Genomic DNA, 243,329 nt, shown 5'->3' with positions numbered 1-243,329 from the left:
CGATTAGAGGGACGTAGACAAGATGCCACTTCTACTCCTGGTCCTTAAGCAGGGTGCTGTTCACCCTCGCACCGATTACCCCATTTAGTCCTCTCAACAGCCCTAGGGGGCAGATCCGTTGACTCCACATTGCAAATGTTTGCTCTAAATCCCAGACTTTGGAGTCAGAGAGACTTGGGTTTGCACTCAGCCTCTGCCAGTTCCTCGCTGTGTGACCTTGGACAAGTCACTGCCCCTCTCTGAGCCTCAACATCCACATTTATGCAGTGGGAAGGATAATACCTGCCTCTCAGGATGTCATGAAGAACTAATGGGTTGATGCTTCCAACACATCATAGGTGCTTAAACAGCGTCTGTGTCCTTCCTTCCCTCTCCGGGTCTCAGTTCCTCACCTGCACAGTGGGGATTAACTCTGTCCCCCTTATAAATGGGACAGCAGGTGAGTGGATTCACCAGGGAGGTGAGTGGATTCACCAGGGAGAAGATGCGTGTGGAAGCTCTTTGCAAAGGGTACAGAACATCTATGGTGTGCCAGGTGCTCAGGGGCAGAGGAGCTGACAGCAAGCGACAGGGAGCTAAGGGACAGGGAAAAGGAAAAGGACTACTTGTATCTGGGCAGATGAAGAAGCAAACAAAGGGCTGAGCATCTGCTAAGTATCGGGTGCTCCCTGAATGGAACCCTCCCACCAGCCCTGAGAGATGGGCATCCCAGGGCCCGGGCTGGGATTCCAGCATGGGCCCTGGAGCCTGTGCTCTTCCTCCAATGCCACCTGGTCCACACATGTAGCAAGACCCATAATCACCTACTATGCTGTGCTCACCTGCACATTTCTCATTTCACCCTCAAAATCTGCAAGGTTGGCATGCGTCCTCACGTTACAGGTGAGTAAATGGAGGCTCTCAGAGGCTGAATAATTTGCCCATCCTCCCAGGGAAGGGCTAAATGGGGGAGAAGAGATGAAGCCATAGGGCCTTCCACTTCCGGCAGGATTCGTCCAATAGTCCCAGGTGATTTCGACCCTAGTGAGGACAGGAGAAAGACACACTTCAATAATTCAGGCAGCAAGGTTGCACTGAGCATCTACCTGTGTCTTTCCCTTTGCTGGTGCTCAGGGCAGACACACGCCTGCTCCCACACCTTCCATGACTCTCTATTTCCCACAGGATAAGCCCAGACTCCTCAGCCTGGAGTTTGCAGCTCTTTTCAGCCAATTTGTCCACCACTTCCTCCGGTGCCATAGCCCCTGGAAACTTGACCCGTGACCCCATCTTCTTAATGCCCTTCCTCCACTTCTCTATCATCCCTCAAGGCTCAAATTCCACCTGTTCCCTGGAGCCTGAACTGGCCTTGCTCCCCCCACTGGGGCAGAACCCATCCGCATCCCACCCTCTCCTCTGTGTCCTTCCCAAAGGGTGTGCACTGCTCTGGTCCCAGCGCTGCTCACGTGACTGTGTGTGTGCTGGTCTCCTCACCTGGACTGGGATGTCCTTCAAGGACAGGGGCCTCTGCCTACCCATTTTTCTATCCCCAGGACTTAGCAAAAGCAAGTGGCAATAGTGCTGGTGGAAGAGGATGGAACTGACCCAAACTGAACTGAACCACATGGCCACCCTGAAGGCTCGTGGCCCCGTTGCAGAGTCCACATAGCACAGGGCTGAGGAGCTCAGGCTTTGGCATAACCAGTCCTGAGTCTGGGACTGGGCTTCCCCTGGCAAACTGTGTGACTTTGGCCAAGAGACTTACCCTCTCTGGTCCTCAATTTCTTTATCAATAAAGTGAGATTAATAATATCTACCTAATCGCATATGAAGATTAGATGAGATCACGCGTATCAAGTGCTCAGAGCGTGCCTGGTGAGCCCTCAGTAAATGGTAGTTATTATCATTACCATTTGCAGGGAGGAAGGGAATGTGCACAACGTGTAGACATCAGGAGCCAGTGTGGACTTGAGGTTGGCATCCAAGCACTGTATTATTAGCACTTCCCAAACGCAGGTCAATGGACCCAGCTGGGCTGGTGGCGTCAGGCTCTCCTGGGAAGTTTTAAAAGTGCAGTGTCCTAAAGTACCCACAAAGAGGTCTGGGATGGTCTGAAGTGTGAATAAGCCAAGCCACGTAATTCTAAAGTGCAGAAGGGCTTACTCTTTTGTTTTTAAACAAGTTACAAGGACTGGAAGGGTTGGAAGATGGCCCAGAGAAGGTGGGGTGGCAAGCCAGGAATTAGATGGGTAAGACGAAAGGGCAAGGGTATCTCAGGCAGAAGGCATGGTGCAGGCAAAGTTCCATAGGAAAGAAGGAGGAAGATGCGATCCCAAGAACCTGGAGGAGGCTAGTCTGGCTGGAGTGATGGTGGACGGAGTCAGAGAATGAGGCTGGAGCTTGGTCACAGGACTTCTTGAATTCCTACTGCAGAGCTCACATTCTATCTGATGGGCAAGTGGGATCCACTGATGGTTCTTGAGCAGAGGCGTGACATGAAGAAAGGAAAGGTGAGGACATATTCTGGTTAATATGTGCAAAAGAGAATGGAAGGGCACATGTTGGTGGCAAGAAAGCTAGCTCGCAGCCTGTGGCAGGGTACCAGTTCCCAACCTGACATGGGGAAGGTTTTTTCCACTGTGGAGGGGAAGCTGGGTGGGTGCTAGGTCAGGACTGAAGCTTGGTGGAGCCAGTGTCCCAGATTCCTCATTGCTGACCACAAGACCAGCCCAGCAGAGCAGGGGGCTGTGTGGCAGAGGCTGGATCTTCTATCCAAGTCACCAGAGCCCTGATCAATGCAGTGTTCAGTTCAGAGAGAGCCCAGGGGAAGGGCAGGTGAGGATCCAAGGGACCCAGTAAGTGCCCAGGTCAGATAACCGGCCCCATAGGTGATTCTGCAGATGGTGAAAGCTCCCAAGCCACCTGCATATCCTCACGTTAACCCTGATGACAGCAGAGCTGGGGTGGAGGGTAGGTGGGCAGCAGCAGGCTTTGGATGCCTGATCTACCAGCCTGGAGACAGGGAGGGGTCGATTTCATTCATTCATCCATTCATTTATTCATTCATTCATTTATTCTGGCCACAAGCACTCTCTAATCACCTGCTTGGCGCCACCCCCTGTGCCAGGCACTGGGGGCAGAGAGATGCGTCTGACCCATGCCTATCTAGCTGGAGGCCCCCTCCCCTGGGGTAGCTGCAGAATGAACAGTGACAGGTCAGAGTGGTCAGTGCTGGGCAGAGGGAGGCACAGTAGGGGTCTGACCCCACCTGAAGAGTCAGCAAGAACTTCTCAGACTTGCACCGAGCTACGTCCTGAGGATTCACTGGGGGAGAAAGGGAGAGGAGAGCAGCCTAGACAAAGGCAGGGAGTCCAGAGTCACCCCCCCATGTTTGAGGAGTGATCCAGGGGTAGGTGTGAGCAGAGCTTAGGATAGATGGGGAGGACGGCTAGAGAGGACATGGGTGGGTAGGTGGGGACTTGACCAGGAAGGGCTGTGGATGCCACCCTGGAGAGAGCCCCAGTGGGCTGGATGACAAGTACACAGCTACAGTCTCCCAAGGAGGAGGACCTTGGAACACACAGAGCCGCCCGAAGAGTGGCGGCAACATCTGACAGACGGAGGTCACAGTCCTTCACATAGAGTGCTAAGAATCAGACAGGAAAAGAAAAGGAGTTCACTCACAGGAAAGATCTGTGACCCCATAAAAGAAACAAACGAAAATATGGTCAATCAAAGGAATGGAAATTAAAACAGCAAGAAACCATGTTTCAACCCGTAACACTGGCAACGCGTTACAAAGATGATGATAACAGACGCTGGGCAGAATGTGGAGGAACAGGGTGATTTCTTACATTGCTGGTGGGGGTAGAAATGATGCAGGCTTCTGGGGGGAGGAGTATGGCAACGTAGGCTAAGTGCCTCAGCACGTGGGCTGCCCCAAGATTCTGCTCTTCTACACGTAGGAACCTATCCCAAGGAAATAATCAGACAGGTGCACCAAGATGGACTTTGGGAAGGGTGTTTACTGTGGCAGTATTTATGACAGCTCAAGTGTGGAAAGAATCTAAACATCCAGCAATAGGAGATTTGTTGAAATAACGATGCAACAGCTCTGCGAGGGAATGGTGTACGGCTGTTAAAATGGGGACCCTCCTGATTGAATCACACCCCCTTCCCCGACCTCTCCTTGGTAGCATATGGGATCACTGCCGTTTCACATTTACTTGTGAATTTCTTGGATGACTTTCTGCATTCCCCATCCGATGTTAAGCCCCGTGAAGGCCAGGACTCTGTTTATTATGTTCAATATTATGTCCTCGGTGCTGACTTCATTTCCTGTGGGCCCTCAGCAGATATTAAACGAATAACTGAGTCTGTACTTCTTTAGTGTGGTAAAATACACAAATCATAAAACTTACCATCTTAACCATTTTCAAGTGTACAGTTCAGTTCTGTTTAGTACATTCATGTTACTGTGCAACCATCCCTACCACCCATCTCCAGGTTTACCTTCCCAAACTGAAACTCTGTACCCATTAAACAGTAACCCCCATTCTCCCCTCCCTGCTCCCCAGCAACCACCATTCTACTTTCTTTCTTTTAATATCCCCCTTTTCCCTGTGCCCCTGTATTTTTTGATGTGGAAAGATGTTCATGATATATAATTGATAAAAAGACACATTATAAAGCAGAATGCAGCAAACACTGTTGTTTTTTTTGTTTGTTTGTTTGTTTTTTTGGCGGTACACGGGCCTCTCACTGCCGTGGCCTCTCCGGTTGTGGAGCACAGGCTCCTGACGCGCAGGCTCAGCGGCCATGGCTCACGGGCCCAGCCGCTCTGCGGCATGTGGGATCCTCCCGGACTGGAGCACGAACCCGTGTCCCCCGCATTGGCAGGCGGACCCTCAACCACTGCGCCACCAGGGAAGCCCAGCAAACACTGTTAATTCCCTCCTTCCTTGATTTTGTTTGGAGGGATCACATGTCTACACCCAAGTGATCAATTACGATTGACCCAAAGCCAGTTATGACAATCCTATTCTCTACTGACAGTTCTGGCCAATGAGACCTGAAAAGAAATTTGTTGGAGTCACTTCTGGAAAAGCTTTTACTTTCTTGATTAGAAAGGCAGACGTGATTAGCTTTGCTGGCCTTGAATACAGATGCAGTGGTTGGAGCTGCAGTTGCTGTCTTGCAACCACGAGAGAAATGCTAAAAGAATCATAGGGATTTTGGACCTGTAAACTGGTGAACCAAAGCCAGCAACCACTGGTCTTCTAGCTATGTAAGAACGTTTAACTCCTATTTATTTAAGTTATTGTGCTCGCAGCTGAACTCACTCCCAATGGATACAGAATATGATCCTTTATCTATGTGCACGTATGAATAGAAAGAAATTGAAGTGATTATCTCTGGGTGATGAGATTCTTCCTTTTATATATATAATGTATATAATGAACGTGTATATAATGAACGTGTAAATAATGATCAGAAAATAACAATTTTACGTTTAGGAAAATGTAACAATGATGTTAGTTCTATTTTTAAAAATAAATAAAATATTGGGCCTCCAGGAAGTAATTCACTCCTATCTGACCACTGAATTCAAGGGAGGCTCAATGGCCACCTGTGGAACAGATTCAAGCCCCCAGGGGGAGGCTCGACTTCACCTACACAGGTCCCATCCAAAACAGTGTATGATTCTAACCTCATGGTGGGGGGGGGGCAGGACCGATGCCATGGTGCCAGGGAAACATGAAAACCTGAGGCTCTGTGAGGAGAGGTGAACCTCAAAATGTCCCCAGTGTGGCTGTGAGGGGCTGGACCACACCCTCTCTGGCTCTCCTGTCCTCCTCTTGCTGCAGCCTTGAAGGCCCCACCTCTCCCTCTGGGCTTTGAGGCCAGACCCCGTGTTCCTGGCAGAGGCATGTCCCTCAGCTCCCCAAGGACAGTCCACCCTCACCCTCAGATTAGGGCCCAGACCTTCTCCGGCTGGTAAGCCTGCCAAGCAGGTTCTCAGCCAGCTCCAGGCTGATGACTGGATGACCAGGAGGAAGAGCCGCGCTGGGACCTGGGCATGAGGCCCCAGGAGGACGGAGCAGCCGTTTGTGTCTGCAGGTGGGGCTGACGGTCGGGCAGCACCTGTATTGGCTATAAACAGCTTTACCCCAAGCGGCCTTGCCATCTCTTCCCACAACAAACCTGGGATTATCTTTGTGAAAGTGACCCTGGGGGAAAGCAGAAGAAAGAAGGAAAAAATGCCAGCAGAGAATGAAAGGGAAACTGCACTAAGGGAGCACTGTTTATCCTCTTCTTGGCAAACGTGCCCAGGGTCGCAGCTGTGCCGCCTGCGGACACGGCAGTCGGGACCACAGCCAGCATTGCTCTGTGCGCTCGGCAGTGCCCTCCTCGGTCACGCACATGTGCTGGCTCATTTGATCTTCACCCAGGAGGTAGTGCCTCAGAGGGAACTGCCCTGGAGAAGCGGGGGCAGAGATAGCACCAGGGACACTTAAGGGCAGCAGGGTTTTCTCCTGGGATGGGAGGAGACTGGACCATGAGGATGGTTTACACCAGCGCTCCCTTGGGGGAGGCATCTGGGTACTAGCTCTCCAACTTCTCTTTAGAATGGGATAGACCAGCCTGGAGCAGCTCGACATCCCGGTGACTCCAGTCTTCTTCCCTCTCTTCCTTTCCTGCCTCCTCTTTCCTTCTGCCTCCTTCACCCTCTGAGTTAGGAAGCTCAAGCCGCCTACCTGAGCCTCGGTTTTCCCCAGTGAAATAACGGGGTGCCAGTCAATGCTGCCCGACCTCTTCCCAGTGAGCACTTTTTTTTTTTGGCTGCGCTGTGCAGCTTGCGGGATCTCAGTTCCCCATCCAGGGATTGAATCTGGCCCACAGCAGCGAGAGCACAGAAACCTAACCATGAGACCACCAGGGGACTCCTCCCAGGGAACACTTTGATCTTCCCTGTCTAGGGAAGGGGAGCCAGACTCCACCTCTTTTCCCCCGTAGGATCTTCCCTGGCCTCAGTTTCCTCACCCCATAAGGGGCTAGCAGCCCTGCCTGCGTGCCTCACGTGGCTGCTGCGAGGCCTGGGAGGGGACGGAGGTGGCTATTGCCGCGCTGGGTTGCAGGGCTTCTGGGCTCCTCCCCCCAGGCTCAGATGGCTGCCTTCCCTGCACCACTAACACCCTGACCAGCAGGTGATGGAGATATTTTGGCCTGGGGGTGAGGGCTAGTGACTGGGAACCTGCCAATGGCACATTCTTCCTGGTCCCTGCTCCCACCTGCCCTGGGGTCCTGGGGCTGCTGCGGATTCTTTCCTTTCATCCCAGACCTCAGGGCACTTGATGCCAATTGGGTGCATGTCCTTGGGGTCTTCTGGATCCAAATTGCCAGTCCATGATACAGCTGGGTGTTTGTGTGGAGGGGGCGCTGCCATCCGACCATTTACAGCCCCCGTCTGCCCTCTCCTTCCACGCGTGTCTAATGTGATGAAGCGCTCTCCTCTGTGCTATAAAGCATTTTCAGATGTGTCACCTCATTTGGCCTCTGATGAATCAACTGGGGCTTGGAGAGGAGCAGTGACTCACCCAGGGTCACACCATGGGTTTAGTGGTGGAACTGGGATTAGAACGGTGCCTTGGATCCCAGCCCTGGGCCCTGCCCATCTGCTACCCAGGCCTGCCTGTTCTGGGAGTACTGCCTGGAGGAGGTGACTCTGAGCGGGTCTTGAAGGATGTGTATGAGTTATTAGGTGAAGAACGTTGGGAAGGGCATTCCAGAAGGGAACAGTGTGAACAGAGGCATGGATCTGCCTGGCGGCTGCAGAGTGGAACTGGGCAATCTGGACCACTCTAAGCAGTGCTACATCTTCAGGGAGTAAATCTGTGGCTCCCATGCTTTGGGCTACCTCACACTCTCCTGGGGAGCTCATGAAATGCAGATTCCTGGGCATGTTCCTAGAGATGCTGGGTCAGTCCGAGGAATCGGCCCTTCTCACAGACTTGTTCCCTGCCCCCACCCCACAGCCCCGATGCCAGTGGTCCTCGGGTTAGTGGAGAAGCCCAGCAGGGCTGAGGAGACTGAGGCAGAGCCGTGGGCAGGGCGTAGGGGAGGCGGTAGGTGTGCAGTAAGCCATAGGAATAGCGTAGGGGCTGACCCTCTTGGACCTCCCTGTTAAAAAGTGCAGCTCTCCCCGCAGCCTTTCCCTTTTCACTTTTCTCCAGGCCTCTTGTCACCACCTCACATACTGCACACTTGACTTAGTGGTTTCTTATGTTTTACTCTCCAAGAGTGAGGGCGACATGAGGGCAGGAGTTTTGTCTACCTTGTTCAGTGATGTAACCCAGCTTCTAAAACAGTAGCTGGCACATGTAAAGTGATAGAGGGGCCTTTGTTCTGTTTATTCATTCATTCATCTTCAGGGTGGAAGAGCTCTGAGCATCTCAGAGGCTGGCAAGCCTTGGTGTGGACAAGATGGAGACAATGTCAGAGCACAGTTTCTGGAGGAGGCCAGGGGAAAGGATGGGTCCCTCAAGGGAGAGACCTGCTGGACATCTTCTCCCTTTAAACCTGCAGGGACAGAGCTGGTGCATGGTGGGGAGGTAGTGCAGGAGGTGGGTGCCACTGGCCTTCATTTCCTCCATGAAGTGCAGGCAGGAAGAGGGGGAGGGGGCAGTGGAGGCTCATGGATGACGAGAGCCTGGGGTAGTTCCTGAGGGGGGCCTTTTGGAGCAAGTGAAAGCATAACTGAGGCTGGCACTCTAGTCACCACTCTCTTTTGTTCAGAACCTCCCAGGACCCCTCAATCCACCAGAAGGGGCCGTACCTTTCCCTGGCCTCAAGGGAAACATCATTAAAAACTAGCCTCCTGTCCCAACGTCCCCAGCTAAGCCATGCACTGCTTGCTAGACATGTCCCCATTACAACTGGACCACAGACCCAGAGTTGTCTCCTCCAGGAAGCCTGCCTGGATCCAGTGTCCATCGACTGGGTCCCACAGAGCCCAGCCTCTCTCTTCCTTGTGTGACTTGTCTCCTCCTGCCTCTCGTCAGAGGCCTGAGCTCTTACCTACCTTGCTGTGGGCTCGCCGAGGGCAGGGCAGGGTCTGCTTCATCGCAGGGGCTGGAGCAGGCCGCCAGCCAAGTCTGGGCTCTGCCTGGCCTGGGTGGTTAGGCCATGGGCTCTCTCGCTGGGCGCTGGGCGCCCTCTGCTGGCCCAGCTGGACACAGCCACTGCTCGCAAGGGATTGGAAACTTCTGGGAGACACATCTCTTTCCCTGGGCCCAGCCCCTCCCTAGTTCCTTCCTTCCTCCTTTCCTGAAACCCTTCACTGTGCTCTTGAAATCCTGGTCCATCACTACCGCCTTGTCCTCAAACGCCTCTCAAACATTCCTTCCTCTTCTTGCTTTGCCGAAAATCCCCGTCCCCCAAGACAATGCTTCCTCGGTTTCCTCTCCTTTACCTGGAGCCTGAGGTGGGGTGAGGCCCTCCTTGCTCCTCGGCGCCTCTTCCAGATCGCTGTCCTTCTGTCTTGCATACATACACACCATCAAAGTGTTACTGACCAGGGTTCTTGGCCTCCTTAATCTATAGAAATTGATCAGAGGCCAGACAAGAAATTCAGGCCAGGTTTATTGGGGCCCCTGCTACAGCAGAGGGGAGTCAGGACAAGTAACAGGTTCCCTTGCTCGCTCGCTCACTGTGGGGGGCGGCAAGCTGGTTCCTTCTATGGGGGGAGGGTAGGGGTGTGTTCAGGGGTCTGGCCGGAGGGGTGGCTTAGGTGGTTTGCCGACCCCCTTGGTGATGTTGTGTGCAGGGGGCATGCGCAGTGCCCTGCTTTTGCTCCCCCCGACCCCCTGCTTTTCTCCCGGCTCTTCAGAAGCGGCAGTTGGGCTTTTTGGTCTTTTTGTATCTTGCTGCCCATAATTTGCCCCAGCTGCACATGCATGCAGTTATTTTTAGTGCCTTATAGTGTCTTTGTATTTTGCTGTTTGAGGAGATGTTTGTCTATGTGCAAGCACTGCAGCAAAGGGTCCCAGGTCCCAGCCTGTCTCGGAAGCTCCTGTCATCAGATTACATGCTTTACGTACTGGAGACTGAGCATACGGTCCCGTTGTCCTGTGGGGCTGATTCCAACATGCACTGGGCTCTCACTTCCTCTACCTCCAAAGACCTCACCTCCACTTCCTCTCAGCCACTCACTCCCACCGCTATGCTCCTGACCCTGTCGCTACCTGTAGTTCTATCTCCTCTAGAATCTCAATTCCAAACACCCTACCTTCTGATCACCACATTCCCTTTTCCCAGCTCACCCCCAACTCCCGCATCCTTCACGGACACCTGCTGTTGACGGCCCCCTTCTCACCTCTGGCTGTCACTCACCTCCTCCTGTGTCTCAGCTCTGCACACCTGAGGCTTCCGGGTCCAGCCTTCCATCTGCTCGCACCCGTGACTCCCTTGCCCCACTCTTTATTGTAATCACAGGCCAAAACCCAATCCTGCTTAGACCCTGCTGTCCACCAACTCCGCTCCCGCACCCAGGTGGCTGAGCACACAGCAAGAGGAAAGCAATCAACATACATGCTTTCTGGTTTCATCTCATTATCAACCACAAACCTCCAGTGGGCCCATAAGACTGTCCTACAAACCCACATGTTTTCTGAGCCATCACTCTTCCCAACTCATTTACTTTAGTTTTTGTTTTAATTAAACATATAACACCTCTACTTTGCAGGTAATATTCTAAGCATGTTATGAATACCAATTCATTTAATTTTCAAAAAATTCTGTGAGGGGGCTTCCCTGGTGGTGCAGTGGTTGAGAGTCCGCCTGCCGATGCAGGGGACGCGGGTTCGTGCCCCAGTCAAGGAGGATCCCACATACCGCGGAGCAGCTGGGCCCGTGAGCCATGGCTGCTGAGCCTGCGCGTCCGGAGCCTGTGCTCCGCAATGGGAGATGCCACAACAGTGAGAGGTCCGCGTAGCGAGAAAAAAAAAAAAAAAAATTCTGTGAGGCAGGTTCTATAGTCACTTGGATTTTACATGAGGAAATGGAAGTGTGGTGGGGGTCCGTGGATTGAGGGACCTACACTGGGAGCCTCCGCCCTCAAGCCCCCAGAGACACTGCCTCGATTACATCCCCCCTTCCCCTTTCTCCTCATACTTCCAAACCTTCTCCCATCCTTCCTTCCAGCTGATGCCGTGCCTCCTATTTCCATGAGAAAACACATACAGTAAAGAGAGGCCCCCAGCAGCTCCCATTCCACAGCAACCTGGCTGTACCTCTGCCCCCTTCTCCACCTCCACCCCCTGCCCCCCCACTTATTAGGATACAGTGTTTGTGCCCTGTCTCCACTGCACCAGAAAACATCCCTTCTCACTCACCTAAGGAATTCCCACCCCTCACCTTCTGGTTGCCAGCTTCCCTTCTCTGCCCATTGGCCTGCTCTCACGGTTCCCATCTAGGGGAGAAAAGCTTTCTTGGCCTCCTACTCTCTCTGTCCACAGCACACTTTCCTGCTCCCTTTATAAGAAAGTTCCTTAAAGGGCTGTCCGTACTCTCTGGCTATCTCAGTTCCTCTTCCTGCATTCTCCCTAGAACCCTCTTCATTCAGACAATTCTGGTGCCAAACCTGATGCGATCTTCGGATCCCATCACCTGATCTGTTAAATCAATTTTCCGGCCTCACCTTACTTGACCTGTGGACTGCATTTGACCCGCTTGGTCACTTCCTCTTCTTGGACACACTCCCTTAGTGATCTCTGCGAGTCGGTGGCTTTGAATATTATCGATATGCTGACAACTTCCAGCCGAGCGTCTCCCTGAGCTCAGGTCACATGTCACACTGCTGATGTAGTGTCTTGGTTGTCTGGTGAATGGTCCAGACAGGGGCAACCAGAACCCCGCAGCTGCCCTGCTAAGCCTCTCCCCCTGGACTTCCCAGCTGCCTAATGACAGCCCTGTCCTTCCAGCAGCCTTGGCCAAAACTGGGAACCTTCACTCTTCTTTTTCTCAGACTCACATCTAAATGGTCGGCAAATGCAACAGGCTTTATTTTCAAAATACACCCAGAATCCAACCACTCTCACTGCCCCACTGATGCCCCTGGTCCAAGCCACTAGCAGCGGCTCACAGTCCCCTGGCTGCTTTCTCTGCTTCTGGCCTCGCCCCCTGCCATCTTTTTTCTAACCAGCCGTCAGAGCAATCCTTTAAACCATCAGGGCATTTCACTCTTCTGATCAAAGCCTGCTTTAGCTTCCCACCTTACAAGACAAAAGCTAGAGTCCCCAGAATGGGCTACACTCTCCTACTGCATCTGTACCCCAGCCCAGCGGTTACTGCGCTGCCTCCTGGTCCCTCCTGGCTTGTCCCTTCCGTGGCTGGGCTTGTGCACCCGCTGTTCCCTCTGCCTGGGGTGCTCTTCCCCCACCTCGTGTCCATATGGCGCATTCCCTCAGCTCCTTTCTCCCAGTGTCCCCTTCTCACTGAGGTCTTCTCTGACCACTCTATCATCTATCTATCTATCACAATTCCGAACATGGAACACAGACATTGAGAGTCCCCTTGAATTCAGTTCGGGGTCTATAACCTCGATTTTGTTTTGTCTATGCAGAGGCAAACATTATATATACATACGTAACCATTTTATGGAAATGAGATCATAACCTACTTTTTAAAAGGGATTGATTTCGGACATCTTTCCATATCAATATATAAACATCTATGTCATTGTTTTTCACAGCTGCAAAATATTCCACTGTGTGAATAGTCTAAAATTGGTCCCTCCATATTGATGGAGATTTGGGTTGCTGAACCAATAGAAGAATTCAGTGACAGCGAATGAAAGTATGACACCGTGGCAGATCAAAGTGACAGTTTTATTCCAGAAGACAGTAATGCTGGAAGGACAGAGCTAAGTGAATCGACCTGTGGCCGTGGGAGCTCCCATGGGACCAGATGAGAATGTCCCACCCTGCCACACGATGTCTGGGCTTTTATATCCTAGAGACTCCTTAGTGAGTCAGGGGCTGCTTTAAGAACCAAATGCAACCATCAAACAGCAGAAGTTCTTATTAATGAATATGCTCCCGTCCTTGACCCCTCGTCCAACCCGAGCCATGGCCCACTCAAGTCTTGTCCTTTGATGGTGGGTGAACATACTGGGGGCCTTGCTGGTTTATGTTAGGGCCTCCGTACACTTCAATTGCTCTCAATTTTTCACAGTAACAACTGTTGTACCAATAGTACCTCTTCGTTCACTTGTCTATTTCCTCGGGATGACTTCCTAGAAATAACTTTGCTAGGTCCAAATGCATGCATGTTTTGACATTTCGGTATCCGCTAGAGTTATTAAAGGAGCAAAACGGAGAGCCCGAAATAGCTGCCGAGTCATAAGGGAATTTAGTTGCTGCTCAGGTGTCATTTCTACCATTGCAGAAGAGGTGGGTTATTGAATAAATGGCATTGGAGCAATGGGCTAGCCACTTGCCACAAAATAACCTCACTCATTATGCAAAAATAAATTCCAGCTGAAGCCAAGATTTAAATGTTTTAAAAAAGGAGAACTTTTATATGATCTTGATAAGGGGGAGGCCTTTCTAAGCACAGCATAAAAGTTAGAAATCATTCAGTAGAAGACTGATAAATTTGACTCCAGAGAAAATAAAATTTCCTATGGAGTAAAATGTCATAAAGTCAAATGTCAATCAACAAATGTGGGTGGAAGGGGTGTGGGTCACCTCTGGGCGGAAGCTGTATGTGATTCACCACTTCCGCTTCCCTCCTGCTTTGGTGGATTCAGCAAAGTTCTAGATGAAGGTGGCTTCTTCAGTCTGAAGCAGGGATCGAGAGCAAAGCCTGCGGTGGACATGCAGTGTGAGAGAGAAACAAGCCTTTGTCATTTGAAGCACTGAGATTTGGGGGTTGTGCGTAACTGAAGCAGAACCTAGCCTATGCTGATGGATTCCCCAAGCGATGCTGGTGGGACTATATCAGCATCAAACATTCACGTGCCTTTTACGTAGAAATTCCACTTCTGGAAATTTATGAAACAGAGAGGCTCAGGCATGTGCAAAGAGGCATGGATGAGGCGAGGCACTGCTGCTTTGTTTGTAACAGCAAAAGGCAGAAAACAATCGGCACACCCATCAGTCAGAGATTGGAACATACATGGAATGGAATCGTCTGCCACCAGAGAAATGACCAAGCAGGTGTAGATGCACCGACATAGTCGTAACCCGCAGATTAGGGCTGGAGTAAGACGATAGAGACCCCAGGATCTAAAAAGACTAAGAGGCCCCTCTCCACCTTGCCCATGTAAACAAAAAGTTAAAAATGAGTCATAAATATTAAAATGTTAAATGTTTAAAAGTATTTTTATAAAAACATATCTGAAAAGTTACACAATAAATGGATATACTAACTAGTTCCCAAGGGCTACTGTAACAAATTACAAGGAAAAACCTTTGGTGTTTTGAAACAACAGAAATGTATTCTCTCACAGTTCTGGAGGCCAGAAATCTGAAATCAAGACCATGCTCCCTCTGCAGCCTCTCGAGAAGAATCCCTTCCTGCCCCTCGCAGCTTCTGGTGGGTCCTGGCTTTCCTTGGTTTATGCATCATTCCCATCTGTACCTACATCTTCACATGGTCCTCTTCCCTGCGTCCCTCTGTGTCTTAAATCTCCCTCCCTTTTCTCTTCTAACACCAGTCATTGGATTTAGCGCCCATCCTAAACCCAGGTGATCTCATCAGGAGATCCTTAGCTTAATCACATCTGCAGAGACCTTCTTTCCAAATAAGGTCACAGTCACAAGTACCAGGGGTTAGGAGTGGACAGATCTTTTTTTTGGGGGGGACACTGTTCGACCCACTACAATGGGTAACAGGGGTTGCCCCTGGGAAGGTGGAGGGGGACAGTTAGGAATGGGAGGGAGATAAACTTTTCACTGTATATACTTTTGAACCACTCATATTAAAAAAACCCATTTTCCTGTAAAAGTCTTTTTAAACGAACATACACACAAAAAGGATGGGTCCCTCCCAAAAAAGAGTGTGCCCGTTCGAAATGTTGACACTGCTAAATTTGCCTAATGTACACTCATGGCAATAGTGGCTGCAGACCCCAAGTTTTCTGAGGTTGGAGAAGTACAGGGCGTAAACAGCGGGTTCTGTCTATCGTTCAGACTGTGAGTGGGAGTCAAGGGGAGAGGGCCATTCTGAGGGAAGGGGTTTGGGGGGTGGAGAAGCCTTGAGAAATCTGATGTGGTGAAGAGGAAGAATAACAGGAGATGAGGGATTTGGCAGTAAGAGGGGGAGACGAGATGGTGGATGCAGGAGATCCCTGAGGAAACCTGACTGGGGCAGGGGAGGGTCCTCTGTGGACAGGAAGATGGTCCCTTCTGCCCTAAAAGAGAAAGGAAGGAAGGAGAAGGGAAGGGTGGGTGTTGGCCCAGGAAGAACTCGGAGGGAAAGACCTGGAAGAGGCTCTGTCTTACCCTGACCCCTGCATCTTTGCATCTCTGGTGGTGGTGGTGATGGTGGGTAGGCTGGTTGTCAGCTGGTCAGAGCAAGGAGGGGTGCATCTGAGAAGAGGGAGGAGCTGACACCGCTGCTTTGGGCAACTCTTGGGGGGGTAATTAACAAGGGACAAAAGCCCTGCCAAGTGGCAGGAAGCCAGGGTGGGGCTGCCGCCTCAAAGAGTGCAGTGGAGGATGCGGGATGAGAAGGGGCTGCCCTCGGGGTCCATCTGTTGCAAAGTCCAAGGTGCCTGCGGGGCTTCCTTGGTCCCCCACCTCCATCCAAACACACCCACTGTACACTGGACAGTGCCCCCACCCCCCTTCCTCAGCCTGTTGACATCGTGTCCCTCTGTGCAAGTGCTTGATCATCTGCTGATAGGTGAGACCCCAGGGTCCCCAAGGGGAGCGTCAGGGAAACCTTGCTCCCACCTCCCGGAAGAGGAGGCCTTTGATGAGGAAGCCGCCAAAAGCAGGTTTCAAATACAATTCTCTTTACAGGCGACAGGAAAGGGAGCATCCGCTGCCTGCTGAGAGCCTCGAGCTACCTCTCTCAGCAAAAAATTAATGAGCTCCTACTCCGCGCCAGGGATGGTGGGATATTCCAGGGGAGAACAAAGTGGAGGAGACCCTGACCTTGCGGAGGTTGCTGTCAGCCCACTGGCTGCACAGTCTTTGTTCAATTGGCCCTGGCCTCCGGTGTGAGGTGTCTGCAAACAAGGTGGAAAGGGCATTGACTTTGGAGTCCAGTGACCCAGGCTCAGAGCAAGTCATTTTCACTGCAAAGTGGGAGCAGGAAGCCTCCAGTTTCTACACTGTGTGGCCCTTCTGGGAGGATGCCTGGCTTTGTGTGACACATCAACCCCGAGGCCTGGGGCTGCTGGCCTCCACATCCTCCCGCAGGCAACAGCTGCCCACCAGACCCTCGTCCAGTCATGTTCTTGGCCATGGTGTGTAAATAGAATCTGCAAACCGAATCGTTTGGAACACTGAGCTTGTGCTACAATGGAATTCTTTTTTTTTTTTTTTCTAGATTTTTTTTTTTGATGTGGACCATTTTTAAAGTCTTTATTGAATTTGTTACAATATTGCTCCTGTTTTATGTTTTGGTTTTTTGGCCGCAGGGCATGTGGGATCTTAGCTCCCCGAACAGGGATCGAACCCACACCCCCTGCACTGGAAGGCGAAGTCTTAACCACTGGGCCGCCAGGGAGGTCCCTACAATGGAATTCTTGAATGTACACGTATGATATCTCTGCAGATTAAAACCAGAAATATTTGTAGAATAAATCCCTTGAAATGTTTGATTAGTGCTGGCTGGAAGTCAAAAGCAACAGGACTTCAAGGAGTGGCTAGTTGGTGAGGTTGGGTGTGCCGGGTGCATACGGGGCAGAGGCCCGAGAGGGGTCGGGGCTGAGTTTAGAAGGATGGCACGCTCAGACCTGCGGAAAGACTTGGGGGCTGGGGGCAGCGAGGTGTCCGCTGTCACTGGCGGCGGCGGCGAGGCGAAGGACCCGATGGAGTGGTTCAGACACCTCACACCATCGTTCGGGGGGGGCGGGTAGGCGAGGGGGCTGGCTGGCCAGTGCCAAGGCAGAGCCCAGAAACGCTTGACGAGGTGGGCTCAGCCGAACTTGGTGCCTGGCACAGCTCGCAGGGCTCGGGGTGAGGGGCGGGGAGAAGGCGTCTCGGGAGCGCGGGAACAGCTTTCCAGCCCAATTAAGATTTGGGATTTTGTCCTCTCTCTGAGCATAATCTGACGCCGTTTGGGGGTGGGGGTGGGGGTGGGGGTGGGGGTGGGGGTGGGGAGGGGGAGGGGGAGCGAGGCCGAAACCCGATCCTTCAGTCCGGGGGCTCCGTTAATATTTAATCAGGTAGGATCATCCGATAGGGCTCAGGTGGCGTGATCTCCCGGACCCTGGGCGTCGCGCACCCACACCCCGGAAGGTTTCCGCCGCGGCGTCGAGGCGCGCGCGGCTGCAGGCGGGCTCAGGCTCAGGTCGGGTTCGAGCCAGGAGGGACGAGCCAGGCAGTGAGACGGCCCGAGGCCGGCAAGCGTCTCCTCGGCGCAGCCCCGAACCGGGAGGCCTGGAGCCCGGCCCAGCGCGCGTCCCCGCCGGGGCCCGAGTCCCGCGCTCGCATCGGGTTCCCCGCCGCGAGGCACAGGCGCTGCGGACCTGGCCCGCGCGCCGCCCCCGGGTCTCCCCGCCCGACGCAAACCTCTCCTCTCCCCGCGATGGTTACGGGCAGCTCCCGGCGGCCGTGGTGGCCGCCGCTGCTGCTGCTCCTGCTGCTGCTCCTGGGACCCGCGGGCGCCCGCGCGCAGGAGGACGAAGACGGCGACTACGAGGAGCTGGTGCTCGCCTTCCGGTCGGAAGAGGACAGCTCGGCTGACACGGCCCAGAACGTGGCCACCGCCACCTTCCACCGCTGCGCAAAGGTGCGGACGCCGGGGTGGGAGGCGGGGGCGAACCCGCGCGGGGACCCGGGCGGTGGGCATATCCTCTCTGACCTCAGTGCCCCCCCACACTCCGGAAGGGAGGGGCTGGAGTGAAAGTCACTGGGGCGGGGGGGTGGTTTGCTCACCCGAGGACGGGCTTGGCGCGGATCTTGGGGACTGCGGGCGCGGGGAGAGAACCGGCACGGCGGCTCTTTGGGGTGCACTCTACGGGGGAAAGATGCACGGGGCTCGGAGACTGGTAGGCGCCAGGTAGGACGAGCAGAGCACCTCCAGGATCGCCTGCTCAGATCCTGGACGTGCCTCACCACTGAGGCTCGGGTGGGTCAAGGCGCTAATGCCCGAAACGTGCTTAGAACGGCCCCGGGCAGAGAGGAGATATTATTATACGTCCTGACGCGGATCGGGAAATCTGGGTAGTGCAGAGTGTGTGTGGGGAGTGTGGGAGGGGGGGTGCTTGGGGGTCTTGGGACGAGACGGCGCTACTGTGACAGGGGTGGAGCGGGAGAGAAGGCGAATGAATGATAGTGGCGGGAGGCAATTTCTTCATGCCACAAAACTCACATTCTAGGATTGCATCTTCTTCAGCTGAAGAAAAGAACAAAACTGAAGGGGAGGGGACGGAGTTATTCTCCAGGCCTGTTGGGGTCCTTGGGCTCATCTGGGAAGGGCTTGTTTGGTGCTCTCGGGAAAGAAGGAGCCTGGTAGCCGCAGCCCATTCAAACGCCGCCCAGAGTGGGTGGGGCGAGTTTCCTGAAGATCAAGGCCAGCGCCTGGCCGCTGGGCTATGGGAGCTCCTGCCCAGGGTTGGGACTGCTGGTTCCCTCCAATTATAACCTTCCCAGGGCTCAACTGAGGTCCTGCTACCGGGCTTGGAGTCAGCTCTGGGGTTGAATCCTGGCTCCATCACTCACTAGCTGAGTGGTGCTTGGCAAGTCACTTAACCTCCGAGCCTCCATTTTCCTTATCTTTAAAGGGGAGGTGACAGTCCTTCCCTAGGGTTTGTTGTGAAGAGTCAGTGCTGGGCAGATGGAGGAATGAAGGGAAAGGGGCTCTGTTGCCCACATGAATGACCTCCCCACCATGTGAGCCAATGAAGAGAGCACTGTAGGAGGTAGCTATTTACCTTGCTGCAGTGCGACCTCCCAGTCATGCCCTTTTTGCTCCAGACTGCAGCTCCCGGGGCAGAGGGGAAGTTCTAGGCTAATGGACATCTGGCCTGCACTTCTGCCCCAGCTCCTCTGCCTGAGTGTGCTGGGTGCAGAGGGGTGTCAGGCCCTCAGTGTTGCCTGTGTCCTGTGTTAGTGGCAGGAGGGGAGGGACCTCTCTTCTTCAGTCTGGCTCTCACAGAAGAGTGAAGTTTACTCAGCTCATAGCACCTTCTTCCTTGTTCCCTGAGCCTTTCACCATCTAGAAGGATGTTGATGGGTTGTGACAAGGTTGAGAAAGGGCGTTTCAAGTCACTGCCCCCAAATAACTATTCTAGAAGTAGTAAATACCCCATCCTGAGAGGTGAGTAAGCAGAGGCCGGACAACCAATTAAAACAGGTTCTTGAGGGTACTTCTTCCCCAGCGGAAGTTTGGAGCAAGAACCTCCAGAAGTTCATTTATTCATTCCTTCAATGGATATTTTGTAGAGATTGAATTTGTAATGAAAATATTTTTGGCAGGCAGAGAAAGATTTTAGACCAATCCTTTTATTTTATTCATGAGAAACTGAGACCCAGAGAGAGGGGTTTCACCCCCCTGATGCATTAGAACTAGGCTTCTAGGGCAAGTCTCCTTCCAGTGCACAAAGTGTCCTCCCAATTCATTAGGTTTTCATTTCGCTGAGGGCATTTTAGATGGGCCTTTGAAGCATAAATAGGAGTTTAAATAAAAGTGGCAGGGGAATTTTATTCTAGGTGAAGGGGATAGCATGAACAAAAGCTCAGACCTGGGAAAGCTAGAGGTGGAGAATAGGGAGCACATGTCCACAGTTCCTTACCTCCCTTCTGAAATGTAAAATGTTCTGAAACCCAAAAGGTTTCTTGTAATTTATTTTGTGGTAACCTGACCTGAACTGACATGAGGTTATTTATAAGTTATCCCACTGATGTAAATATTTATATTCCTATATTTTGCTGCATAGATTACAATATGCTGCTCCAGACGCCTCTGAGCATCCTGATTGCCTATTACTACCTTTCTAAAGTTCAAATAAGTTCTGAATCTTGAAACCCATTTGACCCTAAGACTTTGGATAAAGGGTTGTAGACTGTATTCTACTCTGGTGCACGTACAGAGATGTGGGAGATTAGGCTACAGAGGTAGGTTGCAGCGGGGACCAAGGGGCAGCATGGAGTTTGGACTTTGTCAGGCTATGGGGAGCCACTGAAGATCCTTGAGCACAGTTGTGTCTGTTTGAGAGCAGTGGGAGCAGATAAGAGCTAAGAGCAAACAGATCTGCTCCTGTAGACCATGGCCTTGAGTCTTTTATCCCATGTGAGAAGTGTTGCCTTTGCTCACTCTATCATCCCTTCTGTTTCCTAGATGCTTTACACAGCTATGTCTCTTAGCCTTCCCAGCAGGCCTGTGTCATAGGTATTATGTTCCCCACACCACAGAGGAGATATCTGAGGTTCAGAGAGGTTGAGTGACTTGCCCATGGCCACATAGCCAGTAAATATTGAGGTTGGGATTCAGGCCATGGTTTTGGACTGCCTCCGGAGGGGGTCAGGGAGGAACTAGAACCGGGAGGAATTGATTATTTCAAATTGAGACACGGGGAAGGGAGGTGTAATGAAGAAGGTCTTCGGGAGGAGGTGGCCTTCAGGCAGGACCTCCAAGGGTGGCCAGGCCTTGGTCGGCCCCACAGAGAGCTAGGTGCAGGTGCAGACGAGAACCTGGTGTTGACTGTGGCCCATGGTTCCCGTTTTTGCCCGACTGTCAAGTATGAAAGTGTGGTATATGTTACGTTACTGCTAAGAGTTGGCTTCTATGTGGTTTGGGGGTCCTAATTTGGTGACTTCTCTTTATACTTCCTATACTCTATGGAGTTTCTTTTGCTGTAATTCTAACTTGTAAACAGAGGTGGATGAAGCACCCACAGCACCCTTCTTCTTTTTTTAATGTCATCATGTCACTCCTCCTCACTGGGGGCCAGGACGCCTGGAGGCTGCCAGGCACCTACATGGTGGTGCTGAAGGAAGAGACCCACCGCTCGCAGACGGAGCGCACCGCCCGCCGCCTGCAGGCCCAGGCCGCCCACCGCGGCTACCTCACCAAGATCCTGCACGTCTTCCATGACCTTGTCCCCGGCTTCCTGGTGAAGATGAGCGGTGACCTGCTGGAGCTGGTGAGCTCCGTCTCTGGGCGGGCCACTTCCCGAAAGGGCTGGGCTGTCTCATGCATACAGAGCACTGTCCTGGGTGTGCCCATGGCTGACCATCGGGAGGCAGCAAGTGTTCACAGAGCGCTTACTAAGTACCAAGCGCAGTGGCTCCTGGCCTTCGGTACAGGACGCCCTTCAAGCCTGGCCATACCTCAATGGTACTTCATCTTCATCTGAGAGATGAGGAGACCAAGGTTCAGAAGGGACCACACAGACAACCAGAGGCAGAGCTGGGATCAGACCCAGTGGTCTGTCTTCCAGCTGTCTTTGTGTTGGTGAACTTGCTGCCTATGAGAACCCTACAGGAACAAGGCCCTATGACATTAGTGGAGCCAGAGTCATTTTATTAAAACATGACTCAAGGATCCAAAATTCCTTTGAAACTGATGCTATTCAGAAGGTTCCTCCTGTAGGACAGGGAGGCTGTTCCCCCTCCAGCCTGACCCTGATGCCACATCTTTGGTGCAGGGGCAGAACAGACATGGGTAGTTGAGGACTTCTGGCCTCCCTTCTCCTCATCCTGGCCCTAGTGCTTTAAATGCATATCTTAAAAACCTTTCTTGGTGAGGTTCCCTGCGAAAGGGGGCTCCGCTTGAAGCGAGTTGATGGATGTAAGATTTGTAGCTTTAATAAAAAGGCAGAAGAGAATTTGGCAAATGCACCTCGAAAAACAAAACAAAACAAAAAACAACCCTTTCCTTGTTTTAGTCTCTGCTCCCTTCCTCCCAACCCTCCCCCCCTCCCCTGTCCTCCTAACTTGATGAGGACACATGGTTCCCACTTTCATACTGATTCTCCACGTGGCTGGGGTGCTTCATAGCCTCCTGCAGACACTGAGGCCCAGAACGGGACAGGGTCTTGCCCGAGGTCACACAACACATAACCGGCAGAACGAGCGCCTAGGCCCAGGCCTCCTCACTCCACTGTAGTGCTTCTGCATGGTCTCATTCCGTTCAGCGGAGAGCGGCTGAGCCACTACAGTGTGTTAAGTCCTGTGGGGACAATGACGTGGGTTAGACAGGGCCCAATCCCTTAGTCTAATAGCGGACACATCAAGTTAATGCCTTCGATCAGTCTGCTCATCACGTATTTAATGAGCACCTACTACGTGCTACAGACATGAAGATGGACCACCAGCACTTTCCCTTGAGCTCACAGTTCAGAAAGAGAGACTGAGAAGTGATGGCCAGTCAGTTAACTGGGGGATGATATGCCCAGCACAGTGCGGGGGAAGGAATCAGATGCCCACAGAGCCAGATGGCACGCATGAGCCCCGAAGGCCAGGCAGCTTCTCAGAGGGGAGACACTGCCAAGCTTCAGGCCACGGACATGTGCCCTCAGGAGCTGGGCTTTGGCATTGCGCCAGCCTGGGTTCACGTACCCTTACTAGTTTGTCTAACCTTGGGCAATTTTCTTTACCCCCTGAGTCTCAGTCCCCAACCTGTAAGCTGTCATGAAAATAGGAACGGTTCTTTAAGGACTAAATGAGATCGTCAAGTATATAAGCAGATGCTAAGCACAGAAACTCACAGAGGTGTGGACAGGTTAAGGAAGCCCACAGGGACACTGAGGCACCCAGGGGTGAGTTTTCCTGACAAGTTGATGGGCGAGGAGAGGGAATAGTGTCTTCTCTGCCAGGTGGGAGCTGGAGCTGTGGAGCAGGGGCTGCCCCGGGGGAGCTGTGGTCACCAAAGGATGCAGCCACCGTGGGAACCTTGCACCAAAACAAAGAGGGAGGGAAGACACCCTCTCATCCCCCCAAACTCCTTCTGGGCCTCCCTCTGGCTGATCCCAACCAGAAGTCACTGCAAGGAGGCCTGGGTGCTGCCATCTGCAGGGTCAGCCTCCCCACGCCTTGCACGGTGGAGAAGGGCGGGAACGGATCTGGGGGAAACAGAATGGCCAGTGAGGGCATCATGATCTGGGCATGGAGTCCAGGTCCAGCCTTCCCCGGGGCCTGGGCACTGCCTGGCTCCCCAGATGGCATGTCAAATTCAGAACCTGAGCAAGGAAACCCCACACCAGGAGGGGACAGGTATGGGACTGGCGTGTGACCCGGGACAGGCTTGATCAGGTAGGTTAAGGGCTGTGGCTACGGCTGCTGTCAGCCAAATGGCTTTTGAAGCCGAGCCCCACCTCTCTGCCTTCTGCAGGCCCTGACGTTGCCCCACGTCCAGTACATCGAGGAGGACTCCTTCGTCTTTGCCCAGAGTATCCCGTGGAACTTAGAGCGGATTCTCCCTGCGCGGCGCCAGGCGGATGAACACCACGCTCCTAGTAAGGGCCCCAAGCTCCCTGCGCCGCTTCATCCCAGCGGAGGCCATGTGCCGCTCTCTCCTCCCTGTCTATGGTCCTCACCTCCCAGGGGCGTTAGAGCTCAGTACACTCTACTGACCCCTTTTCTGTCCCATTCCACCCAATCCAGCCCCCATGCCCTGCCTTCCTTCTGCCCCAGGTACGATGCAGAAGTCTGTTTCTTTAAATGAGCCCCTCTCCCACCTTCTAAAAGTTCACGTTTGCCTCTTCTTGCCATTTGGCCCATCAGGCTGCACTCAGGTGGGGAGAGGGTAAACCTGACCTTGACACCCGCTAAGGTCCACAGGTCTGGGTGATCCCAGTGCCTTGAGGACAGGATTGGACCCCATAACAGGACAGATAAGCCCTGTTTGCCATGCCCCCAGCTGGTCTCTGGTCTCCTGCCTTGCCCTGCACCTCCCTTCAGCGTCGCTAGGCTTCCTGGGGTTCCCTGCGTGGGCTACCCTGTGTGTCCCCTCCAGGCCTCTCCCCCGACTCTTCCCTCTGCCTGGGGTGGCCTGGCCAGGAGGAGGAGAGGCCAAGGAAAGTGGCCTGGGTTTGGGCAGGGCCTTGTAGGGGGGTGGAGGTGCCATTTATTGAGCTGGGGAAGAAGGGAAGGACACCTGGTTTGGGGAGATCAGGGGTTTTGGCTGGCCCGTGTTCAGCCTGAGAAGCCTGCAGCATGAGGTCTGGAGATCAGCAGAAAGACGATGCAGGGATGCTCCAGGACTCAGCCAGACCTGGGGGCGCGTCCAGCCTCCGCCCTTTACTGGCTCACGTGGGGTCTCGGGAAGCCAATTCCCTCCCGGATCCTCCCCTTCCTCGGCTGTAAAATGGGCACAGTAACCCCATCCTGTCCTCACAGGGTGTTGTGAGGCTGTTGGTGTGCAAATGCTCTGGGAACTGAAAGGCTAGGCAGGATCTGAGTTGCTGTCATCTGACAGACGGTAGACCTGGGGCCTCCCAGGGCTCGTGGCCAGGATGGGAGATGAGTAGGAAGTGTGGAGCGTCAACCCCAGGGTTGATAGCGGCAGAGGTGCGGGGCCTGGTCAGGCAGGGTGTGCTGACTGGTCTGGGCAGCCTGTGGCCAGGGAGGGGGTGCCCTTTGCAGGAAGAGCCTGCCTCTCCACACCCCAGGCTGCTCCTCTCTAGGCAGAGACTCAGGGACCTCCCGGAGCCGGCTAGTACGGGGAGTGGGGAGGGGATGCTGTGCAGGGGGTTCCAGGGGACACCAAGCCAAGCAGGAGAGAGAGAAGGCCACAGCCCCTAAATTAGTTTCCTAGGGCTGCCCTAACAAAGTACCACAAACCCGGCGGCTTAAAACAATAGAAATGTACTCTCCAGTCGGAAGTAAAAGTGTCAGTGGGCCAAGCTCCTCCCAAAGGCTCTAGGGGAGCATCCTCCCTCGCCCCTTCCAGCTTCTGGTGACTGCAGCGTTCCTCGGCTATGGCTGCATCACTCCTGTCCATGCCTCCTTCATAGGATCTTCTCTGTGTATCTCTCCTCTTCTGTTTTTTTATGAGGACACATCAGTGGATTTAAGGCCCATTGGGATAATCCAAGATGATTTCATTTGGAGGTCATTAACAATCACATCTGCAAAGACCCTTTTGCCAAATAAGGTCATGATCATAGGTCCTAGGGGTCAGAATGTGGACATACGTTTTCTGGGGTGACCGTTGGACCCACAGCCCTCCCCCAGGCCAGAAGCAGACGTACGATCCTTTCCTTCCCCACTGGGATGCCCATGGATTGCCTTACCCTCCTCCTGCGCCCAGTGGCTGTGAGAGGTGGCGGGGATGGAAGGCAGGAACGTGGAGTCCATCAGGAGTCACGGAAGGGCTTGGCTGGATGAGGCCCCCCGGGGGCTGTTGGGTCGGAGTGGGGCGGAGTGGGCACCATGCACATGAGTGGAGAGTGGCGCACCCGGCCAGGAGCAGACCCTTCCTTCACAGAGAGGCCACCTGGCAAAGGGCTGACGAGCACAGGCTCTGGAGCCAACTGCCATGCGCAAACCCAGACTTTAGCATTTTCAAGCTGTGTGAGCTTGAATGAGCCTCAGGTTCCTCTGCAAAAACGGGAGGTGATGACAGTATGTGGGGGGCTGTGTTGGGGTTAATGCTCTTTATGCTGTAGCAAGCCTCCATCCCTGTCTGGTATAGAGCGAGAGTGCTGTCATTTCAGCCCTCCCCCTCCTCTCCTTCCATGCCACAGTGAGTTCTCGAGTAGCCACTCTGCTCCAGACACTGTGCTAGGTGCTGGGGACACAAAGACCAACAAGATGGACTTGGTCTCTGCCCGCGCCCACCCCAGCCCCCCACTCCGCCCAGAGCTTCTAGTGCATGAGGGCTAATCCATTGCTTACACAGATAGCTACATGACACCAGGTAGTCTGGATGGGGTAGGAGCTACCAAGGAGTCTGGACAGCTGTGAGTATGGAGTCAGGAAAGGTTTCCTGGAGGAAGTGACACTCAGCCAAGCCCTGCAGTGGGTATCATTAGCCCCACCAAGGGGAGCATGTCCAAGCAGAAAAACAAACAAGGACAGAGGCCCTGAGGCAGGAAGGGGTGTGGCCTGCGGGGAAGAGGCAAGAGGGTCAGGGTCAGGGGCCTCCTGGGCAGAGATGAGAAGGAGAACTTGGCTGCCTTCCGAGCTTCTCAGGCGTGGCAGGGGCTGTCCTGTGGGAGAGAGAAAGCTCCCTGCTCTGGAGGGATGCAGGCAGGACTGGGCGCCCACCTGCCAGAGGCCGCAGAGCTCCCTGCACTGATTCAGAGGCTGTAAGAGGCCACTCGCAGGTCCCTTTGCCCTTAGTGGTAACTCCTTTTGAGGCCGCTTTTCCCCTCTGGAGAATCTGAACTGACCCAACTAGAAATGATGAAGTGTGTAGGTGGTAGGCTTTTGGTGAATTTCCAATACTGCTGTTTCCTCTGAGGCTGTAACTTGTGTCAGTTGGAACCAGCCACCGTTGAGCCATCCTGGCACCTGGTGGAGTGGAGAAAGCATGGGCTTGGAGCCAGGAGGCCCAGATCCACGCATCCTCCTTGAGCCTCGGTTTCCTCTCTGTGAAATGAGCTGACCTGCTCAGATGGCCATACAGGCCTGTTATTCTCCTTTTACTTGCCAAATCCTGTTCTGTCTTTAAGTTCTGTGGCCTCAGGTTTGGGGAGCTGTGAAAAATTTTAAGTAGGGGCTTGGCATAGTTTTTTCCATTGTATTTATTAGTTTCGAGTGTTCATATTGTTATTTCATATTAATATTAATATTATGGAGCCAGACTACTTGGTTCTCTTGCTGGTTCCACCATCACCAGCTATGTGACCTTGGACAGTTACTTACCCTCTCTGTGCCTCACATTCCTTGTTTGTGATATAAAGATATAAAAGTATGTACCTGGAGAGGATTTTCTGAGTTGACGTATGTAAGGTGCTTAAAGCAGTGCCTGAGACATGGTAAACAATTTATATGTGTTAACTATTACATTAACCTCATGGTTATTCTTTCCTTTCGAACAAACCTCACCTTGGAAAGCTGGAGGTGGCCTGGTGGAGGTATATCTCTTAGACACCAGTATCCAAAGTGGCCACCGGGAAATTGAGGGCAGGGTGGTAGTCACTGACTTCGAGAACGTGCCCGAAGAGGATGGGACACGCTTCCACAGACAGGTGAGCATGTCCCTCAGGCGGGGGGGGGGCTGCCCCCGTCCCTCATCCCCGACCTGGAGTTGATGCCACCCCCGGAGTGCCACAGCCGCACCCCTGCTGGCCTCCGCAGCTGTCACTGCCCCTGCCCTGCCATCAGTTGTGGGTGGGGACGTCTGTCCGGTCACTCACTGATATTATTACAGGGTGGATGAGCTTTCTCACTCGGGTCTTGTATTGGTCGAGCAGGCAAACAAGTGTGACAGCCATGGCACCCACTTGGCAGGGGTGGTCAGTGGCCGGGATGCTGGCGTGGCCAAGGGCGCCAGCCTGCGCAGCCTGCGTGTGCTCAACTGCCAAGGGAAGGGCACGGTGAGCAGCACACTCACAGGTGAGTGATGGCTCCGGACGTACTGGTTTCTGCATCCAGACCTGGCATGGGACGGGGCTTCAGCCCAGAGAGAACTGACTCCTGACCGAGGAGACCAAGGCAGCCTCTGCCCCAGAGGCAGAGTCCCAGAGTGTCAGAGTGGGCAGGGCCCCCAGGGGGCATGAGTGCCGATGGAGAAACTGAGGCCCAGAGAGGGGCAGGGCTCAGCCCAGGCAGGTCCTGCAGCTTTGACCCCTAGTCAGTGGTCTTTCTACAGTTTCACACTGCTCCCCTTTCCAGATCTTTTAAAATAGTTGCGTCTTTTGCCATGTTACTTTAGATTTGGATGTACCCTCGAGGTGATCTAAGCAAACTTTCCCCATCTTCTGCTTAACACCGGGGGACTCACTCCTCGTGAATGATTGGAGCCCTGGTTGGGTAGACCTGGTAGAGGAACTGGCAGAAGACTTTTTCCAGACTCTTGCAGGTTTTTCCATCCAGTCACCTCTGGCAAGGTCCAGCTTAGAGCTAGGACCCTGGGAGGCCTGTGGACAGAGAAGAGGGTGGGAATTCTCACTTACTGAGTTCCTCCTGTGGCCAGACCTTGAGCAAAGGACTTTGTACTCCATACCCTGAGGGTGGTATTGTAAGCCTGTTAAACAGTTGAGAAAATCATCCCAGAGAGGGAAAGTGACTTGCCCAGGGTCACACAGCCAGAGCCAGTGGCCTCGCTGGGGAAGGTGCTGGCTCTGAGTTTGACCTCCACTGCAAGCGCCCAGACCCCTGTGTCAGACGCTGGCCTCTGAGCTGGCAGAGGTAGCCATAGGCCTTTTTGGAGGGCTGGGAAGGGCTGGTGGTGCCTGCCTTGTGCTTGGTGAGTGAGCTCTGCCCTAATCCTTTGCAGTTTAGTGCACAGGTTTTTGTTTGTTTGTTTAATTAATTAATTTTTGGCTGCATTGTGTCTTCATCGCTGCGCACGGCCTTTCTCTAGTTGCGGCGAGCGGGGACTACTCTTCGTTGCGGTGCGCGGGCTTCTCATTGCGGTGGCTTCTCTTGTTGTGGAGCATGGGCTCTAGGCACGCGGGCTTCAGTAGTTGTGGTACTCTGGCTCAGTAGTTGTGGCTCGCAGGCTCAGTAGTTGTGGCTCGCAGGCTCTAGAGCACAGGCTCAGTAGGTGTGGCATGTGGGCTTAGTTACTCCGTGGCATATGGGATCTTCCCGGACCAGGGCTTGAACCTGTGTTCCCTGCATTGGCAGGAGGATTCTTAACCACTGTGCCACCACGGAAGCCCTAGAGCACAAGTTTTGATGTTTGGTTTTAAAGGCAAGAATCAATAATCCCCTGCCCTATCAGGTGACCCTTCCTTCCTGTCCCACCCCTTTATCCACTGACCTCAGCTCAGCAGGCCAACTCCCAAAGGTCAGTGTGCAGAGGAGGGGAGGCCCGCTTGTGCCCTGAAAGGCCTTCCACGGGCCTGGCGCCCTGGGCTTGGAGGGTTTTCCGGGGAAGAAGAAGTCCCCGCTTTGGGAAAGGCCCCTAGCACATTACCTGGAGCAGAGCAGGGGCTCCATGAACAGTAGCTTTTACTTTTGTGGTCACCACCGGTCTCCTCTGTAAGCAGATTGTTGAGGTAAAGTGTGTCAAGTCCGAGCACAGAAACATACATACAGTTAATGAATGGCAGCTGTAAGCGTGCTTATTCCTCGCCTCCACTCCTACTTCCGCTCTGCCCCTCCTGGTGTGAGGGGCAGCTGTCTTCTCCTAAGAGGAGCCTGGCTATGGGACCCCAACTCCCACCTCTGCTGCAGCCCTGGGGACCTCCCAGAGGTCCAGATCCAGAAGGTTCTGAGAGGTCAGCTGGCCACACCCCCATCTGACGGGGCAGGAGCCGGAGCCTGAGAGGAGAAGCTGTCAGCTCCGGGTCCCCTGGCACGTGAGGGCCAGAGCTGGTGTTAGAACCCAGGTCTCCACTGGGCCTGGGCTCCAGGCTGCACACTCGGCCCTGGGGCGGGGGAGTGCAGCCGGGGTCAAGGCATGACACCCCCCCCCCCCGAGGGGGCAGGGTTATCAAGTCCCCCCCCACCCCCCTCTAGCTCCAGGGCGAGGAGCCTTTTGATCCTTGACACAGTCCGAGCAGCAGTGCACCCTTTCACACATGGGAGGGCAGGGTCCCACAGCTGCGAGTGGGCAGTGTGGACTCACTGGAGTGTGTGTGTGTGTGTGTGTGTGTGTGTGTGGTGGGGGAGGATTGCTGTACACCAGCCCTCAAAGGATGGCGACGAGGCGAAGGTCAGAGGCAGGGCAAAGGGGGCCCTTCCTGTTCCTCTGAGAATCTTACTTATCCTCTTGGTGCCTCAGTTTCCCGGAAAGGGAAAATAATGGTAAGGTTACTGGGAGGATTGTGTAAATTCCCATAGTCAGGCACTTAGAAGGAGCCTGGTGCGTATAAGTGTTTGGGAGTTGGCTGGTTTTATAAGTGCTGCTGTTGTTAACATGCTTCCCACGTGTATTAGTCAGGGTTGTCCAGAGACACAGAACCAACAGGATGTGTGTGTATATTTATCTTTATAAATGCATACGTATACACATATGGGCGGCTTAGCTTAAGGAGCTGGCTCATGTATTGTGGGGATGGGATCTGCAGGGCAGGCTGGCAGGCTGGCAGGAGTTGATGCCGCAGTCTTGAGTCTGAAGGCAGTGCACACACAGGTTTCCTTCCTCCTTGGGGGACCTCCGTCTTTTCTCTCAAGGCCTTCAACTGATTGGACGAGGCCCACCCCCATTATGGAGGGTAATCTGCTTTACTCAAAGTACTGATGTAAACATTAATCACATCCACAAAGTACTTTCACAGCAACACTTAGACCTATGTCTGAGCAAACACCCGTAGCCTCGCCAAGTCGACGTGTAAAATTAACCCTCACGGGGGCCTTGGGGGCGGGGGTGGGGAGGGGGAGCGTGCCTCCTCATGGGTGACCTTGGCTTTGTCCTCTCAGGCCTGGAGTTTATTCGGAAGAGCCAGCTGGCCCAGCCGGCGGGCCGGTTGGTAGTGCTGCTGCCCCTGGCGGGTGGGTACAGCCCGGCCCTCAACGCTGCCTGCCAGCACCTGGCTGGGACGGGGGCAGTGCTGGTGGCCGCTGCCGGCAACTTCAGGGATGACGCCTGTCTCTATTCCCCGGCCTCAGCTCCCGAGGTGGGTGCTCCCCAAGGGAGGGGAAGGTGGCAGGTGGGCCCCTGGGGGCTTCATGGGGGTTGCTCCTGAACTGGCCTGGCTTTGGAAGGATGTATCAGAGACTGCCAGGGCCGACCTGGGCAGAGGAGGGGCTTGAACCTCCACCATCCCAGTCTGTGAACAGCACCAGCCTCAACTCTCCCCTCCCCCAGTGCAGCTCCAACCCCACGCCCTGGCCCCTCTCCCTCCGAATGTCTTGTGACTCCCCCGGCCCCTTCTCCCCAATCCCATCACCTCCGTCCATCTGCTGTCCCCTGGATTGACACCATAGCTCCCTCTGCTTTCTCCTGGCCTCCCTCTCCCAGTCCACTCGGTAAGGGCCCCCCCCGCCGCCGCAAGGCCCCCTGAGGCCCTGCATTGGTGTGTCCCAGGGGAGCTACATGAGCACAGAGATGACGCTTCTAGCTTGAGAGGTTGACCCAGTGGGTCCAACGCCCGTCCATTCCTCTGACTAACATGCGAGGGCACCTAATGGCGGTGTGGGCACTGGGGGGACTAAGGGGAAGGAATCTCGTCCCACTTCAAAGATATCATAGTCTGGGGGGTGGGTGTTGGGGGGCACACGTGTGAGCCTGACAGTGATGGATAACCTTCCCTGGCTGCCGAATTTAAAATCGCATAAAGCGGACAAAACCCAGCAGGTCTTTTGCACCTTGCCGGCTCTGCTTTCCTCCTTAGCACTTATAACCACCTAATGTGTTGCATTGTTTACTGTTTGTTTACTGTCTGGGTCCCTCCCTAGAATGGAAGCACCTCGGGGACTTCGGGAATGGTGCCTGGCATATGGTAGGGAGAGAGGGCAGCGCCAGGGCCGGGTGGGGCAGAGAGTGCCAGAGCTCTGCCTGCAGAGTCAGATTTCCCTCAGGAGGGGATATTTGAATGGGCCAAACAGGTATACAGGAGTTGGCCAGCCCAGTTGGCAAGGTCTCAGTCTCCCTACATCCTCTCCTTGACTCCCCTCTCTGCCATCCACTCCCTCACCTCTCCAGGTCATTACTGTTGGGGCCACCAATGCCCAGGACCAGCCGATGACCCTGGGGGTCCTGGGGACCAACTTTGGCCGCTGCGTGGACCTCTTTGCCCCAGGGGACGACATCATTGGTGCCTCCAGTGACTGCAGCACCTGCTTCACATCACAGAGTGGGACGTCACAGGCTGCCGCCCATGTGGCTGGTGAGTAGCTGCCCCACCGCCTCAGCCATCATGATTCTGACAGCCCCTTTGGCAGGCAGGGTCTGCACCAGGACCACGTGTGCCAGGCTCTGTGTTGGGTGTGGGGGAGTAAAGATGAGTCAGACTGATGGTGCCCTCAAGGACGCTCAGTCTGATGGGGGAGGCAGGTGCACAAACGGTGTAGCCAGGGCTGTGTGGAAGAGAGAGGCGCCTGACCAGGCTAAAGGTCAGGGAAAACTTCCTGAAGGAGGGCCGTTTCATCTGGGGTTTGGTGGATGAATAAGAGTTTACCTGGCAAACAAAACAGCAATTGCCAAGGCTCGGAGGTGCGAGAGCAGGATGTAAGTCTTACTCTGGCCATCTTTTAGCATGGGATTGCAGGTGGTTTAACTTCTAAAGAACAGCTTGGTGTGTCTGTGTGTGTGCGCACGCTCACGTGTGCACCAGGAGAGGAGTCCCAGGTCGGGAAGGAGGGCCAGGCCACCACCATCTCTCACCGCCTGCTCCACGGCCAGGCATTGTGGCTAGGATGCTGACCGCTGGGCCGGAGCTCCCCCTGGCCGAGCTGAGGCAGAGGCTGATCCGTTTCTCTGCCAAAGACGTCATCAATGAGGCCTCGTTCCCCGAGGACCAGCGGGTGCTGACCCCCAACCTGGTGGCTACACTACCCCCCAGCACCTATGGAGCAGGTCAGCAGGATGGCAGGGTGGGCAGAATCCAGACTGGGGCTTGGGAGGTCTCAGGGCATCTGTGTGGCCTGGGCAACCTTGTCCCTCCCTCATCTGTGGAGGGAGGATTTGGCCACCGGCTCCTAGACACTGGGGGAGATTGAGTAGGACGGGCTCCGAAAGGGCTTTGCAAGGGCTTTCGTGACCTGTTTTAATGGGAAAATGGATCACATTCCTTAAGGCCCCTCTCCCCCACCAGGAGCCAAAGATCTGGAGCCCTCTGTGAGCAGAGCCCTGACAGAGGCTCCCTCCCCAGCCACCCCTCCTCACCCCAGGGCCTCGTTGCAGGTGGGCAGCTGTTCTGCAGGACCGTGTGGTCGGCGCACTCGGGGCCCACGCGGATGGCCACGGCCGAGGCCCGCTGTGCTGTCCCTGAGGAGCTGCTGGGCTGCTCTAGCTTCTCCAGGAGCGGGAAGCGGCGGGGCGAGCGCATTGAGGTGACCTATACCCTTCCGTCGGAGCGTGAAGTGGGGTTCTCGCTTCCAGGCCTAGATCTGCCTGAGCCCCATCCTCCTCTGAACTCCAGCACCCGTCTGCAAGTTAAAGCCGAACAGGGCATATCTCAGTCACGCGGTTTGGGTGCTGCAGGAGGGAGGCACACGGAGGGTTCCCGGGAGACTCTGCAGGATGAGACTGGATGGATTCCCGTGCCTGCCTCGTGGGAGGGGAGGGCCGAGTGTGTGCCAGGGATTCACTGCCTCGGGAGAGGGGAGGGCCAGACGTATGCCAGGGATTCGCTGCCTTTGGACGCAGTGGTCTCCAGGGCCCTTTTCACTCAGATGTTCCACGGTTCTGGCAGTTGAGAAATCTCAAAGCAGCAGAAGAGGGGACTTGATGGGAAGGCTGCAGAGCCTGGCAGAGATGCCATCTGGCTGCAGTGTTTTGGTGGAAGGGCAGTGCCTAGGCCGGGAGGAAAGGGGCGGGCAGGCATTTCTGTCTGGGAGCCGGTGTCTGGGAGTGTGCTTGACTGTGCACCCTCCTGCACGTGAGTGCACGTGGGAGAGGCTGAGAGTGGGTCAGGGCTGAGCAGGCCAGGTCCATGCTCTGGAGTCTTAGGTTTCACTGTATCTGCATTTTTTTTTTTTTTTTTTTTTTTTTTTTTGCGGTACGTGGGCCTCTCACTGCTGTGGCCTCTCCCATTGCGGAGCACAGGCTCCGGACGCGCAGGCTCAGCGGCCATGGCTTACGGGCCCAGCCGCTCCGCGGCATGTGGGATCCTCCCGGACCGGGGCACGAACCCGTGTCCCCTGTATCAGCAGGCGGACTCTCAACCACTGCGCCACCAGGGAAGCCCCCTGTGTCTGCATTTTGAAGTCACTCTCAGTGTCCAGAAGAACTTTATAACACCCAGAACTGCCCATCTGCGGAACCGTCCGCCTTGGGTGGAAGCGAGCTCCTTGTCCTCAGGGGCCGGCTGGCCCCTCGCGAGGCCACCGGAGAGATTTCAAGGGGCTGAGACCAGGTGCCCGGGTCGGCTCCCTCCAGCCCCACCTCATCCTGTGTTTCGAAGCCTTTTCTAAAGCAGGTTCCTGTTTCTGTCTTTGGCTCTCAGGCCCGAGGGGGCAGGCGCGTCTGCCTGGCCCACAACGCGTTTGGGGGTGAGGGTGTCTACGCCATTGCCAGGTGCTGCCTGCTGCCCCGGGCCAACTGCCGTGTCCACACGGCTCCGCCAGCTGGGGCCGGAGTGCAGACCCAGGCCCGCTGCCCCCAGCCGGGCCAAGTCCTCACAGGTAGGCGGCTGGGCCCACCCCGGGGTAAGGAGGCGTCTCTGGCTCCTGGTGCACCTGCCCCCACCCGGCTGGCCCCATGGGGGAGCCCGACGGCCTGGTGTGAAGGCCAGTGCTACCCTTCCCATCCCTGTGACCCTGGGCAAGCACCTCATCTGTCTCCGTCTCAGCCTCCTCCTCCCTAAGAGGGGCGGCGGCAGTTCCTGCTTCAATGGGCTGCTATGAAATGAGTAACACCTAGAGCACCAGGCCTGGGGCATCGTAGGCATTTCCCCACAGGCAGTGCATTGCATAAGGGGCAGTTTAGGGAGTGGATCCGAAAGTGGAGCTGACCTTGGTTTAATCCTGGCTCTGCCAGTCGTCTGCTGTGTGACCTATACAAGTTACTTAACTTCTCTGTGCCTCAGCAATAGAATGAGGATGATGGGTGCTAAGCATTTAGCTTGGTGCTAGGACAACATAAGTGCTAGCTATCCTGGTTATCATCCATTGCTTTAGAATCCATCCTCTGATATAGGTAACTGTGGATGGGCCACCTTGTGTCAAAAACATGCCCTGGGTAGGTAGCAGGAAGTCGCAGGTAGGGACCTTGTGGGAAATCCAGGGATGGTGCCCCTCAAATCGGGAGGGGGGCTGAGCTGTCCTGCTTGGAGGGTGCATGGGATGTCCTGGGGAGCGTTTGGGGAGAGGGCAGGTAGTGGGCCTGGAATAACTGGCTCAGGAGTTGATTCTTCATCGAGTATGTACTGGGGAGCCACTGAAGTTTGAGGAGGGTGACAAGGGCGAGTGACGAGTTAGGAGCTGGCTCTAGGAGGAGCAGCTGGTGATGGCTTTGCAGGGGAAAGATGAGCCCAGTCAGGTGGAGAGGCTGGGACAAGTCCAGCAGGCCACCGGCTATCTTATTGGGGTCCTGGCTTGGTGGGAAGTCCACCGTGTTCTGATGGCTCTCCCCTTTGGCAACGCCCAGCAGATGAACTCCAGGGCACGTGCCAGTTCAAAGACATCGGAGTCATAGAACCCACTACCTATGAAGCACGTCCAAAAGAGTCCCACTTTACAGCGAAGGGAACTGCACCCTGACATGCTGAGTGACTTCTCCAAGGCCGTGCAGCTAACACACAGGCATTCCAGTGACCATGACCCTAACAAGTGCAGAGCCGTTGCCCGGTGCCAGACGCTGTGCTGGGCTCCGCGTGCATGTCCTCACTTCACCCTTGCAGCCTCCCTTTTCCTTTTACAGAGGGAAACTGAGGCTTGCTATAGCCTAGGAACACTCTCTGAGGTCTTGTAGCCAGGGGGTGTGCCTGACTCCCAAGCTCTGGAGGGAGGCCCATGTCTCCCAGAGAGACATCAAGCTCACCCCTGAACTTCTGCCTGGGTGGCTGGGTTATGGGGAGGAATACCATTTCCTGGTCTAGCATCTCAGGCCTTGGGGCCCCCTCCCCATGTCGGGGTGGAGAGGAGATGATGTTTTCCCTGAGACACTGAGGCCCAGAGAGAGGTTGTATGGCTTTCCTAAGGTCACACAGCAGGCCAGCAGCAAGGTTGAGCTGAGAACCCAAGAGTCCTGTCGCTCAGGCTAGTAGTGCCTTTTTCCTACCGAGACTTGTTTCTGCGTTTCCCAGCTCCAGACTCAGACCCTAAAAAGATGGAGACTGAATGGGGTGGGGAGGAGAGACAGAGAGTCCCTTAGCATCCAGGTGTTTGAGCCGGCCCTCCTCTTCCCCAGGCTGCAGCTCCCACTGGGAGGTGGAGGACCTTGGCACCCCCAGCCGGCCTGTGCTGAGGCCACGGGGTCAGCCCGACCAGTGTGTCGGCCACAAGGAGGCCAGCATCCACGCTTCCTGCTGTCATGCGCCGGGTCTGGAGTGCAAAGTCAGGGAGCACGGGATCCCGGGCCCTGCAGAGAAGGTGAAGGGGCTCGGGGGGTCGGGATGGGAGCCAGATGCCACGTGGGGTGGCACGTGTCCATCCTGTGCAGCTTTTCTGGGTCAGTGTTTGTGTCACCACCATACCCTCACATATCTGGGGAGTAGCTTGTGGGGTGGGTGCTGTCAGCAGCTTTTGCAGCTGTGTGGACATCACGTGTGTGTGTGTGCGCGTGTGTGTGTCGCTGGGCCAGTTTTTGCTTTTGTCCGGCTTAGTGAGATCTGCTGTTGGGGCATGCCTCCCTCGCTTCGGAAGAATGTGTGTAAATGTGGCATAAGAAAAGCAGTCCACACACATTCACTGATTAACCCATGTAACACATCTGCTGGGAGGATGACTCAGCCATGACCCGGAGGACGGGACACCTGAGCTGAGCGCTGCAGGTGGAGGAGAGGCTAGAGGGGCCAGCGAGGTGAGGAAGGGCTTGCAGAGAGGGGAGGCACGCTGGGGGACTGGGGCGTGAGAGGCCCTCCGAAGCTGCCCGTGCAGACCCGCAACCTCCCTATGGCTTCTCTCTAAGTCTCCTTTTAAAAGCCACAGGGAGCTTCTTAAAAGGAAGCCCTGGGGAGTCCACTCTCCTGCCTCAGAGAGGTTTTTAAGAGCAAGTCTGTAGTGATTGTGGTCTGGATGCTGCATTGCTCGAGGGCAAGGGCTGTCTTGGGTCCACTTGCTCAGCATGTATTGAGGCCTCTGGCATTCCAGGCACCATTCGAGGGGGTGGAGATACAAACCTGACAAGTTCTCCTGGGGCATCTTTTCTAGTGGGATGACAGTAAACGAATGAGTAGTATTACAGAGTACTTAGAAGATGCTGTGGAGAAAAGTAAGGCAGGGAAGAGAATGGGGAGGGGAAGTTCAGGAGAGGCCTCACTAAGAAGGTGGCAGACAGGACAGGGAACAGTGTTCCAGGCAGAGGGAACAGCCGCGGCAAAGGAGCACCAGGAACAGCCAGAGGGCCAGTGAAGTGGGCACTGAGTGAGGGGGGGAACCAGAGACAGGATTCAGGTGGGGCCTGAGGGCCACAGTAGGGACTTTGGTTTTTGCTCCAGTGAGCTGGGAGCCACTCAGCGTTCTGAGCCTGGGGTGGGGGCAGGGGAACGGGTATCTGACCTGGGTGTGAGCAGGTTCGTTCTGGCCGCTGTGCCATGAAGACTGCAGGGAAGGGGGCAGAAGCAGGGAGGCCTGCTGTAGGCAGGTGGACAGCTACGGTGACTGTCCAGGCCCGGGGGGCGGGGGCTCGGCCAGGGCAGGAGCACGGAGGATGCTAGGGCCTAAAGGAGGAGCCCACAGACCTGAGGGACTGGACGTGGTGGGAGCAGCGGAGGGGGCAGTCCAGGCTTTGCTTTGCCGCTGGCCGGGATGGGGAGGGCTGTGGGAAGCATGGTGTCGGGGGAAGATGAGTCTGTGTTGGCACGGCAGACACCAGCCTGTGCCCTCCTGGCCTGGCTCACAGTGTGCCGAGCCATACGTGCGCTTTCTTTCGTCCCCTGGCCCTGGCAGGTCACCGTGGCCTGCGAGGGAGGCTGGACGCTGACCAGCTGCGGGACCCTCCCCGGGGCCTGCCCCGCCCTGGGGGCCTACGCGGTGGACAACACGTGCGTGGTGAGGGGCCGGGACATCGGAGCAGGAGGCAGGACGGGCGAGGAGGCCACCGTAGCCATCGCCATCTGCTGCCGGAGCCGGCCCTCAGGGGAGCAGGCCTCCCAGGAGGCCCAGTGACCGCCCTGCCCGGGATGCATGCATGGGGAAGGGGCCAGGGCCTGGGGGCCGTGGTCCCAGGCCTCGGCTGGGCTTTGAAGTGGTTCCTCCTTACCCCTTCCTCAGCCTGGACCCCAGGGAAGAGGATACCTCTTGCTTCTGGAGCTCTCGCGCTGGCACTCGGGGTGCGCCGGCTCCCCACCTGGGAGAACCCCAGCTCTCGGCCTGGATCACCCCTTCCCAGGCCTGAGCTGCATGGGAGGCTGAGTGAGTAGGGCTGCAGGTGCCGGGCAGTCCCTCCCTCGCTGTGGGGCTGGGTCCACATGCCACCGTTAACGCTGGTCAGGCTGTGCCCAGCTTCCTGCCAGCCGCTCCCAAGATGCCAACACTGTGGGTAGAATTACTTTTATTGAGCAGTCAGTCTTCAGGCCTCCGTGCAGGAGGTGGTCATTCTCCTGTGGGTAGGCAGGGAGGCGCTTGAGGGCTGGAAGGGGCCAAATATTGGTCAGGGGAAGTGAAAGGTGGAGATGGCCGGCCCCTCATCTCCTGCCCACTTTAGGGACGCCCTGTTGGGCTCCCGAATTAGTGGAGGATCAGTTTTCCATGCCTCTGGGGGTGCAGGGTGGCACTGACAAGGGGTGACGCTTTCCCACATGTGGCCAACGTTTCAAAGTGTCCAAAGGGCTTCTCCACCCACCTTCTCACAAGAGTTTCAGAGTAGCCCTGGGGCAAAGGCAGGGCCTATATTCATACCCATTGAATAGATGAGGATGTTGCGGCCCGAAGCAGGAGCCCAGGGTCAGCTGCCAAGATGCCTTGGTTCAAGTCCTTGCTCTTTAGAGAGATCTCCATCAGTTCGGTGATCTCCACGGGCCCTCCCAGTCCTGTTGTTAAGACTCACCTCCCGAAGACAGCTTGTTGACAAAATTCCTAGCTCTTGTACCCACCAGCGGCATGACGGATGCAGCCAGATGTGTCCCAGGTGATCACGAGGCCGTGCCTTTGTTTCTCCCAGCTGCCCTCACCTGGCCTGGTCCCGGCTTTGCAGTCCACCTGGCATCAGCCTGCAGGGGGACATCACCCCAGGGATGACTTTTCAGTTCCCAGTGGAGGGCCACGTGCTCCATGCACTCTCTCACCCAGTCCTCGCACCTACCCTGCACAGTACACACTGTCATCCCCACTTCAGAAGGAAACGGAACCAGGGGTGGGGGTTGGGTGCCCGCCATTCACACAGCCAAGAAGTGAGGTGGTACCAGGGTATAAACCCAGATATGTCCCTAAAGCCAAGGCTCTTTTTGCTGCACCAGGTTGGGCCCCCCCATCTTTATAATAACAGAGGCTCATTAGGGAACACAGACCTGGGGTAGCCCTGTGAGCAAGGACAGAAAACTGGGCAAAAGGCACTGGCCGATTCACGGGGACCTGAGTGGAGAGGGCTTTGGAGGGATGCAGGGACGGAGGGGGAAGGGGAGAAGGGGGAGGTGCAACTCTCCCTCCTTGAGCTCCCCTACCCCCAGCCCCACCCAAGCAAACAGGCACGCATTTATCTTTTTGGTCTGTTTGTCAACGACTCTCTGTTGCCTTTTTACAGCAAGCAGCTTTTCTAGATCTCTGTTCTGCTTTTGTAACTTGAAGATATTTATTCTGGGTTTTGTAGCATTTTTATTATACAGTGACTTTTTAAAATAAAAACAACTTGTCATGACTCTTGCCTGAATTTGACCGTCTAGGATGATGCCTTGCTTATACCAGATGCCTGATAACGGTCTGTGGGGTGGTTGAGTAAATCAAGCCTTTGAGGAGTGTCTGTCTTTTGAGTACAAGTACTTGAGTACTTGTGCCCGTCCTGGGATAAAATCAGCGTCTTCCTCTCGCTTCCGAGTCCCCCCAGCAACCAGGGCTCCCCCTCCTTGGCAACTTCTGCCCCACAATGTTCTAGACGCGTGGGGCGCCCGTGTCCTTTCCATTCTCCTCTCCCAGCACCTGGCACAGAGCCTGGTGCAGAGTCAATGTTTATGGTATACGTTAATTATACGAGTGGCTGAGGCTTCTATAGTGAGTATTATGTCCATGGTCATTTTTCATGATTTGAAATTAAGAACAGCCTCAGGACTTTGCACCTGGCCAAGTATAACCATCCCATGCAATGCGGCCCCCCCGGCCCCCAGCCCCACTCTGAGGCTGGCAAGCGTAGCTGTCTTAAGCAAGGCCTAGCTCTCAACAGCCCATGTTATAAGTCATCAGGGAATCGGCCTGCAAAAGCAAAAATCCTCTCAAACTCTATTTGCTGACAATTTAGTGTCATGGAACGCGTTCAAGAGCGGCCAGCTGCTAAGGGCCTGACTGCCAGCAGGCATTTGTGTAAGTGGGCCCGCTGGCACCCCTCGCCCATCACCCAAGAGTCGGGGGTCAGTTCCCTAGCTGTCCATGCCCGGATGGCTCCAAGATCTGAGAAAAGGGAATGACTGTTCTTGCAGAGGTTGGCAGCTGGTCACCGGGAGTTGGGGAGGAATGGGTGTGGACCGCAGGAGGAAGGTCTGGAGCAGCAAACACCCCAGGAGAGGGGAACCATGTGGGCAAACGCAGGACATTAGGGGTGAGGCTGAGACCTGCGGGATCCAGCAAGAAATCCAGCTTGACCAGGGACGTGATTTATGCTGGGGACCACTGGGAGACCTGAAAGCTATGGGGGAGATGTCTACAGGCCACTGGTCTGAGTTTAGCACATCCTTATCCAGCTTTGCAAACGAATCCTGAAATGGTCAGGGTATCGAGAGGAGGAAACAGTGAAAGGCTTAGAAAAAGAGCCACCGCCCCTCATTATTAAAGAGTGGACCTTATCCACACCGTCAGTGCAAAGTACAAAAAGGAGGGCTTCCCTGGTGGCGCAGTGGTTGAGAGTCCGCCTGCCGATGCAGGGGACGTGGGTTCGTGCCCCGGTCCGGGAAGATCCCACATGCTGCGGAGCGGCTGGGCCCATGAGCCATGGCCGCTGAGCCTGTGCGAGGCCCGCATACCGCAAAAAAAAAAAAAGAATCAGCACCATTTCCCACCAGGTCACTGGCCCCTGGCACCCCTTCCCCCGACCATAGCCATTTTCTGATATACACAGAAAAATGTCAGTGAACCCCCAACTCTGTTTTTGAAAAATTTATTTTATACCCTCAGAAGCTAAGAACTGCCACTCAGTGAACCAAATTTAGAATTAAGTTTCTTCCCTAGTTTATCTACTTCCTTTTGAAATTTTATAAACAAGATTTTGTACACAAGAGGTAGCAGAGGAAAATTCCAGTCTGCTCGTTCCAAGCTCAAAAGGTAACGGCACACGCCTCGATGTTAGCAGGGAGGGTGGAGCAAGACAGGGTGAGTCTGGTGACACGTGCTCTAGGCCCGCGTTTGTTCTGTCAGGGCCGTGTGTGGGCTCCAGGGGAAGTCACGGGCCAGGTGCCCTTCGGAAGGCTCATTTGCGTTCTCTCCCAGGACGCCTCTAACGGGCTGATTCGGCCATCCTAAGAAGGGCCTCATGAAGGGAGCTTCTTGAGAAAACACAGCATTGAGTTTAGTTGTGCAATTCCTACTCGATTTGCAGACCATTTTGAAAGATTTATAAAAACATCTTCGTCCAAAAAAATTGGCAGTAAAAATGACCCTTCTTCCAAAGTAAGCCTGTCGTAATTGTCACTTTGTTGTATGACATTAAAAAAAAGTCATCAGCAGGTTCGTAGACTGCAGCCATCGGAAATCAAGGTTACTGGCAACGTGAAAGTGATGTTCCTCGCAGCAACAACGTGAGCAAATCAACCAGGGCACCTAACGTCAGCGGCAGGTGATGCTGGTCCTGAAGAACATGACCGTGAGGGAGCAGGTGCTGGGGGCTGTGGAAGGCATTGTTTCCATAGGAAGGAGGGGACAGAAGTGGCAATTTCACTCCTGAATCTGGGCTCCTGAGAGTGCAGCTGCCAGGGTGATATCATCACGCTTTACCACGGCTGGCATTTCAGCGTCACGCCCTGTGGGGTCGCTTTGTGAGGATGGGGATGGAGGGGACGGCTGGGGAGATAGTAGGACATGGGTTATTCATGTGCTCAAAATCCATTTTGAAACATCACACTTGAATTTGCAAGAACAGCAGAACCACATAAAATCTGCCGGCTGCCTCTGACCCTTCCTCTGGGGCGCAGCTCTGCTCTTAGGTGTCGGCCCTCCACCTCCTCAGTGTCTTTTGACAGAAGCCACCACCAGCCTGTCACACAATCACAATCCAGCCTGGCTGCACCGTAACTTCAACCTTCGACCGTGAGATGACAGGGTCTGCAGTGCGCAGTGGGAGCAGCTGTCTGTCCTGTCACAGGTCCACTGAGCCTCTCTGACTCTGCAGGTCTATGACTGGGGCCACTCGGCTCTTCCTGAGGCTCCCCTAGTCCTGTGCGTGCTGAGCACAGGACCAGGCAGGGCACACAACCAAAGGCAAACAGGGTTGAAAATGTGTGTAGTGACTCAAAACCCAAAACATACAAAATATATGAAATATGTTGGCATCCCCCCTCCCCTCCAGAAAAAGGGGGAGCTGGCATCTAACCTGAAATGAGTGCATGGTACAAGACTTGGGAAACACAACTAAATGGATGGTTGCTCAGTTGCTTACTAGTTATTTCTTGTCCCCATCTTTTTAGTGTCAATTAGTTATGCTGAGGAGAAACTAAGTCTCAATTTCCTTCTCTGCATTAAAATGTCTAGAAACTCACAAAGCAGTGTCTTTCAACTCAAATATTTAAACTTCATATACAACCAGTACCAAGGGTTTCAGTAATTATTTTTCAGCAAAAGCAAATGATTGCAGGTCACATGACTTAAGACTACAGTTTATTCAATATGTCTCCAAGCATTAAAAAGATGATTTTATGAAGTCAAACTCAATAAAATTATATCTTAAAGTGCTTTTTATTTTGCTCTTTTTAAAATTTGTTTTGGGAACAACTCGCAAATTCTTCAGTAACTGATGTCAAAGAACGCACCCTGCACTTCTGGAGAACACAGCATTTTTTTTTTTTTTTATTGCTCTTTCAATCTCAGTTATATCAGAAAAATACCTTAAAGAGCTTAATTTCCCAATTTTTGATCCTGATAACATTTCATCAAGATCCAAGTTTATGCGCAGAGCTCTCATCCAGACCAGCCTGAAATTCTATACAAATAGGGAGACATATTAAATACAAAGGTCTGTGTAAACTGAATTCTTTAACTACTAATTTACAGTGAAAAGGAACTTTTATCACATATCTTTACATCATTTTAAATTGGATACGCCTATTCAATGTTACTGCAAGATTAAAAATTTGCCCGCACTCATCTAAAGGCAGCTTGCTTTTTTTTTTTTTTTTTTTAAATATAAAAACCAAAGGAATTTCTTTTGTAGCATCATAGAGAAAGCAACAGCTTTATCCTCACTCACTCTTGTTATGTTCATGTAACAAAACAGTCTACCACCGGCTTTATTTCCCAAAACCTCCACAAAAGTGTCAATCCACATACGGACTGTGCCCCCAGGGGTCAGCGGATCCACAGGCTGGGGTTCTTCCGCTGCCAAACAGCTCCCAGGCCTTCCCCGGGGGCTGAAGAGTGCTTTCCTTAAAACACGTGCTCCTCCCTTCACGGCAGGCTCTCCCGGTCCAGCCTCCAGGCTTTTCCAAAGGGTTCAAGGATGAGATTCTGATTTCAAAAAGGTCCTGAGCATCTAGTAACCGTGACGTGACTTCTCATCATGTGCTGGGCACGTCCTCTATGGATCGACATCGTCCAGGTCACTTCTTAACTCGCTGATCATCATGGGCGATTCAGAGCCCTTTGGGAAAGGAAAAGAAGTTAAATACATAGAGTTAAGTTAGAGAAAAAAGTTTTTCTATGCCAACGGACTTGTGTTCTGCAGTTTAAACATGTCCTCATTTAACTACTTAATGTTTATCAAAGGGCAACAAAACATAACAAGTGTAACACCTTATAATTCCTGATTATGCAACACTTTCATTTCTGTGTTCTCATTTAGTCACAGAAACAATCTAGTGACTTGCCTGCAGTCACAATGTGGCCTTGGGTTAAATCAAATCACCATGCTGAGTCTCAGCTTCCTGCTGTGAAATCAGGGTAACAGCGACCTCACAAGGTTGTTACGAGGATCCGAAAGATTTAGAAACAAACAAAACAGCACACAGAACATCAGCAAGATTCATTTAATGAGGCCTCTGTGCCATGCACTGTGATGGAGCTACAGAGATAGCTTTACAGAAGGTTACAGACCAGAGGGAGGACACGATACATGTCATTACATTTAAACCTGCCGCATTATTTTGCACATAGTAGGTGTTCAATAAATATTGCATTCCTTTTTCTACTATAGCAATTAGTATTAAAAATACTTAAAAAATAAGCTTAAAATTACGATTTGACTCCCCTAACAGATTTCAATGGCATGAGGCCCTTCTTTTCAAGGGTCTGTGTTTCCAGGAAGCCTGGTGAGAGCAGGAGGAGGAAGGGGTGATTCTTCATAACCCAGCAGAACAAGGTACCATCTGGAAGGACCACATCTGCAGCCTGGCTTTATCAGGACGCTCTCCAAGCTCAGCAGAACAGCCAGCAGAGACTGAGGCCAAAGCCTGGCTTAATTTCACGATGCAGCACTGTTCTGCTTTCTAAGCACACAGTGCCTGAGTCCTGAGCAGAGATCACTAGAGGGTGGAGCTGGTGTCTCCTTTCTCTCTTGATTATGGAGACTCTCTTTGGAGAACCTCAGAGCAGGCGCTGCCCTTTCACACAGGACATGCCCTACTGTACCTGCTGTAAGTGCCTCTCTCCGTTCTCATTCGCAGGACTGCTCTCTGACCCGTTACTGCTTCCCGACTGCTCCTTCTCATTCAGGAGAGCTGTGGCATATGCTAATGTGTCCTGCCGGAGATTGAAACACAAGAAAAAGTTAGGGGGTGTGCAGTGGCAGCAGCATCACTGAGGAAGACTACCCTTCACTTGACCTTTGGAGGTGGTGCCTTCACATCAACCTCTGTGGCAGTGGGGGCCAGACTGACCGACCCTCATTGCTTTTCTTCCAGGCAAATAACTCTCAAACTGTACACCAACTTGCTGTCTTTTCATAGAAAATCAATTGTTTCTTCCAGCCGTACTCATTTTTAACCTACGCCTCTTTTCTGAGGCTGCAGTTTCTGAGAAACATACTAAAAATCCTACCTAAGGGATTTCAAGCCACACAAAACCAAAAGACAACTCTCACCTGAGCTGAAATTGTTCGCTGAAAAGTTTTTCCAGTTGATGTTTCATTAGAGACATTACTCTGCGGTGTCCAGTAATGTTCTGACATCTGAGACAGAAAGTCAAAAATGCCATCAGAGGACTTACTGGGTGGTCCACTGGTTAAGAATCCGCCTTCCACTGCAGGGGACGCAGGTCTGATCCCTGGTTGGGGAACTAAGATTCCACATGCCGCAGGGTAACTAACCTGTGTGCCGCAACTAGAGAGGCTGCGTGCTGCAAACTACAAAGCCCACGCGCCACAACTAGAGAGAAGCCTGCATGCCGCAACCAAGACCCCACGTGCCGCAACTAAGACCCGACACAGCCAAAAACATAAATAAAATAAATATTAAAAAAAAAAGTCATCAGAGATGACAAATAAGCCCACGTGAGCCCACGATTTCTACCATTAGATATTACAGTACAAAAAGCATCTAGGGACTTCCGCGGTGGTCCAGCAGTTAAGACTTCATGCTCCCAATGCAGGGGGCCGAAGTTTGATCCCTGGTCAGGGAACTAGATCCCGCATGCCGCATCTAAGAGCCCACATGCCGCAACTAAAGATCCGGCATGCGGCAACGAAGATCCCACGTGCTGCATCTAAGACCTGGTGCAGCCGAATAATAAAATAAAAATTAAAAGCATCTAAAATAGCATATAAATTGACCCAGACTTTCTGTCACATCAGGAGATTCTTTCTTAGAAGATTCCACTTCCATTCTCAAGAGCTCACTAAAATATCAATATTATTATCTCTTATATAATCATCCTTACCTTTTTACCCATAAAATTAAAACACATGTATTAAGATACAAATCAAATGCATAAAGATAGGTATCAACTGTACTAAAAAAAGTCTGAACTCTGAAAATATTTTGAGGACAGTCTCCAAATTAGAGATTTTTCCTGATAAGATATGCTGCTATTGATTCCTATGTTATAGCCAGAGAAGTTAAAAACTCAGTCACCTTCTTCTGCAGCCACTGCACAGCCCAACTCCAGTGATGGGAGTTCTCCTTGAAATATTCTTTAGCAGCAGGACACCTGGTGATTGGAGGAAATTTTTATTAGCCAAATGCTTTCTCTGCAAATACACTTCTTTAACATATAGTACTTTAAAATTTGGAAACACAAGTGCTACTTTCATTAAAGTTCAGTTGTCTTTACATTAAATGTGTACGTTTTTTTGGTTTGGATACATTCACATGTTTAAACTTCAAAAGGCAGTAAAAGATAAATATGTGGTGAAAAGTTTCTTATCTACCTCTAACTCACCCACCTCATTCTATTAAAATTCCAAGTTGGAAAATGAAAAATAAAATACCCACAACAAATTGTACACTTAATAAATAACCTATTTATTTAAATTAAAGCACAGTTGATTTACAACGTTGTATTAGTTTCCGGTGTACAGCAAAGTGATTTAGTTATAAATATACCTTTTCAGATTCTTTTCCATTGTAGGTTATTACAAGATGTTGTATATAGTTCCCTGTGCTATACAGTAGGACCTTGTTGTTTACCTGTTTTGTATATAGTAGTGTGTATCTGCTAATCCCAAACTCCTAATTTATCCCTCCCCCACCTCCTTTCTCCTTTGGTAACCATAAGTTTGTTTTCTATGTCTGAGTCTGTTTTTTCTGAAAATAAATTCATTTGTATCATATTTTAGATTCCATATATAAGTGATATGATATTTGTCTGTCTCTGTCTGACTTATTTACTTAGTATGATAATCTCTAAGTCCATCCATGTTGCTGCAAATGGCATTATTTCAATCTTTTTTATGGTTGAGTAGTATTCCATGGTATATACATACACCACATCTTTATCCATTCCTCTGTCGATGGACATTTAGGCTGCTTCTATGTCTTGGCTATTGCAAACAGTGTTGCAATGAACATTGGGGTGCATGTATCTTTTCAAATTAGAGAGAGGTTTTCTCCAGATGTATGCCCAGGAGTGAGGTTGCTGGATCATATGGTAACTCTGTTTTTAGTTGTTTTTTTTTTTTCTCTGCGGTACGCGGGCCTCTCACTGCTGTGGCCTCTCCCGTTGCAGAGCACAGGCTCCGGATGCGCAGGCTCAGTGGCCATGGCCCAGGGGCCCAGCCGCTCCGCGGCATGTGGGATCCTCCCGGACCAGGGCACGAACCCGCGTCCCCTGCTTCGGCAGGCAGACTCTCAACCACTGTGCCACCAGGGAAGCCCTGTTTTTAGTTTTGTGAGGAACCTCCACACTGTTTTCCATAGTGGCTGTACCAATTTACATTCCCACCAACAGTGCAGGAGGGTTCCCTTTTCTCCACACCCTCTCCAGAATTTATTATTTGTAGACTTTTTAATGATGGCCATTCTGACCAGTGTGAGGTGATTACCTCATTGTAGTTTTGATTTGCATTTCTCTGATAATTAGTGATGTTGAGCATCTTTTCATATGCCTATTGGTCATTTGTATGTCTTCTTTGGAGAAATGCTTATTTAGATCTTCTGCCCAGTTTTTGATTGGGTTGTTTGTTTTTTTTGTTATTGAGTTGTATGAGTTGTTTGTATATTTTGGAAACTTAGCTACTGTCCGTTGCATCATTTGCAAGTATTTTTTCCCAGTCCATAGGTTGTCTTTTCGTTTTGTTTATGGTTTCTTTTGCTGTGCAAAAGCTTAGAAATTTTATTAGGTCCCATTTGTTTATTTTTACTTTTATTCCTATTGCCTTGGGAGACTGACCTAAGAAAACACTGCTACAATTTATGTCAGAGAATGTTTTGCCTATGTTCTCTTCTAGTAGTTTTAAGGTGTCCAATAAATGACCTCGTGATAAAATCAAACTAGTCTTTAACTTTTGTGATTTAAATAAGAATGATATTATGGGAAAAACTATTTTAAAATGTGATTTTGGAGACCCCTGCTTTCCATTTTTATTTGCTCATCTAGAAAGCTGTCCTTATTTGAAGACACTACCGATGGGGATATTGCCACTAATGTATATAAAATGTGATATGTGCAGGGTATGGAAGCACATATAAAGACACTACTGATGTCTGGACTGTGTGTCTGCTGGCATCAGACATGCTATGTGGCCCCAACACTACTTGGAAATGCCACTTTTGGGCAAGGGCTCATGATGACATGTTGCCAATATGAAGCCTAATTAATGAACGCACAATTGTGGCAGAATGATTTCCATCTGTGTCTACAATGTTATGTCATCTGGAAAACACGTGTTCATGCATTATTTCAATGGGGCTCCCAATTTAAATCTGTTGAGGATGCTCAAATGCAGCAGATTAATCCCAACAGATTTCTCATTCTCATTCTGGTACAAGTCCAAGGATGGCAATACCCATGCCTAAGAGTCAGCGAAAATCTGGAGCAAAATAAATGAAACTATAAAAAGAGCTCGGGGCAAGACTGATGGCAGTGCAGTCTGCTCAATAACCTTGGGTTACACTCCTGTACATAAATCCTGAAAAGACAAAATCTCTAATTTGAAAAGATACATGAACCCCAATGTTCACTGCAGCACTGTTTACAACAGCCAAGACATGGAAACAACCCAAGTGCCCATCAACTGACGACTGGTTTAAGAAGATGTGATGTGTATATATATACACACACACACACAATGGAATATTACTCAGCCATAAAAAGAATGAAATATTGCCATTTGCAGCAACATACATGGACCTAGAGAATATTATACTTCGTGAAGTTAGACAAAGACAAATATTATATGATATCATTTATATGTGGAATCTAAAAAATAATACAAATGAATCTATATATAAAACAGAAACAGACTCACAGACATAGAAAACAAACGTATGGTTACCAGGGGAAAGGCATGGGTGGGGAGGATAAATTAGGAGTATGGGATTAACATACAAACTACTATACATACAACAGACGATAAGCAACAAGGATTAACTGTACAGCACAGGGAACTACAGTCAATATCTTATAATAACCTATAATGGAAAATAATCTGAAACAAAATATATAATTGAATCACTTTGTTGTACACCTGAAACTAACCCAATATTATAAATCAACTATACTTCAATTAAAAAAAAAATAACCTTGGGTTAGCATGCAGTCAGTCACTCTGATCTTTTGTTGGCCAACGTACTAAATCGGGGAGCTGAAGTTGCAAACCACTCAGGTTCCTTCTAACATTGAGAACCTTTGCTTTCCAAGGCTCAACTGACAGATGAATAGATAAGCAAAATATAGTATACATATATCTATACAATGGAGTATTATACAGCCTTAAAAAGAAACAGAATTCTGAAACATGCTACGATGTGGATACACCTTGAAGACATCATGATAAGTGAAATAAGCCAGTCATAAAAGGACAAATACTCTATGATTCCATTTATGTGAGGTACCTACGATAGTCAAATTCATGAAGATAAAAAGTAGAACGACGGTTGCCAGGGGCTGGAGGGAGGAGGAATGGAGAGTTATTGTTTACTGGGTACAGAGTTTCAGTTCTGGAAGATGAAAGAAGTTCTGGAGACTGATGGTGGTGATGGCTGCACTAACAATGTGAGTGTACTTAATGCCACTGAATTGTACACCTAAAAATGGCTAAAATGGTGAATTTTATGTTATGTATATTTTAGCACAATTAAATAAAAAGAAAAAAGAACCTCTGCCTTGAAGTCAGTCAGCCTGTGATCAAGTCCTAGCTCTGACGGCAGGCACGTCACCTAAACCACCTATGACATGGGACTAATACCAGTACTTAACTTCATAAAGTTGTTGAAAAGGTTAAGTAAGAATACAGGCGAAGTATTTCGCATAGTGCCTGGGTTCATAAGTTTAATTAGCTGTTATATGACTTTGTCTCTTGAGAGACAATTTTGAAAGTGGGGACCTAGAAGCCGACACAGTTGGTAGTTAACTAAAGGTCTCCTGAGTGAAGGTTCTTCAACTTTTTGTTGTCGAGGCCCCTAAATCTGCCTTGGACTCCTGCCCTTCCTGCATTAAAGCCTGATGGTTTAGCATTTTTTTTCCCCTTGGATTACATAAGATCTGTTACCTTTAACACTCTCCCTCCACATCTCTTGGAGATCATTTGAATAGTTGTCTGTGCCATCCAAGCAAGCATGCCCTGACTGGGTCAGATTTTCTAGGTACTAAAACAAGGCAGATTTTTTTCCTCTGGTCATATTTGACTTGTAACTAAAACACCGTTTCCTCATTGCATTTTGAGTCAATACTTACTTCTGAGCAAGAGTTACAAGAAACTTGACACACTGGTAGCAGCGACTGCTGTCCACGTGGTTACTGTGGTGCATCAGAGCTGAAGGAACAGAAGAGGAAATTGTAACAATAAAGCACTAAACTGAAAGTGGGTTCAAGTGATGACAGCTCTCTTGTTCTGAAAATTTACAACCAGCTATTTTGATAAGCAGATAAGAAACCTAACAAAAACATGGTGGTGCTGACTCAACAGGATTCCCTAAATTCTAATGGGCAGAAACACTAAGTAGTATTCAAGAAACACACAGGGTGGTGAAAGTTTGACTTTTACAAGAACTGAAAGGAACTAAAATTTATAATGGCTGATAATTCACCTAGAGACCTTCAAAGTTCTCCATCCACCACACTCCTGACACAGAATGGTTAAAATACTTTTACTGTGATAAATGGAAATGTATGGTAATTGTTCAGTTCAACAAATATTTTCTGCTCTTTGCTTTTAGCATTTAAAGATAAATAACAGCTGATCCTTAAACAACATGGGTTTGAACTGTGCAGGTCCACTTATATACGATTTTTTCCAAGAAATACACATAGTACTACACAATTGATGGTTGGTTGAATACTCAGATGCAGAACTGTGGATACGAAGGGTGGACTCTGGAACTTGAGCGTCTGTGGGGTCTGGTATCCAAGGTGGGTCCTGGAACCAATGCCCTGTGGGTACCCAGGGATGACTGTAATGCCTGGTCCCTGCTCTTGAGCAGTGTATCCTCTGTAAGTTCCAGAGAGCCCGGGGACTGCCCTGAGCAGAGTGCACCGTTCCAAAGGGGGTGGGCTAGGATGCTGTAGCTACAGAACCTTTTTAGCATAAATTTCCTTTCTGCAATAAAAAGAGATCCTAAAACTTCTCTTAATACATAGCAAAATCTAAAATGACTCAAGTTAACTGGAAACACAGGTGGATGGTGGGAGTTGGATAAGACTATTTTTAACTAAACTTTTCCTAAGAAATAGCTCATTAAAGCCACTTTAGCCTTCTGGAAAAGAAAACTCTGTCAAAAAACTTTTATGAATAGACAATAGAAATTTGGGTGCATTCATACCACAGGTAAAAAAAAAAAAAAAAAATTACATTTCATGAGCTTGACAATATCCTGCGTCTAAGGTTTTAGTCTTTCCTCCTCAATGGCTACGGAGTGGGGTGAATGATTTCTTGCTTAAGTGGACAAACTTTAGCTTGTTGAAGAAAGTCACAGCACCCCCAAATCTTACCTGACCCAGTAAAAGGACCTCAAACTGTGTCTTACTAAAAGTAGGAGAGTGTCCAGGGCGATAAGATCCTCTGGCTCTAATTCTCCTGACTAGAATGAGGGAGCCTAACAGCCCTGACCAGACTTCTTGTGGCTTCCTCACTGATCCACGCCAGGCAGAGCGTGGGGGGCAGACCCCAGGGAGGAGAGACTGGCTGGAACGATGAGCTCTCTGCACATTTACTGCAGACACTTCTTCATAAGGCAGCCATACTTGCCTAGTAATCCATTTTCTGTCTCAAACACAAATTTGACTCGCTCCACTTGTATGGGATCCTCAATGACCTGGGAGAAGCAGGAAACAAAGGCTGGTAAATGAAGGAAGGAACTTGTGTTACAGCCACTGGTGCCTTTAAAACAAAATAATTCAAGAGATTATATAGTTTCTAACATAACAAAACCAAATACAAACAAATATCAAGTCATTGCCATATTTCTCAACAATATATTAAATTTTAAACTAAACATGAAAAACTATTACGTAAGTAATATTTGAAGATACACTTATTTTCTAATACGTGTTCTTACCAATAACATCTAGAGTTCTCTGTGGGTTATATGGACGCATATTTCATGATCCCAAGGATAAGAGGTTTATGGTCTACAAAACATGTGTCAAAGTTTTGATATAACACATGCTCTACAAGTTGATGTGGCGGTTTACGCCACGCCAAACAGGGCTGGATCTACATCTTACTCTCGCTGTACTTCTAATGCCCGGGCACTGAACCGTGCGTGGTGCCGTAAACTAAATGGGCTGCTGTTGAGCAGATGAGCAATACGCAGTCCCACCCCAAGGAGCAACGATCCTCCAAAAGCACTAGGACCAGAAGGCGGTAAAGACCAGAAAGACAGACTGCTGAGAAACGGCACCCATGAGGTACTGCCATATTCAAAAGTGTTTATTAAATGCCTACCCTGTGCCAAGGCCTAAGGGACCTAAAGGGAACCCAGGTCCCCCCCCTCCCGCCCCTCTTTAAAAAGCCCCTGGGCTAGTCTCTCACTGGCTCACAGTCAGTCACCAAATTCTACTGATTCTCTTTCTAAACACCTACTGTTCTGGCCTTTGCTCCCTCTACTCCTGTCTCTCCTTAGTATAAGCCTTGTTATTTCACATTCAGATTACTGCCACAGACTCCTATGTGGTCTTCCAATTCCAACCTTGCTTCCTTCTTTAGTTCATCCTTCAAGACAACTGCCGGAGGAATCTTTCTAAGAAATAAATCAGGTCACATTGCTTTCCTGCTTCAAACCCTTCCATGGTGCCCATCACCGACGGCAGAAGTTGCTAACTTAAATGTCTACAGAGCCCAAGATGATAAGACGTGAGCCACGCGGCAGACAAGAGGAGTCGTGAGGACACTGGGGAACGGGAGACCACAAGCCTCACCGAGGGGGTGTGCCGCTGCTGTTCTAGGTGATGGGGCGTGGAGGAAACGGAGCCAGTGTGGCCAGATTACCTGATTCCTCAAGACAGGCTGGGGTCCACAAAGTAAAAAACAAGACAATTTGCGCCAACTTAAATAGACATGTAGGTGGAACTTGGCCACCAGAGTGCCACCACTGACCTACAGGGAAAAGTCTACACGCACTGGTACCTGAAGCCTTTCCTGGTCTGGTTTGGGCTTCTTCCCCAAGCCCTACGAGTTCCCACTCCTTCTAGCTCTACCTGTACAATTCACTGAGCAAACCAGGGGTTTGGTGGAGAGAATGGGATCCAGGGCCAGTCGCTTGGCTCAGATCCTGGCTCTGTCACTTACTGAACAATGGCCTTGGGCAGCTCACTCCACCTCTCTAAGTTCAGCTTCTAATAAGACTATATTTCACTGATTACAACTGAATTTTAGCCCCTGATTTTCATATTTCTGAAATTGGGATGTACCCTATGGTGGATTACGTTTCAGTTTTTTGGCTCATGAAGATATTTTCAGTAGTACACAGACAGTCAGTGGTGTCTCAGATTCGAGTGAACTGTAGAGCCAGCCGTTCACCTCTGCCGGTCACAGGGTCACACAAGATCACATATGAGCTGATCACAGTTTCCTGTCCATGGTGAGGCCTTTGCTCTCTGTACTGTGATCGCCTGTGTACTTGTCTGGCTCCCTCACCAAACTGCAAGTGCCTATGAGGCAGTTTATTATCGCTCACTTCTAAATCAGTAATGCATGAAAAATGGCTGATATGAAGAGGACTCAGTGAGTACAGACCAAAGGAAAGCAAAGGCAACACAAGGACACACAGTTTTTATTCATGAACACATGCTGACTAGTAAATACCTAAATGCAAGTGAATTAGAACATTTATGACTTACCAACATCTCATGAAGTAGTTGGAACGTATTCTTTAACTCATGGGGTGGAGCTGTTTCTAGTTGGTTCTGAAATATTTTTTAAAAGCATAAAGATTCCAGTAAGTCTTCAGTGGAAAGCACACTGGAGTGGCAACCAACAGTGCTGGATTCCAGCCCTAGTTCTACCACCTCCTGGCTGATATTGGGCAAGTCGTTCCCTTCTCTGCATCTCAGTTCCCCAAATGCTAAATCTGGGGACTGAAACAAACCACCTCTATGGTCCTCCCACCTGTAACCCTCCTTGATCTTTTACTATGAAATTAGGAAGGAGACAGGAAAAAAAGCAGAAAGGAAGGGAGATAATTTTCAGTCACTAAACAAGCCTAAGTTTATAATTATATTTCATTTATACATATCCTATTTTGTTGAACATGCTGGAGTAGCTATGAGAATGCAAATGAGAGCGTTCTAAGATCAGCATGCTATGAGTGAAATATATAACGAAATTCAGCTTAGGAAGTGGAAAAATCTACCAAGATACACTAAGTGAAGAAAGCAAGGTTCAGAAAACTCACAGTCCTGTGCATTTTAGTAACCTTATACATATGAGTAGTAGGAAAGGATACTGCATTACAGCGCCACACTTGCAAGGTGCCAGGTACGGTACTAAGTAAGTGAATGAGGCCTGGAAAGACACACATAATGTGACAATACTGATCCGTGGGGTAGGGTGGAGAGGGGATGAGCCTGGCTGGTGGTGGTCAAGGTGGACTTTGGCCTTGTTTGCACGTTTTAGTTTTTCACCAAGAGAATGCACTTATGTATTATCCATGTAATTAAAGATTAAAAACAAATAAAAATGCTAGGTGTAGGCTTAAAGGTTTTTCTCATAATCCCCAGCAAGGTAGTAAACAATATGGTTAAGAGCACAGCCCTGGAACCACCCTGCTGATGTTCAAACTCCCACTCCGCTACTTACTGGTTGTGTGACCCTGTGCCTCAGTTTCTTCAACTGCAGAATGCTGATAAAAACATATCTACCTCAAAGGACTTATGTGTTTGAGAATTAAGTGAGTTAAACAGGTAATATTCTTGGAACAGTGCTTGGCATCCAATAAGTGCAACATAAATAATTACTACACACTGATCAGAGCTTCATAAATGAACTGCATACATTACTATTTCAGAAGGTGACAAAAATCAATCTACTTTTGATATTTTAGATACTGCCTGGGGAAATAATCTAAAACTGTAAAACCATTTTACACAATAATGGTCACCACAACATTATCATTAACTATAAAATATTATTCTTAATAGTTAAGAATTGAACCCAATGCAAATGTGCATCACTAGGAAGGGAATGGCTAAGTAAATTATGGTACATGAGAGAATGAAATATACTCAGATAACTTTTAATGATATGGAAAATACTTATAAATGTCAAGTGAAAAAAAGGACACAAAATCATAAAGACAATAAAATCCCAATTATGTTAAAATACATGCATAGAAAATAAAAGGGAAATGTATGAGAATATTATAAATGGCCAGATTTTGAGTTCTTTTTTATTCTTCATTTAAAAAAAAACCAATAAGTATATACTATTTTTATGATTAGGAAAAACAATTAAGATTATTAAAAGAAACATAGTGCCTGGGAGCCAGAGGAATGCTTTCCTAGTGTCTCACCCACAGGCTCTCAGGCTATCACTGGGTCCTGAGGTCCTACCTTAATGAAATGCAGCATGGTGAAGGAGAAATGCTCGTTACAGAAACAGCAGTACACCACCATCTCAATGAGCGCCAGCAGTGAGCCTGTCAGCTCTCGCAGAGCAAACATTACCTAGCGAGAGGGCAGAAGAGGAGTAAGCCTTTCTTCTGTCACAGGTTACTATTGATATGCTGTTTCTGGCTTTCACTGAAATTTGCTCAGGTTTATGATCATCAACATTTTGCCTCAAAACAGTCTGAGTCTGTCTGAGAGTTAACACAATTTGTGCAAATGTGCACCTTTCTCTCGGGAGTCACCTTCATCAGATTTTTAAAGGTAAATCTCCTCCTCCCCCATTAAAATAACCACCGATAGATCCAAAAAATACACAATATTAAGCTTAAAAAAAAAAAAAGAGATATATAGCACAGCACTGTTGATGTAACTAAAAACCAGTATGATTATGTTCACAGCCATATATATGTAAATCAAGTAATGGAAGAAGGATTGGAAGATTACGTTCTCAAGAGGGGGTAGTTCTGGGTGGAAGGGAAAGGGACTCATTGTGGATGGGCCACAATGGGGGGTTGTGAGCAGCCCACTTACATACTCCTGAGGTTGAAAAACCCATGTGCTTCAGAGCTGTAGTGTTCCAGGACCAGGGACACATACAAGAGACTGGGAATAAACTCTCTGATAATAAACTGAATGGCTGTGACTGGGGAGGTGCCATGTACCTAGCTGCTGGGACCTGGAGGGGTAATTAGCTGGGCTGGATCTTGAGGCCCAATTCTTAGTTGCAGACAGGACTAAGAATATTTAGTCCTTATTTCTTCCTGACACACATACAGGAAATAAAATTATTTGAAATAATCACTTCTCTTAACAATACTCCCCTTCATCAGAGCAGCATACAAAATACAACTTATAACAAAAGGCATTTTTCCTCAAAAAGAAGAAAACAGCTAAAACAAAAAGAAAGTGGCTTTAGCAGAATAAGTACATACCTCTAACAGGTAAGGTTTCCCTTCGGACAAGAACAACAGGGCTTCGACTTCCTCGTGGAGGGGCAGCAGGGGACTCGAGGGGGCAATGCTAATAGGCGGCCGTTGTTTAAATACACCCGGAGCTTTAGGGGACCAAAGAAAAACCCACTTTACTGGATATTATCACATGAAATCGACTCTACAAGGCAAAGCGATCCCCTCAAGATTCATACATGCAACCACTGAGCACCTACAACTGTTCCCTCACAGACATGAGATGGGAGAAAACACTTACCCCTCTCTTTCAATGTATGCCCAGGATGTAGGTGTAAGACCTCTAGACTCCTGGTGATTCCACCAAAGACAATCTTCCAAAGAAGTTAAAATATACAAAGTGCATGAAAAAAAAAAATGCCCAAAGTGCCTCTGAAGAGACCCTGGACAAGGCACTTCTGTTGCTCAATGGCCAACACCACCTATGCTGTGCAGAACCAACCACGTGGAAGGGGTTACCCCACATGCTAGAAAAGCAAGGACTCTCACTCTCATTTTCTTTTGCAAACCTTTCTAACTCACGAATGCAGTGGCTTTGCCTCTGTAGACGGGCGAGTCAGAGCTTAGGAAGCATACTCTAGCTCACGACCGTCTGAATGCTCTCCCACGTCCCTTCAGACAGCCAACGGCATTCCCAGATCAGAGGGATGCCCTGTGCTTTTTATCTAGTTTCCTGGTCAGATGACATGAAAACCCTACCACAGGCTCGGGGGTCAGAGGCTTGCATTCCACACTGGCTGCCACGCCCCTGACTAGCGGTGAGACTTTCAGGGGCTACTAGACCTCTCCCTATCTCAGCTTCTGCACACACAGGAGGGGAACCGCCCTCACAGGTTTGCTGAGGGGATTCAACACAACAAACTGCGAGCCCCACGGAAAGGTACAGCACACAGGAAACACTGACTACTTCTCAGCTGCTTTCCTGTATTATCACTGTTACCGTTGCTGTCATGACAAGGCCTAGAAGCAGTGCAGAAATGTACCTTTAACCCTAGTGTGTCCTTAAATACTTCTATATCCCACCCCAAAGAAATGACTGGCTTGCTCTTGTGACAAACTAGTAAAATAAGGTGAAGTTTAACGTGGACTGAAACAAAAAACTTTAAGCGTTCCTCAAATAGCCAAATGAGAAACAAGTAACACCCATTTAACTGCCAACGTTGTTACTCTCCACATGTTACACGTGTTACTGACAAACTCACCATGTCTCTGTTTTCCTGATGTATTAAAGACAGGTTAAAGCTTACCAACGTTCCTTTGGGAAGAGACATCTGAGTGCAAGATAAGCAATGCCACCGTATTGTGAAGGTTCCCAAATTCTCGTGCTTGTGCCGAACTCCATCGACGTATCTGTTGTCAGAGAAAATAAAGTGGATGTTAGTGCTCTGGTTAGAAGGGTGTGTGCGGGTTCCTGATACTTTGAGCCACATTCTTTCTCAATGTGTGACAGTAGGACAGGTCAAAGTCCAAAAAAGTCATGGGTTTTAAGCCAGCTTAAGAGTGGCTTAACGTAGATGTATATTAACTCGTATTCTAAAACAAATCCATTTAGGTATTCAATTCAGGTACTGAGCGCTCACCCTGTGCCAGGTAATTTTCCTACACCCAGTATAGTGGGGAAAGCCTGTGAGGCTGGAGGTCTGCAGGCCTGGCTCTCCTCTGCCACTCGCTGCACCACACAGATGTGGGCGAGCTCTCTACCTGACTTCTTTGTGTAAAGACAGAGATAACCTACCTGTTCCGCCCACTTCGTGGTTGTGAGGACCAAACGAAACATGAAAGGTAGAATGTTTTCAAACTCGTGTGCTCCATAAATGCAAAACAATATTAATCATACAACATAACACCATTAATTAAATCTTATTTAAATTACAATGAATTTAAATCAATCGCCAGTGTCAGTGGATTCCCTGATAAGGAAAAGCTCGAAGTGAAAAACATATACTGTAAATCTCAACATAACATCAACACACAGAGCACGTCAGTATTTGTTTCTTTAACACTAAAGAGTCACAGCGGCAAGGTGGTATGAGAGGAAGCTGAGAGGAGGCCTAAGTAGCAAGTCTGTCTCCCTTAATAAAGAAAGGAAAGCTTCCCTAGGCAATGCATCACATACAGGGGAAACCAGAGCTTTAGCCCTGTGACCTTGTCAAGGTTGTCACAAGTCACAACTCTTCTGAGCTGTAATTCTTGCCTGAGAATGGCGAGGAAACTGCCTGTTTTACTGAATTGTGAATTTCAGAGGTACAGCACGAAAAGTAACCAGTTCCATAAACAGTATTTACCATTACAGCATGTTCACATTTTGTGTATTTTAAATCTATCAAACAGAAGAAATACAATGATTGGAGAAACACACCAATATAGGAACTCCAAACAGGAGACTCATTTTTTGATATATCTGACCCTATTATCACAAAACCACTTCCCTTTCATTTTCTGAATATGAGTATTACATCTGCAGCAACATCGTTCAGCGTGTAATGGTTCAACTTCACATCTGAATCCTGGCCTGTGACCAGCATCCCGTGTAAGCACGTCCGCCAACACAGCCTGCTCACAGCCCCAGAGAGCAAGTGGAGGACCCAATGCCACTATTTCTTGAATGCTTCCGAATCCCCCAGGCAGAACCCATCTTTCCTCCTAGGTCATTCAGCACTTTGCATTTTGAGTGATATCCTAGTTAGTCATTCCCATTGGTTACAGCATTTAGAATAAATTCTATGAGGAGGCTGTAAAAATAACTGAACTCCAAAGAATTTTAAAGGCTATGTAGTACTTATACCTGGACTCTGATGAAATTAATATTTATTCCCTACAAAGAGAAACACTGTGGCTTCCAAAACTGTGGCCACTTCGCTGGGACATATAAAAGTAGGCATTACCTGACTGTTCTGCCGGTTGGCCCCCAGGAGAAAGCTGATCATGTGTCGCAGAGCTGAATGCTTCAGAAGAAGATCTCCGGCCCTAATTCCTTGCTGTCACGAGATATTGAGAATGACAAATTATATTCCTATCCAGACAGAGATCTATTCCAAAAATACAGTTAAATGAGAAGTCTTCAGTGGTCAGTTAAGTTTTTAAATGGTATAATTTACATGTACTTGTTAAAAATCTAACAGCCCTGCAGTGCTGCACAATGGCCCCTAGTTTCAATGCAGACTTCTACTCCAACAGTAAGTAACGATCCCTACGTACACTGGAATTCTTGCAAGTAATATAACTGCACGAATTAAGATTTTTAAGAAGAAACACTCATAAAACCATATCATATAGATCCTATATTGACCAGTCTGAATTTTTTGCACATATAAAATTCCTTTAGACTATCAATCTGCTATATTAGGAAAAAAATCATTTACCTTTTGTACAAAAGTGTTGAACAGGAAAAAGTACTGAGCACAGTTTTTACAATTTTCAGGAACATCTTTATCCAACAGAGCAAGTAGTACCTCCAGTAACTGATGAAGGCTCTTTAACTGATTAGAGGAAAGATGAAATTACATAAAGAAAAAGAGTATAAGACAGACATTTGTAACAGGATTAATCTGAAGTAAATCACCATAAGAACAAAAGGAAAGTCTGATTGATACAATCCAGTCTCAGATTCAGATGGATTTATGCTTTGGAGAGCAAAAACAGAATTATCAATTTGATCTTCCAGGGAAGACTGGTGGAACCGTAGAAATAATTAAAAGAAAAGCCTAGTTTTGTTTCCTAGCTTTCAAACTCAAGGGCACGGTTCTACTGCCTAATCGTCACATTTTCTGCAGAGCCCATTTCTTTCGGTCTCTTAAAAGGCTGGGGGTTTAGAGGTAACATATTTCTGAATCCCTCCCTCCACTATGCTACTTCTTCACATAATCACAGATGCAAAGAATAAAAAACACAGACACAGGCATAGGGGCTAGAAATCAAGCCAATGGAGCAAATGGAGAGCAACAGCCTGACAGAATGACAACGGTAATATCGACTCAACTGTGAACTTACTTGAAAGCCCGCTGACGCCTCATGGAAAGCTTTGAAAAACATTTTATTTGTTTAGAAACCATTTTGGTCATCACATTGCTTCTTCTTTCCCTCCCACCCCAACTGTTTTTGGACAAGTCCCTAGAAATTCATGTGTGATCTGAGAATTAAGACCAGCCTTACTACTCTTTATCAGTTAATTTCCTCTGGAGATGGTTCTCACAGACTTTCGAAATATTCCCATCCATCCTGTCACACTCGTTATATACAGTAAAATCTACCATTTATGTAGCACTTCATTTCAAAGTACTTTACAATATAAAGTGGGTAGCAAGAGGTACCATTTCCATTATGGGGTAAAAATAGACATAAAATACATCAGCTGGATATCAAGTAGAATTTACTGAGGCAAATGGTTTATGTCCTCCACCACTCCCTTCCCTTTCTCCCCACTGCAGCCCTGCCTTTAGAGGTTGGTGGGATGATGCTCTATGGCCTGACCCCATCTGTAGGGAGACTACACTAATTCTGCCTTTATCCTTTGTCCGGGTTTGTACATGGGAGGAAGGAGGAGAGTAAGAAGGTCCTTATGCTAAGTATCTGAGAAAACTTCCACAGGGGTACTTCAGAGCAACGGTATCCTAACTGTCCTAAGGCTGCTCCCAATGACCTATTTGTAAATATTCTGCAACCAGGTAAGGTTTTGCCAAAAATGGTTCTGCTGTTTAAGCTGATCGAAAGCCAATGCCTTAGAGTAAACCTCCACTTCCTTAGGATCCCTGGAACTGAGAGAGACAGTCTTCCTCTAGGTCCTCCCTGAAGAGTATATTTGACCTCCTTCTCCATCCTGGATTGAGCGGAGCTCCTGAGCATGTCTGGTCTAACGGTGCACCCCGGCTCAGGACTGCTGAAGGAACTAAGTGCCTGGGTGCCAGGCACTGGGTGTGGATCAAGGGCCTCTTTAAAGGATTGAACAGTAAAGCCAACATCTGAATCTGAAGCAGCAATTCCTAGAATTTGCCTTCAGTTCATTGAGACCCTGCCTCCAGCCAATTTATAAGGAGTTTATAAGGAGCCAATTCGTTCTCAAAACAACATTTTTCAAAGTTTTCCATGTAGTGTCAGCTGTTTGAAACAGCAAACTTGGGAAGTAACTGCTGTATTTGCTAGGACTTCATAACAGACTGTATAATCAGACTCATGTCATTTATGTCCCTAAGACTTAAAATTTGGGGGGACTGAGGATGATAATAAATACCATGGTTTGTTTTAGCACGTGTGGCATTGTGAACCAGAAGAAAATATGTTACAGAAAACATGGTTAAGAAGAAGAAGAAATTCAGAGGAACAGGAACAAGGATTAGGGAATAACGGAGATCAAAGAAGGAACTATTGTGGCCAATGCCCCACATTGGACGGCACTATTTGGTCTGGCTGCCAAATGAAGGTTCGGATCATGAAAATAACTTAGGAGGGAAGAGACAAAGCCAGGGGTGGCTCAAAATGACTGTCGGTCTAGACTAGAGACTCTAGACTCAGGTTGGTCTTAATGCAGAGAGATCGAACACAAACTCTCAAGAAAAGACTCTGAGAAGGAAGTGCTCTAGACAGAAAATCCTGACACAGACCAAAGCAGATCTGAATTCCTAGCCTACCCTGACATCTGGGATCTGAGGAGAGGAGGACAGAATGCCTTCCAGCCTGGCATTTATCAGGAAGTCAGTGCACAGAACGTGTATTTTATGTGGATAATTACCAGACTCTAATCCTAGGCTTTCTTTCTTATTATATGCACTTTAAAACATTTGGTAAAAACAGAATGTGTAAATAACATTTAGAAAACAAGACTGACCTTATCCTGATAAAGCAAGGCACTGTCTAGGGTTTTCTCCAGGATGGTGGCCACAGCGACACGTACTTCTCTCACATTGCACTCCAACAAGAAAATCCTAACATAGAGAGAAACGTGGTGTGAAAAAGCAAGATAGATTTCTATAACCCAACCTTCCCAACATGGTCCCACCTACTGTCCAAGAAAAAAAATACTCCAAGATGTCAGTTCAAGTCTCCTGAGAGCATCAGCACACACAGGCCCTTGTGAGGGAGGAAGGAGGAGAAAAAGGAAAACAAGACCCTTGAACACAGAAAGTGGATTTTTTCCTGTTTCTTCTTCCTCTAAGATGAGTATCTGTATAAATGTAAATTCAGACTTCAAGAGCTATACAAGCAAAGAACCTAAAATTTTATAAGTTCTGTTCACTCAGGAGTAGTTCTCCCTGGCACCCCTTCAATGTCTCAGAATAAGACATAAGTTCAAAGTTCTGAGTCGACACAGCACCTCCCAATCCCCCTGTGCACCTGGTGTTTCCATCCTTTCACTTTCCTCTCCTCTTCCCTCCCAACGTTTACTTATTTCTCAGTCCTCTCAGAAGCATGTGAGGCTGAAAAGGTCCTGCTTCCTTCCTTTCTTCTTCTTCTATGATGATGGTGATGATGACGATGACAGCAGTTTTAAGGTTTATCAGCCACGTCCATCATATTTGGCACACCCAGTGTTACACTGGGATATTACACTGCCCGCTGCAAAGGCACGACCCAATCCAATCCTCCACACCACCAGGGCGGTAGAGGCAGCAGCCTCAGATGTGGCGGAGGGCACGGTCAGGCAGAAACATCTGCTCCCTGGTGCCGGGCAGTGGTGGTAACTACCTGAGAGCAACTAGGTAACTGCATGCTTCCCCACAGTCAGCTTTTCTTTCTCTGTTTCACACATGCACCCTGACATGACAACCCATATTATAATCAGCACAGTGAAAACTTACCTATCGTTTCTAATATCTCTTAACAGAAAAGTCTCATTGTTCCATGAGCAAGATTTAATATAACAGAATTTTGATGACCCAAGGCAAAGCTGTCCTGAGGCATTCTTTCAGGTCACAGCAGTGAAAGCTGCTCTGGTCCCTGTCTGAGGGCAGCATTTGCTGACAGCCCTGCCCTCCTTCTCCCCACAGGAAGATGACGGTGGAGCTTTCTGAAGCCACTTCACTTCTGCTCATTGCACGTAACTGTCAATGCTCAGCATTAGCTACCTCATGTGAACCTGACACAAGGCTCTGTTCAACATCCACTAAGATTCTAAGTGGCAACTCCAGGCAAGTTTAAAAGATAACAAGTACTCTTGCAATATTTAGCTCTAGATGTCTGATCAGATTTAGGTACAATTCTTCTGGAAAGAATATCTACAGGGGGTGCTCCACATTTCCTATTACAGACATTAGGAAGCATCGTGAGAATGCAAACCCAGAATATGGGCACTTCTACAGGACTAATGACCTGTCTCACGCCAGTTAAATGGCATGACAGAAAAGGTGGTGGGGAAACGGAACAATTACAGATTAAAAGAACCTTAAGAAACATACAAACCAAATGGAGACCAAATGGAGCTCATTTGGTGCCTGATTTGTACAAATTCAATGGTAAAGTGACACTTTTGAGACATCTGGGGAAACCTGAACATGGACTGGGTACAGGATGATAGGAAGGAATTACTATCATTTTTGTTTAGAGTGATGATGGTGAAGCACTTTTTTTTTTTTTTTAAACTTAATCTGTTAGAGATACATGCTGAAAAATTTATAGTGAAATTATATGATGTCTGAAATTTACTTTAAAATATTTCAGAGGATAAAAGAAAAGTATGCATGTGAGCGTGTGTGGGAATTGGGATAAGCAAACAAGACTGGCCAAATGCTGACAACTCAAGCTGGGGATGGGTACAGGAGAGGGTTCGTTATTCTGTCGACTTTAGAGTATGTTTAAAAATTTCCACAATATAAAAAAAATTTTAAAGATGTAAAGTGCCCTTCATGTTAGTAGTTTTAATTGCTTTAGATCAATTTGCAAGCATTATTTGCTACTAATTTAATTTTTTACACTTATAATTACATTTAAAAATTGTCCCGCGAAAGGACTACAGAGGGGCTAATCTGAGAGACAACAGCCTCTTTACATGCACAGTTACTGAGGTATTACTACAGTGTATGTTTATTTTTTAGTTGTACCAATGACAACTTAAGCTATCTTAAAAGTTCTAAAGAAATAAGTAATTAGAGAAAGGAGAATATTAATTCGATAATGATGAGTAATTGGGCTTTATAAAGAAAGAGACAAAATATAATAAACTTTGCCAGGAACATTTAGATTAGGTAATTCACTAGATTCTTTACCATTAGGAATTCAAAGAAACCAAATCATACTACCAAAGGAAGTTACTGTAAATAGAGCTGCAATGAACATTCTGGTACATGACTCTTTTTGAATTATGGTTTTCTCAGGGTATATGCCCAGTAGTGGGATTGCTGGGTCACATGGTAGTTCTATATGTAGTTTTTTAAGGAACCTCCATACTGTTCTCCATAGTGGCTGTATCAATTTACATTCCCACCAGCAGTGCAAGAGGGTTCCCTTTTCTCCACACCTGCTCCAGCATTTATTGTTTCTAGAATTTTTGATGATGGCCATTCTGACTGCTGTGAGATGATATCTCATTGTAGTTTTGATTTGCATTTCTCTAATGATTAATGATGTTGAGCATTCTTTCATGTGTTTGTTGGCAATCTGTATATCTTCTTTGGAGAAATGTCTATTTAGGTCTTCTGCCCATTTTTGGATTGGGTTGTTTGTTTTTTTGTTATTGAGCTGCATGAGCTGCTTGTAAATTTTGGAGATTAATCCTTTGTCAGTTGCTTTATTTGCAAATATTTTCATTGAAGCTCTATGTACAATAGCCAGGACATGGAAGCAACCTAAGTCTCCATCAATAGATGAATGGATAAAGAAGATTTGGCACATATGTACAATGGAATATTACTCAGCCACAAAAAGAAACGAAATTGAGTTATCTGTAGTGAGGTGGATGGACCTAGAGTCTGTCATGCAGAGTGAAGTAAGTCAGAAAGAGAAAAACAAATACTGTATGCTAACACATATATATGGAATCTAAGAAAAAAAAAAAAGGTCATGAAGAACCTAGGGGTAAGACAGGAATAAAGACACAGACCTACTAGAGCATGGACTTGAGGATATGGGGAGGGGGAAGGGTAAGCTGTGACAAAGTGAGAGAGTGGCATGGACATATATACCCTACCAAACGTAAAATAGGTAGCTAGTGGGAAGTAGCCGCATAGCACAGGGAGATCAGCTAGGTGGTTTGTGACCACCTAGAGGGTTGGGATAGGGAAGGTGGGAAGGAGGGAGATGCAAGAGGGAAGAGATATGGGAACATATGAATATGTATAGCTGATTCACTTTGTTGTAGAGCAGAAACTAACATGCCATTGTAAAGCAATTATACTCTAATAAAGATGTTAAAAAAAAACAAAAACAAAGGAAGTTACTGAGTTTCTCTGGAGATATTTAAGAGCGAGCCTGCTTGATGGTAAACTAAATATTTTGCCATGTTCCTTTCAAATGGATGATGATTCTATGACGTTCTACTGCTTAACACAATACTCAGGAGTCCTAATGGGAAGATATTTTGGAATTAAGCTGGAAAAATGGGTGAAAGGTTATTTTTAATGCAAACTCTAAAGGGACAGGCAAAAACACTTCAAAGAAATGTTTATCTGTTCTCTCTTTATGAACTGTATGCATGTATTCATGCACAAATACGTGAGCACTTAATGCAGGGAACCAAACGGAGTAGCTTCTGCCCGTCAGGAAGCTGAAGTTTAGCGGAGGAGACAGAGCAAACAATAGGGCAGATCTACTTTAAATTGGGTGGCCCTTGCCATCTGATGGACGAGAAGGTGCTTTCTATGCAAAGAGTAGAGGGGAGACTTTCAAATGGAGGGAATAACTGGCAAAAAGGTCTTTAGGCAGGACAAAAAGCTTCGTGTGTTCAAGGAATCAACAATCAGGTGAATGATAAGCCAGGTGGAAAGTGAAACACACAGGCAAAGCCCATACTCAAGTGAGGCCTTTTGTATTACATTATGGCAAAGATTTTGGATTTTATTATAAGTGCAGTGAGAATCCACTGAAGAATTTTTAAGCAGAGAAGTAACATAATCTAATTTGTTTCAAAAGAACCCTTTTGTTGCTGTATGAGGTACACTGGAGGAGGCAGAGGTGGAGATACCAAGCAGGCCGGTGAATGAATGTCTGAAGCTCAGACCTCAAGATGAAGGGGATACGGGACCAGGAGTTTCAATTAGATCTTAACTTGCCGCCGCACGACGATCTCCCTTTGGGAAGGGACTTGCATTTCTGAATTCCTTGTTGTCTGTTTTAAGTTGAGAGATCCAGAGCATATTTGCATGCTGACAGAAGTGACCCAATAGAAAACTCTGGAAGGTAAAGACGCCAACTTCCTTGAGAAGCTTTGCTCATGTAGAGAGATTCACTTTGAGAGGAGAGAGGATGCTTCCTCCACTATATCAGGAGGAAAGGAGAAGATGGGAACAGACTGGTTGGTGTGCAACTTGGGGCGGGGCGGGGGGGCTTCACCTGTGCTGGGGTGAAGGCTGAGGCAAGGCCACTGGCTAGCAGTGGGTGAGCCCGCTCGGCACGCCCGAGAGGCATGGGGCAAGCTGCGGCAGAGGGAGGGGAGCGGCCACTGGGGATAAAGCAGCCTGGCCACTGACAGATCAAGGTGCTCGCTGAGTCCCCCACATCGATGCTGAACTCTCCGAGGATAAGAGAATAAGGAGCAAGGTGTAAACATTCACAGTGATTGGACCTTCTTGAAAAATCCAATTACTTTTGTATTATAGATATGTAGGTAAATATACGATCATGGTATATTTGCCACACTATCATGCTATCAAAAACTTTTTGAAAAATAATATCTTAGCCAGAATCCAAACATATTAGCAATACTGTGGTCTTACTGTATAACCCAGGATGGCTGATCTTTACTTGCCACCAGACTGTGAGTCCGAGGGAAGAGATTTGTATTTTGGAATCCCCTGAGCAACAGCAGTTGCCTGTGAGTGCCTGGTTACCTGCTTAGAATTGATTCCAACCAGAAAAAGAATTTCAAGTTGAAATAAAAAGAGTTATGAGAAGCTTCAGCTCTAAATCACTGGAAGAGACACACATTTCTTTTAACTGAAAGATACTGACACTTACTTTATCAATTCTCGTCCTTCAGAACTAATAAAATATTCAACCAGCCACTGACAAGCATCAAAACTTTTTGAAAGTAATGCTTCAATAGTGGCAATCCATTCTTCAGTGTCAACCCTTTAAAAAAGCAAAGACAGCGATGTTAGACAGCCCAGCAAATAACTCCATGGAATGTCGCTCATTTTTTTTTATTTAAAAAAATTTTTTTTGGGGGGGGTGGGGTGGAGGATAAGTTATGCACTCAATGACTGCTGGACTAACATGGATAGTCAGTTCAACCCCCATATCTGGATATGACTTTTCCCAATTTCTAAAGACATATAGCATTTACACCACAGTTCTTTTTCTGTTTTGTCCATCTTTCCTACTGAATTAGAAATACCTTAAAAATAGGAACCCATATTTTAATCATCTGGGTGTATTAGGTAGTTGCCTTAACTACCTAAAACAATGTTTTGAATTTTTAAGTGTTTGAATTCATAAATTCAACTTTAATTTAATTAATGTCTTTTGTCACAACAGACTATCAAAATGTGTCACCTCTTACCTGAGTTTTTTCTTTGTCCGTAGATAAGTTTGAAAAAGGAACTGAATGGCAAGCTGTAAGCTCACCTTTGCCATGCAAGGATAGTACGGATGCTTTAATTTAGTCTACAAGAGAGGGAGAAAAAAGACAGGCTATTCTTCACTGAAGTTTTATAGATTATTATGCATTGTTACGGACTGAATAATGAGATATATATAAAATAAAGTTAAATACTAGTAAGAAAACTCCAGCCAGTTCATAATAGAAAATGTTGCAGTTAAATTTTAAAAAGATTAAGAAAAGGTATCTCCTTCATTTCTTTTATGAAGCCTTCTCAAAATAGAGCCTTCAGACCACAGCATGTTAATTAAGCTACCAACAGACTAAGAAAGTCTTCCCCTTACTGGCAAACTGTGATCATGGTGCTCAAGAAAAAGAAGCACTTAGAAGCTGATTTTGAGTCTGGTAACATCTGATTACGAATTGGGAATAATTAATCTCCTCATAGCCCAATATCCGTTTACATCACCTATGGCTACTCTTAAATTTTTTATAAAATATAACAAGAGCACTTAAAAAAGCCAGTAAGTAGAAACCCACACTCATTCACAATCTGCATTATACATTCTGAATACTGCCTGTATTTTAGTATCACCCATTAAGTGACCCATTTGTGGGAATTTTTTTTGGCATTTAATCTAAATGCTAACAAGTGAGAGTGAGGGTGAGTCACTGAATGCTTTAGTGGAAAGATATTTAACTATGATCCTTTCTAATTTGTTTAGTAACAATCCAACTAGTACTTACAGCATTCAGTGATGCTAAAGACAAAACAAAACTGAAATAATCACTACTGTACACATCTCTATTCTTCATAAACTTGAGGTTTTCATCTCTCACCATCTATAAAAGAAAATTGGTAATTATTTTTAAGAAACAGGGTAAATTATTCAGTGTGGAGAAGACATTTTTACTGATATGTTAGGTAAAATGGGTTCATAAAAACACTTCTCTCAAGCCTTCAAATTTTTAAAAAGGAGAGAGGAAATACTTCCTTTCAAAGATAAGAAGTTGTAAAAAGGTGAATTATGATTCATTAAACCAAATTCTTCTGGGAAATTCAGGAAGACCACCATGTGAAGGACAACTGAATTCTAACCTGTTAATCTGAGTGGAAAGGGACAATGAGAGCTTTCCCAAGTACAACCAACCCCATGCTCTCTGTGTATCGGATGCTCAATTCTCTCTCTCTCACTCAATCAAAGACTCCATATTTTTCTTAAATCTTTTGATTCTGGCTACTTAGCTTTTGATTACTTAGTGTATAAAGTCTGGACTGGGCAGTTGGACAGTCTGAATTTAAATCCTGGCTCTGTGACATTGGCAGATCATTTCTCTTTCCTAAGCCTTTTCTCCTTTTCATCTGAAAAATGAGAATAAAACCTGGTACTCCACAAGAGTGTTTTAAGAATTAGGGATTTGTTTAAGCATGTAGCACAGAGTAGGTATTCAATAACTAACGGTCTTCACTGTTATATTGGTTTTACCCAAAGCTTATGAACCTTATTTTTCTCTCCAGATTCAATAAATTTCAGCAATGTGTTTCTGCACTGCCCACTCCCTCCCTGTTTTTTTTTTTTTTTTTAAGATGTTGGGGGTAGGAGTTTATTAATTAATTAATTTATTTTTGCTGTGTTGGGTCTTCATTTCTGTGTGAGGGCTTTCTCTAGTTGTGGCAAGCGGGGGCCACTCTTCATCACGGTGCGCGGGCCTCTCACTATCGCAGCCTCTCTTGTTGCAGAGCGCAGGCTCCAGACGCGCAGGCTCAGTAGTTGTGGCTCACGGGCCTAGTTGCTCCGCGGCATGTGGGATCCTCCCAGACCAGGGCTCGAACCCGTGTCCCCTGCATTAGCAGGCAGATTCTCAACCACTGCGCCACCAGGGAAGCCCCCCTCCCCCTTGTTTATGTGGGGCATCACACAGCAGGTCAGTGACAGCCCTGGCCAATCTTGAGTCTGTTGCCACCTCTGTGACAAGGTGGGTCAGAAGACGTGGCGCTAGAGGTACAACTACGTCCACAAGAAGGCTGGCAGGAGTAGTTCTGGACCCATGAGATAGATTTTGACATTTATCTGGATTTTATCCCTTAGAACTTTTCTTTTTGTTTTTTTGTTTTTTTGCGGTACGTTGGCCTCTCACTGTTGTGGCCTCTCCCGTTGCGGAGCACAGGCTCCGGACGCACAGGCTCAGCGGCCATGGCTCACAGGCCCAGCCGCTCCACGGCATGTGGGATCTTCCCGGACTGGGGGACGAACCCGTGTCCCCTGCATTGGCAGGCGGACTTTCAACCACTGCATCACCAGGGAAGCCCCCTTAGAACTTTTTATACAGTTCTTACCTGGTATATGCGAACAGGCATCTTCTCCACAAATAGTCCTTTCTTCTCACCCTTTTTAACCAGCTTGGTTAGAATAGAGAGCCGGTCATTGTTAGGCCTATGGGGCCGAGGAGATGACTGAGGTGAAATTTCTGGTGAAGATGGTGCTGACCTAAGAGATGGAATCAGAAAAGTGTTTGTCTAGAATAAAATAGCTATTGTTTTAGTAGTTTGCTAAAACCGGATAAACTTAACATAAACAGGGTATTAGACTTAAACTGTATACTTTCCTGATCTAATGTATTAAAATGCAAATTCACAGAAAACAGGACCTTTAAAAAAACTTTTCAGACAGTGCTGGTATAGTATTTACTGGGTTGGCCAAAAGGTTGGTTCGTTTTTTTTCCGTAAGATGGCTCTAGTAGCACTTGGTTGTCTTTAACTTCATTCAGAAAAATTTTATTAGACTGTATGTGACAGCTGTCAGATCAGAGTGCACTAAAAAAAAGACTTATCAAAATTGGTGAAAATTTTTGTGTAGCCATTTTAATATTTAAGATGGAAGAAAAAAAGCAACATTTTTGGCAAATTATGCTTTATTATTTCAAGAAAGGTAAAAAAAAGCAACTGAAATGCAAAAAAAAGATGTGTGCAGTGTATGGAGAAGGTGCTGTGACTGATCGAACATGTCAAAAGTGGTTTGCAAAGTTTCATGCTGGAAATTTCTCGCCGGACGATGCTCCATGGTTGGGGAGACCAGCTGAAGTTGACAGCAATCCAATCGAGACATTAATTGAGAACAATCAACATTCTACCATGCAGGAGATAGCCAACATGCTCAAAATATCCAAATCAAGCGTTGAAAATCATTTGCACCAGCTGGGTTATGTGAATTGCTTTGATGTTTGGGTTCCACGTAAGTTAAGCGAAAAAAAACCTTCTTGACCATATTTCCACATGCGATTCTCTACTTAAATGTAATGAAAACATTACGTTTTTAAAACAAATTGTGACGGGTGATGCAAAGTGGATACTGTACAATAACGTGGAACGGAAGAGATCCCGGGGCAAGCGAAACAAACCACCACCAACCACACCAAAGGATGGTCTTCATCCAAAGAAGGTGATGTTGTGTATATGGTGGGATTGGAAGGGAGTCCTCTATTATGAGCTCCTTCAGGAAAACCAAACGATTAATTCCAACAAATACTGCTCCCAATTAGACCAACTAAAAGCAGCACTCGACAAAAAGCATCCAGAATTAGCCAACATAAAACGCATAATCTTCCATCAGGATAACACAAGACTGCATGTTTCTTTGATGACCAGGCAAAAACTGTTACAGCTTGGCTGGGAAGTTTTGATTCATCCGCCGTATTCACCAGACTTTGCACCTTTGGATTTCCATTTATTTCGGTCTTTACAAAATTCTCTTAATGGAAAAAATGTCAATTCCCTGGAAGACTGTAAAAGGCACCTGGAACAGTTCTTTTCTCAAAAAGATAAAAAGTTTTGGGAAGATGGAATTATGAATTTGCCTGAAAAATGGCGGAAGATAGTGGAACAAAAGGGTGAATACATTATTCAATAAAGTTCTTGGTGAAAATAAAAAATGTGTCTTTTATTTTTACTTAAAAACTGAAGGCACTTTTTGGCCAACCCCAAACTATGCACTGGACATAAAGTGTACTCAATAAATGAGATTTTTTAAAAAATCTCTATTCTAGGATAAAATAATTTCTATGCATGTTTCTGAAAACAAAATAACTTCTTGCCAAGGAAATAATGACCAGGTAGCAGCAAGAAGAAAGAAAAGGGGTAGTGGGATTTACTTATTTTCTTTTTAGAATTTCTCTCTAGCTTAGCTAATTACCCTTAAATCCCAAACAGCATACTCTGAAGATCATGGTATCACCTACTGCAATCACACAGCAAATTACACAGAGGAGAAACTCACAGAGAGAGGTCCTCAGCTTCCTGCCGCACAACGCTGACTCGACTTTTCTTTGGTAACACAGGGGAGTTCTGATCAGACACTCTTTGGTAGAAGAGCATATAGGCGTTCCAGTATCTTCGGCGTACATCAGTATATGGGTTCGCTTCATAACGAGACAATAAGAAAAATCTCTTTGTAAATAAAAAAGGGTTTGTTTTTTTTTTTTGTCTTGACAATCTATATAACAAAGGACCCACAAATCCAGCAAGTAATTACTTACTAAATGGAAAGCGTAAGTGAAGTGTGTGTCTTTTTAGAGCACTGCTTAAAATCACTCCGAAGGTGATGCAGAGGGGCAGAGAGTAAGGAGTTGTATGGTAGCAGAGTAGGGGAAAGAAGATAAACATTCCGAGGCATGTGGAAATTTAATCAAAAGGCAAGTAACATTTAAAAATAAATTCTGTGGCATAGGATGGGATTATAATTGGCCTCACTTAACCATTTCTGCATAGAAGAGCCAAATTCAGGTAAATTTTGGCAATGACACTATGTTCAGCTAATAAAGGTTACTACCATTAGATGCATGACTACCATGGTCTGGTGTCAAAATCTAACATTGTGGATCTCATACAGGTGGAAAAATTTAAATGCCCCTAGAGTATTTCAAAATCAGGTTTCAAAAATGTCAAGGTCTCTGAAAAATATTTCTTCTTCAAATAGCAAATTCTGATGGGATTCTGTGATGTACTTTTCCTTATATTTTTTCTCCTGGGGGTAGAGTTGTGGAAAGATTCCTTTACCACACTGCATAACAAATAAGGTTTTAAAAACACAGGTGCTAGAAATGTCTTCTCCATTAATCACACCTCTACATAAGTGAAAAGGAAATTTGAAAATTTTAGTGGACGGCTACTTCTGAAACTATTTTTAAGGTTGAAATTCTTTCAAGTTGTTCTTTAATATTCATTTCTTCCATTTAACTCACCCCCCCATCCCAGGGCTGTTGTAAGGAATTATTTAAAAAGAATTCTGTAAGCAGCTTGAACCTTTTCACCCTGGCTATCAAGGAGTTCGTGGATCTACATGGCGAGAGCAGTAGTATGTAAAAAAAGTAAAATCTTTTCTAGTTTTATATAAAAAATACTGCTTCCAATTTGATAGAAAACTATAAATTAAGAAAATAAAACTAATGGAAAATATACATTTGCAAATACTTACTTTGATCATAAACTTTTGGTCTATATTCCCCTCCAAAGCATTCGTACTCTAGAGTCTCATCATTTAGGTCAAATTCTTCTATAACTGTGTCATTAAATTTATACCACTTTCCTTTTCCACATCCCCTAGAGCACAGATTTGATAAAATAAATATTATGAAGTTACAAATCAAACATCCCCATCCCCAGCATTTATCTCTATGTATTGTCTACAAATACAGCAGGTAATTACCATTTGAAAACACCTAAGAAAAATATAGCAACAGTTACTTCAATTTCTTAAACAACTTTTCAAATTGAAGGGATAAAACAATTGCAACAAGTTTTAAAAATCCAATATGAAATAAGATCAAAGAACAATGTGAAAGCTTCTTTGCACCGTAATGATAAGTGTGGATGACAAAGTAGGGCAGAGAGAGCAGAGGGGAGATACAGGCGGGGCAGGGGGAGCGGAGGAGGGATATAGGAGGGCAGGGGGAGTGGAGGAGGGATACAGGAGGGCAGAGAATGCATACAAAAGACATAGGAGGATAGGGGTAGCAGAGGAGAGGTACGGCAGGGCAGGGAATGGAGGAGAGACTACTGGAAGGGTGGAGTGAGGGAGCGGTACGAGAACCCCTTACCGCCTGTCCTTGATGAAGGAATAGTAGTGGCCTGCATGTGCCTGCCCACTATGTACAATGACGCCGACAAGTTCGTAGTTTTCTGTGAGGGCAACTTTTTTTCGTGGAGATCCTCCACCTCCCTGATCCATATTTCGCCCGTTTTCACCAACTTCCGAAGATGAATCTTGGCGAGCCATTCCTGAAACTGTGTAAGGCTCCATGTTTAGCATCCAGGGAAACTATTTAAAAAGCAAAAAGAGCACATTAATGTTGGTTAGTAACATATAGGGTCACAGCCAGTTAAGTCTGTACAAAGAAGAGGGATGTGTTTTTCTAATTTAAGCTGGGACTGCCCTCCAATTCAAGTACACAACTTCAGAATGGCTGAAAAGTCTAGGAAGGTTTAAGCAGTCTCCTGCTTGAGCAGTAAGGAAAGGATTTCACTTCATAGCTGTCACAGGATGCCTTCTAGAAATGAGGGTTACTGTCTAGAGACCTGCCGGCACCACTAGCAGCCACTGCTTAAGACGAGGGGCTGTGCACCTCTCAGAATGCCGAGGCCACAGCCTTTCACACTGCAGATGAAAATATAAAAAGGAGACAATAAAGGGAGTACAGTAATAATGGTGATTAAAAAACCAAGGAAAAAAAATAAGTTACCCGTATCTGTTCATCATATTTAATGGAGCGTCCACTCTCCCAGTCAAATCCAAATCTCATCAGGTGGATGACCAAGACACTAGGTAACGACTTAATACAGGTCCTTTTCACTGTTGTTCTCTAAAGAGAGGCAAAACCCAATTATCTCCATTGAGACAATAAAATAACAAAGTAATTAATATGAAGGTCACAGATTTCTACAGGGCTTTCCCATCTCTGTGAACACAAGTCATGACACAATTTAATGGCAGTAACAACAGGAGCTTAATATTGATCTTACATAAAACATAAAGACGAAGTCCATGAATAACAAATTAATCTTGTGTTTTGAAAAGGGCAAATGTAATACCTTTTCTTTACACTTTTCACAGTAATATGCATTACTTCCCTCTAGAACTTCTCCTCTAACAAACTGGTCCAAAGAAATTTCCAAACTCTGACAGGAAGTAACTCCTAGGTTGAGAGCCATGAAAGCTTCCTCACGCTCATATCTGCTTAGGAAATAATAGAAACACCATATCAGCAATGGAATTTAAAAATCTTGAAATTACCACAATACTTGAGATTGAACACAGAACTATTGATACATTCCTAATCACTATAATTAACACACACCTTCTTCTCATCCTTCTAAAAGTATACTAAATAAAAATGCCAATTTTTGACCACTTAGAATTGCTTAAAATTATGAATTTCAACAAAGAAATTGTAGAAATAGAAATTAATTCCCTGGAAATTTCCCCAAAGAAATTTAATTCAATAAACATTTATAGATCCATTAGGAGATATATCTGCAAACCTCTCAATGAATAAAAAATTTACAACATTCTAGAAGAATCATTTAAAAATGATGGTGATTATTTTCTGATGTCAGTGTTATCTTCACTAACCTGTGAGGACAGTCTTTACAGATCTTCTGATCAGAATAGATGCCCTGAAAAGTATTCTTAAAAATTTGGTCTCTCCCCATTTTCTGTTGAAATAAAAAGTTAAAATTTTAGTTGATGCCTCTAGAACTTTTAGGTTGTTTATACAGAATTTTACTTAGACCTGAGGTAAAGCATAGATTTTAATTTAACCAACAAAATAAAACAAGTCAGCTTGGTAGTTTAAGCTGGGAACTAATGAAAGAATTATAACCCATGAGACCCGCTGCCAGAGTAATGCAAATGATCAGAAAAGGAAGAGGAGTGCCGTCAGCCACACTGATGACAGGATTCAGAAGGATTCAGATGATCCATGATGATCCCGAATCCTTCTCCCCTTGCCACAATTACCAAGCTAGGAGTAACTCTCCATGATCTTTTCTTTTTTCTTGTGGATAGAATGCTACAAATTTACAAGTTATTTTTATTTATTTTTTTGGCTGCGCTGTGCAGGTTTCGAGATCTTAGTTCCCCAACCAGGGATCGAACCCGTGCCCCCTGCAGTGGAAGTATGGAAGTCCTAACCACTGGACTGCCAGGGAAGTCCCTATAGGTTATTATTATTATTTTTTCCCAGTTGTGCCGGGTCTTAGTTGCGGCAGGTGGGCTCCTTAGCTGTGGCTCACTGGCTCCTTAGTTGTGGATCGCCAGCTCCTTAGTTGTGGCATGCTAACTCTTAGTTGCAGCATGCATGTGGGATCTAGTTCCCCGACCAGGGATTGAACCCGTGCCCCCTGCAGCAGAAGTGTGGAGTCCTAACCACTGGACCGTGAGGGAAGTCCCTATGAGTTATTTTTTTAAAAAGAAATGGATAACTTGTGCCTACTGAGAGGAGAGGCAAATGCTGGCAGTGATGGGAGGCTGTCTGTATCTTAGAAGGCAATACCACTTAGGAAGTTTGTGACACATTTTCCTGGGTAGAGGTAGAAAGCTTTGGGTCGCACAACCACAAACAACTTTTGAACCTGGTCCTTTTGTACCCTTTGACAAAGCAAAACAGCTCTGCACGGGGCCTTCAGTTCACCGGTGACAGCAGCACTCCTCTGAGGCCAGGTTACTTCAATGCAGACACAGAGCGTGTAGCTACAAATGGTTATCATTATGGGGTACAGGTTAAGAGTTACATACTTTATCAAGTGTCAGATGAATTAAGAAGAAAATGAATCTATAATCTATAGTGTTCTGTATATGTTTTGATATTCAAACCCAGAAGAAATGAATTACTGTTGTGGTATTAAAGATGATCACTTTCTGATTTGTCAGTTTCATAGTAATCCCAAATCCTAAACCACTGCTCTCATGTTACAGAGTTTGAGGGAGTTAGAGGGAGTTAGAGGGAAAATGAAACTTTTTCTACCTTGAGATATTCATCCATCTGATCGATGAGACTGGTGAAGAATTCATATGCATCCTGTTGTTCTCTCACATAAAGTTCTTTGTTCCACATCTTGAAAATCTATGTAACAAGAATTAAATATGTTGTTACAGGAAAAGTAGCAATTTCTGAATATGGTAGAAAAGGAAAATGAAAGAGTCCTTAAATGCTTCTAAAAACCAAGTTTACTATTAGGGTATAAAAGTTTTTACTGACGTGAGATTAGCTTGCATTCAGCCATCTATGTTTTTCCTCGGTCCCTTTATACTAAGTCTATGAAATCATAGAGGGTGAGATCTAAGGCCAGGGAACAGAGTTGCTCTCTTAGAAACTAACCAACCTATAGGGGAAAATATAAGGTAAAACATAGTAAAGCAATGTTTTGGAAGAATGGTCTTTATTTAGAGGTATTAGTGAAATTGGCATAAATTCAGAGCAATAATTTGAACAAATATTTCAAACAGCTAAATAAGAATGCGAAATAGTCAAAACATTTAAGATTAGCAAAACCCTAGAAATGATAAGTGACTATTCTCAACATTCTAATCACTTGACTCAAGCTTCAATGCCAATAAGAATGGTATAGACATTTCTTTTATAGGTTCTTGGCAATGGGGTTAGTCTAGAGTCAATAAACAAGACACTAGAGAAAGAATGCAGCCACACTCCAAATACCTAACACCCTTCAATCTAAAGAGTTACTGGGTAAAATACCTTCCAGAAGTTCTCAGGTACATAGTACTGCAGCTTGCTTTCCATCAAATGCCCAAAGAGAGACTGCACTTGGTAGAATACACTATCGTCTGGATTGTCCGTGTCATCATCCACTGAAAGTAATGACTAAAAAGAAATGAACTGTATTAAATTAGAAATATTCAACTGCTTTCAGAAAATCTTTGACTTCTGTATGTGTGAGTACCCATGCTCCTTCAGAATGGTATGTATGTTTGTATATGGCTATAACTCTGCATATGTTTAGCTTCAACGCTTCCTAGCTGGTGTAATCATGAATAAATCATCTCTTTGAGCTTCTGTCCGATTATGAAAAACTGGAACTAGTAATGCCAGGATCTCTATAAGAAATAAGTGTGACATGATGACACACAGAATATTCTCAAAACTATTTCATAGCTTTGCTATATCACAAGCTACTAATAGATTATTACAGAATGCTAACGATAGAGTCTAAATATTTCTAAAATACCAAAAGTGTTAGTAGCTTTATGGAATACAATTTGAGAATAATTGAGGAGTTCAAAAATCACATTAAGTCAAATCCATCTGTCAAACAGGCAGCATATTACCTCAGCAGATATACAAAAGTATGTGACTATGAACAATGTCATCTATACAGATTTCAGAAGCTACTAGAGAATCTCTAATTATGTCCAGTTTAGTAAACCCCAAAATGCAATATATGAATATGGAACAGTTCTCAGGCAATGTACACATACATCATTTATGATACTAAACAGGAAAGAGGAAGAAAATCACCTCCGGGAGGCCAGGTTGCATATACAGCTGTTGGAAGACTGCATTCATGTAACATGTAGCGCCACCATTCCTCAGTCCCACAAACCCTGAGCTGGACCTGCTATCCACTGGGGGAAGGTACTAGGAAAGAGAGGAGCAGAAATAGAGAGAGAGAATTAGTATCTCTGCCACCAGCACATTTCCTTACAGCTTTATGGGATGTCTGAGAGGAAAAGAGAGATACAGATTTATCCATTCAGTGTGTTACGAGTTATGTAGCAAACCTATGTTCATGAAGTACCTCTGCAGATGCAATACAAATCTAAAACTACTATCTCAATGTTTCCTTTTAGTTCCTAAAGTACCTCACATATATACGAAGCATGTACCTATACATCCACTATGTAGTCTTGCATTTAGTCACTTGATTATCATTCGACAAACATTTCTTAAGAGCACAATGTGCCAGGCATTGTGCCAGAGACATGAGAGCAGAAATGTATTTAGTGCTTGATCTCAAGGAGCTTACATTATAGTAGGGTATATATTAATTAAGTAGAAGTACTGATATATATTTACAAACTGAGGTAGTAATCTGAAAAGTAGGAAGGGTTCTATGAAGTGTTTACTATAAGAATTCTAATCTGTCTGGATAGTCAAGGAAGGCTCATATTCCTTCCCTTCGTTTTTTTTTTTTTTTTGCAGTACGTGGGCCTCTCACTGTTGCGGCCTCTCCCGTTGTGGAGCACAGGCTCCGGACGCACAGGCTCAGCGGCCATGGTTCACGGGCCCAGCCGCTCCGCGGCATGTGGGATCTTCCTGGACCGGGGCATGAACCCGCGTCCCCTGCATCGGCAGGCAGACTCTCAACCACTGTGCCACCAGGGAAGCCCCTTCCCTTCCTTTTTTGAGAAGGTAATATTCTTCTATTGAACTTCCTCTAATAAGCATGCCATTAAGTATGTATGTAAACACCCTAGCATTTCACTTAAGGATGATCTGTAACAATGTAGGTTCCAGGACAGTATTTTTCTAGGTAGAAATCATCTAGAAAAGGCATCTTGGTTACAAGTTCAACATGGCACTTCAATGGATATTGTAATGACACACTCTGAAATGCTATTAGAGCAGAATCTTGGTTCTAATCCTATGACCAGAATCATGTTACCTGCATATATCAAGTACGTGTAACCATGTAATAACTAACCAATTGACAAAACCCTGGAGGTCTTCTGGACTGAAAGGAATTGCTAAATATCACATAGTTTTCATTAACATTCAACATGCACTTAGAGCAGCGTGATTTCTAAGATCTAATTAACAGTGTAATTTATTTGTAGTCCAAAGCACAGACTAAAAAAAAAAGTATAAAATAAGAAAAACTGGTTCATAACAGTGCTAAAAATGTAAGTATTTATATGACAAATATTTTCACTATGCTGATATAATCCCTGACTTATTAAAATAAGATTGTCATTTTAATCTGATTATTAAATAAATGCATGTAAAACTTAAAGCATAGCATAAAGTAAGCATTATAAACTAAACAGTTCATACCAAAATAGTTCCCAATTTATGCATTCACATTCCACTTTGCAAGTGCTCTTTCCTCTACTTAGAACACCTGTTCTCACTTCTTTTCCTGCCTAACTTGTATGTTCCATAGTACTCAGCTCAGGCATCCAAAGGGATGAGACTGCCTCTTTATGACGTTAGTGGAGAATGCTTTAAAAGTGTCCTCCCACTCCTGGTCTGGTATTCCAGGGCACCTGCAGCTCGCTTCCCTCTTGCAGATCCCGACATACACAAAGCTGTCCATGGCTTCTCATGTATGGAATGACCTTCCCACCTTGCTTCAATTGGCTCATCACTCTTAAGGGCTCTATTTTAAATTCCATCATTTCTAAGAAGCTTTCTAAAACACCACCATCTGGTGTTGAAGTGCCTCTCTGTTAGTAGAGCATTCAGGACATACCTCAATCTTAGTGCTGGGTTCTATCTTCATTTCTGAGCTCCAAAAGCCAACAACACCTTAGCGCATAGTAAACTCAATAAATCTTAGTTGAATTTAAGTGAACATAGACTATACTGTGACAGAACCAATGTTTTCTGGAATTTGTAGCTCTAGTGCCTGGCACTGTGCCATGCATAGTTCCTCAAAAAATAGATTCAAATGCTACTTTTTACTGAGAGTAATTATCAACTGACTTGAAAATCTCTCCTCTTCTTTAATCAAAAGGGTACCATTTAGTAATATATTACAGTGTATTAGTGTAATACACTATAGATTATAGTTGATTTGAGTACGTGAATTTGATAAGCAAAAGAATAACACTGACTTTCTTTGTGACTAGGATAATGCAAACATAGTTTTAAAATACTATGTTTAAGAGAGCATTCTAAAAAAAATTAAGTGCATTGAGGTCTAGAAAACTTACATCAAACTCCTTGGTAAGAGCAGGATCAGGTTGATGATGCATAGAAAGTAGTTCTTTTGTAATAATCTGAAGATTTGAAGGTGAGCTATCAGCCAGCATTACAAGGACTTCGTAGGCTGCCAATCGGCTATTCACTGTACTACATCTAAAAACAAACGACACGAGTCAATTTCAACAGTGAATACTTTACTTACGTCGCTCATTAAACTAAATCAACATTTGAAATGAAAATACAAGAGCTGCAATTCCTAAAACAGGGTTAAGTCAGGTCTGATGGCACAACCTAGTAATCTAGTGGGAGGTGCTTACTTAACAAAGGAAGAGACCATGAATACAGGCGGGATGATTATGGTTTAGAGCTAAGTATCTTCTTGGCCTGATGATAAAGTAGCAAATCTTTCAATTATGACTCCAGATTATTATCTAAGGGATGGATCAGCAAGAATAGAGAACAGAGAGTCTGAAAACTTTACCAAAAACACAACATGGAAATAACTATCTTTCAATTAAAGTAGGTAGAAAGAAAGGTTTTTGTAGATACTGCCCTAAAATTCAAATATCTACATGGCAGAAAGCTATACAAATCAGAACAGATGCCCATAAACATTTGCTGTGCACCTGCAGATAAAAAAATTCTTCAAGGACACTAATCAACTTTCTATCTATGAAAACGTGGAGACAGAAATAGTTTGCCAAGTCAATTTGTTTAAAGTGACAATGAGAGATAACTAGCAAGCATTCTGCAGGACACCGAAGGCTTCTTTGCTGCTCACCTTTAGCAGAAATCATTTAGGGGATGGACAGTAATTTCTCACAGTCACCTAAGCCAACCTTGCATTTGTTAGGAGATCACAGGTTAGGAAGGATACACAGAAAAGAGGACATCCAACCTTTGAGAGAAACACTTATGGAGTGGAGTGTGGGAGATGTGTTTAAGAGGGGGTTGAAGGGCATGGAGATCAGAACTGCATCAGGCACTGAGGACAAGAGCCATGGAGCTGGCACTGTCCTTTGCTTCTTACCTGCATTGCTGGGTTGCAAGGGACAGGTAAAGAATGAATAGAAGGTACCATATATACAGGTTAAACATTAAGAAGTTCTTTTGTTGGTGTGATATAAGAATAGCATTACTTGTGAAAAGACTTTCTGTGTATTTTAAATCTCTTTCTGGCTTTCGTGTTTAGGTGGGAAAAGGCTGGGAGTCACTGTGATAAATGAACACCATTCAGTACACTGGATGAAACAAAATGTTTCCTTTTCTATTCAAGGCACTGTATATGAGTAAAAAAAAACACAACTCCTCGTTGACGGATGTATTACTTTTAATAATTACAAATGGAAGAATTCATGAAAAAAATTTCAGTAAAACTGCTGAAAATTTATTTTCTCTGTTCACTGAAAACTGAAATACTCATGTGTTTCTACTGCTTTAATAAAAGACTCCCGCAGAGCTAGCACCAAATCTTCCAGAACAAGACTGGGGCAGAGGTAAGGATGGGAGTGACAGTGTGAGGGACACCCCAAGAGTTTTAATGAAGGTTTACTACCTAAAACAGGTTTTGCTAATAAGGAATCTCTAGATAGAGAAATATTCACACATGGTAAGATACCTCTTAAGATTCCATAAAATACTGCTTATTATGCCTTGCCCATTTCAATAACCACTGAAATTGTATGGGAATTTTTTTCACTGGTTAAATACCAAATCCTCAGTTTCTTCAGGATTACTCAATTAACTCTGGTTTTCGTGAGAAAAGAATGAGGTTAAGTTAGATTCAGAGTAAATAAGATGGCAGCTTGTAGCTGCCTCTTCCTATTTCTAAGAGTACAAACATCACCCACGATGGGTCAACATTACAAAAGATCTTTTATCTTTCTACCCATAAAAACTAATATAAAATTTGACTCTAAAATTACCACTAATTACCACTAATTATCACCACTAGTGATTTACCGCTAATAAGTCACTAGCAGTTTTAATTATAAGGACACAGTCAGTGCTCAGCAAATCACAAGGTTCATGCACTAAAGCACCTATGCTTTTCTCCTAGCAGAAAGAAACCCTCAAGACTCAGAGCCTGTTTATCTTTACTTCGGAAGCAATTCTTACAACCTCCGTTTCTCCTGGAATTTGTTACTGACCAAGTTAACCACATTATTACTTATTCTTCCATCTTGATGATAATAATAGTACCAGCTCAGCAATCACTATGTGCCAGGCAGGCTTTATCCTAAGCCCCCTTACATGCATTTCTTTATACAGTGGATAATGTCTTACAAGCTACACACACTCACACGACGGAAGACAAACTCCAAGTTAAGAAAATCTTTTTTGGACTAAAGTTTCGAATTAGAATTTTTACCAAAACTGAACACAACGTGCATTTTCCATACTTTGGATGAAAGTCCTGTTGACTGATGGCGGCACTGCCAGCTGGAGAATGACTATTTAAAATAATTCTAGAAGCTCGGAAAAGGAAGTCATCTAATAATGGTTTAATGAGTGATGAACCTGGAATAGAGCATAATATTCATGTTGAGGATGAACACATATTTTAATTCAAAGATCTTGTCTTGCACTTTCATATCAGAGCAGCAAAGGCACCTGAGGCCACCCAAAGGCAAGGCATTCAATTTAACTTGACGCTCATTTTTTGAGCTCTTATAATACATGGCAAAGATCTGTGGGGCAGAGGAGTGGGGATGGGTGGGAGAGTCGGGACAGGATGCAAAGATAGACAAGCGAAGGAACCTTCCTTTATGAGCTTAAAATAGAGTGAAAGGAGTTAAATTTCACTTTAGAAACACAAATGCCAAGAACATCACAAGGCAGACGGTTTGAGTGAATAATTAACTTTTACTTTGGGCATAGGGGAATCCAAATAAAAGTTTTTAAAACTTTAAAAATCTTTAGGTAAAAATGATGTGCCCGGGCTTCCCAGTTGGTACAGTGGTTGAGAGTCCGCCTGCCGATGCAGGCGACGCGGGTTCGTGCCCCGGTCCAGGAAGATCCCACATGCCGCGGAGCGGCTGGGCCCGTGAGCCATGGCCGCTGGGCCTGTGCGTCTGGAGCCTGTGCTCCGCAACAGGAGAGGCCACAACAGTGAGAGGCCCACGTACCACACACACAAAAAAATGATGTACCCATCTCACCCTGGTTTAGAATCACTCTTTTCTATGTATCCCCAATAGCCAAGATTTTTATAGAACTCAGTTTGTGTGATAAAAGTGATAATTAACGTTTTGATTTGTCTTCTGAATATAATTTATAATACCAAATATGGTTTTACAATACCAAATATGGTTTTACAAATTATATGTGTATCCCACCATCCAGGGGTGGTGGTTGGGGGCTGCCTCTCCAGACAAGAATTATCCTTAAAAGAGTTAAGACATACAACGGACTGTATTTTATGAAGTATGTAACAGTAAAAAGACAAAAACCTACTTTGATTTATAATTTTTATTTGTTGCTAAGTTATGTGAGCCAACTATTTTGAACGCTATAAAATTCTCTATATGGTTTAATGACACAGATAAAATACACCTTAAATTTGTTAGCCACTAAAATTCCAGACAATACCCTACTGTCTGAGGGTCAATTTTCTATGGAACATTTAGCACCTATCTTATTTTCCCAATTTCACAAAACACTATGGCAAGAAGTGAGAAATGAGGTTCTCTATCACATGATAAGATGAAGTAATGATTACCAAGCATTTCCTTTTCTGCCCCACAGAGTGACAGAAGGGTCTTGATGAGCCGTAAGTGTCCTGCCAATAAGATGTTGTCCGCTTCACTGGTCTGACATTCAGCTGTGCGATTAGGTTCAAAGTTATCCAGCCAAGTAATCTCATCTTCGAGCATGGTAGCTGGGCTGATTCTTAACTGCTCCATTTCTGAAGCTAAGATGGAAAAACAAAACAGAACGACCTCTCATCCTGAAGAAAGAAGGATTTCCTTTCATGGAGTCAAAATCCTGAATTAAAGTAAGCAGAGACAAGTCTCAATCTTCTACTTCACAGATTAAAAAAAACTGTCATTAATGAACAGCAGCTGCCCACAGGACTATGAAGGCTCACACACGTCCGTTCCTTCCCTCCCTCCCTCCCTCCGTCACAAATCACACGGTACTGAGTGCCTCCTCTGTGCAGGTCACGGTGCTGACGCTGGGGGTACAAGATGAAAGGGACACTCCTTGTTCCGAAGAAGCTCCTGTTGGGTGGTGTTAGCAGATGTCCCAGGGAAGAAACCCTTCTAGAGAAGGAAGGGGTCGAGGGGTGAGAGGAGAGCCATCACTCCCACCGTGTTACCTATGCCAAGGGCTAGGGGGGAGCCCTGTGAGGGAGAGAGGGGTCCGCAGCGCAGCAGCAGAATCCATGTTTCCGGATGATGGGCCAACCTCCAGAGAACCACTCTTTTGTATTATGTATTCCACTTTCCCCTCCAAACAAGGATTGAAAACAAGATTCCATGTTGGAAGCGGGGATTAGGGAGGAGAGCAGGAGTAATCATGCTCTCTTCCCACCACACTGCAGGCACAGGCAGGCAAGGCCCCACAGAGTGAGGTGGAAAGGGATACTTCAGGCGACACTGTGCATCCTCGTTTCCTCATTTATGAAATGGAGCTAACACCTACGCTGCAGGGTGCTGTGTATACAGTGTCTAGTATAGGCAATGGCATACAGAAAATGCTCCAAAAATGGCAAATATCGCTTGTTTCAAGACATATTCCCTCCCTGCCCTCAACATCCCATTAAGGGATCTTGGATCCCTTACTTATGGCTCCATGGCACAGCAAAGGCCTACACTAATAACTTGTTCATGCATTCTGAGGATGTATGTGTCTCATACAACTCATGAGTCCAGTTCTCAAGCAGCAAAGCAGAATACCCTCTCGAAGTCCAAGCCAGAGAACAAACCTTCGCTGGCTGCTGCCTAACTTAACACTGAAAGCCTAATTGAAAAATGCAGTACTAGGCTAGGCTGTTAGATGGACATGTAGTCCATCCACTTCTCTAGATAGTACAGGTCTTATCCCTGAATCAAGACACATAGACTATATCATCTCAGGCTCCAACAAAACCAATTTCACTGCCCTGCTCAGAGCACCACGTCCTCAGCTTTTGAGAGACACTTATGAAACCCAGGAAGGCATCTGCCTTAGAGATGCTGGTGAGGCTTCTTGTCACTGTCTTTATGTGTCCATTACATGAAGGCCTTTGCGTGAAGTTTCTTTTAGGTTTGAGTGCTGGGGAAAAGATCTGTTTCTTTTGAGAAGCCATTCTGTTTCTTCCTCTAGGGTACTGAGAACAAACAAACAAATGAGGTTTCCTTTTTACCTTGGTCCTCCTCAAAACCTCATTCTGACTGTGTGGGGCTTTTCAGCCTGCACATACACAAGGTATTTTTTTTTTTTTTACCTCCTGGTCTTGACATTCTTTTCCAATTAACATTTTTGTTGATCCCGACTTTCATTTTATTTATTTCCTATAGGCAGAAGCAAATCTTTCCTATAAACTTTGTGTAAAGAACAAGGAATAAACTAACGAACTCTTGACTGGAACAACTGAAATTTGCATAGAGGACTCCAACAAACCTTTGCATTATATAAGAGTAAGTACAGATGATTAAAATCTAAACACTCTAACAAAAGAGTTTGTAACAATGATATTGCAAACACCTAACACTAAACAATTACCTGACTTCTATCACTCACTTCTATTACTATCAACATATCTCAGCAGATTCCCTCTTTCCTTCAAACCTTCAAAACTGTCAGAATTGACTAAAACGGAAAGGCTCTTCTTAATAGTTCTGTATCAGTGTAATTAAAATATGAGCCTTTGACAATTTTTAAAATCAACAAATCTTCTAACACATTAATGGTTGGGTATATAATAGCAGAAGAGATAACTGGTACATGGGTTTACATGCTATTTCCAAGAAAATAAAATTCAACTTCAAACAATAATTTTAATGTTATTTATATCTGAGATACATTAAGTCAGATTTAGAAATGTCTGTCTTTCTTTTCTAGTCCTTCCCAACCCCTCCCCCAACGTAAATCAAAGTTAGACATCTACTTACTTGTCAGATCATCTAATAATTGGCACCTCAGATCAAAATACTCCATGCACTGGGATAACAGTCTAAAAAACAGATTTCAGTTATTAAAAAAAGGCTGATTTGAGAATAAAAAAATATTTTCCTTGTAAGAATAAGTTCATAAAACAACTGAATAAGAGAATTTTCCTAAGCATAAAATAACTACATCAATTCAACTTCAGTATTTTAGCAAGACACACACTAGTGATTTTACTTATACAGATATAGTGTAGGAATAATAGTGTAAAGAGAGAAAACTTACTAAATCTATCACATTATGTAATGATGTACACACTGACTGCATACATAATGCATTGATTAATTTGTTCAAATATCAACTGATACACACTAAGCACCTACTATATGCTTGGAACTGTTTTAGGGGAACAGTGAACAAAGGAGACAGACAACAGATGAAAAATACATACATATGTCAATTGGTGATAAGTGCTAAGAAGCAAAATAAAGTGGATAAAATAAGAAAAAGGTAAATTCTTTTATCTAGGATGATCAATGAAGCTTTTTCTGCAATTACAGAAGTGAAGAGCACAGGTTTTAAAGTCAGGCGGACCTTACTTTTAATCCTGGCTCCACTACTTACAGCTGGGTGTCCAGGGACAATTTATTTCAGTTGTCTCAGTTTTCTGATTTCTAAAATGCTTACTAGAGCATTAGAAATAAATGTGCACACATATACACAAACATAAAGGGCTCAAGAATGCACTAATGATGGGACTACATAATGAACCAAGAACTACGATTATTAAAAAAGTGGGGATAATAAAACTGCCAAACTCATTTGGTCATTGTGAGGATTAAATGATAAATGTATGCAAAGAATTTAGCATACTGTGTGGCACATAATCAGCCCGTGATAACTGCAATTATCATCACTACTATTATTATGGGAAAATATGTACCAAACTTGGAAATTAAAAAGTTGTGAAATGCAATTTTCAAATTATAAAAACACATAATTAAAAGACCCAATATTGTGTAAAATTAAATGCTTTACATTCAAGAGCTTCTCTGAGAGTGTATGTTAAAAAATTCATTTAATGCTTTCTGTTTCTTTCCCAAAGTTTAGAGGAACTTAATAACAAATCAAACTGTTAATGGTTAGTTATGTTAAATAATCTGACTCTTACAACAAGTAGAAGCACAACAGTTTACTACTTAAAAAATGGCTTACACATTTAAACTAAAGAATCACTGATCTAACTAGTTAATAAAAGGATTATCTGATTTTAGGAAACTTTAGCTAGGAAAAATTGGAATACTAAAGTAAAAAATGTACAAGGGCAAAAAAAGAAGTTTCTATAACTTTTAATCCACATGCCTTTATCAGGGAAAAAAATCATTCCCTGAAATTCTGGCTTTACATCACTAAAGACTTACTTTTCATGACCAGAAATACACAGCTAATGTCTATCTAATTTAGGTTAAATCTTAATGGTCAACTGCAAGTTTGTACAGCTAATGTCTATCTAATTTAGGTTAAATCTTAATGGTCAACTGCAGGTTTGCAAGTTTTAGTTAAACTAATTGTAAGTTTTAGTTAAATTTTTAAGTTTTATAAATCACTCACAATGATCTCATCTCAGAAACAAGAATCTTAACTTCTTTGTTATTTATGAATTTATAACATTAAAATAGGCTAGATGCTTCAAAATAATATTTAAGTTGAGACTTAGACATGTGGGCCAGGAACCTCCATATATGAGAGTGTGTGAGAAGATAATCAAGGTTGAAACAAACATTTAATCCTGAAATGAAGACTTGCAAACTGATAATATAACTCACTTCAAAAAAATTCTGAAGATTATATAACTTACAATTATAAAATATAGGTATTTAAAAAAAAGTCAGGGACAGATTGGAGGAGAAATCACAAGGAAAATTAGAAAAGATCTTGTGACAGATAAAAATGAAAACACAACATACCAAAAGTTATGGGATGTAGCTTTTGAAAACAGTGCTACTAGGGAAGTTTATTCCTGTATGTGCTTACATTAAAAAGGAAGAATGATCTCAAATCAACCACCTAATTTTACACCTTAAGGAACTAGGAAAAGAAGAACAAATCAAATCTAAAGCTAGTAGAAGGAAGAAAATATTAAGAATTAGAGTGAAGATAAATAGAGAATAGGAAAACGATACACAAAATCTACAAAAGCAAAAGCTGGTTCTTCAAAAAGATTAACAAAATGACTCAAAAAAAGAGAGAAGACTCAAATTAATAAAATCAGAAATGAGTGAGGACACTACTACCAATTTATAAGATAGTATATGAGCAAGTGTACACCAAACAAATTGGATATCCCAGACGAAATGGACAAATTCCTAGAAACATAACACTTTGGAAGATTAAATCAGGAAGAAATAGTGATTGCTTGCTATCACTAGCAAGAAGATTGAATCAATCAAAAACCTCCCAACAAAGAAAAGCCCTGGACCAGATGGCTTCACTGGTGAGTATTACCCAACAGTTAAAGAAGAATCAATACCAACCCTTCTCAAACTCTTTCCAAAAAACTGAAGAGGAGGGTACACTTCCAGCAATCCTAACTCAACAGTACATTTAAAGGATTTAACACCATGAACAAGTGAGACTGATACCCGGAATGCAAGGATGATTCAAAATACGAAAATCAATCAATGAATATACTACATTAACAGAATGAAGGAGAAAAACCCATGATCACCTCAACTGACATAGGTAAAAAAAATTGACAAAATTTAATGCCCTTTCATGATAAAACACTAAACAAACCAGGAGAGTAAGAAAACTACCTCAATCCAATAAAGGCCATATATGAAAGCCCCACAGATACTATCATGCTCAATGGTGAAAGACTGGAAGCTTTCCCCCACAATCAGGAACAAGGATGCCTACTTTCACTACTTCTATTTAACATAGTATTAAAAGTTCTAAGCAGAGCAATTAGGCAAGAATAAGAAATAAAAGACATCTAAATTGGAAAGACAGAAATAAAATGATCTGTTTGCAGATGACATGATTTTATATATGGAAAACCCTAAAGAGTTCACAAAAAAAACTGTTACAATAAACGAATTCAGCAAAGTTACAAAGATAAAAAATCTGTACATAAAAATCAGTTTCATTTCTATATACTAACAATGAACAAAGAATATGAAAAAAGAAAGACAACAATTCCACTTATAATAGCAACAAAAAGAATAAAATACTTAGGAATCAACTAAACCAAGGGAGCAAAAGACTTGTACAGTGAAAACTACAAACAATGCTGAAAGAAATGAAAGAAGACTTAAATAAATCTAAAGATATCTTATGCTTGTGGATCAGAAGACTAAATCTTGTTAAGATGCCAATATCCAAAATGATCTACAGATTCAATGCAATCTCCATTAAAATATCAATGATGTCTTTCACAGAAACAGAAAAACCCATCCTGAAATTCATATGGAATCTCAAGGGGACCCCCAAAGAGCCAAAACAATTCTGAGAGAGAAGAACAAAATTGGAGGACTCACGCTTCCTGACCTCAAGCTTACTACAATGCTACAGCAATCAAAACAGGGAGGTACTGGCATAAAGCCAGACATATAGATCAAGGAATAGGAATAACGAGCTCAGAAATAAACATGTATGCATGCATCTATGTATGTGTGTAAATATATAATATATATATATATATTTTTTTTTCAAATGATTTTCAACAGAAATGTCAAAACCATTCAGTGGGGAGAGGACAGTCTTCAAAAAAATGGTGCTGAGATAACTGTATATTCACATGGAAAAGAATAAAGTTGGACCCTTACTTCACATCATACACAAAACAACTCAAAGTGGACCAAAAACCTAAATCTCACAGCTAAACCAATAAAACCCTGAAAAAAACCAGGGGAGAAACTTCCTGACATTGGATCTGTCAGTGATTTCTTGGATATGACACCAAAAGCCCAGGCAACAACATAAAACAGAGAAACTGGACTTCATTAAAATTAAATACTTTTTGCACATCACAGGACACTATCAAGGGAGTGAAAGAAATCCCACAGAATGGGAGAAAATGTTTGCAAATCATGTATATGATAAGGGATTAATATCCAAAATATATAAAGAACAACAAAAAACAGACAACCTAACTTAAAAATGAGGAAATGGGGGACTTCCCTGGTGGTCCAGTGGTAAAGAATCCGTCTTCCAATGCAGGGGATGTGGGTTTGATCCCTGGTCAGGGAACTAAGATCCCACATGCCACAGGGCAACTAAGCCCACGTGCCATGAACTACAGAGCCCACGCGCTCTGGAGCCTGCGGGCCACAACTAGAAAGAGAAAACCCGCATGCCACAACTAGAGAGAAGCCTGTGCACCACAACGAAAGATCCCGCATGCTGCAACTAAGACCCAATGCAGCCAAAAAATAAATAAAATAAAAATAAATTTAAAAAAAAATGAGGAAAAGACTTGAATAGACATTTCTCCAAAGAAGATATACAAATGGCCAAATAAGCACAATGAGATACTCAAAGTCACTAATCATTAGGGAAATGCAAATCAAAACCCTGAGATGCACATCACACCCATCAGGATAGTTAGTAACAAAAGCAAACAGAAAACAAGTGTTGGCAAGGATGTGGAGAATATGGAACCCTTACACATTGCTGGTGGGAATGTAAAATGGTACAGCCACTGTGGAAACAGTATGGTGGTTCCTCAGAAAAATCAAGCATACAATTGCCATATGACCCAGCATTTCTACTTCTGGGCATATACCCCAAAAAACTGAAAGCAGGACTCAAATTGATATTTGTATACTCATGTTCATAGTGGCATTATTCATACTAGCTAAAAGGTGGAAACCAAATGTCCATCTATGGGTGAATGGATAAACAAAGCATGATATATACATACATTCAGTCTAAATAGAAATGAAACCCTGACCCATGCTGTAACATGGATGAACCCTGAAAATATTATGCTACGTGAAATAAGCTAGACACAAAGGACAAATATTGTATGATTCCACTTTTACGAGGTACCTAGAATAGTCAAATTCATAGAGACAAAGTAGAACGGTGGTTGCCAGTGCCTTGAGGGAGGAGAGAAATGAATGGGGAGTTACTGTTTAATGGGAACAGAGTTTCAGTTTGGGATGACAAAAAAGTTCTGGAAATGGACAGTGGTGGTGATTGCACAATAATGTATATGTACTTAATGTCACTAAGTTATACCCCCAAAATGGTTAAAACGCTAAATTTTATGTTATGCACATTTTGCCGCAGTAAAAAAAAAAAATCTAGCAAATCTGAAAAAAAAAAATCATCTCCATGATTGTCTTTGAACTATCTCTCTTCATTTCCTTTGTCCATTTTTCTATTGGTCTTTTGTGGTTTATAACAGCTCTTCACATATATTAGCAAAATTGGCCTTCTATCTGTCATATACGTTATAAATCTATTTAGTCCGTTTAACTGACTTTTGACTCTACGGCATTTTTTTCCACATAGAAAATTTTAATTTTTATGGAGTCAACTTTATCAGTCTTTTATCTAATGACTTCTTACTGGGTACATAGTTTCAGTTTAGGATGCTAAAAAAGTTTTGGAGATGGATGATGGAGACGGTTGCACAAAACTGTAAATACACTTAATGCCACTGAGCTGTACACTTAAAAATGGTAAAAATGTTAAACATTCCGTTACGTATATGTTACCACACTAAAAAAAAAAAAAAAAAAAAAAAAGCCCAAGTTTGGATGCTTATATGTTAGGGGTTTAGAGTAGTCCTAACGTTTCTTCCCTCTAAGGGCTCTAATTTGTAAAGCATATACATATTGATTTCACAAGTCTCTGTGGCACCTTCTAAGCCCCAGAGCAAGGGCTCGCTGAATTAGAGAAACTGGCTTAAACTTGAGGTCAGTGTGGGATCTCTGATCTCCCAGCCTGGGCCTACACTGGGGCACCCCTACATGCAGGCTTGCCTAAGGAGACAAGATGGGACAGGCAGAATGGATTTACTCAAGTCATTCTCTGAGCCTGGACCTCAAGCCTTCTTCCATGCCCAGGCATGTATAAAATCAAGAAAGCAAGCCAGAAGGATACCCTAGTACCTCTAGACATGGAGTTATGAAGCAGGCTGAGCTAAGAAAGTGAGGTACAAGTGGACATGGGCAGTGCGACCTTTACACAGTGATCTGGCTTGAATCATGCAGCTTCTCAACCACCAGGTGAGTCCTCTTTCTCTCTGGGGTAGGGGGACCAAGAGGAGTGGAGGTGGGAGTTGGGGTGCTTGAGAGGAAGAAAGCCTGGTAATGTTTCTTCTAACTCTTCTGTCCTGAATGGGGAGAAAACCTGAAATGCCCTCTTTCAGGGTACAAATGTTGGAAGAGGAAAGGAGAAAGTCCTTCATCTCAATCATGCACTGTGGACTCTGGGGGAGCAGTACACAAATCATTATTCTCTTTCTGTATGACGTGAACTTTTTCATCTTTACGTACCTCTGATTGACTCCTCGCATAATACTAGTTGGGGACCAGAGAGGCAGCTGAGCAGTGAGAATCACACCTAGGAGAAACTGATTTGGCTTTTGCACATCTGGATGGGCCGAAGTATCTGTCTGACTAAGAGTATACAGTTGATCACAGGCAACACGGCGAATCTGAAATTACATTTTTAGTGGCAAAGGAAGTACATCAACCAACACTTACAGACTGCTTAAAAAATTATTTTCTTCCAAAGTCCACCTGTGAAGGATGCTGTAAGGGTTTGAGTATTTCAATCTTTAATGGTAAAGTTTACATTGAATAAACTAGGGCTAATTTAAAACAAGTGTAGTCTGGGAACTAATTTCCCAAATTATTCTAGTACTGTACTCTCATCAATAGGTTTATAATTTAATGTAAATGAAAATAAGGAAAACACTCTTCTGCAAGTGCCTCAAAGTTAACTTTCAAGGTCATATACAAAAATGAGGATTATAAAATCTAATGAAAGTTCATGGCTTGAGGTTGGGTCTTTCTTGATTTTGACCAACTTGTTAATGCTTAATGCTAGCTGCCTTGGCCAGCTATGGATACTGAACACTGGCTGTAAGATTTTTTTTATAAACAAACACAAGTTAATCATAGCACTAGTCTCTTGACTTTCAGTGAAATATGGAACAGAAAGGAGGGCAACAGTACAATGGTCACTTTGCTTTCAGAGGGCTCTGCGGCCTCTTTGTCTGATTCCCCGAGAGGACTAAACACCATCCCTTCTATACTCCCCACCATGTCACAGGTATCCAGAGAGCCCACGCAGAATAGGACCAAAGGGGCTTTTTATAAAGTAAAAAATCCTTACCTCAGCACTTGGTGATCCAAGTAGAATATCAATGATAAAATCAGCAACACAGGGCAAGTTATAGAAAGATGCTAATAATAAGAATAAAGATAATGGGAGCAGGGGAGGAAAATAAGTTAGGAAATGCATTTTCAAAATTTCAAAAATTTTGAATAATTTCTTAAGCTTAACTATCTTAGAAATCATCTCTTCTTCCACATAGAATCAAATTCAGTGCCTCCACAGCTGCACCCACGTCTCTGAGTCTATCCCACGAGACCCCAAGGTGCTCAAAAGCAGGACTGTGTCTTGGTCATCTTCACACCCGGACATTTTTCATGATGCTGTGTGCACACCAGTTACAGAATAAATGTCTTGCCTTGATAAAACTGTCAATACTTGTGAACTATAAAATGTACCCCACAATAAACTTACAAATGATAAAAAAGCTTGAAGTTATAATTTTTTCATCTTGATTTGAAAATATCTCTATAATTAAACAATTGCAGGAAAATCGAACTAAAAGTATGGTATACGCTCAAAAGCATTTCATAATGAATTACTTTCATATATAAGCCTTTAAAAGCATTTCTGCTCAAAGTAAATCATTTCTGATATTACTGAACTGTCCCATAAACATCTAACTTTTTCTATATGTTTATCTTGACATCTTATATGATGAGTTTGGATGTTATACTAAATACATAATGATCACCAATTCTATGAACAGGCAGTCTGAATCAGTAGGAATAGTGAAGAATAGGGCTCTGATGTGTTGGTATAATTTTTTAAAGTGGAGCTGTTAAGACCTCATCCCTGAATAAGTATTTATTGAGGGCCTACTACACATCACACAGTGTTTGGGTGCTAAGGATTCAGTAGGGAACAAAATGAACAGAAGTCTCTGTTCTTAACGGAGCTTACCATCTAGTTGGGGAGGGGATAATGACAATAAACACAGTAAGCAGAGAAATTCTATTGTATGCTATAAAGTGACAAGAGATATAGAAAAATAATAAAGAGTTTAGGTGATGGTGGGTGAGAGAAGGGTTGCGATTTCTTTAAAAAAGGCAGAGGAAGAACATACCAGGAATTAGGAGGAGGCAGTGCAAGGGTCCCAAGGCAGGAATGTGCCTGAGTGTCAGGGAACAGCCAGGAAGCCAGGGTGGCTGAAGCACGGTGCGTGAGGGGAGAGCGGGAGAAGGTGAAGGCACACAGGTGTCACGGGGGTGGATGGTGTCAGGCCTTAGGAAAGACCTGGCTTTCACTCAGTGTGAACCGAGAGGCCACTGCAAGGTTTTAAACAGAGGAGTGATACAATCTGACTTACAGTTTAGAAGGTCCATTCTGGTTACTGTGTGGAGAATAAACTGCAAGGGTAGAAGCAGGGAGATTAGTCAGGGCACTACTGCTATAATCCAAGTAAGAGATGATGACAGGTCAGAGGGTGCTAACAGTGAAGGTGGTCTAAGGGGTGGAATCTAGATAGAATTTGAAGAAGGATGTGCTGACAGATTAGAAGGGTGTGAAAAAAAGGAATCAAGGATGTCTCCAAGAATAAAACTGCTATCAATTCAGATGGGAAATCTCTTGGGCGTTATGGGCCAGACCAGTAGTTCAGTTCTGGACATGTTAAGTTTGGGAAGTCTATCTGATATCTAAGTGGAGAAGTCAGGGGAGCGGTCCAGGCCGTAGAGTCAAATTTAAGTGTTATCAGCACACAGAGGGAATTTAAGGCTGTGAATGTGGATGTGATTATGTGGCGAGAATGAGTGCAGACAGAGATGAGGGACTGAGCCCTGAGGTGTCTAATGTTAAAAGTATGATTAGCAACAGCCCTAGTTTGCCAAAACCAACAATAAAGACAAAAGGGCAAATCTTAAGTTTCATGATTTTTGATACTGGAGTCATCACCAGTTTAGGAATTGATATATAATTCTACTTCTATAGTTTATGACATGCAACTTTGGGTTGTTTTAATTCCTCCACTAGATGGTAAGCTCCCGGAGAGCAGACATACTGCCCTGTAACATCTACTGTGGAACCCTGTATATAGAAGGTGCTCAATAAATACTTGTTCAGAATTTAAGTACTCTAGCACTATTCTTACCTATTCCACATGCCAACTTTCCCCTTTGCCATTTGTATTAACATGACCTTATCTATGAAGGGATAGAAATAATTCCTAACAGAAACCTGGCCTTTTACTAAAAGAGTAAGCCTCCTGCATACCCAGTTGTTGGCTCCGAAGCTGCAAGCACGTAACAAGAAGAGACAAAGCCTCTCCAGCAATCAGTGAGTCTTTGGTGGACACGGACTGTTGTCGCACACAGATGCCTGCGTGCAGGGCTACCGGGTCCCCTTCACTTCCAGAGCTGCAATTGCTTCCTGGAAACAGGCAAGCAGAAGGTTACTGTGGATCCCACAGGACCCCTGAGATTATAATATCCTTTAATGAGTCCCATAATCCTCAAGTGAAAGTAAAGAGTTCAAGAAGACACTTTAGGCTAAGAAACAAGAGAGACTTAGTCACTTGATTTGAACCTCATTGCTTTGTACTTAAAACACATTTGGAACCATTAAAAAATATGTTTATGGGCTTCCCTGGTGGCGCAGTGGTTGAGAGTCCGCCTGCTGATGCAGGGGACATGGGTTCGTGCCCCGGTCCGGGAAGATCCCACATGCCGCGGAGCAGCTGGGCCTGTGAGCCATGGCCGCTGAGCCTGCGCATCCAGAGCCTGTGCTCCGCAACAGGAGAGGCCACAACAGTGAGAGGCCCACGTACCAGAAAAAAAAAAAAAAAAAAAAAAAATGTTTATGAGGCAAAACTAGTTTCAGGTGACAGAAGTAAGAACATTGCAATTTTGGAGGCATGTGGGAGTCCTGGGATATTAGAAATGTTCCTTATCTTGATTTAGATGGGTTACATATATGTAAAAACCCTAAAAATCCTACATATTTGGCATTTCTGCCCTTTACTGTGTGTATGTCATACAGTTTATATATCCACACACATAGATTGAGCAGGGAAACCAAATGAAGCTGAGAAATAAAGCTATTTATAAAGGCCTAACAGAAAATAACAGGCCAAACCAAGAAAATGATTTTTCCAGGTAAAAATTCTAGATGAATTTTTATTACAGCCACAATTATTGGCCTCACTACACTTTTACACTCAGCAAGCTAAAACTCTGCTTGGTTTCTCTATATTCTGTATTTATAACTTTTTTTTTTCTCTTAGTATGACATACATAAATGAAGTATGCATATGCATACATGCACATTTGAATGTGCACAAATCTAGAGTGTTTAGCTTGATGTTCAGAAACATTTAGTTTTACCTTACGCTCAAAAACAAGAGAAGGGCTTCCCTGGTGGCGCAGTGGTTGGGAGTCCGCCTGCCGATGCAGGGGACACAGGTTCGTGCCCCGGTCCAGGGGGATCCCACGTGCCGCAGAGCGGCTGGGCCCATGAGCCGTGGCCGCTGGGCCTGCGCATCTGGAGCCTGTGCTCCGCGGCGGGAGAGGCCACAGCAGTGAGAGGCCTGCGTGCCGCAAAAAAAAAAAAACAAACAAGAGAAAACGCTTTCTCCTTTCTGTGACTCTGAGCAACCTATACAAAGATGATTCTTACAGCTACTTCCTGCCCAATATTCTAATTACTTTATCCTTTTTAATCAGTACCTGAACTGCTGAGCCTGTTTCGAATTCCAGCAGGAAACAGAGAATTACTTTCTTTAATTGGTTGGCTACTCCCAACGAGGTCAAGCCGTCCTGCAGCTGCAGCCCATGACAATCTCATGAAACAAGCCACAGTAGACGTGAAATCACTGACTTCCATTGTCTAAGGAAGTAAAGAGTGTTGTGAGAAAAGGTAGTACTTGAACACATCCCGCTGACTTCAATAACCTCCTCCCGTCTCAGTTTTGAGACTCGTTTCCTTCTAAGATTATCCACAAGATAGTCTTTTCCATGCTTCCATACTGTTCAAAGACTTTCACTACCCCTCTGCTACTTGTAATACAGAGACTCTACTCTCCATGTTCTGGCTTCAAATTACCCATCACCAATTTTGTTTTCATAGTTTCCCCTCTTCCACATTCTGCGTTTTGGCCTATGTGAACCACTGTGTGACCACCCACACAGGCTCTGGCCTTCTCTCTAACTGCTCACGCCCTCCCTTTTGCTTGAACAACTATCCCCTCTCCAAGCTAATCTCTGTATATCGAATCCCTACTATTCTTGAAGGCCTAGCTCAAATGCCACCTCCCACATAAAATCATCCGTGATAGCCACACATGAAGATAATTTATTCCACCTCCTCTCATGGCCTGTAGAATGCTTTGCCTTTGTAGTTCTCTTATAACATCTGATATCTTCTACCTGAATTACAGTTATTTCTGCACTAGTGATCTCTTTCTTACTCACCATAAGCTTCTTGAAGGCAATATTCATGTCAGTAATTTTTATATCTGCATACCACCACCGGTGCCTTCTAAATAGGAGGTACTTAATATTTCTTGAATACACAAATCACTTACTTGTATTGCAACTCGAGCAGCAGGGATGATTTCCTCAACCCTAATGGAAGACCTGTCAGACACTGACAGCTGTCGGTAGGATGACTTTTCTGGGGTACCACATAAGGACATCTGCCTGCTTGTCTGCCGGCTGACATTTCGGAACGGGCGAGAAGTAAGTGCTTCTATGCCGTCTTTGGTGAGGTCTTCCTCTAATAATGTCGGCAATGTTTGTCCCACAAGTAAAAATCTTAAAAGGAAACAAAAAGCTAGGCTTAGTCAAGGTCATTTCATACTATTTTAAAGGATGGGATTTGGAAGAAAAAGTCAAGAATTGCCTTCTGAGACTAACACAACATATTTACACACCTTGCAAGTTGTAGGCAGATGGAATAAACTCCCTGCCTTGTTTCATAGTCTACTTCTGATGGGATGGAATCCCTCTGCATGACGTTTACAACCAAACTTCAAAGAAAAGAAAAAAAAAAAGGCAGATATTAAAGACTTCTATTTCTTTTATAGGAAATCTTCTGTAAGTAATGTGATTGTTTATAAACGTTATCAGTTACTTAAAATTTCTACAAGATCTTCACCTATAAATGGATCATACATATTCCTATTACAATTATTTCCTATAGTACATATAAACCTCCTCGTCCATTTAGAATTAGACTCCTTCCTTAGCCAAAAAGACAACCAACACAGAGTGTCTGGGTGGTTCTCCTTCTCACTAACTGGTTTCGAGTGCACCGATCAACTGCTATCTTGGTACTAGTAGAACTGTCAATTCAAAAACATGTCCAGAATTGGTGTATTCCACAAAGCTTGTTTTTCATATCCACTACCACCTATATTGCTGCAAAAGCTTCCCAACTGTTCTTCCTGATTCTACTCTTGATGTTTCACCACCAAAATCTATTCTCAAAAGATCAACCAGAGTGATCCTTTAAAAATGGGGGTCACCATGGAACTGCTCTGCACAAAATCCTCCCATGGCTTCCTATTTCCTTCATAGTAGCTTGTAAGATCCTGCATAACCGGACCTCTGGTATCTCTGTGACGTCATGCTTCCTACCCTGCCCCCTCACTTGGCCCCAACCACACTAGACCCCTGTCGGCCTCGCAGGCACCAGGTTCGCCCACACAGGGGCTCGCACTGGATGCTCCTTCGGATAGCTTTCCCCCGTATCTCCAGATCTTGCTCCCTCCCGTCCTTCAGATCTTTGTAAAATGTCACCCCATCAGTGAAGCTTTCCCGGATCACCCCACTGGATATGAAACCCTCTCCATCCACTCTTCCTTGTCTTATTTTTCTCTACAGCTCTTATCACCACCTGACATACACTTTTACTTCTTCGTTTATTGTCTGTCTTCTGCTCCAGACTGTCAGCTTCATGAGGACGTGGATTTTTGTTTCATCTACTCACTGCTCTGTTCCCAGTGCTTAGAACAATGCAGGCACGTACGTTAACTGACATTCAAAAATAAGCCAGAAGTAAAATGCCTTAATTAGCACAGCTCTGTAACTGCCTGAGTGATCTGAAATGAGTTTTAACCTTCTAGTTCCACTTCTCTGTTTCCCACCCCCTTTATCTCCTCAAGGTCTCACCCAACTTCTCTTCCCCTGAAGGCCTCCAGACAGGAATTCCTTCAATTACCCTCTGTTCAAACGTCAAGTGGGTCTTCACTCCTTCCTCCCCCAGGGGAAATGGCATGCCTACTTCTTTCTGGAGCAAATCTCCTTCCAACTGCAGTGGAACTTAGCCCCATCGGTTGATCATCCCCCTTTCTTTTATCTTTATTCTTTTCTTTTTCATCGGCCCCTTTTAGTCAGCCTACAATGAGAGTCAAGTCTTCTACAAATTAAAATCAAAACAGAAGAGCAAACTTTTCCCTCAGTTATTCTACCCTTCAAACTCCTGTCACCTCCGTTTTCTCACTCAACATAAAGCAGAGATTTCTACTTACTGATTCTGCTTCCCATCCTTACACTTGCCACGCAACACTTGGCCAGCTGCTTATGCCCTGAGGCTTTACTTACACACTGATGTCTCCCTGAACCTCTAGTGCCATTCTCCACTTCTCTCGAGAGCATCAAGTCCAAACCATCCTCTTCACATGACTCACAGGGACCTCGTGTGCAATCAGATTCTTGACTTTCTCACTTTCCTCCATCTGGTTCCATATTTATTTCCCATATGGGTTAAAGATTCACCATTCACTCACTCTTCCAAGCTAGAAATCACAGGCCATGTTATAAATGTTCCTACCCTATATCTAGTCATAAAGACTTGCCTATTTCACCTTATATGTCCTTCTACCACACTGTCCCATATTTAGAAACGGTCACCTCTCCTCTGGAACAGTCATAGTTCTATAGTTCTCCCTGCCTGCAGCCTCTCCCTCCCACTTCTATCCATCTTCTCCACTGTAGCCAGAGTAACTGTTCTAGGTAACTCCTGGGTTAGAAACCTCCTGTTTTTCCATGGTCTTCAAGATAAAGCTGAAATTCCTCAATGTGACCCCTCTTTACATATTTCTCTCCTTTATCCTTTGCTCTAGCCTCACTAGGCAACTGTACTTCCCAAGACAGTCCATGATGCTTTCACTCATCCCCACCCCACCTCTGGCTTAGAGTGCCCTTTTCCCCTTATTTACCTAGGGAATGGCGACTCATCGCTCAATTCCTAGCTCAAATGTCACTTTCTGGGAAGTATTTCCTACTCTTATGATCCTAAGCAAATCTAACCATTTAACCACTGCTTTCTTCCCCACCCCACAAAGCACTTTTTATAAGCCTCTGTTTTGATACTTATAATAACTGTTTGTTATTCTTTATTAAACCATGAGGCTCTCAAGGGCAGGGATAATATCTTTGCATCCCCATCACTAATGCCTTGCACAACATAGATTACCGACAATCAGATTCACCTTATCTCAAACTGATGTGGGAATGAACAGAAACAGTAAGCCTTCTCTCCTCTACTCGAGAATTTCCCTCACTACCAGAGAGGAAAGAGACATGCTTCTGTCAGTTTTCCAAATAATCAAAAGTCATAAAATGAGTTAAAATATTCCAAAGACTAAAACAACACTCCTTATTTTAACTGTCATAATGCCTTGTAAGGATAAGCAAGGCTTGGCAGGAGAAATTAACTAAAATAACTAGATTCATTTTCTGCAATCCATATAACATACTATCGAAACTCTAACCTCAAACCTCCTGCTTTGAGGAAGTTCTCACAAAAGGATTTTGCACAGTTTCTTGCCATGTCATCATCAGCTGTTGGCATGAGTTTGGAGCTTAGAACCTTGGAAAAAGATAAGCACAATTAATCACCCCAACACTTCCAGGTGAAATTACTCCTTTATACTAAGTAAAACAATCAGACAATTTGAGTCAGAATCTCTTTAAATGCTACTGTTCTTTTTACCCCCAGTAGTGTAAGGAGGCTGATGTTTCACAAATAAAATAATCACATTTTCCAAGTTCTATTTACTTAGCATGAAAAATCTTTCTGTTTTTAAGAGAGCTGGTGTATTCTTCTTTTTATGAAACCAGCAAATGTGAAGGTCTCAGGCTCCCAGACTTAGATAAGAGCAGGTAACATTATGTGTTACGCTGATGTGTTCTAGAAAAAGTATATAAACTAAAGTCTTACAAAACAGCCCATTTATTATAAATGCTGGATGAGTTGCCAGATAATGATTCTAACTCCTATTTACTGAGCACCTATCTACAAAGTACTAGGCATAAGGTGAGGTACTTAACATGCATTCTCTCTTAATCTCACTACGCACAGCACAGGTATTTTACACTACAGGTAAAGACTGAGACCTGAGAGGTTAAGTGACCTCCCACCCGAGGTCACATGGTTAGAATTCAAGTCCAGATGTGCCTCACTCTAATATCCATGCCCCTTTTAATGACACTGCAATACCCACCTAAAGGAAAGCTCAACTAAATATTCTGGTATAGTAGAGAATTATTTCACATAACTAATCATACTGTGGTATGAGACGACGAATCCGGCTCACATTCTAGTTTTACCACCGACTAGCTGAAAGATCTCAGATATGTAATTTTCCTTTTTTGCCTCAGGTTTCTCATACGGTAAATGAGGACAATAATTACCTTTACCAGAGGATTGTTTGTAAGTAAGATAACACAAGCTTAAGGTGCTTTAGTACAAGCACTGGCACAAAACAATTGCCCAGTAAACAACTGCTTATTTAGTAATGATTTAAAAAAAAAATTTAAAGCTCATTGCTGCAGTTTCCCCAAGGTTTTAATCTAGATGTAATTCAAGATCCTTTCCTATTCAAAAAAATCTGCTTCTATGAACCTATTAGTTTTACGAGCTTAGATTTTTAATGTGGTACTTTTGTTTGAAGATGCTTTCTTCCTAAGCTGCCCTTTGGGAAACAGGCTCACCAGCCTCAGATCACAAGCATCACACAAGGAGAATGGGAACCCTCTGCTATCCTAACCCCTCCTGAATGTCAACAGCCACATGCACACACTCCCCATGTTTAATGGACAATTTAGTGAAGATGGAAGGTTTCTCCAAAGGAATGGGTATTTGGAATATCCACTTTGAATTTTCCTAGTGGGCAAACATAAGTTAAAGATCGAAATGCAAGGACATTAACCTTGCAGGTAATTGTAAAAATAAGTGCTCTGGGAGTGTTAGGTTTTCTACATTTTTTATGTCAAGCAAAAGAAAACCTATCAGAGGAATTTCCAGTTAATCAGAAGTCCTAAAATTATACCGGAGATAATTTATATAACCCTTTGGCTCTAAGATAATGCAATCTAGGTAGCCAATGACAAGCTAGACCCACTGTTGGGTCATTCTGTTTCTCTGGGTGCTCTCAAATGTGGGTGTTAAAATTTATACCTTAACTTTCTGAGACAATCATTCAAAAGCAAATGACAAATCTGGCAGTAATTGTAAGATGTCAATTTCATAAGCTTGAGTTAGCCAAAAATATCTAGGTAATTTTCTGTTTTAGAATATTGTATGTATTTTTAAACGTCTGCAAGAAATAAGGACATATTTTATTTTTAAAATATTTGCTAGATATTTTCTCCTTTTGAACCCAACAGATGTTTTCACAAGAATGATTCTTTTAAGGCAAATATGAAATGTTAACACAGCTCCACCATATAAATAAGTGAAACATAAAAATGAGTGAATGTAATTTTATACTCCAAATTAGACTGTCAGATGAAATAAAACTTGGAAAAAATGCCCAAGCAGGTACCTTCCTACCAATTATGACCTATGTTGTGATTCAAAACCTACTGAAGATAAATGGTAATTTGATGATTAAGGTTGCTTAGGCACTGATCTGGGTTCCTTAATAAATAACTGACTGGATAGAACATATTAGGGCAAAGCAAAATCATTCAGGGCTCTATTTTCTCCAGAGCTTAAGTGGCCTGAGGGTCTAGCCCCTCACCCTCCAAGAGTGGGCCACTCTCCACACTGCTTTGTTACTGCTTTCGTTTCATGACTCAGCCTATCCAGCCTCCCCTATGTCTTACTAAGATCTTGGAGCAATTATCTTGTCCTTTCAACTCTGACCCTTTAAATACCACAATGACTTGTAGACAGTAAACAGTTAGTAAATGTTTACTGAACTACATCTACTAGTTTAAAGCTACTACTGGGAAGAAGGGTAATAAAAATATTCTTTTGTTCAAATTCTTTCAATTCTTCTTTTTAACCTTGGAATAATAATGTTAATGTGACTCCCGACAAACTCCTTATAAAGCATCATTAAGGGCCACAAATTCCAAGAGCTTTTTTAAAACGTCAGCATGCATGAGGATTAGGAACTGATGTTACACAGGCTTTTGCAAAACTTCCAGAGGAAGATGATGACACATTTAATACATAGCGCTTCCTAATTATTTATTTACATGCTATTTTGCAAGTATAACAGTGCACACAGGTATAAACTGAAAAAGAAAACTGAGCATTTTCAAAGTCCAGAGCAACAAAATACTTCAATTTATATTCTATTTTTTACTTTTTAAAACTTAATTTTTTTTTAACAAACCATTCAATAATAATAGAAACCTATTTACTTATTTCTGATATCTGAAAGCATGAACCTTTAGGCCAAAATGAATCTGTTAAAATGAAATAAAAAGAAATGAGGTTTCTTACTTCTAAGTTGTAGAGCACTCTGAAGGTGGACATTCCTGGAGCGAAAGATCGAAACAGACTTTCTAAAATTGAACTGGCGCTTGGCTGATGCTGCTGCTTGGAAGAGAGGGATGGAGATTTTGAAGACTGAGCACTTGTTTCAGACAGCAATGTTTTCTAAGTTTAATAGAAAGAAAAAAGGAATATACAGCTCAAAAGCACAAATTAAAGAGAAGCAGATATCACTACACACTCTAATGTTTTTTCCGACTTTAATATAATCAAATCAATGAAATTTTCTAAAAATTAACCTCAAAGCCACATCACTCTAATTATTAACAAAGCACTGAACTCCATCACACAGACAGTAAATGCTCAACAGCATTCCAATCCTACAGGAATGCTTCTGGGATTGTATTCTAAGCAACACTAGTGGGGTCATCCTAATTTGTTCCCATGTTTTTAAAATTTGTACCAGTAGGAGACTTCGCTGGTGGTCCAGTGGTTAAGGCTCTGTGCTCCCAATGCAGGGGGCACGGGTTTGATCCCTGGCTGGGGAACTAAGATCCCACATACCGCAACTAAGCTTGCGTACCGCAACTACTGAGCCCATGCGCTCTAGAGCCCTCGTGCTGCAACTAGGAAAGCCCACGTGCTGCAGTGAAGAGCCCTCGCAGCCAAAATAAAATAAATTAATTAATTAAAATAAATAAATAAAATTTGTACCACCAAACATTGATAATTAAATTATAAGATTGCAGTGTAGTAGTTTTGATAATTTTTTTAGTTAGTATGAGTAATATAGTTTTTAATTACATTAGTTCTCTTCTTCCTCAAATTAATACATAAGGTACATGTGACACGATTATGAGCTCATCTAAACTACAATCACTGAAATAACTTAGTTCTAACAGCTTTGATCTAAATGAATTTATTCTGAGAACACAAACAATATTATAGATAAAACACAATTTCATTATATATATATACACAACTCTTGAGGAACAAGATTCTAAACATTAAACGAAAGGAACTTTAAATATCAACTGTGAAAATATTAAATGATAACCCATTTATGCAAGCAACTCAAACATACGCAACAACCACATTCAGAGAGGCATCATAACAGAAGAAAAATATCTCAACTCAATCAGAACTAGAGTCTGGCCCTAGCCAAAACCGTTCACCACTCTGCACTTGGGTTTCCTAATACAAAACATGAAGGAGGTGGAAGCAGATGATACTAAAGGCTCTTCCAGTTCTAAAATCTGATATCATTATTTACAGCAAAGGTATTTTTCTAAAGAAAAAAAAGAACTGTTATGGGAAAGATGATATCGTATGACCTTAATGTGATGTCATGCTGCATTTTCACTGAATCATGATATAAAATTTCCATGCCTGTTAAATAACTATCCAAGATACTCATACCTTTCTTCCTAAAGAATCAAGTTGATCAAGGGCTTCCTGAATGGCTGGATCAGTGGGTATCAAGAGCAGAAGCTTTCGTACTCGTAGAGTTATCCTGAAATTTTTCAAATATTAATTATTTTCACACAAACCACAGTTTTAATAACAAAGTCACTTAGTATGGGATGTGAAGTAATATACATTTCAAGTGAACATTTACTGGGTTCCCTAACTTTAACACCTTTCTCTCTTTCAAGCTTTGTAAACATTTCTATTTACCTTGGCTCCTCCAGATTGGCCAGCTGGTAAAGCATGTCAAATACATTGCACACAAGTGCCATCACCACACCAGGGAGGGATTTCTCCTGAGGGAGGAAGCAAAACATAAATGCAAATTTACAAAACAATTTCCTCCTTTTCTAATCAAAGGTACAAACAATAAAATTCCTAGTTCTTAAAGACTGGCCTGCAAAACTTGAGGGAAGCATGGTGCTTATCTGCCTCAAACAACAATGCACGGGAACACAGAGTGACGGACCACTCCCTCTCCTAGCGTGCTCATCACCTGGGCTCTCTTCTCCTACCACCTGCTGGCAAAGGGGCTAAGGCACCAAAAAGCAGGCAGTGGCAGAGAGGCAAAAGGAAGGGCAGATGTGATGAACAGAACGGAGGGTGGGCACCGTTGGAAGCTGATCATAGCTTGGCAGGAGCAAACAAGGCAGAGTGATTTAAAAGCAAATTAATTCAGAACTCTAATGGAAAACTGATGAATTCATAAAAGTGCTAACAAAAGATCAAGATGAAAAAAAGATTAATTACACGGGACTGAGTGAACTGATGAGGATGATTATAATTTTTGTGACTTTCTGTTTGAATAATAATAATAAAAAATCCCACATGGACTCAGAGGCAAAAAATATACAAAGCAATTTTCACTGCAAGGTAAAGGAGCCCTTACAGTGGAGGATTACTGGGCTGAATGTCAATATTATGACATAGTAAGAGTGTGTTTCGTGTTTGGTAATTGCAATCATTGTTGCGGTCATCCATTTACAATGCTTGGTGTCAGTTTATTTATCTCTTGTGAAAATAAAATACAGTGTGTGTGTGTGTGTGTGTGAGTTGTGGAAAAAACAAAAAACAGGAGTCAACCGTATTAAAAAAAAAAACACGGCTTCCCTGGTGGCGCAGTGGTTGAGAGTCCGCCTGCCGATGTAGGGGACATGGGTTCGTGCCCCGGTCCGGGAAGATCCCACATGCTGCGGAGCGGCTGGGCCTGTGAGCCACGGCCGCTGGGACTGCGTGTCCGGAGCCTGTGCTCCGCAACGGGAGAGGCCACAACAGTGAGAGGCCCGCGTAACGCAAAAACAAACAAACAAACAAAAAAACCCACAAATTCAAAGTGATATAATCAAACACACACACTCACACAACCACATAGATATATATGTAATTTAAGTTGAGAAAAAGAAGTTGGCCTCTTTTTTTTAAAGGTGAAAAAAATGGATACAACTGTATAGAAGAGATTCAGATGTGATTAAAATACTATCTTCTGGTATAAGAAATAAAAAAGCTGGATATCACTATAGAATATATTTGGGAAGGTTTTTAATAAATTCAGGATAAATATGAGATAGTTTAAAAATGTTAAACTCAAAGATGCTATGTACGTCATTTCTGTTGCTGATAAACTGTCATAATACTGCTCTGAGTATGATTTCGTTCTTAAATTCTCACTACATATAAGTATAGTTACTTTTTAAGAAACGGCACAATACTAACATTAACCCTGCAGGATTCTGTGGTATCTATAAGCAAGGCTATGCTCTCTAAGTTAAAGAGACAGCCATGCAAAGATCTTACATTTGTAATTAAATGAAAGGACTATACATAATACTATGAAAAAAATCCCTCTCTGTCATTTAAATACCTTTATTTCACACGAGGGCTGGTATCATCTTACTTTTCTAGACTATAAAAGCATAAAGAACTGAATGGTCTTGTTAGTTTTGTACCCCTGGTGCCGAGCTCACTTCCTGGCAGAGAGAAGGTACAAAAAACCCTGATTCATAAAATCATTCAACAAATACTGATTACCTATTATGTTCTAGGCACTGTTTTAGGTGCTGGAAATACAGCAGTGAGCAAAACACACAAAGGTCTGCTCTCAAGGAGCTTAAATTTCACTGGTTGGGGGGAGAGGCAAAAATAAAGTAGGGAAGGGAAATGAGATGTGCAGGAGTATCAATAGGTGGCAAGTTTAGACAGGACTGCCAAAGAAGGCTCACCAAGAAGGCAACATTTGAGTGAAGGCTGAAGGAAGTGAGAAAGAACCACATGGGTATCAGGAAAGAACATTACAAGCACAGAGAAGAGCAAGTGCACAGGGCCCACTTTGTTTGAGGACCAACATGGAGGCCAGTGCAGCTGGAGGGGTGAGAGTGAGGGTGGGTCATGGGGGAACATCTCAGTGGGGGGGATAGACCAAGTAGGCCCTGAAGGTCCCAGTAAAGGCTCTGGCTCTTACTCTGAGTGAGATGGGAGCCGCTGGAGAGTCTGAGCTGAGGAGTGGCATATAATCTGACTCTGTTTAAAAGAGATCATGGGCTGTTGGGTGCTACACAGAGAAGAGACTGAACTGGTATAGGGACAGAAGCCCTGAGACCAGTGAGAGAACTACTGAAACCCTCCAGCTGAGCGAGGATGGCTGCTTAGATTGGTGTGGAAGCTGTGGAGGCAGAGAAAAGGAGCTAGATTCTAGATGAATTTTAAAGGTAGAGTCAAGGATTTGCTGACGGAGAGGGCTATGCTTTGAGAGAAAGTAGGGACCCAAGGATTTTGGCATGAGCCACTAGAAGAATGAAATAGGCATTATCTGAAATATGGCAAGACTGGGATGAAGAGGTTTGGGTTAGGGGTGAGGTGGTGGGAAAGGGGATATCAGGAGCTCAGTTTTGGATGTTAGGACTGGGATGTCTATCACACATTTAAAAGGAGATGCTGATTAACCAGCTGGTTCCATGTACCTAGACTTCAAGCTGAAGATAAGAATTGGGGTGTTACCAATATACATACAATATATAACGCTTTGAAACTGGATGAGATTCCTAAGGGAATGAGCGTAGACAGGGGAAAGGTCAAAGGACTGAGCCAGGGGACTTCTTTGTACACAGATCGGGAAGATGAAAAGGAGGCAGCAGAGGAGACCAAAGAGGGAGAACCAGAGAGGGAGGGCGGAGCCAGGGGGGTTCTGAAAGCCAAGGGGAAAAAGTATTTCAAGGGGAAGTGATCACATGGATCAACTGCTGAAATGTCAAGAAGATGAGGATTGAGAGGTGGACATGACAGATTACCTTGCAGAGTTTATTTTCGAGAGGGGTCAAGAGAGCATGGTAAAGAGAGCTCAGACAACCCTTTCAAGGAGCTTCGCTGATTTGCGAAGGAGAGAACGGGGACAGGAATTGAAGCTGAAATTGGGGTGAAAAAAGGTTTTTTAAAAGGATGGTGGAAATAGCACAGCACGTTTGAATGTTAATAGGAATGACCCAGGAGAGGAAACTCAATGAATCAATGAAGAGAGATATGTGAGAGGAGCAGCAAGCAGTGGCCAGGCAGAATCACTCAGACTCAGAAGAGTCTGTGGTTCAGAAGACTGACAAATTGTGCATCTTCCTCTCCCAATTGAATCCCAGCATTTCTCAGTGATACAGTTCTGAAGGGGCAGGACTTGTCTGAGAGAAAAGGACAAAATCATGCAAATCTATATAGGCCGAAGGCAAAACTTAATGATGTTACGTTCTTGTTCTGAACTTGAATATTATCGCTCAATACCTGCTCCATGGCATATGATGAACTAAACACCCCACTGCTGCTGCTGCTGGAGCTGGTTGAGGAATCTGCAGAGCTCCCAGATGGGGTCCCACTGCCAGAAGTCTTTACTGTGAGGATTTGCTCATCAGAAAAGCCCAGCTGGTGGAGGAGCTTTTGATCTTTATTCACTGTCAGCTGTAAAAAGTGGTTTCTTAATTACTGAGAAGGAAAGGAGAGGAAAATACTGGTATCAGACTAAAGTGCCACAAAATGTTTATTTACACCTACCAGACTATCATTTGTAAATATCTGTATACTATCCACTGGAGAACACAACTGCTTGGCTATCTTCCACCGGACACTCCCTATGGTTTCATTACTGTGAGCCTGTAAAATGAAATGAAACACTGTTCTGAGTAATTCACTTATTCATCAATTTAAACAACTATTAGCGAGCATCTGTCATGTACCGGGCACTGTTCCAGAACCTGGGAACACAGCAGAGAACCCAAAGACAAGAATCCTGCCCTTGTGCGGCTTCCCTCCTGCAGTACTTAAATATTCTATTCCATACTCCATTCCCCAGCATGCATGGAATGAAATCTCAAGTCCTTCTTCCACTGGAGTGTCTTCTACTCTTCCCCTTCTCACTGTGCTCTAGTCACACCAGCCACTTTCCTTGCCACTGAATAAATCAAACGAACTCCCACCTCAGGACCTTTGTACCTGCTGCTCCCTTTGTGTGGAATGCTCTTCCCCAGAAATGGCTAACTGTTGCTTCATTCAAGTCTCTGTTCAAATGTGATCACCTCAGAGACCTTCCCTAACCATTCTTATCTAAAATATGTCATGTATACCCATCTTATCCTGCTGTCTTCTTTTGTAACCTTTATAACACTCGTTATCACCTGATATTATGTATTTACTTATGAGTCTGCTTATACCCTATCAGCTTCCTTTCATTTCAGGTCTTTATTCTAAATTTGCTTTCCAAACAGCTTTTAGAATAGTCATTCATGCAGCTAAATCAACAACAGTGTTCAATCACAATCAACAGTGTTCTTAAAAAATAACATGACAATATGGAAAATGGCTTCAGAGCTTAATATAAACCTACCTCTACAGTGAAGGTATCTTTGGTAGACTCATAAGTAACATTAAGAGTTAAAAGATGTCCATGGAATGAGGCACCATGAGGTAGAATAGTTCGGGGAACAGAGTAAAAATCCTTGAAAAAGATATAGCAAGTCAAAAGATACAGCAAGTGAGATGCACAGCACCACTGTTAAATGTCACAAAAATACTCTAACACATTGAGACTAATTATAGGATGATAAAGTTGCTTTACAAAGAAGAGAGGCTTACCTCTATAGTGATCACATAGCGTTCTGCCAGAAGCAGCAATCTCTCAATTATTACAAGTTTAGTGGATCTATGAATTAAAAAAAAAGTTTTTGAAAATACTTGAAATGAACTGCTGACTTGAGCTCAATTTCAGTCTATTTCACCAAAACCACAATCACAATTAGCCCTCTCTGGTCAAAGACTGAAATCTGCAAAGACTAAACTTCCTTTTCACTCAAGCCGGAGGTGGTTCAAGCAGGTCACAGCTGTTGCACACAGATGGAATTTGGGGCAGAAGCCTGCCCCTCCCCATGTTTCCTTTCCTGTTCTTTTCTTTCTTCGTTTTCTTTTTTTAAACAGTTGTCCCATAAACAGAGGACCTGGGTCTCCTCTGGGTCTGCAGGCTTATTTGTCTACCAATCCACCAAGAATGAACGATCAGTGAGTTTGAATCTCATAACCTTACAACTAAGATATGCCACATAATTCTGTAAACACAGAATCTAAGTTCTGAACTGCCTAAAATTTAGAAGACAAATGCAAACCATTAAGTATGCCACAAATGAGAGCTGCTGTTTGTTTTACTTAGCCTAAGAATGAGGCAGAAGAAAAGGAAGAAAAAAATTGTTCATCTGGTTTAAGTGACTAGTCTGTATAGTTAAAACATACAATGTAAGAATTTGTTATCCCAAGGGTTTTCAAAGTACTTAAGAAATCAACACACATCGAGAGACATAACAATCTCTGGAACAGAAAACACACAGCAAGGAACTGTGGCACTCTCACAGACTCTGGAAGTGAGACCTGAGATCTCTTTTGGTTAGACTTAAGCAATCTTATCATTTGACATAACAGGACTCCAACATTCAGCAGCTTGCACAGTCACATCTCCACACTTTATTGAACACTACATGTGTTAACACTAACAAATGAAAATCCAAGTGCCCTTAATTTAAATATTTACTATTCCAGAGAGTCTAAGTATTTTGTACAGGTGTATTTCTCAATTTGGAAAGTTTTCAGATTTTCTAACAGTAAGTATGCTGATTAGCAGTACTGGAAATTTGACTTTTTTTTTTAAAAAAGAGTTGGTTAAATGCATTTAACAGAGTTCTAAATTCTTTCAGTCTATGGGTAGAAACCAGAACTTGATATTCAGATGGAACCTCTTTAGGAAATATTTAAGTGCTTAACAAGTGAATTGTTAAGTGAACTGTTTTATTTTGCCTCAATGATGAATTAAATCACAGATAGCATTGCAAACACTGTACAAATGAGAGAATAACTCCTCCTCCCATAAATGGAACAATTATGGTCATTGAAAAGTTCTTTTAAGACTAGTGAATGAGATAAACTACATGTACTGGTTCAAAGGCAACTCTGAAATTACATATTCTTAGTAACTCTGTTTAGGGTTTATAATGAGAATATTTAAAAACTATCATGTGGTTTTGTCCTGTAACAGTCAAATATGAAATGATTCAGAATACAAAGCAGTTAGAAAAGACAAACAAAAAGCATGCTTATTTAAAGAAGCAGCGGTTTGGAAATCCCAATCCAATAGTTTATAAGTGCATTTCTAGTCTGGTTTGTCAGACAAATGAATCGTTAAGGACCTAGGTCATAGATATAGACTACATTTTACAAACATGTAATTAGGAATTCTTAATGAAAGTCTATTTGAGATACACTTCCAAGAATGTGGGAATGCAAAAGTCATGTTAATGTTCTTATCATGAGTTGAATCTATAATCACTTTCTGTCATTTTAAAAAGAGGTCCAAGAGGGCTGAGTTCTATTGGCTTCTTTCATATTAATAATGTATCACTACATGGTACTCAGCTCATTTTAAAAAAGAAGATAAAGAAGAATGTGAGCAAGGATATTGCCTTGACTCCTCTTCTAAAGGACGGCTTTAAAAAGAAAGGAATATCCCCAACTGTGAATAAAGAGAAATAAATACATACATACATGAACACATAAAGCGATTCCAGGAGTTGAAAAAGACTTTATGAGCACCAATCACTAGAGGGCAGCAGAGTGAGGCATAGAGAGGGAGCCCTTCTCTGATCACCTGCCAAGGTTTCTTAAGCATCACTGACTGGGGAATGCTTACCAGTAATGAAAGGCACATAAAACCCCACAAAAGTATTTTAGTTACTTCAATCTAATGTTTCTAAATACTCATCTATTCTCCTTACTATATCAAAGACCTATAACACTGAACTCAGATTTCACTGACAACATCTGAAAATACTCAACACAGCAATGTGATTAAGAGATGTCAGTTCAAAGTTTTAACACAAATATTTGGGGCTAAAGTTCTTATTAAAAATTATTTTGAAAAATGATTTTAAGTAAAACATTTTAACTATGATTATATCACAATGTACAATATTAGTCAATCATCATATTCCACTTCATCTTGCTTATGCTATTGGTGCCCTGGATTTGACTATTCAATGAGAAAAGTTATAAGAGGGCTAAGTAAATATTTCAAACTTGAAAAAAATTACTCTTCATACAATGAATATATCTTGATTCCATCATAAAGAGTAGGCTACTCGTGTTACACACAGTAAAAGTAAAATGAATCAAATAAAATACGTGATGGGGAATATATAATTTCCCAGGATATGACTGTTTGAAAAAGATATGAAATAAAATGAGGAAATGAACAATTAACTGAGATATCTCCAAAGGAAAGAAAAGATTCCAATTATTTTTTTTTAAGTTGATCTACATTTAGGGGTTGCATATTCGCTGTAACTCCTGCAATCACTTACCTGTATGGAGACTGAACTGACGTGGCTACGGTTGGCATGGCAGTTGCTGTAAGCATCTTTGTTGCTCTGGTCACAGCGTGTGTCAGAGTGGGGCCACCAAGCGCTGAACTGGCTGCCTACGAAATAGAAAATCATCTCTCTATATCAGGGTTTCTCAACCTCAGCTCTACTGACATTTTGGGCTGGAAACTTTTTTTGTTGTGGAAGACTGTCGGGGACATTGTAGGATGCTCAGTGGCATCCCTGACTTCTATTCACCACTCACCTACCACTAGGTGCCAGTAGGACCCCTCTAGTTGTGACAACCAAACCGGTCTTCAGACATTGCGAAATGTCCCCTGGGAGGTAAAATAACCTCCAATTGAGAACTACCATTCTACATGTGTTAATACTTACATGGCACCTCATTTAGGGATACCTGAATACTTTAAATGTTTTTATGATGGCGTATTTGGATGGAAGTCACAACTTAGGAACTCCTTCCTGTACAGATTCATCACCAGCACATATTCATCATCAGAAAGTTTAACTTATTGAGATAGTATTATACTGCAGGCTTCTAGTGGACAAAGACACCCAACACTACCCACTACTGAGTGTGCTGCTATGGCCTTTAATAGCATTTATGATATAAACAAAGTGACACATGGGGAAGGATGGGAAAAGAAGCAAGTGCTTGTATAACATTTCTGGACAGAAAAAGGAGAAAAAGAATCTATCAGAAATGTGGAAAGTACAGTAGACCTATTTTCTGAAGACAGTTTCTATACCCCCAAAAGGGGGTGGGGGTGGGGTGGGTGGGTGGAGCAGGGAAAAGGGATGGGGAGGGAGAAGGAAGGATTTCCTGTAAAATACACTTCTACATTGTGGGCATTAGGGCAAATGCCTGTTCCCTATGTCCACAATACGGTATTGCTAGCAAATTCTTCCAGTAGGGTCCAGCTACAAATATCAACATTATACACGATCTCAAAACACAACATTATAAAAGGAAAAAAAAACCCAAAGCATTTATTTCAAAAACAGGTTAAATAAAATTTGCTACTCACTTCTAATCTTGTGTAGCAATCAGCAATGAATTTCTTATGTAATGATACAGAGTCCTAAAAGTAAGAGGTATATGGAAATTAAAGTTAGCCTAGCATTTAGTTGTAATCATTATTAAGGATAAAATGTCAAAATAAAGAAGCCCGACTTTCAGGCATGCCAACTTAGCAATTAAAAATATATTACTTTCTGCTTTTTTGTGTACCTTCTTTCCTTAAATACCCACCTTCTTTAACCGAGGATTTAGATTAATGTAACTGTAGTTTATGATTAACTGAATAGCTTCATTAGCAATTTCTTCATCAGGTGATTCCATGGCTATTTTCCAAATGAAATCCATTCCTATCAATTCCAGCTTTTCTACATACTGTTCAAAAGAAAGAAAAGTATACAGCACACCAAGGTCACAAAATTACAGTTCTTTTCTGCTACACTGTAACTCCACACCTCTTCAAGTTCAAAATGAATTAAGGCTGCAAAAACCAAGCTACATATGAGAACATCATTATACTGATATGGAACTTTAAAACAAGAAACGACCAACAACAGAAACACTGGACAACTTCCATGGAACTAAGACAGATATGGAGATTTTTCTCCAGACATTCCTAAACCTAAGCTAGAACTCTACACAGATGGGCTACTAAAGCAGAAACAGAACAGGAATAATATGGTATGGGCACCCTCTTCACGAGCTTTTCTTCAAAGGAAAGAGAGTCAGGTTAGAGGTAGTTACTAATCCTTGGGGCTCAATCTGGTCTTCTCAAAGCTCAGTTAGAAATGGCAGGATCCAGGCCTTATAAGATCTTGTTAAAATTCTTACCACCTAGGAAGTCAGGTCATGAATGAAACAGACTTGGAAAAAGAGTTATTTTTTTGCCTTTCTTTTTCAAGGTGCTCACGTAAATATAAACATAAGCTGTATACATTCTACAGGTCCTCATTTTCCTGCTTCCTTGTCTGTTAAAACTTTCCCCCTAGGGCTTCCCTGGGGGCACAGTGGTTGAGCGTCCGCCTGCCGATGCAGGGGACATGGGTTTGTGCCCCGGTCCGGGAAGATCCCACATGTTGCGGAGAGGCTGGGCCCGTGAGCCATGGCCGCTGAGCCTGCGCGTCCAGAGCCTGTGCTCCGCAACGGGAGAGGCCACAACAGTGAGAGGCCCGCGTACCGAAAATATATATATGTATATTTCCCCCCAAATCCTTGCCCCTGCGATCCCAGAATTGAAGATTTTGGTACTTTTTCAGGTACATGTGAATTGCTAGATCTGAGAGGTTGGAAGCTTGGCTGGAACTATCCCTACTCCACGTTCACCCAGCCACAGGAGGCCGCTGGCTGCCCCAGATCAGCAAGAAGCAAAGAGGGGTCTGAGAAGTCACCTGTTCGAGAAACGCAGCCTCCTCACACTCTAAGAGAAGCGCCCTCGTCCATGCAGAAGCCCGCAGTCAACGAGGCGCCCATTCTTTTTAAAAAAACCTCATGTTTTCTCTCAATTATAACACATGTGTTTTGCTGAATGTCAAGTTTTACTAGATTTTCCAAATTTTCTACATTTGAAAACAATGTTACTTACCAACTGAGCTCCTTGTCTTTTCAATCGATGATCACAGAGATTCACATTTTCAAAAAAAGTCTTAAATAAGTTAAAACCTGAAATTATAGAATGTCAGATAAATTCATGCACTCTAGGTACCACAGATAATCAATGAAAAGACAAAGTATATCAAGAGCTAAAACTATAAAACTCTTAGGACAAAACATAGGCACAAATCTCCAAGACCTTGAATTAGGCAATAGTCTCTTAGATATGGTATCAAAAGCACAAGCAACAACAATGACAAAAAAATAAATAAACTTCAGGAAAACTGAAAGCTTTTGTGCTTTTAAGGACTACCAAGAAAGTGAAAAGCCAACCCACAGGACAAAATACTTGTAAATCACATATCTGATAAGGAGTGAATATGCAGAATATATAAACAACATTTACAACTCAAAAATAAAAGGGCAAATAACCCAATTTAAAAATGAGAAAAAGATTTTTATAGACATTTCTCCAAAGATGATATATAAATGACCAATAAGCCCATGAATGGATGCTCATCATCCTTAGTCATCAGGGAAATGTAAATCAAGCCACGAGATACCATGTCACAACCACTAGAATGGCTAAAATAAAAAAGACAGTTTATAATTATTAGAGAAGATGTGAAGAAATCAGACCCTCATATACTGCTGGTGTGATTATAAAATGCTGCAGCCACTTTGCAAAACAGATTGGCAGTTCCTCAAATATTAATGATATGATACAGCAATTTCACTCCTAGGAATATAAAAACTTGTACATGAATGTTTACAGCAGCATTATTGGTAATAACCAAAACTGGTGAGAACCCAAATGACCATCAACTGATGAATGGATAAACAAAATGTGTTATGGCCATACAATGAAATATTACTCAGCCATAAAATGGAAAGAAGTTCTGGTATGTGTTAAAACCTGGGTGAACCCTGAAAACATTATGTCTCAGCGTGATAAAAGAAGCCAAATATTCATACAAAAGGTGACATATTATATGGTTCCATTTATATAAAACGTCCAGATTAGAATAATCTATAAGGACAGAAAGTAGATGAGAGGTCGGGGAAAGGGGAGAATGGATAGTGACTGTTACATGGTTTCTTTCTGGGGTGATGAAAATATCCTGAGATTAAAAACGGTGAAGGTTGAACAGCTTTTGTGAATATACGAAAAGCACTTATTGCACACCTTAAAAAAGTAAATTTTATAGCATGTAAAATACATATCAATAAAAAAAACTCAATTAAAAGAAACAACTGAAAAGAGGATTTCTATACTTTGACAAATCTTCACCTTAAATGAATCCTTTTTGTACTAAGTAATTTCATGAAAAGACAGCTTGACAATTAGCCTATATAATTTAAAAATACCATTCATGTAAAAAGAAATTTATCTGTGTATATAAACATATGTATATATAGATGTGTCTTTATGTGCATAAGGCAAAGTCCAGAAGGATATCCCAAAATGGTTAGCTGCTTCTGAGAGTGGGCTGAGAAGAAAAGTATAAAATTCTTACTTTAAAGAACTGAAAAAATGATTTTACGTTTTTCTTCCCTACCATTCATGGTGATTTCATACGACTCCAATTTAAGAATTTTCTCCTTGAAGAGCTGCTGCTGAACATCACTCTCAAGATCATGCTGCCCTTTTGTAAACCATTCAAAACACATCTGCGGATCAAGACAAATATCACTCTGTAACTAAAATCCATTTCAGGCAAATACATATTCCAAACTGGGAAAGCAAAGATAAATTATTTTTAATTCTTTAGAAATTTATATTGCCTTAATACCACTCAAAACTGAAATGGTTCTAACTCTGGAACTAAATAAAGCAGTTAATTACAGCCATCTTTCCTCTAGATAATGAAAATATATATTCATGCTTTTCACTGAATTGTTACACTTTGGTTTTACCACCAACATTTATTAATAAGCCTTACTATGTGCCAGGGACTGTGCTAGGCACTGTCACATACTTAGTCCTTTCAATAATCTTATGATGTAGTTAACACTATTCTACAAAATGAGATGAGGAAACAGCCATTCACTGTTAGAAAACATCAAAGCAGTGTGGTGCTCCTGGTTTAATCCATTTTCAGCTGTGTAACTGTAGTTCCAAAGATCTGTCTAGGTATCAGTTCCTTCTTTAGCGTTTCCGGGATACAACATCATTATAGGAACTCGAAGTTTTCTGCTGGTTAATTTAAAATTAGTTTCATGGGAGGGAAAAAAATACTAAAAGACACACCAAGAATTCTTTTGCTGTACTCACTTGGCTGAATTTGGTTTTATCCAGAATGGTATCAGACTTACCAAAGATCTCACACACTTGTCTATATCACAGATATATATTATATAAAATATCTTTTCAACACTTATAGTTCCTAGCTTATTAGTATAAATGTATGCTTAGTAAATTGAAAAGTGTTTAGAATTGAAGATGTGAGACACACACAAAAATGTGAGATACACACAAAAAAGTGAAATACTATTAAGTCCCACTGCTGTCTTACTCCATCCACAATATCTTCTTACCTCTCTATCTAATTCACAAACATCCTGGCCAGTCACAAGACACTCCCAGATTTCCTTGGCACGATTCCAACCCAGATACAGAGTAGCTTCTTGCAAGAAAAATGCCAGAAATTTTAGATGGGCCTCTAAATACTGGAAAAAGAAATAATGCTAATTAGTTAACTCCAGGCATTCATATGTAAAAGAAAAACTTAAAAAAACAAAAAAAATTTGAAATTAAAAAAATAGTTTTACCTAATGCTTTTTCATATAACTTAGGGTAAAGTAAATGTGAGAAATCTGTTTACAAGTTGACAATACAATGTAGCAGAAACTACTTGAAGTCTAACACAAACTCAGTTGACTTTAGATGCCAAAAAAATACAATTTCGGCAATCTCAGAGTAAAACATCACAACACAACTGGTGAGTTAAGGTATTTTTCTATCTTTAAAAAAACAGTATTACTAACCACTAGATTTGAAAAACAAAAGCCATTAGCCACAGAACTGACAATTATTATTTCTGATCAAAGACAAAGAAAAGATGTTTATTTTTATTACCATATCATATGCCGTTATCTTGGGTGATTTACTGAAAGATTTACCCACAAATATCAATTTTCTGAACTTTTATTTTGAGGTGATTATAGTCAAGATACAAAAATGTTCCATTATGACAAAGACACCTCATACTACCTATTTAGAGTTACTCCCAATAAATATGATTTTTATAGTTCAAGTGCAAAAAGGCCAAATGAATGCTGTAAATCATGAAACAAAAGCACAATGCCAGATACCTCCCGATAAGTGTATCGGCCATCCACTAGTGTTGAACCAGTTAAGCCTCCAGGTCCAGCCACGGCTGCTGCAAGCCGATGACAAGCTATCAAACTTCCTGTTACCAATTTTACTATTTCAAAATTTTTCTTCAAGTCTTGAATAATGCTCTTGGCGAAAACAACAAAAAGAAAAATGGTATGAGAATGCGCAGTTATTTTGTCAGTTTAATACAAGCTTCTATTTTAGCACGTAGTTGAGGAATAGCAAACACAGAGTTTTTCACTCATATTTCCTACATAAAAGTAAATAAAATCAATCTGGTATGTACATTTACTAGGGAATTACTATAGAATTAATAAACTTCCCTGGTAAATTTCTGCTTGTAAAAGGGATTCTTTAAAAAAAAAAAAGTCTTTCAAAAGAACTATTTCACTTCTTGCATACTTTTCCAGATCTTTCTTCCCAAGTCTGTTACACTAAAAAAACACAAACAAACAAACAAACAAAAAACCCCAAGTCTATTACACTGAGGAAGCTCTAGCTCCTTAAGCAAACTCATGTTTTCACAATATAAAATAAGTCTTTGAATCTTTTCAAACAAATTTCTAAAATACCATTAACTTTTAAACATTGGCTTACTTTGTAAATTAAGGAAATAAAAAATAAATGAGTTAGGGATATAACAAAAGAAAAGTTCCATAGAAATGAAAGCAGAATGATGTCTAAATTCAAGATTATTAAGTAATATAAATGAATTACATTAATAACCATAAAACTGTAATACAGTCACTACAAAACTCAGCAATCTTTTGATGTTTGTTATTATAAAAGCTTATGCAAGTAATTGTATAATAACCAAATATAACTATACTCTTACCTTGTCTTGCTTTTGATAGGTTTGTTTTATGAATGAGCGGGTGATTTCATGTAGCTGACGCAAAGCTGGTACTACCCATACAAACTGGGGATTATTAAGTTGAGATGACTAGAGTTAAAAAGAAGTTACATTAGTTAAATTTAGAAATAAAGAGCAGATTAAATTTATTAGCTACAAAAAATTTCCAAGTCAATTAGGTTTTATTGTTACACATTCTATTATTTTTCTCTTCACATCGCTCATTTATAGTTTATCTCCATGCACTCATAATTCAGTCTTCAACTTCTTATTCTGCATGCAATCCTAAAGCCAAGAACTGCAAACAGGAGTGGATGTGAAGTGATAGTAAATGTATAGGGGTACATCAGCAAAAAACAGACGACAAGGAATTAGCAACTTCAGAGGATAGATTAAGTAGCACAGGCTGCTAGGATATGTTGACGTAATAAAATAAATTGATGGCAAAAGCTTAACTTGGATAATACTGAACTGGCTGATAAGTAAAATGGTATAAAAATATGGTTGTCTACAATTACATGATTAAGATACCAATGATATGATCAAGATACTAATAGTGGTCTAAATATTAAAGAAAATATCCACGGTCTGCTTGTATTTCCTAGTTAAAACAATTTTATGAGAGAATTCTACTTTTATTAATTATTACAGCCACTTATACTTTATATTTTTCAAAACACTTTTCAAATATGTTATTTCTGAAACTGGTACATGACAATCCAGATCTTCAAGTACATATCTGAAAAGTCTGATATTCATGCGATACTCTTTAAAAAGAGAATTGCTTTTGAATAAATAGCATCTTTCAAACTATGTGATTTCATTATAAAGGTTGTAGGAATGTCAGATTAAACACTATTGATCAATTGAAAAGTAACTCTCTAAAAAACTGAGTAACAGTTTTAAGTCCTTAGCTTTTACTTTAAAAACTGTATTATTTTTTTAAAGCCTTGCTTCTTTAAGTCTTTCTGTAAGATGAAGATGCCTATGGGGCAGAAAACTACTTTTGATGTCATTTGCAGAAAAATATCGTACTACTAAATACGTAAATGTGAGACAGCTACTGCCTAAATAATACTGGCTTTCCTAGAGATTAGCCAATCAGCAAATACCGTATTTCCTGGATTCTAAGATATAGGTTTTATAAATTTTAACATTTCTGAAATGGACACTTCTTACAATTGTATCAAAGAAACTTACCAGCCACTAGGCATAGGAGTAAGTTTAGATATACCTGTCCTTATGTGAGTATGTGCAAACTTAGCTGTTTTCAAAAGGTATCTGTTCATTTACCCATCATTTCTGCTGTTACCTGGCATAGTTTAGCACCAAACAAGGATGGCTTTTTAACTTAAATGTAGATCACTGATTTGTTTCTTGAATGCTATCAAAAAGATTACACTATGATATAGCACTGACTAGCCTGTCGTGTCCATCAATTCAATTAAAAGCAAAGAATAACTGCCAGTGGTCTCGGACTTAAGTGTTCTTCAGAGCCAGGAGAATTCGGTGTGACAGACTCATACCCTGTGAAGGGCTGTATCACTTGGCATTAAACGTCTCTCTGTCCAAAGCTGCACCTTGATTCAAGAGAAACTGTTTAACTTGTAGTATATACAACTTAATGAAAGAAAAAAGCAGCTTGAGTTTTTACAAAAAAAGGACACAAAACTCCATATTCTTCAACGTGCCTCAAAATTCTACAATCTTAAAGATTTCAAAGAAGTCCAAAGCACTACACTAGATAAAGAAAAGCAGTGTGCCACAGTGAGGCTGTACATACTGGATTAAACCTGTGATGCATGTTGCAATCACTGGCATCTTAGAATCAGAGAAATAAGGTATGTATTAAAGGCCAACTACTTGCAAGACTAGCTAGAATATTTCTGCTAGGATATGAAAGTTGCAAAATGACAGAGATTAAAATTCTAAGGCTTAAGTCCGAACTCATACCTTCCAAAAGGATTACAAACATTAGGATATAAATATAAACCCTTTAGTAAATAATCAGGTATATTAAAAAGTATCATTATGACCAATTAAGTCAATTACGGTTAGATTATTTTTTTAACATTGAAAATTACCCTTTAGAATCTAAAAAGTATTCCTGATATAGCCTTTCTACAGTTTAGCAAACAAGACAGATGTTATTTATTCCATCATATCTATAACATTATGTTGCTATGTTATAAGAAAAATTTAAATTACTCTTCTCCATTTATAAAAGGGGCAGAAGACTATGGTGAACAATTAAAACAAACATATCTGATAATGTCTGATAATGAAGCTGAGGTTTCATAAGTAGGAGTTAATGGTATATCCAAATTAGACTCCTAATGTTAGATGAAGCCGTAGAGGTCAACTAGTTCAGCCTGCAAACCTGTGCCTAAACTTTCCTTATTCATTTTTGTTACAAAACTTGTCTTCTAGTGTTTCCAGTGATGAGGAACTCAGGAGGCAGTGCATTCTGTGTCAGACTGTTTTCATAGGAAGTTCATTGCCCTATCATATTGCAACATGCCTTCCCATAACTTCTTAGGAGACATAAAAAGTTAAGTTGAATCAAACTTCTATAACAATCCTCTAAGTAGCTGAAAAAGCTTTCCTATTCTTTCTTGAGTTCTCTCTTCTCAAAGCTGAATATCCCAGTTCTTCATCTGCCTTGTTTTACCAGACCTAGCCATTTACCTAGAACCAAGTTCAAATCTTTACATGGGTGGACATTTAAAAAGTATTTCCTCCTGTGCTAAGCACATCACTGTGAGGCTGTACTGAGGGCATCTTGCTGGTTTTACTTTCAGTTGTATGTTTGGGCAAGTGGAGGCCCCTCAGGTATGGGTAAGTAACGATTTTAGTGTCCTCACAGAGGAAGGGGAAGAGGTAAGAGAAAGGGAGCCAACATTTATTGAAAGGCTGCTGGGCACTGTGCTAGGAGGCCTTCATATAATGACTTAAGGAATACACAAACACCACTAATTGAGTAAAAATGACTTTTTTTGGTTTAGTAATATTTTGTTTGGATGAGTACATTTAAACTTTTTAATCGAAGTAAAAAATAAGTGCAATAAGAGGGAAAGGGTTGGGGGCAGACAGTGGAAGGTATAAAGGAAGCAAAGGAAAGAGGACCAAGGAAGCCAAGGGTATCCTGGCAGAATCTACAGAAATAAAGTTGAGAAATAAAGGTCAGAATTTCTGAACACAATAATGGAACTTGGGAATTTTAAGAGTGTCAAAAGCAGAGGGAAAGGGAATCAGTTGGAGGAGTAGAGGTAGCTGGGGGGTGGGAGGGGAGTAAGAGGTGGGTGATCTTGTCTTACCCTTTGCTTAGTTTCTGTGTAGCCTGGCAGGGAGACATAATTCCCAGTCAGCCCACCTTGCTGCCTGGCAGGAAAGGGCATAGCATAGAAAAACACCTTTAGTGGCAGTATATAACTCAACCCCCTGCCTGGAGTCATATCGGGGGCTTTGATCTTCCCACTGCCCCCCTTCAGCCATGTGTACTTTAAGAGAGTGTCTGCAAAAGCACTCAGTCAACTGAAAAGTGCTATGTAAATGCAAGTTATTATTATTTGAAATGAAAGAATGGTACGTCAGAATTTCTTTACTGGGAGCAGTGGGATACAAAAAAGGAAGAATATTCCTTTCAAGACTCACAAAATGACTCCAAAATTCTCCCTGTTACTTTTTGAGTTTTGTTATCAAACAATAGACATGAATGAAGCGACTGCAAAGAGAAGCAATAAAGATGCAGCGATGCTACTGGCTACAAGGGCTAAAGTACTGCTTAGTTGTAACAAGGAAGGAACAGGGATCAGGAAGGATTTTTCTGGTTTCAAAAGCCATTTCCCTGGAGGGAGGAAAAAGTCCCTTCAGCTTTGACCTTCATACCTATAAAGAAATGTATCTGTTACTGTGAAGAAAAGACCATTTTCTATAGATACCCTTTCCCTCTTACTATTACTATTGAAAGATTTAAACTTCTTAAATAACTCTGGATGAGTTTCAATCATAAAGACAGAGGGTGCTAAACTATCTGAATCACTGAGCTGAGAAAATTCAAATTGTATCTGAGTAGAAAGAGAGCAATGTTGTTGAATTAAAGGAACAATTAATCATAACCTGAGCATTACCAGCTCCAGTTTGTGAACGATTTTAATGTAGAAAATTCACTTGATCAAATTTCAATGTCAGAAATATAACAAAGTTCTTAAATGTCCCCAACTAAACTTTATGGCCAAGCATAATTTAAGAGAATAAAAGCCTACTGAGTCACCAAGGCCGCTTAGCAAGAGCTGAGTCTCTGAATTTACTAATGTAAATTAGCAGTATTCAAGATCCTTTAAAGAAATACTTACTAGGAAAGCCAAGAAATATGTTTTACCAATGAAATTCCTAAGCCATTAGCTATTTACTAAAACCTTTTCTTATGATAACAGTGAAATGAAACCCCTCTCGCTGCTAGGCTTTGTTTCATCTGGGCAACCTGAGGGCCTGTGTGGGAGGAGGACATGCTCTGATCAGGGCTGCTGCAACCACGGAAGCAGGCTCCAGTGAGCAGCTACTGACTGCAGCAACAGGAGAGCTACAATCATCACTACACATGCTGCTACCCACCCTTTCGAAGGACAGCCCTTAAGTCCACAGTCACCTGGAGGCCAAAGCCCTGGAGCGTAGGACTTCACGGCACTCATCACTACCCAGTTCTACCTTCTAAAATCGAGCCCTAGCAGCAGGCACTCACTCAATAACCGTTTGCGTAAGGAATTACTTTAGGAACACATCTGAACCAAGCACCTAGAAAACGACTACGTGCCAGCAACGAATGAACTTCTTTCTTCCCTTCTTTCTCTCTTCTTACTCTATGAATGTTCCTCCATTTCTCTCTTATGGGAGAAAAATGGACACGATATTTATTTAGAATCCATTGTGCTTATTAAAGATGTGCATACTTTGGATTTAATTTTAAGAAAGAAAAACTAAGTTGAAGGTCTTACAATCTTATGAGAATAATATAGTAAAACTACTCTTTGAATGTGACCCTGGATTTATTTTCCCCTTTGACAGTCAATAACCCCCAAGCTTTAAATAATAAGCACAGGTCATAAGCAAATATTTAAACAGCAGTGTGTATCTGAATATTATTTGAAGAAACACTAAAACATACTTTTATCTTAAAATTATAATTCAATTTATTAAAAGGAATTATTAAATTAGTATACCTTTTAGTTGGTTCCATCTGCAAATTCTTACCTTGAATCCATCCTTCTTGTTTTTTTCCAAACCTGACCATTCTCCAGGCTGAAAATTAATTTTAAGAAATATAAGTGACTTGGTAAAAGCAGTACCTATAATTTCCCAATTTTGGACTCTAAGGTATGAGCTTCCAGGTAGGACATTTAGTTTAATTTACATAATAGGGGAGGAAAATTATTTGGCTCTAATTACTCAGACAATACTGTTGCTCTGACAACAAAACTAGACCAAAGATAAAACCAACCCTTTTAATATCTTCTATGCACTTAATGATGTAGCTCCTCTTGATTGCTTCTTTCACTGCATACGCATCACTTAGGATTGTCAGGTGCTCCTCCAAAGCTTGCTGAATAAGGCTACTGGGCAACGTTGGGAGATGAGCCAGTTCCCAGAGTACATCTAACACCTACAATAAACCACATGTGATGAGCCAGCCCATACGCAAGTAAAGCTGCTTTAAGTACTTGTAGCTAGAAAAAGTCATTTGATTCTCCTGCCTTTCCAGAAGTGGTCTCAAAGCGAGCTTCACGGCCTATTCGTCCAATCAGGCTCAATAGCTTCTGTCTTACTCTATCGGTCTCGGTCTCCCAGCTCTGTAGAATGAAAAAGAAAAGACACAGGAACTGCTTCCCATTCCCATTTGATCACCCTGGCAAAACGTGCAAAAACTTTAAACTTGAGCTAAAAAAGTTTAATAAAGTAAGAAGAGTACGGTTAAACACTGCTAATTTAGAGGGAGGAGACTTCAAAATAAGATTGTTTTAGAAATATTTAAAAGTAAGCATGCTTGAACACATACCTTCTGAATGAGAACAAACAAATGATTAAGCTGATCCGAATTAAATTTGACAGCTGCTGCAGCAATAATAGTATGGATATTCTCGATCACAGTAGATGATTGTCCTGACTAGAAAAGAAGACATTGGGAATAAAGTTAAGTCTTGGAGACTGGAAAAACCCAAGTCTTTCCCTGTTGATTTATAGAAGCAAAAGCAAAACAGTAACAAAGATAAATTGATTCTAATCTAACAGCATACATACACTTGCATGATAAAATTGGTAAGACTACAAGAAGCAACCATTATTAATGGTTATCTGTTGGCCTTGTTTAAATTCCTAGAAGCATTAAATCTCTAAAAAGACAATGTAAAAAAAGGTGAGAATCAAGTTCTCAATCTGACATATTCATTTCAAGAGGAGAACAAAATATTTTCAACTGGCTTAAAAACAATTTAAACTAATTACAAGAAAAACATACTCACTTTTCACATTTTATAAATGATCTTGAGGGTCTCAGTTGAGAGTATTATGTGTCTCATTTTTAAATCTGCTTATAGATACTTTGTGACTTCAATTATTATTTATTTATCCATGGGCAGTAAGTCTCTGCTTTAGAGAGTCACCACCCTTCGCCCTTACTGAAAAAAAATGTCAGAAAAAGGCAAAAACAATTCTGATCAACTTACCTGTATCTTCCAAATTTTAGTGAGCTCATCTAAAGACAATTTACTGCCCAAGAGTTCAATAATTCCCTTTATACGATCACAGTATTGTGCTTGGTCTATGTTGCCTAAGAGAAGAAACACCAGAGAGGCAGACAGATACAGTGAACACTAACCTTCTAAATATGATTCTATTTATTCAAAGCAATATTAACTTGCTATAAGACTATTTAAAGGCTAATATAGTCAAAGCAACAATTTCATATGTTTTTTATACAGAAATATATTATTTATGTGTTAGGTAACCTTTTTTAAGCAACTTACCTTCCAATGCAATTGACAGAACTGAGTTCTCAACTAGCCAGTCTAACAGTCTGTCTGTATCTATAGCATTCTTCACAGATTTGGATAAAGTGCTATCTTCTATTAGTTTGGTTACCTAAAAAGACAGGATTATTGTGATTGAATCTAATGCAAATATTCATAATCAAAATCTTCATATATATTTTGTGCCTTTTATAGTGTTACAATGTGGTCTAATGATTAGCCAAAATGCATCAAAGGCCAGTTACTAGAAGTTAATAGACCACTTATTTGTGATGTCTCTTTAAAAAGAACACAGAGCTCACACTTCCTGGGCCACTGCTGATTGGCTCAGGGATGCACATCTGACCCAAACTTCAATCAGAGCACTCCTCCAAATTCTATACTTGGGACCAGAGAGAAAGTATCACTCCTTCCCGAGTCACAAGAGCTATCCATGGCCATGTCTACTGTATGAAAGATGCCACTCTGTAGGTGGAAAGAGAACAAGGCCATCATGCTCATAAAAGCAGAGATAAGACCTGGATAGAGTCCTGGCAGTGATTCAGTCTCAGATTCTAGTTGATCCTGTTGCCCACATGTGTCCCTGCCCTTACACGGTTTGGCTAGTCAATCTCTCATTCATGTGAGACAGCCCAGCATTCTTCCATTAAATTCCTCTTTTAGTCTAAGATAATTCAAGATGAGTTTATTTCACTTGCAGCCAAGAATCCTAATTAACACAAAACTGAAGGAAAATAACTGGAATTATGACTGAGCTGTATTGGCTCCACCGGAAACTCACCAAAACCAACTATGCTCATGTAAAGTTTAGGAAGCTGCAGAAAATTACTTCCATCATTTTGCTTAAACAAAACAAAATTTTGCCTCAACCCCAGTTAGAAGATTTGATTTAAGTAAACACATATCTGAAATATAGTAAAAGGGATTATACCCTTAGGGTAAAAAGTAAATCTCAAACTGTATATTCCAAGGAATTATGTTCTAGCAAATTTCACTAGAACACTAAATAGTTCACAGAACGAATTTGGAATGTAATACGTATAAAAATATTGCTTTATTAACAATTATAAACATGTATACAATTTTATATATAATCACTGTTATCTCTTTTTGTAGGATTACAAGAAATTATTATTCTTTATTTCCCAACATTTTTATATTAATAACCACAAAGTTCTGGAAGAACTTAAAGTGTCTGTCCTTTAAGTCTTCCAGAAACGGACGCAAAACTTACTTCTTTGAGGGAATTCATTTTAGCGCTAAAATGAGGTGATTTCAGCATGCGCAGTAGGATGTCTAGTCGAAGGTCGTCCACAACGGTCACCAGATCCGGTTGGAAGCGCATGCAAAGTAACTTAATGGCAGACAAGAGCTCCGGGATGCTAACCAATCTCTTTTATTTAAAAACAAAATACACACAAACGTACAGATACATAAACAGAAAAAACAAAAAGGAACCATGAAAACATTCGATGCCAATTCTTACACACACACAGGAATACGGGACATTTTCAATAACCATGGTCTAATGGTATATGATATTCCACATGGTCAATAAACTTCATTTTACTTCTAACCAAAAGTTAGCACATGTGTGAGCAAAGAAAAGGAAAGTGTTCTGTGAGAAATTCAAGGTAGACAAAATAAATCACGTTAAATTTAAATGCTAAAATTGCTTTAAACACCTTTGGATAGCTTTAAATACTGAATTATTTTAAAGCTTCTTCAATGCTATACCAATTATACTACTATCAAAATCAACATGTTAGTAAAATTCTTAATGGTATCACTTGCCGACAGCCCTACATTCATTCTATTGACTGAGGTAACACCAACCACTTGGTATTTCAGACAAAACATTTTTTGGTTAGGAGATGTAAAATTAATTTGATGTGAGTTGTATGTGACCAGAATCCAAACAGAAATGGTGTGTGAACCTTGCCCTAAGCCCTGGCTCTGCTTCCATGGACCAATAGGCATCGGGGCTACTTGACTGGAGAGAACATTACCTTATCTTTAAGGTCCTTTTCTTCCACGCTCCGCACGTCCTGGATTGTAGTAAGGATGACTGGGTCCAGCATGGGCTGCAAGAAAACAGTACTAAAGTTAATAAGGACCCCTGAATCTGTCCCCAAACTAGAGAGGAGACACTTTTTTATTCACATTTCATAAAGGAGAGGGTGCTATGCAAAGATCAGAATTCTAGTATTAGAGCAGCCACTAACTAGGTAATACCATCCCAAGTAAACCCTTAACTGATTCTGTGCCTCAGCTTCTTTACTATCATATGGGTGCAATCCCTCTTTACTATCTTATAAAAGGTCCTTTGAAGAGCAACCAAAGACAACCAACGACACACCAACTTAAAACATTAAGCATGAGTATGTATTATTTTTGTAATAAAGTATTTTGCATTTGATTTAAAAAACGAATATAAGCACAGACCATGAAAAATACACTGTTTTATTATGCATTTATTTTGCTAACTGATATAAATGAGGCCTATAGACAAGACTCATACAATACACTGCTCCACAATGGTAGCATAACCAGGTAACTAACTCTAAATAGTATGCGAGAAGTAGCAAACTATTAGCTAGATCTAAATGATCACTTCCATTTAAGTAAAATAATTTTTAAAACTTATCTGGTGACAAGAGAAGGCAGACAATATTTGGCTGTCAAAGCAAGAAGACATTAGCAATGAATTAAAATGGCATCAGGCAACTGATTATCCTAGTAGAATTTCTTTATTTACACTCATGCCAACTGTATAGTGAGAACTGAGAGCTGTCAGGGTAAGAGGCAAGTCACACGGCTCTTCTCAGCATGTGCCAGCCCTACTTAATTCTCACGGCAACTCTGTGAGACAGGCATGGTTATTATCACTATTTTACAGATAAAGAAGCCAAGTCATAGGAGTTACTTCAGTCTTCCAAAGTCACAGAAGGAGCAAGTGGTAGAGACAATTGTTAATTTACATAAATATGGTATGAATTTATTGCTGAATGAACTTAAGGTTAGATGGTTTGATATAATTAAAATAAAGATAAAGTTAAATAAGCTTTGGTTGGAAATTCATATACTTTTTACTCTTTTTAAAGTACACTGTGCTTGGACTTCCCTGGTGGCACAGTGGTTAAGAATTTGCCTGCCAATGCAGGGGACACAGGTTCAAGCCCTGGTCCAGAAAGATGCCACACGCCGCGGAGCAACTAAGCCCGTGTGCCACAACTACTGAGCCTGCGCTCTAGAGCCCGCACGCCATGACTACCAAGCCCATGCACCACAACTACTGAAGCCCGTGCGCCTAGAGCCTGTGCTCTGTAAAAAGAGAAGCTACCGCAATGAGGAGCCCACGCACCACAACAAAGAGTAGCCCCCACTCGCAGCAACCAGAGAAAGCCCGCGTGCAGCAACAAAGACCCAACATAGCCAAAAAAAGTACACTGTGTTTACATATAAAACCTGGAATTTCTAAAGAACTTAGTTATTAATTAGCAGTTGGAATATTTACACTGAAGCTCTTTCCACGGAGCAATGCATGGGTTTAAAAGCATGCATTTAAAAATTCAACCCTGGCTCTGATTATTAAAAAGCCAATTATTAAATTATTAAGTCAAATCATTTTGTCTCTTTGTCTTCGTGTTTCAGCTACAAAAAGAATGATTGTATTCATATGCTTAATAAGTGAGAGAACACTAGATGTCTCTAAAGACCTTAGTATCCAGAATGAAGAAATACATAAGTAGCCATCCTGTTTCATTTAAAAAAACTCTAAAGAAGGCACTTAAAACTTAGAAATAGCAGGAATTTCCAGAACCTACTAAAAAAATCCTATATCCCTTGTTAAAATGGCCCTAAGTAAATTAGATATTAGAAAGAAGGAACAAGCACATACTATTTGCTTCCAAAGGAGACTAAGCTTTCAAAACCATTTACGGTGATTTAAAAAAATCTCTGTGAAAGTTTTAAGTTTCACAGACTTATTTCTATAAAGAAAATAATAAATGGAGGTATTTCAACATGACATTTTATTCAGTAAAACTTGTTAACTGAAATGGAAAGGAATAAGAAAATGTAATAAGCCCTAAGCATTAGGAAGCTGAACATTCCACAGCCTTGACTATCCTGTGGCCTGCTGACGTACAATCTGCAGAGGCAAGAAATCAGACAAGATGTGCTGTTAAACTGTTACTCAGTGAGTGACTTGGCTAGCAGGCGAGCCCAGCACCACTCAACACTGTTGAACACATAATGGCACTGAACCCTTAAATAATCCTGTAAATGGGGTAGGGATATATGCCACCTATTTTATAGTGAAGGAAGCAAAGAAAAATATATGCTATAATATGTAATTATATTTGATAAAATGATAAATTAAAAAGGTAAATAACCTTAAATGTTAGGTTTCCTATACCTTAAATTAGTAATCACTTTTATTTATCTTCTGATATTTTCACTATAAAGATAGCTAATCTGAAAAAAAAAAGTTACTCTAAATTAGGCACAATTCTGAACAACCTGATAAAAAGATAATTTTACTGTTTGTATCTCTTAGATCACCTCTGAAGTAAGTGTAAAATGGCCTATCTTACCTGTACCACTGAGGAGTTGAGGTACTCTGCACACACCCCTAAGGGCTGCACCAGTGCTGATACTGCCTGAAAAAAGACAGTGAAGGTGAGAAATAAATGTGAGCGAGTTTCTTCCTTTTAACATTAAACAAATCCCTTTTAATATGTCAGAGAACATTTTATACTCTTGAATAGAAGAACTGATATAAAGATGTCGATTTATTTAAATTACTGTAGAAATGTGATTTAAATCATAATATGCCAATAAAACTTCTTTCAAGGCTTGGATGAGACGATTCTAACGTTCACATTGCAGAATAACAAAAATTTGGATTTGAACAAGGAGAGAACAGTTGGGGAAGGAGTGAAATGTGCCTTTAACAAAAAAATACTTAAGACTTCCATGAAGAAAATTATAAAACTTTACAAAAATACATAAATAGTCCAAATAAATGAGATACCATGTTCTTGAATGGAAAAGACCAGTACTGTAAAAATGAACAAACTGAACACACCTACAAACTGAACACAATTCCACATACGGTCTTGGTGGAACTTTCTAGAGCAGGAGAACCTGACATGCTGCCTATATTCAGAAGAGTAAAAATATGAGAATGATCAATAAAATTTGAGAAAAGAAAGACGCTGAGCAAAACTGGCACTACCAATAATGAAAACATTGGAGAAATAGTATAAAAATGGCAGAGTGACCGAACGAATGAATGACAGGAACAGAAGTCCAAGAACAATTCATGTATACACGGGACTCTGACATTTGATAAAGCCAACAAATCAAAGTAGTGAAGAAAAAAATGGAATATTTTTTAAAGGATCTTAACAACAATTAGTTACCCATTTGGAAGAAAATAAAATTGGATTTCTATCTTACACCATATATAAATACATTCTAAACGAATTCAAGAACTAAGTAAAAAATGAAATTGTAGAAGTATAAAATTAAATGAGTATTTTTATGACCTTGAGATGGGGAAGGAAACACTCCCCAAGCAAATCAGAAAAATTTTAAGCCATTAAGGAAAAAATTGACTGTATAAAGTTTTGAAGCCTCTGTATGGCAAAAAGACACCATCAACAGAAACGAAAAGAGAAGGAAAAGGCTGGGAAAGAAATTTACAAATACACAAAATAGACATGACATTGATATACTTAATATAAAAAGAAAAAAATAAATAAGACAAGCAACCCCAAAGACCTATGTAAATAGATCAAATTTACAGAAGAAATGCCAATAGCCAATAGTCATATAACAAAATGCTCAAATTCACAGGAAATCAGAGTATTGCAAATTAGATAATAAAATACCATTTTTTTGGTCCATCATATTGGAAAATTAAAGACTGACAATATTCAGCACTAATGACAGTACTAGGAAATGACTTTATGGGAGTATACACTGGTCACCACTTTTTGAAAGGAGATTTAGCACTATCAATTGTAATTTTAAAATGTATATAATCTTTGAAATCCCATTTTCTAGGAATCTATCCTTCAGATATGGCAGCAAATGTACACAAGGACAAATTTACATGGAACACTCTCTGTAATAGCAAAAACTTAGAAATAATCCAATGCTCATTAATAAATGACTGCATCACGGTACAACAGTTGCAGGAACACACTGGAGCCATCAAAAACACTGATAGCACTAACCTGGAAAGATGTCCATGATATAATGTTATATGAAAGTATGCTACTAGGTATAGTTTGATTACAATTTGGTCTCAAAGAGAAAGAGAGAACATGCAGATATATTTTATATAAACTTAGGAAAAAGCCAGAAAGGCTATGCATTATATGGGTAACCATGACCTAGGAGGTAGATGTATGTGTTGGGGTGGGGTGGAGGACAGGAAACCTTCACTTCTTACTTTGTACAGGTATTTTAAACTGACAGATTGTGAATGATTTTTTTTCCCCAGTATTTTTCAAATCCAAAAATATGTAACTATAAATGTAAAATGATGACATTCACTTGTACTCAGTCTTATAACACAGCCTAAATTTATTCTGGGACATAGTCACCTTCTTAACTGGTCAGAAATCAGACATTTATTGTGATTTTTTAAAAAAATTACTGACTTATTTTTGGCTGCCTTGGGTCTTTGTTGCTGCATGCGGGCTTTCTCTAGCTGTTGCGAGCGGGGCTACTCTTCGTTGCGGCATGTGGGCTTCTCATTGCAGTGGCTTCTCTTGTTGCAGAGCACAGGCTCTAGGTGCACGGGTTTCAGTAGTTGTGGCTCGCGGGCTCAGTAGTTGTGGTGCACGGGCTTAGTTGCTCTGCGGCATGTGGGATCTTCCTAGACCAGGGTTCGAACCCGTGTCCCCTGAATTGGCAGGTGGATTCTTAACCACTGCGCCACCAGGGAAGCCCTTACTGTGAAATTTTAATTGTACCTGTTTGCAAAATTAGAGCCTCAATCTTTGCAATCTCCTTCTCCTATGCCTGAATTTCTATCATCTTCTCAATACAACCTAAACAATCTAATTTTACATCAACTGCAACAAACAACACATTGTCTGAAAAATGGTCTGACCTAAGGGAAAAATCTTGGAGGTATCTTTAGCTTCAAGACATTTGATAATAATGAGGGCAAGCCCAGATTCCTATGCATCCATCCTTGGCCAATTTTCATCCAAGGAGGGGAGAAACTTTGGGCTTCTCTGTTTGTTTGTTTAAATAAATTAACTCTGCAGGAAATCAGTGAGTGTTTTATTTAAACTTTTTAAAAAATGAAGTTCATTTCTAATACTGCTCAATGACCTATATAGCCAGTTCTTGAGAAACAAGCAAGCTGGATAAAACCCTGTATCTGAACAGGTTTTGTTTTGTCTTGCTTTTTTAAGTCACTAACTATTATCTTCCAGGTCAAGAGTCGTCTCTAACATACCTGATCCATTTAATGGGGATCAAAATGACAGCCTAACAACCTAGTTAACAGTCAGGGAGGGAAAAGAGGCCTATGATCAGTGTCAGTAGAAGTATTTATGAGCTGGCAGACATCTGATCTTTAAGGATAAACACTGGGTAGCAAGAAATAGTCTATTACCAACCACAGCACCAGTCTCTCTCATTGACCATTGTTACTGCTCTCATGCAAAGATGGACCAAGGGAGTTAGGTGATTGGTCACGGTCCACAGAAATAACTGCTATTGTAAGCACAATTTATACCACTTAGGTATATTATTTTACCACATCATTTTCTGCTCTGATCAATTTACAGTAGCTAGCACAGTGTCTTCTACATGGCAAGTACATAAGTAGTTTATAACTGAATGATGAATTAACTAGAGAACAGAATAAAGTGCTCTCGGTTACAAACAGGTCAGCAGTCTGTGAAAAATTAAAGATTAAGTTATTCCCCTTATCACAAGGTTAAATTTGAGAAAATGAAGTTGACATGAAAAGATAATGGTATTGCACCTGAGGGATGATTCTAAGCTCCTGTTATAGCCCTTGTTATCTATGAATCTCTGTAACACCAAAGAGCTGACTAAACAATCTTGAAATAAATTATTTTATTTGTTTCTGGTACTATGAAATAACTTCTGACTTATCTGAGGCATAAAATTGTTATGTACACATATACTTGCCACATATAGCAACTGTCCCTAAATAGCAAGATAATTTCATGTAACCACCACAAGTTAGTAGTTGAGAAAAATATCACAAAGAGAAATTAGTGTGGTGAAAAAAAAAAACCAAACACCATACACTGAAATTTGCTTATTTTGATTAACAGTAAACATTTCTCTGGTTATCAGAAACATGGAAGCTGCTCCTGTAAAGATTAACTTAAACATTTAATTTAATTTGTCTAGACCATGTCCCTTGGGTTACACAGCAACCCAGATAAAGTGAACTTCCACACTGTACATATAGTGGTTTAACTTACCCCAAGTTCTATATCTTCTGAATGGAGCTTGGCCTGGATTGCTGCAAATCCACCTAATTCTCCAAACTGAGAAGAAAAAAGATATACATTAATTTTAAAATGCTATACCTTAATAGTTTAAGCAAGCAACTAAGGCTCACATTCTGCTTTATCAGTGTGCTCTATAATCCTGGTCTTAAGGGTCATCACAAAAATAATTCCAATGCTCCTGTGATATGCTAGAGGAGATGTGCTACGCCCTAAAGCTGAGGTTTATCTGTATAAACAGCACATATAAAAAAGAGGAAGAAACTGTAAAACCTATCGATTATTTTCTGTAGCTGTCATCTACCTAAAACACCAAACTCTAGGAAATCTCATTAGAAAATGGAAAACATGATCATATTAATAAAAGCTTTATACCTTATTTACCAAATCCACAACCCATCCATGAGGCTCCTATGAGAAAAGAAAATAGAAATTGAGATGCCAATACAAAAACTTCCCTACTAACCCTCATATTTCTTTTATCCTAAATCAAATGTTGGAAAAAAATTAAAATTTAAAAAATATTTCGAAGTTTTCTCACATGTTTCTTAACGTGTTTCTTTGACGTTACTCTAAACAGTTGCAGGAGTACGTCTGTATTTTGATGGAATTGCTACAATACGAAGCATTTACGTGTTCTGGGTAGCTGAGATCAGTTTAAGCTCTCTGAGGTACAAGATAACTTGAGTTAAATTTTCTAAGAGAGTTATATTCTAGGAACTAAATTAACTTAAAGAGTAGCAAATCAGGAATCAAGAAATTAAAAGTTTTAGTCCCAGCTGTACCATTAATTACTGTCCTAGAGTAAGCTCTTCTTTTCTCCTCCTTTTCTTCCCTCCTTTCCTTTTGTAAGCATTCACTGTTCTAGGGGCTGAATAATGTTCTAGTGGCTGGATACAGAACAGTGACTAAGAAGAGATGTGGTACCTGCTTCCACAGAGCTCATATTCTAGCAGGATCAATAAAGACAAGTAAACCAACACATAATTCAGATTGTGCTAAATTCCACAAAAGGAAAAACAAAAGGTCTTCAAATGAAAAAGGAGCCTACTCTGTTCAGAGTGGCGGTCACAGAAAACCTCTCTGAAGAGGTGGTCTTTAATCTGGAACTTAAAGGATGAGACAGATTTAGCCATTCAAAGAATAGTCCAGGCAGAAAGGCTGAAATGGAAAAGGTCCTGTTTGGGGAAGGCAAAAAAGCCTACCTTGTTTGAAAAACTGAGAGGCAACTCTCCCAGCTGGGAGCCGGGGTGCAGGAGAGAAGGTACAGATGAAGCTGTAGAGACAGGAAAAGCCAGATGATGCAGAAATCTGTAGATTGTGATTAGAAGGAAAGCAACAGAGGTGTTTAAAGCAAGAAAATGATGCCTTTTATGTTTTATGGGGATGTTTTGCAGTTATGTGGAGAATGGAATGGAATGGATCAATGAGAGAGTGAAAAGTAGAGATACCAGGGAGAAGACTAGTGCAGTAACTAGGTAGGACATGATGGTGTTTGGAGTAGGATGGTGGCAGAGGAAACACACAGAAGTCAACTTAAAATCTATGTGAGATTAAATCAAAGGACCTGTTTACAGTTTGGATATGGGGAATAAGAAAAAGGGATGAATCGTGGCTGATTCCTATGTTTTGGCTTGAGCATGTAGGTAGATGGTGATGCCATTTACTGAAAGGGAGAAGAATGAAGGCTGGGGAGACATAATGAAGTTCCATTTTAGGCACAGTTTGAGATGTCTGTGTGGCAACCAAGAGGAGACAGTTGGCTCTTCAAGTCTGTTGTGCTCAGAGAAGAGGTTTGGGCCACAGAGATATAATAAAGCAGAGGACCATCAGCACAAAGATAGCATTTAAACCCATGAGAATGGAAGATATTTCTTAGAGAGAGTACTCTGGATCAAAGTTGGGTAGAGGTGAAGGAGTCGAGAAAGGAAAGGTGGCTGAGGGGCAGGCAGAAAGCAAGAGACTGTAGGAAGGAAGTTTCAAGGAGGGAGAAACTGACTGTGACCATTCCTGTTGACGGGGTCGAGAGACATTTCCTCTGGATCTAGAAACATGAAGGTGCTGGTGTCTTAACGAGAGCTGTTTCAGTGGAGTGGTGGAGAAAGAAGGCAGAATAGAATGCCTTGAAGAGTTAATGTAGAGTTCAGTCTAGTGACCCCAAACATCTCTCCAGCCGAAAATAACTTAACACCACTGGATAAAAACATTAAAAAAAAAACACTTTAAAAATATATAGCTGAGTTGACACAAAGTGCTCAGAAGTTTTAAAAAAAGAGAAAGCAGAAATCCTGTGAGGTAAGCAAACTGTGAGGCCAGCTTTCACGCTGTAGGCATCTGTGGAACTCTGGAGACCTCTAGCTTCCATTTTCACAGCCTTACAGTGGCTGAGAAACAGAACACGTAGCCAAGACAGGGCTCAGAGACTAAGAAGAGTTTGTCACATAAATCAAGAACCCAAAGGGCTGCATCCTGAGTGTAAGATGAACTGAAATAAGCTTACCTGTGGAAGGGAAAGAACAAGGAAGCCTGCCTACCTTGACTGTGGTACTGGATTGTGAGAAGAAAAAAATTCTCCAGGAATTTATAACCACAAAATTGCCCTCACATGGCTTTGCTGCTCCAATTCACACTGCCTTTATGGTCTGAAAAACCTTAAGCTGAGAATTTACTCCCAAATCGTAGTATCTCCAGGCATCTGGAAGAAGTAAATCTTTTTTGGAGGAAAGAACTTTCAACTCAGGCCTCAAAAAATCTTCTTAGATTAAATCCCAAGACACATAAGTTCACAGGAAAACAAAAAAATACGTATAATACTGTTTTTCTATACACATACATACATATACAAAACAACTGAGTAAAAGCTGGCAGAATCAGGCCAGCTTTTAGATGTCAGACATATGCTTATAAGTTAAGCATTAAACATATAAGTTAAGCATCAAACAAGGAGGAGACTGAAAATATGAGTCAAGAACATGAGATAATAAAAAATAAGCAGAGTCAAAAATGAACCCATGAGAATTTATAGAAATGAGAAATATAATAAATGAAGTTAAAGACAATCAATAGGTTAAATAGCCTATAGGATACAAATAGAAAAAAAATTGGTGAACTGGACCATAGATCTGAAAAAACGTTATCAGAAATGCAGTACAAGAAGACAGAAAGATGGAGAATATGAAAGAGAATAAGGGACATAAGAACAGAATGAGAGGGACTTCCCTGGTGGTCCAGTGGCTAAGGCTCCACACTCCCAATCGAGGGGGCCCAGGTTCGATCCCTGGCCAGGGAACTAGATCCCATATGCCGCAACTAAGAATTCGCATGCTGCAACTAAAGATCCCACATACCGCAACAAAGATCCCATGTGCAGCAATTAAGACCCGGTGCAACCAAATAAATAAATATTAAAAAAAAAAAAAGAACAGAATGAGAAGGTCCAACATGTAGTCAATCAAAGTTCTAGAGGAAGCGAGACTAATGGGGAAGAGGGAATATTTACAAAGGTAATGGTTGAGAATTCTCCAGAATTGCTACAAGATATAAATCCTTAGATTCGAAAATTCAATTATCTGAAGCAAAATAAACAAAAATACCTCAGTTAATTGCAGTGAGAGTCAAATTGCCAACTATCAAAAAGAAATAAAATAGCCATGAAGAAAAGAAAGACTTCTTACAAAGGAACAACAGTCAGACCAACAATCAACTTTCAATAACAATACTCAAAGCCAGAAGACAGGGCTTACCTGGTGGCGCAGTGGTTAAGAATCCTCCTGCCAAGGCAGGGGACACGGGTTTGAGCCCTGGTCCGGGAAGATTCCACATGCTGCGGAGCAACTAAGCCCGTGGGCCACAACTACTGAGCCTGTGCTCTAGAGCCCGCGAGCCACAACTACTGAAGCCCGTGCACCTACAGCCTGTGCTCCGCAACAAGAGAAGCCACTGCAATGAGAAGCCCGGCACACCGCAACGAAGAGTAACCCCCGCTCGCTGCAACTAGAGAAAGCCGCGCACAGCAACAAAGAATCAAAGCAGCCAAAAATAAATTTAAAAAAAAAAGCCAGAAGACACTGAAATGATAGCTTTGATATTTTGACAGAAAAATGTATGTCAATCTAGGATTTAAAACCCAGTGAAAATGTTCTTCAAGGAATAGGAAATAAAGTCAAGTTTAAGCCATCAAAAACAAAGACTCAACTCCCAATGGACCCCTTATGAAAGGACACTGTAGAGGATGCACTCCAGGAAGAAGAAAAATCATCCCAATGGAAGGTCTGAAATACAGAAGGAATGGTACACAAAGAGATAGCATATAAATAGGGCTGAGTCAAAACACTGCATAAGGTAATGATGACTGTACCTATCTGAGGGGATAAAACAATACAGGAGAGGACTAAGACAATGCACAATAAAGACAAAAGGATAATGAGTCAGGTGAGGAATGAGTACACGAAACAGTCTAAGGTTTTCAAGTACTCCTCAGAAGAGGGTAAAGTTACTGATGAAATTTAGGTTTTATTTAATTAATAAGTTAAAATTTTAGACTAACCACTAAAAGAGTAACTGAGAGGGAAGGATATGGAATCTTTCATCTGGGGGATAGAGAATAATGCTGAAGCTAGAGATGGAAGTGGTATCCAGGGCAGAATTTTTAAAGATGGGAAAATACTAGACTCTGTTATACACAATGGGAATAATCTGATAAAGGGGAAAAAGCTGAGCGTACCAAAGAAAGAATAGAAATGCTAAGGCATAAAATGCTTGAGAAGGCAAGAGGAAAGAAGAGGGGATCTAGGGCATTTGCAGGAGAGATAATTCCTTTTGTGGTAATGAGAAGATATTAAGAGACAACATTTCTGGGTCTCTATTGTTGTATACATAAATTGGGGGGAGGAGAAAAAGAACATTTTTTGAGTACTTACTAAACTGAACCACTGTGTTCAGTGTTTTTATATACATTTGTCATTTAATCTTCACAACATAACTGAAGATAAGATTTTAGTATTTTGGGAGCCAAGACTGTATATAAAGAATGCAGACTATGGCACTAGATTGCATAGGTTCCCTCTATAAACAGGTTTGTGAACTTGGGCAAGTACTTAACCTCTGTGTGCCTCAGTTTCTCATCTACAAAATGGGGGTAAAAATAGCACGTAACTCACAGAGCTGTTGTGGGGACTAAATTCCACAGGATATACTCACAGTCCTTTCCACTCAGCTCTCATTTCCTCTCTAGAGTACTGCCTGACCTTCCAAGGTGGCAACTCCTTCCCCTTATTCCATACATAGTACTTATTATTATAATTGCACCTATTGTTTGTTATACTGTGATTTTTCTTTTCCTATTTCTTCCACTACGCTGTAAGTTAGAAGCCATGTCTTACTACTCTTTATACTAAGGGCAGGAACTATTTATTTATATCTCCAAAGCCCAGAATAATGCCAGACACACAGCAAATGTTCAATAAATGATTGCTGAACTGAACCCCTGCCTTCTAGATAAATCAATGGACAAGTTTTCTACCTAATGTCTCTCAAAAACCAAAGTGTTTGATCAACAAATTGTCTGAATCATGTACTCCTTGTGGGTATAATGTTATTGGCACTTCGTACGCCTTTAAATATAAAATGAGGATGTTGGTCTGTGCTTAGAAAAAAACAAAAGCTTTAAAGCTTACAGAGTTTAAAGAAAATTATACATGAGATTAACTACTAGATTTTATTTTCTGGGAATAATTAGTCGTTTCAAATGATTTCAAATGCTCTAGCTTCTCAAACATCTCTAAGAAACTGGGACACTCATTAAACTGGGGTTCTGGTAATTCAATAAATAGGGCACTTTTCATGTCATGCAGTCATTTCTCATTTCACCAAACGTTATTTCAAATCTCTAAAGTTCTTCATGATGTTAATTAACAGCTATGGAAAAATATCTAATAGCTGAAAAAAATGTTACGCAATTTTATGAACCATATGGAGTATTTGTCATTTTTCATAGGTTGTTTTATCCTTCCATGTAAATTGTCATTTTTGTAGCAGAGAAAATCTTTTTCAATACATTTATCTATAAAAGGATGAAACAAAACTATGTTTACCTTTTGGAAAGTAGATACAGGTGAAATAGCAAACATATTTCCCTCTCCAAACACTTCTGCCCAATTCCTTTGAGATACTTTCATTCTGTTTTTAAAATGGTATTCATTATCAGGATTGAAAGCCTAGATTCAAAGAGAACAGAGAAGCATTATTATTATCTACTTCTATAGCAACACATATTAGCATTAGAAAAGAAGATAAAAATATAGCCTTGGACTCCCTCATTAATGGAATCTTTCAAGTATCCCAACAAAACATATTCCTTAGCCAGTGCTGAGGAACCAAGTGGTGCTCTCCTGTTCAATGTTTGCTGTGGAGAAAGAGAAGGGGGTAGCAGGACGGGAGGTCTGATCCAGGCACGGTGATGCCAATGCTCCAGATGTTCTAGGGCTGCCGCAAGCAGAGATGGGCAACAAGGCAGTGAAGACAGAAGTTAGAAGGGAAAACACGAGCGCCTCTTCTTCATGCAGCTACTGCTACTAGTCGGGGGAAAAGCCCAGAAACCAAACTACATCAACACCCTATGTGACTGTATTTGTGATTCGAATAATCAGGGAGACATAAAGGAAAGCTATTTAATCATTCTAAAAGCTGAGAAAGCTTAAAATTAGAAAGGTATTTCTTTAAAACTGAAAACACAGAACAGTTGTTCTGCTTTTAAAATAAAAAGCAAGAACAGTCAAGTTAATAACTTTAATGATAAGATCATGATCACTCATTATTAATTACAAGTCAGAAGGTAGTAGGTATTTTAAACAAAAGCAAAACACAAAGTACTTCATTTTAGACATACTGTACCATTGTAAGCACAGCCAGCAGACCAGTGGGAATTGGATCTTGTTTTATTCTCTCCGCAGCCAGTTCTATTAATAGCATCAACATGTTGTAGATGCCTTCATGAATTTCAGTACCCCACTTGTGAACAGCACTTGATGTCAGCAGCTATAAAAACATAAAGGGCACTTTAGAGTCTTACTTGAAAAGAAAGAAAAGACATCTACAGTTATCAGTTCAGTCTTAACTAATGAAGAGATTATTACCATAATATTTATTTTTATGCAGATGACTTGTTTTAAAAGACCCATAGCTGTAGTCCATCTACTTATCCACTTATTTCACAGTCAACACTTAGTTTTGTTTTTCTGAACTTTAATTCCCTTATATTAAGACAGTTTGGGGAATTCCCTGCTGGTTCAGTGGTTAGGATTAGGCGCTCTCAATGTCGAGGGCCTGGGTTCAATCCCTGGTCAGGGAACTAAAATCCCACAAGCCACGCAGGGTGTCCAAATAAATAAATCAAACAGTTTGTTTAAAAGAAAATGTTTGTTTTCTACTTTTCATTATTACTAGGGGAGGTCAAGTGGTGAACAACAAGAAAGAACCTCAGATCAATTCCGGTACTACTATTTTCTAGCTGTGTGGTCTTGAACAAATTTACCAGAGTTCCCAGAGACTCAGTTCTCTCATCTCAAAAGAGAGATAATTCCTACCCACTTCACAGAGACGTCACAAGTATCAAAAGGTATATCAAATGTAAAGTATTAGCGAGGTTTTATTATTAATATATTTTGGCTGTCGTTATTAATCAACATTCCTGGAATCTAAGAAATCTCATGATTTGAACATGCACATTCTTTCCATATTATTTATATCTCAGAAACAGAACTGCATCTTCCCACCTGTTGACCAGATGGCAGCAGGGCTCTGAATGTGAAAAAAATTTTAGAAATACCTTGTTAATTTATTTTGCTTGTATTTTCCTTTCTAGTACGTATTAAAGAAATATACAATTTTTTAAAAAAGTTTAAGCAAATCTAAAATAGCACTGTAACATTGTTTACTTTGCAGCTATTTTTCTTAAATATAAAAAATGGTGCATCTTATACTCAGATAGTAGCTTAGATTTGTTAAAAAGGAAGGAAAAGGCACACAGAAGAATCTAAAATCATCATCTTTGGATATCCCCAATCTTTGACCTTCTAAGTCCTTGGGGAAGTCTAATTCAGGAACAACTGCCGAAACAGGGAATGGGAAAATGAAAGGATTCCACTTAATAAAATAATGGCATATTGGTACAGTGGTTTCATGTTTTTGTAAGATCTCCCTTCAGAGGGAAAATACTGTGCTATAAAAATTTCACCTTAGCCACACTGAGAACCCCTTAACGAGAGGGTTAAGACCCTGAAAGAGCCCAAACTTCTTTAGCTGCAGAGGAAAACCTCAGTTCCAGACTTTCTCTATAGCAATTAGCTGCACTATTTGCTCAAATGAACAATAATCATAAGACTGATTCTATATAAGGTAATTACTATTTTTTGCTACTATTTTTGCAAGAATTATTTTGACTGCCTATATATTCTTCCTATGCTTAAAAATTAGATAATAAAGCAGAGATTAAGATTTAAGAAGCTTCATGTGACAATAAAATTTATGTGGACTAAGTACCACTCCCGCTGTTGTCATCTCATATGTTCCGTTTTTACTTTGAAAATGGAGTTCTATCTACCTTCCAGATGAGGTGAGGCAAGACAGGCAGCACCATGTGAGGAAGAGGCACACAAAGTTTAAACACAACTGTGCACTATGGCCACATCTGGATGTCTTCCCCTGCCTGAATATACTAGTAAAAGAATCCAGGGGACTTCCCTGGTGGTGCAGTGGTTAGGAATCTGCCTGCCAACACAGGGGACACGGGTTCGAGCCCTGGTCTGGGAAGATCCTACATGCTGCGGAGCAACTAAGCCCGTGCGCCACAACTACTGAGCCTGAGCTCTAGAGCCCACAAGCCACAACTACTGAGCCCGGATGCCACAACTACTGAGCCCGGATGCCACAACTACTGAAGCCCGCACGCCTAGAGCCCACGCTCCACAACAGGAGAAGCCACTGTAATGAGAAGCCTGCACACCGCAATGAAGAGTAGCCCTTGCTCGCCGCAACTAGAGAAAACTCGCGTGCAGCAACAAAGACCCAATGCAGCCAAAAAAAAAAACAGGAATCCAGGCTGGCCTGAAAGTGAAAGGTGAAGAAAGTAGAAATTACAATAAAGCTCCTTTTGTGCACCTTATTCACACAATTGCTTATTATTTGTACTCTTACTTCTTTTTTTTTTTTTAAAAAGGGCAGCTTGTGAGAAAAGCCCAGGGAAGGTAGGGAGAGAGCCATCATACCAGGAAACACAAATCTAAAGGCACACAGAATTCTGTAGCCCTTCTAGTTTAGAGAAATCTTTTTAATAGCTCTAAACTGTAAGAATTGAATGACATTAAACATAATGCAAGGTACCTTTGTGCTCATAGTTTTATAGGAAAAAAACCCCAACAGCCGCTTGACCATTTATTATACTATTACAAATAGCTGAGGGCATAAAATAAAACAGTCCTCTGAAGCATCTCTGTACCAAGTTAGAGTATTACACTCCAAATATGCAACTTGCTGCTGGACTGACTTGACCCAGGGCTCTCTGAATCTGAAGATCATCAACCTAAAGATCCCTTCCTTACACGAATAAACCCTTTTCCATGACTCTGAATAAACTTGAATTTTCTTTCTCTGCAAATTTATGCATACATTATGATAGGTGTCACAATATGTTACATTATAAAAGTGCTGGTATTTTTTTAAAAAGCTACTATAATTCTTAACAAAATTCTTAAAAGTTAAAACTACAAAATGGTAGATGAATTCATCCAAAATGAAGAAAAACCTTGATTCTCTATAATCCCTGCCTAAATGACAATTTTAAAAGATTTCTCCCTTTTTTCAAAGATGAAGCTATTTTTGTTCCTAAAATTAATTTTGTTCTGTCTTCAGTCTTGAATCAAGGGAGATTCTGTCTGTCAAGACGCCGATGGGAATAACAGTTTGCAAATGAAGTTTATTTTACTGGGTTTTATAATAAATACAAACTTCATCATCTGTAGTTGTAGTATCTTACTTGCATATGAGACAAAAAATGGATGTCAAAACCCAGAAGCACGAGACAGCAGAAGACTCATTTATTCATTCAACAAAGATTTACCGAGCTCTTTCTCTGCACTAGGCACTGGCTATATGCTGGGGAAAACAACAGTCCCTGTGACATCGTCCCTGCTCTTGGAGGATTCAGGACTCAGGCCCTGAATAGGGAACCATGCTGAGTTAGACTGCTTTCAGAAACAGAAGTCCTGTGATCTTCTATTCTCACTGTTAAGAAAAATTGCTTTATAAGAGATGTGGCCATAATGGGGGCAAGCATATCAGTCTAGCTCCAACAGAGATGCTGCCATCCACATGCCGTTTTGCCAGATACAATACTCAATCCAGTTAAACTTTCTATAGTTTAAACGTCTGCTTCTGTCTCAGTAGAATAGTACGTACAAAATGGCCTATATTTTGATAAATAAATATTATCTTTCTAAGTGCCACAATCCTTAGTTTAGTAAGATTTCTAATTTCCTAGTGTAAGTCTTTACCTATTCTTTAGCAGTTAAATAGAAGGAAGTAAAAGCTATATTCGACCAAAGACATGCAAACAATTAAATATAGAAGAAATAAATCATTCCTGAGCCCCATATTCAGGGCTACGTTTTTCATTTTTGAGCATTCCTCAGTTGTACAGGATTCATAAACTGGGCTCACATGTTAAAAAACTAAAACTAAAGCAAAAAGCCTGTTCACCTTCACCCCCACCAAAAAAAAAAAAAAAAAATCAGCACAGCACATTTTTCTTACCTTTTTAAATGCTTCAGGCATACACCTATCCATAAATCTTTTACAATTCTCATCAGACTCAGAAAGACCTTTGTAAAATAAATGAAACAATATGCCTTATTTAGATTTTAGGTAGTTGCAGAAATCATATATATCATTCCAAGCTCATACATATGGAACTTATTACAGAAACCTTGATTCTTAAGGAATTATTAAAAGCAGAAGACATACATTCTGATAAAGGAATAGGCTGAGAAAGTAACAGTATTAAATTATTAATAGCATAATATATCCATTTATATTTATTATTAATATATACTTATTAATAGTATAATAAGTAAATACTAATTAGAACTGAAATGCTTGAACTCATGTTTCCATATCAGAGTAACTTTCAATGATCTGACTAAATAGCTAATAGAACAAACACCACCAGCAGCTACTTACCAGCCATTACAGTCTTCCTAAACATCTCTTTTAAAAACACAAATATTCTCAATAAATGCCAAAATCACTCTCTTGCCCAAAACAAATTGAACTCTGTGCAATAAAATGCACAGAACTGTGCCTGGCATAGAGTAAGTGATAAATACTTGCTAAATGAATGAATGAATCCACTGTAAAATTATCCTTCGGAATACACTTGAAAGAAAAACTCAATGACAGATTTTGCTTATCAGTGGAGACACTGTCGAGCACATTTTCTTTTTTCAGTCCTACCACTTAGCATAATACCGGCATCCTCTCAGGCACTCAATAAATGTTGCTGCTGAGAAGCCAGTCATAAACGCATCATGGAAGCTAGTCAAAATATTTCCTTTTGATGTGCCTTGTATTTAATCACAATGGTAAACTATGCACTTTTAATGAGAAAAAAAAATTTGCAGAACACTGGCTCAATTCATCTTATTTTACAAATGAATTCAATATGAAAAATAAATTATTATTCTCTCTTTAATATATTTATAATATAGATGCTTCCTTATGTTGAAACTTATTCTCTAACCTAGTGATATTTTATTACTCTATTCGTTTAATATCTGTAAAGCACTTAAGATAGTGCCAAGAACTTAGTAAGCATAAAATATTAAATAAACATTACTTTCTTTTCTTTAAAAAAAAAAAAAAAGCCACTGCATTAAGCCTTAATCTAAAGTGCTCCAAGTTTCTGTGGAAAAGTTAATTTCAATTTCCGTAAGGCTTTTCAATTATATTTTAAAGACTCTTACACTCTATTGGAGTTAGAAGAAAATAGCTGATTTAATTCAACGCTTTTACTCCACAGGGGATAAACAAAGACTAAGAGAGTAAATGATCTAAGATACTACAGATGGCCAATGACAGGAGCTAAGATGAAAGTCAAGCCTCCTATCAAAAAAAAAACCCCAAAAAACGAAAACTCCTCCTGTGTCCTGAAGTATGAACTTACCAAGTCTTGCTAGGTAGGTAGATGCCAACAGGCATTTGCCTAGTGACTCTTCCCGCTTGTAAGGTATGGACCAGTGATCCGTCAAAACGCGGCTTTCCAGTTCATATAAATTTGTTGTAGGGAATTCAATTCCTTCCCCTGAGCAGTTTCCGTTTTCATCATTCTTCTGACAAAGAGGGATTATGGTTTAAAAAAAAAAATAACACACACACACACACACACACAAATAATTAGTGACTACTTAAAAATTTTTCAATTTAACACAAAGCAGATCCTTAATCACTGGTAGCCATTAATTCCAAGATTGTGGATTTCACATTTCTTTCTCGTAATCACATCTTTCACCAAGACTATCTGAAATATTCTCAGCTTTTATCAATGTGGCATCCCAACTCTCTCAGAAGGTGAGCTCATCTCATTCTTCAAAAATGAACTCTCTTAATCTCTTGTTATAAATATCAAATCTACCTTCATCTACAGCCCCTTTTCTCATGCTCTCCCAAAGTGGCAACTGTTAAGGTCACCACACTGAATGCTACATCATTCAATCCAGTGGACATGTTTCAGTCCTTATCTTACTTTTCAGGAATATCTGACCTTCTGCCTGCTTCCTCTTCTTGGTATGCTAGATTCCCTCCCCTTACCTCCCAGGATAACATGCTTCCCTGTTCTCCTCTGGGGTCTGGGTTAGGGTGGTTCCTTCTGTCTCCTCTTCTGGTACATCCTCCCCTTCCTAGCCATCAAACACTGGAGTTTCTCAAACCTCAGTGCTAGGCTCTCTTTTCTCTGCTCAGTGAATGGCACCACATTCATCTGGCAGCATAGCCAGAAATCAAGACACATTCTTAAAACCCTATTCTCCCATCTCCACCCCTAAGACTAAGTGATCAGACCTCCTAGATTTCTCTCAAATCCATCTACTACTCTACAAATCCATCCCTGTCCATCTCCACAGGGATGCCGCTATTCCTGAACTCAGCCTTCTGCCCTCTTTAACCTACTTAACTCTTAAACCCTCTAAACTCTTTCAGAGAAAAACCTTTCCAGAACTTCTAAACATTGTCAAATTCCTTTAATTATTTTATACCCCTACCATCCTGAACTTCTCCTTCATAACTCAACTCACAGATATAATTTTACATTTATTTGTGATTTATTCTGTTTGCCCCCACTAGACCAAGTGAGCCACAAGGACAAGGACTGTTTCTGACCACTTCTGTATCTCTAAAACCTAGTGCCTAACACAAAGTAGGTATTTAAAACATATTTTTAAATAGAAAAATAATTCATGCAAAGTTTCAGCTATCAGTGGGGTAACTGCCAAACTTTCCGTCAGTTCTCACTATAGTAATCTGTAATAAATCGAATGGAACCTCTCCTCCCAAATGGCCTAACACCTGGCTCCTTTGAAAACCTAACCATTTTCACAACCCACTCTATAATTTGATCATTACAAAATAAAACAGTTCCATTAAAAAAATTCACCTTTAGCCTCAATGAAGGAAAAGACCATAAATATAAAACAGAAATGATTTAAAAACACACTGAAAAACAAATTTCAACCCCACATGAATGATATCTAAAGGAATGCAACACATTTTTTTTCAGGTTCATGGCTAAATTGGGATGAAAATAAGACAAAAAACAGGAAGGTAATAAAAATTTAAAAAGGAGTAGAAGACAATATAATTGGGGGTGAAGAGTGAGGGATGGTGGATGAAGTAAATTTAGAGTCATAATGTTTGGGGATAATTCAGTTTTTAAACACAATACTTTCAGAAATTTTTTTTTTTTTTGGCGGTACGCAGGCCTCTCACTGTTGTGGACTCTCCCGTTGCAGAGCACAGGCTCCAGACACGCAGGCTCAGCGGCCATGGCTCACGGGCCTAGCCGCTCCGTGGCATGTGGGATCTTCCCGGACCGGGGCACGAACCCGTGTCCCCTGCATCGGCAGGCGGACTCTCAACCACTGCGCCACCAGGGAAGGCCTCAGAAATATTTTTAATTAATAAGTTCTGTAAATAAACCACTTAAAGGAACTGAGGAGAATCAAAATGTAAAGATTTTAAGATAGTCTCAAAATTGTACACTTGTTAAATGCTTAAATTTATGAACCTAGGATCAAAGTAGAATTAAGGCATATAAAAATAGAATTCAGTTGTATGATGGGAATATGTCATTACTGTGAAATATCTACCATTAATTTCCACAGGAAGTTAATAGATCAAATCATGTATGAAATCATTAAATGTACTTAGCAGCTATGAAAACCAAGAGCCTCCAAATGGGATTATTGCCCTTGTGAGAGTCACAGGAGAGCCTGCATCCCCTCTCTGCTCTCCACACAACAACCCAGAGGAGGACCCTCACTAGAATGCAACCATGCTGGTACCCTGATCTTGGACTTCCAGCCTCAAGAACCACGAGAAATAAATCGCTATTGTTTAGAAGCCGACAAACAAAACCTGCCCAAAGCTAAGAGCTTCCTTGGGTGGGGGTGGGGGGAGACCTTTAACATCATCAGTAATGACACAAACATCGTGTGCCTCCTGAATGGATGCACTGTAAAGGGCACAACATCATCTCTGTGACAGTCCTGCCAAAAATGCATCCTGTCTCTAGTCATGATGAAACCCAAAATGAGGAACAACCTAAAAAATAGCCTGTATTCTTCAAAAATGTCAAAGTCAGGAAAGACTGAGGAAGACTGGACAGACATAACAACTAAATGCAGCATGGGATCCTGGATTAGATCTTGAACCAGGAATTTTTATTTGTTTAATTTTACTTCTTGGCTTCAAAGGACTTTAGTACTGGATCAATGTTCCCGATTTTGATAATATACTGAGGTTACATAAGAGAATATCCTCATTTGTAAGAAATACACACTGAAGTATTTAAGGGTAAAGGGATATCATGTCTTTAATTTATTCTCAAACATTTCAGAGAAAACAACAACAAAACACACACATACTTTTACATACACATGCACATTATACATACATGGATATTCATATTTAGAGAAAAGAAGAATAAAGAGAATGTGATAAAATGTTAACATTTGAAGAACCTGAATAAAGTTTATATAAAAATTTCAAATTTATATAAAGGTTATATAAATAATTTTACATTTACAGAAAAGTTGCAAAAATAGTTTTGCGCTATTCTTGCAGCGTTTTTGTAAACCTGGAATTATTTCAAAATTAAAATAATTTAGTAAAATAAATATATAAAAACATAGATTTTTGAAGAACCTAATGAATTAGAGAGGTAGGGACTCACCTATAGCGGTAAAAAAAAAAAAGTTAAATTATACTGAGTATGTTTTACTTAAGAATCCCATTCCACTTGGTAACATAATTTGGTTTCTAAATACCTTTGTTTTTGTCTTAAATTACCAAATAAGTAATACATGTTTATTGTAGAAAATATGAATAGCAAAAAATAAAACCCACCGTTAATTTCACCACTTATAAATTAATCACACTGACATTTTAATAAATATTTTTCCAGTAAAAACTTTTTTTTAACAGATTTTTTTCTTAAAAATTCACAAATGTGGAATTAACCTCATTCTCATCACCTCCATGGCCTTTCATAATTCTGTTATTAAAGACAGTATTAATGTAGTATTTCTTTTCCTATCTGATTTAAAAGACAGATGCACAAAGCAATAATTACAAAACCATGTTAATGGGCTTATAATGAATACAGATGTGACCCATATGACAATAATAGCACAAAAGGTGGGGGTGGAGAACAGAGTTATATTGGAAGAATGTTTTGTACACTATTGAAATTAAGTTGGTATTAATTTGAATTACAATGCTATAGATCAGGATGTTAATTGTAATCTACAAGGCAACCACTAATAAAATAGCTTTAAAAATTACACAGTGAAAGAAAAAAGAAGGGAATTAAAATTGTACACTGGAAAGTATACTTAATATGAAACAGAGGAGTAATGGAGGATTAGAGGATAAAAGGCATAAAACATAGAAGACAAACAGCAAGATGGCAGATGTAAATCTTGTTTTATCAAATAATTATACTAAATTATAACTATCAGAAACATATGGAATGAAAGTGGACTAAATGCCCTAACCAAAAGGCAGAGATTTTCAGAATGAATTTTTAAAAAGTGATCCAACTGTCTACAAGAGATACCCTTTAGATTAAAAGACATAAAGAGGTTGAAATAAAAGGGTGGAAAAAGATATATCATGCACACGTAAAGGTGGCGGAGTGGCTATATTAGTAATAAACAGAATACCGGCATACCTTGATTTATAGTGCTTTGCTTTGCTGTGCTTCGCAGATGTTCAATTTTTACTAATTGAAGGTTTGTGGCAACCCTGCATCCAGCAAGTCTATCAACACTTTTTCCAACAGCATTTGCTCACTTCATGTCTATGAGTTGCATTTTGGTAATTCTCACAATATTACAAACTTTCTCATTATTATTACATTCGTTATGGTGATCTGTGATAAGTGATCTTAGATGTTACTATTTATATTGTTTTGGGGCACCAAGAATTGTGTCTGTATAACATAGCAAACTTAACCATAAATGTCTGTGTTCTGACCACTCCACCAAACGGCTGTTTCTGGTCTCTCTCCCTTCCTCAGGTCTCCCTACTCCCTGAGACACAACAGTATTAAAATTAAGCCAATTAATAGCCCTACAATGGCCTCCACGTGTTCAAGTGAAAGGAAGAGTAAGTAGCATGTCTCTCACTTTAAATCAAAAGCTAGAAACGATTAAGCTTAGTGAGGAAGGCATGATGAAAGCTGAGACAGGCCAAAAGCTAGGTAGGTGTCTTGCACCAAACTGTTAGCTAAGTTGTGAATGCAAAGGAAAACTTCTTGAAAGAAATTAAAACTGCTACTCCACCGAACAAACAAATGATAAGAAAGCAAAACAGGCTTATTGCTATATGGAGAAAGTTTCAGTGGTCTGGGTGGAAGATTAAATCAGCCACAACATTCCCTTAAGCCAAAGTCTAACCTAGAGCAAAGCCCTAACCCTCTTCAATTCTGTGAAGGCTGAGAGAGATGAGGAAGCTGCAGAAGAAGTTTGAAGCTAACACAGGCTGCTTCATGAGGCTGAAGGAAAGAAGGCATATCTTCATAACATAAAAGTGAAAGGTGGGCTTCCCTGGTGGCGCAGTGGTTGAGAGTCCGCCTGCCAATGCAGGGAACACGGGTTCGTGCCCCGGTCCGGGAAGATCCCACATGCCACGGAGCGGCTGGGCCCGTGAGCCATGGCCGCTGAGCCTGCGCGTCTGGAGCCTACGCTCCGCAACGGGAGAGGCCACAGCAGTGAGAGGCCCGCGTACCACAAAAAAAAAAAAAAAAAGTGAAAGGTGACAGGGGGACCTTCAAGATGGCAGAGGAGTAAGACATGGAGACCACCTTCCTGCCCACAAATACATGAAAAATACATCTACATGTGGAACATCTCCTACAGAACACCTACTGAACGCTGGCAGAAGACCTCAGACTTCCCAAAAGGAAAGAAAATCCCCACATACCTGGGTAGGGCGAAAAAATAGAGACAAAAGAATAGGGACGGGACCTGCACCAGTGGGAGGGAGCTGTGAAGGAGGAAAGGTTCCCACACACTAGGAAGCCCCTTCGCGTGCGGAGACTGCGGGTGGCGGAGGGGGGAAGCTTCGGAGTCATGGAGGAGAGCGCAGCCACAGGGGTGCGGAGGGCAAAGCGGGGACATTCCCGCACAGAGGATAGGTGCCGACCGGCACTCACCAGCCCGAGAGGCTTGTCTGCTCACCCGCCGGAGCGGGCGGGGGCTGGGAGCTGAGGCTCGGGCTTCGGTCGGATCGCAGGGAGAGGACTGGGGTTGGCTGCGTGAACACAGCCTTTAGGGGGCTAGTGCGCCACGGCTAGCCGGGAGGGAGTCCGGGAAAAGGTCTGGAGCTGCCAAAGAGGCAAGAGGCCATTGTTTCAGGGTGCACGAGGAGAGGGGATTCCTTCCCCGTGTGCCCACAGAAAGCAGAGTACCGCCTAAGCGAGCTCCAGAGACGGGCACAAGGCGCAGCTAATCAGCTCAGGCAACAGAGACAAGCATGAAATGGTAACACTGCTGCTGCTGCCACCAAGAATCCTGTGTGCAAGCACAGATCACTATCCACACCCCACCGCCCCAGGGAGCCTGTGCAGCACGCCACTGTCAGGGTCCCGAGATCCACGGACAACTTCCCCGGGAGAACACAAGGCATGCCTCACGCTGTTGCAATGTCATGCCTCTGCCGCCGCAGGCCTGCCCTGCATTCCAATTACGGCTACCATACGCTTCGCTCTCAGCGGCCTGAGAGAGCAAGAGAGCCATAATCAGCCACTGCTTTAACCCCCTCCTGTCTGGGTGGGGAACAGACACCTGAGGGTGACTTACACGCAGAGACGGGGCCAAAACCAAAGCTGAACCCCAGGAGCTGTGTGAACAAAGAAGAGAAAGGGAAATTTTTCTGTGTAGCCTCAGGAGCAGTGGATTAAATCCCCACAATCAACTTGATGAACCCTGCATCTGTGAAATACATGAATACCTGAACAAATGTTCCCAAAATAGAGGCAGTGGACTCTGGGAGCAACTGTAGACATGGGGTTTGCTGTCTGTGACTGATTTGTTTCTGATTTTTATGTTAATCTTAGTTTAGTTTTTAGTACTTCTTATGACTGGTAGATTTGTTTATTGGTCTGGTTGCTCTCTTCTTTTTTTAAAAAATTTATTTATTTTATTATTTCTATTATTTTTTCTTTATTATTTTTAAAATATATTATTATTATTTTTCTTTCTTTTCTTCTGAGCCAAGTGGCTGACAGGGTCTTGCTGCTCCGGCCAGGGGTACAGCCTGAGCCCCAGAGGTGGGAGAGCTGACTCCAGGACATTGGACCACCAGAGACCTCCCAGCCCCACGCAGTATCAATTGGCAAGAGCTCTCCCAGAGACCTCCATCTCAACACTAAGACCCAGCTGCACCCAACGGCCAGCAAGCTCCAGTGCTCGATGCCCCATGCCAAACAACTAGCAAGACAGGAACACAAACCCACCCATTAGCAGAGAGCCTGCATAAAATAACACTAAGTTCATAGACACCCCAAAACACACCACCAGACGCAGTCCTTCTCATCAGAAAGACAAGATCCAGCCCCACCCACCAGAACACAGGGAACACCAGTCCCCTCCATCAGGAAGCCTTCACAAGCCACTGAACCAACCGCACCCACTGGGGCCAGACACCAAAAACAACGGGAACTACAAACCTGCTGCATAAGAAAAGGAGACCCCAAACACAGTAAGTAAAATAAAATGATAAGACAGAGAAATACGCAACAGATAAAGGAGCAAGGTAAAAACCCATCAGGCCAAACAAATGAAGAGGAAATAGGGAGTCTACCTGAAAAAGAATTCAGAATAATGATAGTAAAGATGATCCAAAATCTTGGAAATAGAATGGAGAAAATACAAGAAACATTTAACAAGGACCTAGAAGAACTAAAGAGCAAACAATGATGAACAACACAGTAAATGAAATTAAATATTCTCTAGAAGGAATCAATAGCAGAATAACTGAGGCAGAAGAACGGTAAGTGACCTGGAAGAACGGTAAGTGACCTGGAAGACAGAATAGAGAAAATAACTGCCACAGAGCAGAATAAAGAAAAAAGAATGAAAAGAATTGAGGAGAGTCTCAGAGGCCTCGGGAACAAAATTAAATGCAACAACATTCGCATTATAGGGGTCCCAGAAGAAGAAAAGAAAAAGAAAGGGTCTGAGAAAATATTTGAAGAGATTAGAGTTGAAAACTTCCCTAATATGAGAAAGGAAATAGTCAATCAAGTCCAGGAAGCACAGAAAATCCCATACAGGATAAATGCAAGAAGAAACACGCCAATACACATATTAATCAAACTATCAAAAATTAAATACAAAGAAAAAATATTACAAGCAACAAGGGAAAGCAACAAGTAACATACAAGGGAACTCCCGAAAGGTTACCAGCTGACTTCTCAGCAGAAACTCTACAAGCCAGAAGGGAGTGGCAGGATATATTTAAAGTGATGAAAGGGAAGAGCCTACAACCAACATTATTCTACCCAGCAAGGATCTCATTCAGATTCAACGGAGAAATCAAAAGCTTTACAGACAAGCAAAAGCTAAGAGAATTCAGCATCACCAAACCAGCTCTACAACAAATGCTAAAGGAACTTCTCTAAGTGGAAGAAAACGACCTACAAAAACAAACCCATAACAATTAAGAAAATCGTCATAGGAACAAACATATCGATAATTACCTTAAACATGAATGGATTAAATGCTCCAACCAAAAGACACAGGCTCACTGAATGGATACAAAAACAAGACCCATATATATGCTGTCTACAAGAGACACACTTCTGACCTAGGGACACACAGAGACTGAAAGTGAGGGCATGGAAAAAGATATTCCATGCAAATGGAAATCAAAAGAAAGCTGGAGTAGCAATACTCATATCACATAAAATAGACTTTAAAATAAAGAATGTTACAAGAGACAAGGAAGGACATTACATAATGATCAAGGGATAAATCCAAGAAGAAGATATAACAACTATAAATATATATGCACCCAAAATAGGAGCACCTCAATACACAAGTCAACTGCTAATAGCTATAAAAGAGGAAATCGACAGGAACACAATAATAGTGGGGGACTTTAACACCTCACTTACACCAATGGACAGATCATCCAAACAGAAAATTAATAAGGAAACACGAACGTTAAATAACACAATAGACAAGAAAGATTTAATTGATATTTATAAGACTCTCCATGCCAAAACAGCATATTACACTTTCTTCTCAAGTGCACACGGAACATTCTCCAGGATAGATCACATCTTGGGTCACAAATCAAGGCTCAGTAAATTTAAGAAAACTGAAATCATATCAAGCATCTTTTCTGACCACAACACTATGAGATTAGAAATCAATTACAGGGGAAAAAACATAAAAAGCCCAAACACACGGAGGCTAAACAATACGTTACTAAATAACCTAGCGATCGCTGAAGAAATCAAAGAGGAAATCAAAAAAATAGCTGGAGACAAATTACAACAAAAACACGACGATCCAGGGCTTCCCTGGTGGCGCAGTGGTTGAGAATCTGCCTGCTAATGTACGGGACACAGGTTCGAGCCCTGGTCTGGGAGGATCCCACATGCTGCAGAGCAACTACGCCCGTGAGCCACAACTACTGAGCCTGCGCGTCTGGAGCCTGTGCTCTGCAACAAGAGAGTCCGTGACAGTGAGAGGCCCGTGCAGCACGATGAAGCATGGCCCCCGCTTGCCACAACTAGAGAAAGCCCTCGCACAGAAACGAAGACCCAACACAGAAAAAATAAATTAATTAAAAGCACAACGATCCAAAACCTATGGGATGCAGCAAAAGCAGTTCTAAGAGGGAAGTTTACAGAAATATAAGCTTACCTCAAGAAACAAGAAAAATCTCAAATAAACAATCTAACCTTACGTCTAAAGAAACTAGTGCAAGAAAAACAAACAAAACCCAAAGTTAGCAGAAGGAAAGAAGTCATAATGATCAGATCAGAAATAAATGAAAAAGAAATGAAGGAAACAATAGCAAAGATGAATAAAACTAAAATTGGTTCTTTGAGAAGATAAACAAAATTGATAAACCATTAGCCAGACTCATCAAGAAAAAGAAGGAGAGGACTCAAATCAATCAAATTAGAAATGAAAAATGAGAAGTTACAACAGACACCAAGAAATACGAAGCATCCTAAGAGACTACTACAAGCAACTCTATGCCAATAAAATGGACAACCTGGAAGAGATGGACAAATTCTTAGAAACGTATAACCTTCCAAGACTGAACCAAGAAGAAACAGAAACTATGAAAAGACCAATCACAAGTAATGAAATTGAAACTGTGATTAAAAATCTTCCAACAAACAAAAGTCCAGGACCAGATGGCTTCACAGGTGAATTCTATCAAACATTTAGAGAAGAGCTAACACCCATACTTCTCAAACTCTTCCAAAAAATTGCAGACGAAGGAACACTCCCAAACTCATTCTATGAGGCCGCCTTCACCCTGATACCAAAACCAGACAAAGATACTACAAAAAAAATTACAGACCAATATCACTGATGAATATAGATGCAAAAATCCTCAACAAAATACTAGCAAACAGAATCCAACAACACATTAAAAGGATCATACACCTTGATCAAGTGGGATTTAACCCAGGGATGCAAGGATTCTTCAATGTATGCAAATCAATGTGATACACCACATTAACAAACTTAAGAATAAAAACCATATGATTATCTCAACAGATACAGAAAAAGATTTCAACAAAATTCAACACCCATTTATGATAAAAACTCTCCAGAAAGTGGGCATAGAGGGAACCTACCTCAACATAATAAAGGCCATATACGACAAATCCACAGCAAACATCATTCTCAATGGTGAAAAACTGAAAGCATTTCCTCTAAGATCAGGAACAAGACAAGGATGTCCACGCTCACCCACTGTTATTCAAGATAGTTTGGGAAGTCCTGGCAACGTCAATCAGAGAAGAAAAAGAAATAAAAGGAATACAAATTGGAAAAGAAGAAGTAAAACTGTCACTGTTTGAAGATGACATGATACTATACATAGAGAATCCTAAAGATGCCACCAGAAAACTACTAGAGCTCATCAATGAATTTGGAAAAGTTGCAGGATACAAAATTAATGCACAGAAATGTCTTGCATTGCTATACACCAACGATGAAAAATATGAAAGAGAAATTAAGGAAACACTCCTATTTACCACTGCAACAAAAAGAATAAAACACCTAGGAATAAACCTACCTTGGGAGACAAAAGACCTGTATGCAGAATTCTGTAAGACACTGATGAAAGAAATTAAAGATGATACAAACTGATGGAGAGATATACCATGTTCTTGGATTGGAAGAATCAACATCGTGAAAATAACTATATTACCCAAAGCAATCTACAGATTCAATGTAATCCGTATCAAACTACCAATGGCATTTTTCACAGAACTAGAACAAAAAATTTCACAATTTGTATGGAAACACAAAAGACCCCAAAGAGCCAAAGCAATCTTGAGAAAGAAAAACGGAGCTGGAGGAATCAGGCTCCCTGACTTCAGACTATACTGCAAAGCTACAGTAATCAAGACAGTATGGTACTGGCACAAAAACAGAAACATAGATCAATGCAAAAGGATAGAAAGCCCAGAGATAAACCCACGTACATATGGTCAACTAATCTATGACAAAGGACGCAAGGATATAAAATGGAGAAAAAACAGTCTCTTCAATAAGTGGTGCTGGGAAAACTGGACAGCTACATGTAAAAGAATGAAATTAGAACACTCCCTAACACCATATACAAAAATAAACTCAAAATGGATTAGAGACCTAAATTTAAGACTGGACACTATAAAACTCTTAGTGGAAAAAATAGGCAGAACACTCTATGACATAAATCACAGCAAGATCCCTTTTGACCCACCTCCTAGAGAAATGGAAACAAAAATAAACAAATGGCACCTGATGAAACTTAAAAGCTTTTGCACAGCAAAGTAAACTATAAACAACACGAAAAGACAACCCTCAGAATGGGAGAAAATATTTGCAAACGAATCAACGGACAAAGGATAAATCTCCAAAATATATAAACAGCTCATGCAGCTCAATATCAAAAAAACAAACATGCAGCTCAATATCAAAAAAGCAAACAACCCAATCAAAAAACAGGTGGAAGACTTAAATAGACATTTCTCCAAAGAATATATACAGATTGCAAACTAACACATGAAAAGATGCTCAACATCACCAATCAACAGAGAAATGCAAATCAAAACCACAATAAGGTATCACCTCACACCGGTCAGAATGGCCATCATCAAAAAAACCTACAGACAATAAATGCTGGAGAGGGTGTGGAGAAAAGGGAATCCTCTTGCACTGCTGGTGGGAGTGTAACTGATACTGCCATGTATCAATGTATGGAGGCTCCTTAAAAAGCCAAAAATAGAACTATCATATGACCCAGCAATCCCACTACTGGGCATATACCCTGAGAAAACCATAATTCAAAAAGAGGCATGTACCACAATGTTCATTGCAGCACTATTTACAATAGCAGGACATGGAAGCAACCTAAGTGTCCATCAACAGATGAATGGATAAAGATGTGGCACATATATACAATGGAATGTTACTCAGTCACAAAAGGAAACGAAATTGAGTTATTTGTAGTAAGGTGGATGGAGCCAGAGTCTGTCATACAGAGTGAAGTAAGTCAGAAAGAGAAAAATAAATACCATATGCTAACACATATATGTGGAATCTAAAAAAAAATGGTTCTAATGAACCTCGGGGCAGGACAGGAATAAAGATGCAGATGTAGAGAATGGACCTGAGGACTAGGCAGGGGGAAGGGTAAGCTGGGACGAAGTGAGAGAGTGGCATGGACATATATACACTACCAAATGTAAAATAGATAGCTAGTGGGAAGCAGCTTCATAGCACAGGGAGGTCAGCTCGGTGCTTTGTGACCACCTAGAGGGGTGGGATAGGGAGGGTTGGAGGGGGACGCCAAGAGTGAGGAAATATGGGGATATATGTATATGTATAGCTGATTCACTTTGTTATAAAGCAGAAACTAACACAACAATGTAAAGCAATTATACTCCAACAAAGATGTTAAAAAAAAAAAAGTGAAAGGTGAAGCAGCAAGTGGTGATGCATAAGCTACAACAAGTTATCCAGAATATCTAATTAGGTAATTAAAGAAGGTGGGTACATTCAACAACAGATTTTCAGTATAGACAAAACAGCCTTATATTAGAAGAGGACATCTAGGACTTGCACAGGTAGAGAGGAGAAGTCAGTGCCTGGCTTCAAAGCTCCAAAAGGCAAGCAGACTCACAGATACAGAGAACAAACTCATGTATACCAGTGGTGGGGACAGGGGAGGAGGAATGTAAGGGTGGGGGAGGATGAGGTACAAAATATTAAGTGTAAGATTGGCTCAAAGATGCATTGTACAACACAGGGAATATAGCCAATATTTTGTAATAACTGTAAATAGAAAGTAACCTTAAAAAATTTTTTTAATGGTTAATTAAAGAAATAAACAACACTCCCCCCCAAATGACAAGCTGACTCTCTTGTGAGGGACTACTGAAGCTGGTGACTTGAAGTAGAAGCCAGTGCTCATTTACCATTCCAAAGACCATAAGGCCCTTAAGAATTATGCTAAATCTACTCTGCCTATGCCTTACAAATGGAACAACAAAGCCTGGAATGCAGCACACCTGTTAACAACATGGTTTACTGAATATTTTAAATTTACTGTTGAGACCTAATACTCAGAAAAAAAATATTCCTTTCAAAATATTACTGCTTACTGACAATGCACCTAGTCACCAAAGAGCTCTCTGATGGAGATGTACAATGAGATTAATGTTTTCATGCCTGGGAATACAGCATCCATTCTGCAGCCCATGGATCAAGGAGCAATTTTAACTTTCATGTCTTATTATTTAAGAAATACATTTTGTAAGGCTATAGCTGCCATAGATAGTGATTCCTCTGATAGATCTGGGCAAAATACATTGAAAATGATCTGCGAAGGATTTACCATTCTAGATGCCATTAAGAACATTCATAATTCATGGGAAGAGGCCAAAATATCAACATTAACAGCCGTTAGGAAGAAGTTGATTTTAACCCTTGTGGATGACTTTGAGGGGTTCAAGACTTCAGTGGAGGAAGTCATTGCGGATGTGGTAGAAATAGTAAGAGAGGAGTTCCCTGGTGTTGCAGTGGTTAAGAATCCGCCTGCCAATGCAGGGGACACGGGTTCGAGCCCTGGTCCGGGAAGATCCCACATGCCGCGGAGCCATTAAGCTCGTGTGCCACAACTACTGAGCCTGCACTCTCGAGCCTACAAGCCACAACTACAAGCCTGCGCTCTCGAGCCGCGTGCCACAACTACTGAAGCCTGCACGCCCTAGAGCCTGTGCTCCGCAACAAGAGAGGCCACCGCAATGAGAAGCCCGCGCGCCGCAACAAAGAGCAGCCCCCGCTCACCACAACTAGAGAAAGCCTGCACACAGCAACAAAGACCCAAAGCAGCCAAAAAATAAATAAATTAAAAAAAAGAAAAAGAAATAGCAAGAGAACTAGAAGTGGAGCCTGAAAATGTGACTGAATTGCTGCATCTCGTGACAAAACTTGAACAGATAAGGAGTTACTTCTTAGGGAGGAGCAAAGATAGTAGTTTCGTGAGATGGAATCTGCTCCTGGCAAAGATGCTGTGAAGATTGTTGAAATGTCAACAAAGGATTCAGAATATTACATAAACTTCGTTGATAAAGCAGTGGCAGGGTTTGAGAGGTTTGCCTCCAATTTTGAAAGAAGCTCTGTTAGTAAAATGCTATCAAACAGCACTGCACACTACAGAGAAATCATTCATGAAAGGAAGGGTCAACTGATGCAGCAAACTTCATTGTCGTATTTTAAGAAATTGCCACGGCCACCCCTACCTTCAGCAACCACCACCCTCATCAGTCAGCAGCCATCAACATCAAGGCAAGACCTCCACCAGCAAAAAGATTCCAACTCGCTGAAGGCTCAGATGATGGTCAGTGTTTTCTAGCAATAATGTATTTTAAAGTTGAGGTATGTACATTTTTTTAGACATAATGCTATTGTACATTTACTGACTACAGTATAGTGTAAACATATCTTTTATATGTACTGGGAAATCAAAAACTTCATGTGAGTCCGTTTATTGCAACATTCACTTTGCTGCGGTGGTGTGGAATTGAACCCACAATATCTCCGAGGTATGCCTGTAGATGTTAAGACAAGAAATACAGTACTAGAGACAAAGAGGGATACTTCGTAATGATAAAAAAGTCAAAAAAAAAAAGGAAGATAAAATAAAAGAATGGAAAAAGATATACTATGAAAACAGTAACCAAAGGAGAGCTGGAGTGGCTACACTAATATCAGAAAAAAGTAGAAGTCATGTGAAAATTTATTACTAGAGATAAGGAAGGATTTTTTTTTTTTAATGATAAAGGGCTTATCCATCAGAAAGACATAGCAGTTCTAAACAAATATGCATCTAATGGCAGAGACCCAAAGTACAGGAAGCAAAAACTGACAGAACTAAAGAGAAATACACAATTCAACAAGAACAGTTGGAGACTTTCACTTTCAATAGTAGCTAGAACTAGGCAGAGGTCAATGAGGAAATAGAAGAATTAATACCACAAACTAAGTATACAAAAGACATTTATAGAATGTTCCACCCCATAATAGCAGAATATACATTCTTCTCAAGTGCACATGAAACATTCTCCAGGACAGAGAACATTTTAGGTTATAAAACAAGCCTCAATCAATTTGTAGGGATTAAAATCATACGAGGTATGTTCTGTGACCACAATGGAATGAAATTAGAAATCAGTAGCAGAAGGAAATTTGGAATCCAAAAATACGTGAAAATTAAATAATATACTCCTAAACAACTGATGGGCCAAAAAAGAAATCATAAGGCAATTAGAAAATGCTTTAAGATGAATGAAAATAAAAATACAATATAACTTATAAGATGCAGTGATTGGAGGGAAATATTTTTTAAAAAGAAAAAAGATCTCAAATCAATAACATAACCATGCACCTTACAAAACTAGAAAAAGAAGAGTAAGCTAAACCCAAAGCAAGCAGAAGGAAGGAAATAATAAAGATTAGAGTGGAAATAAATGAAAGAGAGGACAGAAAAACAAGAGACAATAAACAAAACCAAAAGTTGGTTCTTTGAAAATATCAACAAAATGGACAAATCTTCAGCTAGACTAACCAAGAAAAAAAGGGAGAAGACTCAAATCATTAAAATCAGTAATAAAAGAGAGGGTATCAATTCTGACCTTATAGAAATAAAAATGATTATAAGGAATGCTACTGATGACCCTATGCCAACAAATCAGATAATCTAGATGAAATGGACAAATTCCTAAAAGACATAAACCACCAAAACTGACTCAAGCAGAAACAGAAAATATGAATAGACCTATACAAAATAAAGAGAATGTTGTAATCAAAAGCTTCCCACAAAGCCACGACCAGATGCCATTACTAGTGAATTCCACCAAACATTTAAAGAATTAACATCAATCCTACACACTCTTCCCCCGACCCACCCACCCCCAGAAAAAAAGAAAAAAAAAAAAGGAGAGGATACTTACCAACTTGTTTTATGAGATCAGTATTACCCTGACATTAAAACCAGACAAAAACATTCCACATCCATTAGGATGGCTACTATTAAAAACACAGAAAATAACAAGTGTTGACAAGAATGTAGGAAAACTGGAAACCCTGTGCATTGCTGATGGGAACACAAAATGGTACAGCCACAGTGAAAAACAGTATGGTAGTTCCTCAAACAATTAAACATAAAATTACCACTTGATCTGGCAATTCTTCTTTGGGGTATATATCCAAAAGAACTGAAAGAAGGGACGTGAACAAATATTTGTACACCCGTGTTTATACTTATAGCAGCATTATTCACAATAGCCAAAAGGAGGAAACAACCTAAGTGTCCATCAATGAATGGATAAACAAAATGTGGTGTATACATACAACCAAAAATTATTCCACCCTTAATAAGAGGAAGGAAATTCTAATACATGCATGCTACAATATGCATGAACCTTGAAGACATTATGCTAAAGTGAAATATGCTAGTCACAAAAGAACAAATATTATATGATTCCACTTATATGAGGTACCTAGAATAGCCATATTCATGGAGACAGAAAATAGAAGGGTGGTTGCCAAGGGCTGGGGGCAAGGGAGAATGAGGAGTTATTGTTTAATGAGTACATAGTTCCAAGTTGGGAAGATGAAAAAGTTCTGGAGATGGATGGGGTGATGGTTGCAAAACAATGTCAATGTACTTAATGCACAGAATTGTATACTTAAAAATGGTTAAAATGGATCTGTAAGTCATTTTATTTATAGGAAAATTTTAAATTCTAAGAACTATTCTGAAGACTGATCATGAAGTTATCTTGCTTACTTGGTGTAAAAATTTAGATCTATTTTTAACAAATAACAAACCTGTATAGTGATAGTACAATTCTGAGGGCTTTAAAAAGATCTTTCTTATGTGATTATTTAGGTGATTTTTCCCTTTACTTATTGAATGTTTGTATTGCATCTGTATGTTGTATGTGCATCTGTATGTGAGCATGCACATGTGTTGGGAAACATAAGTAAGAATTTAATACATTTATTTTACAGGAAGCTTTGAAGAGACAGAGCATCTCAGGTTTTCGATTTCTAACATAAATACATTTAATAGATAATGTATTGTTTCAGGGAGCAGAACAGATATTCTTCTTTGGTGATTACTTATTGATTTTCTTTTGTCTATAACAATTTAAAGTACTTTACTGCTTACATTTAAATAAATGCTAAATCAATAGTAAGTTATACAACCATATAGTGGATATATGTATAGAGACATTATCCAGAATACATGCCCTGGGCAGAACAGAGACTTGTAGAAATACTCACTTTAGATGACTCTTATAAGAGCAGAAATGTGAAGAAATAAAATGATCTTACATTTCATCCTCAACAACAACAACAAAAAAATGGTTAAAATGGTAAATTTTATGTTGTGCGTTTTACCACAGCTTAAAAAAATGGACAAAGATATCCCAAGAAAAATAAACAAAACTACAGACCAACATCCCTATGAATATAAACGCGAAAATCCTTAACAATAAGCTAGCAAACTGAATCCAGCAATATATAAAAAGGATTGTACCATGACCAAGTATGCATACAAGGTGATTCAGCATACAAAAGTCAATCAATACAATGCTATAAACAGTAATCGAATAAAGGATAAAAAACACACAATTATTTCAATAGATGCAGAAAAAATATTCACGAAAACCAACACCTAGTCATAACAATAACAGAAAAAAATCAATAAATAAAAGGGAATTTCCTCAACTTGATGAAAAGCATCTACAAAAAACCTACAATTAACATCATACTTAACTATGAAAGACTGAATGCTTTCCTCTAAAATCATAAACAAGGATGTCTGTTCTTCAGCTTCCATTCAACATTGTACCAGAGTGTCTAGCCAGAGCAATTAGGCAAAATAAGAAATAAAAGGCATTCATTCAGATTGAAAAGGATGAAGTAAAACTATGCCTATTCACTGATGACATGATCTTGTATATAGAAAATTCTAAGGAATTCATGAAAAAAAGAAACTACTAGAACTAATAATTGAGTTCAGCAAGGTTGCAAATAAAATATCAATATCTAAAATTCAACTGTATTTCTATATACTAACAATGAACAATCTTAAAATAAAATTAAGAGCAACTAAGCCCATCTGCCACAACTACTGAGCCTGCGCTCGAGAGCCTGCAAGCCACAACTACTGAGCCCACGCGCCACAACTACTGAAGCCCGCACGCTTAGAGCCCGTGCTCCGCAACAAGAGAAGCCACGACAATGAGGAGTCCGCGCACCACAATGAAGAGGAGTCCCTGCTCGCCGCAACTAGAGAAAGCCCGTGTGCAGCAACAAGGACCCAACACAGCCAGAAATAAAAACAAACAAATAAATAAATAAATTTATTTTAAAAATAAATAAATAAAATGGTGCAGCCTCTTTGCAAGACAATTTGGCAGTTCCTCAAAAGTTAATCATAGTTACTGTAGGACATAGCAATGCTATTTGCAGATACACCTATGAGATACACCAAGAGAAATATATTTCCACATAAAAACTTGTACATGTGTTCACAGCAGCATTGTTTTTAATAAATCAAAAAGTGGTAAAAACCCAAAGGTTCATCAAAACTGATGGATGAATATAGTATATCCATACAGTGGAATATTTTTTAGCCCTAAAAATGAACGAAATACTGATTCATGCTACAACATAAATGAACTTCAAAAACATTATGCTAAGTGAAAGAAGCCAGACATAAAAGGCAACGTATTATATGGTTCCATTTATATGAAATATCTAGAATAAGCAATCCACAGACATAAAGAGTAGATTAGTGGCTGCCAGAGGATGGGAAGAGGGAGAAAAGGACAGTGACTGTTAAAAACACATGGAAGCTTTCTTTCGGGGGTGATATGAAAATATTCTAAAATTAAGGAGTGGTGATGGCTGCACAACTATGAATGAACACTTTAAAAGGGTAAACTTCAGGGCATGTGAATTATATCTCAATAAAAATGCTATTTTAAAAACTTCATTAACAAGTATGAGTTCAAAATTATAGTTATTAAACATAAGTGAGTATAAAATCTTGTATCTAAGAATTTCAAAACACAGAGTTGTACCTAATGATCTATGATAAAAATGATATATATGCCCAGTAGTCAGTTTTTAAACAGAAATTTAAAAAATAATATATTTGAGACCTAAAATCTCATGTTGCCTCCTAAGCAGTTAACATTCTTGGTCTTGAAAAGGGGGGGAACATACATGGTGTACATTAGGGTTAACAAATGATAACACAGCAGTGTTACATTTTGAGGAGGGTACTACCAACACAAAAGAGATAGGGAGACAGGGAATCACAAGAGAGCAGGAAATAGTGACATGAACCCATATTTAGGTCGGTTTAATATTCTGAGTCATCATTTTGAGTAGAGCCCGTCCTTGGCAAAAATTACACATTGAGCAAGAGAACACATGCAAAGCTGCTCAGAATCGTCCTATTGCAAAATAGCTCCCAATAGACATAAGGTATAATAAGGCTTTTAATAAGAACTTTGGAAGGTAATATACTATTTTCTCATTAGATGCCAAATCCAACTGATACCCAAGTAACCGTTAACAACCAATGATTCTAAATTGATGAGAAATACACTTATCAAAAGCTCACCATGTTCCAGACAAGGTACTTGGCGTTGGTGACGGAGATAAAGACACAATTCTTGTCTTTAGAGTACAGGACAACGTGAACAAAGAGAAGGGATGGATCCAAGCCAGGCCGTGGGTGATGCTGTGCATGCATGCGAACAGTTGAAGTTTAAGGGAAACAGTATTACAGGCAGAGGGTTACGGAGGGAACTGGAATTACTTTATTTTTCAAGTATATTAAGTAATAAAACTTCAACATTTTCAGGTTTTTTGACTATTTGAGGCAATGTCTTTTTATTATGACAGTCTACCAATTTCATTTAAAATTTAAAGATACATAAGTTTTGAAAATATTTTACAATATTTATGTAAATTTAGCATGTTAGAGATGCACAATCCTGTCACTAAGGCAGAAGAGAAATGAGCTCACAGACAATTCTTGAATGTCACTTTTAACCTGAAAAATTTCTAGTAACACTGAATCCTGTGTATTCGGTCATCCAAGAAAAATAATAAATGAGTTAATGTCCTAAATTATGACTCCTGAATTAGCCATTTTAAGATTAGAATCAAAACAATTGCTGGAAACATAATTTAGGCTAGTTCCTAAATAAGTAATTTTATTTATGCTCATAAATACAAATTAAAATATAAACAAGACCTCTGCAACTCCCATAATATTGGTTAATGTCATAAACATGCTAGGAATTCATATAGTTGTGATTATAACTTCATTATTGGCAAATTGTTCAGAATAAGGCTTACTGTTTGCTCATAAAAGGGCTTAGTGCTTTTAATTATTGGAAATAAAGTTTTTCATGGAATTGATAAATGCTGTCACTATATAGTGTAAATCTACCTCCTCAGAGTTTAGCAAAGATCTTTAGATTTAACATCTAAATTATTTTGACAAAAATATTTTTCTGTATGAAAACTTCTATATTTACAATTAGACGTGTTCATGTATGTCACTACCCATATCCAGAAATCTGCCTGTTTGAAAAATGCAGATGAACCAACATAAATACAGTACAGGCAATAACTTAATTGAGGGCTGAGTACACAAAACAGTTCACTTACTTAGCCCTTGCAACTGGGCTTTAAAATATTACTGCATAAGCTTTTAAGTTAATAACAGAATTTTACTATTTACTTAGAAAACTACCTTCAAGTTTAAAAAAAGACAACAAACCCTTTGCTCTTGAACTCAATAAGGACATATTAAAATTTAAGCCTTCTTTAAAGAAGTGAAACCTACTGGAGTAAATACTGCCTGTGAGTTCAGAGAGAAACTCTGCTCCTGTCTGCCCACTAACTCAACAAATATAGATAAAGAAAACTTAAGGCATAGAAGATTGCCAATACTGCTTAAAGTTTATGTTAAAACTAAATTAAATTACTGAATTATTTTATTAGCCAACAATGTACTCAAAAGAGCTTCCAAATGTTTGATTAATGTACAGAAAAATGAAGATACCAAACTGATGCCAAATCATTTCTCCATGATTTTTAAAAATGCATTTGTCTATTACCTAAAACAAACCATTAGCACCATGTATGTCAAGTGCTTAAGGAAAAACATGAAAACATGAACATTTTGATTCCAAGTCACTAACTTACAACTTTCTAATGAAACTTGAGATCTTGAGATTGCCAGTCTTATTTATTTAATATTTTCAAGCAATTCAGAGATAGTTATATGCAGATCTAATATGCCTTGTTATTTCAGACTAGATAAAATGATTCCTAAAATACTGCTTACTGAAAAAAGAGATGATGGACAAGTGCAGGCAGTCCCCAAGTCACTAATACACTGTGTCTCAAGTCTGTTGCCAAGTTGTTTTCTTGGAATTCATTTTCATCCCATGTTATAAGTCGCAGAGAATTTAACTTTTCTACAAAAGTTGACATTTCTCATGGCCCCTTCTTTCATAACCCTTGGTGTTTATTCACTATATAGAAACAAGGTTTTCATGAGAAATTGTTGTCTTCGAATTCAAAGGTGGTATCTTACACATAGGATTTATCCTTTCATTTAGATTTGAGGTCTGAGACTTACAGGTCATTGATCTCAGGAACAAAAAAATTGGTAACTGAAGGTGGACCTTCAGTTTTAATAAACAGCAGGAAAAAGGAGAGAGATGGTAAAAGGGGATTTAGATATCTGCAGAGAAAAATGAGTGAGAGGCAAAAGAAGAACATATCTACTGAGTACTTAGCTACTTTGTGTCAGGAATGGTGCCCAACCCCATGAGGCAAGAACTGTCATCTTTCTTTTTTAGATGGGCAAAACTGAGGCTCAAATAAGACAAGTTACTCAAATCACATTTCTCATGGTCTCTTGCCTAACGCTAATAGTCATTCATGGATTCAGAATGGGATGAGAATTCAAGTCAAGTTTCTCCAAATCTCAGGTTCTAGATTAAGCACCCCTGGAGGTATTCCAATTCCTCCTAAAACTGGTAGGATGACACAGTCCCTAAAATCACCACTCCAGAATGGAGGTAAATTGTTTGTTATTAAAAAAACAACCAAACAAAAAATTTATATAATGTCCCCTAAACCAAGAGTTGAGAAGGTAAGAGAGGATTGATTATCAACTCTTTTTCTCCCAAAGCACTTGTATTTCTTAATCCACTGATATTCCTAAAGCTCTAGATAAGGGGTTTTCTAGGAGAAGCAAGTACCTTTTATTCTTAATTTTGTTGAAATTTCCTTTACTATATATTCCCAAATGACAGATCTAAATGTTGATTCTGTCACCACCACTTGCTTGATGTATGACCTTGAATAAGCTTCTCAACTTCCCTATGTGCCATGGTTTTCTCAACAAAAAATAGAGAACAGTGCCTGGTTTGCAGGATTATTACGCAAATGGGACAGCATCCACGTAGAGGGGCCAACCACAGCAAACAGGCACGTCATACCCCGTAGCCCAGACCTCTCTTCAAGCTTCAGATGAGTGTTTCTATATCCCTGTCAGACTCTTCAACCTCTGCAAAGAACTCAGTGTTCTTCTGCTTCACATTTGTTTCTTTTCTACTATCCCTAATCTCTGAAACTTTGTGTCATCTTCCCAACCAGTCACCATACCACAGTGATTCTACCTCAGAAATTTCTTCTCAGTAGTCTCTCCTAGCCGTCCACCCCCTTAATTAAGGCCCTCGCTGCACGTTGCTTAGACTGCAGCCGACACGCGTAAATGACTGCTGTTCCTGCCACCATTCTATCCCCACTCTTGTGTCTGCTCCAAAATGCCACAGTGATCTTTCTTTACAAAACAAAAACTAAACCAAACCAAAAACAGGAATCTGATCCCATCACTTACTTGCTCAGAAACTTCCTTTAGCTCCCAGCTGCCAGTAAGTGCCTAGAAAGTAAAAGCAAGTCTCCAGCACTGGCATGCAAAGCTCTTTACCACCTGACCACGGCCTACAAAGAGATCCTCACCTGCCACTTTCCCAAACCCTTCTGCTCTAACCACACCAAGCTCCTCAGACCCCTGAGTACACAGGCCTTGTTGTGAAGCCATGCTACCTCTATGTTCTTTCCTCTGCCGAGAATGCTTAAAATGCTCTTTTTCAACCCAATAAATTAGCACTTTGCCTTTGCTACAGACTGAATGTTTGTGTCCCCACAAAGTTCATATGCCAAAACACAGTCCCTGCTATGACAGTATTTGAAGGTGGGGCCTTTGGGAAGTGAGCAAGTCATCAGAGCTCTGCTCTTATCAAAGAGACCACAGAGCACCCCCTTGTCCCTTCCTTCCACCATGTGAGGTTAGAGCAAGAAGACAGCCGTCTATGAACCTGGAAGCAGGTCCTCAACAGACACCAAATCTGCCAGCACCTTGATCCTGGACCTCCCAGCCCACAGAACTATGAGAAATTAATTTCTGTTGTTTATAAGCCACCCATTCTGTGGTATTTTATTATATTACCCTGAATAGACTAAGACAGTCTTTAAAATCAGTTCAAGTATCATCTCTTTAACAAATTTTTCAAGATTCCTCCAAGCAATGTATTCTGTCTTCTGTTTTTATACTGAATTCCCATTCAGTATTATCCAGAAGCTGTGAATACATCAATGGATAAGACAAACACATTCTGTCTTTGAAGCTTTGAGATACACTGCCTATCAGAAAAGACAATTAAATAAGAGATTATAATTTCTTGTAAGGAGCTTGTTACAATAACAGTATTATGCAAGTGTGTAAGAAGGGGAAACCATGGAATGTTATTCAGCCTTAAAACGGAAGAAAATCCTGTCACATGCTACAACGTGAATGAACCTTGAAGACGTTGTGCTATTCCACTTATGAGGTATCTGAAGTAGTCAAATTCATAGAAACAGAAAGAATGGTGGTTACCAGGAGCTGGGGGTAGGGGAAAAAAGGGGTAGTTTAATGAGTACAGAATTTCAGTTTTACCAGATGAAAAAGTTCTGGAGATCTGTTTCACAAAAGGTAACTATATGTAATACTACTGAACTGTATACTCGAAAATGGCTAAGATGGTAGATTTTATGTTTTGTGTTTTTCACCACACACAATTTTTAAAAAAAAGAAAAAAAAAAGAATAAGAAGGGGACCCAGCCTACCATGGTCAAAGGTAGCCTACAAATGAAATGACATTTAGGCTGAGACCTAAGTAAGCATCCAGCTTCTTCAGCCTCGAGCACACGGTAATGCTCAGTCCTCACCTGACCCCGCCCACCAGCAACCTTTAACTCAGCTGAGGGACCCATGGCACCGAAACACCTCCTCCATGTGGCTTCCAGGACAAAGCCCCTGCCTGGCTCCTCTCTCTTCACTAGCCACTCCTCGCTCTCCTCTGCTGGTTCCTCCTTGCCACCTCAGTCCCTAAACACTGCAGTACCGGGGAACCCAGTCCTCAGAACTCTTCTTTACTTCAGACACACACACATTCCCTTGGCGATCTCACGGAGTCACATCTAGCGCAGTGTTTCTCAACCTTGTTTTCATGATCACACCTTCGAGGAGCCTTTTAAACATTTTGTTTTTCTCAATCATCCCATCTCCATTTATTAAATACTAAAGAATAAGATTGTGTTGGCTAGGGTTGAGCTTTGGAGCCAACCACTGTAATATCTAAGATTTTCCTCACCCCTCAGGAAACAATTTTTGGCCCTTTGGAGTGCTGTTGGCCCTGCTGAGAATGCACAGGCTAATGGTCTTCAATACCATCTCCGAGCTGAAGGCGCTCACAGTTTAGATCCAGCAGGGACCTCTTCCCTAGGCTCCAGGCATCTATCCGACTCCCTGTCTGACATCTCCACCAGGGTATTTAATAGGCATCTTAAATAAACACATCCAAAAACAAACTCTGGATCTTTCCCATAAGATCACGTTACCTCCCTGTTCAGAACCCTCAACGCTTGCCTTCCTCATTCTGACAAAAAGGCCATTTCAGTTGCCTACAAGGCTCTGGTGAGGAGCTGCCCTCTCCACCTCTGAACCTCATTTTAAAAAGCAGCCCTGTGACACCTACCCCCTAGTCCAGCATGCTCTCTGCCCCATTCCCTGCTTAATTTTTTTCTATAGCACTCATCATTCTCCATTTGACTTAATTGTTTGCTGTCTGTCTTCCCTCAGCCAGAATATAAGCTCCACCAGGGCAGAATTTTTGTTTTGTCTGTTGCACTATCTCCAACAGTCCTTGATACAGAGTTAGGTGTTCAGTAGATATTTGGTGGATGAATGAATGAATGTTAAGCACCTAATAAATACTTAGGAAATGAAAGAGAAGGGGAAGGGATTCTAGGCCTACAGAACTGTATGTGTGAGAGTCTGCCACCAAAGAGAGAGTGTGGCATACTTAAAGCACTTTCTTCTATCTCCATAACAACAAATACTGCGTTGTATTAAACTTGATCTATTCACAGGTTTGGTGCACTAATTGGATTGTGTTACTGAACAAGCTGTGTCTAACTCTCCACTCTACGGCCAGTGGCTAAACCTTTGGTGATACCTAAATCCCTTCCACATCCCCGGAAATATCCCAGAGCTTCTGCCTAAACAGGTCTAGGAACCAGGAGCCTATGACATTTTGAGACTGCCTGTTCCTTTTTAGCACAGATAAAAGTTCAACTGAAATCTTGCTCCATGTAATTTTAACTAATGCCTACCTGACCACAGTCCGATGGGATATATTATTTTCCTTGACCCTTCATTTCCTCACTTTTGAAAAGGACACTGCCATTTGTTTGCTTATAACTACAAAGGGGTTTTGTGAGTACTAAATAAGATAATGTATGTGAGAATGCTCTGTAAACTCAAACATCATATAAACAAAGTAAAGAGCTGTTACGGTTATCCAAACTGCTTTTAAAAGGTTATTTTGCACACATTTTAACCTATAGGAACAAAACTCCACTGAAAGCACTTTTATATTTCTCTTTTAGAAAGATACTCCATCTTCTTCTAGCAATATGCTCTAATTCATCTTAATCCTTATAGGCATCAAGAAATTCATTAGGCTTAACAAAAAAGGTTCAAAGTGAAGAAACGGAGGATGAAGGCAGGGAGAATGAAAGGGAGCGAAAGTCAGGCATTGTATGTTTTGTGTGTGGAAAGAACACAGAACTGAGGGTCAGGACACATGGATTTACTTCCCTGGTGGCGCAGTGGTTGAGAGTGCGCCTGCCGATGCACGGGACACGGGTTTGTGCCCCAGTCCGGGAGGATCCCACATGCCGCAGAGTGGCTAGGCCCGTGTGCTATGGCCCCTGAGCCTGCACGTCCGGAGCCTGTGCTCCGCAACGGGAGAGGCCACAGCGGTGAGAGGCCCACGTACCGCAAAAAAAAAAAAAAAGACACATGGATTTAAGCCCACCACTAGCTGTATGATTTTAGACCAGGGTTTCTTATCCTCAGCACTACTGACATTTTTGGCTGGATAATTCTTTGTTGAGGGGGGCTGTTCTGTGCATTGTGAAATGTTTGGCAGCATCGCTGGCCTCTACCCACTATGTGCCAGTAGTACCCCTCTAGTTGTGACAACCAAAAAGGTCTCCAGACATTACCAAATGTCTCCAGGGGCAAAATCGCCCCTGGTTGGGAACCACTGTTTTAGATAAGACTTGATAACTTCATATTTTAGTTTCATCTATAAAATGAAAATGCTTACGTATAGGTTTAAGACCCCTCTTTGGCTCTAAAAGTGCTAAAATTCTATAAAAGATCAGAATAAAGATGATTGAATGTGCAGTCTTATTAAAGAAGAGCAACTTATGTCATGAAAGAAGTTAATATTTTTGTTCAGTTTTCCTTATTACCTTAATAGCCAATGATAAAACTTTCCTGTGCATTTAAAATGATTCAATTATAAAATCATTTAAAAATACAATATGAGAACTGGGTTACTTTCAAAAATGTCAGTATCAAAAGACTAAAGAGATGTAAAGACTATTCTAGAATTTACATTAAACGGATATGATAACCAAATGCAATGCGTAATTTCTGATTCAATCCTGCATTTTTTTTTCAACTCAATGATGCATTTGAAGTGCTTAATATACGGCCTAATACTTTATTACATGATTTTTTTTTTTTTTTTTTTTTGGCTGCGCTGGGTCTTCATTGCTGCCCGCGGGCTTTCTCTAGTTGTGGTGAGCGGGGGCTACTCTTTGTTGCAATGTGTGGACTTTCCATTGCGGTGGCTTCTCTTATTGCAGAGCATGGGCTCTACGCTCACGGGCTTCAGTAGTTGCAGCACTTGGGCTCAGTAGTTGGGGCTCAGTAGTTGTGGCGCACGGGCTTAGTTGCTCTGCGGCATGTGGGATCTTCCCGGACCAGGGCTCGAACCCATGTCCCCTGCATTAGCAGGGGGATTCTTAACCACTGTGCCACCAGGGAAGTCCCTACATGATTTTTAAAAGGTTATATTACATTTATAGTTATTATAAAGTATCTGCTATATTCTCCATGTTGTACAATATTATCCTTGTAGCTTATTTTATACCTAATAGTTTGTACCTCTTAATTCCCTACCCCTATATTGCCCCTCCCCCGTCTCCTCTCCTCACTGGTAACCACTAGTTTGTTCTCTACTTTTTCTGTGAGTCTACTTCTTTTTTGTTATATTCACTAGTTTGCTGTATTTTTTGGATTCCACATATAAGTGATATCATACAGTATTTGTCTTTCTCTGTCTGACTTATTTCACTTAGCATAATGCCCTCCAAGTCTATCCATGTTGCTGCAATTGGCAAAATTTCGTTCTTTTTTATGGCTAAGTAGTATTCCTTTGTGTGTGTGTGTGTGTGTGTGTGTGTATATATATATATATATATATATATATACCACATCTTCTTTATCCACATCTTCTTTATCCATTCATGTGTTGATGGACACTCAGGTTGCTTCCATACCTTGGCAATTGTAAGTAATGTTGCTATCAACACTGGGATGCATGTATCTTTCCAATTTAGTGTTTTGTTTTTTTCAGATATATACCCAGGAGTGGAATTGTTGGGTCATATGGTAGTTCTATTTTTAGTTTTTTGAGAAACCTCCATACTATTTTCCACAGTGGCTGCACCAATTTACATTCCCACCAACAGTGTACGAGGGTTCCCTTTTCTCCACATCCTCGCCAGAGTTTGTTATTTGTATTCTTTTTTTTTTTTTTTTTTTGCAGTACGCGGGCCTCTCACTGTTGTGGCTTTTCCCGCTGCGGAGCACAGGCTCCGGACGCGCAGGCTCAGCGGCCATGGCTCACGGGCCCAGCCGCTCCGCGGCATGTGGGATCTTCCTGCACCGGGGCACGAACCCGTGTCCCCTGCATCGGCAGGCAGACTCTCAACCACTGTGCCACCAGGGAAGCCCCAGGACCTGGAATATTTTAAGGCTGATTTTTTTTTTTAATGTATCTTCTAAGAGTTAATCAACACATGCTGTTTTATTTCTGTATTCATTAAAATATATAATTAAGGCAAGTGTCATGTTTTTAGAGTATTAATACCTTTCCAAGGTATCATTCAAAATGTTTGATTTCAAACCTACAATTGATACGTAGAGAACAAAAAGGCAGTTTTAAGAAAGTAAAAGATATACAAATTAGGCATATATTATTTCAAAAGATTTATATACTGACTATTAAGCTTATTTTTAAATACCCAGTACCCATGTGCAACTATGGATAGACTCAGGCAGGGGGTCACTAATCCTTGTCAGGTTTACAAGGATGCTAAGTAGACAGACGGACACAGCACCTTCACAAATGACAGCACTTGTTCAACCTTCCTCTCCTCAACCCTCACCACCTTTTATAAACTTGTCAACAGCTGCTGACATTATAAAGTGCTGAATGAGAAAGCAAGGTAAACAAGATAAACACCTTCAAGGGGGAAAAAAATGAATCAAATGTCACCTTTGCCCCCTTAACTGAAACTAGTATCTAACAAAGGAAATGGTGATGATTAAAATACAGCAAGTTTATGAGGAAGGATATACTAAAGATAATCTACAGTAAGACTTCCTCATGTCAGAAAGACAGTGTGGTAAACTACACAAAACACTTCTTGAGAAGGAGAAGGCTAGTTCCGTTCCTGACTTTGCTAATGATCCAAGAGTCGAGGTCCTCATCCCTAAACCGACGAGATTTAAAGATCCCAATGGGGGCTTCCCTGGTGGCGCAGTGGTTGAGAGTCCGCCTGCCGATGCAGGGGACACGGGTTCGTGCCCTGGTCTGGGAAGATCCCACATGCCGCGGAGCGGCTAGGCCCGTGAGCCATGGCCGCTGAGCTTGCGTGTCCAGAGCCTGTGCTCCGCAACGGGAGAGACCACAACAGTGAGAGGCCCGCGTAACGCAAAAAAAAAAAAAAAAAAAAAGATACATAAAGATCCGAATGGTCTCTTCCAGCTTTGAAACAAATCTTCAATTTTAATCCTGAAATTTACAACTTTTAGTAATGTTTACTGGAATAGGGAGAGGAGAGGACAGGAAATATTCTCAGTTCTACAGATGATTTTTCTGTTTTATGAAGTGTAAGGTATTCTTGATATTTCTCTCCTGTATTATAACCACTGTGAACTGGGTGAATCCAAGGTAACTCAGCATTGATTCTGGTCTTTGATCTTCCTTAACAAATGCTTGGAATTCTTTTACCACAGACCTGTTTTATACTCCAAGCATAAAAACCTCAAAGTAATAAAAAGCAAACAGGACTCGCTTGTTATTCTCTACAGATGTCAGTATATATGTACACATATCATGAACCAATTGTTTTTTATGGTACAAATGTTATATTACACAAACATTTTTTGCCTGGTGTAACTTCAACACCAAGAATACTGATTGCTTAATAGACAACTGACATTTTCTCAAAAACAAATATGATATATAAACTTGTGAAATACAGAATGATCTGTTGCTACTGTAACTCACCAAAACATTTCAAATGAAGCAGCCATCATGAGAAGGAAATCTTACAAAATGAAAATGACTAACATTTTAAAAGTATTACAGTATTTTAGTAAAGACAGTCCACTCCAACATAAAACTACACACACACACACACACACACAATATTGATAATAAACCAAGGATTCCTAACATTATTAATAGCAGACAGGTTTTTCATTTAGAGTTACTGTTACTGCCACCATCGTTAAGTCTTTCTAAAATCAACAACATTCCTCCAGCTTTAAAACATCCTTTTTCGGGGGTATTATCAACAATCATAAGCGATTTTTAGCCTAAAAAAGACCCATTCCTAGGGCAATTTCTCTTTTCTGGGAAAAAAAATACATATTCATGATTTTAGGACAAAAAGTAATGACACTTAGTTGAAATAATTAGCATCATTCTTAAAAGAGATACTAGTTGAGAGAATCATTAACCTACTAATATTAAACATTCAACAAGTAAATAAATACAAATTCTGTACATTCCATGGCACTAAAGAAATATCACTTGAAAAAACAGTATCACTTGCTTTCCTGGCAATGGATACCACTATAGATCAAATTACATCACAAAAAAATTCTTGAGGCACTACTCAAATGCTTTTGATAGATCTAATCTCTTCACACTCAACCCACAACTCTTCAAGGCCTTAATTTTCTGAATTATAACATTATAATCTATTGGATATAGAGCATAAGAAATCCATCAGCCTTGAAACTAGAACAGAGAAGGAACTATGTGTGATTGGTTCACCACTGTATTCCCAGCATCTAGCTCAGTGCCTAGCACACAGTCAATGCTCAATAAAAACCTACTGAATGAAGGTATGTTTAGTTAAATGGGCTATTAACTGTCTGGCTGCTCTGACATTTTTGGTGTAATGCCTGTTTTTATCATTGGAATTTGATTTGTATCATTATTTAACGTAAATCTGGAGTTTTTCTTCTGAGAACTCTTTATTTTCCATTTAATAAAAATACTGGAAATAGCAGTCTCGCCCTCTTAAAAATAAATGTGTAAATACACATGAAAGAGTACATTAAGGTATGCAAATGACAGAAAAAGTCAAGTGAGTGGAATGTTTCTTGAAAATAGCAGATAAGATTGAGTCGGGAGCCCAGCAACAGCCCAACAATCATGAGTAACAGTGTTACAGGTCACAGAAAAGAGAGGTGACAAGTGAAGGCCTTGTTGGCCAGGTGTGCATCTCTATTCCATCCCTTTGGCAAAGCAAAACAAAACAAAACAAAAAAACTGTGCTCTAAAGACAGCTGTTTCCAAAACACAGTCATAAATCTTGGATAGTCTTTAAATGCTGGCAGGTAACCTAAAGGCCAATCCAAACACACCGGAGTCATAGATAAGAAAAGTCCTAAAAACAGTCAACAAGGCAAAATGCTCTGAGATATTAGGCAAGGGCCGGGGGGGGGGGGGAACATGAGGAAAAGGAGAAAGGCAGGAAAAGCAACTAAACAGAAGCTCCATTAAAGCTCAAGACGTGACTCAAAATTGAAAAGTCCTGCTGAACCACATCTTCCAAGCCAGTTTTCTTACAACTAGAACTAATTGGAACCTATCTAATAAGTAGATAATCAAATATAAAATCTAGATTTTTAAAAAATGTTCCCAATTATATGTTAGGAAGCAGTATACTTTTTTCTGTATTTCAGTTAGATAAAACACGAATTAAATCTTTCTATATTTAATTTTCCTCAGTAGCAAAGTTTTAAAATAATTTTGGAGTCTAGGCAAAATTTTCCTAAGAATCATGAAATACTTCAGTCTATTTTTTTAAGCTATTTTTATTTTTAATGGTTTTGGTTCGTCTTCATTTAATAAAGTTTATATACTTTTCAAAATTCAGAAAAAAGAAAGAGAATTACCTGTATGTCCTATCACCCAAAAATAACAGCATTTAGTGTTTTAGCACCAGTTTATTTAAAAAACCAAGCGTGTATATTTATATGTGCTGTTTTCTGAAAGGCCTCATAGCTTTCAATTTCTTAAAGAGGTGAAAGAATGAAAAAATTTAACCACAGATCTAGTGCCCATTACATAGGTGAGAAAACTGAGGCTCGGAGAGGCAAACTGACTTGCCCAATACTATAGTTGGCAATCAACAGAACCCTGAAGAGAAATGTACAGTCTCCCAAGTTCCTGGTTCAATACTCTTTCAAATACCATTTGACTTTTTATTTCACTTAAGGTGTTCTTTCCATCCATTCATTTAGTTATCTATCCAATCATGAGCCAGGGGTTCTAAGACACAGAGATAGAAAGAAATAATCCTGCTCCTCAAGTCCGATGGAAACATACATATATGTAAACACATCTCTTTATTAACTAAAACATCATCACTGCTTTACTTGGTGTACATAGAGAATGCAGTGGGAGAATGTGGCTGTGTGAGACAAGTGTGCCTTGAGGAGGAATGGCATTTGAGGTAATCTTGAAGAATGAATCCATGTTAGCCAGGCAGATGGATATTGGGGTTCGGGGGTGAGAGTGAGGGAACAGATGGCCCCTGAACTGCAAGGGAGAGCATGGCACTGGAACGCAGGAGGTAAGACGGGATGGATAAGTATGGAGACCTTGAAAGAAAGTTTAGATCTTACCTACAGGAAATAAGGAACCACCAAACAATTTTTTTTTTTTTTTTTTTTTTTTGCGGTACGCGAGCCTCTCACTGTTGTGGCCTCTCCCGTTGCAGAGCACAGGCTCTGGACGCGCAGGCTCAGCGGCCATGGCTCATGGGCCCAGCCGCTCCGCGGCATGTGGGATCCTCCCGGACTGGGGCACAAACCCGTGTCCCCTGCATCGGCAGGCAGACTCTCAACCACTGCGCCACCAGGGAAGCCCCACCAAACATTTTTAAGCGAGGTTATCCCATAACTAAAATTTGCATTTTACAAAGATCATTCTGGCACCAGTGAGTGGCACAGAGAAACAGTAAGAAAAGCACATGAATAAAACCAAAGCAGTAACAGAGGAAATAGACAAAAGGGGCAGGAGAGATGTTTAGGGTTAGAATTAACAGGCTATTTGATAAGAAGAGAGAGTAAGGAGTCTAGAATAAATTAAATAATTGACAGATGGTGTTGCCATGGGCAGTAGGGAATACCTTCATATTTTTTAGGATCTTAAATTTATTTTAAATTGCTACCAAAATGCTACGCTGTAGGCTTCTAACTATGTTTCACAAAGCAATTCAATTTTCAACAAAAATTGCCAATATAAGAGAAATGGAAAGAGGGAAAAAAAGCCAAAAAATGCTGACCTGTTTATGAAAAGCTAGATTCTAAAAGAACACAAAGCAGAAGTTGAAAAGCCTTGGCGACAGAATGTCTGACCAACAAATCTTTCTGGAAAAGATTTTGATTTCAGAAACCATTTTGGAAGCCTACTGATAAAGAATGTATCTTATTTACTTTTTTTTAATAAAGTATTTCTAACATAAACATCTTAAACCTAAGTGAAAGCAAATCAAATGCTGTCAATTGAATTTTACAATGCACATAACTGACTAAGACACTACAGGAAAGAGAACTGTGTGCTAGAACTTAAGAAGTGAAAAGACTTCGGTGGGCACCTAGGGTATTACTTATTTCTAAGAAGAAAAATAAAATCTTCAACTTAGCTCTAGGAAAAGATTCCACACACCTCTGCTTCATGGCTAAAGCATTTCAATTTCTGGAAAGATTATCAGAATGAAATATCAACTTAATTGTGTTAGCTCTTTTCTTCAGAACAAATAAAAATAAACCAAATCTACTGTCACCTACTACTAACATGAGCTTAACAAAAAAATTTTACAACTCAACTGTGACTGAAAAATATTTCAACACTGAATAATAAAAATTCCTATGATAACAATGAGAATGAGAAATACAAACTTAAAAAAGAAACTAAAACTCCCTAGAAGGAAGGCGAGAAAAAAACATCTACTCTAGGGGCTTCCCTGGTGGCACAGTGGTTGAGAATCTGACTGCTAATGCAGGGGACACGGGTTCGAGCCCTGGTCTGGGAGGATCCCACATGCCGCGGAGCATCTAGGCCCGTAAGCCACAACTACTGAGCCTGCGAGTCTGGAGCCTGTGCTCCGCAAAAAGAGAGGCCGCGATAGTGAGAGGCCCGCACACCGCAATGAAGAGTGGCCCCCACTTGCCACAACTAGAGAAAGCCCTCGCACAGAAACGAAGATGCAACACAGCAAAAATAAATTAATTAAAAAAAAATCTACTGTTGAAAATGAAGCACAACCTACATAGCAATGCCTCCACAATGTAGAAGTCTCAGGCTGAAATGTCCCTCGTATCTGAATTTTCCAGGTACCTGAAAGCTTATTTCTTTAATGTGTCCAACTTTCTTCTTCTTCCTTTTTTTTTTAAAATGAAAACCTTGGTAAAGTGTATTACACATTCCTGACCTTTCTTAAACGGAACATACTGTAACCTTTTCTTGAGCGTGGCATCAGTAAAAACAGCCTCTCAGGGGCATGTAGCACATAAAGCTGTTTCACATCGCCCTATACAAACGGGTGAGCCTGCTTTGTTTTTAAAGTTTTCCTGTCCCCTCCTTTACCCCTGGGCTACTTGTCACTTCTCACTACTGTCAAATGCATTTGCCTCCAACAGCTCATCACCTCACGTTTGGACTACTACAAAACACTTCTAATTGGATAGGAAACCTAATATTAAAACTTACTTGAACTATGTTTTTTAAAAAACAAGCTAAAACACGAATGAAATGCATGATCTTGAGTGCATTAAATGTATGGGAGTGTTTTGAAATGGTTTAATCTTATGTATTTTACTTCTTACTTCTCTCTGGTGTTCCAAATAAGAAAAATTTCCTGGAAAACTGAACTCCAGACATGAAAAGTATTAGTGAACTAAATCTTTCTAAATATAATAGTTCTATTAAAAGTAAAAATTTTTCATGTTTGCACTCAAATTCAAATAAAATCAATATTATATGATATTTGAGCAGTAAGTACAAAGATGTGTAGTACACCGATGTCTGTTATTTGGGTCGTATTACAGTTGAAACTCTTTCCTCAAATTGTTAAAACATTACAACATTTACTTCTCTAATATTGTAATTGGTTTCAAATTTTAAGCTAACAGCATTATTATGTTGTATAAAGTTGTCACTACCTACTATGATTTCACTAGAATACACACTCACTGACACACAAGAGGTACTTCCTTCATGCCAAATTACATTCATTCTAATAGCAAATGGTCAGGTAATTACAAGGTGAGAACCAACTGTCAGATGAACTCATATGCTTCATTCGCAAAGGAGATACATGTATACTAGATTATAAAGAAGTTCTTATTTCAAAATTAATCTTTCAGATTCCCTATTTTTCATTTACTTTCAACTGATTTTTGGAATTATTTTTTAACTCTAAAACTTTTAAATAGATTCCACTTTTTCTAATTTAACAAATCACAGTAAATCAGAAACCATGAGTCATGTATTCAAATCACAAATAATAACTGAAATTTACTTATTTGATATTTACTCTATATCAAATGAGCTAGGATTGTGTATTTTAGGGGAAAAGGGGCATGAATTTTAATATAAACCTTAATATATCATATAACATATTACATATTGTATATATAATGTATTATAACTTTAATTCATGTATAACTACCCACTTAATACCAAAAGGAAAAAAGGAGGCAGCAATGAGTTAAAGAGTTACAAAGTAATGTGATTTATATATACTCTAGCAGGACCAACTTTGGGGCTCTTAACAAAGTAGCAATGAAATCTTGCAAACACTCCTGACAAAATACTTCCAGAAAGACTATCCACAATACAACAGGAACAAAACAAGCAGTTCACAATATTGGTGAGATCACAGCATTAAATGTCACTTCTAGGAATATTAATTATCACAGAACTAGACAATGAGGAAGGTATTTCTAGCTGTTAATTAAAATCTCCTTGCAAAAACATTCCATTTTAGGGACTTCCCTGGTGGCGCAGTGATTAAGAATCTGCCTGCCAATGCAAGGGCCATGGGTTCAATCCCTGGTCTGGGAAGATCCCACATGCCATGGAGCAGCTAAGCGCATACACCACAACTACTGAGCCTGTGCTCTAGAGCCCGCAAGCCACAACTACTGAAGCCCGTGCTCCGCAACAAGAGACGCCACCACAATGAGAAGCCCATGCACCACAATGAAGAGTAGCCCCACTCGCCACAACTAGAGAAAGCCTGCGTGTAGCAATGAAGATCCAACACAGCCATAAATAAATAAATAAATTTATTTTTTAAAATTCCATATTTGTATTTTCTAAAGACAAAAGAAGGAGACTTAATAACAAATAAGGTATATTTCACAACTGTTAAATTTTAAAAGGTGCCTACAACAGTTCCTAGTTCTAAATTCTACTAACTCTCCGGACAGGATCACAATTCTTAAAGGACCAACTCTCTCCCAGCTCTGTGGAGGGCAGAACCAGGGGGCATGCCCTGAGTAGTGGCCAGGGGGGTTGACAGCCATATAAGAAACACTGAAGAATTCTGACAGTGGGGGTGTTAAACATCTGGATATTTACAGCAGCTGTGAGATATCATTCTCTAATAATAGAACAGACTCCTACCTGTTGTGGAAAGGGTTTGAAGTAATGCTATTCAAAATCAAAACTGGATAACTTTCCAAAGTCCCGTCCAGACCCAGAGACCAAGAATTACATATACGTCTACATCCAACAATACTAATAACAACCAAACACAACTTTCTGCAAAGCGATACCTTTACTTCACTGGGGGATATTTAAAAAGTGGCTTTCTGTGGAGTTTTATGTGTTCTGCTAGATATCTGGGTCTTTTTTATCTGCATTCTCCTTGCTGCTACTGAACCAGAAGTTAACGCCTTTTACTTTCCAAATTTTAATTTTTAAACCAAATACTAATTATAGCATGGGCCCAAATTACTAAACTGGTTTACCTAACTACATGACCGTGGGCAGTCATTTCTTGCAAAATGAGTGGCTTGCACTAAGATCCACCAGAATGTAACCTTCACGCTCTGTTCAGCACGCTATTCCCAGCCCCAGGACCTGGAAGGCATCAGATGTATACCAAATAAGAGGATCATTCCTGTCCCCAAATGACAAATATAAAATAAATGTAATCATTTTTCTTTTTTAACAATTAGATTTTAATCTGTATATTCCCAAACGTTTTTAAGAGGACACTGAAACTGAAATTTCCTATGGGGCAAATAGAAATTTATATATTTTCAAACAAGGTACTAATTTTTTAGAAGTAAAACAAGTAGATTACACAAGAGCTGGCAATCTTCACACTGTTTATTATACTTCCCTTTGCTTCAACCCATTACTGTGTCCTGTCCCCTTTTCATTTGAAAGGCAGGCCGCTGGTAGGGAGAAAGTACACTGGACTTGCAGTGAATGGGCCTGGGGTCTAGTCCCATCTCTTCCATTAACTAGCTCTACGGGGAGACGTCACTTCCCCTTTGGGGCCTGCAAGGTTGCACTTGTAAAACAAGGGAGCCAAACTAATCATTAATTTCTAAAGTCTTCTGCTTTAAAAATCGATGATTCTCCTTTCATTCTACCCACTATCCTAGTCCTAATGCCTTGATTCAGCAATTGCCAGCCACATCATTCCTAGACTTGTACAGGAGCCTCCAAATTTGTCTCTTTCCCTCTTTATTTTTCCTTATCTTAAAATGAATTCAATCCTAAAACCATGAGTTGAGCAGAATGAAAAGCACACTGTCTGAAGTCAGAGAGAACAGGTTCAAATCCAGACTTTGCCACTAGCCAAGCACAGCTCTAAAATGGTGATCTTATTAGCTATCTCACTGGGGATTAAATAAAATGTATAAAGCACCTAACATAGTGCCTGACACACTGTAGATGCTCAACAATGTTTAGCACTTCTCCCTATTTCCCAAGATCAAATGCCTCAGGTTCCCACTGTCTACAGCAAGGATGACCAACAAGGTGCACAGGTGGCATGCAAGAAGAGTTGTAAAACTACAGAGGCAAAAACGGGGTTAAACATTCTCACCAGGCTCCTGTGTGCCAGGAAAGTGTCTCCCTGTATCCTTGCCAATACTCTTCCGGGTAAAGCAGCCTCAGTAACCAGCCCCTAGTGAACTCTCAAAATTAAACGGTGCAGCCAAATCCACAGGTCAAGAGGAAATGAAAACTTGACAGGATTCTTCAGAAAGTCATAGATTCTCTGGATTTTACATTAAAGCAAACTCCTCAGCCTGTCATTCATGTGCAAAGAAGCCAGTCCCAATTCTTAGTATTTAAATGTACAGGCAGTACAACTAATGTTAAAGTACCACCAAGCATTATAATTTATTTTGATTTTGCAATTCTAGGAAATTAAAAGGTGTGACAAAAGCAAAAGAGTATAATTTTTCACAAAATGAGGATACACTGAACTATGTAGGGCCATACAAGCATCTTCAGAATAAGCAATGACTTTCTTCTTGATTTCAAAACTGGGTCAAAACTAGAAGGAAGGGGGCTTCCTTGGTGGTGCAGTGGTTAAGAATCCTCCTGCCAAAGCAGGGGACACCGGTTCGATCCCTGGCCCAGGAAGATCCCACATGCCGGGGAACAACTAAGCCCGTGTACCACAACTACTAAGCCTGCGCTCTAGAGCCCGTGAGGCACAACTACTGAACACATGTGCCACAACTACTGAAGCCCGCATGCCTAGAGCCCATGCTCTGCAACAAGAGAAGCCACCGCAATGAGAAGCCCACGCACGGCAACAAAGAGTAGCCCCCGTTCACCGCAACTAGAGAAGGCCGGCGCGCAGCAATGAAGACCAAATGCAGCCAAAAAAAAATAAATAAATTTATAAAAAAAAACAAAAACAAAAAAACTAGAAGGAACAAGGAGAGGAGTGATGGGGACTTGCAAAGAGAAGCTCATTTCTTAAAGTGACTTAGGTACATTTAAATATATGGGAATTTTTCCCCAGACTAGGACTAATTACAACCTTTACTGCCATATACTAGTCAATGATCTAGCTGAGTTACTAGGTAACAGAGGGCAATCAACCAAGTGTGTGGAAGTCTGGAAACCAAAGAGATCTTGCGAAGAAATCTGGCTTTTTGAAGTGCCACCTTCTTTCCCAAAATACTTCAGCCCAAGAAACTGCTGCAAAAGAATATAACTAAAAGGATAGAACATTATTTACAAAAAAATTCTATCAGGATGCTTAGCTTCATTAAGAATTTTCCAAATTCACATCTCTACTAAAAAACCCAAACCACTAGAGTAGGCCAACCCGCTCTACTGGACCCTTGAAATGTACCAAGCAGTGAATCTGACCAAAACTCCTACCAGAAGCTGCCATTTTTCTGCAAAGTAATTATTCACAAGCACTGTTGCTTCTGGTTGATGCTTTTTAAAAAATCAGGTAAAGTCTGTTTTCTCCCCCCATATTCTTTGCTCACATCCCTAACTAAAACAAAAAGGAATCGTCTCCACCCAGATTTGAGATTTCTGACCAAAGCCATTCGCCTAGACGGCCCTCTTTCTCCTTAACAGACTTCTCCAGTCCCCTTATCTCCCGCCCTGTCCCTGTCCCTCTACACAGCACCCAAAGTATTGCTCCAATCCCTTTCTCCAGTCTAGCTTTCCCTCATTTCTGACTTAATAGCTGACCAGTACTCTGCTTACCCAGACTTGGTCCCAGCTTCATCCTCCAACTCCAGTCCCATCACTGCCTAGCCCCTCCTCAGCTTTGACTCCTGCCCTGGCCTCTTATCTCTAACCTCTCTCAGTCTAATCGCCGTGGCTTTAATATCTAACCTTATCAACGACGCCCAGCCCCAGACTTTATTGCAGCTGAGCCCCTTCCCCACTTCCTATCAATTCTTGTCATTCCTGGCCTCTGCCCAGTCCCTCTTCATTTTAGACCCTGACCAATCTCCTCTCTTTCTGGTCCTTGGCTAAAACCCAAACCCCATTCCTAACCTCATTCCTGACCCTAGCAAAGCCGCTACTCTGGCTGGCCCATCCCACTTTTTCTCTGACTCTGAACCTGGTGCCTCCCCACTCCTTCACTGAAACCCTGGGCCGCGAAATCTCGGGCCCTCGCCTAATCTCCTAGGACCCCATTTCTCACCCCCTGATACAAGCGTCCTCCCCATCACACACTCCAGGTCAATGTGTCTGGCTCTCCCCACCTCGGATGCCAGTCTTGGGCCCTTCTCCCCATCCCCGACCCGGGCCTGCCCCGTTAGTGAGCTCAGCTCAAAGCCCAGAGACCCCCTACTCACGCTGCCGCGCAGCCCTGTCCTGCAGCCCTTATTCCCATTCAGCCCCTCCCCATGCGCCCTTCTCCCCACTTGACCCCAGTCCGGTGACCTCCATCCCGACGAGCCCGGTGTTCCATTCCCCCTCTCTCCGTGCCTCCCCCGCCTCACAAGCCCTCCGCACTCCAAGCCCAGTGGGGTGTGTCCCCTCCCCAGGGAACTCCAGCCCGCTGGCCTCTCCCGCGGGGGTCATGGGTCGCCCCTCCTCACCTCGGCGTCCACCACCTCGTGGTAGGCGGGCGGGGGGTCGAAGCCGCCGCCGCCTCCGGTGCTGCCACCGCGGGAAGGGCCTCCGCCGCCGCCGTCACCGCCGCCGTCGCCCCGCGAGCCCCCGCCGGGCCCGGGGCTGGGGCCGCCGCCGCTGTCCATGGGCTCGTAGCCGCCGTAGTCGAGGCCCGGCCGCTCGTTGGTAAGCAGCGCCACGGCCTCGTTGATGTCGTTCTTGGCCAGGCGCAGGGCCTTGCGGATGGTGGCAGGGTCCGAGAAGCCCATGCACAGCAGCGTGGTCATGTGCTGCTCCTCCTCCGATTCCATGGCTCGGGCCTCCGGGCCGCGCCAGCCGGCGGGCTGCGAAGCTGCGGGTCCGGGGCCTGGCGGGCCGCGCGGCGCTGCCTCCGCGCCGTCCCCGCGCCCGGGCGGGCCCCTGCACTCCTGCGCTGCGCGCTCCGCGGCCGCCGGGCCAGGGTGGGCGCGGGGGTGGGCGCCCCGAGCCGAGCGACGGCGGTGGAGGGCTCAGGCGCTGCGGCTGCCCGGCCCAGCCCTGCGCGCCGCCATGTTGGCCTCCTCCTCAGCCTCCGCCTCCTCCGGCCCGCGGGGCCGCGCCTCCGCTCCCGGAAGCCGCACGAGAGGCCGCGGGGCCCGCCGGTCACGGGTGAGGGTTGGGGGGTGATTTTTCTTTCTTTCCTTCTTTCTTTTTTTAATAGAGGCGGTAAGGAAGGGGCTGCGCCGCGGAGCGTCTCTACGGTGAAAGGGACGCCGTAAGGCCCAGGCAGAGGCGAGGGAGGGTTTTTCGCCGTCGCCGCGGCCGCCCGCCCATTCCTCCAGCAACAGGTTCCCGCGGGAGGGGCGGGAGCAAAGTGCAACGCGCTGCGCGGAACGTCGCCGAAGTACCCGAGCTGGCGATCCTGCCGGGCGCTGACGGCGGTTCCCCCCGAACCTCGCCGGAGTCCCCGCCGGACTCCAGCCCCCGGACTTGCTCGCCCCGGCGCGGCCCGGAATGCACCCCAGCCTAAACGCAGTGCGCTCGGCGGCTACTGTAACCCACCCCAAACCTGGCCTGACTTGCACCACGGTCCTGAAGGAAATCCTCCAGCCACGCTGCCTGACATACCCTTCAGCACCCACTTAAATTCATGCCCAAAGCAGGCAAACCAACCCACCCGGGCTGAAATGCACCCCCCACATACTCGACCTAAATCCCTACAACTTTCGCTGAAATCACCCTAAACTGGCTGAAGTGAATTCCCAGCCCTCCTTGAATTTTCCTTCCAGCATTGACTGACCACCACCTACCCCCAGCCAACCTGACTGGACTCTACCAAACTCATGCAAAAATCTCCTGAGAGTCCGAAACATATTTTTACAACCGGAACTCCAAATCCCAGTGCTGTCTGTGAAAACCTCCAAAAACTCCTGACTGCATCACCCTTTTAAAGCCTCTGACTCATTCGAACACCTTGGACCTCTACTTCCCTCCTGATGCCCATCCACCCACCCACATTCTACTGCACCCTTTGGCTCAGGGTTCCGTCTTTGTTCTGCCTTTTGAGGGAGGACTGCCCTCCCTCTTTTTTATGCCCTTTGGGGGAAGGGACCGCACCCCTGTTGGTTTCCCCCTTTGAGCATTCCTCTTCCCCTTCAAAGGCCTGCTTTCTTTGCTTTCTCTTTCTACTTTTAGCATTAGCGCGCAGGGGCCGTATCTTTAGTCCACTGACTACCATCTAAGCCCTGGTCCTTGGTATTTCCCGTCTTCAATTTCCTTTTATTCTTGCTTCTCCCAAGTTCTTTCCCCACCCTCTCCCAAGATCCTGATGCTTTTTCCATATCTCACTTCATCTCCTATTACCCTTACCCTGGTTTCTTCCTGAACCTTGAAGGCCACCATCTAACCTTTCTCATACCGTCAAATCCCTCCTGTTGCCAACCAGGCACTCACTAAAATCCCCCTTTACCCCAAATCTTAAATTAGGGACAGTACCCAGAAATTTTCCCTGCACTTTCTCTATTAGCATCCTTTTCCCTGGACCATGAGCCCTTCTTGTCTAGTACTTGCTACATACATTTATAAACACCAGCAATTTGATTTACAGGGTGAATTTATCACTGCTGTTTACATTTAAATGAAGTAACTGTATTTGTTGTATTGATTAAAGACTAGATTATAGACCAAAGACTAGGACTAATATGCAAAGGAAGTAAAGTCTTGTAATTTGTTAATGAAAATAACAAAACTCTTCTCTTCTTACATTTCTGAACAACAACAAAAAAGAACCTGCTAAGGAAGAATGCCTATAATTGGATCAGGTCACAATGTGTATATTAAAATAAAATTTTATTAAGTGTTATCCACTTCTAGGTACTCAATGACATTTTAGATATTTATCTGTGGCATATGAAGAACAAAAGTAATCTAAATCAACCCAAGCAATCTGTCATAGAGTACCTGCCAAGGTATTTAATTTTTTCAACAAATATGTACTTAGTATTTGTCAGGTGCCAGGTACTCTTCTTGGCACTGGTGATGCAACTCTAAACAAAGTAGACAAAATTTGATGATGGCAAAGTGACGACATTCAATTTTGCGCTGTGTTTAAAGAGTTAATTCAGTGACCAAATTAAGAAATCAGTTATAAGGGAAGAGAAAGCAGATAGAGAAAAAATTGTTTGCCACTGAAATTCAAGATAGAACTCAAGAGGTAATGAGACGGGGCCGACCGATTCAGATGGCACATAAAAAGACTCATCAACAGTGGCAGGTTTATAGAATGTGACAGAGGAAACTGTGCTGAGCTGAGAAGAGGAAGCAGAGAAAAACAAAGTCTGTGATAAAAACTGGAAAGGAGCCACAGAACGCTACAAAAAAAAAGGAAGGCCATTTTTGAACCAGATCCTGGAGTGACTGAAAAGCCAAAGTGTCATTTGAGGATGTGAGTAGTATAATCACACTTTTTTGCATGTAAGAAAGCAAGTGAGCACTTCAAACTCTGTTGAATTGGGATAGCAGGAGAGGGGACTGTGGTATGAATATTCATGCCTTCACTTACATTTTTATTTGTATTGCAGTAGAATCTTGAAAATGTTAAAGGACCCCCCAAAATAAATATTTAATTCACATTTATCCTTATTTAGAAGCTTTTAGAAGAAAAAGAAATAGCTTGGTCTAGAAGAGAGGTATAATGGACTGTCTTCTTTTTTATCTATTAAGTTTTTATTTTTTTAACATCTTTATCAGAGTATAATTGCTTTACAATGGTGTGTTAGTTTCTGCTTTATAACAAAGTGAATCAGCTATACATATACATATATCCCCATATCTCCTCCCTCTTGCGTCTCCCTTTCACCCTCTCTATCCCACTCCTCTAGGTGGTCACAAAGCACTGAGCTGACCTCCCTGTGCGCTGCAGCTGCTTCCCACTAGCTACCTATTTTACATTTGGCTGTATATATAAGTCCATGCCACTCTCTCACTTTGTCCCAGCTTACCCCTCCCCCTCCCTGTGTCCTCAAGTCCATTCTCTACATCTGCATCTTTATTCCTCTCCTGCCCCTAGGTTCTTCATAACCATTTTTTCTTTTTTTTTAGATTCCGTATATATGTGTTAGCATACAGTATTTGCTTTTCTCTTTCTGACTTACTTTCTAGGTCCATCCACCTCACTACAAATAACTCAATTTCGTTTCTTTTTATGGCTGAGTAATATTCCATTGTATATATGTGCCACATCTTCTTTATCCATTCATCTGTTGATGGACACTTAGGTTGCTTCCATCTCCTGGCTATTGTAAATAGTGCTGCAATGAACATTGTAGTGCATCACTGTTTTTGAATTACAGTTTTCTCAGGGTATATGCCCAGTAGTGGGATTGCTGGGTCATATGGTAGTTCTATTTTTAGTTTTATAAGGAACCTCCATACTGTTCTCCATAGTGGCTGTATCAATTTAGGTTCCTACCAACAGTGCAAAAGGGTTCCCTTTTCTCCACACCCTCTCCAGCATTTATTGTTTCTAGATTTTTTGACGATGGCCATTCTGACTGGTGTGAGGTGATACCTCATTGTGGTTTTGATTTGCATTTCTCTAATGATTGGTGATGTTGAGCATCCTTTCATGTGTTTGTTGGCAATCTGTATATCTTCTTTGGAGAAATGTCTATTTAGATCTTCTGCCCATTTTGGGATTAGGTTGTTTGTGTTTTTGATATTGTGCTGCATGAGCTGCTTGTAAATTTTGGAGATTAGTTAATGGACTGTCTTGAAGATAAGATATGAGGGGTTTCTAATAATAATTAATAAGTAACTTAAAAAACATTTATTGAGTGTCTATTTTGAGGCAGGCTGAGGACTAGGGAGACAACTGTGAGCAAAACATGCATGGTTTCTGCCCCTTTAGAACTTTAAAGGCTTTAAAGGGAGATAGAAAAATAAGCAGTAATCAAAAAGTGTGATAGGTGCTTTGACAGGGGAATTTCAGGAAGTAAGGAGCAAATTTCTTGTCTCCTGTGGGCATAAATTACCAAATCTAGGAAATCTGGAAAGTTTTCCAAAGTAAGTGTTAAACAATAATATGATAGGGGCTTCCCTGGTGGTGCAGTGGTTGAGAGTCTGCCTGCCGATGCAGGGGACACGGGTTCGTGCCCCGGTCTGGGAAGATCACACATGCCGCGGAGTGGCTGGGCCCGTGAGCCGTGGCCGCTGAGCCTGCGCGTCCGGAGCCTGTGCTCCGCAACGGGAGAAGCCACAACAGTGAGAGGCCCGCGTACCGAAAAAAAAAAAAAAAAAGTCAGTGGAGTGTGGCTGGAGTGCAGAGTTCTAGAGAGGTAGCAATGAGAAAGGAATCTAGAAACCTAGACAGACACCAGATCTGAGAGGGCCTTTTAAACTTTGAACTTTATTCTGAAGGAATGGGAAACCACTGAGTCTTTTGTATAGAGGATAGAGGTGATGGATGTTATTTAAATTTTAAAAAGATCAACCTAACTGCAGTGTAGAGAATGGTATGGAAGAGAAGAGTAAAAGTAGAGAATCCATTTAGGAGACAAGATCTGTTAGCCTTCCTAGGTAACCTTTGAAATGAAAGAGTTGAGTTGTTTTCTTATCCAATCTACAATATTTGTCTTTTTGTTCTTGGTTTCTGGCAGTTTAACTGTGATGTGTCTATGGATGGTTTTATTTGTACTTGTTTTCAATGGAGGTTGCAGAGTTTCTTGAATATGTGGCTTGAGATCTTTCACAGCTTGGAAAATTCTTGGCTATTGCTTCTTTATATTACTTCTGTTTCATTCTCTCTCTCCTCCTGCGACTTCAGTTAAATAAATGTGAGGCTCTTTTCACTGAACCATTTCTGTTTCCTATGCTTGTTTCTATATTTTTTATTCTTTTGTCTCTGTGCTTCAGTCTAGATTTTTTTTTCTGTCCTTTCCTCTGGTTCACACATTCTCTCTTCAGCTACATCTTATCTGCTAAGTCTATCTATTGAGTTCTTAATTTTCAGTTATTGTATGTTTAAATTCATAATTCACTTTAATTCTTATGCCTTTCACATTTTTCTGAAATTCTTTATCTTAATTTCTTTAACATATTAATTACAGCTGTTTTATAGTCAGTGTCTGATAGCTTCCATATCTGCACTTCTGTGGGTCCATTTCTATTGTCTGATTTTTCTCTTGATTACCAATCAATTCTTATGTTTTTGTAAGCATAATTAAAATCTTTTTTCTGGGCATTAAATTTTATAGATTATATATTGTTTAAAAACTATATAGATGACCTTAGGTTCTAGATGATGTTATCTTCCTTACAAGTGGATTTACTTTATCTTCTGGCAGGTAACTGGGAGTAGGAATGATAAACAAAGTAATCTAATAAAGGATTAAGTTTTTTTGGAAGCCAGACATCAATCTTTGTGAGGGCTGGTTTACTTTTGGACCACCTTTACTCCTAGCATACTTTAGGGTTCCCAACTGTTTTGGTTATATATTGTTGTATCTCAAAACACCACAACACTTGTGGCTTTAAACATCAATGACTAATCATTTCTCATAATTCTGTGAGTTGACTGGATTGTTCTTCTGCTCCATTTGGTGTTGGCTGGGATCACTCATAAAGTTCCATTCACCTGAGAGCTTGGCTGGGGCATTTTTTTGCTCTTCCACATGACCCCTCCCTCCATATTATGTCCCATCCTTCAGGGCTTCTCCACATGGTCTATTTCTCCATTGGGATAACCTGGACTTCCTTATGCTGGGTTCTAAGAGGGAGAATTTCAAAAATGCAAACCCTAGTGAGCAAGTGCTTATCAAATCTATGTTTGTGTCACTTTTCCTGATGTACTATTGATGAAGACAAATCACGTGACCAAGCCCAGAGCCAATGTGAAGAGACCCACCCCAAGGCGTAAATATTGGAAGGTGTGTTTCATTGCAGGAGCCACCAGTGTAACAGATTACCATACTAAATGAAAGCCTGGGGTGTTTATCCAAGCCCTTCCTCTTTAGTGGCCCTTGATCTCCAATTTTTGTCATCTCAGTTCTGTAAGACTGCCCAAAGCTCTCCTCAGCTTCTCAGCTTCTTGATTGATGATTAAGAATCAGCAAATGCACGAAAGGGAAAAGCAGTGCCAAATGATGGGCTCACTCATCTTGTTCACCTCTCTGAACTTCCTTTCTCTTTGGGATTTGGCCCTTCAAGTTCTCACTTGGAAACTTCCCAGTGCCTTTAAATAGATATTTTTTCTATTCTGCCTGACTTGTCTGGTTGTTCTCAGTAAGAGGGATGGTCTTAAATAAGCAGATCTTTCATTGATGGGAGCAGAAATCCCATAGAATGAAAGAAGATGGATAAAAGTACTTCAAGGTAGGGAGTAAAAGGAGCAGACCCTGACAGAGAAGATTTTCCAAGACTAGGAAGAGGTTAGTATTTTGTATATTCCATGAGGAGGAAGAGCCTTGCCCTGTTGCCTCACAGTGCCCCAAGAAGTAGAAAGAGCTCAAAGAGAAATGACTGCCTGGGCTTCCGGCATCTCCAGCCTCCACAAAATCCCCCATTCTCCAGCAGGGCAGGGAAGTAGCAGAACCACCTTCCCTTGGAGGACCTTAGCTTGTGCAGAGCTATACTGTGATTCTTTCAGTGTTAACTAGTATAGAGAGACCAGAGGGCACTTCTTGATTCTTCAGACTACAGAAGACCCCTGCAACTTGTATAAATCCACCCCCCACCCCTGCAATAGGGGAGGGAGTCCTAATTGTGACTGTAATTCAACATTTCAATGCTTTGGGAAATGGAGTTTTAGGTGAGCTTTAAATTGTTTCAGAAAAAATAAAGTAAAATGGTATTTAATTTACCAGATATTGATGGATGCAAATTCATACCCATTATATATGTTTAAAAATTAGTAAAAACAGCCACGAGAAAATTGGCACCAATGGCCATACCTGAATACTCTACTTGGGCATTGATCTTTTATTTCTTTTGGTAACAGCTTTATTAAGATGTAATCCACATACTATACAGTTCACTCACTAAAAGTGTACAATTCAATGTTTTTTAGTATATTCATGGGTGTGTACAACTATCACCACAGTCAATTTTTGAACATTTTCATCACTTAAGAAAGAAACTTAGATGGATGTTTCCTTTAGCCATCATTCTATTTCCTTATCCTCCCCAGTGCTGAACAAACACAAACCTACTTTATGTCTCTATAGATTTGCCTATTCTAGAAAATTCATGTAAGTGGAATCTTACAATATGTGGCCTTTTTGTCTGGCTTCTTTTACTTAGTATACTGTTTTCAAGCTTTATCCATGTTATATAGGGTATATCAGTACTTCATTCCATTTTATTCCTGAGTAGTATTTCATTATATGGATATACCACATTTTGTTTATCCCTTCGTGATGGGCATTTGAATGTTAGGGTATTATGAATAATGCTTCTATAACCACTTATGTAAAAGTTTTTGTGTGGTCATATGTTTTCCTTTCTCTTGGGTATATATCTAAGAGCAAAATTGCTGGGTCAAATGTTAGCTCTGTTTAATTTTTTGAGGAATTGCCAAATTGTTTCCAAAATAGCCTAACCAATTTACATTCTCACCAGCAGTGTATGAGGGTCTGATTTCTCCACATTTTCTCTACTAATTGTTATAAACTGACGTTTTGATTCTAGCCATCCTAGTGGGCGTGAAGTGGTATCACATGGTTTTGGTTTGCATTTCCCTGATGACCAGTGATATTGAGCATCTATTCATGGCTTATTGGTAATTTGTATATCTTCTTTGGTGAAAGGTCTATTCAAGTCCTCTGCTCCTTTTAGAATTGGATTGTCTTTTTATTATTAATTTGCAAGTGTTCTTTTATAGTCTAGATCCAAATCCTTTACCAGATGTATGATTTGCAGATATTTTCTCCCATTCTGTGTGTGTCTTTTCATTTTTTGGCAGTGTCCTTTGAAGCACAAAAGTTTTAAATTTTGATGAAGTCCAATTTATCTTTTTTTTTCTTTTGTTGCTGTGCTTTTGGTCTCATATCCAAGAAATCATTGCCAAATCCAATGTCATAAAGTTTTTCATCGATATTTTCTTCTAAGAATTTTATATGTTTAGCTCTTACATTTAGGTCTTTGATCCATTTTGAGTTAATCTTTGTATATGGTGTGAGGTAAAGGACCAATTTCATTCTTTTGCATTTGGCTATCTAGTTTGGCTTCTCTTTGTTGAAAAGACTATTCTTTCCCCATTGAATGGTCTTGCATCCCTGTCAAACATCAATTAAACATAGACACATGGGTTTATTTCTGGAATCTCATTTCTATTCCATTGAGATATATGTCTGTCCTTATGCCTATACCACACTCTCTTGATTACTGTTCCTTTTTAGTAAGTTTTAAAATCAAGTGTGAATTCTTCAACTTGGTTCTTTTTCAAGATTGTTTTGGCCATTCTGGGTTCCCTGCAACCATATATTAATTTTAGAATCAGTTTGTCAATTTCTACAAGAAAGTCAGCTGGAATCCTGATAGGGAGTGCACTGAATCTGTAGACAAATTTGGGGAGTATTACCATCTTAACAACATTAAGTCTTTCAATCCATGAACATGGGATGTCTTTCCATTTATTTAGATCTTCTTTAATTCTTTCAGCACTGTTTTCTGTTTTTCAGAGTACAAGTCTTGTACTCCTTTTGCTAGATTTATACCTAAATATTTTACTCTTTTTGATGCTACTGTAAATGGGGTTGTTTTATTAATTTCATACTTGGATTATTTGAATGGAAATGTATAGAAATACAATTGAATTATACGTATTGCTCTTGTAACATACAAACTTGCTGAATTTGTTTACTAATTCTCATAGTTTCCTAGTGTATATCTTAGGATTTTCTATACACAAGATCATGTTTTCTGTGAATAGAGAGAATTTTGTTTCTTTCTTTCCAATCTGGATGCCTTTTTAAAATTTTCCTTGCCTAATTGCCCTGGCTAGAACCTTCAGTATGGTCGGTGTTGAATAGAGGTGGCAATAGCAGCCATCCTTGTCTTTTTCCTGATCTTAGGAGGAAAGCATGCAGTCTTTCACCATTAAGTATGATGTTCGCTCTGGCTTTTTCATATATAGCTTTTATTTATGTTGAGATAGTTTCCTTCTATTTCTAGTTTGTTGAGTGTTTATCATGAAAGGGTGTTAGATTTTGTCAAATGCTTTTTCTTTGCATACTGACATAATTATGTGGTTTTGTTTTTTGTTCTATTAATCTGGTGCATTGCTTTGATTTTCAGATGTTAAACCAATCTTGCATTCTGGGATAGTGCCCACTTTATCATGGTGATACTACTTTATATATGTTACTGGATTTAGTTTGCTAATATTTTGCTTAAAAACACAGTGATGGGCTTCCCTGGTGGTGCAGTGGTTGAGAGTCTGCCTGCCGATGCAGGGGACACGGGTTTATACCCCAGTCCGGGAAGATCCCACATGCTGCGGAGCGGCTGGGCCTGTGAGCCATGGCTGCTGAGCCTGTGTGTCTGGAGCCTGTGCTCCGCAATGCGAGAGGCCACAGCAGTGAGAGGCCCGCGTACCGCAAAAAAAAAAAACCAAAACGACACAGTGATAATGTTGGGGAAAGAGAGCAATTACTTTTAGAGGAATCTAGAGTCTGATTATTTACTGCAAAAAAAAGAAATCAGTATGAAAAAATGGAGAAATCTAGAAGAAGGAAGAGGAAAACATAATTTTAAGTTCAAGCCTCCCCCCACCCTTTAATAAAGAAAGCATATTGCCAAATGGGGAGTCATTTAAAAGTTACTGTGGGGGCTTCCCTGGTGGCGCAGTGGTTAGGAATCCGCCTGCCAATGCAGGGATCACGGGTTTGAGCTCTGGTCCAGGGAGATCCCACATGCTGCAGAGCAACTAAGCCCGTGTGCCACAACTACTGAGACCACGTGCCACAACTACTGAAGCCCGTGCACCCTAGAGCCCTTGCTCCACAACAAGAGAAGCCACTGCAATGAGAAGCCTGCGCACCGCAACAAAGAGTAGCCCCCGCTCACTGCAATTAGAGAAAGACCACGCACAGCAACGAAGACCCAACGCAGCCAAAAATAAATAAATAAAATAATTTAAATAAATAAATAAATGAAAGTTAATGTGGTGTCTTTCATCACTTCAGAAGATTATACAACTGACCTGATGGCAGTCCAACTTAGCTTTTGGTTATTTTTCCAGCAGCAGCTATGGGTTTTCCTGAGCCCCCATGACTAATGGGCAGATCTATCCCCTGTACATGCAAACTGATTCCCCTACCTCCACTTTGGGAGGCTTTTCACTTGTTGTAGATGAACTAAGAATCCAGAAGTCCACAACCTAAGGAAATGCATGCTATCAGATTGTGGAGTGAATGGGAGACGGGAGATAAGGCCAAGGTTTTGACTGCCAAACTGAGGAGTTTTCCTGAATTTGTTAGGCAGTGAGCAGCCATTAAATGTTTTGAGTCTGGGAATGACATGATTGAAGATATACTTTAAGAAGATTAAACTGGCATTAGTGTATTGAACATAAAAGATCAAATAAACAGCTGTGGGGTGAGACTGAAAAGAAGTATGCAGAAGGATTTGGCAATTGGATTTGATGATCAAGGAAAAGGAAAGACTCCTAGATTTTAAGACTGGATGATCTGAAGTCAGGGTTCAACCAGAAGGGAAGATGATAACTTAGGCTTTAGATGAATTGCCATTTAATTAGGAAAGATTGCAGACTTTCCCAGTCATATCACATGCATACAACTGGAAATAAAACAGTTAAAGCTGATAGGCATTTACATGGAAAGGAGAATGGAGCTATTTAATTTGGAAAGTGAAAAGATTTTACAAAAAGAGAAAGATGAGAGGATGCATTTATTTCTCTGATGACCTAGTTCCTGGCCTTTAGCTCATCATACTCACCTGTACATGACACCACATGGCAGCTCAAGAAAACAAAGCTTGTTCAGGCAGAAGCACCCCAAACACACACTCCCATTTCTATTCCACTGTTCCTCATTTTCATCTCTCTGCTCCTGGGTAGCTGGTTCTGTACTCCAGCCTTCCATATGGTGGCTAATCTGCCGGTGGCCTCTTGACTATAGTATTATTCGACACCCCTTCCTGCATGTTGGATCCCTCTGTCCATGGGTTCAGATTTCAGCCATCTCACAGTTTCCAGTAAAAGACTTCCTCTGCCATCTCAGACCTTCAGAACCCTCTTGTTCAGGCCGACTCCAGAATCTTTGCCAGGAGATAGAAATTGGGCAGTTTATCTTAATTATATTTTCTGAAGAATATGCAGTTATAATGTAACAGCTTGCAATTCTCTGAGTGATTCAAAATTTGAATAAAGAATATGTTTACCTTGTTAGTAATGTTGAAACTCAGTTGTTGAAAAGAGAAAAATGGACTCCCATATCTGTAGTTGAACACCCAAGGTTTGAGGCTTTTATTTCTTCTGAAACCAGGAGGACCTGGCTGTCAGGCTTCAGCTAATTTCGACATGATTTAGAAGTCTGTTTCATTTCCCTGATGTTGACTGATCAGTCTGGATTAATTTTCCAGGGTGCTATGCTAATTATAGGCTAGTGGAACTAATGGACTCAATCAAAATGGCAACAAGTGAAAAAGTAGCAGAGCCCTCTGGGTTCTGCTCCGATGCAGATCTATTTATAACTTCACATTGTATGGTTACTATTAATTAGAAAGTATTGCAATGACCCTCAGTTTTCAAAGGCGTCCACAATCATTTCTAGCTAATCTTTCCCATCTATTACCGCATCCGTTTTATGTGGAGGATGGAGCCGATGAATTACTTGCCTGAAGTCATGTCTGTGGTAAAGCCAAAATCATACTTTAAATGTTATGAATAATAATAAAAATGATATATTTGTGGAGCATTTGCAGTTTTCAAAAGGTTTCCTCCATTGTCATTTCATTTACTTACTAAGCACCCCTAAGAAGGTTTCCTGTTGGTTAGTTTGAGGAGAGCGGAAGAGAAGAGAGTTCGGTTGACAGCTGTCTTGGTTAAATTTGAATAAGTAAGTGAAGAATACAAAGTTGTTCAGGAGTGCAGAGTTCTAAGTTGTATGATCTTCACTCTCCATCATTTCTTTCTGTTAGGTTTTCTTGGCCTTTGAGGATCCACAGGGCAAACATTCAGTTACATTAACCTTTTATTTTATGAGTCTCTACTTTTGTTCCATCCAAATATTAAAGGTAGAAGAATCTAGTGCCACTAGAGACCTCAATTTTTAAAAAGTTGAGATAATCCAGAGATTGTTATGCTAGAATGTTGGAAGAAACTCTCCAAAAAATGGAAGTGGTTCCAGTGACTGCCGTGAACCATGACTGCAGTACACCAGCTTCCCTCCCATTCTCCACGCAACAGCCTAGGCCTTTCCTGGCCTTCACAGGCCCAGAGTGTCCAGACTCTCTATGTCCGATCTCCCAGAACCTTTTATAATCCCACAAGCAGAGAATTATACAGTTAGATGGTTCTAAAAGGTCATGGAGTCTAACATCATCACCTTACAGATGAAGAAGCTGAGACTCAGAGAACTGAAGTGACTTTTCCAAGTCCCACAGCTAATAATTGTCAGAATTGAGGTGAAAACCTCGTGGACTTTTGCTCAGGTGGAAAAGGAATCGATGACGACAGTCACTCTCTCACTGAAGCTGTGTTTGCCACAGCAACCTAGTGAATTAGCCACACAGATAGCAGTTTCCAAAATGTCTTCACAGATGCTCCTTGACACAGGGTCCTGTGGTCATATTCCTTTGCCCAGTTGGGAATTCATAAGGCAAATTTGAAGACCCTGGAAAGTCTCATGGGAGGAAAGAATTTTGTTTAATCAAGCATTTCTCAACTTATTTCATTTTTTTAACTCAGAGAAAACCTAGAAATAGCCTGTGTAACTGGTGCTCCTTTGAACACATTGAAGAATAAATAAATGGTACCTGTTGAAATGGAGCAGTCACAAGCAGCGTGAAAGCTTATTGCTTAGTTCTTAGCTGCATGTTATTTTATCTTCACAACACCTTAGGAACAGGTATTATTACCCCTACTTACCGATGGGCTCAAGATTCTAGTTGCATGTGACAGACTGAACTCAAACTTGCTTAAATGCAAAGTGGGGTCTATTGGTTCATAACTGAGAAGCTTGGAATATTGAAACTCGCAAGATTCTTTCTCTCCTACCTCTGCTTCTTGCTGTTTGCCAAGTCTGTTCATTCACTTTACTGACAGATGTCCTCATGAGAATGGAGACATGGCTGTACACAGCTTAGGTTCATGCCCCAACTTCTCTGCAGCCAGATAGGAAAGGATTTTTCCCCTGCCAGTACCACTAAGCAAGATCCTGGAGAGGGACTCTATTTGGTGGGTGAGTGTCCTGTGCCCCTCTGCTGTCCACCTCTATGGCTAGGAAAATAGGAACTGTGATTGGTTTAGACTGAGTCTCCTGCCCTCTCCTATAGACAAGGAAGATACATTTCCAGAAGACCCGAAAGGAACTCAGACAAAAAAATAGTCAGTCTGAAAGTTAAGTAACCTGTCTCAGGTCACATAGCCAATAAGTGGCGGAACTGGGATTTGAACCCAGGTCTGTCTGACTCCAAACTCTCTCTCTCTCTCCATATATATATATATATATTTTTTTTTTCCCTGTACACTTCGTTGTTTCAATAAGATATAATCTTCACTCTTAAGAAAGGACCCTGATAGAAAAGATGCACAACCCTGTAGAATTAGTGGTGAAAGTTACAAGAACAATGGGTGTTCAGATGTTGGTGAGATCATGTCTTGATCATAACCTCCAGAGCCAGTGCTCCAAATTCTTTTGGGATTATGGGCACCTTTGAAGATCTCAAGAACCCTGTGAACATTTCCCCCCAAAATACACACACACACACACACACACACACACACACACACATTGCCTGCATTTTTTGCATGCATTTTAAAGGTGTTCATGGACTCCTGTAAGCTCATCCTTTGTTTTCCAAGGTACTCAAGACTTTGAGTTAAGAATTACTGCTTTGAAATGTACTTATCTAGAAGAACCAGTTCAAAAGATAGAGGCTTGCTGTAGAATGTTGGTATGACCAACCTCAGGTGTTGGTCCTTCAGTATTAGCAAGGAGGGCCCAGGAAGCCCAAGTCAGAGCCATGTAGAGAGAGGAAAGGCACAGGAAATAGTGTGTTCCTTGGAGCAAACTTTGGGGCACATCTATAAACAAATAAATGGTACTTGTTAAATGAGGCGATCACAAGCAGGGTGGGAATGATTGTTAGAAGTTACTGCTGCTATTTTTAGTATAAATAATAGAATCATAACCATCTAATTTGACCTCATTTGAAAGAAAAAGAAAGATGGAGAGGGTAAAGGGATTTACTCAAGGACACACAACTGATGAAGTTCTATAACTGAACAAAACAGGGTTCACCAGGTGCTCTTGTCCAGTGCTCTTTCTTCATTCCATGTCACCACATAATCACACCTTAAAGGGAAGAGCATGAATATAAATAATAGCATTCACTTATTATAACACTCCTCCCACTTTATTATAACTTGTTTTAACTGTTTGTTTTTTCCACCAGACTGTAAACCCCATGAGAGCAGAACCTACGTCTGCTTAATAATTCACTGCTCCATCCCCAGGACCTAGCTCATAGGAGACACTCAGTACTCTCTCCTCTGAATGCCTGAAGAATGACTGAGTAACAGGAATTCCATTCCTTGAAATGGAATACATCCCTTGCTGTTTATATAATTTCTGATGTGGCTTCTGTCACTCCACCCTCATTTTTCTCCCTTGGCACCCTCTGCAATTTCTCAGTGCTCCTGACTCATGCCAAGGAAGCCTCTACCTTCCATATATTTTAAAGGCACAGGGACTTCTAACTCCTTGTTGACTGATTGACAGAGCCCTGGAAATGCAGTGCTCACCTCCGTTTCCCTCCTGACTCCCACCGGGAGAGTTCTAGATCCCTGGGAAACACTCCTCTGGCCTGCCTAAGAGAGGACCAGCCCACTCCACAGAAAGCACCACTTCCTCCTCCTCATGAACAGATGCCACCAGGGGGATAGATCTTTTCTAAATTTCCTTGAAACCCAGGCCAGCTTTGATAAAAGGAAAAGTGGTCCCACTGTTTATTAACCAAATCAAATGTCCTTAGTCACTTGGCAAAAGGTAGTTATGGATGCTATGCTATGTCTGTCAGTAGGCAGCTTGTGTCTAATTAATTCAAAGGAAATATTTGTATGATGTACTTTTAATTTACTGAAGAAGAATATGTGTTCAAACCTTTGCAAATTTACACTGAAATTAATTTTTCAAGTTCCATATAGCCACAGCTCTGTCAAATCTTCCTTTAAAACATACTTCCTTTAAAGTGTGACTAACCATGATAAATTACACACATTTATAAATGTCATCTCTCATAGTGTTGTTGTGAAACTTAAAGAGAATGAAGTGTGAAAAACGCCCAGCACCATGCTTGGCATATCAGTTGCCTTTCTTCTTATTCTATTTCCAGCTTTTAGGGTGGTAGAAGCCAAAACAGATGAAATTCCTATCTGTATGGGCTAGGAATGGTTTGGGCTATAAATAACAGAAAACTCCTAAGAGCTTAAGAAATAGGAGCTTTTTCCCTCACATAACATTAAGTCTGATGGAGTCTGCTGGTTTGGTTTTAGTCTGGGAGCCCAATAAATCCACAGCAGGTAGCTCTTCAGTTCTCTTGGCCTTTGCCTCATGCATATTGCTTCATGGTTCCAAAATGGCTACTGCAGCTCCAGACATCGTATTCATATCTGAGACAGGAAGGAAGGGTAAAAGACCTATCTAGTCCTTTCATTAGGAAAGCAAAAATCTTTTTCAGACCACTCTCTACCCTCCAGCATTTTCATGTCTCATTGGCAACTCAGCCTCACTGGAGTTGAGAAAATGAGTACTTAGCTTTTTCAGCCTTTATAGTGGAGGTAGACAAGGGAGAGGTGGTCAGAAGTGGGTCTTCAGTCAGCTAACTTGAAATATTGCCACACTGAAGCTCTTAGTATGACCCTTAATTGTTTTGCAGAGCTGGGGGAGAGAGTTGAGAGTCACTTAGTAAGATTCAACTTTGCTTTCTCCTCTTGGTCTAACTAAAGACTCAGTTTAGCATAGTTGGATTCCATCTGGGACATATATGGGTCTATTAAGCTGCATAGTAAGTGGGGTGCTGGAGCTGGCTCTTACCATCTCACGAGAGCCAGTTGTTAAATTTTTAGGAATGTTGTGAGCCAGCCGATAAACACAATCATTATTAAAATGGAATTACATTAACTTAAATTTAAATAAATTATTTTGAAAAAGGTCATAAATACTCAAAAAGACTCACCACTTCCTAACATTGTATTACATTTCACTATTAACTATGCTCTTGAGGTTATTTACGTTTGCTATATCTGTATGGCATTCTAAAAATGTGCTACTGTGCATTTCTTCTCATCTCTGTGTTTAGTGACAACTTGTTGGTAGTTTTAAATTGGCCATGGTGGGAGTATTTACACCACAGAAATCAGCAAATGCTACAAATCTGGTGGGGTTTTTTTTTGAGGTAGTCAGTTAGACATTTACTAGCACACCATTGTGCACAGTCTTAGAAAACAATAATTTGGAGAGAGGATGGATATGCATGGACATTTGAGGTAAGTAGGTAGGCATTATAAAACAATTCTCAGAGCCCTGCCAGAGATAAAACACATAAAGAGATGGTTCCCTGTGTTTTAAACCAACACAATAGGAAGGCTTTCTATAGATTGCTTACTTTTTGCAGGGATGCAAAGAAAAGCGGAATTTCTTCAGCCCCTGGTACTTAAAGAGTCATCCTCAAGCCATACTGTTCTCTTTCATTGCCACTTCATCATTAATAACCCCCCACTGCATACCTACTATGGGTTAGATTCTGAATTTAACCAAGCAACATTAAATATGGTCTCTATTCTCAAGGAACTTATGATTAAACTGGAATATGCAGAGAAAAAAAATGAAAGTAGTCTATTCTTTTGTTCTAAATGTTCTATGCTTTTTCTTCACAGCACTTATCTTGATTTGTATCACTCTCTGTGAGTGTATCTCTCTCTCTCTCTCTCTCTCTCTCTATATATATATATATATATATGTGTGTGTGTGTATATATATATGTTTAATGCTGTGTCCTCCTGTACACTGTAAGTTCCATTAGGAAAGGCAACTTCATCTCGTTTGTTTACAGCTGTGTCCTGGTATCTACACAGTGCCTTCAAAATAGTAGACACTCAATTAATGTTTGTTGAATGCATAAATGAATGAATGAAATTAAATGGGTAGCATGGACAATAAGAACTGTAGGAGGTGAGAGGAAGGAACACTTACCAATGACTAGAATGGTTGGGAAAGCTTTATGGAGGTTCTAGGACTTTAGTAGGATACTGAAGAAAGGGTAAGGCATAAATAAGGTACATGACATATTCAACACAAGGACTTGTATGGCTGGAGTGGAAAGTTTATTCCCTTTTGCTGGAGTTGGAGCAAACTCTCTGGAGTTGGTGGGTTGGGATCACCAGTGTTATATTCATTGAACTTGAACTATGTTGTTACTTGGACCCAAAGGAGGAAAATGTAATTTAAGAAACAAATGAAGTTTAGTGCTAAGGAGGGAACTCAAAGTTGAGAGAAAAGAACAATATCTAACTAGTTTCCCAGCTGCCATTCTTGCTCTTCTACCCATTCTCCACAAAGAAACCAGAGCAATCTTTTAAAAATATAAATCAACCAATATCTCTCATGAACTTAGATGAAAAAATATTCAGCAAAACATTAGCTTATTGGATCCAGCAATGTACAAAAAATTTATATACTACGACAAAGTGGGGTTTATAGCAAGGATGCAAGGCTGGTTCAATGTTTGAAAATCAGTCAATGTAATCCACCATATTAACAGGCTAAAGGAAATTCACACAATCATATCAATTGATGCAGAAAAAGCATTTGACAAAGTTCAATTCACAATCATGAAAACTCTACAAAAAGTATAGAAATAGAGGGGGGACTTCTCAACTTGATAAGGAGCAACTACAAAAAATTCTACAGGTGACATTATACTTAATGGTAAAAAACCAAATGCTTTTCCCCTAAGATTAGGAAAAAGGCAAGTATGCTCACTCTTACCACTCTCATTCAGCATACTACCAGAAATTCTAGCCAGTGCAATAAAGCAAGAAAAAGAAATAAATGTCATATATATTTGAAAGGAAGAAATAAAACTGTCTTGATTTGCAGACAATATGATTGTCTATGTAGACAGCCCCAAGGAATCTACAAAAAAAATTTCTCAAAACAAAACAAAAAAGTCCTAGCTCTCTTGGTCACCTTTCCATGCTTCCCTAATGGTGTGAATGACTGTCCTGCCTGATGCTCTCAAGAGCATCAACAGTGCCTAAAAGAGAGGCCAATGACAGGTTCTTATTAGGCCATGCTCCAAAGTCACCAACTGGTTTCTAACTGTGATGATGAAGCATGGTTACATTGGCGAATTTGAAATCATCGATGATCACAGGGCCGGGAAAATTGTTGTGAACCTCATAGGCAGGCTAAATGACTGTGGAATGATCAGCCTCAGATTTGATGTGCAACTCAGAGATCTAGAAAAATGGCAGAATAAACTGCTCCTGTCCCATCAGTTTGGTTTCATTGTACTGACAACCTCAGCTGGCATCAGGGACCATGAAGAAGCAAGATGAAAACACACAGGAGGGAAAATTCTTGGATTCTTTTTCCAGGGATGTAATACATACATGCAAATAAAATGCCCCAGAGGAAAAAAGAAAAATCTTAGAACAAATAAGTTCAACAAGGTAGCAGTTTACAAGATGAACACACCAGGAAAATCTACAAACAAAATATATGTGGAAACTGAAATTAAAAACACAATACCATTTACAATAGCTCCACAGAAAATTAAATACTTAGATATAAATCTGACAAAACACATACAGGATCTGTATGCTAAAAATTATAAAATGCAGATGAAAGAAAACAAAGAAGATCTAAACAAATGAGAGATATACCATTTCATTTATTGAAACTCAACATAGTAAAGATTTTAATTCTCCTCAAATTGATCTATAAGCTTAATGAAATTCCTATCAAAGTCCCAGCAAGCATTTTTTTATATTAGAGAAGCTTATTTAAAACTTTATGTCAAGCTAAAAGAACTAGAATAGCTAAAACAAGTTTGAAAAGGAACAGTAGTAATGTCAGAGGAATCACTCTATTTGATGTTAAGTTTACTATATAGCTACAGTAGTGAAGACAGTGCGCTACTGATAGAAAAACATGTAGATCAATGGAACAAAATAGAGAACACAGATATAGACACACACAAATATGCCCAAGCGATTTTTGACAAAGTTGCAAATGCAATTCAATGGAAGAAGGCTAGCCTTTTCAACAAATGGTGCTACGGCAATTGGACACCCTAAAGCAAAAAAATAAAATAAAAAATAAAATAAAAATAAAAGAACCTTGAGCTAATCCTTACAGAATTAACTCAAAATAGGTCCAAGATTTAAATGTAAACATAAAACCACAAAACTTTTAGATAGAACATAAAAAATCTTCAGGACTTAGGATGAAGTAAAGACTTCTTAGACTTCACACCAAAAGCACAATCCAAAAAAAAAAAAACTAAACCCAAAAAAAAGAGAATATGATAAATTTGACTTCATCAGAATTAAATACTTTTACTCTGTGAAGACTTTGTTAAGAAGATGCAAAGATAAGCTACAGCTTGGGAGAAAATATTTGCAAATCACGTATCTAGCAAAGGGCTACGATCTAGAACATACAAAGATCACTCAAAATTCAACAGTACAAACAAACGATCCAGTTAGAAAATGGGCAGAAGACATGTAGACATTTCACTGAAGTACAGATGACAAATAAGCACATGAAAAGATGTTCAACATCATTAGCCGTTAGGGAAATGTAAATTACAACCACAAATAAAATATCACTAGATGTTTATCAGAATGGCAGAAATAAAAATTAGTGATAACACCAAATGCTGCTGAGGATACAGAAAAACTGGATCACTAATCATACATTGCTGGTGGGAACGTAAAATGTACAGCCACTCTAGAAAACAGCAGTTTCTTTTAAAACCAAAAAATCACTTACAGTACAATGCAGCAGTCTCATTCCTGGGCATTTATTCCAGAGAAATGACCACTTATATTCATGTAAAAACCTGTACAAGAATGTTCATATTATTCATAATACCTAAACACTGGAAACAACCCAGATGTCCTTCAATGGATGATAAACAGGGCATTTATTCCAGAGAAATGAAAACTTATGTTCATGTAAAAACATGCACATGAATGTTCATATTATTCATAATAGCTAAACACTGGAAACAACCCAGATGTCCTTTAATGGATGATAAACTATGGTACATACATACCATGGAATACTGCTCTGCAATAAAAAGAAACAAAGTATTGACATAAACAACCAGGTGGATGGATCTCAGGGAAATTATGCTGAGTCAAAAAAGCCAATTTCAAATGGTTACATACTGTATGCTTCCATTTATATAATATTCTTGAACTGTTGTAAATATAGAGATGAAAAACAGATTAGTGGCTGCCAGGGATTAGGACTTTGGGGGAAGTGGGAAGAGTGGCTACAAAGGAGTTACATGATGGAACAGTTCTGCATCTTCATTGTGGTGGTGGTAAGACTACTGTTATAAAATCACCTCAAACTATAGACACGCACACGCACACACATACACACACACACACACACACACACAAGTACAACTATAGAACTGTTGAAATCTGGATAAGCTCTGTGGGTGGCAGCAATGTCAATTTCATGGTGTCATTATTGTACTATATTACATACAGGTACTCTATATATTATATGTATATAGTTATATAAGTTACTAACATAGGGTGAGGAGGGGTGAAGTTTCAGGAGACCTGTCTGTACAGTTTTATGCAATTCCTGTGAATCTATAATTATCTCAAAATAAAAAGTTAAAAAATGTAAATCAGATCATATCAGATCTCTTACTTAAAATCAGTAGTAGACTTACTAATCAGAATTAAAAGAAAATTCAAGTTCCTTCTCTTATGTCATCTTCTCCCTAACTACGTCTCTGACCTTATCTCACTCTCCATCTTATTAGTAAAGCTAAAGCCACGCACATCTTCTTTTGCCTACTCTGTGCTCTTTCACATGCCCAAGATGTTTCACTTGTTCCTTCCTGGAAAGCTCCTCACATATCTCATCTGCATGTCTTATCATTCAGATGATAAGAAAAAAGAAAAATCTTAGAACAAATAAGTTCAACAATGTAGCAGTTTACAAGATGAACACACCAGGAAAATCTACAAACAAAATATATGTGGAAACTGAAATTAAAAACACAATACCGTTTACAATAGCTCCACAGTTCTTTTAGCTCACCTCAGTCACCTCCTTAGAGAACCTTCCCTTTGCCCCCAGTCTAAAGCATCCCCGTCCACTCTGTTACCCTCCGTGACATTATACAGTTCATTCCTTCCTAGCACCTGCCATTATCTGAATTTACCTTTGATCTTTGTTTATCAACTGTCTTCCTCCTTTGGAATGTAAACTCTATTAGAACTGGGGTCATGCTGTCCTATCTCTAGCAGTTTAGACAGTGTCTGGTCCTCAACTCCAAGGGTCTTCCCCCCTCCCCCCCCACACACACAATAAGCAGCATTCCTCTTGCCCTTCAGGTTCTGAACAACTTCAAGAAATATAATAAAAGGGTAAAGACAGAAGTGAAAATATCACCTATATTACCAGTAGGGGCTAATTTGGAAGCATAGCCTAGGCAAAGCTAACTGGTTGTGGAATTAGGCAGCCTTACCCATTGGGTCCCAGCCAACTCTGGGTTGGATTAAGCCCTCCTTCTCCAGCACGTGGAACATAAATGCATGCTAAATATTTTGTAAAGGAAAGAGGGAAGAAATAAAGGCTGTGACAAATCTCTGAGTCCTCTCTTGTATTGGGTTTGGGAATAAGGCACAGAGGCCTGCTGATTTAAGGATACCGGACCCAGATGGAGGATAGGGTGAAGGTTAGAGACACAGGTAGGAGGCAGCCCATAGAAAATCTCACATGCCAAGGCATTAGGAAGCTGTTCAAAAGGAAGTTGGGGAGATGGTGCATCTTTTTTTTTTTTTTTGATGGTACATCTTTTAATCCAATTCCATCAGCTCATTTATTTTGGTGCTATTTTCATTATTTGGGGGGGGAGGTGTGAGTGATTGCTTTTCCTATGACTAAGCTCACATCAGTACTCGACACAGGTACAGTATTAAGCAATCCATCAGCCTTAATAGAGTTTATGTCTTTCCCATAACTTTCTTGTCTCAAAAATAATAAAAGCACGCCTAACATGCCTACTTGTCAGCTACTATAAGGTGCCACATTAATTGGAAGTGGAATTTTAAAAAAGGTAACTCATGAGTTCCAAACCATCACCACAGTATTTCCTTTAATGGAAAAATGAAAGTTTTGGGGAGCCAGATAGTTATATTGTCTAGAGCAGTCTGGTTACAGTCATGAATAAGAGATTTTAAAAAGGTGAGTGTGAGCAGAATCAGAGGAAAGGAATACAGGATATTCAAAAGTATGAGGGATAAACAATACAGCAAACTTGAAAAAGAAAACCTTTAAGAAAGATGAAATGATGGGGCTTCCCTGGTGGCACAGTGGTTAAGAATCCGCCTGCCAATGCCGGGGATACGGGTTCAAGCCCTGGTCCGGGAAGATCCCCCATGCCACGGAGCAACTAAGCCCGTGCGCCACAACTACTGAGCCTGCGCTCTAGAGCCCGCGAGCCACAGCTACTGAAGCCCACGTGCCACAATACTGAAGCCTGTGCGCCCTAGAGCCTGTGCTCCTCAACAAGAGAAGCCACCGCAATCAGAAGCCCGCTCACTGCAACGGAGTAGCCCCCGCTTGCCACAACTAGAGAAAGCCCGTGCGCAGCAACGAAGACCCAACGCAGCCAAAAATAAATAAATAAAATAGGGCTTCCCTGGTGGCGCAGTAGTTGAGAGTCCGCCTGCCGATGCAGGGGACGCGGGTTCGTGCCCCGGTCTGGGAAGATCCCACATGCCACGGAGCAGCTGGGCCCGTGAGCCATGGCCGCCAGTGAGCGGCACGTCCAGAGTCTGTGATCCGCAACGGGAGAAGCCACAACAGTGAGAGGCCCGCGTACCGCAAAAATAAATAATAAAATAATTTAAAAAAAAGAACAAGATGATGCTAATATTTAAAAAAAAAAAAGATGAAATGATGTCTCTATTCTGAACCACCACCATCATCAAATGGCCACAATGTGTGTTGGACACACATCCAACTTTCTCTTGACAGTTTCCCCACTGTTTCTCCAGATATATATGTGTAAAGACAAATTTAAAAATACAATACATATATTTCTATTTTTCCAGTTTGTCCTGTGCCTACTGAGCAAGCTTAAGCCCACGTGTATGCTCTGCTCTGTCAAATGCTTCTGTGTGCATGTGTGTGCTGTGTGAGTGTGTGTGTGTGTGTGTTTATACACTGGGGAAATAGGAGTGAGAGGTGCTGTGTGTAAAAACAAGATATACTGTGTTTTGGCGTCATTTTAGGATTTTAAAGAGTTGTAATGGGTCACGAACAGCTTGGGGTACTAGTTTTTCTCCTTGTTTTCCTGTGGAAGAAGAGATCCAGAGCCCCAGAGTAGCATGAAAGGAGGGAAGGGGAGGGGAAACACAGATTTTTACTTACTTCACAATTTTACTTAATGCCTATTTATAAAAACGAATCCTTTGAAAATGAACAGACCTCTCCACGTTAATCAACGTTGCTCAGTGTTGCAGAAAAAAAAAAATAAATCAACTGACATTTGAAAATGTCTTTTAGTCAGAACTTTACCCATATTAGTGAAAACCACAAGTGGCACCCTGTAACTCACAAGAAAGAGTTTTGAGACAGATTTGGGGAGTACATTTCTGTAAATAAGGAAGATGGACTACTTGCTTGACAGGGGCTTAAACTTTTCTCATGTTTGTTATGGCTTGATTCATATCGCCATTTGATTTTCCAACTGTTTATCCCTTGTCCCCCAGGCGTGTCAGTCAGGGTCCTGGCAGGAAGCAGAAGTACACTCAGGTGGAATTCACGAGAATTGGACAAAGGGACTCTTTACAGAGGTAAGGGCAGGTTAGGGCACCACGGGGCTAGCCTCAGGGTGGTCGTCTCTGCCACCCCTTGGGGCCCGTGGGAGCTGGTGTCTTGAGGGAGGGGATCCCCAGCGGGGGCTGAGGCTGCGGAGGGATGCAACCATTCCAGAACCATGTGCAGATCACAGAGGGATGGAGAAATACATTGACTTCACATTCCTTTAGCTCTCTACCTCCCTCTAGTACCTCCCATTCATACCTCCACGAACCCACCTGGAACCCAGAGGGCAAGGGAGCCCAAGGGCTATGGTCCACGGCAACTGGTTCCTTGGCACACAGAGCAGGCACAGGAGGAAGGCGAGGGTACCCAGTGGTGGCAAAAAGAGAGAAGTGTGCCAATTCATAACATTGTGCTTGAATTCCAGGTGAAAGAAGAATCTGATGCAGCGGATTCCCTCTGGATAGGACCATTCAGGAGAGAGGGTGAGATAAGAAACTTTATAGTTTTTTTTTTCTCATAAAAAACAATGCAGTTGCCCAGACCTGGACTATTCAAGGAGTGAAAGAAGAAACAGAAGATAGCACATTCTAGACTGGTCTCCAGAGGCAGCAGACGGCCCAGATTTGAAGCAACTACCCTATGTTTGGGATGATTTATGCCCCTTCATGCCAAAGTGTTGCTCCATTTTGCCTGGAATTCAGGCAAAGTTTGATTTAAGAGGCCTGGGCTCTCTGAGAAATTGTCTTGGCCAAAGAAGTGCTGACTTAGCTCACCAGGTCTTCAATCCCTGAGGTCAAGCCTCGTGGCATCCTCCTCCTGGGTTGCTCCTGGCAGAGCCTGATGGACTCATATTACTGTCACTGTGTGCTGGTCAGAAGTCATACTGTTTGGAGTAAAGACAGGGATTATCTTGCCACCAGGGCTAGCTACATGGATGAAGTTAGAGTTCTTACAAGTGGCTGAGATTTGATGGAACATGAAAAGTCCCTTCTGGACTCCAGTGTTCTCCTTCAGAGGTCCTCTTTCTATCTTGTTTTTATTGTTGTTTACTTGTTCATTCATTCAGTAAGTATTTATTGAGTTCAGTGGGTCAGGCAGAGCTACTATATCTTTCAATTCTAGGATATCCTGCAATGCCATAGTCCTGTTTCTCAGGGGTATAAAGACGAGTAAAATATAGAACATACAACGTACAACATACAAATTTAGGAAATGCAGTGAGTGGGAGAAACGGGTGATAAATCACATTGCAACATTGAGAGTACTGCAAAAGATACCAATCAAGAGTTGGAGACAGGACAGAGCAGTGAACTCTGCCTGGGGCAGTGTAATGACCTAGGAAGTCCCACATCATCTATTACTTGGGTTAAGTCATCAAACACCCATATAAAAACATCAATATTTCCTGGGAGATAGCTTTACCCATTAACAATTTTCAAGTCCATATTATAGAACATGATCAACTTCTTTCTTCCTATGTATGCTTCTCCTCAGCATTTAAGGACGCTCAAGCCTTGTACCTCCTAAAGAATTCCCCCTGGAGTCCACTTCCCCCACCGCTCCATGTCTCCTCTTCCCCTGTGTAGTAAGACTTCACACAAGAACTGTTTACTTTCTTGCCGTCATCATTTTCTTACCTCCTAGTCACTCCTCATCTCCCAACTCACATCATCCTGGCTTCCACTCCAGCCGCCATCAAAATGATCCTCCCTAAGATTAACAATGGTCTCCACATTGCTTGAGCCAATTGGCAACCTTTCAATCCTCAGCTTACCTGACCTCTCAGCAGCGTTTGATGCTATGGACACCAGCTCCCCTTGTTAACTTGGCATTTGTGAAACATTCTCCTGGTTTTTCCCCTTTTTTAAAAAAATAGGCTTTATTTTTTAGAGCAGTTTTAGGTTCACAGTCGTACTGAACGCAAGAGGTTTCCCATATGCCCTTTTGCCGCTGCATCGCACAGCCTCCCCCATTATCAACATCTTGCACTGTAGTGGTACCTTTGTCATAACTGATGAACCTACACTGACACATCGTTATCACCAAAAGTCCATAGTTTACATTAAGCTTCACCCTTGGTGTTGTACATTTTATGAATTTGGACAAGTGTATAATGACATGTATCTACCATTATTGTACACGGTAATTGCATTGCCCTAAAAACCCTCTGTGCCCTGTCTTTTCATTTCTCTGGGACCTGATTTTTGGGAAGTTTAGGGATTCTAATTCAGAACCAGAATGACAAAATGTCTGATTCCAAAGCTCGAAGCCCATAGTAATTACGTGCTGTTGTTTTGTCAATAAATACTTCCTGGTCAGTAGCCAGGTCAAGGAATTTCAGGCGTACTTGTTTGAATATGGGCTTTTGAAATCTCAGTGGTTTTTCTCCTTCTTTGGCTACCCCTTCTTAGTACTGTTTGCTGGATCACCCTCCCCTCTGTGATCTTCAAATGGTGCAATCCTTAAGGTCTTTTCCTAAGCCTCTTTTCTCTTATCCCTCTGTACTCTCTCCCCAAGTGAAGTCATCTGCACTCATGGCTTCAATGATCATCTATATAATAATAATACTGAAAAGTATACCTTAGCCAAATCCTCTCTCCTGAGCCTCAGATCCATAGATTTTGACATTTCCATTGAGATGTCTAAAAGGTGTTGCAACGTCAGTTTATTTAAACCCAAACTTACAGTGTCCTGGGTCAAAACGGGCATTTTTACAGTGTGTATTCTGACAAATAGCTCCACTATCTACCCAGAAATGCAGCATCATTCTTAATATCCTCTCGCCAGTCTCCCCAGCCACCAAGTTCTGCGGGTTTTTCTCGAATCTCTCTCCAGTCTGATCACATCACTCCTTCTCCAACACTACCATCACTTCTCCCTTGAACCATGGCAATGGACTGCTAATTTGTTTGCATATGTTCACTGTCGTCTCTTGTCCACTTCATTCTCCACAGGACAGCCACAGCCATCTTTTCAAAATACAGCATGACCTGCGTCTTTCCTCTGCTTAAAATCATTCAGCGGCTGCCTGCTGCCCTGAGCAAAATCCTTAACAAGGCCTAAGGCCCTGAATGACCCAGCTCTATCCTCCCACATCTCAGCCCAGCTCTTTTCACTCTACCCCTTGCTCTGACACACTGGCTTTCTTTTGTGCTGCCCATTTTTGTGCTTCTGTTTCAGGACCTGTGGAGTGCTAACTCTTCTCCCTAGAATTCTCCCTCCCCTCTTTTCACCAAATGAACTTAACAGATTTTCAATCTTGTTTCAAACACTACCTTCTCAGGGAGTTTTTCTTGAATTCTAGACTAGAAAAGACCCCTCCGTTATATGCAGTCATAACAGCTTATGCTTGTAGTAAGTTTACAATTATATGCTTGCCTGATTATTTGATTCATACCTGTCTTTCCCTCTATACCGTAATACTCATGATATCCGAGTCCATTTCTGCTTTCTCACTATGGGAACCCTAGTGCTTAGGGAAGTGTCAGGCACATGGTAGGTATTCAGTAAATATGTTTTGGAAGAAGGGAGACTTTGTAACCTGGAATGGCTCAGGGGGAAAGTGACCAAGGGCAGGTGGGTTATGACATTTGGAATGACTCGGGAAAGACATAGAAAATTAGGTGGGTGGGCCATGACAGTGGTGACCTCTGGGCAGGAAAGAACGGAGAGGGCCTGTCAGGGACAGAGGGCATGTCCACAGGTGCCCTCTGAGCCTCTGTAAGGCTGTGCCTTGTGGGAGCAAGTGCTCAGACTCTGCCAGGAGACCTGCTTGTGAGGCCTGGATTTGATGCTAACTAGCTGTGTGTTTTCCCCTCTCATTCTTAATTTCATCTGTAAAATAACAGAGTTGGATTATTATAGCAGTCAGGGCTCTTAGCTGCAAAGAAATATTGCCTCTGGGCAATTTCAACAGAAAATGAACTGATTGAAGGGCTGTTGGCCAGCTCACAGGATTCCTAGCAAGCTTGAAGAACCAGACGGAGAGAACTGGTAAGAACAGAGAAGACTGAATGGGCAGAACCGAGGCCAGCATCTCAGTGAAGGGCCAGACTCCCTCGAAGCCAGCACAGCTACCCACCGTGCCATTGAATGCTGAGCGACACAGCTTGTGCCCCTGCCGGGAGTGGGCAAGGGACGCCCCTGTTGGCACCACTACCTGTGCTGCCCTTGGGAACTGGATGTTGCTGCCTTTGCTGTTACTCTCGGAAAGAATGCTCTGCTTTCTTTCCTTTGTGTCATTAGTTTCTGACTCAAAAACCTGAGCAGGTGCATCTGACATCCTGAGCTTGGTGTGCAGGGGCAGGTGTGGGGATGGAGGCGGGGGCCGACTACGGCGACTGGAAAACAGCTTCCTAGAGGGCGAGGCAGACTCAGTTGGCCATAATCCCTCCTGAAATGGAGAGTTCCCCAGGGGAGGAATCAGAGGGTTCAGATCTCAGGCAGCCAATCAAATCAAATGTCCAGTACTAGGCAGTCTCGACGGTCCCTCCAATGCTAACAATCCATGCGTCCACCAACAAAATGAAAATGGATCCAGTCATCACCTCACACCCCTTTCCATTAACCTCAGCAACATAGAAAAGCTACGACATCAGCGTTTCGCCTCAGAAGATTTTGTTCGGTGTTACAACTCCTTACTTCTAGGTACTTTGGAGACTACTCTCCGTGTCCTTGTCTTACGTGTTTATTTGAGCCACTGAAGCCAGCCTGCGTTTCCTGGCTCCACAGCCCTAAAAATAGGGCATTTTTGAGTAGCCTAATAACCTGTTCAGAGTGCAGCAGGGCCTGTGCTGGTTTGTATTTTTAGCAGATGCTCTTTCTATTGGAGGATCTATTTTTAAACTAGCCAAATGTCAGTTCTCTCTCAACTGTCGATTTTCATTCTCAAAGACATGCTGGTTTGTTTGTTTGTTTCTTCCTGGTAGAATTTACTCTACCATATAAAAGGCACATTTCAGTCATTAACGGTTCTTTTTGGACAGAAGTAACATTTTCTTGCCCATACTCTACAGTATCTTTTTTTTTTTTTTAACTTGACTGAGAACTAGGAGAATCAATGAAAAGGGAATTCTGGAAGGAAAGGGTCCAGGATCTTGGAGTTGATTTATGGCACCTTCTTTTAATGCAGTTTCTACCATATCTGCTTCCTTAGGCAAGTAGCTTGCATTTAAAGTAGCCGAGCTGTGGGAACGAAGCAAGCTTTATAAAATCATTCAGTGTGAATAGCTGATTCCGGCTTAATTTGCTACCACTCCAAGGTAATATAGAGGTGTGAATGTAAAGTAACTTGACTGATGCTTTAAAAACCACCAGAGATCTTACACATCCAAATGAATGTGGAACTCCTCGAAGAGCCCCCTTTGGAAGGCATTGTACTTGGTCTGACAATGTGTTTTTGCTCAAAGCATTTTTGGAGTACCTTTTTCAGAACTACCTTCCCAGGCGTGGATCAGGCTCTGGAATGTCCTCAGTGATCGAAGCCGTTATGTGCTTGGGGAACGTGGGGCATTCGCTCAGGAGAAGATGCTGTCCCATTCTGGTGGTGCGTGTGTGTGTGGGGGCAGCGTAAGTGTGGTCATAGTGGAGCAGGTGTGAACTTTGGAGTGAGACGTTTCGGGTTCAGTTCCTCTCTCTTCCAGTTACGAACTTGGTCAAGCTGCTCAACGTCTTAGAGCACCAAATTCCTTGTGTGCAAAATGAAAGAAATCCCACCTTCCTTGTGGGGTTGTTGTGAAGATTAAATGTATTAATGTGTGTAGAGTTCTGGTACCTGGTAAACATTCAAAAAGTGTTAATACCCTTCTTGACTACACAGTTCTTCTAACACACTTTGTCTCCAGCCAAATGAAGCTGCTTTGCTCTTCCGCTTTCAAGCCCTTCCTGTCTTTACTGATGTTCTTCCCCATCCCACCTCCCACCTATATTTCCCGCTCCTGCATCTCTGTATGTCCAAATCCTGTTTCTCTTTAAGGTCTGGCTCTAATAAAAATAATACTAATGAAGAAAGACGTTAAGCAACTTGCTCAAGGTCTCACAACTCTCTTTTGTTTAAAATAAATTTATTTATTTATTTTTGGCTGCATTGGGTCTATGTTGTGATATGCGGGCTTCTCATTGCAGTGGCTTCTCTTGTTGCAGAGCACGGGTTCTAGGCTCTCGGGCTTCAGTAGTTGTGATATGCAGGCTCATTAGTTGTGGCTCACGGGCTCTAGCGCGCAGGCTCAGTAGCTGTGGCGTACGAGCTTAGTTGCTCCGCGGCATGTGGGATCTTCCCGGACCAGGGATCAAACCCGTGTCCTCTGCATTGGCAGGCGGATTCTTAACCACTGCGCCACCAGGGAAGCCCCAGGGTCTCACAACTCATATGTAAGTGCTCGAGCCAGGCTTTGGGCGCAGGTCGTCAGACGCTAGTGTCAACAGTCTACAATGTCTACACTACACTAGGCTACGTTATACCCACGTGTATAAATGCCTCTTCCACCTTCTACATGAAGTTTTCCAGATCCCTCATTCAGAAACACCCTCTTCTGCCTTTGAATCACATATACTCCATTTACAAAGCTTTTCTTATGAAGCATTAACTTTCCACATGGTATGATGATCATTTTGGTGATTAGTCTTACTGCCCTGCAAAATCGAGTGCTCAGTAAGTGTTACATTTTCCACAGTCTCTTCTTAATATCTTGCATAATTTGTTGTAGGCGCTCAAGAATGTTTGTTGAGTGAATCGTTTAAAAAAATGTAAATCTGATCACGGCTCTCTGCTAAAAATGTTCCATTAACTTTAGGGTGAAAATGAAAATGTTCAATACAGCCAGAAGGTCCTGAGGGCCTAGTCTGCCGCCTCGTGCCTCACCTGGCACCACTCTTGCCCTGGCTCTCTGCTGTCCAGCTCACAGTGCTTTTCTGTTTACTCTTCACCCGCCCTCCTCCCTGAGGACATTTTCACTTGCTTTTCCTTTATCTGGAAGGTTGGATTCTCTTTCCCAATCTTGCCTTTGGCTTGGTCATGACTATTCTGATGACTTACCCTTGTTACTTTGCCTCTAGGTACGTTGGGGAAGCACCCCTCTGGCCTGCTTGGGAATGGATGTGTTACATCCTGGCCCAGCCTGTCCAGCCCTGACAGGGGACCTACCTGGTGGCCCTGGCTCTGTCCTCACTCTGCTGGTGGGAGTGCCAGGCTGCGTGATACTTGGGGATCAGGGCCTGACCTCTGCAGTGGCCTCTGGGGCAACAGAGGCTGCTTGTCCAGTCCAGCTTGCCTCGTCACTGAGGAGGAGAGCTCTGACTCCAGGCCAGAGATTGATCCTGGCAGTGGCATTTTCTGAAGGCAACTGTACCCTTCATCTCCCCTTGGTTCATACATTCTGACTGCCAGCAGGCCTGGCTCAGAGCCATCTTGGCAAAGAGGAATTTTTAAAGCCTGGTTGGTTTCATTTTGCTGTCTTCCCAGATTCCTATCCTTGGGCAGAAATAGTCTCCAAATAGCTTTTGCACCAAGGGTGATACGAGGGGGGAAGCATGCAGGGGAGGAAAGAGATCACAGCAAGGACATCTAAGCTGGAAATAGGTTACTTCCTCATTTAATAATAATCTATTATTTTTATAATAATAGGTAACATTTATTAAATACTTACTAGGTCCCAGGTACTGTACTAGGGATTTGTCCATATATTAGCTCATTTAATTTTTAAAATTATAGTCCTTTAAGTGGGGCTCTATTATTATTCCCACTTTATAGATTAGAAAGTTGAGGGTGAAGGAAGTTAAGGAACTTGCCCAAGGTGAGTAATAGCAGATGTGGGCTTAAAGCTGAAGATAGGGGAGTTAAAAGTTTTGCCTTGAGGATAATAATATCAAATTACATTATGATTTCCAGTGTAGGGGTCTAGCAAAGAATGAACATCAAAACAGTGGACTCCAGAGAGATCCAAGCATGATCCAGAATATTCCCTGCATGTTGACACATTAATGATTACTTTATAGTTACTTATCCAGTTCACTGGGAAGCAGCCTGATGTGAAAGAGAGAACATGGAGTCATGTCGGAGTCACGTAGACCTGGGTTTGAAACCAAATGCAGCCTCTTCTATCTGTACTGCCTCATACAGTTTATATAACCTCATTGCGACTCAGTTTTCTCATCTTTAAAAATGGTCATTGTGATTCATAACCCATAGGGCTGTGAAGATTAAGTCAGAAAACACAATACAGCTTTTTGTGCTATGCCTGGCATGTAGATAGTGACCAATAAATGGTAGCTATTAACACGGCATGGATGTGAAGGGAAGCCACGGGTGATGTTATTACTAGCCTCCCCTCCATAGTTCATTATTAGCTGATAAATTCCGCCGTTGACATTTGAATTAAGATGTGCTGTCTCTGGGAGGCCCAGTGGCAAAGAAAATACCTTAGGGGATTCCCTGGCAGTCTGGTGGTTATGACTGCACTCCCAATACAGGGGGCATGGGTTCGATCTCTGGTTGGGGAACTAAGATCCCACATGCCACACAGCGCCGCCTTAAAAAACAAAACAAAACAAAACAAACAGAAAAAAACCTTAAAGAGAAAACATATTAAATCACGATCAATCTCAATTATTAAGTCTTAATTAATAATTAAGCTATTTATTGTGCAAGCTGGAAAGTAAGCTTGTAACTTGCAAAAAAAAAAGCCTTAAATTAGTAATACAACAGCTGCCTCCATTTAATTAGGGTATATTATATGTTTGATGTCTTTTATTTTATTGTTAATCCTTGTGACTACCCTGTGGGGATAGTATTATTACCATTCTATCTATGACGCTTAGGAAGAGATTAAGCAACATGTCTGAAGCCACCTGAGAGTAAGTGACAAGGAAAGGATTCAAATAGAGGCCTAACTCCAATGGCCATATTTCCCCCGATATGCCTTGCTACTCTTGGGACTGGCAGTCCCACTTCTGAGAAAATGTCCTAAGTAAAAAATTTTAAAAAGAAAAGAAGATCAGTTGTTAAAACAAAACAAAAACCCCCAAATCTTTATAGCTCATACTCATCACATAGCCCTATGGCCCCAGATTGGACAGTAAAGTAGCCAGCTGCCACACATTAACATAACAGAACCAACTTCAAAAGACCAATACATGAATCATGTCAGTGGAGAACATCTGAAACTATATTTAGGAAAAAGGACAGAATGCAAAATAGTACCACAAAGAGTATACACACACTTCTCAAAGCAGAGAAAATTGGTATCTGTATTCCAATAGGGAAGAGGAATACTCAGAGTTATGCAAATGCTTAGCGTATGAAGCCTCTGTTGTATTTTGGGGTAGAGTAGTTTATAGTATTCAATTAAAAAAAAAAGAAAGAGGGCTTCCCTGGTGGCGCAGTGGTTGAGAATCTGCCTGCCAGTGCAGGGGACACGGGTTCGAGCCCTGGTCTGGGAAGATCCCACATGCGGCAGAGCAACTAGGCCCGTGAACCACAACTACAGAGCCTGCGCGTCTGGAGCCTGTGCTCCGCAACAAAGAGAGGCCGCAACAGTGAGAGGCCCGCGCACCGCGATGAAGAGTGGCCCCCTCTCGCCGCAACTAGAGAAAGCCCTCGCACAGAAACGAAGACCCAACACAGCCAAAAATAAATAAAATAAATAAATAAATTAAAAAAAAAGAAAGAAAGCATATTGAACAAGTTTAAAAAAAGGAGATAGGTTTTTTAAAACTATCTAGTTTTAAGTTGTAAAACTAGCTTCTTGAAATCACTGAAACAAAAAGTGATGACTGTCTTGAGAGGGATTTGTTTTTTATAGTGTTTCCTCACCTGGAATTTTAGGACTCCTAGGGATAGTGATAGAGGCGCTCCAAATTTGTGCTGTATTTCACAGAACATGATGGAAATTATGTATTTTAAAAGCACGTTTAATCACGTTGGCAATAGTTAAGGATAGTGAAGTTTGGCTCTGTTATCAGCTCACCTGAATTTGAACCCCAGCCTTGTTACCTACTTGCTAAGTGATGCTGGACAAACTAATCTCTTCTGTTTCCTTGTCTGTAAAACTGTGTTAATAATAATGCCTACCTCAATGGGTTACTGCCCCAGCACATCGTGAGTTATCTGTAAACATTAGCTGTTATTAAACTATAAAGTTTCTTTGCTCTAATCTGGAGTTATATCAATTCAGCACTAATTTTATTATCTCAAGCAAATCAGAAATCTCCATTGACCATTATACAGCATTTGATTGCCAAAATATGGGAAAATGGGTGAAATGTGAGCAAATGCACTTTGGTCAATAAAAATCTTTCAAAATATGGGTGAGAGGGGAGAAGAAGAGAAGAAGTGTCAGGGATCCTTGGTGATAAAACCTGAGGATGACTACACAAGACGGATGCATTTGATAAGGATGCGGGGAATGGGAGGCCTGAGCAGAGCACAGAGGTGGAAAGCCACAGCCTCCTCAGGCTTTCCCAGAGTCAGAGGGAGAGGGTCATGTTTTGTTGAGGCCTGACACACCCTGTTGTTCTCCTCTACCCTCTGTGCCAATGTCGGATTGCGGCACCTGAACCCAAATCAGGACTCGTAGAGGGGAAGATGAAGGCGGCTGTGCAACCTGGGTACCAGCTGGGGCTCCCCATCCCTGGGAAGTCTGTGTAACCTTGACCTGAAGCCAAATTCCATGGCCTGTGACATCACAAGCCTTCTGCATGGTTTCTCTCTGGTTCTGATCGCTTCCTCCACTTGCTGCTTTGTGCTGCTCTAAGTCAAAGCAGATGCAAAGCCCAGCCCTCCGACCGAGTTCCACAAACAATGCACAGACACTGATTCTTTCATGAATTTAGTAAAATGCTACTGACTATGGACAGGGGCAAGTATTCCAGGTCAGGGGCACATCCCAGACACAGCCTCTGCCTCCTCCCACTTTCCTTTCCTCCATTTTTCTGGTCTCTTTCCCTCTCCTCCTTCTGTCCTGCACATAAATTCCTCCCCTGTATCACATGGGAGGGACAAACCAACCCCAGCCTAAGCACTCACCGCTGTATTTTGCCAACAGAGATAGTTTACCCATCTTAAGAGGGATTCCGGTCAAAATGTGTTCTCATTTACATTACGGTTATGAGTATTAGGTCAAGAGCGCATTTGTGACTTTCATTTTATGCAACAGGAGTGCTTATTAATAATATAGAATTATAAAAATAGGAAAATACTTATAAATAGTGGTCTATCAGTGGAGTTTTGACATATCAGAACCCCAATGGTGGTAAAGAGTTGGAACTAACAGTAAGGGTAAGGGGAGCTCTTAGGCTGCACCTCACAGGCCTGCAAGCCCTGGACTTGCCCAGCCTCAAGCTGAAGAAAGAGCTGCAGTCAGCGACAGAGACACCAATTATTTAATAGGTGGAGGATCTTACACCTCTGAAGCAGAAGAGTCCCGGTGTGACACCCCACCGGATGGCAGGCAGGACAGGGCAGCAAGGGGAGAGGGAGGTTACCAGTTATAGGGAGAATTGACATCTCATCGGTTAGCAGGGAGTCCAGCAGAGGGGCATGCACATCCCTCAGTACCCCTTTGATGAGCTATCATAGAACTAAAGATTAGAATAATCACTAGCTGGGGCTGGGGGCAGGTATGTAGGCATTTACTGGTTAGGCTCTATGATGAAGAGAGAAGGTGAGTCATGTGAGTAGGGTGTAGGTGAGGCAGGAAGGGTACTTCCTACAGGGGGAGGTATAGAGAGCAAGAGAACAGCCATCTTGGGTGGCCTGATCATACAGGAGCCATGGAGCCATTGAAGAATCCTAGTAGGAGATTTATGCCATTAGACTTATGTCTTTCAGGAAGGTCACTCTAGTCACCCTAGGTGAAATGACAGGAAGGAGGCAAAAGTGGATTCCAGGAAACCACAGGCAGAAGACAAGAAGCTCTAGGATAAGGCATGGTTGGTGGCAGTGGAATGGAGGGGTGGACTCAGGAGGTTGAGCTTATAGAAGTAAGTGGCCAATGGATGTGGGAAGTGGGGGTGAGGATCAACAATTAGGGTAACCAACTTGTCCTGGTTTGCCTGGAACTTTACCGGTTTTTTTTTTTTTTTAATTGGAGCATAGTTGATTTACAATGTTGTGCTAGTTTCGGATGTACAGTAAAGTGAATCAGTTTTATATATATATATATATATATATATATTTATATATATACATGTATCCACTCTTTTTTAGATTCTTTTCCCATACAAGTCATTACAGAGTATTGAGTAGAGTTCTCTGTGCTATACAGTAGGTCCTTATTATCTATTATATAATATATATAGTAGTGTGTATATGTCAATCCCAATCTCCCAATTTATCCCCCCCTTCCCCACCCCTCGTAACTATAAGTTTATTTTCTACATCTGTTACTCTATTTCTGTTTTGTAAATAAGTTTATTTGTACCATTTTTTTTAGATTCCATATAAAAGTGATATCATATAATATTTGTCTTTCTCTGTCTGACTTACTTCACTCAGTATGACAATCTCTAGGTCCATCCATGTTGCTGCAAATGACATAATTTCATTCTTTTTTATGGCTGAGTAGTATTCCATTGTATATATGTACCACATCCTTTTTATCCATTCTTCTGTCAATGGACATTTAGGTTTCTTCCATGTCTTAGCTATTGTAAATAGTGTTACAATGAACACTGGGGTGCATATGTCTTTTTGAATTATGGTTTTCTCTGGATATATGCCCAGGAGTGGGATTGATGGATCATATGGCAGTGGAAGTTTACCAGTTTGTTTTGTTTTTTTAAAAAAATATTTATTTATTTTTTTGGCTGCATCAGGTCTTAGTTGAGGCACACGATCTTCGTTGCTGTGTACAGGATCTTTGCTGCGGCATGTGGGATCCTTAGTTGTGACATGTGAACTCTTAGCTGTGGCATGTGGGATCTAGTTCCCTGACCAGAGATTGAACCCAGGCCCCCTGCGTTGGGAGCATGGAGTCAGCCACTGGACCACCAGGGAAGTCCCAAAGTTTACCAGTTTTAAAACTGAAAGTCCTATGTCCTGGGAACCCCCTCAGTCCCAAGGAAATTGGGATGGTAGGTCATCTCTTAGGTGTATTATTTGGGAGAGTGGAGTTTGGTAAGGGCATCTACTGAGAGGAAGGATATAGAAGGAGGTGGTTAGTAGGTGATAAAGTGGGACAGGAAGTGGTGGAGGTGGTGTCTGGTGATAATAGAATCTTGAATATCCTGTATTTGAGATGCCTGCGGGATATCCAAATCAAGGTAACAGTCTGGTATTCAGATAAGAAGTTAAGACAGGTGATAAAAGCTTGATAATAACAAATCAACAGCCACAACAACTGTGATTTAAAAATAAACATTCTAAGTACTTTTCATTTTTCGCCTCGTTTGATCTTCACAGCAACCCTATGAAGTAGGAATTATTATTACCATTTTACAGTTGAGGAAACTGAGGCACACAGAGGATAAGGAACTTGTTCAAGGTTAAAAGTCAAAAAGTTAGTAAGTGGAGGTGCTGAGGCAAACATCTCTGGCCCAAGGTGTTCTTTGAGACATATGTTACAGGTGCAAGACATCAGAAACCCCCTAACTAGGAGGCAAATAGGTAACCTAGGATACACTCATGAAATGGAATGAGTGTGCGCCACTTGTTCCCTGCCCCCACCCCCAGAAAAAGAACGCCACCTTCCTCTCTTTCTCTGCCCCCAGCAGTGGCTCTGGCTTTGCTGGTCTTGTTCTTTTAGGCCCCTGTGATGTCAGAAGGACAAGCAAGTGAGAGGGATGATGAGGGGGAGTGCTGAAGACATTGGCATGGAAGCAGCTGTAATGTATCAGGGTCGTGGATGAGAGAAAAAGCAAACTTTGTAAAGACATATTCTTATTGCATGAGTCCCCTTCACGGTATTTAAAAATACAAAGGGCTTGAGATTTTTAGAAATCACCTTCTGGTGGCTGAGCTCAGTTTCTGTGACGGTGGCCACGTGAACGGTGCAACATGGTTGGGGTAATGGTTTTACCATTATTTGCCACAGTTTTGTCACCACCTCAGGGGGTGACAGAAACAAGGCAGGGGGTTCCTAGAAACCACCTGAACAGGAAGGGCACAGGGCTTGACCAGGTACTGAGAGCTTCCCATGTGCAGGTGCTAGAACACCTTCCAAACAGGGATAAACCACAGCCCTGGGCTGCCTGGAGCTTCCAGCTTCCTGGAGGAGAAGGATACAGAAATAAATTTTCCTAATAATGCAGTAAGTGGATTGGTGGTGATCCACACAGCAGGCTGCTCAGGTAGGGAGGAACCCCACTTTGCTTAGCCGTGGAGGGACTTAGGCTGTCAAACAAGGCTTCCTGGACCAAGTCAAGAGGGAAGGGAGAAGGCAGGAGGGGGATGATGTTCCAGAAGAAGGGACCTGTATGGGCAAAGACAGTAAGGCAAGAAATAGCCTAGTGTGCACAGGGAGCTACCAGCGAGTCAGTGTGACCAGAAGAACAAGTCTGAGGTGGGAGTGTTGCAGGAAGGGGGACCCCTTCCAGGGCCCGAGAGTGGGCTCTTTTCTAACACTTGGAAATGAATTGTCTGAGGAGACACACGTACTGACAAAGCAAAAGACTTTCTTGGGAAGGGGAGTCCAGGCAGAGAGCAGCAGGGTAAGGGAACCCAGGAGAACTGCTCTGCCACGTGGCATGCTGTCTCAGGTTTTATGGTAATGAGGTTAGTTTCCGGGTTGTCTCTGACCAATCATCTTGCTTGGCCGCTAGCTATTTGGTCTGACTCAGGGTCCTTCCTGATGGTGTGTGCATCTCTTAGCCAAGATGGATTCCAGCATGAAGGATTCGGGGAGGTTGGCAGGACATATCATGTCTTCCCTCCTCCTTTTGGCCTCTCCCGAATTCTCCCAGTTAGTTTTCGGTGGCAGCACCGATTCTTTACCGGGACCTCCTGTTGTGAGACAACTCAGGCAAGCCATTATCATCGTGCGTGGTCAAGATGGGCAGTTTCCGTCAATGGTTCCCTAACAGGAGCGGAGCTGATGGGGCTGGAGTGCAGATGTAAATTTTCTTGCAGCAGGAGAGAAAGCTCTGGGGGGTGCATTCATTGGCACCTCTCTTTCCTCAAGCAGTTTTTCATAGTGTGTGTTAGGGGGTGGGCAATGTTGGGAATGAGGGGGAGAACCAACTACAAATTAGCAAATGGTTGTCAAAATCTGGGTCAGCTGAGAGGGGAGGCTGTGAACCAGTCGGCCTGTGCCATTTTCTCCAGCAGCACTTGGGGTGTGGGGTGTAGGAACCAAGAAGACGGATTGAGGCAGGTGAAGCAGGGCTGCAAAGTTGGTGAAGAGGTAGAGGGGAGTCTCTTTCAGGCCAAACAACCATGGGCTGAACTTGGGTAGCCAGGAAGGAACAGAAAGGGGGTTGCTAGATTAGGAGATAATGGGGGAATCAAAGGTAAAGAAGTTATGGTTCGGCCCATTTTTCCCCACCCCGTGCCAGAATGGCTTGCAGTGGCAGTACTAGGGTGCTGCCTGGCCTTGAATAAGTAAGTTCACCTTCTGGGCCTCAATTTCCCCATCTGTATGATTACACAACCACTATGGTATTCTCCATCTCTGACTGTAGGATTGTGCAAACCAACATATTCCAGCCTCTTGGGCCCCCGGGTGAGACCCTTTCTGTACCTTCAGTACTGGAGGTGCAGAGTCAGTGTGCATCATTTCTGCTCAGAAGGAACTAACCCTGGGGAGGTGAATGAGATGTGAGATTTCAGTTCATCAGGGCCGGATGTGAAGCAATGGCCCAGAGTTCACATTTAGGTCACTTTGCCTCAGGGGTCTCAGTAAATATTAACCAACATACTGGATGACCTTGGTCAAGCTACTGAAATAGTTCACCACTTGGTTTACTCAACCACTGAGGAAAAGCAAGTAGTTATATGCTCAGGGTGGACACAAAGAAGTGTGACTCAGAATCGTTGGGGAAACAAAGGTACAAACAGAAATATTTATTCCTGGAAAGGCTGCTGCCTTAGGTTGGGTTCCCTAGAAGCAGAGCCTGAGAGAGGGATTCTTGTTCAAGGGATTTACTGGGAGAATGCTCTCAGGAGAAGGGAGTGACAGAAATGGCATAGGGCAGAGGAGAAAATTTAGGGAAGTGTGGTTTCCTCCAGAGCCTGGCTTCAGTCAGCTCCTACAGGGAAACTCTAGAGCACAAATTGTGCTGCGGGGTTCGTCTCATCTAAGAGTAAGAGAGTGGGCCTTTTGTATCCAAATGTCAATCAATTACTGTCTGAGGTCCGTGGACAGGTGGGGTGGAGGAGGGAGTTGTGTAACCTCCCCGGGTGAGGTGCTCTCGTTTGGTCCAGGGCACTTCTGTTCTGAAGAGGGCAGCAGAATTTTGTCAGCAGTACTCACATTCACTGGGTAGGAAAAGGGGCAACAATGGGATCCACTATAGCTACCCTAGAAATGATAAACAGAAGATGTATCTTCAGGTCTGTGGAGGATGGAAGATGACGTATTGGTAGTTAGAAAAGAAAAAAAAAAAAGGAAACGGTAGCACTATCATCCATGCAGAATTAAAAGCCTTGAAGATCACATACATCAACTCATAAACACTACTCACATTCTAGTGACAAAGCAGTAGAACTACCTTCATTCCTTCTGCGTGTATTTATTAAACTTCACACTGCTGGCAAAGAATGAATATCCTTAGTATATAAAGAACTCCTACAAATCAATAAAAATGAAGACCCTGATAATTACATAGGTAGAGGATATTAATCAACAATCTACAGAGGGGGAAATATAAATAGCTAGCAGACATTTAAAAAATCATTCAACCTTGCTGATAATCAAAGAAACACAAAGGAAAGGAATATGCAGATTTTAAATTACAATGATTTAAAAATGAGAGCACACAAAGCTAGCAAGGAAAGGAGAGATGGGTGCTTTCTACTCAACTCACAGGAATGTACATTAGCTCTTCTTAGAAAATAATTTTATGGTATGTTTCATGAGATTTAAAAATGTTTAAACTCTTTGATTTGTACTTCTACTCCTTAGACTCATCCTAAGGGAATAATCCAAATGTTTCACTGTTATCATATAATGGAATAGAGAAATTACAGTGTGCTAGGCATTGTGCTAAGTGCATTAATACATATATATTTTTTAAATCTATACAATTGACTTAGTAGGTGGGTACTTTCATTAAGTCTCTTCTTGCAAGAGAGGAAACTGAGGCTTAAGGAAGTTAAGTAAAGGTCACTTATTGTGAAGAAGTGGAGAAGTTGGGATTATCTGACTCTAGTGTATGGGCCCTTAATAACTTTACGTGGGTCCAAGAAGAGGGTGAAAAGCTAGTGTTTATACAAAATGATTAACTCAGGTGTGGAATTAATTAAAGAAACCTCAGCTAAAATTGGAGTCAGGACGGGCCTGTAGGGGAACTGTCACACACCCACCATGCATGTCAATTACTCTAAACAAGAATAGACTTCTGCCTACATCTCTGGTAAGAAGGTGTTGCCTACTCTACAATCCACCAGGAAGAAGAAAACGCTCTGTGAGAGTACAGCCCAGCCAATCAGAGACTGTAGCAGCCCAACCAATGAGAAAGCTTCGTACTTTGGACTCCCAGCTTCCTCCAATGGACTCTTTGGTTATTACAGCCCCTCCAAATTGTCCCCTTTCCCTATAAAAGCAAGTTCCCTTTCTTTGTTCTTTGGATTTGCCTGTGGTCCTCCTTCCGTAGTTCTCATATCTGGAATTGCAGTTCCATTGACTTTTCCCAGGTAAACTCACTTTTGCTGTTAAATAACTGGCTATTATATTGTTAAAGTTGGCAGGGGCAAACTGTTCCTCGTTCCATTGATCAGAGAGCCTCAGCAGCATTTGGATTTCTAATTAAGTCAGACATTTAATTAGGGATCCTGGGGCTATCACCTAGTCCTTTGAAATTTTTGTGATGAGTTTTACGTAAAAATATAAAAGAGTCCTAGGCTCCTCTGTGCAAAATGGTGAAGTCAGGTACTGAGTTTGGCACCTTTTGGGGTTGAGGTGGTAGTGAACTGACGGCTTCATAACAACCGGTTACGAACAATCAATTGTATAAATTTGTTTACTTGTCTATCCCTCCTCCAAAACTGTGAACTCTGTAATAACAGGGATCATGTCTGTCTCATTCATTGAAATAACCTTAGAAGGTGAGATTGGATTATGGGCAGGCATCCAGCAGTGTCTGCCAAGCTCTCCTGTGCATACAGGAAGACATGTCACAACAATGGTCATTGCAGTGGCATTGTTAGTATTTGTAAAAAAATTGGCAGGACATCTGAGTTGTTTCTAATTTTTGACTATTTCAAATAAAGCCGCTATTAACATTTGTGTACAGGTTTTTACATGAACATAAGTTTTCATTTTTCTGGAATAAATGCCCAGGAATGCTATTGCTGGTTTGCATGGTGGTTGCATATTTAATTTTTAAAGAAATGGTCAATCTGTTTCTCAGAATTGTGTACTATTTTACATCTGACCAACAATGCGTGAGTGATCCAGTTTCTCTGAATCCTTACCAGCATTTGGTGTTGTCACCCTTTTATTTTAGCCATTTGGATAGATTTGTATTGATATCTCACTGTGGCTTTAATTTGCATCTCCCTAATAGTTAACAATGTTAAACATCTTTTCATATGCTTATTTACCATCTGTATATCCTCTTCAGTGAAATGTCTCTACATATCTCTTTGCCACTTTCTAATTGGGTTGTTTGTTTTTTATTTTAACTGCTGAATTTTGAGCGAGGTTTATATATTCTATCCTTTGTCAGATATGTGGTTTGCAAATATTTTCTCCGAGTCTGTAGTTTGTCTTTTCATCCTCTGTATAGAGTCTTTCCTGGAGCAAAAATTTTTAATGTTGACAAAGTACATTTTATACATTTTTCCTTTTATAGCTCTTGAAGATTTTCTCCTACATTTTCCCCCCAAGTTTTGTAGCTTTACATTTTACATTAAAGTCTATTATCCATCTTGAGTTAATTTTTTGTATAAGGTGTGAGATTTGGGTCAAATTTCATTTTTTCCCCCTTCTTTGGATGTTCAATTACTCCAGCACCATTTGTTGAAAAGCCTCTTTTTCCTCCATTGGATGACTTTTGCATTTGGGTGTATTTGTGTGGGTTTGTTTCTGGGTTCTGTATTGTGTCCCATTGATCTTTGTGTCTTTCCCTCTGCCAGTAGCACACAGATTTGATTACTGTAACTATAGAATAAGTCCTGAAAACAGGGAGTCTGATTCCTCCCATATTATAATTCTTTACCAAAAATTGTCTTAGCTATTCTAGTTCCTCTGCCTTTCCATATAAATTTAAAAAATATATTTATTTATTTATATTTATTTATTTAATTACTTCGGCTGCGCCAGGTCTTAGTTGCAGCACGTGAGATCTTTTAGTTGTGGCATGCGGACTTCTCAGTTGCAGCGTGCATGAGGGACCTAGTTCCCTGACCAGGGATTGAACCTGGGCCTCCTGCATTGGGTGTGTGGAGTCTTACCCACTGGACCACCAGGGAAGTCCCCCATATAAATTTTAGAATAAGCTTCTCTATATCTGTAAAAAGTCTTGCTGGAATTTAGAGAAGAATGACGTTAAATCTACAGATGGATCTGAAGAACTGACATATTTACTATATTGAGTCTTTCAATCCATGAATGCTGTATGTCTCTCATTTAACTCTTTGATTTCTTTCGCCATCATTTTATAATTTTCAGCCTATAAGTCTTATACACGTTTTGTTAGATTTACACCTAAGGATTTCATTTTTTCTGAGTGATTGTAAATGGTATTTTAATTTGTTAGTTATAGAAATACAATTGATTTTTGTATGTTCATGTTATAGCTTATGACCTTTCTAAACTCACTTATTAGTTCTAGGAGTTAAATTTTTTTTTTTTGTATGTTTCTTGGCATTTTCTACATAGAAAATTACGTCATCTGTGAGTAGGAACAGTTTTCCTTTTCTATCTATATGCATTTTATTATGTTTTTTCTTGCCTTATTCCTCTGGCTAAAACTTCCAGCATGATGTTGAATAAGAGTGGTAAGAGGGTTAATCCTTGCCTTCGTTCTTATCTTAGGCAGAAAGCATTCAGTCTTTCACCATTAAGTATAATGTTAGCTGTAGGTTTTTTGTAGATGTTCTTTATCAAGTTGAGAAGTTTCCCTCTCTAGTTTTCTGAGTTTTTTTTTTTAAATCATGAATAAGTGTTGAAGTTCACCATAAGATTTTTTTTACAATTGATATGATCGTGTAATTCTTCATCTTTAGCCTGGTAACACAGTAGATTTTTTTTTTTTTTTTTTTTTTGCGGTACGCGGGCCTCTCACTGTTGTGGCCTCTCACGTTGCGGAGCATAGGCTCTGGACGCGCAGGCTCAGCGGCCATGGCTCAAGGGCTCAGCCACTCTGCGGCATGTGGGATCTTCCCAGACTGGGGCACGAACCCGTGTCCCCTGCATCGGCAGGCGGACTCTTAACCACTGCGCCACCAGGGAAGCCCCACGGTAGATTTTTGAATACTGAACCAGCCTTGCATCCCTGGAATAAATCTTACTCGTTCATGGTATATAATTCTTTTTATGTATTATCAAATTCTATTTGCTAATAGTTTAAGAACTTTTGCATCTATATTCATGAGGAATATTGGTCTGTAGGGTTTTTTTTCTTTTATATTGTTTTCATCAGGTTTTGATATCAGGGTGATATTAGCTTTATAAAGTGGACTGAGAGATATTCTATTCTCTTCTATTTTCTGGAAGAGATTTTGTAGAACTAGTGCTAATTCTTTTTTAAACATTTGGTAGAATTGTACAGTGAAAACATATGGGCCTGGATATTTGCTCTGGGAGAGTTTAAATGAATTCAATTTCATTCATAGACAAAATTTTGGAGACAGTACAAAGATTGGTGATTGTCAGGGGTTCAAGGGGGAGTAAATGAGGGATGAATAGGTGACACACAGAAGGATTTTTAGGGCAGTGAAACTATTCTGTATGGTACTATAATGGTGGATACACATCATTATACAGTTGTCAAAACTCATAGAATGTACAACATGAAAAGCGAATTCTATGTGAACTGTGGGTTTTGAGTGATAATGATGTGTCAGCGTAGGTTCATCATTTGTAGCAAATGTACTGCTCAGGTCGGGGATGTTGTCATGGGGTGAGAGGTGGGGTTGGCTTCGGGTGTGTCAGGGCAGGGGTATGTGAGAACTCTGTACTTGCTGCTCAGGTTTGCTATTCACTTAAAACTGCTCTAGAAAACAATCTATTAATTAAAAAAACAAACAAACCACAACTCTGAGCCTGTGTGGTTGCAAAATGGGTGCTCTTACACCATTGTCCCCATCCCTAGTGTTCAGCTCGTGACTCACATCGTGCCTGTATTGGGCTGCCCTTGTGTAGACACCTCCGGACTTCATGCTGTGAGCAGCTGGCCGGCTGTTGTGCCTAAGTCTGAGGCTGCCCTGGACTTACTCCAGTTTGATCTGCTGTTCTGCTACCTCCTTCTTCCCTGTGTCTTGGTAGGTCTGGAACCTCGGAACTAGGCAGACTTGAGTGGCAGCCTGCCAAAGCCTCTTTCTCCTCATCTGTATAAAAGGGGATACTACAAGATTATGATGCAAGGTGCCCAGGGCGCTGCCTGGCACAAGGGGTAATTCCTTCCGCTTCCTTTCTCCTCTCCCAGTGGTGTGGCTTAGGGTGGCCCACTCTGGAAAGGCAGCCCTTTCAGAGTAAGAAGTAAGGAGACCAGTGAGGGAAGGAGAATGGAGAGGGACGACCCCCAGGACCCTGCACACAGTGGCCAGGCCAGCTAGTCAGTGCCCTTTCCCACGATGGACGCACGTCTCAAGATATGCTTGTTTCCTGGGCCCCCCTGAGGGTGGGGGTGGGAGCAGGGAGCACATGGGGTGACGGGGGCAGGATGTTGGTTTTCAGCTGACAAGAGCTACTCCGTTTCCGATTCTCACAGGCGACCTGAATGCCCATCACATCGGGCAGGGAGAGCTGCCCAGATCTGACACTAACCCCTTGTCGAAGTGGCTGGCAGGCCCCCGGGGCGAGGGGACGCCTGTGGGCCAGCGGAGGCTGAATGAATTTGGAGCCTGTGAATGAGGTGGGGTTGGCATCCCTTGAGACAAACTCCCTCTTTGTTCCTGAGCTGTACCTCCTAGACACGGGCGGTGCCAGCTTTCTTCACTCCATCCTGTCCACATTCTCTGGCCCAACTCAGCTGTGCAGAGAGGCACAGAGGCTCCCATGTTTTAAGCCCTAAAAAGAATCCGTTAATTTGTGTCTCGGAGACCCAGAAGCAGCCTGCAGCCTGCACGGCCGGGGTCGTAGAAATGAGTGTTGACAAGGCAGCAGTTTTCAAACATTTTTTTGACTGTAGACTTTAGAGAGAAATAAATTTTGCATCGTGACCTTGTCACACACACAGACACCTTCATGTACACCCTCACACATAATTTAAACATTTAAAAAAGGAAATAAAATAGACTAGACATAAAATAAAATAAAATAAAATGACACTAGACAGTGTCAGAGTGCAATGAAGATAGATACTGTTTTGGTGAAACTCTCTTTTCTGTGTCACTGAAAGGAAAGGTGTATTCATTTCAATACACATTGGGTGTGTGTGTGTCTTGCATCATAATATAAATCGTCTTTCTGACTGTGGATTGTGGTTAAACAAAGATTGAGAAACACTTGTCTGGATCACTGTTTCCCCAACTATATATTAAATTGTCAGCTTGGAGAAGGACGAAACATGTGTGCTTTTTAAAGGCCCTGAAAATTCCTGCAGTAAAGACATCCGTGGAACTTTGCTAATCCAATGTGTTGCTTTGGATCGCTCCTTTCCTCCAAATCCTCATAGTGCCTCATGGAACTAATATTTCATAGCAACAGACTTAGAAGGAATCTGAAAAGTCCCCTAGAATTTCCTCAAGGGTTTCAGCAGGAGGGTGAGGGGAGGCTGCTTCAACAAGAAAGCAGCTCCTAAATCTGTTACATTGCTGGTTGCCTCGCAAGGTTGTGTCTGAAAAATTTCTCCTGCTAAAAATGTTTGCAAACGGCAAGTCTAGTTGAACTTGCTTATGTTTTGATTAGAGAAACTGAGGCCCAAAGAAGGGAAGGGACTGGCCCAAGGTCACCCAGTGAAGTCATGTTAGAGCTGGGACTCAGTTTTGCTGAGTTCTTAACGGTAACCCTCTGACCCCACCTCCAGGGTCAGATAAACACCCTGGTGCTGGGGGCCTAGGGGGCCTGGGACGGGGCATCAGAGGGCCAGCCTGGCCTTATCCCTTGTCCCCTGCTCTGTTGATGACCTTTTGAGAATGGTTTGACTACTCTGTATTTGAGCTTTCTCATCTGTAAGATGGTAAATAAAGATACTACCTTCAAAGAGTAGTATGAGGTAATATATGACACTTTTTCTAAGCCTCAGAAGCGAGGTTCCATAGTTCCAACCAAGACGTTACCAACCCTATTGTATTGTAACTTAATGAATTTTTTTTTTTTTTGGCTGAGCCTCATGGCTTGCGGGATCTTTAGTTCCCCAACCAGGGATCGAACCTGTGCCCCCTGCAGTAGAAGCATGGAGTCCTAAACCCTGCACTACCAGGGAAGTCCCTGAACATTCTTTTCTGTTGTCCAACTCTAAGAAAAGTTGCTCATTGCTATATTTTAAAAAAGTAAAAATGTTTAGGAATTCCTCTTTTGTCCAACTAAAACTCTATTCTTGTTTTCCCAGAAGTGACTTTGCTTAGATTGTGTTCCAACCAGCAAAGAATATCTGTTCCACATCTACAGAGGTTTAAACTAGAATTGTTTTGCATCCAACAGTGTCTGAATATAGTACTGCTCATGAAGCTTCTGTTGAGGGGCCAGGCTTGAATGGTGTGTGATTGCTTGCACCTCTGAATCCTGGCATCCCCTGCACCCTGCTCCTCGTTTCCGGAAACTGACATCCAGGGACTCTGTCAGTAGCTTCCTGGGTTGAGTTTGGCTGAACGAGAAGCACGGACAGGAGCTCAGAGGGTGGAGGACAGCGGGTTGGGGTATTTATTCCCTTGGTTGCTTCCCTCTGCTGAGGGAGTCCTTCCGACCCAGCCTGCTTTAGCTCTGGGTCTAGTCACCACTTCCTTGTCTGGCTTTGGCCTGCAGGTAAATGTCTGTCCACTGTTCCTTGTGGTTTCTTCACACTCTGATTGTAACTTTAGTAATTTCTTTATCAACTTTCCCTAAGTTATCCAGTTTGAACGAGACATCTGTTTTCTGCTGGGACCTTGACTTATTCACTGTTTCATGTACATTTTCTCATAAAGACAGCATACTTTCTTGCCCTTTTACCATTTGGTGTCCTGACACCTGTTAAAGTACAGAAGACTCACATTTTCCTTTCTTTGGCTTTCCTTGTGTTGATAGGCAGTGATGAGTAGGACTTCACCCTGGGATAATTTGAAAACCACTGGTGCCTGAAACCCACCTGGAGGTTTGGGTTACTGGGTCTGGGTGGGACCCCGAGGCACTCTACATGGGAGCCACTGATGTAGGGAAGGAGGTCTAGCACTGCAATTTGCTTCTGTGAGACCACAGCTGAGGCCTCTGCCCTGAGCTTCAGTGCCCCACCTGAAGTGTGTGTGTGTTTGTGTGTGTGCATGTGTGTGCATGTTTGTGTGCTTGTGTGTGCTTGTGTGTGTGCGTGTGTACGTGTGTGTTGGTCCTTGACTCTGACTGGATCTTCTATAACTGTCCCTAATGCTGATATCAGGAGAACTTTTGTTCTGACCACATGCACCACTGCCCTCTTGTGGACAGTTGACACAGCTGTGACGGTGGCTGAAGTGTCACTTCACGGTCCCTGTCACCCACTGTCAGGACTGAATGGGGCTTCAAGAGGAGGTTTAATCAAGAATAGGAAAGGCTGCACTTAACCACTCTCAAGCAGGCAGCCGTCTCCTTTTCTCTAACCGCCTTCAGTAAGGGCCCCCTCCTCGTTGCTGTGCATTCTTATTTCAGGAGCTTGTTCATTTGTTTAGAATTAGCTCTCCATGAGAAGGGCATGGGGTGAATGAATTGCTTTGCAGAATAACCATGGTTAAAAATAAGGCAGAACATTTAGGAAAAAACCCTCAAACACCACAAATTAGCCCCTGGGAGACAGAGCCAGAGAGCAGAGTAGCCAAGCCCTGGGGACCAGGAAGCAAAGTTTCTGGGTCCAGCTGTGCTGCTGAGAATGCCCCACTCACTTCCTCCCAGACGCCCCCTACACCCCTCCTAACGTACCTCCTCCTGGAGATCCCTTCCTCTGGCTTCAGCCTCCTCTTGCCCGCATCTTCTGAGCCTTCTCTCAGCCCCTCCTGTGAGCATCCTCCTGCGTCTGATTTCCAGCCTCCACACCTGCTGCTCTATCCCCTTTCATGCAACGTGCTTTCAGCGGCCCTTTCACAGAAACGATGGTAGCAATTAGATAGCTGTTTTTCATCAAATGTATGTGCTATATGGTGCATTAATTATTAGTATATTTTAAATTACATTATTTTTAGGGATGATATATGATGAAGAGTATTGTGCATTAATCGTCAGTGTATTTTATTTTTAAATTGAAGTATAGTTGATTTACAATATTAATTTCAGGTGTACATCACAGTGATTCAGTATCTTTACAGATTACACTGCATTAAAAATTATTACAAGATAATGGCTATAATCCCCTGTGCTATACAATATATCCTTGTTGCTTATTTATTTTATACGTAGTAGCTTGTATCTCTTAATCCCATACCCCTATCTTTTCCTTCCCCCCTCATCAGTGTATTTCATATTAAACAATTTTTATGATTTTTGGTGGGGGGATACATAAGAAAAAAGGCTAAATGTGTTCCTAAAAAGTGGATGTAATTTTGACCACTTAAATTTACACCAAACAAATTTTTGTGCCATATTTGAACAACTTTTAATAATGATTTTAGGTTGCCCATGATCCCTACCACCATTCCTGCACTGCCATTTTCTGGGTTAATATGAGTCTGTTCACTCATTCAGTGGTGGTTTTTCTTGAGTACATACTTTGTGCCAGGCACTGTTCTAGGCTCTGGGGAGACAGCAAGGAATAAAACTGTCTCTTCTTTCATAAAACTCAGATTCTGATGAGCCATGAATGTGTATAGAGTCTCATGGGCTGGATCATATTTCATTTGCCTCAATAGGTCCTTCTTGAGTTTTGGAAGTGGGAACAAGCCCCCAAGCTCCTTTTCTTTCACCATCTCCAACATGTGATCTCTTTTGGGTAAATTTTTGGGAGAACTTGGCTACTTATTGGCAATGCCTGGTGACTGGGTTTAATTAACCATTCACAACCTGGTAACTTTTCTAGTAGCTGACGTCACAGTAAGAAGAGGGGGAAAGGGATGCCACCTTCCAAGGCTGAACTAGTTGTCACAGGGCTGCTGGCACTTGTACAAGGTGTGAGAGGAAGTCACACTGCATCAAGGCTGTTTAGCATGGTGTCCACAGTGTAGCTCTGAGGACTCACAGACCTGAGTCCAAATTCTGGCTTTGCCACATATATATCTACACAGCTTTGGGCAGATGACTTAACCTGTCTGAAGCTCATTCTCTGCCAGCTCCCACCCCTACCTCCCACAGAATGAGGAAAACGATAGCTGTCACCTAAGGGGCTACAAGTAGTCAATCAATGAGGTTTTATAAATGTATGTGTGTGGTTACAGTGCTTGGTATAGCGAGTGCCTGGCGCAAGGCTCAATGAATGGTAGCTGTTATTACTAAGTGTAATTTAGTGTTACTTCCCTCCTACCAGCTTTACTGAGGTATGACTGACAAATAAAAATTGTATATATTTCAGGTGTACAGAATATTTTGGTATACGTATACATTGTGAAATGATTACTACAATCAAGCTGATTAACATATCTGTCCCCTCACATAGTTGCCATTGTGTGTGTGTGTGTGTGTGTGTGTGTGTGTGTGTGTGTGTGTGGTGGACCACTTGAAATATCAATATTTCAATATCAATATTGGAAAATATTGATATTGGAAATATCAATTGGAAATTGATTCCAATTGCAAATTGATTCCAATTCCAAATTGATATTCCAATATCAATTGGAAATATTGGAAAAATTTCAATATTTCAATATTGAAATATCAATCTCTTGGAAAATTTCAAATATACAATATAAAATTATTAACCTTCTCTACCAGCTGTATCCTATAGTCATCATACTGTACATTTGGTCTCCAGAACTTACTCATCCTATAACCGAAAGTTTGTACCCTTTAACCAGCATCTTCCCATTTCTCCCAGCCCCCAGCCCCTGGTAACCTTATGCAGTATTTGTTAGTGTTTCTTAATTTTCACGTATAATGGGAGCTTCTTGATTAACTGCACTGTAATTAGAGAACATATACCATACAGTTTGACAAGTGCTGAGACAAGGGAAATACAGGTTGATACAGGTGCATATAGCAAGGCCACCTGACAGTCTAGGCAGACTGCCTGGAGGAGGAGTGAGTTATAAGCATAACACTGAAGGATGAGTAGGATACAGCTGGTAGAGAAGGTGTGTATGTATGCATGTGTGTACGTGTCAGGGAGTAGTGGCTAAAGGGCCTCAGTCTTATGAGGGAGACCCATAAGTGGACAGGACAGTTTCCAATGTAATTTAGTAAATGTTATGATGGAGGAGAGCCTGTTAGGAGCACGGCAAAGTGTAATGGCTCTGCCTCATGAAGTTATGGATATGTAATGCTAAAAGGTGTGCTGCATGCTTAAGCTAAAAGGTGTCAGACCTGGGTTTGAGTCCTCTTTTGCCTCTTAACAATTTTACTTTGGGCTAGATAATAAACTTCTTTCAGTCTGTTTTCTCATCCTTACAATAGG

The 243,329-nt window shown here is 42.2% G+C and overlaps 2 protein-coding genes across 13 annotated transcripts; one reads left to right on the top strand and one right to left on the bottom strand.

Annotated features, from left to right (window-relative positions):
- Nucleotides 1-17,416: 17,416 nt before the first annotated feature.
- PCSK9 (proprotein convertase subtilisin/kexin type 9) lies at nucleotides 17,417-43,527 on the top strand. Of its 4 annotated transcripts, none has more exons than XM_022575773.3 (12): nucleotides 17,419-17,946; nucleotides 21,110-21,301; nucleotides 23,491-23,614; nucleotides 27,162-27,295; nucleotides 27,521-27,662; nucleotides 30,639-30,835; nucleotides 31,864-32,047; nucleotides 32,647-32,736; nucleotides 33,064-33,212; nucleotides 34,328-34,505; nucleotides 36,232-36,413; nucleotides 37,932-43,527. In XM_022575773.3, the coding sequence occupies exons 1-12, from the start codon at nucleotides 17,743-17,745 to the stop codon at nucleotides 38,148-38,150; spliced, it is 1,995 nt and encodes a 664-aa protein (XP_022431481.1). In that variant the 5' UTR covers nucleotides 17,419-17,742; the 3' UTR covers nucleotides 38,151-43,527. The 4 variants fall into 4 exon arrangements, with proteins under 4 accessions (XP_089778189.1, XP_022431481.1, XP_089778195.1 ...); XM_089922069.1 differs by having other exon boundaries at nucleotides 32,563-32,736; nucleotides 34,286-34,505; XM_022575772.3 differs by having other exon boundaries at nucleotides 17,421-17,946; nucleotides 32,563-32,736.
- Nucleotides 42,885-191,130, bottom strand: USP24 (ubiquitin specific peptidase 24). Of its 9 annotated transcripts, XM_089922052.1 has the most exons (69): nucleotides 190,605-191,130; nucleotides 149,647-149,812; nucleotides 148,239-148,306; nucleotides 144,324-144,467; nucleotides 143,525-143,647; nucleotides 137,808-137,843; nucleotides 137,406-137,471; nucleotides 133,512-133,577; nucleotides 130,923-130,997; nucleotides 130,148-130,306; nucleotides 128,911-129,025; nucleotides 128,611-128,714; nucleotides 127,944-128,051; nucleotides 127,642-127,737; nucleotides 127,389-127,550; nucleotides 127,142-127,189; nucleotides 125,209-125,268; nucleotides 121,874-121,981; nucleotides 121,014-121,163; nucleotides 120,237-120,368; nucleotides 119,258-119,369; nucleotides 117,691-117,767; nucleotides 116,343-116,483; nucleotides 116,119-116,172; nucleotides 115,070-115,185; nucleotides 112,305-112,371; nucleotides 112,057-112,167; nucleotides 111,228-111,326; nucleotides 110,961-111,134; nucleotides 107,409-107,494; nucleotides 107,151-107,244; nucleotides 105,741-105,896; nucleotides 102,775-102,872; nucleotides 99,931-100,026; nucleotides 99,583-99,811; nucleotides 98,726-98,885; nucleotides 97,275-97,430; nucleotides 95,064-95,134; nucleotides 94,220-94,380; nucleotides 87,716-87,777; nucleotides 85,339-85,530; nucleotides 84,020-84,137; nucleotides 81,626-81,770; nucleotides 79,209-79,328; nucleotides 78,429-78,554; nucleotides 77,697-77,795; nucleotides 76,304-76,386; nucleotides 75,763-75,904; nucleotides 75,414-75,533; nucleotides 74,772-74,992; nucleotides 74,150-74,274; nucleotides 72,953-73,094; nucleotides 71,017-71,167; nucleotides 69,426-69,521; nucleotides 68,640-68,743; nucleotides 68,096-68,209; nucleotides 62,817-62,913; nucleotides 60,358-60,474; nucleotides 59,881-59,973; nucleotides 58,243-58,345; nucleotides 56,963-57,084; nucleotides 55,974-56,087; nucleotides 54,264-54,329; nucleotides 52,171-52,237; nucleotides 50,661-50,739; nucleotides 46,400-46,475; nucleotides 45,412-45,498; nucleotides 44,961-45,071; nucleotides 42,885-43,974 (listed from the first exon to the last, which is right to left on the bottom strand). In XM_089922052.1, exons 1-69 carry the CDS (start codon nucleotides 190,926-190,928, stop codon nucleotides 43,912-43,914), a joined length of 7,923 nt encoding a protein of 2,640 aa, XP_089778178.1. In that variant the 5' UTR covers nucleotides 190,929-191,130; the 3' UTR covers nucleotides 42,885-43,911. The 9 variants fall into 9 exon arrangements, 8 of the variants coding, with proteins under 8 accessions (XP_089778178.1, XP_022431482.1, XP_022431483.1 ...); XM_022575774.2 differs by lacking the exon at nucleotides 125,209-125,268 and having other exon boundaries at nucleotides 75,763-75,907; XM_022575775.3 differs by lacking the exon at nucleotides 125,209-125,268.
- Nucleotides 191,131-243,329: the final 52,199 nt, after the last annotated feature.

The sequence above is a fragment of the Delphinapterus leucas genome, chromosome 1, assembly GCF_059928025.1.
Source record: "Delphinapterus leucas isolate spDelLeu-1000000601 "Yukka" chromosome 1, BTC_Dleu_Yukka2, whole genome shotgun sequence".
Classification (NCBI taxonomy): Eukaryota; Metazoa; Chordata; class Mammalia; order Artiodactyla; family Monodontidae; genus Delphinapterus; species Delphinapterus leucas.
This window is presented reverse-complemented; position numbering and strand designations above follow the sequence as displayed.

Bases quoted from the DNA above. Each gene is read 5' to 3' on its own strand.
- USP24 (XM_089922052.1), bottom strand. From the start codon at position 190,928: ATGGAATCGGAGGAGGAGCAGCACATGACCACGCTGCTGTGCATGGGC. The intron at 128,715-128,910 runs GTAAGTTGCTTA...TTCTTCTCTTAG, and splicing joins TCTGTCAATTGCATTGGAAG to GCAACATAGACCAAGCACAA. The intron at 116,484-117,690 runs GTAAGTAACATT...TCTTTTGAACAG, and splicing joins AAAGACAAGGAGCTCAGTTG to TATGTAGAAAAGCTGGAATT.
- PCSK9 (XM_089922069.1), top strand. From the start codon at position 17,743: ATGGTTACGGGCAGCTCCCGGCGGCCGTGGTGGCCGCCGCTGCTGCTG. The intron at 21,302-23,490 runs GTGAGCTCCGTC...TGCCTTCTGCAG, and splicing joins GCGGTGACCTGCTGGAGCTG to GCCCTGACGTTGCCCCACGT. The intron at 33,213-34,285 runs GTGACCTATACC...TGTGTTTCGAAG, and splicing joins GGCGGGGCGAGCGCATTGAG to CCTTTTCTAAAGCAGGTTCC.